This window comes from Xiphophorus hellerii, chromosome 22 (assembly GCF_003331165.1).
Source record: "Xiphophorus hellerii strain 12219 chromosome 22, Xiphophorus_hellerii-4.1, whole genome shotgun sequence".
In the NCBI taxonomy this organism is placed as follows: Eukaryota; Metazoa; Chordata; class Actinopteri; order Cyprinodontiformes; family Poeciliidae; genus Xiphophorus; species Xiphophorus hellerii.
In genome coordinates this window covers 5,053,020-5,278,794 of record NC_045693.1, presented here as the reverse complement: position 1 = coordinate 5,278,794, position 225,775 = coordinate 5,053,020, and the positions used below count along the sequence as shown (strand labels likewise).

General features: G+C 38.1%; 1 protein-coding gene and 1 long non-coding RNA gene across 2 annotated transcripts; both read left to right on the top strand.

Moving 5' to 3' along the window:
• The first annotated feature begins 6,917 nt into the window (after positions 1-6,917).
• LOC116712618 (uncharacterized) lies at positions 6,918-9,497 on the top strand. Its single transcript, XR_004337593.1, has 2 exons — positions 6,918-8,144; positions 9,219-9,497. It is a non-coding gene; the product is annotated as an uncharacterized LOC116712618 (long non-coding RNA).
• Positions 9,498-28,266: 18,769 nt separating this feature from the next.
• Positions 28,267-219,001, top strand: adgra1b (adhesion G protein-coupled receptor A1b). Its single transcript, XM_032553794.1, has 19 exons — positions 28,267-28,982; positions 52,111-52,182; positions 67,041-67,112; positions 69,026-69,097; positions 69,258-69,329; positions 71,124-71,287; positions 74,996-75,209; positions 86,569-86,733; positions 93,139-93,358; positions 94,033-94,182; positions 95,763-95,924; positions 96,248-96,481; positions 155,639-155,849; positions 156,292-156,500; positions 183,440-183,567; positions 190,622-190,745; positions 206,324-206,469; positions 216,274-216,369; positions 216,453-219,001. The coding sequence occupies exons 1-19, from the start codon at positions 28,765-28,767 to the stop codon at positions 217,858-217,860; spliced, it is 4,137 nt and encodes a 1,378-aa protein (XP_032409685.1). The 5' UTR covers positions 28,267-28,764; the 3' UTR covers positions 217,861-219,001.
• The last annotated feature ends 6,774 nt before the right edge of the window (positions 219,002-225,775 follow it).

The window sequence follows — 225,775 nt, the reverse complement described above, 5'->3', positions numbered from 1 at the left end:
CTGACTATTCCACTATTTAAAATAAAATATTTTTTGTGTTTAAACTCCTTCATTCAAATAGATGTAAAATACAGCAATGAAATGAAATAATTTAAATCAAAGTCTCTCCGGAATACAATCAGAATTTTTAACGTTTACATCTTTAACAAGGCAAATGACAATGACATATGTGATTGTCATGAAATGCTCACATACAAAATTACAATTTCAAAATGCAATGCGTTTGCAGGGAAGTAGCAGTAATCTAATTACCTTTTCTTACTTTACTCAATACTTGAAAAAAGTAATTTGATTACAGTAATGCAGTTAATTTAAATTCAAATCAAGGTGTATATTTACAAAAATGTAATGCCAAGGCACCTTACCAGTGAAATATGTCCAATAATATCCAAAAATAGAATCAAATAAATACAAAAAACTGACTCAAAATCAGTTTTAGGTTAATTGGTCTCTAAATTCTCCCTAGGTGTCAGTGTGTGTGTAGAGGGGTGAAAAACAAGTTGTTAGTAAACAAAACCAAGAAGTAAGAAAATAGGCACCCCAACATAATTTTTCATTTTGTATCTTTAATTTCTCATTGTAATAAGTTCTTTAGTGTAATTTCAGTTAGTCCGTGCAATTCTACACATGGCTGCTAGGGGCGCTGACGCGTTGGTGGCCTAGAAAAGATTGAGCACACCAGAAGAATAAATCTTCCGGTTGAAGGTAAAAGGAGCTCAACGTGTATCTCGTCTTTTCTATATCACAGCATCACACGTTGAGGGAAGATCATCTGCTACATTACCCTCAGCCATCCGAGGTTGCAGGGTAACGTGTGTGTGAATGGTTGTTTGTCCTGTTTGTCTCTGTGTTGCCCTGCAACAGACTGGCGACCTGTCCAGGGTGAACCCCGCCTCTCACCCAGAACGATAGCTGGATATAGGCACCAGAATCCCTCCTGACCCCACCAGGGACAAGGGTGTTAGAAAATGGATGGATGGAAAATCAGTTTCATCTTGATTTACAATGCAATGAAGCCAAATGGTAAGGTTTTCCTGGTTAGCATAATAAATATAAATGTTGTTGAAGTTGATTTTATCTTTACTGAACGCTTTGGATTCAAACAGGATTGAAGGAAGGAAGGCCTGCAAACCTTCAGTTTGTTTAGTGTTGCTGCTGTTTGAGCAGCAGAGTCCCAGTGGGAGGGTCTGTGTGGGTCTTAATTCCCTGAAGGTTTTCTATCTTTGAGCAGAAGATGAGATGATCTAAGATCCCTACTTCTCATACACTCTCACACAAAAACACACACTGAATTAGTTTTAATGGGAGAGCTCTGCAAGATGCTTTCATTTAAGGGTATATCAGGTCACTTTGCTCTGCCAGGCAGCAGCAGATTGCAGATTTCTCCTTTTAATGATTTCATTACCCAGCTGTACCCAGAGGATAAGCTAGAGAGGGAATTGCTTAAAAATAGAAAAAAGGTTTTTATGGGTCTCAAAAAAAGTCTTGCATTACTTGTTTTGTTCTTTATTCCTTGGTTTGCCTTACCAAAATGTTAGTACATTTAAAGCTAAGGCTTGATATTTACATAGACTAAAGACACACATGACTTTTTATCCCATTGACATTAAAGGTCATATGTAGTTTTTCAAATACATGAGTATACTCTTGAGCATTGTCACATCCAAACTTTGAAGTATGTGGACAGCAGCTTGATGTTCTGCGAGTGTTTTGTTGATGTAGAGATTGATTCATTTTATTAAAAAGATGTTATCACGAAAAAAAGCACATTCAGTGGAAATACTGAAGAAATAACTTCAGAAATCAGCAGAACTTGGACATGACTGTGTCTTCTGACTGAAAAATGACTTGCAACCAAATTTATTACCAAAGGGCTTAAGCACAATAAAGTCAGTGTTCTAGACCTTAATCTCAGTTCCATAAAAATTAGGACAAAGCTGCAAAAATGTTCCCTACAAATGTGCCTGGATATTATTTTACAACCTAATTCTGCTTTAAATGTTGTTAATCTTTCTCTCTGGCCTTTCTGTTGTATTTTTTGGTCTCCATGATGATTTTTATTCACTAATATTTTCAACACATCTAATCAAAACTAACAGAAACAAACAATTGAAATAGCACCTTTTGTAATCTATATAAAATGTTTAACATTTTGAGTTAAATTATTGAGATAAAAGTAATTTTTTCATATTTTCTAATTTAATGACACTCACCTGTATGTTGTTATTCATGTCGCCATATGATAGTGGAGATTTTGTTGCGTCACAAACCATTTTACAACAGCTCACACTGATCCCTGCAAGGTAACAGCAGGTTCCTTTAAACCCCAGCGGTGCACTGACATGTGCTGCTCTGTGTTGCCACAAGATGGCAGTATGGAATCAAGGAACCACCGCTGAAAGAGCTCCACAGTGCGCCACGCAGGTAATAGTCCTACTCACATGTTGATCCACTGAGACACAGGTCATCAAAAACAAGCAAACAAAAGCTGCTGACACTGATGATATCTTTGATATTTTGAAATGTAAAAATGGTATTCACTGTCTTGTGGTGAAACCCCAGAAAAAATTATTCCAGAACAGGAACATTTAGTGTTTATTATTACTTAGAAACTGTGGAGTACTCATTACTTTTACAAATTTAGAGCACACTTAGAAAGTCCAGAGAATACTTGTACTTATTTAGCATCCCAGAAGTCCAGATGATACTTACTTACACTTATTTAGCAAACCCAGAACAAGAATTAGAACCGACAATCCAGAAAAACTACCTTAGCAACTACTTTTTAGACTCCTATTCTTCCAAACCAGAAAAGGAATTAGACCAGAGGATTACTTATACTTATCTACCAATCCTGAATAGGAGTATCTAGTTTATTTACTTTGGATCAACATTATTAGCTTTTACCTTTGGTTTGTTGTTTTGATTGTATTTCCTTTTAAAACCTGTAAAGCACTTTGTATTGCCTTGCTGCTGAAAATGTGCTATGTAAATAAAATGATCTTTACCTAAAGTTACAGGGACAAATTGGATTCTGAAGCCAATATTGTGAATGCAAATCTGATTAATAAAAATAAAAAAAGAGAAGATTGTTTAAATCAGCTTATGTACTTATGCTAAGCATTTTCTAAATGTTCTGTGTAACATGAAATGAAAGTGTCGCATTAATAGAGATTATATAATAGAGCTATTGGTGTTATATAGAAGCATTAAGAATAATTAAAATGGTTGTTCAGATTCATAGTCCTGTATAATTAGTGCAATCTATGAAGATTTTTTCTTTTTAGAAATCTTTGTTCAAATCCGAATTAGTCATTAAATTTGAAATACTATACTGTGCTCTTTTACTAGACCCATTTTTGGATTTGTTTTTTAAAAAAAATAAAATAAAAAATACAGCCAAACTATGGGAACTTCAGATCAGAATTGCATGATAGACCAAGTCTCTTGACAACTCTTCAAAACAGGAAAGACTAGAGAACATTCCATTTAAATGTCATCAAAAAGGAGTTGGGGATCATCAAGGACTCGCTAAATATAGCAAAAAATACATTTACAGTCTCACAAAAAACATGGTAAATTATGTTTTTATGCTAACAAAAGAAAAGAGGTGGGAAATATAGAACCTTTTAGCTTTTACCCATGAGTGATACATGATGGTAGCAGCATTGGGGTTTGTTTTCTTTAACTGGCGCCTTAGATAAAGTGGAGGGAATTAAACAAAAGACAAATAAAAACAATAGACTTCAAATATTACAACGTCCCAAAGCATCCATCCAAATGAACTAGAGAATGATGACATGACCAGAGAATTAAAGTTTGCAATCTGGAGTTCAGATCTGAATCTTACCAACTCAATGGAGGGCAGTGCACTTTAGATGCTCTCACAATCTGATAAATTTAGAACCATTTTTGCAACAAAAAAAAAAAAAGAATGGGCAAGTTTTATTATGTCAAGATGCTGTGCTGTTTGAAAAATTGTTGAATTTTCTATATTACAAAAATCCAACATATTAACAAGAATGTGCCATCTTTTTGCATCCACTGTCAATGTATCCAGCCGCTTATTGGCAATTAAATTTCTAAGAAATAGAGCTACAATTTACAGAATAGAAACGATACATCTGGAGACAAAATCACAAAATGCTCCTTACAAAGACAGATGTAGTTTAAAGGTTGAAATGAGTAATTTGACCCATTAATCTGTATATTAATACACATTTTATGAACAGTACTACTAAAATGCTATGATAGGTGGCCAATTTGATTATAAGATGTACAGTAATTAGTGCAATCAAGACTTTTTGTTTTACTCTGGAACAGAGAAAGAATGCAGTGAAAGTCACACACAGTATAATGTTTAATATAAGTTTACTATCACAAAACAGAGTAAAATAAAACAGTATAGCTGCGAAGGTTCAGGAGAAAAAGTTGTCCAACTACATACCTGCAAACCATTCTGTGCGGCAGCACTTGAACTAAATGCAATTTTATGCACCTCTTAGCAGCCATTCTGTGTCAATCAGCCTTCCTTGTAATTTGCACATTTGGGCCAATGGGACATTATTCTGCAAATTGAATTTCAAATCAAACCTTTTAAGCGCGTTCATTTAGCTCGCTATGTTCAAAATACTCGCCAATTTTTATCACGAGCGCCACCGCTCTCCAAACCTTGGTTTTCTCATTATCGCCTGGTTCAGATTCAGCTTCACTGTTTGCTTTACAAATTGGAGTAGACCACATTTTTTTCACACCGCTGACTAATCAGAGTATAAAGCACAGGTGTTACTAATCATATTAACCATATGTCTGTTCTATTCAGTCTTCCACTACAGCGTGACAGTGAGCCAGCATGTGTTATACCTGCAGCTGCTAAAAGGACTGAAATCATCCTTCAGTTTATTAATTTGAACAGCGCTTTTCACATTGTGAGAAGAAGAGAAAAATGTCTGTGGAAAAGCACAGCTGCTGGTTCACTGCACCTGCACAGGGTGACAGGTGAATATGGCCGCTCACTCTGTTCAGCTTTGACATCTGCACTCCCACCAGAGGAAGACCTTGTGATCAGTTGTCTGGTTGTGTGTGATCTGAAGAACCAGCAAACAGCTATCACCAGCAGTGCCCCTACTGTAAGTGTGTAGGTATCAAAACAGCATTCATTCGACTTTTGTTCAAGTAGCTAAATTTGCATGCTTTGCCATTATTGTCTCATAATCAATTCTGTGAACAAAATACTTCTGTTATTCTAAAACACATTGTGATTTGTGGATTCTCAGCCAGTTTGCACAGTTAGCTCATGTTTAGTCCCTGTGCTGCTTCTTCACAAGAGTCAAGAAAAAGTTTTAAAAGTCGACCTCAGTTCAAAAAGACTCATCACGGCTGCAAATAGTAGTGCAAATGTTGTGGTACGCCTCCAAAGAGGCCAAACTAACTTACAGGGAATGTTTCAGCAAGATGTAACAGCTCGATTTAAGTCAAATATTCCTTATATTTCACTTATAATAAAAAATGTTTCTCATTTTATAAGTGAAACAATTCAATTTTCTACTTAAACTAAGCTTGTTATAGCAAGTAATGTTTGTTTTGTCTTATTGCAAGAAGTATACAAGAATATATTTGCAATAAACTTGGGATGATTCTGTGCAGATCTCATTCACATTTAAAGAGTAGCACAGATTTATTTCACCAGACTGTTTGTGATGTATTTAAAACAAATTAAAGTAAAATAATTTTTCACTAATCAAAAAAATGTATGCAGACAAATTAAAATAGTCTTCAAATTAAAAACTTAACACTAACAAGTATTGTTTTATTGCTTTTATTTCAATTTGATATCACATATCACCATAAAAATACTCGTATTAGATGCAAGAAGATTAGAGTGCACCCATTTATCAACTACACTAAAGAAGAGGGTTTTAAAAAGCTAAATAAAAGTAAAAATAATTTAGGACTCGTATTATATCCTTGTAGCCTTGAATACAAATAAAATGATCTACTTTTTTATTTTCGTATGGAAATCAGGTAATTAGGTTTCATTAAAATATTGTGTATTGGTTTGTTGTTACAATAGAATTCTTTTGCATTTTTATGACAAAGGGGAGAACGGTTTTGTGACCCACACCTACTCTTTAACTTGACAGAAAAAGTTTGAACACCTCTGATTTAGCAGGCCATCGCTGGCGGCTGTCTTCCTGATATACTCCAGGATACTTGCTGTTTCATCCTGCATAGCGGCGCTGATGCTGACTCATCATTTTCAAGTCCTTGACCTCCTGTGTTATTTGGCATACATTCCCAAGATAAAACCCTTGAAGCACAGTGAAGAGTCCCTTTGTCTTGATATGAAGGCTTGTGTCTCCTCTATCGGCCAGGCTGGTAGAATAGAGGGGGATCTGATGAATGGCAGAGCGTATGTAGTGATGACTCAGACCCTGTACAGTGGTTTTTAAGGGCATGTCTTGCCGTCAGTAAGGTTTCCTTAGAAGGTTAGCGACACCAGAGCAGATGATTCAGATGAGCCTAAGGCTACTATTTAAGCAACCAGGCAAATCACCTTCCTTCCAGTTTCATCTTTTGAATAGAAATATTCTCTGCTGTAATTTATGAAGGTGTCCCTCTACATTTGTTATGACTGTTAGTCCGTTAGAATAGTCTTTTGTTTCTTATTTATCAAACACCACATCTTTTTTTTTTTTTTGATGGACACATGTCCAAAAGGTCAAACTTCCTGAAGACAAACCACAGAAGATGTTCCTGCAGTAATACCAGAGTGAGCATGTTGCAAGTCACAATATGGCCAATATCCAGATGACGCCATGCTGTCTGAGGGAGGGAAATCACAGAAGCTGAGGTGGTTGTAATGGCACCTTCAATTATTTTGTTTCACACAATCAGCCAGTACAGATGGGGCTCTTTAACACATCTTATCAAATGTGCTTTTTTCATCTTGCTACAGAAAATGAACTCACTAAACGTATCTTTCTCTCTCTGTCTGTCTTTTTCTGTCTCACACACAGACACACACAAGTTTGTTTTTCTAGACCTATTATTACTTTATTAAATCAATCCTCCAGCTGCTGCTGGCATTTTTACTAAAGCCAGGAAGATAGAGCACATCAGCCCAGTTCTAAAGTCCTTACACTGGCTCCATGTAGCTCAGAGAATAGACTTTAAGATACTGCTGTTGGTTTATAGATCACTGAACGGCTTAGCACCACAATACATTAAAGATCTGTTGTTATTGTATCAACCTTCCAGTTCACTCAGGTCTCTGGTTCTAATCTTCGGAATCTTGAACAAACTTCCAGAAAACTGCAAAACAGCTGAAACACTGAGTTCCTTTAATCAAGATTAAAAACCCATTTGTTTAGAGTTGGCCTTAATTAATAAAAACTGGAACACAGATAAGATGTGATGTAAGTTTTGTTTGTTTACTGTGTTATTTTTCATCTTGTCAAACAGATTTAATTGACTCGAAATGTGTTTTACAAATAAAGTTGACTTATTGACTTTCCTTATCTGATACAATATTTCTTTGGACCTGTGAGCAAACATTACCAAATTAGAAGTACAAGCTGAGTGTATGTATCTCTGAACTGTTTTGTATGTGATATCTGCTGGCTTTGTCTGACTGCAAACCTTTTTTCCTCTGCAGACCTGCATCCAAATCTCTGGGGAGCTGGCCGGGCGGCAAAACCAGAAGCTTCCAGCTTTGGGAACATAAAGGTTTTTAAAGTCGCTGCGGTCTCCACAGTAACAAGCAGTACTAATTTCAAAGCTAGTTGCACAGTCAGCTTTTGACCCTTGAATCTGCAGTCAGAGGATGCCCAGCATCACTACCTTATTAAAACAATTTCTCTCTCCCAGTTGGCCTGCTTTGTTGTTTACAGTTTTGTTCTCTCAGAAGTAACCCTGTAACATGGAGGATGAGCCCAAGCCAGCATCCGTGTATTTATGACGCTTGTTCTCCGTAATATGTCTGTCTCGCTCCGTGTGCATGTATTCTTTTGTGTGTGAGCTCTGTCAGAGCTCATGATGAGTCATGGCTCAGTCTGGAGCCTCTGCAACACGGCAGGGAGTTTAGAATATAGAGCAGATCCAGTGTTTCACCAACAGAGAGACGGGGAGACGCTCACACACAGGTTTGACAGGATGACTCTGCATTTATTATGTGTGTGCAAACATATTCGGTTGTGCATATCAAGGTTGTGTGGATACATCATGTTTTTGCAGGAGCAGCATTATATTTAAAAAAATGACTTTCTGAACTTTACATCATGTTATAATGTTATTCCCTCATCAAGAAACATAACTGGAGTGTTTTGATTCTTTCATGCATGTTTGAGAAATCCTTGAAACGCAGTCCAGTTCTCCGACAACCATTTGTTAACGCTTAATAGAGAAAATTTGATGTGATGGCTCGCTGAAGGCCGAGTGCTGAAAAGAGCAAGAGCTTCTTAAAGAGACAAAGACCCAATTTGAAGGCGTTAAATTGCAAAGTCAAAATTGAAGGTGACATGATTACTTACTTGATTGCCTTATAAGATACTGTGTAGCTGGAAAATAAATTACTGTCCCTGTAAAACATTCAAACATCATGTCAAATATTAGACGATAATAAAAACTCATGTGGATAATTCAAAGGGATTAATTCACAGTTTTGTTTTGCTGAAAAAAAATTTGTATAGATTGCAGTGGATACAATGCACTTTTAAAAATACAAAATTCCTTGCAACATGATGTAACGAACTTCCAGTGAGCAATAAGAATTCTCATGGACACAATCAGACTCTCAGATATCATAGTAATACCTGATTTCCCACAGCGGAGAATCATATGGTCTGCCCTTCATCCTGTAATATGCAGCAATTTGATCTTATTCACTTTTTTACTGCAACCGTCAAGAGACTTCCACATCCCTGATTAATATGACTAAGGCTGAGTCTGAGTGAAGAGCACAGAGCTACATTAACGCAGTTTCCTCTGTTGTATCTTCACCATTTTCCCCTGCACAGTATTTGAGTTTGATCTCCCTGTGACTAAGGAGCGTGTTTTCCCTTTTCTCCACCCCTGCACCTCTAGAGACTGCAGTGGGCTCTCAAAAGAACAGCATTGTGTGATGTATATTTCAGTGACTTCCCTCAGCAAACCCCATCTTAAAGACCCATCTTATTTTCTTTTCCCTCTGCCTTTCTGTCTTCCATCATCTGTTGCAGTGGTGGTTATGCAGTCGTGACCTGGGTTGGTGAGTTTTCACTCTAACTTTCTGCTGCTGCCCTGATCAATGACTTGGATTTAAGCTATTTGATGTCATACATCAAAGGTGAAATAAGGACTTTACAGGAGGAACTGTCTCCAATTTACCCAGGTGAGTTTCCATAGCATCCTAAATCTATTTGAGTAAAGCTGCAGAGTTAATTCATATTTGACAAAAAGTCTGTCTCAAAGAATAAAGCTGTATGTCCTGCAAAAACACAGTTTGGTACATGACTTAAGTCAAGACGTCTGCTCATATTTACAATAGAAAAATTTTGCATTCATTTTTGCTGGAAAAACATTTTTGTCCTGAGATGACATTTGTTGTGAATTGGCTGAACTGAATTGAACTATATGAAAACCCCTTTCAGGCTGCACAGTGGCGCAGTTGGTAGAGCTGTTGCCTTGCAGCAAGAAGGTTCTGGATTCCTGGCCCAGGGTATCTTTCTGCTTGGAGTTTGCATGTTCTCCCTGTGCATGCGTGGGTTCTCTCCGGGTATTCCGGCTTCCTCACACCATCCAAAAACATGACAGTTAGGTTAATTGGTCTCTCTAGATTCTCCCTGTGTGTGTATGGTTGTGTGTCCTGTTTCTGTGTTGCCCTGCGACAGACTGGCGACCTGTCCAGGGTGAACCCCGCCTCTCACCTGGAACGTTAGCTGGAGAGGCACCAGCAACCCTCCTGACCTCAGTAGGGACAAGGATGTTAGAAAATGGATGGATGGATGGAAAACCCCTTTCACACAATCACTTATCCACCTTGGGTTTCTACAGTGTTAGAAATATATGTAAGGTTAAGTTATTAGCACTTCAGTGTCGTGTTTCTTCAAGTGCTGCATTTTATAAACATAATACACACTTATTAGGCACAACATTATGGCCACCTACCCAATAGGGTGGTTTTTCTTGAGGCTTGGACTCTACGAGGCCCCTGAATGTGACATTGTATCTTGCACCAACATGTTAACAGCAAATCCTCAAGGTCCTGTAAGAATTGACCTCTCCATCCATCACTCTTGTTTCTCCACTACATTCCACAGATAGCTGATTGGACTGAGATTTGGGGACTTTGGATTACAGGTTTATCCTGGTGAAACGCTCCACAGACATTTGGGAATGCAGTTTCCATGAATGAATGTCCAGGTGTGCAGTACCGGTCAGAGTAACATCCACACTGATGGCTGGAGTTAATGTTTTTCCAAAAGACATTGCACACATCATCACACTGCCACCACCACCCCGTTTCTTCTGATGGCACATCCTGGTGTCATGTGTTTCCAGTAAAGTTGTGGAACAGTGACAATGTTCCCCAACTTCAAGCTCTGCACCTGTAAAGATTGTATCACCTGTTCATATTAAGATAGTTAGTTTGCATTTCTATTTGCTAGAAATGCCAGTATAATGATAAAGTTGAGTATGATTTTCTAAAAAAGCATCTAAATTTTACTGTCCATAATATATGGTTGCACTAGTACTGAATAAAAATATAAGCAAATTCAGTGCTTACATTTAAGTCAACACATAAAAGCAGTTAAATCAAATTGTATCATCCATATTAATCTATGAGTTTATCATGCCACTTTTGCATAAAAAGCATAAAGAAATGTCATAAATTGTGTGTTAGGTAAAATTAAATTTTATTTTTGTATGTTTGGACAGTTTTTTCACACATTTTACAAGCTAAACTTATTTTGGGGGTGGAATATTTTACCAAGTAATTGGGGTGCAATCAGAAAGTTTTCATTGCTGTAAATTCCATAAACACCACATCTATATCTCAGGGTGATTAAGGATCCACTCAAGGGATGGAGTACATCTCTGAATCATGTACATGTCTGTGTTAATTAGCAGGTTTCAGAAAGCTTCTTTCAAAAGGAGACTTTCAACAGGACATTATTTCAGTCTGGACTCTGCATGACCTCATGCTTATTTACAGTCCATTGCAATCAGACATTAATGCTCCTCTGAGATTTGGGATAATTTGGTTTCTGTAAATAATGTCTAATGTAATGCAGACACAAAAGCCAATATTTGGCATTCAGTGACATTTTTGTTGCATTATAATCACTCTATATAAATACAGCATATATAAACCAATCTCAGAAGATTATACAAACATCATCACAAACCAAAACAAAAACCTTCTTTAGATGAAAGTTTAACTTTTATTTTATTTTATTTTATTATTCTCCCTTCACAGATTCTGTTGTTTCTTTTTATTTGTTTGTTTTTGTTGCTAAAAACAGAGTATGGTTCAGCAGGAGCTGTTCACTGTGAAGGACAGAATAAAAGACAAAAAGAAAATAAATTCCTTACAGTAAACAAAAAAGTTGAGAGAGAAAATTAAAAAGTTTCGAAGTGTACTCACCTGGAAAAACCTGTACAACCTGCAGGAGAAGACAGGAAGTATCATCAATATCATACTGGTGCTGTTGATATTATATCAATCCATCCATTGATGGAAAATTATACATCATTCTCAAAATGTTTTACAAATAAAAATCAGGTTTTATTAGCCATCGTTACTTGGTAACAATGATTAAATGATAAATCATGTAATAAACATAACTCTATCAGAGATTCCTTGGACAATATTAATGAACATTACCATGATTCTATCACTTAACATAGTACATTACAAAATATGGAAATGTCAAAGGAGTGTGCATACTTTTATCAAAAGCAGTGACAGTGAATTCATCATAGGATTTGCTAACGACATAAAGTGTAAAACGGTGAGGGGAAAAGCTTTTAACTAAGCACCCACTGTTTATTAATCAGCATCATCAACAACATCACATTATATTTTACTGTTTGCATATCTTTACTTTGTTTTTCAAAAGTTTGGATAATGATGCTTTCCTTACATTTTTAGCCTGTGCACTTTGATGATCAGTGCAGATGTTTTATTTTTTTTTAAGTTTTACTTCTCTGCTCCATCAGAAGAGACTTGTCAAATTGAGCTCTCAGATCCCCCTGATCAGAACAGCGTGGGAACACATGGATGCAGAGACTTACATGAAAGCTGTGCTGGGGAACCAAAATGTCAGCGGCATGCCTGTAGTGTGTTAACTCGCATTGATTGGATGGATATTTTTTGCTTCCAAATTTACAGAGAGTAATGCAAAAATCTCTGGGTTTTTTTTAATGCAGACTGTTTATATTTAAGTAGTCGGACTGTGTTTAAGCTTTGCATTTTAACAAGCTCTGAGTTTTGAGAGTAAGAAAATATGTTTTGGAAAAGTAGACAGAAACAGTCAATTTGAACAGACTTACAGTTAATCGTGCCATGGAGGAGTGCATTACTTTTTATTCTACAGGTCAGAGTGTAATCAGGCTTGAACTCATAAAATTGAACTTAAGTGTTTAAAAAATGTAATTAATTTGAGTTAATTTATGATTTTGCAAGAAAAGGTGATGACTTTTTCACTTAGGGCCTGGTTGGCTTAGATGCTTTTTCCCTTAATAAATGAAATCACAATTTAAAATTTGTTTTTGTATTTACTCAGGTTACTCATTAACCTGAGTAACAAGAAAACAACTCCAGTATTGGGTTTTGTAAAAATTCAGATATGTCTACAAAAGAAGAGAAGAATCATTAATTTTATATTCATAGAACATTACCTAATAAATCTGAACAATCTCTTTGAGACGCAACAACGTCATGTAGTCAAAGCAGAATAATATGACACAAAATGGAAACTCACTGTTTCTATCAGTTCCACTGCTAATCTGGCGATTTTGTTTGCGTGGCACCATTTATTTCTTTTTCCACTGACTTTCACACCAGAAAACTGCTGCAATCTGAGTAACAACTTGGCACTGATCTGTTCTCTTGCAGTTTACCTTGAAACTATTTGAAACCAAGTTCTGCTGAGCACCACTACAATAAGCCCAAGTACAATCATTGACTCCTTCTTCCACAAAAGCAAATATAAAGTGACTGAGAGTGCCTATCACTTACATGCATGAAAACCAACCAGAAGGGAAAGTTCAAGCAAACATAAGCAATAAAATCTTAAAAACAATCGCTGCCATTGTGACTGTTTGATTTTTCTTCACCTGCTCATTCAGCATGTTTTGGGGATCACAGGATCAAACATGTCAGACTAAAACCTCCTGCAAATTAAATCCAACTCTGATGTTTCAGAATAAATTCTATAATCTTTCAGAGGATGACCGTTTACAAATGCCACCTGATCAGAATGAGTCATGAGCATCTTTGTGATGGAACTGACCCATTTAACATACAAACCAGAATTTTTTAGATGTTTTTTCTTAGTGCATCTTATAAAACCTTTATTTCGTGAAATTTATCAGTGAAAATGCATACTTCATTATCTGGTTGACATTTCATTGTCAGTATGTATTTGTTTGAGAGACAGAGAAAAAAAATACAACTGTTTAGTATCTCTAAATTACAGATGGAGGAAGGACTGAAAGACAGACAGAAAAAATATTTTATTTTGCATCCAAAAACAACCTAAATTGAATTATAATTTAAAAACTCTATCTCCTCACGCTAAACATTTTTTTTTTCATAGTCACATAACAAAGGTGTCAACATAATCTGATAATATAAATATGTGGGCTGTATTATTACCGGTGTTGACAGTTTTGAACTTTTTAACTTCTGAGCGTTGTGAAGCCAACTTTAGAGACAAACGTTACACACACGTTTAATCCGCCATGTGTTCTGATGCACAGAAACAAATCCGACGTCGTTTCGTCTCTGCCTCTGTCACTCTTGGCTGTTGCCATCTCGACAACAAACTAAGTGAAATTTGGCAGCCGCGGGGCTGTGCTTTCCTCACCTCGCTGAATCATGATCTATGATGTTTATACAGCCATAAAATCCCCTCCAGAGGTGAAATGCTCGCTGCTTCCCTTAATTAAGAGCAAGCAGACATAAACACAGACTACCACGCACATCTCGGGCACACACATACTCACGCAGGGAAACATAACACATGCGTGATTTAACACCCGCGCAGACATACAGGTTAAAAAGCCGTGCCTCGTACAAAGTTGCAGAAAGTGCACAAATTCAGTCACCGCATATTTGTTTTGCTTCAGGGGAAGGAAAAGTAGATATCAGATTCCGTCTACATCAGGTTTTACATTCATAATCATCAAGAAGAAATTTAGATGAGACAGATGTCTCCCTTGGTGCTCTTTACACTCGAAACACTTAATGTCAGGATGACGATCAATAAATAAAACTTTAATTTTCTCACTCAGGTAATTCTAAGTGCCGTTCTCCTTACTTTAGTTCAGAGAAACTCAGACTCCTGGGGACAGTAAAATCAGAGACTGTATAATAAACTGGAGCATAGATTAGAAAAGTGTTGAGAGCTATGATTTTATCGTCAGTGTTAGTAGTGAGGTGTACACACTGCACAAACCCAGACATCACATAGACTCAAGAGAATAAATCCCACTAAAAACAGTCCACTGTAGATTAACTTGTCACTAAGGGCTACAGTCCTTTAGTGCTCATCTTATCCCCGAGCAGATTGGCCTGTTCGCTGCTGCTTGTTGTTTAGTGAGCTCTTATCTGCTTCTCTGAGCAGAGGCAAGTCAAACATCCATGGAAACACGTGGCTACTATCAACAACATCCTCCACTGAAAAAATATATACTTGAAGCATTGTTTCATTTGACAACTTTTTTCAATTTTACCACAAAGCAGTAGGTACAGTCACAGTAAAAACAGAAAGCATGCTGGGGATTCAAAACATACTTTATCTGATTATTACAAGTCAAGGTCGTTACTTTTTAAAGTTTGTTCAGTAAGTTACAATTGTAGAGATAAACTTTTTTTGGATTATTTTTTAAAACTTTTTCAGAAGAAAGCTGAAATACTCTGAAACTATTTAGATTTTATCAGCATGTCCTAAAGCAGGAATCCTCAACTCCAGGCCTGGAAGGCCATCGTTCTTCAGGTTTTAGATGTGTCTGTGCTTCAGCACACCTGAGTCAAATAATCGGGTTATTAGCAGGACTCTGGAGAACCTGACTACAAAATGAGGTGGAGATTCAGGCATTTGATCAAAGAGGGATGTGTCCCTGCTGCTTCACAGGGATACATCCAAAAATTTGCACGTCTGGATTTAAGACCCCTATTCTAGAGTTTCAAAGAAGCTATTACAGAACCAACATGAGATTTATTTACCAGTTTCAGTTGAAACCAGATATTTACATACACCTCTGATAGCTTGCCTGACTTTATTCCCATCTGAGTGGACTATTTCGACCTTTTGGATGGTCATGCTTTTCCTTTTTCATAACTGCTCAATTTGCATTTTCCTGTTTTACCTTAATGCACCATGTATGTGTAAAGCTAATCTTTATTGAAGAGCTAAAGTTGACTGGCTTGATTGGCCAAGTGGCAGCTCACTTGACTGCAGCTGTGTGACATCTGTACGGGTTAAAATCGATGCTGTATTTATTTGATACACATGTACCAAAATAGTTTGGTATGAATTCCTGCATTGTTACAACTCTTCTAAATACTGACACATTTCAGCTTATTCACTCCAGAGAAATATTTCTCCATTGTTTACCAACCTACGTCCGAAACACCTGTTAGTTTTTGACTCATCTGTCTGGCCTTTTGTCTGTTTTTCTTTTCCGTGTGTTCCTCTGATTGTGAGTTCTGTTTTCCTTGGTTGAACATGATAAGATGAATTGGGATGTTACTGGTCAACTCTCATTTGCTTTGCTCTCAACACAATAGCAGGATGTGATTTCCCCTAGTGGCAGTCTTAAGCCTCATGCAGGCTGGACTTCAGAGTTGTGGCCTTTATGATCCGACAGTGACCAACATAAGTAACATAAAGACTATGCAAGTTAAGGAAAGCGTTACACCCCATATTTAGAGTCTATGAATAGGCCTTTACCCCAGACATGCTTCTTTCTAAAAAAACATTTTACATACTGCATTCAGTTTTCAAGAACAACAATTTAAGGAAGCAGCATTTACTCCTTGTTCATGTACATTCTTTTCTAAGATATTCTACCTGCGGGCTTCAGATTGCCATTTGCAGGTCAGCCCTTCCCTTGGCCAAGGATTGAACCCTGCACAACTGGCTCCATGAGTGACGCCAGGGAATCTACGTCAACATTTTGCTTGGCGAGTTTCCAGTGTCATGAACTGTGGGGAGTGCAGAGGAATGGAATGAGGGGGGGAAAAAAGACCAGGAAAGAGAGCAAATATTTTTAACTACTGCAGTGCGTCACAGTAATATATGGGCCCATCTGCTGAGGACAAAAGCATTTAAACAGAGAACTGTCATCTGCCAGGATCAGATCCTGACGTCATCAAAACAATCCATTTCCCATCTTATTACGATTCTATTATGACCACAGAAGGTGAAAAATAACTCTGTGTATTTTGTTTTTTTGTTTTTATAGCATTTCTTTACTGCATACATAAACAAAAGAGGCCAACATGCGGGACATGCTTGTGTGTGTGAGTCGTTCACTGTCAGGAGACTGTTGATTCAGCTGGAGTCTGAACGCCTGACAGCCAACTGACATCCTATGTCACCGGGTGCTGCTGCACAATCATGACTCAATAAGCGCAGGAAATCAGGGGAGCGCAATAGCGTGAAACACACACACACACATACCCACACACAGAGAGATTAGGGCTAGTGTAGAGGAGAGAGCAGCTGAGCAGAGGTTAACCTGCCTCAGGGGGTTACTGGCTTCAACTTACATCCAAGGCCTCCCTGCAGATTACAGTTTGTGTGATTATGAGAAACCCTTCAGGGTGAGCAGGTTTTAACTGGGGTTAATCTGCTCTCCAAAGGAACATTCTGTCAAAGAAAATCAAAACATAAGCTAGTATTTATCCTAAATCATCTTCAGACACACAGGTTGTTTTGCAATGTGACTCCTTGTGTTGAACGTGTATTGTTTAAACAAACAAACACAAAAAAAAAACACGTTGAGCATCTCCAAAAACTATAAACGCAAATACTAAATTTCTAGCAGCACATCTGATTATCATCAGTTCATCATTGAAATGGGGGAAACTCCGAAGCCCTGTGTCTTGATTGATCTCTGGTAGTTTAAATTTCACTAATGCTCATTTCTGTTGCTGGCAACTAATGGTGGAATAAAAACAGATCAATCTGGGAGGTCATTTCTGCCCCGGAAATGTTCTGTCTATTTAGGATGAAAATCCCTCCAGTTGTGCTTCGTCATCACTTCCACCAGAGTCATCCCCCATTGGACTGTTAAATAATGCACCCACATGGCTCACCGAGAGGTGAAAAGAAAGGACATAAACACAAACTTACCCAACTCACTCAAGTTTTCCCAGGGTTTCACTTTCCACAATTTATTCTGTTACAGCTCAATACGTCCTGATGACGTCATTACACCATCATGTGACTCCCTCCCTTCACTGGTCTTTACAATTTAACTTTCCCTGGATTTCTTCTAATAATCTAAATCAACTGAAAAGCATAAAATCCCTTTAAAAAAACATCCAGGCTTCAGAAATACTCCCTGAGCTCCACTTACTTCAGACTTTCTTTTGGACAGCTTCCATAAAAACAGGCATCAGCAATTCACTATTGCACTTAGTGTTTAAGAACCACAAATTCACCTGGTTCCATTGGTTTATTCCTGCTCTTAGACCTGTTATGAATCATGACAATTTTCTTTTACAAATTGTACTTTTACTGCAGACAGAAAACTATAACCCACGTAGGAGATTAGAATGAAGTATTTTTCTTTTATTTATTGAACAACTTAAATAGGATGGAAAAATCAAAGTCAGACGTGTTTACCTGGACGTTACCATGCATTTTATGAGATTTAGGTGTTTTTTTCATGTGAGCAATTAATTGGAGATCAAGCCATTAGAAATTTGGAGTAAGTTCTCAACGTGTTTGAGCAGCTTTTTATTGAATTTCTGTGAGAGTAGGATTCTGCATCTCTTTTTTTATTTGTGACTTCAGGTTTAAATCAAGCCTGCATCCTAGAGTTTAATGGATGCATGAATCAGGTGAGACGATGTTGCACGCTCTCACATTGGTATAGCACTAACCTCTCCCGTCTGTGCTATTTATTGTAGATTTTTGTTCAATTTTTTAGACAGATTTATTATTCAAAATTTGTGTAATAGTTCATAATTTGCCAAAATTCACATGGTCTGATGTAGCACATACATGCAGCAACTATCAAATTTAAGAACCTTTTCCATAAATAACATGACATGTAATCAATATGATGCTTGTTTCCATCATTTTCTGTTCTTTCACAAAACTTTTCTAGCTTTGTGAATCGTTCCTGAAGATTTTTATTTAGCTTTTTCTCCATGTCTTTGACTTGTTGTCCTTACCATAATGTCACTTCCTGTAAGTGTGTTTTTTCTGTGTATCCCACACAGTTCACAATCCAGAATGGGTGCAACAAAGTGCAACAGAACCAACAGCTGCCAGCCTCCTAGTGACCTTTGAGCAGAACCACTGTTGGAGCAGAACAGCTGGTTATTCCTCGCTCTGAGAGAAAGACAGACGTGACGGGACCCTGGATCAGAAACTCAAGTCAGTTCCCAGAGAGCAGACAGCCATGTTTGACCCAGTAAACCTTTCCAAGTCAATCCATGATGGCTGCGTTTGTTGAGAGCTGACAGATTAGAGATGATTCTGAATCTTGTTTTCATTTTCCTCAAAACCTTTAACCCACAGGTGCCAAACTCCAGGCCTCAAGGGCCGCTGTCCTGCAACTTTTAGGTGTGCCTCTGTTTCACCACACCTGAATAGAATAATTAGGTCATTAGCAAGGCGCTGGATAATTGATCTACACAAGGAGGAGGTAATTAAGTCATTTCATTCCAATGTTTTGTATCTGTGTCACATCTAAAACCTGCAGGAAAACAGCCCTTGAGGACTGGAGTTTGACACCCCTGATTTAACCCATCGGATTAATGTTAGGCATACCTAAGAATCGTAAGCTTCTGAGAGGCCAGTACATTTTTGATGAAAATTGAATTTCTAAAATTATTTTGTTTTTATTTAATTATCTACTAATGACACCTCTCCTTTCTAGCCCTTACAGGGGAAGTATTGTGAGTTTTCCAGGCACATATTGTGATCTTATAGCATAATCAGTTTATCTTCAGTTGTTATAAAAATGCTACATATATGACTTAAAAAATAATCTCTTTAAAAACTTCTGCTCTTTCTGAAACTCCACTTTAATCAAAATGTTTTAACAACGGTTTTACATGTGTTGCACTGAATAGTAGTTCATAATGAGCTCAGCGAGGCACAGTTCCACCGGGTGTTTGCTAATTGCTGCTGGCTAGTCTGAAGGAGCTGAGTGGGGGATTTTTGGACGAGAGCAGTCATGTGAGGCGGAAGCTTGGAAACTGCAGCTCTGAGGAAGAGCTGTGCCTGTACACAGCTAATTGGTTGCCATGGAAATTAAAGGATTTCTCAAACCTTCATGAAAGAATCAAAGCAACACTCCTGGTGTGTTTTTGAAGAGGGAATAACATGAGAAGTTCACAACAGTAAATTTTGCAAATTTACTGCCCTTTTGACAGTCTTATAATTAGTCTTAGTTCTCTTGTTTGTGTCTTTTTCAATGAATTTATCAAGAAACTCACTTTATTTTGGTTTTTGAACAGCCTGTGTTTAGCAGGGGGTTTCTGTGGCTACCAACACTCTCATGGATTCTTCCAATCCTGCGCCTTTAATGCTGACAGGAAATAGAAAAGTGATGTCTCTGTTGGGAGGCCATGTCAAGGATGAGTGCAAGGAATTAGGGATGGTTAAAGAAAAGAAGGCCTCATTGGCTGCACGTTGTCATGCAGCAGGAATCACATCTAAATGTTCACTGTAAGCCACTCTCACCAACTACACAGAGACAGCTCCGCAACCAGCTAAAGCGTGTCTTTTTAATAGCAAAGGAGGCAAAGAGGAAAAAGAGAGATCTACTGACAGGCGTGAAATATCTACTGTGGGAGATCTTCAGCTCTGAGATGACCTATCTCACTGCTGTGAACAAGTAGCAATTATTTTACAGAAAGGGGCATGATAGGTCAGGATATGGGAGCCCAGCTTGTTACCCCGCGCTATTCTAAGTTTACAGCCATCAAGGGCAGAGTTCATGAGAAAGCCAGCACACCCCAGGGCTTTTTTTTTTTTTTAGATTCATCCCTCACACAATGCATCTTTGTTGGGTGTAAGTCCAAGATACATTTAGAGATATCTACAAATGTTGTTTTGTGCATCCTTTTTATTTTTTGTGTAAAAGATGAGAGACTGGGGGAACGATGGGGAATTCCCTGGTCTCCTCAACAGAATCTAAAACTGTCCCTTAATATCCAGATCAATAATAATAGATCACACTGGTGGAAGTGTTTTTGACATGACTGTCTCATTGTTTCTCTGCACATATGTATTCTGCCCTTTCCCAGCTCTGTGAAGGAGACATTGCTACATGCAATCCCAGAATAACTCAAGATAAGCAAAGGGCAGCAGGGAAGTTTTTCTTTATTATTGAACAAAGCTGCAAAAATAGATTTTTAGTGAGATCGCCACAGAAGGTTTTTCTTTTCTCTTTTACACCTTGGGATTAGTGTGATATGTTTCAAAATATTGTTTCTCATTTCAAAAAAAAAAAAGACTGATTGTTTTCATTGTAGTTAAGAAAAATAATTTTTGGATTGGAAACGTGATAACATGGGTTGTTGATGTTATTCTTTTGCTTTCTTTTCATTCTTATTCCGCTCCTTTTCCTCTGCCAGGAAACGTTCCCATGGTACCTCATCTCTTCATCTGGTTCCTTCTCACGCAGCTGAGATTATGGAGGAAGACTGGAATACTTATAGTGCAGAAAGAGCTGCAGATATATCCCGTCTCACCGCCAAAACAAAGCACTTAGCGTTGAGGATCGCCAGATGGGAGCAGGGCGACCTCCGTCACCGCTCGTCATGACAAATGAGCGTGGTTATGAAATTTCAGCGAGAGTTTATTGAAATGTGGAAACAAGAGTTGAGTTTGTGTACAGCACATCTGTAGGACTCAGGGGAAAACAGATGTTATAAATGAGTGCCTTCTCCATTTTGCGTGCAGTCTCCCTTCAAACAGCGTTACTAAAGAAAATTTAATTTGCCCTGTTTGTAAAAGAGGTGAAAGTAACTGGAACACAAAGTCGGTGCTGGCATCTGCTATTGGATGTGGCTGCATAACCAGCCAATATAGCATGGAAGAAGGCTAAATTAAAAAGATTTTTACATGCACTAAACCTTTACTGAAATCCTTGAGCCATACCACGCTGGTTGACGGTCAGTGGCTCCACCCAGTCACTGGAGCACTTCCCACTCACACCACATTGTCCTCTTTCTGAAGTTTAAAAGTAGAGTTGGTTTCCCAAATCCTTTTGGCATCTTCATTTATTGATGGTAAATTCTGTCTAAGTGCCCTCTTTAACCAATGAGAAATGTACTTCTTGTCCTTATATAAAATTATAATCTATTTTCCGACTGTGGCAGCACAAACTTAACCCAAAAATGCAAGACGTTTTGAAAAGTCTTTTCTGTCAAAATATAAGCTCTTACATAAATTGTTCTGACATGATTTCATTTGGCTTTTCTTGTCCAAACTCCTTCAGGCTTTAAGCATCTTAAGGGCCACTGACTTTTGTGTCTGTTACAGGTGTCACAACAAAACATGTCACAGGTGCCTGGTGCCCTCTTTTGTTCCATTAGTTTTTCAGGATGACAAGTGGCTGACCGTGAATTGTATTTGATTCACCTATTTTCTACAAGGTTTCTTTATTGCAATAGGTTCTAGGTTGGAATTGTAGGCAGAGATTGTTTTGTGGGGCGATTCCAACATATGTACACACACACACACGTTTGTATTCCTACTTATATTAGGACTTTGTATTAACTTCCTTTCATTTTAGTAACTGCGATCGCTTCCCCTAACCACAGCAATTACTAGTATACTTAAGACTATCATGCTACTGATAAAAGTAAGGCTGAAACTGATGGTGGAGGTAAAGAAACTTTCTGTATTTAGAGATAAATTACATGTAGTTTGGGGAAAGGTGATACTAATGATAAAACCCTGTGTGAAATGATTACCAGGAATGTAACAACAAAACAACTTTATGCCCATCTAAAATGTGTCACAATATCTTTCACACTTGAATGGGTTTTTCTAAATTTGATGCAATTCAGTTTTGTTAAAAATGGCCTTGGAGGTACTTGAGACTTCAGGACAATCTTAAGGGGTTTAAAACAACATGCCTACATTCTCAGGCTGAGGAAAGGTTTCTTGATTTATGGTAAATATGACTGATTAAATACTTATAGTTTGACATTTTTATATAGATTAATATTATTTGTCATAAGAAGTAACTCGGAAGGCTAAAACAGCATTGATTAGCCACCAAATCTGAATAAAGATATAAAACATACTTTTTGTAAGAGACATTGTTGATGAGGGTAAGACATTGATGCCATTTGCGATTTAAATTAATTGCAAGATCCTAAATGCAGCACTGTAAATTCAGTCCCTAATCCACTTTGCATTATTAAACCTTACTCTTTTCAAAGGCTTTGTAATCTCAGCTGTTTCTGCAGGCCCAACCACAGAGGATATATTACAGAACATTTTTTCCCTCTTTCAAACCTTTCAGATAAGACCAATATTAATGACTGTGCTATGAAGCCAGAAACCACCTGTCACATTCGCCAGAAGCCGTAGCAACGGTTCTGACCTTCTTTTACGCTAAATCAGCAACACGGCTAGAAGTCCATAGGGCCCGAATAAGTTGAAATGTTAGCTGTTAGCCTTTATCTCAGAAGCCACTGTATCCTAATGAGAGTCTGTCATCCTGAAGTGCTCTGGCCTCTGCAAGGGAAGCTGGTAAATATTTAGTGAGGGCTCCAATTGCTGCCAGCCATGGCCTATTCCTATTTGTCGCCAGGTAATAATGAAGAGCACTGAACACCGATGTGAGAGGGAGAAAACGGCAGAACATGCTTTGCAGAAAGATATTGTGTGCAGTCATAAGTAACTCTATTCTTTAGCTGTGCTGTAATGAGACTTTATCTTAAATTTGCAGTACAATCTTGAGTTGCCTGAAAAGTAATCTCCAGCTATAAAACTTCTTTATTGTTCCAATAATTTTCCTCATGCTTATGAGGGATTTGGTTGGTGTGAAAATATGATCCCAACCAGAGAGAAAACAGTCTTGTGTGTATGAATCTGTTTTCCATTAGGAGTGTACAAGTAGCTGAGTGAACAGCGATGGCTTGTAGCCAAGGAAAAATGTTTCTGCAGGGTCCGGTAAAGATGGATCGCTTCAAACAGTGATGTCAGCTGTAATGGTTGATTTTTCTTGAGGCTTCTCAGGGTCGGCTGGCTGGACAATCCTCCTCTGCACTTACAGGAGGAACAAGGTAATTATACATCTGTATAAACAGGCGTGACTGACAGTCTATGGGAGTGTTGTGGGAGCACGAAAAGAAGGAGGACTATACAAGTGGATAAACAGAGACAAGTGATGGGTCCTGCCCTGTGTAGCCTGCTCCTATAGGGAAAGGGGAGTCTTGGTTTGTTTGTCAGACAGAAGAATTGGAATCATGTAGTATCATGGGCTGCTTGCAGGGTCAATGGGAGAGGCTTTAAATCTTTTTCACAGCCCTTGGGCCTGTTTTGAAGACAATGTGGATAAAGATAGAGGAACTTTCTACACGGCTCTGTGTGCCCAACCAGTGGGAAACACTTCACCTTGGTCCAGGGGAGGATAACTAATCAGTCAAGCTCTTTGTGCACCTGGTCCACCTTCGTGATGGATGTCAACAGGGCTAATTTTGTGGGATGTTTAAACTCTCCATCCCAGTCAAAACAGAAAATCTTAAGAAGTATTCAGAGAATAATTGTAAAACAAATTACACTTTTTTACAGTAAAAAGAGAAATTGTTGTTAAATTCATATCCAGAGAAGCTTAAAAGTGGTGAGATTATAAAACAATATCCCAAACCTTCATGGACATCTGTTGGTCCATCAACCCAAACTGGAAGATGGGAAAAATGTAACTATATTCAATCAGCAAACTGACCAATGGTTGCGCTGGAAAAGGTGCCTGGAGGAGCCACCTGTGGCCCTATAGCTCCTTTAAACTGTGTCTTTATAACTTTCAACAAAACTAGTTAAAACAAGGATTTTTTTCAATTATGCAGTTGTAACCTGAGGTGTTGCTTCTTCATACCAGTTAAACCAAGTGTGAGTAAAATAAGGACACAAAAATGCTTTTATTTATGTTGCACATTTCTGAAAATTATTTCTTTTTAAGACATTTGTGAAAAGGTTGGGGAGGTTTTGTCAAAAATGGCTCTTTGGATTGAAATGGTTGCTGAACTGCAGTCTCACAACAAAACAATAAGATACAATTAAGATTGTGTCTGTAATGCAACAAAAATATATGACACTTCAAACTGTGTTAATAGTTTTACTAGTTACAGTAAGAACAAACTTATTTTCAGGACATTGGGCCTTGTTGTCTTTGTTTCTCTCTATTGAGATTCAAAGTATAATATTTCAGATTTGCTTTGCTTGATTAGAGTGAATGGAGACTGAAACAGTGCATATTGCTCAAGCTATAGCAACCCAAGAACATAAGGGAAATGAAAGCACTTTATCTGGAGGAAAAAAGAAACATCATTAATCATCTCAATGCGCCCAACAGTGTGTTACTGTGTCCACCTGGTCTCTTGCCAGTTTATTCATCATTTCTATTATATATTCAGTGAAATGAAGGAGAGCTTTACAAGTTTGCTCTTTGTGTGTAAAAATGTTTGAAGAGGGAACAGCAACCAAAGCTAATCAAAGCTGTGCAATATGGTTATCAGTGTAAATCTGAACGGTGGCTGCAGAATGGAAATATTTTCATAAATCCAGTGTTTTGCTATTAGAAAACATCTTGGATCATTTTTTATCCATCCCCCTCATAAAACTGAGACACTGTAGACAGTTTTTTTTAGATGGTCAGTGTACAGAAATGGATACAAAAATTTTATTTGTAGTTCCCAAAATAGCTGGGCAGACAAAGCCAAACATTTCTCAATATACAGTGTAAATGTCTGTTCTTGAGAACTTATGGGTTCCATGAACTTATAATGATTTTTTTTTTAAATAGGAGAACATAGTTTAATTTGATTATGATTTCAGCTCATGGTCAAACATGAATGTTGCTCCTCCTCCATTTAGGAAAGAATCAAAGAGGGTAGTGAAAGTCTTAGGAATGATAAGTGTGAAGGATGTGGAGAGAAAGAAAATGTAGACAATATTGATGAATTGTAAAACATATGAGCTTTAGAGGAATTGAGAAAAATGGTAAGGCTAGTACAGGAATGGAGTCTTAAAGGAATATTGGGAACTGGATGGAACTTAGAGGATATTTACAGATTAGGGAAAGAAATAGTTATCTTCATAATCCAAAATTGAAAAATAGAGTTTAATGGATGTAAGGTATTGTTGCTACACACTCGTAGGGTAGGTGGCGGTATGCACCTTAAAGTTGCTTGCGATTCGTCATAATAGAAAAGAAGAAGAACTCTATGCCTTACCAGATACATTTTTCAGTCATTTTTGTCTTTTCAGCCAACACAAAGGCAAGAAGATTAGTCAACGAGCCCTACATCAGGTCTGTAAGGTTATTTGCGGAAAACAACGGATAAAAATCAACAAGAAAACCGAAAATTTTTGCCGCCAGAGGAAGAAGGAGGGGCACAACGTCTCATTGGCTGCATCGCTGTGTCTGACGCATTTTGCACGCGCAAACGCGGGTGAGTAATGACTTAAATAATACCTGTTTGAGAAAGTCTGCCATCAGGAAAATGCCTAAAAATAAACATTAGCATAAAAAGGTGCTGAAATGTAAATACAGCAGTTTCTGCAGCGCATTTTCATTCTTCCATAGAGCTACCATTGTGATTTACACACAAAAATCACGTATGCCTTCAGTTATTGATCTTTGATTTTACTATCATACAGTGTCATTATGACGAAAACAAAGAATGTTCACAACCAGCTACCTTCATGCAGACAAACTCCTGATATTTGCCGTTGGTCAGAATTACATGAAGTTGGCTGCAGGCCTTGATCTATTTCTGGCCTTATTCCAGACTTCACTTGGGTTTTGGAAATGTAATAAATTGTATTCCGCTCTGCACATGCTCTGGATAATGGCTATCGAGATTTCATGTTTCCCACTGACAACGTTGGACCATGATTTCCTATTATTTTCCTGGAAAACTCTATGACTTTAGGCTAGTGCGTTAGCAATCAAGAAGCCTGGCAATGTTGTAGGAGGTTCAGATAAGAGGCGTGTACTTCCCGACAAATTCCGACCCGATTATTTAGATTCTGATAAACTGCCTAAAATGATTGACAGTGTCAAACAAAGATCACCACTGAAGAAGCTGATTGTTTAAATAGGGTTGTATCCTGTCCTATGTTGTATGCATATTTATGTAAAGTTAAGTGGAAGGAAAAATTGTGGTAGGAATGGGCTACAATTCTAACCACAGACAGAATTAAGATTCAACATATTTTGAAAAGCTTTCAGGAGATTCACAGGACGTGAACTGCAGTAGGACCCAGTTTTTCCAGAACCACCACAAACAGATGTGTCCTAAACATGATCTACAGCCGTCACTTTACTTGTATTTATCCACTACTCAACCAGAAACAATGTCAAAAGCTTCTTCCCCGAGGCAAGAACAAACCAAACTGGAGTTTTGTTCAGTGGAAAAAGCAGCAGATCATCTTTTCAGAACTATTTAAATGTTGCATTTTATTTGGAAAGTAGAAGTAAAAGCAATCATGAACACAAACTCAGCAAGTCCTCCTCTGGCCCTGTGCACTCTCCTCCCATGTGCAGTTAACCCGCCGTCGCTTGTTCTTCACCACATTGACCAAGTTGGGAAAGACAGTACTGACTTCAAAGAAATAATATAAAATAAAATAATAATAAAAATTTTTACAAATCCATAATTTCTCATAAAATTATGGATTTTATAGCAGTGTTTGTATCTGGGACTATATAGCCGCATTCCAATAGATAGCCAATAGATTAAATCATTTTTCAAGGAAAAATAGTTGAATGTTATTTGTAACAATTTTGGCAGTACCAGCCTAAATTCATAAAGTTTTGTAAAATTAATAGTTTATCATAAAATTTCCAACATGTTCTTAGAATACAATATCTACATGTTGAATAAAATAAAGCTTTTTCAAAAAAAAGAAGCCAAAAGACAGTCAATATTTCATCCCAAATGAACTCAAATAATAGTAAAAAAAAAAATCATACCAAACCCACGGTTTATCTTTAAAATTCTCCTCATGTGACTAAAAGTGAAACTATTAAAGGTCTCAGAGTCTAGAGGAAGAGTGGAGAGCGAGACATAGAATCCAAGTTGCTTTAGATCCAATATGAAGTTTCAATTGCCAAGTGCCATGCCAAAATTTGGGGAAGCTTGTCCTCTTTTGGTGTTAATTCCAACAGGGAATCTGTGTAGTATTGGCAAGAGGAAGATAAAAGAAACCAGAGCCAAAAATGCTCTTAGATGAGCTAAAGGCTATTATTAAAGCAACTTGGGCTTAAAACCTCTGTAGAATACATGAACATGCTTTTAGTTCATTTCTGTGATTAAAAACAGGACTTTATAAGCTGCAAACAATAATCATCAACAATAGAAGGAATACATTTTAAGGATGTCACCTAATAAGAGTTTCGCTTTGTGACTTGAAACACTAAAATAAATAATTTTTGACGTTATCTGACTTCAGTAAATGCACCTGTACACAAGACTTTACTGTATATCAAGAGGTTTGGAGCAAGAAAGGTGGTCAAAAAAACTGTACTGTTGTAGAGGAAGAGACCGTTTAATGGGCTCATTTCACACGTCATTAAAAGTGGAGCCTGTCCGGAGACTCTGGACACAGCGGGGGAGGGACTCTCTGGACGCCACATGCGCAACAAGTCCGAGGGCGCACAGACTGCAGCGGCGGCAGCGGCTGGGATCCCGGCGCGCTGCGGCTCGGAGCGGAAAAAGGATTTGACGCGGACCACGAGGAGGAGTCTTGATTGGCTGATTCATCTTCATTCTGGTTTGCGCCGAAGGACGCACAGCCGCCAAGTTTATCGCAACTTTTGGACGTGCGTCACTGGAAGTTTTCGTTAGACCTTCAGGCATAACGAAAACGCTTTGGAGTTCTTTTAAGAGCATGAAAAGTTTACAGAAGCGGGATTATATTTCTGGTTTCCCGGACAGAAGAAGTTCGGCAGAGGATTTCAAGCTCTTTGTGACTCAGCAGGTGACCGACGCGGCGTGACGCTGTCTCGGCGTTTACTCCACTTTTACTGAACGCGATGTGAGATGGTCCCGACTTGTCACAGAGGCTGGGATGACATAACTTGAAGAGAAAAAGGTTCCCCCTTTAAAAGCAGCGTTAAGCCACGATGAGAGCGCTAGGTTTCCTCTGCCTAACAGCCCTGCTGTGGGAGGCGAGCCAGAGCAGCAGAAACTGTCCGGACCTGATCGTTGACAGCTGTCACTGCTCGGCTGAGAGGTCCAAGGAGCTGAGCAGGCATCACGTCCGAGTCAAAGTGCTGTGTGATGATGTGGACCTGATGGACACCCTGCCGCCCAGCTTCCTCCCAAACAGAACGGTTTCCCTGTAAGTAGGAGCCATCATGAGTTAAACATCACTGACAGCTGAGTAGAGTCAGACGCCTTCACAAAAATCTAAACAATTTCACACTATTATCTATTGTATTGGAGTTTTATGTGCTAGAGTAACACAAAGTAGTGCAGCTGTGAAAAGGTGGCAGAAGGATTCATTGTTTTAAAAGAAATCTATAAATAACCTGAAAAATACAACACACAGCTTCTCCCTCCTCTTAAGTGGATATTTTGTATTAAAACTTTCTTTCTTTGTAAAATCTAGAACTGAAAAATTAGCCTATTCCTTTATGTAACCTTTTTGAAGTCCCATTAGACTGGATGGAGAGGATCTGTTAACATCAATTTTAAATTCATGCCACAAATTCTCAACTGCAATAAAGCCTGGACTTTGACTGGACCATTTTAACAAACAAACTAGCTTTAACCTAAGCCATTTTATTGTATCTCTGGGAGTTGGAGTCTTCTAATTATTTGACTTGTCAAAGCCACTTTGCAGGATTTTATTTTATGTGACTGAGTAAAGGGGGCAGGATATAAAAGTGTCGCACACTTTTATTTTTCAAATGTTTGAAGATAACATACCATATTATCTTCTCTACACAATTCCAAATAAGTTTATGGTAGTCTGTCACATCAATTCTAATAAAATAAATAGATGTTTGTGGATGTAACCTGACTTTATATGAAAAACTTAAAAGGATACGAAAATTTTTACAAGACACTATATGAATTAACTCAGCAGGAATTTGTTTTGCAAATTCATTAAGAGGATAGTAGCGAGGAGTGATCAATTTTTATATCATTTCAAGTACTTAGTGGATGAAATTTAGCTGGTAGGTAACTCACACACTGAAAATGCTAAAGATCTAACATTTAAGAGAGGACAGAGTTTTAAAAATGGGCATGTCAACAGTTTTCTTAGTTTAAATATTTCTAATTGGGCTTAAAATTCACACCAGATGTCAGCAACAACTCATGTTATCCACACTTAGAAATCCATGACTTAGGGGATAATTATTGAACACATGTAGAAAAGGATGTTCAAAAAGGTGTCGAAAGCCAAGAAACCAGCTGAAATCTGTCAGTACTTAGAAACTATACTTGCTGCTCTGTGCAAACAAATATTACTGGAAACATCTGCTTAAGGCCAAAGGGTGTATCAACGTAAATCTATAACTTTCTACTCGTAAGGGATTTAGAGCCCCAACCTGCCTGCGCAAGTATTTATTTATGGCTATTTAAAGTCTGTCGTTGCTGAAATCAGATAAAAATGGTGTTCTTTCTGCTAAAAGATCAGAAAACACTTGTGAGGAGAAGGCATCTCTCCAAGGTTTTGTATGTGGCACAAAACATCACACTAGAGTCGCACTGACTGATGGGATGCTTTACTTTCCTTGAATTTCTGATGCACTAAGCATCGCTCATTAAAGTTTCTTTGTTTGAACTTAATGTTTTTAAAAGATTTTGTGAGAACAGGAAGGGCAGGTGAATGGTGCTATTATAATCTTACTATTCTGCTTGACAAAATCCGTGATCTGCTGCCTTTAGATCCTGATTGAATCTGGAGTCTCTCGGCTCTTTGCATTTTTGGTCCTAAGTTCTCCATAGGCCAATCCAAAATATGTCCTAATGTCAACTGCTGATTAATTAGGCTGTTGAATAGTCAGATATCAGTTTTTTATTTATATTGATAAATGACTAACGTGTGAATCTGCTTAGATTTGTTGAGCTCTTAGTTCCCTCTGACATCACTGATAACTATCATGCTGAAATGTTGATGATGCCTGTTGTTCCATCTGGATCTTTTCTCTCTACCTCAAGTGTGTGTTTAACCAGTTGATTTGTTTGGTCATTTGAAAAGTCAATACTTAAAAGCAAAAAATGGAAAGACCATGGAAGTTTTTTCTGTGTTTAGTAGATAAACGTGTTTAGTGTTTTAGAGAATCTGATGTTGTGCTTCTGGTTGTGTCAATCTAGTCTGGTATTCAATTAACGGTAAAATACTCTAACAGCTTCCCAGAATGTAGTGGTTATCAAGAACCATTTGTATTTAGTTGAAGTCTGTTCACTGATTGTTCACTGCTCAGAGGTGATTAATCTGAAATCTGATTTCTTGGTGCTTCTCTAACTTGTTGACTTTAGTGCTCTGTACCCAAGCCTCGAATTAACAGAATTAAAAAAGGTAATGTATATGAAAAACAATACGTAACTCGGAGAATTGCGGTTTTCCTTCTGCTAAATATCAGATTGTATTTGTGATTATGCATGCATCCGGTGTTAAAATATGAATTATTTTAAAGTGTAGTTCTTTATGTGGAAATATTTATTCCATCATTGCAAAACCCTTCTTAAATGTTAATACTTCATTATATGATTTCGGACTTAGTTTTCCCATTTCTTACTTTTAGTGCTGCTTTTGAGCCGCACCTCTCTTGTTTTGTCTACGTAAAGTGCTCACTGTTCCTTGTGCAACGTATTATTTGCATTGCATTCAAAATTATTCAAACACAAATCTGGCAGGTCCACAACTAAGAAACCTCCTTTAGCATTTAGTCCTGTCTCTTTTTGCAGATCAAATAGCACTTCAAATGCTAAAAGTGTTGATAACCCTTCCCTGCTTATCACCACTCTGTCTCTTTGAAGGTGCACCGAAATGCTGTGAAATTAACAGGCTGCTTTATTATTAGAAACTAGATGCCTGACTTTGGTGGGAAAAAGGGAAATTGTAAATGTAAAGGTCCTTGACGAGTCTGAGCCAACGACCACTCGTTCCAAGCTACAAGCAGGGCTGATTAATGAAAAACACTTTGCATACAGCAATTTATTTAGAGTGACATTTCCATTCTTTTATATGGGGAGTGGTTAATGGCTTCGTTTTATTTTTTAACATTTGTCAAAATGGAAATATTTCATTCCCCAGAGTTACTAAAAAGGGGTCTGTATGAATAAATGAATTAAATATAAAGCATTTTTCTTTCTTAATCCTTTATTTCTGAGGTTACCAGTGCAATTTAGAATACAGTGAACCCTCGTTTTTTGCGGGAGTTACGTTCCAAAAAGAACCCGTGATAGGCAAAATCCGTGAAGTAGTAACCTTTATTTTTTTTACAATTATTATACCATGAAATACTCCATAATACATTGAAACCAAAGAACAAAACCTTTTTACAGGCCCAAGCATTTGTTTAACAAATAAAAGTACTGTATAAACTTTTTTTTTTTTTTTTTTTTTACGAATAACTACTGTACTGTAAAATAATAATTTTAATCATCAATACGAAGTGAAGGCTTCAAATTGCGGATATCAACACCGCCCCACCGCGACCCGAGTCATTGGATTAGAAAGGGGAGAAAATGAAAAATGATTATGAAAAAAAATACAAAGTACAGTAGCACAAATAGTGACTCGTGTATTTCACTGCTCTTCTGACTGAGCCGCTGCATCCTGACTCCGCTCTGTAGCGTTTTTTTCTTCTAAAGCCCGCGGTGCAGGTGTTTTTTTTCCAGAGAAGAACATAGTTCTCGGTAGTTGTTGTCGCTCTTTTTTCTTCTGGGCAAAAATATTCTTGCAAGAGAATGTGCTAACTTAAATTTGGCAAGCTGTTTTACGTACGTGTACATATTAAACCGCAACGTTGTTGACACACAGGTAGAGAAGAAGCGGAGAGACTGCTTAGCCAATCAGAATGCAGAACACAATGCACGATGCAAATCCGTGAAGCAACGAGACCGTGAAAGGTGAACCGCGATATAGCGAGGGTTCACTGTATTACATTCAACGATTATCAGGATGTGTAATGTAACCATAGGGCTCAAATTAGGCTTTTTCATGGTGGACTGATTGTAAGTTTGTAATTTTCTTAAATCCATTAAATCCATGTCTATCTAATATAAATTAGATAGACATGATTTGACATAATAGGTGTGGGTGCACCTTCTACAATATTTTGTTAAATGTGTTTTGGTCATCTGCAGAAAAAACACCAACAAACGTTTGATGTAAGTTTAGCTGTAAATTTGTCCACTCTTTCTTTTTTTTGCCAGAGTTGGTTAATTTTTGTTAGTTTCATCCATGGAGACAACTTTTAATTATAATTATTAACTGTAGTTGAGGTTGGGGCCTTTCCAGAAGCTTAATGTTGGCCTGATTTATACATTTCAATTTAAGTGTGGGGATCAATGTGTCATTTTGTTCAGCGATGTGCCCAAATTTCAATAGATGAATATGTTTTTCATCCCATGAGGGAATTTGGGTACCCAGTAGCCCAAGAGTCCAAAAAACACAATATGTGCAACAATCTAAACGAGCAAGGCATATTAGACCAAAAACATTCTTGAACTACTAGTGAAATCACATCACCCTCAAGTTCATGAGCCCCTCCCATCACCAAGGTGTTGTACAGTCTAGTGTACCTCCCAGAACTCCCAGTCCTCCAATGCAGTGAGATGAGCCTCTCACTGTAGTGGCTTCTCTGCTTCACCAGGATGTTATGGAGGGAATGGTTACCAGTATCCATAATGACCAGCATTGTGCTGCTCATCCTTCTCTCCTCCACAGTCCCCAGGGAGTCCAAGCTACTACCAAGTAGTTCTCCACTATTATTATTATTTCAACCATTAACAACAACCCTTACCCTCAGCATGATTCTACCACCACCATACTTAGTTGATACAGTGTTTGTGGGTTCATAAGGTTCCTCCAAACAGTTTACATTATGTCCAAATACCGCTCTCTAGTTCCATCCGACCATTAAACTTTCCTCCAGAAGACATTTGGCTTGTATGACTTGTAGTTGGGGACAACTGTGAATTTTAGTGATATGTTCCAGTTTCAGAGGCTTGAGCATCTATTGTTCTTAAAATTATTAAAAACATTCTTTCATCTGAGAATGACGCATGGCTGAGATTGTTCAAACTTGGACACAATTGGGTTCTCCAATAAGATGACTGTAAAAATCAGTGTTAGAATGGAACAAGCAGATTAGTATTAAGTTTTTGGAATGATTGCTTGAGACTAAGACAATTAAATTCTGTGGGTGTTTGATATGAGTTACCTACATAGTAAGATATAAGTGCATTTAGTTTGAGTTTTTATTATTGACAAGTAATTAATGGCTCTGCTTTCTGTTCAAAGCTGCACATTTTCTTGGACAATAAACAACATTACAAAACCTCCTATTATAAATTGGACAGGAAGAGAGAAAAACAAGGGTGAGAAAATTATGATGAGATGCTAAGATTCAGAGAGTAACATGGAGCTTGTGAAGGAGTCAGATGTTAGATATCTGTATTGGTTGCAGAAGTGTCCATCAGGGTACCACCAAGACTCCAGCCATCCATCTATCCATTTTCTGTACACCTTTGTCCCTAGCGGGGTCAGGAGGGGTGCTGGTGCCTATCTCCAGCGAATGTTTCGGGCGAGTGGCGGGGTACACCCTGGACAGGTTGCCAGTCCATCGCAGCCATCAAGCCTCAACTAGTTTTATTTTTGACCAAAACCGAAAGCAAGCTTCACTAAGCTCCACGTATCTCTGCACAGAGTAGAGTTCAGTTCTCCACTTGGTTTAGCATAGGGCAATAATGTTGTTGCGTGATGCATGTAACACACATGAATGCGTTTCAAAGCTCAGCACAGCCGGAGCTGTTTTCAATCTAAATGGCTAATTAGAGAGCTCCAGTCTTCCAAATAAGCTCCAATAATCTTAGATGAACCTTAACAATGCTGTTTAAATTACTTCTCTCCTTGAAAGACAAACCACTACAGGAATTATAATGTTAACAAAATGTCAGCAAAGGCATTGATACTATGTTTTTACAGAAAACGAAGCTATTAACCCTCCTTTGCATGCAGAATCTTTAGTGACCCCAGTCACCAGTACAGTTTGGTTTCTCCTTAAAGGTCAACTGTGAGTCAATAGCTGCTCCTATGAACCTGCAGGTCTGTTATGTAGTGTTCGGTGATTAGTGGCAGCTATTGCTGCCTGCTGGTGGATTGAGAGGCTGGGGGCAGCCTCTATCAGACTGCCCCAGGGCAGTTGTGGCTTCAATGTAGTTTCGTTAGTTTCATTCATGGAGACAATTTTTAATTATAATTATTAACTGTAGTTGAGGTTGGGGCCTTGCCAGAAGCTTAATGTTGACCTGATCTATACATTTAAATTTTAATTTTTTTCCTGCACCTCTGTAGGTGCAGGAAAAAAAATTATATCTTACAGAGAATCACAAGTCTTAAATGTGGAAATTCTGAATCAATTCAAATAAATCTCTAGACTGTTTGAATAAAAACACTGGTTTCTGAATCAAATTGTGACCCTAAAAATTAAAATGGAATCCCTAGACAATAAAATATTGGCACCTCTAGTAGCGCATCACCATCAGCATGTGAATAGGTGAATGACTGAAGGTAGTGTTAAGAGCTTTTGGGTCATTTGGACTAGATAAAGCACTATACAAGTACAGGTCATTTATTATGTCTGTGTTTTTATCCTGAATTTTGATGGCTTTTTTTGTTAAAGATGATCTCTCCAAAAATCAATGATTGTTGAGGCCATGACCTCAACCCAAAGGGAAATTTTATGGACTATACTGCAAAAAGAAGATCGCCTAATTTAAATGAACTCAACCGTTCCGGAGAGAGTCAATTTCAACAGCCCAAAAATAAATGTGAAATTCATGACACTGATGAGTGGATGTTAACTGACTGGCATGTCATGACGTCCATGACCTTGCTTGAGAGAGTTATGGTTCTATGTGTGGGTGTGTGTGTGTGTGTGTGGGGAGGGGTGAGCAGGGGTTTGTGGGGGTGTGTGTGTGCGCGCTTTATGCTATGTTGGGACCCCTGGGGATCTGTGGAGGTCTAAAGGTCATCTTGCCCTATGCCTTGCTGGACTAAATCCTACAGCTAAGTTGTGCAGGAAGCAGTTTTCCTGCATTAGGAAACTTGACCTTTGTCAGGCTGAAGTGGCCTCCCCATTCACTCTTTTGTTTAGATGTGATGTGTAAATAAAGGAAAGCATGTACATACCACTCTCTCCCTGCAAACTGCTTGATTCTCTAGAATCGCTCCCTGCATGCTCTTTTCTCACCTCTTTGAGGAACTTGTCCCATCGTTTCCTGAGTGACAGCTTAAGCACAGATGTGTCACTTTTGAATGTTCTCTCTAAGAACCAAAAGACATCTCTTGTTATAGGCACAGATTGGGGTATGTTACTGGGCTTTTTATTACAGCATCTATAAAATGTTTATGAGGAACAGGGCCTTGCAGCATTGGAACACCCTGCTAGTGCCAAAGAGAAACAATTCAATGAGCAAATCAAGGAGCAGTAGCATGAATAATAGAGATGGAAATGAGCTGTATGCAGGAGTGAGTCAGTAAGTCTCTGTGCTGCATAGTGCCCTCGATTAACACCTGTGCCTGTGTTTTCCTTATCATCTGTGCTGCGGGGAGTGGAAGTTAAGGAGTTCGGCCTGACAGCTCTGTTGACCTTGGGACCTATCGTTTGTAATTGTTTCTGCAATTTTGAGCAGCCACGTTCCTCTGCAGAGCAGCAGCCCAGATTGCAGCTGACACCCATCTTGGGTTGTGCGCTAACAGGCAGACACGTCACTTATCAAGAGATGTGGAGGAGCTGGTAGCTGAAGAGACAAGGGGATAGACTAAAGGTGGGAGATACAGGCAGGCAAAACAAAATCCAGAGCAAGATGGACAGGTGTGGCAGAAAGAATGCTGGAAAGTCTGTTTGAAGTTTCACCTGTTAGCTAAGACTTAAAACTACTAATATCACATGTTGTCACATTAGAGTCACAGGGGAATGTTAGAAAATGAAACACAGTTTTCACTATTTTAAGAGCAAAATATGTAAAATGTATAGCTTGTAACTGGAATTCAGCCTTACTGTGTCAATATTTTGTGAAACACCTTTCACTGTAATTACATATTTAACTCTTTTGGAGTTTGTCCAGAGCTTCACACCATTTTCTTTTTGCAAAATGATTTAAGTTCAGTCAGTTGGATGTTATCTGTGAACATCCATATTCAATACTTGCCATAGATTTTCAATTCTCATCCTCATTCCTGCCATAGAAAAACATTCCCACATCACGGTGCTGCCACCACCAGGTTTTTCTTTAGCGATTTTGTGTGTGTAGAGAGATGTTAGGGCTTGTGTACAATGGACAAAGTTTCATTACTGAAATCTCAAATATTGAGAGCTTCTTTCGTTGTGTTTGTAAATAATTCACTAACTGCAGTTGAAGAAAATTAATATTTCAAGGTCAGCATTTCCTGACCTTGAAATAGAAAATAGAAATAGAAAAAACATGTATTCAAGGTTAGGATATTATAAAAAAATTAAAAAATCATAAAATAAGTAACTAAAGAAATCTACATGTAAAGTCAATTAATAAACGAAAGAGTGAACAAATTGGTTTTGTAACAATGAAAAGAGGAAAAACATTTTGCTGTGACAAATCATAAATGGAACCAAAATATTTTCACAAAACCAATGTCTTCACATTTTAGTGCACCAGGCTGTAAAAACATTATATGCATGTTTTTTTTATTTTTGTTATATTCAATGAATAGTTAGTTAATAAATCAGTCCCTTTTTAATTTCGGGGGTTTTCACAGATGGTTTTGTATTGATGAGTGCAGTTTGCTAACGACTGCTGCTGCTTTCACCATGCTTTATTTTCTCTGCTTCCCAAAACATAACCTGCTTTAAAGAAATGAGTTCAACCTTTCAAATGGAAGGAAATCATGCATCAGATGTGTGACACTCAAAACAAGAGATGACTTGCAGAGCAGAATATGCCAAAAATAATAATATAAAGCAAATATATTTTTTTTAGTAATTATGACGTTTTATCCCTGTTTGGATTCAAAATTGAAATTGAAAGATTTGCTGATGAGTATGTGTATGTTTTCTAATTGGTATATTGTTATGAATGTTGGCCAAAATGTTTGGTGTGCACCCTATGTGGTTTGTGGCAAACTGTAAATGAGACTTGTTAGTGCTTTATTTTTTATTTCTTTTGTCCCTCTCAAAAGTCAGTTTTTTGGGATTGTTGTGTCAACAAATTCTCCTCGAGCTGCGAATCTCTCCATCTCCTCCACAGTTCAACTCTTTGGGTGGTGCTCTGAATATTGCCCTCCTTGCTCTTCCATCAGAATATTAATTTTACAGTTTTGTCAAATGCTATTTACTAAGTAGGTGAGCTCTGAAGCAGCTGGTTACATTAAGTTTCATTCAGAGGTGTCTGAGTAAATAAAAGGGTACTGACATGCCTTACTTTTCAGAAAACAATGTATTCTCAGATATGTACTACTTTGTAGTCTGTCACATAAAAGTTCAATAACATTAAGGTTTGGGATTTGTAAAATTCCAAATGTGAAAAAGTTTAAAGGGTATGAATACCTGAAACGTTTTTACATCTACATTTGCTCTCACAGGCTATTAGGCAGATACACACAGGATTGTGCTTTGTGCATGCAAAAATCTCAGCTGCTAAGAAAACCAAAAACAGATCTACCTCCGCTGTGTCCCAGGTGAGGTGCTCAATTTGCATACTGTTTGTGCTGTTTTTTATGATTTACCTGCTGAGTGTGGAGCATGTGGGTTTAATTTAACGTTCCCATTTTGAATGTATGTGCAAACATATTAGTCTAAATTTTTTTTAAAAAAGGGTCCTACTAAAATATTTTAGAAATTGCCTGCTCTAATACACATATGAGGCAAAGTTAATTTCTTTAAATTATACATAACACATGCTGCAGCTTCATGGAGCAACAGATGTTTACACTGTTGCCTCACAGTAATAAAGATCCTGAGAATGAATCCAGGTGGAGATCTTTCTGTTTGCATGTCCTCTAAGTGCATTCAGGGATTCAGGCTTTTCCCCAGCATCCAACTATATTCATGTTTGCTTAATTGGCTGCTCTAAAATTGCCCTTACATGTGACTGCATGCATGTATTTTTGCCTGTCCCATGTGTGTTTCTGTGTAACCCTGCGGTGGATTGGCAATCTGTCCAGGGTGCGCTGGAACTTGCCTATTGGTTGCTGGACATTAGTACCTGAAGTATTAAGATTTTTATTGGTCAAAAAACATCACATTATCAGTAATGAGTCAAAATAATTCCTATTTATTTTATGTATTAGGCAATTTATTGATACTTTTTTTTCTATTTTATTTTCAATGTATTACTTCTGGGTTGCACGGTGGAGCAGTCAGTTTTGCTGTTGGCCTGCAGGATTTGGGTTTGAATCCCAGTTTCTAGTCTTTCTGCATGGAGTTTCCAGGTTCTTCCTCTGCATGTGTGAGTTCTCTCTGGTTACTCCCGCTATCTTTTTTCTTTGCCTTAGATCGGTGATATACTTTTTGTGTTTAATTTTTAGATGTTGAGGTTAATTTGAATAAATACTGTCATTAAAAAGTTGAACAAGGAGGCGTCAGTGAGGTTTTCATGCTCAGGGTAGTTCACTGCTCTTCTATTTGTTGTCTTCATGCTAAATTAAGGCTTTTCTATATTACTGCTTGGTCTGTGAGATTTTGGAAATCCTCTTAATCTTTTGTGAAGGAGGTTTAGAACGCATGAAACAGCCAAATAAAAAGCAGCTCAAGTGTTGTATTTTGTATATTTTGCTACTACATTGCAGATAGTTTGTTTGAACATGTACTGAACAATAAAGGAAAATTTAAATTGATCTACTTTTGTCATTTTAAATAAATATAGCATGACAGCATATCGTAGATATTGCATCACTATAAATAAAATTGTGTGTATTCTTTTCTCTGCCCCTCTTTTATTCACTCTATCTTTGTTATTCTTCCTCACTGTTATTCCTCGGGGGCTTTTTTTCTTGTCTGCCGAGGTGCTGTTTGTGCTCTACCCTCTTCAGAGTTCTGAGTACTTATCCATGAATATTTTATTGCACGCACACACACACACACACACACCCCCACACACACGCACACACACACACCCAGCCCCTCTATGTACTCTTGTGCATTAGCTCATTGACAAACCACGTTAGCACACAGCAGATCAAGAAACGGAGAGTGTAAAATGCATTAATGGCCTTGACACACATCGACACGGAGAGCCTGCTGTTAATCTACACAGACACGACCGAAAGGACTCTGATAAAAATGTTCTATGTGCCGTCATTCTGAGAGGAGTGGTGCCTGTCTCGTCTTCTCTGCCCCCCTGTTGGCTTCTGCTGTGCATTTTCCAGTGAAACCTTTTCTGTTATAAAAAGCAAAAGGTTTCATCTTTGGATGGGTGAGTCATCTAGGCTCCAGAGGGGGGAACACTTTTAGATCCTGCCACTTTTTCACTTTGCAATTCCTAAAGCTAAGAAAATCTGCCCTTGTGTTATCGGCGCTCCCTCGCAGCTTGGCCCTGGCCTCACTGTTCTTGTCTATCTAATAGCTAGTGACAGATGAAGTTAGTTATAAATTGTAAGTATTTTATTGGGTCTTCCTTGACATTTCAGTGCAACTATATTGTTATATCATCAGGAACTGGCGCAGACCTGCTGACCTGCAGTTGAGCTGCCTGAAGTTGTCTGGTCATCAATCATGTGGCGCGCTTTAAAGAAACAGACGTTTTGCTTTAAAAAATAATGATTTGATGATCTAGAGATCACAACTGCTGAAGAAGGAGGTTATAAATTGGGTTTGAATAACCAACAATGTGCCAAAACGCAAGCTTACATGTGCAAAATATTAAGCAATGAAGGATGGTGTGTGTGCTATAGATACTTGACAGTGTTAAATACCAAAGTTATGCAAAAAGCCATAAATTAGAAGGAGCAAAAGAGGTGAACTCGGAAGCCTGTTGGTTTTTCCCGTTGTCTGACTCACAGTAAAACATCCTGAATAAAACCTCAGTGCTGTCGTGTATTTTCTCCGTGGGGAGTGATTGAGCTTCCCTGTCTGTCACACAGGAGCCGTGGTGCCAGCTGTGTGTCCTGGTTTAGGTGCTGATCTCTTGATTCTGTTTGTGTGCAACCAGGCGGTTTCAAAGTGAGCCTACATGTACAGAGCTGTCTGCTAACTAATAGGTATTCTTATCACTCAAACTACCTCTTTTTATGTATTTTTCACTTTTGTTTTAATGCTGGTTATTGTGTAGCACCTGCTGCTCAGAACTTCAACTGATATTCATGTTGTGCTCTTCCCTTTTTTATGTAGAAGTTAGAACTGGCAGTGGTTTCATTAAAGCTAAAACCTGCTGTTAGACCCTTGAAGTTACGTATCCAAGTCACTATGTTACTATTTTCACCATTCACAGCGTGAAAAGATCACTTTTTCCTTGTTGCTCATAATAATTGTTTTATTACATCCGTTTCTGCCAGGGGTGATAGTAAAACAGCATGTTTGTCATCTGGAACTTTGTTTTTAAAACGTTCTTTCCATATTTGTGTCTTAAACTAGTTGACATTATAATCTCTGCTGGATTGGTGCGTTAGATCACTGCAGTGGACTGCTTCTGCGGGAGCTATTTCTGTTTCCGTTCCCCTGTAATAATAATCTCCAGTCAAACATGTATGCTGCATGGCAGCCAGGATGGTTTGCAGGGGGAGAACTCTGGTCAGACCTCCCAGAAATATCCCAACAGTGGAGGAGGCTGAAGAAGCAGAGCTTAGCTGAGCTGATATGAAATCTGGGGAAGGAGGGATATGAATTTCATAAAATGTACCTTGGATTCTGTTATTGTGAAGCGGCAATAATGTTTGGTTATTTTTCTTTGTCTCTAAGAAGAAGTTCATTGTTATTATTGAGTCATTTTTTTTCTTTATTTTTGATAGTGTAGGTCAAAAGATCCACTTTTGCAGTAATTGACCAAGAAATGAGATGCATTTTCAGGAAAATTATTCAAACTTTATTAATTAATGAGAGAACTATTTAGTTTTAATCAACTAAACCTAACATTTTAAATGTACTCTAAATGTATTCATCTAAAACATAACATCCTGAAGAAATGGATTTTTAAGAGCCTTTTACATCTTTATGGAAAGTAATTTCTTGCACCTGGGTAAGAGATGTATTTTTTACATGCTTCCAGCTGGAGCAAAAAACTCAGGAGGATGTAGAGTTTATGGTTGATGAACAACATAATGTTAAAAAAGAATCTGGTTGTATCATTGTGTCAGACAAACGTTGCTCTTAGACTGAAAGAAACTGTGTTCATTCAGTGTATTTCAAATCTGATTTTGTCCTTGTCTACATAAATTACCTTTTTAGTTTTTCCTCATCAATCGTTTTTAGACACTTTTAAGTAATCAAATTCCAGTGTTTCTTTGAGATTTTGTTCAAATGATTAGATCCAAAAAAAACAAGCAAAACACAATTATATACTTTTTATTTACATGTACAATAGCATGGAAAAGTTTGCTATTTTTTTCACCAATTTCAGGAAGTGAAACTCATTCAACATGGCTTCGTCACACATAGAGAAAAGTTTCAAGTCTTTATTTCTTGTAATTCTGAGGATTATGGCTTACAGTAAATGAAAATCCCAAATTCAGTCTGTCAGAAAATTAGAACATTGTGAAAAAGTAAAATATCAGAAATTCATGGTATCACAACATAGTCAGCTAATTAACTCAGGATACCTGCAAAGGTGCCTGTGACTGCTTCCTGTGTGGGTCAGACTGCAAACCTTTCAGTGAGTGACATCCTCCACAACAGGAGAAGAAAGCCTGGAATTAAACACACTTTTCAGAATCCTGAAATGTATGTCTATAATATCATATGTGTATTGATATTTTGCGATTTTGTTTCACTTTTCTTAGACTCTGAATGTTGGGTTTTTATTATCTGCAAGTCATAATAATCAAAATTGCAAGAATAGTTTTAGCTATTTCACTTTTTTAAAATAAAGTTGCATAATGAGTTTCACTTTCTTTTCTAGATGTACATGTATGTTAGATAATCATTTGTCTTCATACTTTTAATGAAATTTCAAATTTGTCTTACAACTGAATGCAGCATCTGGCAGTCTACACAAGCTACATCTTGTGTATTTCAGAGTAAACTCTTTTTTGCAAGTGTTTTAAACATTTTATTGTTACAAAGTAGGGTATTTTTACAGTTTTGATATTAACAATCAGTCCTTTCATCATTTTTTGCACAATTAGTATATTTATTTATTCCTTTTTTTCTTTCACTTTTAAGAGCCTTCACCTTTAAAGGTTTGAGAGAAATTCTGACTCCTTGGAAAATGACAAAAAGTACTCTTTTTCAGCTTTTTGAACTTTCCCTCATTTTTTTCTGTTTGGGCTCTGTAAAATGTTCTCTTTCTCTTGACCTCAACTCTAAGTCGCACTTCTCTCATTTAAAAAAAAGAGAGAAAAGACTCTTCTAACAACCAAGCCTATGGAACTTAGGCAAAAAAAAACCACTGACTGTACTAAGACTATTCTCTGATCTGCACACACCAACGTTGTGCAGACAATTTAGCATATAACTGAAAATAAATTGGATCCTAAGGGTTTTTATTAGCAGCCATTCAGAAATTAATTTCTTCTCTCTGAAGGATGTCAAATATAACAGTTTGGACAAGTTATTGTATTTTTATTGCTGTTGTTACAAAGAAGTAAGGTGTCATTGTAGTTTTGATTTTTTGTTTTGTCTTTTGATAAATGTTATACAATTAATCTACTCATAGATTCCTTTTCTTCTTTTACTTTGAAGAACTTTTAAAGGTTTGTGTGAAATTCTGAGTTCTTTGACAGAGACGTTACTCTTTTCATCTTTTTTTAACTTTTCCTCATTTTATCTGGTTAAACTCCTTAAAGTAGTCTTTTTCTTATCTTCAACTCAAAGTTGGACTTCTCTGATTTAAAAATAATACCTTTCCAATAACCAATCAGAAATTAATTTATTCAGATTTCTTTTCTCAGTGAGAGATGTCAAAGACGACAGTATAATGGACAGATAATTGTATGTTAGCAAAAATAAGGCCATTGCTGAAAAGGTTTCATACAGTTAATAATTAAATGATGGATATTTCATTAAGGTCTGTGTTAGGTCTGGATCTTTTCAAAAAACCTAAATTTAAGTTTTAATTAGTTTGTGTTTTGCATTGGCTCGTTTTCAGATGACCGGATCAACCAAAGTTTTCAAAACAAATATTTTTTGGTTATGTTGTTCCAGATATTTTCAATATTTTTACAGAACAGGTTAATATTATTATAAATACTGTTCTCTAGAATAGTTTCATTGTATTGCAAAATTATTTTAGCAGCAGTAGGAATAAATGGTATTTATCTAATTCAAATAAAAGCAGTTAGATAAATATATATGTTTAGTTTTATATCTTGGTGCATTTTTATGGAAGTATCTCGTACTATAAAAATCTTATTCTTAATCCGCTGTAATTAGTTTTTTCGGTCTATTACTCTCCTTATGTTTCACACATTAAGCTGTTGTCACTGGATTGTGTGAAATTGATAGAATGAGTGAAAAAATCAGCAAGCACAATTTTGAAATACCTTCAGAAAGCTGAAAAACTGTTGAACTAAGACCATTTTAAAAGAGTGCAGATTTTCTGGCTTATTGGAAGCAATTTATAATGAAATGATTTAATCAGCCCACAGTATTTGGCTGTGGCTGGAACACAGTAAGCAGTGACATGAGCCATTTGTTGCAATCCATAGAGACAATACTGAGTCTGTGCACTCCTCCCTTGTTGAAAGCGGCTTATCTACAGAGAGCACAATTAATAATATAAATAGACAGTTGAAGGGCTCCTCCAGAAGTTTGTCATGGGCTGTTTACACAATGTTCAATTCAGTTTCTTTTTTTTTTTTTTGTCTGGGATTTCCTGGACATTACACAGGACCTGAAATATGCATGCAGGGGTCTGCAAGCAGACGCGGATATACAGAGCAGCACAGGACACACTTGAGTTTGTACAAACATGATCAGTCTGTCCTTTACTGGAAAGTCTTTCCGTTGAGAGAAGTGAAGCAACAAAGGGAGCAGACAGGAGAAGAGATGCAGAATGCAGAGGACTGTTTTGGTGTCTTGACTTTTTGCCAGAATACCGCTACTGTTTTTATGTGGTAGACCAACACAAAGTAGCACATGAAAATACATACACATGGAAATAAATAATTCATGCTTTTTTTTTTTACACTTGTATTCATCCACTCTTACTCTGTTATACCTACATAAGCATCATAAAGACCAAGAAACAGCAGGCATGTCGTAGTTAAGGCTGTGTTGAAGTTTAAAGCACAGATTAGGTTACATAACAATATCCTAAACTTTAAGCATCTCACAAAACTTTATCCTGTGATCTGAAAACAAAGCATGTGGCAACCAGTGTAAACCAGTCAAGACTTGGACACTCACCGAAACTGAAATGCTGGTCACGGAGAGTGTGAATCAGAAAGTAGCCAAAAGGCCAGTGGTAACCCAGGAAACGTGCTGTAAACATGCCTCCAGATCAAAGCACATTCATCTGAAATCTTTGACAAGCCTTGAAAATGTATGTTCAATAAAACTTTACATCCAGTTTGATTGACCTTGAGTTATACAGCAACGGACAATAGGCAAACAGTTTAAACCTCTATGGGCAAAGCTGGTAGCAACATACCGCGAAAACCCTTCAAAACCCACAGCCGTAATTCATTCGACAGTGGCAGATGAATAAAAATACATGCCACACTTTTCAGATAGTTTTTTTTTTTTTTTTAAATAAACATGACCTTTTCACTTCACAGTTTTACTCTACTTTGTGTTGGTCTAACACACTATATCACAATGAAATACATGAAACGCTGCAGCATTACAAAACGTAAAACGGTTAAGATTGAATATTTTCAAACAGAGCTAAAACAAGCTGTGTTATTTCGATAGATTTTGGTGTCAAAGTATTTCTTTCACTGAAAATTACCTGTTCAAACATTTTCTCACCCCATTCGGCCGACTTCATGCATGTTGAGGACTGCTGCTGCAGTTTTCTTTTGTTTCAGTACAAACTCAGAGAAATGCAGTTATATAAGCTACAAGAGACTAATTTGTGTGGTATCCTGGGAGAAACTTGACTTACAGTGCCTTAAGTACTGTTAGCTAAGAATAAAGCTTATAGCTAACCTTTCCACTAGTATTTTGATAATTATTTTAGTGATGATTTTCAAGTTGTTGAGGTTGGAATGCCTTGTTGCCATTATCATAATTGTTTGCTCTTATAGTCAGAAGAAACATCTTTGCGAAATTAAAATAATCTGACACAGGTATGAATAATTTTGCGCCTGACCCAAAAGTATGACACCATGAATATGACTGTGTCTGTTTACATTTTGAATACAGATTAGGAGCCGAGAATTTAAACTTTTGGTTACATTGGTCTAATATTACATTCAAAATACAGCTGTGATTATTTAAACTTTTTTTTCTCATGATCTTGGTGAAACACATGAACTCAACACAAAAAGAAAAATCAAGTTATCTGAAATTTCAAGAAACATGATCCCCAGATTTGAAAAACAATCACTTGCTGCTGTGATGAGCTGGAAATATTCAAATGCAAAGAGGCCGACTTTACAGGATTTAAGGGATCTGCTGCAATTATCCTGCAGTCCGATGCATTAGTGCACAATACTGGCGAGCAATTTCAACAGAGTAATTAATGCAAGGGACCTCAAGTATGTGTTAGGGGTCTTTCTTTGTCAAATCTCACTTTCCTGCTTTAGGTATGTGCTTGGTCACTTAAAATGATCAAGAATAAACCATAATTTAATGCATTTTTTAAAATCACAAAACTAGTTGAATGTCTATACACTGCATTCATTGCTAGTGATGTCTTTAGATTATAAGATGACACATACAGGTGCATCTGAATGAATTGCAATATTATTAAATAATTTTTGATTTCCGAAATTCAATGCAACAAGTGTAGTTTGTTTTAGATTTAGTGCAAACAGTAATATACTTGCTGCTGTGATGAACTGGAAAAATTAAAACACTTTTCTTTTTACTTTAGTATATTCAAGAGTAGAAGTAAAACATAGGCGAAAAATTACTTAATTCGTAAAAAGGCTACTTAGGTACTGAGTACTAGCAGTACAGTTTAATCTGATTGAATTAGTGAAAATGATGTAATTATATGGACAAAATATAAAATTATGAGTAAATACCACATCATTACAACTTAACAATTTCAGGCAGAAGAAATGCATACTTTCAAATCTGTTTTCCACAAGATGAAATATTTAAACCAATATTTCCAGTAAATAATGTTCATGTTAGAACAGTACTTCCAGTGACCATATCTATTTATTTACTGTTTGTTCAGTAGATGAACATTTAATGAACCACCAGAAGTTGACGAGGGCAATTTTAGTTAAAACACTCTTGTTAAAGTGAAGTAACTTGAGGTGAGTTAAGTAGCCAGAGATTGTACTCAAGTACTAATAGGAGTAAAACTTATTCATAGAAGTTCATTTATATAAAGTTACTCAAGAATGCTGATTGTTTTTACCTACCTCTTCTTATAGATAATGAAAACTCAAAATTCTAATTGTTTCTCTTGTCTGGAGGATATTCACAAAGTCCTTGTTTCGCTGACATTTAGCACTTGGAAAGGAAAGCATATCTTGCCATCCTGCAGTAGGAGAACTTGCCAAAAGAAAGCAATGCAACTCTTTGGTCAGCAATGTTTCCTCCAAACTTTTGTTCAATTTAAGTTTAGAACTCTTCTTGCAGCAGATCCACTGCTTTGACTTTTGGCAGAAGGATGCAGAAGGATATATTGACTACTAAGGCATTAAACTCCATGCGAACCCGGTGAAGGCAGGTCAACTGTCCACCCCCACTGGACCAACAGAGGCCACTGCAAACATAAACTACTGCCATCCTTGAACTGAGACCAAGTCAGAGAGAGCACTAGAGAGGAGCATTGGGGGTATAAAAAATAATCTCTCAACCTAAACAACAAGACTATTACTGTAATATTTTGCAAATCAGCTTGAATTTTCTGGGATATTGGCTGGGAAATAATAAGTAGATGGTTTGTGCTTTTACAGGCGATCTATTCTGAAACCTTGATGATAAATGGCTCTTATCAGATGTCTATACACTGCATATAGTGGTGATATGGAGTTGAAAGATTAACCATATTTCTAATGTGTTATGTCTGTCTGACTGCTAAATTTATCTGGCTTTTTGATTAATCTTACAATGAAGGTGCATCTTAAAATGTGTTAAGATGTTCTTGGAAGCTTGTATCCAAATTTCAGATTCAACTTTGTGTCCATCCTGATTTCAAGACATAACTTATTGTTATGACAACTAGCAATAGTCATTGAAGATCCTTAAATACAGTGCACAGTCATTTCACATACACATTTGATTGTCTGGTTAAATTAGGAAAAAGATGCTCACACACGCAGTTTCTTCCATCTGTGTGACCGCACTGACAAACATTTAGCCGGCTGATTTTGCTGCATTGAGAATCTTCACCTCAACATTTTCAGTGGACACACTTCCACTCCGCCCCCCTGGCAGTTTGGCCAGCAGTTTGCCCACTCAGCACAACTCATTGTGGGACCTCTCTGCTTAATCCTAGAGTTAAAATTGAGTATACGTTTCCTTGCAGCTCTAACGAGTGCTCTGTCGTCACAGTGGAGGCTAGCGACACGTCCCAATTACCCCCCTCTTGCTAAACCTGGCCAATTATTCCCAGAGCCAGGCTTGTTAAAGGAGGACGGTGCAGGAGGGTGATGGCAGAATCTGACCTTGTGAGAATCTGTGAGTGGGGGTGGTCGTTTGTTGACAGGAGATGCACGACATCACACATGCAGAGGGGCGCTCAAGGCAAGCTGATCACATGGGGCAGGCTGCTATCCACAGCGCCAGAGAGAGAAAGAGAGAGAGCGAGGAAACGGGCCTGCAGTGGATGATTCAAGAGCTGGCTGCAACAATCAATATTTCAGCAGATATAAAAACCGGAATCATCATCCTGTGTGCATTTAAAATGATTTGAAACTTGGGTGCAGAATGAGCGCTATATTTATCATTACTTTCTCCCCTACTGGCCCTAGAGGAGCTTATTCTAGAGCTGTCAATACCATCGCAACTTTCTGGTACTAATACCAAAATGAAAGTCAAAGTAATGAATCTGTTGAAAGTTCTTCATGAATGGTGTTGAAATTATTTCAGTAGACACAAAGACTTTGGCTTTAGATCCAGCTTTGAAAGAATCTTAGAAGTTGTGGCACATATTGCTTACATGAGACACTTATTTATTGCTCTTAGCCACACTTTGTTTTTCTCAATATTAATTTTCTGAATTTGGAATGTTTTTATGTTTAAATTGAAAAAAATTAAAACCAACAAGGGCATCTTTATTGGATTTATATCTAGAGTATGTAGCTTTAGTAAAAAGAAAAGACAGTCACTCTGTTGTGACAGCATTATATAAGACAGATTAGAGCTTCCAGTACATTTAACTGTTCCCAGTACTAATTACAGAAATACACAACTTGGTCAGAAACACCCAATCAGAGTTAGGAGGAGAGTCTTAACGCTCTCAGTCATGCTTGTTCTCTGCTATCCTACAGCACCTTCTCAATAGCAGAGCCTGCCAGGAATGCTCAGGTTAGTTAGAAAGGCCACTGTTGACTTCAGATAAATAGTTTTCCTATGACAATAACTTGTTTCTTTGCCATTAGCACATTGAGCAGCGAGTACACAAGCTTGATTGACAGGTTTATGCAAATATGTAAAAAAACAGCTTTTCTTTTGTAAAAGTTACATACTGTAGCTTTAAGGGATAAGAGTTCAATATTAGAAATCATATTGAACATGTGAGGGCTTAGCACGGTCTGATTTAAACCTGGGACCTTCTTCTTGCAAGGCAACGGTGCTACAGATGGTGTCACGTTACGTCCAGTTCCCCATCTAAAGCTCCTTATTAAGGCTATTGTTCCTAAACCTTATATTAAGGAATAATCAGTAAGCTATTGACTGTGTTATCATAGGAAACAAAAACTTCCTGTTTTGTGTATTGTCATTTTAAAGCAGGGGCTTTCTTTATTTTCAATTTGAAGTCTTTCAGTTGTTGCATTCCTTTGTTGTTTCTGCCTGTCTACCTCTAAAGGCCCCATGAGTTACTCAGTTCAACATTGACAGACTGAGAGCTATAGGCTCTCCTGGTGATATCTCAAAGGAGAATTGGACTTTTGTTTGTGAAATGTCTTGCCTGAGCTGCAGGTTGCAAATAGTAACAAAACACCTGATTATATCCACTGAGAGTTTATTTCCTTCGATGGCAAAATTTGCTATCCTGATTCTTTAGATGTATGAGATTTTGGTTTGGATTTGGTGTGTCAGCTCAGTTGTATTTTGAAGGTGTGATATACTTGGGAAATTTAGCTGAGCATTGTTGAGGTACCAGAAGGGAAGGCATTGTATGTTCTGAGTATGTGTTTGTTTTCCTGCCTGGTTTTTTGCTCTGTTGTGTTCAGGTTTGAGAAAAAAAATTGAGCTGCAAGACCCAGTGGGCTGAATAATAAGACAAGATGGGGTGGGTGGGTGTGCGTGTGTGTTGGGGTGTTTTTGGCTGTCAGTGAGGACTATTTTTCTATTTTTGTCAGACTAATGCATTACTCAGAGAAACATACAGTTTATCATTTTGCATTCAACACAGCCATAATTCATTCAAAACAAAAGAAAAAAAGGAAATGCAGAGACAGCTGCCACTGAAATAATCAAAATGAAAGCACAGACTCTCCTGAATATGAATTCACCACCCAAATATTCCTGTTGTCTTTCATTGATTTGTTCAGTGTAGTGACGCTGTCCAATGGATGACTGAATTGTGCTGAAATGGCGTTTCTGGGAGAACTGCCATTACACTGATATTTTGACATGGAGAAGCAGAGGATCTTGGATCATTACCCGTCTTAAACAGAAACGGCAATAAACAAGTCTTGAACGTGGCTTGGATGAGTAATTTACATCTGCAGCCTCATCAGACTAAAATCCTTATCACTCACCAGCATATCCAAATAAGATAAACAATTCATCAGCCATTTGACTAGGCAATTTTCAACAACTCTATTTTTGTCATAGTTAAAAATGGCATGAGTTGATTACTGACATCAAGGTATACTAAGGATGTAAAACTTTGCAGTTTTAATACTTTGACACCATACTCCTCTTTTCTTTGTGCAAAAATGACTACACCTCAGCTGACATGTCTGCAAAACTCCTGAAGTTTGCTGACCTTGGTCTGATCCAGAACAGTGATGAGTCTGATGAGTCTGTGTTCAGTCAGGAGGTGGATTCACTGATCCACTGGTGTGATCAGAAACACCCGGGGAATGCGACCCAGATGACCTCCCCTCCGCTTCTGCTAACATCAATGCAGACCCCACACATTGTGGACATAACCATCACATTTACCATTATACAAAATTACAAATATTGCAAAATTCCCAAATGTGTGCAAAATGTGGCCAATTTTGCACACAATCTTGGCAGGTAAAGCTATTCTGATTCTGATCTTAAAGATTTCTATCATACCATTCTGATGGTTTAAGGTTCTTTCAATGAAATACCAAAGAAAATGCCAGAGAGGCTGGAGGGCTCTTAAGCTGAATGATATATGGAGTAGAGTTGCTCCAAACTCAATGAGAAATCTTTATTGAAGTGTTTTGGTCATATGCAGACTCATTAAAAAGTTCTTTAACTTCACACCAATAGGAGGCTGTGACACAGATACAAAGTTAGCCTGTTGCAGTATTCTGTTGGTGCAAATCATGGGTATTTGTTGTTTTCTTTTTTCACCCCAAATGGTGCCTGAATAATTAAACCATTTTTGATACCATTAAATAGTATCAACAAATCTTAAAAGTCCCAAAAATTGACTCATGCTCGTGAAAATAACTTCCACCTAATTCACCAGATGAAGACATTCTGAAAGCAACTGGCTGTTCTTCACAAGTTATTTTTCACTTTAGGAAAAAAAAAATAGTGGTGTTTTAGTATTACGGGATATCTTGCTGTGAAATCTTGTTACATCCCTATTATAAATGTACCTCAGCTTTCTCGGTCTGTCAGCTCACCTTGACTTCTTCTTTTTCTCTCCACTTTAAACAGAAACCTGAGTAACAACAAGATCTCGCTGCTGAGAAACGGCTCCTTCTATGGCTTGGCCGCCCTGGAAAAGCTGTAAGTACTTAAATCAAGCACTCTTAACTGCTTTGTCCTCCCCAGAGTCCTAGTAGCTGTCATCACGACAGCAGTATTGTGCTTTTAAGCGGTAAAAAGGCAAACAGGGAACATGGTGGGAATTAGGAGATCTTTGTCAGTTTCTACCCTGCAGGAGACTCTCCAGTGTTTTTTAAACTCCTTCCTCTTGTGCTTGACTTGCACTGCAGCAGTAAAAAGTCTTAAAAGGGGATAAAATGGCACATTATATGAAAGACTAATGCGATGCAAGATCAGTGAGGTTTGACTGCGCGACTGACGAGCCATGTCCATGTCGATGAGTCTTGTACCGCATGCAGAGTCCCAGAGGGTTGCATTCATGAAGCCTGATTATAAGCTCTGTGTCGGCTGCCCCAGCTTTGCCCCCTGAAGTCATCTATTGATTGCTCTCACCTCCGTCCAGCGCAGTGATCGCTGATTTTCCACCTGATGGTGACACTGACATTGGCTACTGATTAGGAAATCAGAAGAGAGGCCAACACCACACAGAGCAGACAGCTTGATACCCCACTCTCCTTCAGTCAGTCATCCACATGGAAGCACACGCCTGCACACCCCCACATACACACAGGCTGCAACGGTGACTGGTGTGAAAATTATGATAGTCAGTTTGGTCCCTGTCTCCCTGACTAGTTGACAGCTCAATCCACACTGGAATATTGTCAGTGGAATGATTGTGTCCACTTTCTTCTCCTCTTTGTGACGTTGGTGGACCTATCACATGATGTCACCCGTCTCTCTGGGTCTTATTAGTCGCATTGAAAATATCTACTTTCATCCCTCCGGCTCCACTGCAGTAATGAATGGCTGGATTTTAAAGGCGCTCGGCCAAATGTTTGCTGTGGCCGCCCTTTCAGAGCAGCGCTTTGTGTGGCCTAAGACTCCCTTTGGCCCGCTCGATGGACGTGTTCTGTTCGTCCACCTTTCCCTCAGGCAGCCTTTGGCAGTAAGGTGTTTGTCGCCAGCAGCCGATGCAAAGCCAGGTAGCCACAGTGAGTTGAAAGTGGCAGCCAGATGTTCCTTCGTCTGCCCCAGCTGACCAACTTTCTGCTTGGACGGTTGGCTAGATGACTGGACAGGATGGTTGAGCTGAATTGGCAGCTGATTGACAAGTCTAATAGGGCATGTGTTTGCACCAGCACTGTAGCAGCTAGCCCCAGTACAGCTAAACAAACACACCTTTTAAAGCAGCAGTGGAAATTTAGCTTTTCTACAACATCTTTTGTATTTACCACTTGCATTAGTCAGACCGTTTTCTCATTTATTTATTTTTTCATAAGTCCTTCATTGTGAGGAATTATTTTCCTATCCAAACCTGATAGATGTAAAAGAAATTTAACTGTGCAGATCAGTCAACATAGACTTTTAACCAACTGTTACAGCCCTTGTTTGCTTTTTATGGGGTTGTGCCAGTCAAAACTGCAATTGGTGAGTGAGCATGTAGCATATGGTAATATACAGTGCTGAGCAAATGTCTTAGGTCATTATTATTCAAATGAATAGTTTGTGTCCAGTAAGTGAGATTTATTTTGTCAAACGTGGAAAACTCATTTAAAGCAGATTCTGAAAGTTTTCTCATCTGGAAACTGGAAATGGACTTCTTATCGATCTGTCCATCTGTCCCAGTCTGAGCACACACATTAAATAAAACACCTTATAATTTTTTATTTTATTTTTAATATTCTTATTTCTGTGGTCTTTTTTTATTTGCTTGTCCATTTTATAGCATTAGCAGGTGCTCATGATGAAGAATTTCATTTTAACAGGGGTCTGAACAATTTTCAAAGCCAATGAAAATAAAGAAAAGTTTTATGTCCAATGAAAACTCAGAAAGACTTTCTGCATATTTACTGATCAGGACCACTTTAACACTAGTCTGACAACTTAAATCACAAATAAAGCAAATCACGTTTGTACATTAGTGTTGATAACATCAAGTTTAATAGTAACATTTAGCTGTCAGGTTGACATTAGCTACTCAACATGCTAGACACCCAAAATTTGGAAAAATTTAAGTTCTAGATGTTTAATCCACAACCTTAAAAACATAGAAAGCATCACACAATGGTACAAGCATTAGCTAATCTTATATGTTCACCATTTTTATAATTTTTTTTTATTGGGACCATATTTAAAAAATAATCAGTACTCTCCCTTCCCTTTATGTTGGTTGCTGGATTTCTTTTTGCCTTTCAGCTTTCCGAGAACAAATGTCATAGGTTCTTATGATAATGTTTTATTATTCTCATCATAATTTTCCTCATCACCATCTGAGGTCACCATAAAATTTGAGTTCTCTGAGGAAAACGGCTTCCAAAGAGATTTATCTGGGTACAGCAGATAGTGTCTTCTTAAATGCAGGGCCCCTGTCTGTTGGATGATGGCCTGTATCCCCCCATATGGACACCGGCCCATTACTGTCAGCCAAAATGAGTCCCACAGGGGTAAAGCAAAAACAAAGCTCATCACTGTTCTCTGTTCAGTACACAGAGTCTCGCTTTATCAAAGGTTCCCACCGCAGAAGGCCTCACTGTTAAGGGCCTGTGTGGCATCGATGAGACTGGCATAGTTTTCAGTTCTCATGCTAATTCTGTCACATTTTGAAGCTTCTAAAAGACAATATTTTTTTAAATAGCAAATTTGGACTGAAAACACAATTTTAAAAATAAATGACTTAATCAGAAGGTCAGATTGTTGAAACAATGTCAAATATCCCATTAGCAGAAAACAAGATGTTTATTTTTCCATTGGCCCTGAACCTTAGCAAAACTTGTACAGATTCATTGTTTCACATGACATTAATTCATCCTTAACTGAAAGGAAATGCCGTTTTTTCCCCTGTCTGCCTGACCAAACATTATTTATCTAGCCAGAGGTATTTGAAGTCCAGCTGGATGGACAGAAGTTGCTTCAACTCAGGGCAAAAACAATATCAGAATTCTAGGTGGCATCTGCAATATCTCATTCGGAGAAGTGGATATCAGATGTGCAAGGAGGCATCTTTCCAAAGTTTTGCAACTCTCATTTTTACAAAGAAAGTGACGTTTACTCAGTCTTCCTCATGAATGAGTGCCTGGGCGGTGATTGATGGAGGAGTGGTACATCACTGAAGGATGTATCCTTCCAATGGTGTTGCAGAAAAATGTATGTACAAATGCAAGACTATATGTTGAATATTTGGGAAAGTAATTATTAATTTGGCAACTATAAGCCAAAGTGAATGTTTCTTAGAAAGTGACAGGTCAGAGATTAATGGATGTTTTTGTTTGTTTAGTCAATCATATCTAATTTGCCTTTGTGTAGTAATTTACTATCAATAAGAATTGTAGAAAGTAGAAATGGAAAGAAAATCCAATATTTTTGACAAAAAGCGAGCTGGTTTCAGATTAGCACAATATGATAATCAATATGATAAAAATGTAAAATTACCAATGTATTATGCTGGTTAAGTAAATGAGTATTTATGGTATATCCATGGCTACAAAGTGGCAATTAGTGACAAATTGAATTGGTTAAATCATGAAGTTGGACATTTTCCTTGAAAAAAAATTATTTAGGAAGTCTTTGATAACCCTAACCCTTAACATAAGGTACATTCTTTGCTACTTAAAGTTAGATTTGCATACAGTACAAATTTTTTTATTTTTTCTCTATTGATGGAATGTTTCTTTCCCCCTTTGTTTAACAAAAGACAAATATGATAAAGCCTTACATAAACCAAAGTTCTGTTTAGAAGTATAAATCATTTTATTTTCCTATCTAAATCTCTGACCAAGTTTGGAGAAACATTCAGGCATTTCTTGTTTCTCTCTTCTCTCCTTCTGCTGGATGTCGTTGATCACAGATTTTTGGCTGCTATTTAAAACAGTAGCAGATGAAGCCGGTAAACCTCAGTCATAATTTCTTCCCATCTTGTCCTTTGCTTCTTTTTTTTCTGTTCAAACAAAAAAGCAAAAAAAAGCAGGATGGATTTAATCAAAGTCAAATAATTGTTTTCATTCTCCTTGACATTTTGGTTAGTTTTGGTACAATATCTCATAAATAGGACAGTGAAACTGCTGCTACAAAGAAATCTTCCTGATGATTTCAGACATTTACTGAGCTGTTTTTCTTTTCTTTTCACCACATCCTCTAAAATGGACTCAGACGGTTTCATGTGACTGTTTTTAAATGTTTTGACAGTACGCTTAAATGAGAGTGACTGCTTATTTTTCCTACTATTTTTGGAGCAATTGAAATGAAGAAAATCAGAGCAAATATTTTATTGGGCGAGGAGGAATAAGCTGCTCTCCGGCAGTGTTTGAAAAGTGTTTACTCATTGCTGAGAAATGGATTCAGACTGCAGAGATCTTTAACAACAAAAATGTCTTTGAGATCATTTCTTTCACAAACAGCCTGGGTAAACTCCAGAAATCCACTCTTATATTACAGAAGATTTATTTTGATTAGTATGCATAACTTAAAGTGTCGAATCACTTTGTGCTTTGTCTCTTGCCGTGTAGGTTAAAAAAATAATTAGCACTGGAGTCATGTAGTCTTTCTTTATGTAATGTGTATAATAGGAAAACAAACATGGGAGACTCCATTGCCATTTGATGGTCTGGCAGTGGTAGTTACAAAGCTGTCAGTGCACACACATTCACTCACTTTAATTGGACTGACCTGTCTGGCTGTTTGCCTTCCTTCTCTTCTCGGTTAGCTTTTAGCACATATTTACCATTCATTATATAGTTATCCATCTCTGTTAGGGTTTAGGTGGATGGAAATAAGGGATAGGCCTTCATCTGCAAATTGACCCATGAATGTCCAACATTATTTCATGGATTTAGATTAACTTATATTGTGTGGGTTCACCTTTGCCTTCAGTGTGTTTGACGTCTTTTTTTGCCTGCCAAAGCTCCGCAGTTATTTTATATATATCATAATCATTAGGACATTGGTCATATCATTAAAATCTTTTCAATTAGCAAAACACATGCCTCTAAGTGAAACATAAACCTCATTGGTAGATGTTTTTTTCACATTAATTAAAGGAAAAGAAAGTTTTATAAATTATTTAAAACATATCTAAATGTCCCACTGGTTGTTATTAATATTTTATATTGCTTACTGCCCAGAGTGGTGTCCCAACAATGGGGCAGCATGATAAAAATGATTAGACTGACTTTTTTGCAAAAAGAGGAAAGTGTTTTTCCTCTTGTTTTGCACAGTAAAAACGGTAATATGGCTATATGCTGTATCTGTCTGCTGGTGCTCAAGCTAATATTTCATTCAAACATTCTTATTTAAACTTTAAGATCTATTTCACAGATTTGTAAGGACTCTGGACATTATGTTGAATCTTCTCTGGTTAAAACTTTAAAATATTTAGACAGGTCAAACCTGAGCTAAACATTAAAACAGAGAGGACAACTGGGACCGACTTATTCTACCTGAACTGCAGATTTTCTAAAATACAGTTTTTGATTTGTGAAAGTTGTACTTTACTTGTGAAAAACAGATGTGTTGTCCTTTGATTACATGAAAAGGTTTTTGTCACTTTTGCAAACCTAATATGTTTAAGAGTTTCCAAGAGGTAAGTTTAAAACCATAGTTTAAGTCTGATTATTTAACATTTTCCTGCCTCAAGGTTTGCAAATATTTTTACTGCTATGTTGTACAAAGTAAAGAAATTACACTTCAACTAAATTACTTTGTGCAAAAAAAGTTTTGTTCATTTTAAATGAAAAACATCTACATCTTGCAATGATCCCTTGTTTGATATTCTAGCTAAATAATAATTTATCACTAACATTTTGATTGGAGTTGTATCCTTTATCTTCTAAGACTTAACTTTTAATTTTGCTGCTTTACACCAATGTACCAGTGGGAAGTTTGACATAAGACACATTAGTGGATATACAGTATGTTGTTGTCTCATTTCGCTGAGTGGACATATAAATTTAATACATAACGCAGCATCACTTTACATTTGGACTAGTGCCCAAGTAAGAGCACCAAGCTGCTCTTTTATTTATGCATGTGTTTCACACTGACCCCAAGTGCATCTGATGGTATTTAAAAAATTATATCAGTGTTGAGAATTAATTGCTAATATTGAAAAGAAAGTTTACTAAGCACATCCTGCTGGTTTTCGTGTGAGTCTTGTGAATGAGTCTGTTTGCTTTAAGTGAGCCTGTGTGCTGTTCTAATTATTTGGAATAAATGGCTCTAACCCTTTTATTTATTTGGGCATTCACTTCAAACTATAATTTATCTGCCTTAAAGCGGTAGATAACTTAAATAAGAATGTTTTTTGTGTATTTGTTAAAACTGTCACTATGTCCTGGCAGTATAACATGAGATGATAAAAATAAATTTAGCTTCATATCTGCAGAAACACACAGATCCCAGTCAAAAACACCAAAGAGAGCCAGCAGGAAGTTTGTAGCACTGTCAATCAAGCCTATGTACGTGCTGCAGTGGTAATCGTCTTAGCTTTTCCACAGAAGCTAACATCTAACGTCTTTTTTTTTCTCCACTCTTGGTGGGTACAGCCAATCAGCACCAAGGTAAAGCAATGGTACTCCTGGATTGGCTGCTTTACAAATAGTAGTCAGAGGCATGTCAAAGTGCTGCAGTTAGGTATTTCAGCTTATTTCAGCTCAGTTACGTTCCACAGAAATATTTCCGGACAGGTGAATCCGAGAAAACTAGGGATGTAACAATACCTAAAACTCATAAGATGAGACAGGAAATAGAGTTCACAAGAACGAGGTAGGACAAGATTTTATTTCAAGAAAATGTCAAAGATCACATTTATGCTCCTAAATGGTCTTTATTTTTGCATTTTTAAAGATTTTTACAAGTAAATCAACACACCGATGTTTTTCTTTTGGCAGAAAAACCAACATTTACCAGGCTTTCTGAGCTACAGTGCAACATTTTCCAGTTTCCAGCTACACGGCATACACTGTGATTGTGATGTGGCTCACCGTACCCATAGACATCCAGGAAGTCGGTTGTTATGGCAATGATTTTTGTCCCTGCAAATAGTCGGGGGTCCACTGTAATCGGATCCACTTTAAGCATTTGGCAATGGCAGCAATGGGCAGAGAGGAATTCTTCATCAGTGCAGATAGAGCATCTAGATGAGGTTAAGTAACGTTACTATTGAGTCATTGCTCTGACCCTTGAGTGACATTTAATTTCCATAGCAATGATGCATATGCAACTAATGATAAAATATTTTTAGATGCTGGATTTTTATTCAGTTCTGCTCATGTAACTCATGTATCTTTATCGTTCATCTCTGAGGCAGAAGGCAAATGCACAACAGTCTGACAGTGGTATTACGAAGTATAAACAAACAGAGCACTTGCTAAAATCTTTGGCTTTATTCTTACATTCATTGTCAAACAATCAGAGAAGGAGAATCATGCTTGTCTTCTCAGATGCACTGGTGATGAGTCACAAGTGGGCAGATATAAGTGAAAGAGTTCAGATACACCCCAAAGGGAGAAAAGGGGAAAAGAAGTTAGAAGAGAAAAGGAGAAAAAAATTAAAATAAAACCTCAAAAACATGGGATAAAGACATATAAACCACATATAAGCCTCTAATATTGTTAAAACAGTTCAACCATAACATATTAAATATACCTAAGCTCTCCAAGCATGAATTATTTTTATAACTAGTGTAATATTTCCGTACCAGCCTTTAGATAAAACTGCAAACCTCAGATCTAAATTTTGCCCTTTCAGTGACAGATAATGAATATGCTGCTGTCCTCAGGGTCGCTTTGCTCAGAAAACTTTGTGCAGGCTTAGATATACGGTGCAGTTGAACAGAACTGGGAAGCACTTCAGTAGCTTTTTAAACATTAAGTACAAATTGTGCAGTTTATACAGTGAGCCGCTACCGCTCCTCAAACAAGCGCCGCATGGGAGTCGAAAATGGTCATTGTTTAAACATTCATCTCATTTGAGCGACTCCAGCTGTTTCCACAGATATGAAGGTCTGGCCTCCACGCTGTGGTTATATTCTGTTTATATGTGTGAAGGAGTGTTATAAATACTCAAATACTCACCACATTTTTGTTTACTTCAGCTTAAAAAGAAAAATAGTGTTTTATAATACGTTTCCTTAGTTGCATCTTTGAAAGATTTAATCCTGCTGTTGTCAGCTGGTGCAGAATAGTAAACGTTTTTTCATTTTTATAATATAAACTTTCTCTACTAACATTTTTCTTTGCTGCAAAATTGAGAATTATTCGTTTTAGCTTTGGTTTAATTGCTGAACTTAATGTCAGAGTTTGTGCTTTTGAGTGCATCTGCTTAATGTGTCATCATTTGCTTTTGTGCCATCCTGCTAACAGCTGTTCTCTGTTTTGTGTGTTGATGTTAATTAGTTTTCTGCCTGCTGGGTTAGACCTTAGAGATGGATACTTTGCTCCGCTGGGATTGCATCATGGACGTGTTTCTAGCAGATGGATCCACTTACAGTCGAAAACTCATTATTATTGCAGTATCATCCTCTTACCTTTTAAAAATTAGGAAAAAATTAAACCTTTTAATATGATATTTATTTAGTGGGGGAAAAAACTCCCATCAGTTAATTATCAGAAGCAATGTTTCTGATCTTACTGAAGTTGGCGCTTTGTACAACCCTCTTCTGCCGTTAGGTCATCACTTCTCCTGAAACATTTCACAAGGTTGGAATTAGAGCTGCAAAATATATTGCAAATTCCTTGTTTTCACACTCTTACGGTATGTAAAGTAAATGTATGTTTCACTAAGAAGTGCTTGAAATGCAATTATCATCTATGTTGGCACCTTGCATTTAATCTTCCTATCAATCAAATCAATCAAATTTTATTTGTATAGCACATTTCAGCAGCAAGGCATTTCAAAGTGCTTTACATCATATCAAACACAGAAACACAATGCAACATAGAATCAATCAAAACACGACGTTAAGTCAAGTTCCATCAATAAATTTGTAATTGATTACGTTTCAAATACAATCCTAAACAGGTGGGTTTTTAGTCGAGTTTGCATCCATAAAAGGTTTACCTGTTGCACTCCTACTGTGTTATATGGAACAAAATACCTGTTGCTATTTTTATTCCCACTCACGCTCACAATCACACAGTTTAAAATGATGTAGACAGCATTTTAATGGGCTTCTGGCACAAGGCTCCGTACACCTCTTTCATGGAATTGCCTGTAATATGTGGTGGTAAAAAAATGTTTTAGGAGGACTTTAAGTTGTCCTGGTAAAGTTAACTAAACTGCAACTAATTTATTTCCTTGCTAAAAAAAAAGAAAAAAAAAAGCTGATGTCAGTGCATGCAACTTTTTGAATAAAAAATTATGTTGAGATGGAAATAGTGATTTTTACTTTTTTCTCTGGAAAGACAACTTACTATCAGATTTCTTTATCACAAGATGTATCACCAGAACTTTCACCAAAAACATTCCCTGTTGCATATTGCACGATAGTAGGTCTTAGTAGGCTGTAGTCATAATATGCAGAGAAAGGGAAGTTTGATTACTCCTCTTTGCACAGTGCTCCTGGATTATCCAGAGTCCTGTGCTATTACTAATACTTTTTTCTCTTCAGGTCACCATGTGTAAATGAAATCGCAAAGACCACCAATGATGTAGTGTGCATGCCAGTCCGGTAGGGGGCAGTGAAGCTTTGTTAACATGATTCAGAGGCATTTTCACAATCCTTTGCTTGTAGAGATGAACATATGATCTGGTGCATGTAATCTTCACATCTTTGTTGACTGTGTGGCAGGTTTTGCTTTAGCACAACTAATAATCAGAAGATGTGGAGCAGCAGCACAGACAAAAACATTGTTGCTGTGCGTTGGTGAAAACTGGGCCCACGTGTGCGAATGCAAGATTATGTGACGCCATCAGTTCCTAATGTTTTTTATTTACTTTAACTTAAAGTAAACATTGCATTTTGGAACCCCTTGTCAAACCTTTGCGTCTTTGTCCGGCAAAACGTTTGTTACCATAGAAACGAGGGACCAAGACGTTAACTCTTCAGCCGTTGTTAGTAAATAGGGTTGAAAGCACAAAGTTTTAGTTCTTACCCTTACCTGCACTATGAATTACAATTAGGAAGTTGTGGGTTTGATTCCACTTCTCTAGCACCACATATTGATGTGTTTCTGGGCAAAATATATTCTCACACATTTGCTGGCATATTTGGTATATACAGCATAATTCAGGGGTACTAAACCACACACCACAGGTCCCAGCATTCCAGTTTCTGTTTAAAAGTTGTACAACTCATGCCAAAGCTTTGAATACAAAGGTTTTCTCATTGGCATTTTTTAATGCTGTTTTTATGCTAAATATAGGATCTGATCTCAGCATATTCAAAATGCTTTAACTTGAACAAAGTGTTGTTTTTGGTCACAGTGTTGTATAAGCTGATGTAAAATAAAGAACTCATAGCAACTGTAAGTTATATTCCTGCTTTTCTTGCACATATGATAATTACATAACCTTCATCAAGTTATTGATTTTTCTCTTTATTTGCATTCTTGTCAGCTCCAGTGCTGCTAATTCTAAGACACAGACTCTGAGAAATGGAGTTATTAAAGGTTAAAAACATTTCTAAATACAAAAGTAGTTTCTCACTCCTGCCGTTTCCTCTGTAGCTTTTTCTGAAACATTTGAAAAATGGTGCTTTAACATAATTGCTTTGTTACATTGTAATTTAACAAGCCTTTAATTTCAGTGTTGAAGTTAGACATCAGTCAATGTAGATACACAGCCATGATTTAGACCTAAACATTTTGTTTAGGTTTAGATAATGAAACACTGCCTGGTGTAAAAGTGAGTGTAGCAAATGATACAAAAACACCAGATGCCAGGAAATGAAAAAAAAAGTAGGCTGCCTTATAAGATCCACAATAAAATATGTTTTTTTTTCAGTTGTGAAATTGATGTAACAAAATCAATATACAGGAAAAAAAAATTCTTCATTTGAGAGCTAAATCTTGAGAAAACAGTGATGACTATGAATTATTTGCATATTGGTACTGAGCTGGCAGACGGAAACAACACATTTAATCTAACGTGTATCTTGGCATTTGAGCTGCACAGACTGTGCACTGTTTTCCTTATTTCTCCAGAGATGAAATACTGTTTGCTGTGATAAAAGTAAAATGTCAGTTGTCCAGCATAAATTATAATTTTCGACCACAAATAAACATTCTTAAGCAGCAGTACCACTTTTGAGCTTCTTTCATAAGGGAGAGAAGTCGTACTGCTGACACAATGCTTCCGAGGAACCTGACGAACAGAGTTTAAGTTGGATTTGTAGAATATTGGATTTCTGGGAAATGTTGAGAAACATTTCAGTATAAGAGTTTTCTTTTATTATATAAACCTGCCTTTTTAATCTAGAAGACATTGAACCTTTTAGACATTACTTAGATATATTTCTTCAACAAATAATGTTCACTGGCTTTCTGTCACAAACAGGAATTAATTATTTATATGCAGCACCTTTTTGATGCTGACTGATCAAACTTGCACAGTTCTGTTTTGTGGACAGTTTTTTTTTATTTGTGCTTTTTAAGAGCCGCAAATCAATTTTCTATTTTGAACAATATAAGGACCATTAACCATTTGAGTCAACTTTACTTTTTGTACCTGAGCAATTGAGAGAAATTTAACACCAAACAATAAGTACACCAGAAAATGACAAAAGAAAGCATCTTTCTGTTACCTGGAAACTTTCCCAGATGCTGGAACTCTTTGTTGCACCTTTGAAAAGCATGGACTGTGACTCCACAGACTTTTCTCTTCAGTTATTGTTACTCTAACAATTCAACACAGCTTCCACCACTCCAAAGGCTTTCACAAAACAAGCAGAAGTGTTCTGTTTTCTTTCTCTCAACACTAAAACAGCTAAGAACCAAAGCATGACTTTTATTAACACTGTACCAGAGGACCAGCCTGATATCTAATGCAAGAATGGATCGGGTTTGATGCATATATTTACATGATCTAATCCTGTCTCTAGTAATATATTCTATTTATTGCATGAGATATCTCTTTGCAGATGGAGTTTCTAAAGAACAATTACTTTTCTTTATTCAGCACCAAACACTAAGGAGTTTACTGACAGAGGATGTTACGGATCATTTCTGATCATTAATCATGGAAAAGGATGTAAAATCCACTTTCAGAAAGTTTCCTCTGATTGTTCAAGGCTTTGGCACCCATACTGTTGTATTATAGTGTGAACTCTACCCGTCCTGGTCCAGGTAATGACATGCAATCATAGTTCATATTTATTTGAAAAGCTTTGCTGGCACAGATCAGTCGGATGCTAATGGTGTTACCCTCGGCGCCAAAGTTTATTTTATGTGGGGTTTTTTTATGTGGTTTCATGAAATCTTCAAAACAAAAATGGTGTCAGTTCCTCAGTGCAAAGATGTTTTTGTTCTACAACTAAGTCAGAAAAGAGAATATGTAAGAATCTTATCTAAACATTTAAAACAGTTGTTTTCTTATGATAAGGAATCCATCTTTTCTTAATAATGCTCCTACAGTCATGCATTGTCTTTGTAGCAGTGACCTCTGCCCCATGTTAAGGCAATAAATCGATGAGTGGCAAGAATTTTGAGTATTCAGCACATTCAGGGATGGCGGAGCGCTGAGCTGCATGATGGTTCAGAATAAAAGACGGTGCTCCAGGCCTAACCACTTGGCCCACTTGCTTTTTTTGTAGCATATTATGTACGATCAAAGAGAGAGGTAGGTGCGAACAAAGTGGGAGATAGCCTCTGACTGACCTGAGCAGACCTGGTGCTCAGTTTCTCAGGAGGACAACTTTCCTGTCCTTTCCAAAGTATGCAGTTAGAATAGGAGCTCCAGGAGAATGCCTATTAAAATTCCTCAGTGATTCTGCTAAAAAGTCAATCAGTAAAAAGAATTACTCTTCACAGCTTCAAGGTCAAACCATAAGTGAAGTTTTTTTAGATGTAGAACTTTTGAAAATTGTAAAATAAATGTATGAGGTGTTTGTCATTCATTCGTCTTCCCTCAAGATTAAGCAGTAGCCGAATGGTTACTTGGGAGTCCTGACATTTCAAGTCCAAAGTACCTTTTGTCTTGGAGTAGACAACAAATCACACATCATTAGCCATAAAGTTAAATGTTATACTTCTAAAGGAGGCCTTTCATTTTTATTAATATACATGCTTTACATTTTCTACACTAACATTACTTTCTGGAAAGTAACAGCTTTCCAGGAACTACAGCTAGCAGTCGACAGATGCTTAATTGCTCAACAATGTATGTCTTGGTCACTGCTTGTTGATATTTATATGACAAGAATGTTTTTTGTTGACTCATGCATCAGAGGAAGAGTTCAGTCATTCAGTTGTAGTCAGAAGTTTGTATTACACATCTGCAATGATATTTAAAAATAAGAGTTGGGTGCGTAATTAAATTTCCTTTGGGAAGCTGTGTCTCGACCACAGGCTTTCTGTATTCATAAACAAGTTTCTGACACAATTACCAATAAATATTTGACAATTTTTTAATCCACAGCTTATTATAGTTGAGGTTCAAAACCAATATCAGAGTTCTGATGGAATAACCGACTGTGTGTGTGTTTTAACAATATATCTGATTATTTAAAAAAAAAAAAAAAAGTTTAGCATTCTATCTACTTTGTAGAGTTAATCACTGGAAAACAGCCAAAGCCTGTTTTGACAGGCTTTGATGCTGCAATATTCTTCAGTTTGAACCCCTAATCTTGTCTAAAAACAAACTTTTTGTCATTATGTCCAAATTATTACATTTCTGTTTTGTCTGACTATGTTTTCTTCAGAAGGTAAACCAGTTTGACAAAAATTCAGTCAAGCTTGATGGTATCAGTTTTGGATCTGGGGTTTATTTCTTTCCGTCTGCACTCTGTCTGCTGCAATGACCATGATTCTAAATATGCATTAAATCTGGCCAACATGAAGTATGTGGACAATTTTAATCTCAGCTGTAGTACAAATGTGTAGTTTAGAAACTGATTTCATTTAACTCTTCAAATTTTGGCAAAGGGTAGCTAGAGTTATGATAGAAGTCAATAGTAGATTAATGCACATGACTAGTTGATGTTAATATCCAACCAAGTCAATAACTTTTATTTTCACATTAAGTATCTACTGTATTACTTTGTTTGTTGGGAAAAGTAACCCAGAAAAGAAGAGTCTGAACTGTTGCTCAGTTTTTGAAAGCACAACCAGTCTTCTGCTCCTCGTCACACAGAGTATACAGGGCAAAGTTAAAGGAAACCAGGGACACAATTTCAGGAAGTTTTCCTTGGCCTCCAAATAAAAACCAGAGAGGAGATTTTTCTGAGATCCATTTTTAGTATTGTGAGAGCTCTGGGGTAGGCGGGGTGGGTGGACAAGGAGTGCTGGTCTGGAACTGCCACATGTGTGTTTTTGCCTCTGTGCTGGATGTGGTTTGGGTCTCCAGCTAGCAGGAAATGGTCTGTGTGGTCTAGCTAACAGGTGCAAGTTAACTTACTGAAGCATGACACCAGCATTTCCAACAAAGAAATGCAAATTATGTCTGTTAAAATAGCAAAATTCTCTGCTTTAATTAGACTTCTTGAAAGTTTTAAAGTTCCCTTTATTCCCAAGTAATAGCTAAACATACTGAATGGGCTTGACCGGGTTTGTATAGTCTGCAAACAGAAGGTCACTAGATTTCATCTGACAGCTCTTTTCTCACCTGTGATCAAATGGATGGATAAATGTTTAGTATAGTCATGTCTGACTCTTTGTGTCTCTCTCCTCCAGGTACCTGAAGAATAATCTGATAAGTACAGTGGAGCCTGGGGCTTTCCGTGGTCTTTTGGCCTTGAGGAAACTGTAAGTGTGATTAAGCTCTGAAATAGCCTGATACAAGGAATCCTGAAAAAAAAAAAAAGAATAGATGTGAAGTTTAGTTTTTATTTCTGTGTTGGGAATTAGTTTTATCCCAGAGTGATCCCATAGATCTTCAGCATTTGCTGGATCCTTTAGTTAAGTCATGCAGAATACAATAGAAGTAGTTATTATTTTTTTATAATCTGCAGTTTAACTTTGAACAAAATACCACACTATTGTTAAAAATAAAGTTAACTCATATTTAAGACACAAATTAGTTGTTCCTATTGCTGCTAAAATAATAAAAATATATTACTGTTATGTCTAACCTTTGTGTAATTATTTTGGGTTTAATAAAATTCACAAAATGAAAAACACAAGTGAAGTGAATAAAAATGCATTAAAGTTTGTGGTGGCAATGTGACAAGATGAAAAGTTCAAGGGGTTTGAATAAGTTTGCAAAACACTGTGCGATGTTCCCTAGCTGCTTCTGAATTTGTCATGGCGTATCGATGCGTGGCTCAATTGTTACACATTAGACAACAAAATAAATTTTTTATTAGCAGTCTTTGCACAGTGCAGATTTTTGATATGTCCGATCAATGACTTAACTGGTCCAAAATATTCCAAATAATCTCTAATATTAATTTAGATGAACCTACCATCTACCCTAAAAAGTTATTCCCTTTTGGATTATGTGTTTTAGAACGTTTCTGAGAGTTTTTATAATCATAAAAATGGCAACAATTTTATAATCATAAAAATGGCAACAATTACAAATGAAAGATTTTTTTCTTACCTTTTTTTGACGATAGCTTTGACTTTATTGTCAAAGCTGAAGTTCTTATACCGTTCTTGATCTGAGCCAAAGAGAAATAACAAAGTGTTTTGTTTCACCTGCATTTTTGTCAACCTCACTATATAAAAAACATAAATATTTGATGGGTGAGCCATAATGTGTGGAATGCAAATAGGGGGAAATGGGAAACAGGAATGTGCAGGAGAGAAGTGCTTCCCTTGAACAGGGGAAGAGCAGCTGTTTATTGTTTTGGAAGCATCAGGGTCAGAAGTCCTAGTTATTGTTCAGCTGCATTCTGCAGCACAAAAATAGAACATAAAGAATAAGTAGACATTCACACCCAGCAATAAGCCATAACAATGGCTTTTACCGCTTATAAATGGTATTTTTATTTGTATTTTTTTTTTCATTCAAAGCTTTTAAAAGATTTAGTGTTTAAAAATAGAACGAAAGTTTATTTGTATTTCTAAGCAGGCCTAGTTTCTTTCTACCTTTGCAATCTTCAGTGATTGCCTCAACATAAAAGGTTAAGGAGTGAGGGACATGATTACAACCTGGTAGTCAGTAGGATCTGGACTGGCAGGGATGCAAACAGTGAGTTAACAATATTGATTCTGGGCGCGTGTGCATGCAGCCTTAGGGAGAAGCAGAGGGCTAATTTAAGTGCTCCCCAACTGGTGATTATTCGAGTGCTCTGCTTATTTTCCCACAGCTGCTCCAGCCCAGTAGCTCTTTAATTACAGTGTGTGTGGGCGTGGAGGTTTGGACACAACAGTGCTCCGCCACTCGCATATGGGCGCCTGCTCCAACTGTTCATATCTGTTTGTGTTTAGAAGGATGTGTGTGCTGGCATGTGTGTGTGTGCGTGTGCCAGCAGTTATGTGAAATGTGAAATTTTGCAAAAGGTCAGGACGGATTTCTCAAAGTGGCATAGATGACAGAGAAAAAAACAGCGTTTTCAGCTGCTTAAGCTCCCTGAGCAGGCAGGCGTGCATCGAAGCACATATTAGCACAGACACATCTCTGATTTCTGTTCCTACTTATTCTGACGACAATGTCAAGAAAATTCTCCAAGTCAAGTGAATCATAGTTCTTCTTTGCCTTTTTGTCCTTACAGGGATCTGTCCGACAACAGAATTGGCTGCCTCTCACCTGAGATGTTTCTTGATCTGGGCAGACTCTTAAAATTGTGAGTAGCTACCTGTGTTCTCAAAGGTTTTATTTTCCATTCTTTCTGCAACAGCTAAAGCCCTACAAGTAGCTGTAGTTTTGCATAAGTAATAGTGAGAGTGAGAGTTTATAGTGTTATCTGTTTTTGGACGTGTGTGTTTTCTGTTTTCCACCAACAGAAATTTATCTGGAAACATTTTCTCCACACTCCCGACGGGACTGTTCACACACCTCCTGGATCTAAGAGTACTGTAAGATGAACAAACAATGCATTTACTTAATGTGTGGTAAATATACTCACCTGCCACTTTAGTATTTAGTTCAATTGCTTGTTAAACCATTTGTGAAATAGCCAATCACATTGCAGCAACTCAGTGCATTTAGGAATTTGGATGCAGTAAAGACAGTTTGGTGTAGAGCAGCAGAATGGAGAGAATTTAAAGGAGTAGTATTATGTAAAAATGACTTTTTTGAGCTTTACAACAGGTTGCAGTGCTGGAGTTTTGCCTTGATTCATTCATACATGTTTGAGAAATCATTTAATCTGGCGGAACTGTACATTTGCTAAGCTCATTATAGAAGCTACTTCTCGGTTCAACGCTGGTAAAAATATTGGTAAAATGTTGTTAAAGGGCTAATAGAGGAGCAATGTTGTGGTGACTTCCTGAAAGCAAAGTGTTGGAAAGAGCAGAACTTAAAGAGACAGAAGGTTAATCTATAAGCCTTAAATTATGAAGTCATATTTTCTTCATGTCATATTTGATATACATAGCATTTTTTTTATAATAACTCAAGGTAACATTGTTACTTGATTGTGCTATATAATGATACTATGTGGCAAGAAAACATAATATGGCCCTTTTAAGTGACCTTGGACGTTGTTAGTACCAGGTGGGCTGGTCTGAGTTTTCAGAAATTGCTTGTTAATGGGCAACTTCTCAGGTTTGCAAACAAGAGAAAATATCTAGATATCGGCAGTTGTACGGTTAAAACTGACCAGCTAATGTCAGAGATGAGAGGAGAATGGGCTGACTGTTTCCAGATGACAGGCAACGGTAACTCAAATAACCACTTACTGGAGAAAAAGGGCCCACTCTTCTTCATATAAAATCATGGTTCCTAATGGGAACAGTGTGGATTTTTTCAAATGGAAGACTTAAAATGCCTTGGTTTCTTGGGCAGGAGTGATGGGAGGAGGATTTAGTGGCTACAGTAGTTGGGGCCTCATCCCACATGGATGTTGCTCAGGTCTGTTGCAGAGAAGAAAAGGTGAAGCCAGTAAGCAAAGCCCTCGATTTATCAGTCCGTGTACGTTCCAGCTCTCACTATGATCAATACTGAAAGAATGAGATCCTGGATTCAAGTGGCTGAAATGATTTTGCTCCATAAAGTAGGCAGACTGAGCCTTAGAGATGGGGTTAGGAGCTCTATCATCCAGGGTCAGCTCAGAGTGAAACAGCAGAGACCAGTTGAGGTAGTTTCACCATCTGATCATGATGTCTCTTGCATGCCTCCCTTTAGAGGTATGCAAAAAGTTTTACAGAATTTTGTCCAAGCAATATGGACCAAATTTATTTGAAATATTTATTTCAGATTCTGTGTTGAAACTATGCCATGAAGATTTAAGGTAGTTCTGATGTCAAACTGCGGTCAAACCTGGTAAGGTCTACCTCATGAAGTGTCGGTGAAGAATTTGACTCACTGATTTAATATGAATTGTCAGTCAATTTGTGGTAGTCTGTCTTTAAAATAAATCAATGGAATATCACCTATGATGCAATAAAAGGATGCAATAGAGAAGACCTGTCCACATAATAATTTTCCCCAAAGACCTCTTAAACTCAATTTCCAACTTTGATGCAAATATTTAACTCTCCTTATTTGCATGGGATGGAAGAATTACTTCCTAAACTAATTGTCACTTTTGTTCATTGTACAAAGTTTGTTTATGTTTGGATTGCAGGCATTTTACATGTTGCAAGTGTGTCCTTGACATTCAAGCCCTACTGAATTAAATCCTGACTGTATACTGGTATTGCCACCAGGAACTTTGGCACCGAGACCTTGTTTTGTGACTGCCAGCTGAAGTGGTTGCTCGTTTGGGCTCAGCAGAACTCGGTGAGGGTTGGTAATGACACGGTCTGTGTTTTCCCAACCCACCTCCATGGCCTGGAGCTGCGCAGCCTGCGAGAACAGCAGCTCAAATGTGGTAAGACTTTCTTTTCTATAACTGTGTAGGGCTAACACAACTTAGACAAGATGAGCTCCGAGTTCTCTAAATCAGGGGTCTCAAACTCCAGGCCTCGAGGGCCGCAGTCCTGCAGTTTTTAGATGTGCCACAGGTACAAAACACTGGAATGAAATGACTTAATGACCTCCTCCTTGTGTAGATCAGTTTTCCAGAGCCTTAATGACCTAATTATTCTGTTCAGGTGTGGTGCAGCAGAGGCACATCTAAAAGTTGCAGGACAGCGGCCCTCGAGGACTGGAGTTTGAGACCCCTGCTCTAAATGTTGCATCATTTGTGAACAATCGTTGAGTGAAAGTATACAATACATGGTTTTATTTATTTTATAATTATTCTAAGTTGGAAACATGTAACTTGTTTTTATATTCGCTTTCTGTACTCTGGTACTCCTACATTAGCTAAGTCAGCAATTTTTTAACGTCCACCTCAGACCAGCTATAAAGATGTGGAGAATTTTAAAGCTGCTATATCCAAAATAATATATCCTAAATTGTGAGTATCTCACACAGTCTCACACAACCGCAAATCCACCAAAACATGGCCAAGGATGGTATTAAAGAATCAACCACGAGGCCCATGGTTCCGCTGAAGGAGCTGAGGAGAATCCACAGCTGGAAGTAGATGTTGACAGAACAGCTATTACTCCACAAATCTGGCCTTTATGGAAGAGCGGCAAGAAGAAAACAGCTGCTGAAAGAAATCCATGTGACGTTACATTTAAGGCTTCGCAAGTGGTGCAGACGACGCAGCAAGCTTGTGGAAATGGATGCTTTGGTTACATGAAAATCACAATGACCTCACTATATTTTTTTACAAAGATGAATGAGCAAAAATGCTTCCCTCTGGATGTGCAAAGCTGGTTGGAATAACTCAAAAAATTTGCATCTGTAATTTCATTGAAATGTAGTTTTACAGAGTATTTACTCAGTGGAACAAATGCATGCCACAGTTTCCTGGACTTCATCTGTAAATATGAAAGCCATGTATTGTTGCCCTTCTACTTCAGAGACATGCATTACTTTGTGTTGGTCTCAGGTGTATATATTGCACAACAAAGAGTGAAGGAAATGCAAGCTGAAGAGATACATTTACGAGACATTGTGTGTATTATAGGCAACAATATTGAAACATCTAACGTATATGTTTTATGCTCATTTAGGGCAACAGATTTTTGAAGATATTAAAATGACTTCTTCATCAAGCAAAAGAGAAATCCAGCAGTCTTTATCTTCTTTTATCTGAAACTGAAACTGTGGTTGTCTTCCCAGCCTTTCTCTGTCCTTCCCTCAATTTTCCCTCTTTTTTTCTCCCTCTATCTCCTCACTTTGTGCCGCAGTCCACAGGGGAATTGTATTTCATATGTGATAGAATCGTGCTCCCCCTCTCCTTATATCTGGATTGTGCCGGGGACATTGCTCGGGAATGAGAAAATGTCTGTGTGTTTGTCCTTGTGTGCGTATGTGTGAACTACAGGCATCTAACATGAAGACCCACTGTGTGCACAATGTGACACCTCTCCCAGGAAACCAATTAAGAGATATGTGTTTTGGTGTGCATCATGCACATGACCCCCCTCCTGCAGTTCTTGTTTTTGCATACACAGCCAGTGCTATCCAAAGATGTCTAAACCACAGATATTGCAGGCTGATTTCCTCCAATCCTAACTGGATGTGTTTTTCATTTAGTCAAAACAATCCAAAGCAATTACAGGCTAATTCTGCACAGTCCCCAGACAAAGAGCCAAGAGAGGAATCCAGTGGCAGGACAAAGAGCACTCGTTTCAGGCCCTAAAGCATCCATTATGGGATTACAGTGATAACATTATGGGCTCCATGCTCCTGCAATTCTTGGCCTTCATACAGCACTCTACACTAACTTCATCTTACACCACCTTGTTTGTTCACTGGGCAACAAGCTGTTTGCAGTTGTGAGAAGCTGTAAGAGCCAGGTTTTAGCTGCTAATTGTTGGTTGTTCTGTTCAAATGTCTGCACTTCTTTAGAGAGTCATTCACAATCCAGGTAAGGTTGAAATGATTATTTATAAAAATCCTTTTAAAAAATGGAATAGAACATGAATATACCTCAACAACTCAAGGTACTATACAAATATTGACATTTATTAACTAATTATTTTATCTGCTGTTTTTATAAAAACAATACATGTCATAGCCTGTGTTATTTGGACTCTTTGCTTCTGTTATTTTCCTGTATTGATTTCTTATTTTCCTTCATACATGTTTGTTTCCTCTATTGGTTGAGTTATTTTCATCTGATCAGTCTTGTCAGGTTTTACTCTTGATCTGCTCTTAGTTTTATTCTTTGTGATAGTTAGAGTTAGATTAATTTCCTGGCTCCCCGGTTGGAAGTAGTGCCGCCGATTCCCAATTGGATTTAGACTTAGACTTTGACTGGGCTATTCTAATACATCCTTTGATTTTAAGCTGTTCCATTGTAGCTTTGACTGGATGTTTTTTTGTTTTGTTTTTTTTGTCCCTGTGGCAGGTGGACCAATCTCAGGTCTTTTTCTGTTTTCTTTGACTTGTTTAAAGGCACAGATCACATATTGTTTTATAACCCAAACCCACTTTAAATCTGTCCTTTAGCTTCAGCTTCTGAGCTGATAAGAGGCTGTTTGCTCTTTATTGTTCTTAACAAACCTGTGAAACCTTCATAACTATAACTATATATGAAATCAGTATTTATTGGACTATATTAATTAAGTGACCTTTGAAAGCACTTTGCTCAAGATTTGGATTATCAGAGTAATGGAGCTATTTACATTCCACACTTTTCAGATTCATTTGTTTGTGGGGGGAGGGATGCATTACTTTGTGTTAAAATCCCAATAAACTGTTAGTGTTTCTAAAATAATAATAAAAAGTTAAATGGGTCTGACTTCATTTGCAAAGTGTTGTATATTTATTTCACTCTGCAGCATCCTGAGTGTGATAGATAACAGATGTTTGCCCTAAACATTCTGACGCTGTCGCTGTGGTGATCCAGGTCAGATGCTGGCTGCAGATGAGTGGGAACAGAGAAGCGTGCTGGGCTTCCTGACATCAGGTGCTTCCTGTGTTCAGAGGCATCTGCTTCATGCGTTTCGCCACTGCCTTCTTGTTTTAAAACACCGCTGGCGTAAGACAGCAACACCCCAAACATGATGTACAGAGATAATATGGTGTTTTACACACGAGTTCACCAGATGATTCTGCTTTCATTGGCAGTTTTTTTTCCCCCCTATAATAGTGTAGTGTAACTGCACGTCTCGGAGTGTATTATTGAGGGTGTTATGGTCTCAACCGTCTCATTGGTGAATTATCCTGTCACTGGTGTTGCTTGAGTCCTCTTTTGTTCCATTAGTTTCAGCAAAAGAGAGTCAAGAAATATCCTGAGGCTGAACTTCTTTACTGACTGCTGTTTGTCTTGTTCAGCAACAGAAATGGATGAGTTTCCATGACGAGGAGTTTGACTTTGACTGTAGGTCCGATATGTCTGTCAATTTTGGTGTTTGTGGAGGCATGCAGCAGTTTGTTTAATGTATTTAATTTAAGTTACTTTGAAACATTTGTGAGTTATTTTCTTGCATCTTTTTTTTCCTTTCCACCTCAGTGAGATTGCAGGGGAAGGGTTTCACATTCCTCTCATGTTACTTTCCTTCTCGCCGTACAGATGGTCCTTTGGAGATGCCTCTTTTCCAGCTCATCCCTTCCCAGAGGCAACTTGTTTTCCGTGGTGACCAGCTTCCTCTCCAGTGCACCGCGTCTTACCTCGACCAGTCGGTGGAGCTATGGTGGCGTCACAACGGCCACGGAGTGATCACACAGGAGGACATGGGCATCTATGTGGAGAAGACTCTACTTCATGACTGCTGCTTGCTTACCAGGTACCAGAGGAAACGTGAGCAGAGTTCTGATTTCCTGATGACTGGCTTGTTGCACTTACTTATAATCTCCAAAGTGTGTCAATAAGTAGGTAAAATAGAAATTTCCTCCTTCACTTACAGAATTAAGCGCATATAGCCTTACATAAGTGTTTTCTTCACAATTTGTCAGGTTCGCAAATGCAAATCTGAATGTACTCTTGGGCGATTTTAGGTGATATACCAATACCAAGATGATAGATGGGCTTCTATACTTTTTCTATTTCAGATAAAAGTCAGAAAAGGATAATATCTCCACAAGTTTTGCACATTTAGATGCTAAAGTGCTTCCCTATTCATCACTGAAAACATCTGAATCTCAATTAAATTGGATAGAGAGCATCTTTCAACACTTACCATAGATTCTCAGTCAAGTTTGGATGATGACTGGGCTATTACAACACTCATAGTGGTTTGCATGTAGGCCAAAGCTCTAAGTTTTGGTCTCATCTGACCGGAGCGCCATTTTCTACTGACATTTATCAAGGCCAAATGTTTGGATTTCATGATTTAAATGAACTTCAGTTTAGCTCATCCACAAAACAGGAGAGAACCAAACTGCAACAAACAAATATGCTTATATGTAGTGTAGCATAGTAGTTTAAGGAAAAAGTAGCTAACATCTCTGCAGACCTCACGCATCCTGGACACAAACATTGACCCTCTGGTCTAATCTACGGAGCGCTATTTGGGAAACCTGAGTTTCTACCTCAGGCTGTCTCTCTGATTAACAGAGCGAACATTACAGCCTGAATTGTAAGCTAATTTGCTGTGAAACAAAAATAAATATATTATGCACTGTCACCTGACAGTCAAACCTATTTTTCTTTCCTTATGTCTAGAAAGTAGGCTACAAATAGTTGCACGTATTGTTTGTTTATCCTCATTTTATTTCCTGTATTGCTAATCTATTTATGATTTATGCCTTTAAGTTGTGAATGCTTGAAAACCAACGTCAATTTCCTTGTTGTTCTGATTTTAAAATGACCTCTAAATACCACGGTCTGCAGCATTGGTGGTCAATGTGTGTTGTTTCATAGACAATATTAGGACTTCATTGTTTGTTGTGCATCTGATTCCGGACCTGTTTTTAAGAATAAAAACACACCTGTTTATATTTATCACCCTTAGAAGATTAGTAGTTTTTTTTCCTTAAAAAAACGTTGAAAACTTCATATTCTTTTCACCACATCACAAATAAGCAGCAAGTCAAGTCGGCTTGTTACTTAAATTCTCAATTAATACTTTTAGGTTACGTTGTCACATTGTAATGTTGTGACGTTTGTACGATACAGCACTCAGACATGGAGACCCGTTTCTTATCTCTGCCTCACTCACTTGTAGGATCTTGGGTTTTTTCATTTGTTATTGCCGCCCTTGAAAGGACATGACAGAATTGGCTTGGCATGGCACCAAAACCTCACAGCAACCCACAGCTCGTCTCTTGAGATTGGCCGTCCAGTCTGGGCAGACCCCAGCGCTGGCGGGGCACTGGCTGATCACACGCTAAGAGGAACAGATGCTGAATCATAATTGAGGTGATAAAGTGGACCGACATCACAGACATTTGTACATTTTTTTTATTGAGAGACTGCCACAAGCCTCTATCCTCTTTCTCTCTTTGTCTTCCTGGTGGTTTGGTGCCCATGTGGTCATGTGCATGTACGTATGTGTTATAGTGAACACATTTAGGTAATAGTGTCACAGTAGTTTTGGGATGCTGGAGCTCATTGCTGTTGATTATGTTTACTGGTACCTCTTCTGACTTGGGGTCTCTGACATAAATATTGATGGGGAGCTAACAGAATTATGTTTCAGTGTGTCAAGAAGGCCTTAACATTGTTTTATTTGGTAACAAGAACAGTGGGTACATTTTTACATCAATTCCTGGAAGGGTCCTTCACTTCCCTGGCTTAAAACGTAAATATGTGGTTTGGACAAGGTTGCATCATGTCCAAACCACCCAAAATGTGCCAACTATATGTAAAAATGTTCTCTACGATTCCTGCATGTTTCTTAGTAATTCAAAAAAATTTATTTGAGGTTATTTTGGGAACAAAACAACACAGTGCTGCGACATTTTCGCCCATGTATCAAATTTAATCCAGAACTATTTTTTAACCATATTTATATGAGCTTATAATTCTTTAACTCCTAAATGCTATTTTTGGCCAAATCACAGTCTCATTTTTCACATTATAGTTTTGTAATGGGTAGTTTTACTTGCTTAAGTGACAACACATCACAGTGCAAAAAACACAAAATCTTACCAAGTAGTTTATGTCTAATTTCTAGAGCAATAATCAATAATTCCTTAATATTGATGAAAAATGTGTGTTCCATTAGCAGATTATTTCACGTATAAGAAGATATTTTTCCCATGTTTTTAGTGAAATAATCTGCCAGTGGAACTAGTTTTCTCTTATTTCAAATATACAAAGATATTTGCAGAGACTGGACCAAAAACACTTAAGATTTTGTGTTTTTACAGTGCATATGTGTTTGCAATTAAAACATAAACTTGTATGTACATATTCTTATGGCCTTCATCTCATATTATTACTATCACATGTTCTCCAATGGGCTTCCATCATCAGCTTTCCTACAGAGTATATGTTGGCGAGGAGAGTAACTCGTCTTGCTCTTCTCTTAGCCCTTGTAAGCTTATTTCCTGCATGAGAGAAGGCTGGTTAGCGGGTTTTTCTCTATAAAGGTTGCATCATGCTCGGTTGGCCATTTTGCGCTGTAAATGTATCCTAGAGCAATCCTCTGTGTGCATATCTTGGCGAGTTCAGTCAGCTGGAGTCTTGCACAAAAATTCAAAATCTGTTTACATTCATCACTTTTAGAAGATTAGTATGAAACCTGACATTTTAAACTGTTGTAAAAGTATATTATAAACCCAGTAAGTGACTCCTAAGACAGTTTTATTTTCGCCAGAACTTGAATGTATGAGAACCATTTTTTGCATTTGAAGTTCATCCCAAAGAACTCACAATTTTTATACTCAACCATGCGCAATTTGGAGGTTTGCAGGCAGCACAGAAAATACCGATCTCTGTGCGATGAGCATGAACATTTTTTTTTTGTTCTGCATGGTGAGATCATTTTTGTTGCAGTCAGGGCAGTGACAGGAAGCAATGCACCAAAAGCATTAAATGCTCACACTCCATCACATACAATAGGGAGCCAACTGCAGTGTTGATGTTTCCAAAAAGACTTCTCCAAGACGCTGCAGATACGGTCCTTCTCTGACTGATAACAGATTGATGTCAAGCAATGCTTGCCACGTCTGTAAGAACATCCTTAAATCTTTATCAAATAATAAAATCATGCTCAATCAGAAAGCCTTTGTGTTTGTAACTACATCTAGAGACCAATATGCATTTTCTTCACCCCAGGTGGAACCAATTTGGGTCACGTTTCTTTTGGCACCTGAGAATGCCTCCCTCCTTAAAAAAACCCAGCAAAAGTCTGACATTATTTCCATAATTGATGAATGTATAACAAAACCAGTTCCAACAAAAATAGTGTGTTCCTCACAAGCTTAATTTTACATTTTTACCCTCTACTTCACCTTAAACTGCAAGGAGCAGTGGAAAATCTGTGCTTTTTGCTTTTCAAGCAGTTGTTTATGTAAAAATCTATGTATTAGAAATGCTTCTAAAGTGCTTCTAATGGTATGTTGTTTGAAGTTTAAGATGCTCATGTCAGAATGGTTCACCTTGGCTAACTGTCCTCTGACTCAGTCAGCCTTGCCCTCTCTGGCCCATCAGAGGGGAGAGCCTGAATACACAGGATTTAGCACATGGCTTAAAGCCCCTGTCTGGATTTGTCGCACAGAGTTGCAGCAGAGTGAGCAGCGATGCCAAAGCCATGCAAAGTGACCTCTTTGAAGGTGAATTCAAAATGTTTAGCGTGTATTTTCTCCTAAATTGTGTTTCATCCAGCTTTATTCTATGCTCGGTAAGTTGCCATTGTTAGCAGCAGAACATGAGAGATTCCTTCACTTGTTAAAACTTCACATGTGATATTTATGAAATGAAATTTGTTTGGTAATTCTTTAGGATTTTTCCTTCTTAATAATTCACCTCCCTACTATTATAAGTGCACACTGTGCTCTGTCATAACACGCAGTTATTTGCTGGCTCAGGAGGGACTTTAAGCTTCTCCGTTTACATTTCTCACATGGAGCAGCAGCAAAGAAACGGGCCCTGTGAGGCCTGATGGCTCTACAACGTGGGCCAAACTCCTGCTGAGTAATGGTGCTGAGCCAAACTCCCGGTGTTAGCTATGCTAGAGGCAGAAGTGGGACCAGCCTGAGATTCATGTTTCATTAATCAAACATTTTAGAGCCCTGTAGCTAGCTGCAGCAGACACTTGGGATGTATCTCTCTTAATCCTCTCCATTTTTAATCAGGCTAATCTTGCACAAAATGAGGAACGTGTTTGGAAATATTACCAAAAGCAAAGGAAAGAATAAAAAGGCTCTTTGAATTATCTGTCATCCTTTAAGCATTTTAAGCATTGCATATAAAACAAAAAAATAAAGTTTTTGTTTCTGGTTTTTTATAGTTTTTACTACTGCATTTATTCATCCATTTATCCCGCCATCACTCATGAACAAAACATGAAAAAACAAGAACTACCCACCATTCTCTAACTGAAGGGAGTGGCCCACCTGTTTCCAGTTGAGAGTTTGAAGACCTAAAAAGTATTTGAGTTTTTTACACACCAGCAGCCTTAATAACTGCCTTGGGGATGAAATCATCTGCTTTCTTCAAATGCACAAATTACACGAGGTTTGTACAAGGAAACCCCCATGACCCATTCAATGACTTTGCATTGGTAAAGATCTGGTCCACAAAGCTTCACAAGTTAAACATTCTGAACGTAGAAGAAGGCAAAGTCCTAAAAGCCAGTATTGATCTAGCTTTGTGGTTTCTAAGTTTCTTTTTGGTGGATATTTTGCAGTGTTTTCTTTTCACTCTGTCTTAAATATTTCTCTATGCATGCTTTTGTACAGATGTTGCCAAGGAAACCAGATTGGATTATCTTCCAACACTGTAATGAGTTTTACCTCTTGTTTCATCACTTCACTGTTTGCCAGTTTAGGTCTTTCAAGAAAAATAGAAGCTTAGTTCTAATGAAAGACATTAAACAAAGGCAAAGTGAGAAGTTAATTAAAGGAGATAGACGTAATATACAGTGTGGAGTAATTTAGAGATTGGCAAAAATTTCAGTTCTAAAGCCAATCAGTTTTATAACCATTTTCATGCCTGTGTGTGCAAAATAAACAGCCATTCATGCAGGGGTGTACGTCATATTGCATTTGTTCTGACAGTTGAAGCCAGAAATGTACATTACAATCTATTGGCCTCCTGAGCTCAGAAAAAACCCAAAGTCACCAACTGTCATTAGCAAGCTTTAATTAAAAGATCAGTGCTTCGGCGCATTCAGGGGGTAGTGAGGACAGACTGAAAGTTTACAGTCTCATAAGCAACATTATGTAAATCAATTGATGAATTTCTGCGCAGATGCATAAATGTTTCTAATGAGTCCACAGGGAGCTGCTCCACAATGATGCAGTGTTGCTGTGGATGTAGGTCAGGGCTTTGTGTATGGCTGGTTTGGGGCCCTTCTCATCTGATTTTCACAAAAGTGCAGTTATTTTTTCATTTAAAAAACAATCTATTTTATGATTTTGAATTGAAAACTGAACCAGTCTCTTTGCTGCTGTTGTTCATTTCTATGGATTAGCAGGTCAGGATTGTGTGATTGATTTGTCACAAAACAAAAATCTTCAGTAGTGAAAGTTTTGCAGAGACAGAAGCAGGAGCGGGCAGTTGTGTCTTGGTATGGTCAGTATTTTTTTGTGCATTCCCCAGCACATAATGAGTTGGCACATGTTCAGCAATGATGTAACTGTTCCCCCGGCAGACAGCTCATAGTTAGAGAGAGTGGAGCCACGTAGTCTTCCATACATCCATGGATGAAAAAAGCAACTCATCTGGTCTGAAGTTATTTCTGTAATCGTGCTGCAGCCGCTCCTCCAGTTCTGCATTCTTAAGCTTCTCGTGCGTTTTCTCCTTGATCTTGCTGTATCTTAGGATTACAATGTTTATCACTCCTGCACTCTTTTTCTGCTTTGCCTAATACCACACTGCCTGGTTAATTAGCCATCATCTGTTCAACAGTTTGAACCTGGAAGTCTTTTAGGATCTTGACCTTCTCGTTCTCAAAGTCACTCACTTTGACTATGGAACTTCCAGCTCAGAGTTGACAGATGTTCCTTTGTGTTTCATCCACATTTTATTTGCCAATATCTTACACCTAGCTAAATGCTGAACTGTTTTTTGTACAGATTACATCTACGTCCTGCCGAGAGCCTGTTTTTTTGCTGGCATAATTATCGAAGAGTTCTCAATATCTGGCACTTCCTCATTCTGTCAGTGGTATGAACCATGGATAAGCTCATCTCTCCATGGTTAGAAGATTGTTTCTTCTGGTGCACATTTTATATTCTTGGTTTTTGCTACCTTAGTCATTTACCTAGAATCTCTTCAGTTAGAATCATCTTCCTCATCCTCCTTCTTAATGATCTTTGTTGGATTTTCTTTGCACTATGTGGAGCTTTTCTGTCTAAATATCTGCGACTTTTATCTCCTTTGAATAGGTCATTGTGCAAAACAGATCTATTGACAGATTGGATTTATCATTTAGGTGACTTCCCTGGACCTGCCTTGCTCACTGTTTTTATTTTTATTTTTATTTAATGGCTGACTTCCTAGAGGCCTCATCAAGGTCACCACTCTCCATTTTATCAGTATTGCATACATAATTTTCTTAATGACTGATATTTTGTTATAACAGGAGTTTCTAAAGGGCATCTTTATGTTTCTAGAGATATATTTGAATTACAAAATACAGCTTCAGTCTTCAGTAAGGTTTGCGACAATATTTTTGTGGTCTGTGAGACGAAACAGACTCAAGCAAGTGTCAGGAACTCCTGAGAGAAAACCTGCCTGACTTGAACTATTTATTTAGTTTCATGTTGGATTTGAGAAAGGAAGTTGCTGCATGCAAATCCAACAAAATCAATAAACTGGAGGCCTTTGTTCTTGAGGAGAGGCCTAAGATTCCTCCTGAATGGAGGAAAGTTTCAGTCAAGCTTGTGCCTGACTTGGAACTGTATTTGCAGCGGGCTAGAATTTTAACAATGTCTCCTTTCTTTGCTCTAGCCCCCCAAATAGTCATTAAAAATGATATATCATGTTTAATAGCAGTTGTGTTGAGATTTTTAGTCAATAGCCTTCATGGTTTAAATTAAAAATAAAATCAATATACCATTTTGTATAGACTATGTTTTTCTTCTGCTGGACTTGTATGCGTGCTACTGACCTGATGATGTTTACTTTAAGGTCAGAACAGTTAATGTGAGATTTCACAATAACACTGTAACATACTGATTTAATCTGTTACAGTTCAATCCCCAAACAATCAGCTCAAATGCAGAAATTCTTCCTACTTTCCAAGATATTACTGATATAATCAAAAAGGTGTTTGTGTTGCCTTGTAACAAACAGATATTGCAGAAACACGGTGCTGGTGAAACTCTAGCTTCTTTGAATTGAGTCATTATCAACATCTTTACAAACTAATTTGTATCTGATATTATGAAGCAGTAGTGAATAAGACAACAGCTTTAAAAAAATGCATAAAATACAAATAAAGGAGAGTATGACTAAACACACAATTTCACTGAAAAAAGGCAGATCATGATTTTAGTCGTATCTTTGGTTCATTGTTATATAATTCTTGGTGCTATAAATACCTGTAGTCATGCATCATGGTCATAATCTCTGCTGCAATTCTCTAGTATAGGAAACTTTAAGACATGGATATTGATTTAACCTGATTTATCATCTCATATTGTTGCTTTGTTTGCCACCTAAACCTTCTGCAAGATGTTCTCAATCTGTAAGAAATGCCTGTGTTGACAGGCTGTATTCTTCCTTTTCTGTTGCCTTTATCATTATGTCCATTTAGTTATTATGCATATGATATTGAATCACCATTGAATCTCCTAAGGTGGGAGTAGTTAGAAGACTATTTGAGCAGATGCCTGGATTTTACAATTATTGAGATTTATAGCAAAAAACCTGCGTAAATATTGCACTGTAAATCTGTCACTATAAAGCAGCCAGCGCCAGATGTTTTCAGCTAGTTCTCTTATCATTTTTATTTTGCGCACAGACCTTCATGGGTATTCTGTTAAACACTGAATTCTTTGAACAATACCAGAAACTCATAGGCAATACCGAGAGGTTTAGTCTTTGACTTTACTTCACACATCTGAAAGGGTGCGCTTTGTTCAGACAGAATACATTTCTGATTGCAATAACTACTGTCACCATGTTTCTACAGATAAAGGAATGCTTGATTCTCTGAACTATTCATATTCAAAATTCACATTTGGTGGTCTGAAAGAATAAGGAGGTTGTGTTTAAAGTTATTCATTTTCAAATATAAAGCATTTCCATATATGGATGATGATTTAGCTCACTCTATATATTTTTACTGAAAATATGATTGGTTGACAAAGAACAAATTTTAAAAGTAATTCATCCACTAATTGTGTGGCCACGTCTTTGCAAAATATAAGCCATGTGATACTAAGACTCAGATTATGAGTCTGAGCTCTGTGCATGTGAACTGGTGAAGGGAGTTGATTTTGGACCTTTATATAACTTTTAGGGGTTGCATGGCCAAACACAACTGGAAACAAAAACTCTTAAAAAAATGATGACATTTGCCTATTGAGAGGCTGTAACAAGTACAGTATGAAATATTGTGTGGAAGACATAGATTTTAGTCATAATAAAAACGTATTTAAATATAGTACACATATTAAGTTTTTACATAAAGTAGCATAATTGGATCATATTATTTCCAAGTTTAATCCTTGTTTGGATGCAGAACTCTTGCTGGGAAAAGTTTCAGAAAGCTGTCTTTCAAAGCAGTTAACTATTGGTTTAAAACTAGCTAAAAAATATGATCAGCAGCTTTAATTTTAAATTAGATAACATAAAAACACGAGCACTGGTACCCTGGTGCCATCTCATTCAGATTTTCAAATTTGATATAGACCATTTAAAAAAAATTAAATAGGAGGCTTCTGGACTAATTTAACTTATTTTCTGAATCCTCTTCCAGTTTCCCATCACAGCAGAGTCTTCTGCGTCGTTGGTTTAGGGAATCGTAACATTGTCTGATTTGTGTTTTCCTTCACCTCCTAAACAAGCAGCAGTGGAGATGGTTTCCCATGAGAGACTGGGGCCATTTTATATGGGAATGTTACTGAATAAACAGGTTACCTTGCCTTGTAGATTCACATCATAAACACATGGCTGTGACAAAACATGATATGCTCAGTGTTCTCTCTGCTGCTTGTTTTCCTCTCACTTCCCTTTCTGAGATTTCCACCTTGATGTGGAATTCACAGCTGAATAGATTAGAATAAGAAATGCCCAAGCTGGGACCTGCTGTGTTGATGTGGGCTTTGTGCTCCAGTTTCTATCCTCCCGCCACACACACCCATTTTCCATAATTAAATTGGGAATAAGTTCTTTTCTTTGGATTTTTGGTTGTTTAGCTGTACAGTGGCTCTCAAAAATCTATGCACCGCTGTTGAATATTGAAATCATGATAAATATATTTCCAATATTTCTATACTTTTATTGTGACATATTCAGTCAATTAAAATATATTGCTGACCTGAAGAGTTCCTTTTTAGTGGCAAACTGTTGCATCCTAAGTGCACAAAAGAGCATTATAAGAGATCCTTCCTCCCAGCAGCTGTTGGACTCTATGACCATCACTGCTCCCAAAATACTCAATAAGGGCTTAAATGCCTGCTTGTAAGTTTTAGTCCTTTTGAACAACATTTCTGTTGGTATTTGCACTTCTTTGTTGTTTCCACAGTTTTTATCTTTTATATAAATAGCCTGTTGTTTTAATGGAGAAATACACATGTACTGTACATGTTTTTTTAATGACTCATTTGCATATTTCAGACACAAAGATGTATAACAGGTCTGAATTTAAGAAGACTAAATGCTGAATTGGACTGTTAAACAACAGTAATGTTGAGGTTTATTGATTTATTTTATTATTATTTGGTCCCAGATTAGTTTCCATTGAATATATTTATATATGTCATGGTAAAAGTAGAGAAAGTTTGGAAATTAGTTTGTTTTTTTTATAACAGTAAAGGGTAAGGAATTTGTACAATGATTGTTATTAATGCTGCAAGTCCTAAGCAATTGTTCTATTTATGTATGTTCATAAAGGTATAAAGTGAATGCTAGAAAAAAGAGAAAATAATCTGGTAAAATAGAGATTTTTATTTTTATTAAATAACTGGTCTTCCAGATTTGTTTTATTGAATGCAAATATATTTTAGTATATTTTTAATTGGAGTATCTTTTATTGTGGACTTATCAAGATGGGTTCGAGCTTGACTGAGTTATTAATGTATTTAAATTTTACAGTGTATTATATTGTCACCTTCCTAGAATAAAGACATAAGTCATTTTTGGCAGAAGTAATTTTTGAAGAAAAAAAAACATGTATGATCATGTCTTTATTGTCAAAAGATGATTTAAGGGGAGAAAAACACTTTTGGCAAAAAATGACTGACAATTATTCTGTGTTGGATCTGGAGCTTAAACAGCCCCCACTTTATAAAGAAGCTGTATTTCCATGGTGACTATTCGCGTTGCTTAGTGATCTCTGCCGACTTCTCCATTTTTTTGTTCAGAGTGAGTAAAAATCCTCGAGATTAGTCTCCTTGGTGAATGCTTTCTATTGTCACTGTTTCACCATCTTTTGTTTAATCAGGCATTTTCCGGCGGGATATGAATCTCTGTTTCAGACTAGCAAAGATAAGCGTGAGTAATGATCATCTTAAGTCCCAGCCAACATTTTAAGCTGCCACATACTCAGACAGACACACTCTCACAAGGGTCTCTTAAATGAATTAGACTTTGTGAGACACATATTGTCTCTGGTGTTTGACTTCATTCATCAACCTAATCCCCAAATGATCCAAACACCACAGAATTAAGTCCAGAAACAAAACCCTTCCAAAATGTTATTACATTTAATTATAAATCGAAATCCATATCCTAAATCAACACTGAATATTTTATTCCACACACTGGATAAAAGATGTTTAAAGCTTACAGATAAATCGCCAGTACTCAAGCCACAAAACAGACTATTTAAATTCACACTCACAGATTTCTCTCCTTTCCACCAGTGAGGTTATCCTTTCCAACATCGATGTGGCTCTCGCCGGCAACTGGGAGTGTTTGGTGACCAGTTCCAGAGGAAACACATCTCAGCACATGGAAATAGTTGTGGTGGAGACTTCTGCCCCGTACTGCCCTACAGACAGAGTCTCCAACAACAAGGGGGATTTCAGGTGAGTCTACATGGACTTATCTTAAAATGAACTTACATATGCAAAATGTCAAATTGTTTATTGATGGTTTTATTCAGCTTTTTATAGAGGAACATGTCTTTTTTTCAGTGTGTTCTTTGAATCCTGAGACTGAAAAGAAGTGCATTTACATGTTAAATTTGTTCTTTTTCTGGTGTCTTGTTCATAAAGATTTGAAAGTTAGTACAGTTTTGAGTTTTTGTTTTGCATATCTGGTCTAGTGGATTGACTCAATACCTAAATAGTCCAGAAAATTAAAAACAGCTTCTTAATCTGTCCTTCCATCTTTTTCAGGTTATCATAATTGGGTAGTAAGCTTTTTAAACATCCAAATGAAAGGATCCAAAGTCAAATAATTCAAATGTATTTATATAGCACACTTACACTTAGCAAGCAACTCCTTGCTATCACAAATTGCAGTACACAGGGTAAAAAGAAACAGAGAGCAGTAAATTTATATGTAGAAACAACTCGTAAATATGGATAAAATTACTTTTTTATTTTAAAACAGATTAAATAGAATGAGTGTACAAATCTGTAAAAAAATAAAAAATAAATTGTAGTAAGCAGAGGTAGAGCATTAGGAGCAGCAGCCCGAAAAGCTCCCTCACTCCTTGTTTTTAATTTCGAAGCTGGGACTTTCACTGAGCTTAGATGATAACTCCAGTCCTCAAACTTTAGCACTTTTCTAGTCGCAGCAACAACTCAAAACTGTATTCTGACAATCTGCAGGAATCCAGTGTAGAGGGGCAACTACAGCATTACACATCGATTTCAACCAGTTAGTGGATCACTAATTTAACTATTTATGTGTTAAAAATCTAAAGAACACTCACTCAGTATCATTACGCCGTGTTCCAAATTATTATGCAAATTGGATTTAAGTTTCATAAAGATGACATTTTTTGTTGTGCTATTACATTCATAGATGGTATTGTGTGTCAGGGCTCTTTGAATCACTATAATTAATTTCAGAGAGCTGGTTGATTAGTTTGTCTGGTGAGCTCAATTAAAGGAAATCTACTTAAGAAGGATGTTCCACATTATTAAGCAGGCCACAGGTTTCAAGTAACATGGGAAAGAGAAAGGATCTCTCTGCTGACGAAAATCATCAGATAGTGTAGTGCCATATGACAAGGTATGAAAACATTAGATATTAACGAAAACTGAAGCGTTAGTATTGTACTGTGAAGAGATTTGTGACTGATTCAGAACAAAGATGGTTTGTGCAGATAAAGGCATAATGAGGAAGGTTTCTGTTATACAAATTCATCGGATTAAGAGAGCAGCTGCTAAAATGCCCTTACAAAGCAGCAAACAGTTATTTGAAGCTGCTGGAGCCTCTGGAACCTCAAGGTGGAGGATCCTCCAGAGGCTTGCGGTGCATGAAGCTACTATTGGGCCACCAACCAGAGCTCACAAGCAGAAACAGTCGCAGTGGGCCCAGCCGGACATGAAGATTAATTTTAAAACAGGCTTGTTCACTGATGACTGGTGTGCAACCCTGGATGGTCCAGATGGACGCAGTAGGTGATTGGTGGTGGATGGTCACCACGTCCCAACATGGCTGTGACGTCAGCAAGGAGGTGGTGGAGTCATGCTTTGGGTCGAAATCATAGGGAGAGAGAGAGAGAGCTGGTCGGCCCCTTCAGAGTCCCTGAAGGTGTGAAAATGACCTCAGCAAAGTATATGGACTTTCTGACTGATCACTTTCTTTCATGGCTCAAAAAAAAGAGCTGTACCTTCTGTAGCAAAATCATCTTCATCATGACAATCCACCATCTCATGCTGCAAGGAATACCACTGTGTCATTGGCTGCTATGGGCATAAAAGGGGAGAAACCCATGGTGTGGTCACCATCCTCCTCTGACCTCTGACCTCAACCCTATTGAGAACCTTTGGAGTTTGATTAAGCAGAAGATCTGAGGGTGGAATGCAGTTCATATCAAAACAGCAGCTCTGGGAAGGTTTTCTGACATCCTGCAAAGAAATTCAAGCAGAAACTTTCCACAAACTCACAAGTTCAATGGATCAAGAATTGTGCTGTGATATCAAAGAAGGTCCTATGTTAACATGTAACTCGGTCTGTTAAGATGTTTTTGATTGAAATAGCTTTTGATTTTAGTACATGTGACCACTTAATGCTGCACATTCAAAGAATGACCGTTTGAATTTCTTTATAATCCATAAAATGTTTAGAAAATCTGCTGTGCATAATAATTTGGAACATTTTGCATTTTGAGTTTTTTATTTTTGAAAAAAATACTGTTCTCATGGGGAACTTTGTTCAGTAAAATTAGATTTATACTGTAATAGTGACTTGAAAATTATACTGACCATCATTTGCATTGACCATTTAAGAAAATCTGAGAAAATATCACTAGCATAATAATTTGAAACACGGTGTATTAAGAATGTAAGACTTTACCTCTGCCAAAATCCTCAGACAAAACCAACAAGGAGGAATTAATTACTGAAATGTTTTTATTTTTTCAGCTTAAAATACCATAACTATCAAGAAATAAACCTAGATTTCTGACAGCAGGGAGGTCATGTGAGGTCAGCAGACCGAGCACACCTAAAGGTGGTAATCACATAACAATCATTCCAGTATTTTAATGAAAACTTTAAAAGTTTTGATTCATGATATATTGTTATTAAAACAGTTGTAATGTCCCGTTTCACTTTCAGTGGGAGGTGAGTTTGATCACCATATTCAAAGTTGTTACAAAGCCTGAATATAATATTCAAAGATTAACCCAAAGGCAGAAGATTCATAGAAAAACAAAAAGGGCCTAGACTGGATCCCTGTGGGACAATATACTGATATAGACGGACAGAAAAAGGCTTTAATACTTGATACTATATCTGGAACCATTTACCACACCATTTAATTCCTGCAAACAACTCAGCATGTGAGCTAAGGTCTGCCAAAACTACCAAATGATTTTTAAAAGGTGCAAAAGCACCGAGACAACAGTATTTCTCTGTAGTCTGCAGCTAAAAGTAAATTATAAAAAAAATCTTAAGACTGCTTTAGAACTATGAAAGAGTTTTTAAAATAATTTCAGTATAAAAATCCTGAAACATAAAAAATGTAGCTTGATTAAAAACAGCCAGGAAAGAAGCTGGAACAACAGCAATAAAAGGCTATGTACGACTTTCCAGTTAAAAAGAGTAAACAACACAGAATATTAAAGAAACCCTGATGCTATTTTGGTCTTAGAAGTTTAGTTTAACAACAACGTAAAGTCTAAATGACTAAATTGGTCTATTATCATTTTTAAAACATTGCCAAAATAAAGAATTTCCTGTCAACATACGACACAGAAACACTAGTTCCTGGTTTTTATTTTCTGTAGATTAGATTAATGACTTTACATTCAAGATGTTGTAGCATCATCCAAAATGCTGCGGTCAAAGTCCTGACCAACACCAGAAAGACGGATCACGTAACACCAATCAGTGTTGTAGATCCCTCAAAGGCAGAAAATGCCGTCTCCTTTGAATCACGACTGAAAAAAAGAGTTGTGTACAGCTCATTGTGATCTAAAGATCTCCATGTTAAACCTTTTGCACTATCACTGATCAGTGATTGGAGAGGAAGATTAAAAACACCCAGCAATGCTTTTCCAGAGCTTAACAATTTCTGGAATTTCTATATTTTTTAACTACTTGTTGAAAAATAATTTTCATTCAACGTTGTTAAGGATTTGATATATTGAAATCTGTTTTTAAGCAAGACTGAGATCATTTTTGTCATTTCAATGTCCTGTAAATTGCCTATTCAAATGAATTTGCCTTGCTTTGCCTATTTATTACACATTTATTGTATCAGAGTCAAAATAGAGTAGTTGTAAAAACAATCCTTTCCTAGAAACTTAAGTGTACAACTTGTTCTGTATAATTAGCAGTAATGGGCAGTAATCACTGGGTTTAAAAGCTCTTACCAGGAGGTCTCCTTCAAAATACGGCTCTGGTTTAACCTCATTATGAATAATTCCTCCAAATGCAATGTGATTTATCACCAGAAATTATTTTTAAATCACACCACTCACTTGCTCTGTTATTACGTTGATAGTTACTGTGGAATTGAGGTTCTTGAGTCTTTTTCCTGGCTGTATCAAACCGTTTTTTTGTTTGTTTTATTTTCAGCCTGAAATCTTGTCTTATTAGTCCCAAATGCAAGTCCCAAAGTCAGGTAGTCTAGCTTTTCAGATTATGTATAACCAAATGAGCCTTCTTGTTTTCATGACTAAGAGGAACCAACATGTCTCCCTCTACCCATCCTGCTTTTCTGTCCTGTCCACTCCTTGTGGGAAACCTTGTAATGGTGCACACTCTTTCAACCATCTACCTCTCTCTTTCATGCGGCCGTGTTGTTGTCATGTACTGTATGTTCCCTTGTAGATGCTCTACTTTACTGCCCACTTTCTGAACAGCCAGCTTCAAGTCTTTGTCTCTGACAGAGCATTGGAGTAATGGGCTGGAAAATGAGCCTGTTTTTTTGTAGGGGTGAAATTAATGCCATTTATTACCAAGTAGCTCCTGCTCCAGCTCCAGCTCCAGCAACATGAATGAAAAGATAAGGGGACTGCGGGTGGGGAAAGGGTAGTGAGATGCCATGTCTCTAACCTCTGAACAGATTACTTGCCTCCTAAACACCCGGCTTTAATTTTAATTTAGATTAAGTCAAAGTGTGTCGACATTAAGCACTACATGACATATTTTCTGTGGTAGACTTTTTAAGTAGCTGCAAGCAGAAAACTAGAAAATGTGCAGCAAGCGATTTTCTTTTGGGCAATTTAAATCATTACAAAGCATCTGTTTCCAAATGCTACTGAAACATAGCGACAGGGAATGTTACAATCTGCAGTTCCAAACTCTTTTAAATCATTAATTAATTTATAATCGTCTTTTTGGGAGATCGATTGATTGTGTAAAACTCTAGTTTTTTAAAAACAATTTCTTTGTATTAATTGTGACTCTTCATTAGTACACACAGACTCGGATATATACATGTACTTATGCAGATATTTGTTTAAATATTTCTTTAAACATTTTCATGCTAAGCATCAGAATTGATGGGTCTTTTTGAATTTGTTGGATTCCTGGTACGGAAGTGGCTTTTCAGCACCGTCCATGAATAGAGTTGAGGTCAGAGTAACTTGTTAGCCTTCTGTAAGGATTTCTAACCAGTTTTTAGACCTAATTTTGGGCTCAATGCCTTGTTTGCCCCAACTCTAAAGTTCATCCAGCTATTTCATCTGAAGTTATACAATTAGAGATATTTCTCCTTCTTCATCATTCCATTCACTTTGTACAATGCCCTACTACTTGCTGCAGAGAAGCAGCCTCCTGGCATGATGCTACCAACAGCATGTTACCAACAAATTACTTTTGGAATAAAACAGAATAACATTAAGTTTCTTGTTGTCTGTTGTTAAAGCTCTGAACTACAACGTGGGTAAAATGTTTGGATTATACTAAAAGAGTAAATCAATGCCAGAAAACCAGCGAGTTTTAATGGATCCTGCCAACTGTGCCATAAGTTATGGGCAAGTATCCAGCCAGAATGAAGTTAGAAGATTGTTGGTGGCGAAAAGGAGGAGGTTTCTTCTTCTTATTTTACATAGGTCTACATTTCAGCATGTTTGCTTAGTGTTGGGTGTTTTCTGATACGGAGTGTAAATGCATTTCTGACTGTAACTACAGATGTTTTGCTGGCTTTGTACTGTGAACAAAACCTTATTTGGCCTAACACTAACAGACAGTGCCCAGAAAATGAAAATGATCCATTTGCTTGATAAACCAATCTGACTCCAAGTCCAGGTTGGTCAGCAGAGCAGCTCTGTGTGCTGCTCTGTGATGACATTATTGAGAAAGTCTAATTTCTTGCTCCAGAGGAGATTTTATTGAACTTTGCATGGTCATCAAAACAACAGTAATGTGAGAAATCCGTTTTAAGTGGAATTGGGTTGTTACATCAGAGACACATTCACTTACATTTGCCATCCTCTACTCTGGTGCACATTAAAGTGTTGTGCATGCATGCAGAAATGTGGGGTTCACACTCAGATCAATCTCCTCATTATTTGGGTCTATTAGAAAAGCGATATACGCAAGATTTTTTTAAAATAGTGTGAAAGGTTTTCAGAAAGATCTCCCACACACATGGAGAAAGTTACTCAACTGTCTCACTTTGTGACAATGGCAAATGTTTTTAAAGTCATTTATCAGAATCTAATGAAATGCTGCAATAAAAATATTTAATGCAAGATATACTATTTAAAAGAATGTCCTAAGTAGAATATTAAACTTGATTTCTAAATTTCAGGTTAATATGTTTCAGCATAATTTCATTCAATGATGTATTTTTGGGGCCAGATGGCCGAAGACTCTGGCCGGGATTCTGGCTTTCCTGCCGTGCACTCCTGCAACCTTTGGATCTGCCCCCAGTCTGGCTGGCAGCGCTTCCCACCGCTCGGGCCAACGGGAGAAGAAAGCATGGCGACGATGCGATCGGGGTGGGCGGTGGGCTGAAGAGGACTACACTCAGTGCCCATATGCCAGTGAACTGACCCGCGTGCTGCATCAGCTCACTCAGGTATGGCGGCTCATAAAGAAACCAAATTGCTTTTTCTGTTATGCAAAACATTTTGTTCATGTTGATTTTTTTTTACTTGCTTGCTTTGTTTTAAATGTAAGATTTATAGCAAAGAGATTCATCTCAATAAATTAGAATATCACCAAATGTATTTTATCTCAGTGGCTCAAATCAAATTCATAAATTATCATAATTCAAAGAGTTATACATTTTAAGTGTATGTTTCGTTTTTTAATTTTTTGTTTGTTTAAAATTGTAATATTTCATAAGACCTCTTAAAAATATTTTTAATGCAAAAATGTTATATTATGACATTTAATACCAGGTGGAAAACCTGAGTGAAGTTGGCTTCCCCACCTTACTAAAAGCAAATTAAGTTGCTGTCAAAAGTTTGTGCAGCTAAAACTTCTGTTTGTGGCGCTATAATTTTAATGATAAATGTTTCCACAGGTCATGAAAGGTAGTAACAATATGGGTAGCTTTTTTGGACTTTTATCAAATTCTAAGCCAATGGAGATGGTTCTAAATTAACTTTACAATAATATTCTAATTTGTTGAGATGTACTTGTAGTCCTGAAATAAAATGCTGCAAAACATACTGTTAAAATTGTTGAAAACTGTCAGTCTGGCTCTTTTAACCTAATATTGTCTCTAAATATCACGTTTTATTTCAGATACCGATTAATATCAGCAATTCCCAGACTCTGGGTCAGCAGTTAGTGGCTTTTACCAGCAGGGCTGCTGACTTTACAGATGTTATGGACGTCATCTTTGTCACTCACCTTGTGGAAAGACTAACAAGACTGCTGGAGAAAAAAAAAGATGTAAGAGCAAAGGTTTGCTTCTTTGCAAGAAAATGCAGTTTTTACCCTAAATGAACTCTGGATACCAGAGGAAGATTTTATATCAAGCTATAGGTCAATTATGCAGTAGTAACAGTGCTGAGGCTAGCAAGTTAGAAGAATTTGTATTTGTTTACACTTACATGGTTAATCAACATAGGTCACTTTAGGGGAGATATTATTAGAAGATACTTAGTGTCCTTTTATCCCAAGGACAATGCACAAGAGGCCATCCTCATTGAGCCAATAAAAAATAGTCAAACGAAGCAACAATGAAATATATAATGAGTAAATAGCAAACCCCCATCCCAAAGCAGCGATTAAGCGCCTTTGGAGCTGCTAATCTAAATTAAATCTCTCTTTTATGAATGAAGACACCATTGTCTACTTTGCAGTTCTGACTGGGGTTATAAATGTACCTGTTGGAGAGGATTTATTTGATGTTAATGGTGTGTGTCTTTGAATAATTGTGTCTACACTAACCTATTTCCTTGCAAATGCACCCATTTTGCCTCCACATCGCCAACATTTGTTTTACATTTTTATTAAAATTTTATGTGATAGACCAACACAAAGTCATGCTTCGTTGTAAAATGGAACAAAAAGATACAGCGATGTCCGTTTGTAGCCCCTCTAAATGTGTTCATTGTAGAGTGTTGCAATCACAGTTTCAAATCTTTTGGTATGTTTTCACCAACTTTCAACATTTAGTCAATCCCTCAGTATGAGAGATTGCTGGAAAAGTCAACAACCCAATGCAAACAACTTTCAACTGTTGCCCTATGCTCATCCAGGAGGAGCGAATGCTGTGAATCAGTGGCTTGATAAAATCTGCTGGGTTTCCTTGGATAGAAACCCTTTTAAGCCAATTGAATAATAAACTGAGCATGTCTGCATTGTTTAATCAGTCTGAGATGCTTAGCTTGGAATCTATTTCATTAGATTTAATTGATTTTTTTTGATGTGAGATAACATGTGTTGTAAATTAGCTGTTAATAAATAAACCTATTTGAATAAAATTGCCACCATCACCATGTTTAATGGTTGGGATGTCACTTTTAGATTAAAACATAAGCCAAAGGTTTAAACACCAAACTGACTTTTCTTCTTATGGCTTTTCTTCAACAGATTCTCCCATTCATGCTTTCTGTTCACTAATTTTCTCTAACAAACTACAATAACTCTTTAAAGATGCAAAAAAAATTAATTTCCCTTTGGGATCAATAAAATATTTTTGAATTTGAAACTTCTGCGGTCTTCACAGAACAGCTGAATTTATACTAAGTTACACACTTATGAAATCAATTGCCTATCCTGGATTTTGTTTAAGGGTACTGAACACAAATGAATGCCACACTTTTCAGAGTGTACTTTAAAAACATGGAAGACCATTTTGTTCCCCTTTTATTGATAATGTAGTAGAGTTGGCGTTGCTCTATCACATAAAATCCTAAGAAAACACACTGAATTTTGTGTTTGCGGTATTACAACATGGAAAACCCAATGAGCTAGAAATGCTTTTCAATCATGGTGTGTAAATGTGGCTGCTTGTCTTTCTGCAGCTGGGAGACTACATCTCAGGCATTGCCAGTAACATGATGCTGGTGGAGGAGCATATCCTGTGGATGGCGCAGAACGAGGCCAGAGCGTGCACGCGGATCGTCCAGTGTGTGGAGCGTATTGCCGACTTGGCGCTGACAGAAGACAATCGAGTCATTTCTAAGGTGCGTTACACTTCAGGTCAGAGAGAGGTTATATTTTCTTTCTAAATATCTCACTGCTTTGCTTGCTCTTTTGTATCAGAATAATGAAGTCTAGATGGGGCTTAATCAGACAAGTAGAGTAATGAAACACAAAGATAAATTGCTTCCTCCCATTGTTTCATCTTGCCTCTGCCTATTCTCTCCTTCTGGCTGTCACTGGGGATAAAAGCATCTGCAAAATGATTAATATAAAACCTCTGTTCCTCTTCTTTCTCTTTTTGTTACTTTTCAACCTTTCTCCCCCCATCCCCTGCTCTCCTTAACGTTTGGGGGATTTTCCATAGGTATCTGCTAACATAGCTCTGGAGGCTTTTCTGATCAAGCCGTCAAACTTTCTTGGTTTATCCTGCACGGCGCTCGAGCAGACCCCCACGTCCACCAGCCTGCCCGTCCCACACAGCCACTCCTACCGCAACAAGGACAAACACGGAGAGCAGGAGGCCGCAGGAGAGTCGTTGCTCAGTTTCAAATGCCACACTGTCAACAACAGTGGCTCGCCAGCCAGTCAACTCAGCAAGGTAAGACGAGCAAATAAGCAGTGTGAAAATTTGTAAAATGTCCCAGTTGCTCCATTGCTTGGTGTAATGTATCAAAGGAATCAGGAAATGACATGGTTTGTGTAACAGTGGAAGGCTGTTTGATAAGCTGAAACCTTGATTTGTATGCCACAGATCATCTCGGGGTTGTACATGGGTCAGTCTTTTCATACAAGTCAGCAGCTTGGGAGTTTGTGAATGAGAATCAATCTTCAGTGATGGATATGATGGCCTTGTGTTCTTGTCGCTTTATATCAGCGCCACCATGGCCCCAGTTGTGGCTGTCCCAAATGACAAATAGATGCATCTGCAGCAGGCAGGCCAAGCAGTTTTATCCCCTGGATCACCTAAAAAATACAAAATAAAAGTTGGCATCCACTTATTAATTTTGTAGAAAAAAACAATCATTATGTATGTTTTTAAGCATTTAAGTACAATCACCGAAAGGATAAAAATAAGTATGTGGATCTTTTTCCACGTTTTACGGCTTTTTAGTTGTATTTGATTTCCTTCTGCCTTCGTCTAACTGTGTGAAATCCCTCTGGTTTTATCAGCATTTTCAGGGCTGCTTGTAGCTCCAGGCTATGGGAAACTTCTATTTACGTAGAAAACGCTGCAAAGGTCGCACACTCAGAAATCATAGTTGGGCTGCCTTTAAAGAAAGTAGAAGAATATTATTAAATCAGTAGTGAACTTTAGACGGTGTTCATCAAATGTGATGTTATGATCATGGTTGCTACTCCTGCCAAAAGCTTACATGCACTCATCATTGCCATATGTCTTACTTATTTTTAGCTGTTTTTAAACAGGTCTTTTGGGAGTGCACTAATAATAAAACAATTTGCATAACTTTAAAAACAAATATCAGGTACAATATTTTTAAATATATTGTAATTATTTTCTGATGTCTAACAGCTAAAATACATCAATATACCACCTCAATATTATTGGGACAAATATCTCAGGTTTTTGTAGCTATCAATAATTTTCTGAAATAACTCTCCCTCTTATTTATATAATCTTTAAGTCTCATTTCAGTCCTGACAAGCATTGTTGAAATTTTAAGTAACAAACTAACAGCTAACTTTTAGCTTGTTTTATCCATCCGGTATCCAATCTTTTGTGACCTTCATCATTACCACATCAAAACATCTGAATTTATCTAAATTTCAGCCTAATAGTAGTGATTGGAAGTGAAGTTGATGATTAGTCCTGTCTAGATAACTCCATCCAGTTTTTGAAGTGCACCAGTTCACTGACAGCTAAACAAACCACTGAGCTGATGGTGCCACCATGCGTGGCAACTGGTGTTGTTCTTCAATTGGAAAGCTTTACCTCGACTTCTTCAAGTATTGTTCCTGACATTCTGCCAGGTTGCTCCCTGTCCCACTCCAGACAACATTAAAACAATAAATTATAACCTGTCCACTCAACATTAACTTAAAAATAAAAAAATATTGTCACTGTATATTGTTGATTCATATTACCCTGATAAAAGATGACTGATACTCAGAATTAATGACATCAGTGTCTGGGCTGAGTGGATTAGAACTCCAGAACGACGCTGTTTGTCTGACTCTGTTTGCCATATGACCGTCTTGACTTTTTATGGTTCTGGCTGAATGTTTTATTCTGGTGTGATACTGCATACATATTTTGGATCAACTCCTGATATGATGCCTTGTTGAATATCCATCCATCCATCCATTTTCTGTTCACCCTTGTCCCTAATGGGGTCGGGAGGGTTGCTGGTGCCTATCTCCAGCTACGTTCCGGGCGAGAGGCGGGGTTCACCCTGGACAGGTCGCCAGTCTGTCACAGGGCAACACAGAGACATACAGGACAAACAACCATGCACACACACACTCACACACATGATGCCTTGTTGAATAACAAATAAAAATTCAAATACATGCACAGTGCATTCCAAGTTTTGGGTACTTACTGAAATAAGAAGTGAAGCAAATACTTAATTTAGGCAACACAGCCAAGATATCTTGCTGTCAGCACCTTAGAGATTTTGACAGAACTTTGTACAAACTCATCATAAATGATCCACTTAGTAAACAATCATAGACATGTTGCATACTTGGATTGCTGGCTCTCAATTTTTATTTTTTCTTGTTAAAAATGGTAACCTTATTTACAGTCTTTTCATTTTAAACTAGTGATTTGTCAGCATGCAGGTACGTTACTAGATGAGCTGCATTGTCCATACTACAGCCAGTTTTCAAAGGTGTCTGTTTTTAAAAGTCTGCTTTTAAATATATTCCAGATGTTATTTCATTTCCCTAAAGAGGCTGTTTATGCTTAAGTGTTCCATCGTTGCTTAATTAAAACAAGTCTGCATAAAGTTCTCCACAGTGATATAGAGTCCATTAATGCTGCATTATTCCTCGTTTGCACTGAGAAGTATGGCAGAGATTGATGTGATTTGGTATGCTATTTTGTCTGTTTTTATCATAAAAGTGGCATAAGAGGGCAACAACAATGAAAAATGATATATACTCTCCAAAGAAAACTGGATTTTTAGAGCTAGATGTAATCCTTTGTGAAATTTCTGATCTTGACATCTCTTCAAGCTATGAAAATTTTCCATTTGAAGTGTAAAAGCGGTGAGTGCAAACACACGTCAAATTAAATACTTTATTTCAACCGGGACAAATCCCTTCATGCAGTGTTGGCGAATGCAACAAACACAGTAAGAGACAGGAAACAGAATATTCCAACTGATGCTGAAAACAAATTATCCGACTGAAAGCAAATGCATTATGTGAACCACTTCTAGATGTGAGGTGTCAGGCTCATAGGAGATGAAATGTAGTTTTAGCAGCTGTTAATGAATGACAGTGAAAGCCTGTTGAGTTAAAGTTACCATTATTTTCCTTCACCAGAAAGGTGGCACGGTTATTCAGAGCATTCATTGTTGTGCACGTTAAAAACACTGGGTATCACTTATCAGAAACAAATTGAAATGCTCCAAAGGATCACTCAAAGACACGCTCCCATGTGACTCGTCAGTCGACTTGTCTAACACTGCTCAGTGAAGACTCCCATATGCACACAGCTCTACAACTTGTTAGCGAGGAGGCACTACAAAAGGTGATAATATGTCAAAAAAGATCCTAGTTGAGCTCATGGGATGAGCTAATCGGGATGTTAAATTACAAATAATTTAACATTCCCTGTTTTTGTGTAGTGACAGATAGATAGGTTGAGTAACCGTGTTGTTGTGTGTTGCAGATTTCTGCCCAGGTTCCTATTGAAAATGAGTTCTGGACCTCAATGGGGTTTTACCTGGTTAAAGAATGGTAGATAAACAGACACAGACTGACATGACTGTCACTTCACTTTTACTTGAGTCCTTTAACTTGAAATGAGTAATGAGTACCAAACAGTTCCTCCTGCCATGCATGTCATTTTCTTGTTTCTATAACAAGCTCATTTCATCTAATGTGCTTGTTGATGAAATGTGAAAACATGCAAACAGTCATATTTACCTGCTTTTCTTCTGTGGAGTTCTTGCCATCCTGTGATATCAGGACGCTGTGCAACCCAGTACAATAATATTAAGAAAATTGAAAGTTAAAATTCCAGATATTGTGTTCCACTTTGTTTTGCGTAGCAAATCTGATCCTGATATCTGCTAAATATCTGGTGACAGTAATGTTTTCCAGTCCAGAGCAGACATACTGCAACATTTATTGTTGCCTTTGGTGAGAATGTTGTGTAAGTTAGCAACAATGATAAACCACACAGTTGATATATAATTTGTTTAGAACTGTGCAATATGTCACATCATAACCATGAAGCGACATCGGTGTGTGGAACATTGCAGTTGCTAAAGAATGAACCCAGTATGTGGTAGGCACAAACTCAGAAAAACATAGTTGTTGTAATATTATTAAATATTGTGATGATAATATTGATAACGATCAGCACACCTTACTTTTTCTTCCTCATGTTCCTTAACACTCTTTATGAGCTTTAGCATATCGCCTGCTAAAAATATTGTCAGATCCAACAGCCACAAAATATTATTGATATGCAGACTTTGCATGAATAATCCTACTTAATTTTGCTTTCAACAGTACTTTGCTATTCCCCAGACATACAGTTATGAGAATTGCAGTTTAATAGGTTGTGGATATTGACTGGTTCAGACTCCGCTACTTGTGTTAGGCTTCTTCCTTTTGGTTTGTATTTAGTTCAGCTGTCTGTGTTTGTTGTATCTATTTGTTATTTCCATGCCTTTGCTTCCTGCTCTCCCCAACTGTCCCTCATCTCCTCATTAACTCACCTGTTTAGCATTCCAGTAATCAAGCTCCCCAGTATAAATATGAGTTGTTTTTTCTCAGTAGGTGTTGCAGCCATCCTGTGTTCCTCCTGTAATTTATTAGTTTAAATTTTCCCTGTACTCAATAGATTTTGGTTAGCTTTTGATTTCCCCTGTTTTAAGTAAAAAGTGTTTTCATTCACGTGCCTCATGCCTCCTCTCTGCGTTTGGGTCCCCCACTTTGCCATCACTGACAGAACAAGTGTACCTCATAAAGATCCCAGTGAGTATGTGCTGCACAGACGCTCTCCTGATGGAACTTTTTTTTTGTTCTTCTGTTATAACTTAAAATGTTCCTGTTTTTGTTGTAGTCTGTAAAACTCCCCATTATTTCTCATCTTGGGGTCATAGGAAGTAGCTGTTTTTTCATTAGCATAGAATATGTTATCTACTTATATCAGTTCAAAGCAGCATGAAATCAGTTAGCTGTAACTCAAAATGCACTCAAATTGTTTTTTCTAATAAAAAACACAACTTTTCTAATAGTAAAAGGTTAACTATATTTTGAAGTGAAGCTTTTGTAAAAAAAAAATAAATAAATAAAAAGCACAGCTATGCATCAACTCTTCTGTTACAAACTATTTCATCTCTTTGTGTAACTGATTGCCTGGATGAGTGATCTATCTCCAATCTGGCAAACACTTACCACTCTTTAAAGTCCTTTTCATGTCCAATTGCACTTAGACTTGCAGCATATGGCCCTGCTGATTGCCATCTTTCCAAAAAGTGCCAACATTATGCATTATACTGCTCTGACATTAATCCTTGTGACTCTGTCATTTTTTTTTTTATATCTTTATATATATTGACATATCTTATCAGTCGTTTTTTTCTTCATATTTGAAATAAATTAACTGCTTTTTTTTAATCCCCGATGCTAATGTCAGCAGTTATAGTCTACATTTCTGAAAAAGTTCCACCACCTACAGAAGATATAATCTGATGCAGTCAGAAATCAGTTTTATACAGTGCAAAGCTTCACTGTCACCAATGAAGAGATGTGCATGATAAATTAGTAACTAATTTCCAGATTCTAAAATGTTACAACATTTTCTTGATCTGTGAAAACCAAGTATTTCCAGCATTTTGAAATGACTTCATGATTAATACTAGAAATATTGTTTTCGCACTGCACTTTGTTGGGATGAAGCTAAGAACAGCATCTGGCTCCAAACCAGTTTTTTCAATTTTTGTTCGACAGTAATTTGACTGGTTTGGCTGAACCTAAATAACAAGTCTTTAAGAGGATTAAACTTTCATGGAAAGGATGGATGTGTGTTTTTCTAAATAAACATAACTCCCACTGGAGTAAAGACTGAGTGATAAAGAAAAAGCTAAGGAAAAGCTCACATAAGCACAAGGATTTGCCTGCACAGAGGTTTCAATTGAAAACTGCTTTGCACACTCATTGTTGTCTTGGTAGCAAAGTGTATTAAAGAAGATTTGGCTGCAACATCCTCCCAAACAATCACATCTGCTTCTTCATTCTCTCCCACTTTCTTAGGGTGCATGTGAGTGACTGAAAGCTGCTATACGGTGATGATTTAGAGTCTCAAACTGATCAACTGCAATCAACTTGCTTCCTCTCACCTAATCCCTAATGATTTGGGGAACAATGACGTGAAAGGCCTGCTCTAAAGCAAGTGTTTGGAAGGTCTGAAAGTTGTTTCTGCCAATAAGTTACAATACATCACCAGCTGGAACTGTAATGACAGCAAGACTTTTAAATGAGAAAATCACTTAGTTATTTGTTACGTCTAAAGAAGGAAATATGCAAATAGATCCACACAAGGCAGAGGGCATTTGTCATTTTCAGCATTGTGATTATTGCAGACTTGACTGCCTTGCACAATAATTATACATGTTAAACCTTTGCACAATTTATCATTACAACTGGATATCTCAATGTATTTGAATTTCATGTGATAGACCAACAAAAAGCAGTCCTTTAGTTGGGCCACGATAGGTAAGTCATGGTGAGCATTTGAGTCAGGAGCAGCAGAGAGGCCTGTGGGAAACCTAGAAGAGCTTTGACAAATCTTCTGGTTCTGGGTCTGACTCACGATCAAAGATGTACTGTCGTATTATTGAGCATGCTTCTTATAGACCTTTCCTAATTTGTTCAAGGAAGCTTAATAGTTCTCTGTTAATATGTCCTTTATGTCAGGTTCAGATCTGTAAAGCTTTTAATTGTGAGTCTTAAAATTCATTTCAAAAAGTTTTCAAGATCCTTTTAGTGTTTTTCCTGGAACATAAGATCTGAATTCACCCCTCAGTTGGTAACTGATGATGTTCTGCACAGATTCACAACTAATCATTCTTAAATTACACAACCATATGGCATCCTATCTTATTTCCTGAGTCAATGGGCATTATCCTGGAACTGAACTGTAGCGTGAAGATTTCATAAAGGGGACACAGTTTGAGACAATATTTGCCATTTTAGATGTTCATCTTCTGGGTCATTGACAGATAATATGTGGTTGGAGTATCCCATCTCTATCTACCTATAGACAACCTCTCACTGCCTCCAGAGGTCCACAGCTCTCTGTATACTGCTTAATGCTTTGCAAAAGGATTCATACACCATTTGTCATAATAAAACCACATATGCCAATATATTTTACTGGATTCATTTGTGATAATGAAATAAGTTTTTACCAACAGCAATCTGACAAGTGTAGAAGCCATTCAAATTTAGCCCTTAGGTCACTACTTTGTAGCACCAGCTTTTTCTGCATGTCTTTTGAAGGATGTCTCCAGCTTTGCAAATCTAGAGACATGAATGTAAGCCAGGTGTTTCTGTCGATTAACTCAAGTTCAGTTGGAGTGAATGGAGAGGTACATGTCGATGGCATTTTTTTTAAGTATTGCTATTTAGATTTTATTTCAATTTAACAGATAAATATCTTTAGATCTAAACCCATTCAACTTCTTCTGTACTTTTTCAGTCTTCAGTGTTGCCATGCTCTCTCTGTTTTCAGATGATTAACTAAACAGCTACTGTGAGACATGCAAGCATGGAGTATTGTTTTATTCCTCAACTCTAATTTAAATGTCTCCGCAACTTTTTCACTGACATGTCCGCTGTGTTTTCATGTTACTGTTTGTTCACTAATGTTCTCTGAAAAACCTCTGAGGCCTTGCTGGAATTATACTGAAGTGAAGTTACACACAAGAAGATTCTATCTGACTTATAGAAAATAGATTGACCGGGATTTTATTTCACAAATGCATGCCACAGTTTGCAGATTTTTGTTAAAGAAGTTTGAAAATATAACATTTTACTTCCACTTCCCAACTACAAAATATTTTGAGTCGCTCTATCAAATACAATCTTTTTAAAACACACTGAGCGTACTGTGCATTAGCCTCCTTTAAGGCTGGGTTTTCTTTCTACTTTAACTTTGAAAACTAAAGAACGACAGCTTAGGGGAAGAAAATCATACATTTTATGTGATGCAAACTGTGAAGCTGTTGCTTTTCTGCTGGACAAAGTGGAAAGTTGTTTCCAGGCCAAGTTCCACTCATGGCTACAATAAGGCTCCTAGTCTACATGTATCAACACCAACGCATAGATTATTTTGTCTGGAGCTTCCACTCAATGACTTTTCCCTTTGTGTCTGTGCTTAGTTCGGTATAGCCAACAGTTCTTCCTCTATATATATTCTCATTCATACAAATATCCATAAATATCTGATCAATGACATAAGCAACTCCTTCTCCATTTTTTTAATATGGGGGAATGAGTTTATTCTGACCATATTATCCACCAAAATGTGCTGTGGAAGCAAATATCTCTACATTATAACCTCATGATCTCAGCAGTGTGCCATTATTCAGCCATGTGGAGGAAATATTTACATTTCTGCATCTGAGATCCACAGAAGCAGCAATGCTGTCACCATCCTGTCATAAACACTAAACAGTCTTAAGGATGTTGCCAAGACTGCTAAGAAAAGAAGAGAAAGTGATCCCTGAATCATCTGCATTAAAAGCACGTTTAATATCCTTCCAAGCTGAACCATCACCATTAGCACTGATTTGCACAAGAGAAACAGAGCAACAATAAAACCCAACTGTCTACTGCACAGGAAAATATTGATATCACACATCATTCAAAAGAAATATAGAGAAATCACGAGCTGGCTTAGATAGGTGGCTTGTTGGCTTAGATCAATTTGATGCAGTTCATTTATGTAGCGCCAATTCACGACATGTCATCTCAAGGCACTTTACAAAAAACAAACTACTTTAAATTCATGCAGATTTAAAGTAAATTACATGCATTCCAATTGATCCTAGTTATCAAACATTGCAGCTGATATCAGTTTATTTTATTTAAAAAAGACAAAAACCCTGGCAGATTGCATCAAGTCATTGACTTGCAGCATTCACTTCTTCTGAACGAGCTTGTAGCTAATGATGCAGTTGACAATCACTTGCGTTGTGTCATTGACTTTGTGACAATCTCATACTGAGCATGCATGCAGCGACAGTGGTGAGGGAGAAACCTTCAACAGAACCAGCTTGGTGTGAACAGCCGTCTGCTACCACTGACTACAGAGCATACACACACACACACACACCCACAGAAAAACAAAGAAACAGAAGCACTGATCAAACTTTGGACTTGATCATAACATACTGTAAAACATAAACATATAGACATCTAATTCCTTTGAAATAATTTTCTCTACTATATAAATGTTCTCAAATGTACGTTTTTCAGTGTGTCATTATGCACCTGCAACAAATTAATTTATTTTAATGGTTTTTATGCAGCTTTACCAGACGTGCAAACACATTTGTGATTATGCACCGTTTAAACGGAAAAACTATAGTCTATGACAGAGGTGACTTGCTTCATTTGAAAAACATAACCCACATTCATACTAGAAAACCAAATAGAAGAGAACCAAATAAAGGTGACGTAATCATTCCTTTCTAAGTGGAACTTGTTCCACTTAGAAAGGAATGATTATGGATCGGTTTCCAGTAAGCAGCATTTAAAGTGCTTTCCTCCAGGGTGAATATTTCAGGGGCTCCTCATTAGCTTGTTGACCTGTGACTCAGAATGCAGGGGCCACACATTAGAAAAAATCTTCCTTACATGTTTGACATACAAACAATTTGAGGTTAATTGCATGGATGCTCAGCTATGATTAACTGACAAAGTCAAATGGCTACTGGCATTAACAGTGGATAAAAAAAAACAGGCTTGTAATTGCTCATGCTATTTCTTTTGATGAAGCGGGGATTGAGCTTGTGTATGAGTTTGGGAGCATTTATGCAGACTTGCGTTGTTGAACTTACTTATGCATGCAAGCTTATATCATTTCACATCACGGATTTGATGAAATGCAAAGTTTGAATCTTAAGTACGAACTGTTTATGTATGCGTGTTTGACCGCACATCCAGGGATTACTCTTCAGTGTGAAGGTAAATTTTTCTCCCTCCCAGAGGAATCACATCTTTTTCTCTCTTTGCAGCTCGGTGATACAAACAGGCCTGTGATGCAGCAGTGAGAGGCCTTGAATGCTAAACACATAAGAGAGGAAAGCAGAAGGGGAAAGGGGAGGAGAACTAGGGGGAGAGTAGACAAAAAAAGAGAAGTGGGAATGGAGGACAGTGAAAGAGAGAATGGATACAGTACAGCCAAAAATGACAAATGAGAGACTAGAGAAGGGCTTCTACTGGAGCAAGATGTGAAGCTGTGAGATTCAGTGGGAATAAGAGTAATATTAGGAACAAGAGGCAAGAGAAATTGCCTAATCAATAACTGGAGATCAACAGACCCTTGGGGCTACTGTCTATTTCCATTGACTCAGAGAGAAAGATTTATTTCCATTTTATGAAAAGACAAGGAAGCTGACCTCCTACCTCATATATTCTGTTTTGGACATGTTCCCTTATGAATCCATTTCGCTGCAATTACCTAAACTTTTTTTTTTGTTTTCCTAAATCAAAGGCTAGAGTTTTCTTTTTTTTAAGTTACTCCTTCCCAAAGTTGCTTTAATACATTGTCAAACATCACATTGAAGGATACAGGAAAATCCTCTGTGGGCCGTGTTGTCCATTGCAGAGTTTAACTGCTGCATAACAATAATTTCCATCTCACTCTGCACCACAGGGCACAGATGAATGGAGCCCTTTGCTCATTTCTGATTCATCTTTATACATCTAGTTTTTTCAGCACTTTGCTTAACACCATTTCATCAGACGAGGATGTTCATATAATTCACAGATGTATCTCAATAAACACGGCCACTGCATACAAATTTATAAAATATAGGAGTTCCACTTTTGAATTGAATTCATGAAATCATGACGTTTTTGATGCTATTCTATGTTGGTAAGACACACCTGTATACAGTCAATTCAGAGACATTCTGAAAACGACAGTCGAGATAACAACTGGACAGAAATGAACTGAACTCTGGTGAACAATAATTATCATTAGCATTACACTTGGCCTTCAGGACTTTTTCTTTTGTAATCAGAAGAAAAATAGATATTGAAAATATAAAGGTAAATACCTTCCATAAACTCTGTTCTGCCTTTGAAACCAGTAAATTGGGTCATAGAGGTAACAGGTTGGTAACCAGTTCATCTTTTGGGAATCTGAAGATATTCCCAGCCCATAAGGGATGTACAGTTCTGGGACTGTGATGGGATCTCTTCCCATTGATAATCCATTCCCAAAACACAGCTGACCTCTGTAGAGGACTCTGCTTCAAGTTCCTCCCCAATGATGGAGCTCCTACGCTTCTGATAAGGCTTAACCAACTCACACAAACAGAAGGTTCATAACAGCTGCTTCTACCAAGGGTCTCCATCTTTTGGTTGTTGACCAAATTGCATGACCTTATATGATGGTCAGAATGAAGACACGTCTTGCTTAGCAGCCTCCGCACTGCAAAAACACAACAAACTTTCAGTTTTCTGAAAGTTTGTTCCAGATTAGTGGAGCATAAAAACTGAATGCTGCTTTTTCTGATTTATTATTATTTATGATTAGCAAGGTTTCTTAGAGTGAGTCCTCCTGAATTGACTGCTCCACATCCGGTTGTCTGTAATATACCTTTAAACTTTGACTTTTGACCTCTATTGCACTATTTCACTGCCAGATTTTATGTGGACTAAATAAACTCTTACTTGTGCCTGACAAGTTATAGAATCCATTGCAGCTGATTGTCTAAGTTATGTAAATAGTTGTTTTTTTTTATTTGGCTAATAGATGCAGAAATAAAGATCATCAAGGCCAAAACATTCTGCAAATGCATGACTGCCCTACTTATTATGGCAGTATAGCTTAGTGCACAATTTCCCCACTTACAGGAGGACTAGAACCATCTGTCAGCTTTCAATGTTCTTTGAAACAACCTTGAGATTTATTTTACCAGCCGTGACATTTTTGACAAAAACAGCACGTCTTCAGTCAACAGCACCAATATGGTTCAAATCCCAGTGTAAACCAAAGTAAACACGGAACAACACATTCCCTCTCCAACTAAAATGAAGTCCAGCCAGGAACAGAAAGTTGATGGTCTTGGCAACAGCCAGATATTTGTTTTGCCTTTCTAGAAATTTTCGCCAAGACATAGGGTTCTGTATAATAAATGCTTTTCCTTCTTGTTATAGTAAATCTTCTAATTCTAACAGTTTAAATGGCTGTGTCAACTTGGTGACAGTTGATGATATTTTATCTCTGAGGCCAATTATCTGTGCCTCCACATTGACATGACATTAGGTCATTAGACCAGGCAGGAGCTGAGCTTCCGCCGCTATTATAGTCAGATGGCATTTATCATTGTTGCGTTCTCATTTGCACTTACTTGACCCTTCCCTCCAGTAATAAAGAGGTAGGTTGGTTTGCTTAGTTTGATTTACGCTGCATTTTATTTATTATTATATTATGTGGGGGGAGAGGTTTGTGGAGATTGTAATGCATTATTGCTCTGCATGTATAGTTTAGGTCATGTCATGTTAACCTGCTAAATCCATTTGAAGACTATTTCTAATTTGTTTGGGACCTTAGATCATTTTGGAATATCCAATTATGTTTTAGTTTCAACCATCTGACCCAAACAGTCATCCTTATATGAAAGAAAACTGGTTGGGATGATGCCGATCAGGGACAGTCAGGGAACTGCCAACTCATATTTACCATTAAATTACATTTCCTGAAACACCAGTGCCACTGTTCCCACTGAAGCCAGTTTTACATTGGCTTAACGTGAAATGGTGCTGATCAAGTTCCCTTCACCTAAAATTTGTAGCTGTCCACTTTAACAAGACAAATACCTTCTTGAGTGAAGGTTTACATTTAGATAGAATTTGAACTGTGGCTACAAAGACGGGTAGTGTGTTTGAAGGTGTGAAAGTGAGGTTTTAAAATATGAGAAAACTTTACTAACCTTCAAATGTGGTGGAGGGAACATTATGATGTGAAGCTGTTGTGCTTTCAGTGGTACCTGTACGCTACAAAATGAATGAAACTATGGAGGAGGTGGACTACTTGCCATTCATGTGAAATCAAGCTAGATGGCTGAAACTTTCCCAAAGTTGAGTGTTTGATCTGCTAAGTGATCCCAAATCAACAAAACAGGCTTTAAAATGTACAAAGCAGACTAAGAATCTTACCTTACCTACCTTATCATGATTTTAAGGACAGGTTTTGTTTTCACTTCAGTTTTGAGTTCTGACATTTTTAATGTATTTGGCATTTTGGTGCACTATTATTTATTTGTCTTTTGTCTAGTCCTTATTTAATTCATCCCTGTATTTTCCTCATTCAGTTATTTTCTTCGGTGTTTGATTGTAGTTTTTACAGACTGTGTCAAAGCCATTCTCCCTCTGTGCCTCAGTTCATGCTCCCCCACAGCTCAGTGCGCCTCATTCACTAAAATAAACTCACCTGTGCATTGTTCTCCCAGTTTATATACTCAGTCTTTTATTCAGTTTTCCTCTTGGTTTATTTTCCTGTGTGTTCAGTTCCAGTTGTGTCTCAAGTTTTGATTCATGCCTTTGTTTCAAGTTTATCTGTTTAGGATTCTTTATAAAAAAAAGAAAACCCCCAAAAACATTGACTTTTGTCGTGATTCTGCCTGCCTCATGCATTTGTGTGGATCTTTGACAAAACTATATTGACTATTTTTGGCCTATACTTGAAAGTCATGACATTTCCAGGAAGATAACCAGTTTAAATTCCAGTCAGAAAACTGGTCAAATATCCAACCAGAATTACACCAGATGCTTGTTGACGGTTTCAAAAGTTGTCAGAGAGCATCATTTAAACAAATCCCAGTGTGAATATAAATATATTGTTTTAAGTTTCTATTTTATATTTATTGAATATTAGAGAGGCACTGAATCCGTGTTTTTGATATTAAAAATATTTTTCAAGCAACTCATAAAAAACAAAATTAATGAGCACGATGAGTACATGTACACTCTTGACTAAAAATTGAATAGCACATACATTTTTCGCATTTTTCCTTACCTGTTCTGCTCAACCTTTTTAAATGTGTCCTAAAAACTGCAAATGCTCAGCCAGATTACTGAGTTCAGCTCCGATGCTCTAAGTATTCCAAGCCTGTCCTGCTTTATCTGCCGCCCTTTGCTTTTGGTGTGAAAATCAAAGTTGAAATGACTCTGTTCTATCCTCCTTTCTCTCCCCCCATTTCATCTCCGAAAGTAGCCGGCTGAAAGTAGGGTGAAGCACCAGGGCATCCTTTGCAATTCAACTCGTTTGGTCCCTTCATTGGCTTCTCTTCCACACCATTGTGTTTTACTCATGCTGTTCCAAGCTACTTTTGCACTCGTTCTTGTAACTTGGCTCCCATGTCATATGGAGGGTTGTGAATTAACCTGAGAGAACATATTGCCCAAGGTCACCATGAAAGCACAGCATGGGATCTGTACAGAAAAAAAGAGAAAAACAAATAGATCTTGTTTACTTGATTGGATATGCTGCTTAGTAATGGATAAAGCATCAAACTCACATTGAACAGCTGTTAATGTAACAGCCTGTCAGTTCTACAAATCTTGAGGCAAAGCACATTTTTTTGATGGGATTTTTTTTTCTTGACTATAAGCTTTGCATCTGTTCATTGTCAGCTCTTAAGTTTAACCTGAATGTTTTTCACATGTGCACTGTCTGCAGGCTGCACAGTGACTTCAGATTTCAGACACTGTGCAGCCTGAAGTCTTCGGACTGCACAGTACAGGTCCATTTCAATATAATATCATACTATGACAATAAAGTAAATTGATTTTAGTAATTTAAGAAAAAGAAATGTCACAATGTAAAACATTTTTATGTTTTTGTTAATTTTGATAATCAAATGACCTGTTATCCCAGGCTGACATTGTAAATGAGTCAGTTCTCAATAGTCTCACGTAATTAAATAAAGGTCAAATAATAACAAACAAAAAAAACCCCGTCAACGTTTCCAGGTTTAACCCTGCCTCTTATCCAAAGACTTTGGGGGTAGGCATCAGGCACAGAGTCCCTGCAGTGTAAACAACGCACAGAGGGATGGACAACTTTAAAATTTAAATCTCCACAGATCAGAGAAGGCACAAAAATCATTACTTCCTGTTGAGAGATTCCTAGGTTGCAGTGTATTTAGGAGAAGTTGAGTTGAAGGAAAAAATGTAGGAAAAAGTTTGAAATGTCAAGTCGGGAGTTTAAGTACAATTAACAAGGTGTTAATTGTACTTAACTGTGCCGCCAGTTTTTCAATAGGCGGCACAGATTTTATGAAACACTGAGTTTTGCGTTTTTGTGGGCTGAAAGCCATAGTGCTTAAACTTTCAGTTTGTACTTAAAAATGTTTCACATTTTCAATTGAATGACTGAAATTATTAACTTCCCGTTGTATTTTATTGAGATTCACCGGTATTTGCTGCTATTTATTCCTTCCACTTTTTGTTAAAATGTACATCTGCTCTTTTCGTGTAAAACTGCCTTTCTCTGCAGCTTCTTCTTTTGGGAAGCAGTTTATTGTAACATCCATGAAAAAGATGGAAATGGGAGAGGGGAGCTGGGCTATTTCCTAATTATTCTGTAGTGCTTGCAAGTTGCACCATCTGTCGAGCTTCTGCCACTCCTTCCATTAAGATTCTTAGATCGGCCAGATTTGAGTTTTACTGCTCAGCTAGTGTTTGCTCAGATGAAATCTGCTGCAAAAGCATCAGCGTTCACAAGTTATAATTACAGTGACAGTGTTCTGCACTCAGCAGTGGGATATCACTCGCGTACTTTGTATATTTCTCTCTAATTATTGTTATTGCTTGTGTGGAAATAGAGGTTTTCACCCCCTGCCGTAGCCACTGCTGCAATGTTCAGGGCTGTAAATTTGGCATAGCAGTTACAAGTCCTCCCACAGAGTGTCCATAATTTTGCATTTACTCAAACAATATAAGCTGCTTATTTTTAATGCTCCGCACACTGACACAGCAACTTGCACAGATTTGAAGTGTTCCATGTATTTGGAATTCTATTTTTGAAATCTATCAATAGGTTGGTTTGGTTGCTGTAAAAGCTTTCCATCATGCTGTGATGCAGAATAATCGGAGCTAGCTATCTGGTTGATGTCCTACATGTTCTGCTGTGGATGTGCTAGTGCTGCTGAAGAATAGCATACTGGAAAAAAGGTAAAAATATAATTTTAACATAAAAATAAAAACGGAAGTAATTTTTGAAACATTGGGCTTCCACAAGGATCATATTGGGTGACAGCAATCATGTTGTACGGACTGACAGAGGCGACTCGGTGGTATGAATTAGGTTTAAAGACTCTAGCTTCTGTTTCATTGAACATAGTGTTATGATTTCCTCTCAATCATGTACTTTTTAGCTTTTATTTACAACTTAATGAAATCGGTTTGGACAAAGTGAAACTGCTGTAAAAAAAGTAAAAAACAATGTCTTTACTATAGAGTTTTTTAGCTCCAAAGTATTGTGGGAGTGTTGACAGAAGGCTCTGTTCCATTTTTATCTTTTCTGGGTGAATCCAAGTCTGTAGTGGAAGGGTTAAAAAAAATACTCTACTTACTTTTAATTAACACCAGGTGTTTATTTATTGTCCCATTGGGATTTATTTTCACTTTTGCACTTGTATAACCACAAGGATCACTTTGAAAGAAAGAGTAAACCTTGTCTTTTAGAGAAAGTACATTGAGTACAACGATAAACTACTCAAATTGTTAAATTGATGACTATGGTATCTTAATGTGGAGTTAGTTTGGATACGTTCATATATTTTGGTCTCTGTAGAGAAAAGATGTCAGATTTCAATACCTCCCTCCAGTGTTCTACATCTTAATCATTAACACGTTTCTAAAAGCAGGAAGGATGTTTTGTGCTGCTTGATTACAGATGAACTCAACAACTGAAATGTTATTTTATTTTCCTCAACTCTATTGACCTACAACCTACTGTATGACATGCCTCACTGAGCCGTTTCAGTTTCTAATGTGAGGCATTTGTAAGATTTTCCTAGAGACTCCGTTGTGGGAATGATAGCACGATTCAAACTGATTGCACTCTCTCTTTATATTTAATAAGGAGGATATTGATATTGATCCAACAACAGTTGCTTGTTAAAAAAAATGGCTGTTTAGAGGAGTGTGCTCATATGAAATCCTGCTAAGAATAAAGTCAGAGGAGAAGAAAAAATATTTGCTTTGATTCCCAGCCTGGTGTGATGACAGCTCACTCAAATGAACTAATGAGCTTCTCCGCTGCCAGTGGAAGTGTCTGAGCTTCTCTGAGTCTAATTATGATCCTAAAGCTTTCATTAGGAGCAACTGTTTTACTTCAAGGCGAGAAAAGCAAACTGAAAATTTAGATTGTGAGGATTGATGGTTTGCAGGTTAATAGTCTTGTCTTGCTGACTGTTGATTGCTTTGAAGAAAAAATCTTCTTTTAAAGGGTAACTAGTATGTAAAATCAACTCTTTTGAGCTTTACATCATGTTGAAGTTTTCTTCTGATTTTTTTCATTCATGTTTGAAAAATTCGTCAATCTCCCATGGTAACCATTCAGCTGTGCAAAATGTCTCGGTGGACCTAGCCTCACCTTTGAGGTGCAGCTCCTCCTCAGAGCTGCAGTTTCAAAGCTACCAAGTTTTCGCCTCACAGAGCAGCCCTTCCCCTCTCAGCTCCTTCAAACTAGCCGGCAGCAATTGGCAAACACCGGGTGAAACTGCACATCTGCTGAGCTCATTATATCAACTGTTTTGGTAAAAATGTTGTTGGTTAATAGGGTTTACAGAGGAGCATTGTTGTAATGACATGCTGAAGGTGGAGTGTCAGAAACGGCAATTTCAAGGCAATAGATTAGAAAGTAATATTTTTTTAAGTCATATTTGAAACATATAGCAGGTAATACTGCCTCTTTAATAGTATTAAATTAGGAAATTATAAAAAATCATTGACTGTTTGCTGAACAACTGTCAAGTTAGCAGGCTTCCATTTTTCATTAGCTGTAATTCTCAAATAAATATTTGAAATTTCTGGGGGATCAACTTCTAAACTGATATCTGTGTAATTACCTATAAAAATAAATTTTACTTAAAGAATCGGATACCTGAAGTTCTTATCTTTGAAAGAACTTCAAAGTTCTTGAAGCACATTTTGATTTACTGAGATTTGTCTCTTGGTGTGAATAGTCATTAAAAACCAGAAAACAGATCCCTGCCTTATTTTCTTTGCAGGGAACTCTGCAGCCCTGCAGCTTTATAAATCAAGCAGAGGGCAATGCTGCATTGAGCAAACGGTACATGCAATAACACTGTGCTGTGTCAGAAGACGTATAGAGGAATCTGTGCGTATTCATAGTCACCTGAATTTCTTGCTGTGTTGATCTGACCTTCTTTTTTTTATTAAGTTTTCTTTTCCCACACAGTCCTTCACAAATATCCAGGTATCACTTTAGGAGCCACAGGAAGTGCACTTTTTTTTTTTTTTTTTTGCAGATTTGCTTCACTGCAGTAATAATAAGTGTTTTATTGCTGTAGTTTTATTGGTTATTTTAGTGTGCCTATGGTATGTTCTCAGTGGAGCAGCATTATTGTAATCCAGTCAGAATAAGTAAAGAGATGTGTAAAGAAGAGTTATAAGTCTAGTGAAATGCTGGTTTATTCCTTTATTACAGAGCGAAGGGGTCAACTGCTACCGTAGTCGTTCTGCTGCTTGTATTTAATCTGCAGTTTATTGTCCACGTCCCTAATTGAGTCACCTTGTTTTTCTTGCTCCAAATTAGGCGATGCATATTCTCAAACTGAGTCCAGTAATACCTGCATTAAAAACACTAAACATTCTGTTATGTCCAACACTGACCTGCCGCAGTATGTGAAGCAAGACCGGATTGCATTAATTACAGTAATAATAAAAAAAAAAGAAGAGTCATATTTTTCTGCACTGGCCTGGAATTTTAATGCCTCATCAGGCAACAGTTTGTTTATTTCGGCAGGAGTGGGGAAAGGGCAGGGAGGACCGGAGAGGAAGCTGTTTGTTACATTTCTTCTGACACTGTGCCAGGACTCAAGCATCCAAGTTGACCTAAACCAAATAAATGTCCAAGTCGTACCTTTTCAGATCCAAAGTTTATCTCATTTCTTCCTAATAGTAATGTGTTTTTATTTCTAGTGCAATACACAATGATATATTCAAAATGCATTGCAGAGAAAGGAAGAGTAGGAAGAGAGTACTCGTTCTCTGAACTTTTGGGTTTTACCCAATGGAAATGACATGGCCATTAACAGGTTCAGAAGTTATTTAAATCTAACCTAAAAGGTACAACAGTACACAACAGCATTCCTGTTTTTCCTTTCTTCACACACACTGCAGACCACCTGGCTACACCCCTCCCACTTCAGCATACATCACAGTTTGTAGTCATTTGACAATCTTTGTAGGCATTTTGTGAAAAATGTACATATCCTGACCGGGTCTGATTAAAGCTCCTCAAAAGTGCTCATGTCACCTGCAGATACAAAAACCGGAAAGTGGACAACTATGGAGAGAAATAATATCTAACATGCTGACTAAATCCCACTAAGTGTGAGATTGAGCTCTTGGGTTATTTGCAGTTTCTCAGAGCATCACAAGGCCTGACATTTCATTTTCTGGGATAGTCACCCCTGGGAAGATTGTTTGCTGTCAACCGTTTAAAAATTGTGAATAGTCTTTCTCACTAGTAAAATAATAGACTTCAAATAGTTTGAAAACCCGTTCCACGTTGATGGGCTGCAACAATTGCTCCTACATGGTCAAAGCTGATGACTTTCCAACGTGGCATTGCGTTAATACATACCCGCATGTTCCAGAACAGCAAACAGAGGGGAAAAAAAAGAAACATCAGCTTTTAGAGGTGACAACACTCACTCAGTTTTTAACACTGGATGATGAAAACTCAAGTGTTTGTGAATAGCAGCACCTGTGTGTACCTCTTAAATAAATTGGAGGCAGAAAGGGTATCTTTAGTTTTTAACACACAACTTTTATTCCAACTATGAAAGTTAGCATATTGTTGGCGGTTTACTGGTGATACTAAACACATGACTAATTAAGTCATGTCTGATTAAACCATTGAGCCACGTTCTGCTTGATGGCATTAGTAAATTTGCATTATTCCAGTACATTATTATTCTATTATGGTCATTGAGAGAAATTATATAATTGCTGAGTACAAAATATCTGCTAACAATCCAAGTCACATTTAATGTCAAGCTACAGGCTACCCTGATTGCCTCATTTCTCATTGCTAATTAAAAGCAGAATCTTAGCCCAGTAATTACAAATTACAGAGAAAGTGTTGGAATTTGTCCAGAAGACAAAGAAGCAGAAACATTTCACCCACAAAGCTGAGGTCAAAAACCGGTTCTTGCTTCCGAGTGAACAGCGTAAGAGTTCAGGTAATTTTCCCAGCATCTGTCTGCCTGTTCTGCCTCAAATAATAGGAGTTGTCTAATTATCCCTCCTGCTCTGAATTTACTCTTTCTCCTCCTCCATCTCTCTTGTGCACAACGGAGTCTCCAACCTTTTCCCCTGCTTCGTAATCCAGTGCAGTGCTGCTCTGTGCTCTTTTGAAGAGCATAAGCAACTCCGGGGCTCACTACTCCATGTTGGCGCTCTCAACCCTTTCTCTGCACAGCGCCCAACACAAATTCTAAGATGAAGGATCGTCTGCATGTATTTCCCAGAAGCTCATCTTGTTAGCTGCCTTACTTTGCATTCACGTTGCCTCTGGCCTTGTTGTTTCACTTCGGTCTATTGACATACATGTGATTTAGTCAGCTTGTTACAGTGAATCCTGAGCTGTTTCACTGAATTAGACGTATAATGAAATTGGTGTGGCTGCATAGCCGGTAATTGGGGAACTGAGTATATTCAATTCATACGAACAAATCAGAAGACTTATTAAAAGAGAAAGTCACTGTCGTATGTGAAGGTAATCCAAATTTTGCTGCCAAACACAAATACGTAGCAAATGATTTCATGCGACTTGAACGTCTTTGCACTTTGTTACATTACAAACTTTTCTTTATTTTCTGGGACATTATGTAATAGACCAGCATAAAGAGTGGCGTAATTGTCAAGTGAAAGGAAACGGATACATGGCTTTTCAAATTGAAAATCTGAGAAGTCTCAGATTTTATATAATATAATATGTCCCATTTCCTCTGATGCCCCTAAATACAATCTGTAACAACTAACTGCCTTAATAGCACACAGTGTGCAATTTAATCCCAGTATAAATGCAGCTGTTATGTGAAGACCTTAGGTTTGTTAAAGAACATCAGTAGAGGAAAAAGCACCACAAAGACTAAGAAATACAAATCAGGTACAGCTGATAAGAGTATTCCAGACTTTGACCATCTTAATGAAATGAATATAGCACAGTCAACCATAAGATGGCTCTTCTTCTAGATAGATGGACCGAGCAAGAATGGTATTTCTCAGAAAAAAAAGGCAAGAAACCCTTGAATATCCTGGAAGAGCCACAGCAATATCCAGGCCATATGGGAGAATCTGCTAACAGGACAACTATAAGACGTAAACTCCACAAAGCTGGAAGAAAACCAGTATTCGAAAGAAAGCCATAAAACAACCTATTTGCAGTTTATTAAGAACCATGCAGGGGACACAGCAAACCCATGGAAGAATAAACCATGGTCTGATGAGACTATGCATTCAAAATCCTGAGTGGTTCTAGCATTATGGTGGAAATGTTCAGACGTAAATGCTATTTGAATGTTATGTTCCATTCAAAAAAGTTTGAATTATTTTACAAAGAATGATGGGTAAAATATTTTAGTGTGCAGAGCTGATAGAGACTACACCTGGAGAAGTGCAGCTGAAATTTCAACAAAAAGTGACTCAGGATAGAAACCACACTTTTCAAATTGTTTGAAGGCAACTTTTGAAAATCTTGTATCATATTCCTTCAATTTCACAAGATGCAGCTCTTTGTGTCTGGCTGTCACCTAAAATCTCCATAAAATGCACTAAAGGTTGTGTAGTTGGAGTGTGACAAAATGTGAAAATACTCAGGCACAGGAACACTTTTTGTAACAGTACTTTCAAAATAACAGTTTTAATTGCATGTAATCTGTCCATTTATAACATAATTCTGAGAAGAACAGAGTAGAATTTGTCACTTTAATAAATGATATAAGCTCCGAAATACTATTTTGATTGTAAATTTTTTTTTAAAATGGTTCTAAATGCAAATGTGCCTTTAGCAATGGGAGCTATTGTGTAAAATTGTGCACCATAGCACAACATTCCCTCAAATCATAGCAACCTGTTTTTTTAAGAATGTCCCATAAGATTTTCACTTTTGTGCATAAAATGTCCTACAAGCATTTTTTTTTACTGTTATTTATATGGACAAGTACCAGTTTGAAAAGCATTTACTCATTAGCTCCCTGGATATTGAGCAATAATCTTCCTGTTGCAGAATCTCTTACTAAATGACATTATTTGCCCGGGTGAGCTCTTAGCCTTAAGGCTCTCCTGTAGGCTATTGGAGTTTTCCAAGCTGCCTGCAGTTGAAGTATCTACTTACACACTGACTTTCCACAGCATGGTGAAGTGTATCAAGTATGTTTTATTTCTCATGTTAAAGATCTGGCTTCTATTAGGCTGATTGCCTGACTAGTGATGTGGAGCTACTAAGACAGTGACATTTATGGGCTGGTATTTTATTGCCATAAATGTCAACACTTTAGAAACAGAATCAACTAAGGTGTTAATTTGGACTTGTCTGTAGATTTTACTAACATGAAATATTTTTTGGCAGCATTTGTTTTTAATTACGAACTGCATTTGTCTTTCTGCTCTGGAAAAGCCCCCCGGTGTCACCCAGGAGGTCGGTCATGACTTGAGAGTTGTATTCAGTTATTTTCTGTATAATTTCAACATTTCCATGGTCAAAATTGCAAAATTTACACATTGGCTGTTCAAATACAGGAAGGAAGTGTGAGGTGAGGCAGTGAACTGTGAACTGCTGGTGTCAGTGTCACATACACTGACTAAGAGACAGTTGGTGCATGATGTTGTCTCAGTGTTGCCAGAATACATGTTTGCTTACACATGTACTGAACATGTCTAATATATTTAATAAAAATGAGCATTTTCACCGCACATTATAGCAGATCAGAAAAAGTAGAGATTTGCACCGATAGGGGGCAGTGCTGAGTCCTATATATGCAAAAGGCAACAGAGGTCCTTCTTCTATGCTTTGAAAAGACTGAAAACGATCGGAAAAACACAAAAAATAGCCTGAATGAGTCTTTTCCTTAGCAATCATTGCCACTGAAGCAGCCAGACGTTTAGAAATGTAGGCAAAAAATTATGATTTTTACAACAAAGTGATGGAGATATTCATTCAGTTTATATTTATATGCAAGTAAAAGTATAATCATACACAATTTTCAATTTTAATAACAAAAAAGAGATCAGCCAAAAAAAGTGTAAATAAAACTCCCTCAAATTTATGCTTTTATTTTTCATTCTTTTGCATTTTTGAATAGTATGAAATTTACATATTTAAAAGCTTTCAAAACTACTGTTTTAATTAAAGTCAAAATTGCCACATAAGCTTTTATTTTGGATTTTATATATTTGAACATCCAACTCTAAATGAGCTCACCAGTCATTAACCTCACCACGTCATTAATCTACAAAACTTATCGTGTTTTATTATGTGTCAAAAACAATCTAATCATTTTACAGTTCTGCATCAACTTTACATTTGTCTGTTAAATGAAGTTCCAAAATGTGGTTGTAATGTGACAACAATGTGAAAGAGTTCTGGTGGCATAAAGACTTTAGCTGCATCATAAATAAAAGTGATTAAAACACTGAACTCTGTGGAACTAATCTGGTTCATGATGATTCACATGCACTCACTGGATCTGTAGATGTATGACTTAGAACTGTCTAGTGTGATTCCTTCGATTCTTGCAATGTATTCGTTATTATTCAACAGATTTTTTATGAGTCATTTGTCATGTTTTTAGAGCATCCTAAGGTGTTACACAGTACACTGTGTTGTTTAAAAGGAAGCTATAAAAATTATTATTTGATTTAGGATATTATACTGTTATGATAAGATGATTCGAGTTTTCCTCCTCACCTCAGGTTTAACGTTCTTACTTACAGAACTTCATCACTATTTTTATTGATTACTTTCCAGAACTCTATTTGTAGCTGAAATTCATACCAAAGTTTGAATTAGAGGAAGCATTTTATTCCCCCAAATGAGTTCTAATTATTTTCAAGCTTCAACTTGTTGATCCACAGCAGACTATTCTCCCCCAAAGAAAATCTTGTTGTGACAGTAGATGTCTGCGAGGGCTAAGGGCTTGAAAGTAGACTGCTGATTTTTCTGCTGCACACACAGGTTTAGGAGTGTTGAGGTGGGAGGGGTAGATGGAGGGTCATACCAGCTTTAAATAATTCACATCATAAACCTGCATAGCGAGATGTTTGTGACCATATTGCAGTTCTGGTCTTCTCTGAGCTGCTTTAACAGAGAGGCACACAGACAGTGAGATGTGTTACTGTCCAGGCCACTGGACAGTGGCTCTTCATAATTCATGAGAGTTTGATAAGAAACTAAAAGCCTTCCCTTACTCAGACAAAAAGCTGGCGGTATGGAGGTAGAGAGAACAGAAGATGATTGGAGAAATTAAGGTGTGCAGTAAAAATGTGACAAAGGTGCATGTGCATCTCCGTACACCAGAATATAAAAATGTTTAGTCATTTCAGTAATTCATCTTAAGTACTGGGTCATTTTAGTTATTTTTCAAGTGTTTGTAAAATTGACTGTCGCAGCAAATAAAGAGCCGAAAATCTGTTTCTGTGAAATTTAAAATAATACAAAGATAGATAGATAGATAGATAGATAGATAGATAGATAGATAGATAGATAGATAGATAGATAGATAGATAGATAGATCTTTATTGTCATTGTCACAAGAACAACAAAATTTAAAAGGTGCCATCAGTCAGTGCATATGCTTAAAAACAAAAAATAACTGTCTCACAATTCACACACAATGTAAGAACTCTTATGTCAATAGTTGTAAATGATAATCATTAAATTGAAGAAAATGGAAGATAAGAAACCAATTAGTTAGAATTTAAGTACTACTTTTACTATTTAACTGCTTTTTAACAAGCAGTTTTGATGGTATTTTTCTTTATTTAGTTGCACCTATAAATGAGGGGGCAGGAAAGTGAGGAAATTGGCTATAGATGTGAAAATGCTTTTTAAAGTGTCTTTTCGCTTCAGGATGCAACAATCACTATTCCATCCACAGATCCCAACACTCCTAAACAAGACGGTTCACAAAGCCGCCAGTCAATCATTTGAATTGTTTCAATAAAGATGAACCCTGAATGCCTCCAGACAGAATACATTTTAAAGGAAATAACACATTCTATGCAACTTTTCCAACTGAATTTATATTTATATAATATGATTATCGTTGATGGAAAGCAAAAAATCACTCTCCCCACTTCTCCGGGAAAGGAATAAACTGTAAGTTCACACTTTCCTTAAGCGCTCTCTCTTTTTTTTTTCCAGGTATTCCCGTTTAGCTAAAGTGTGTCCCCTCGTTTTCCTTCGCTGGAAGAAGGCAAACATTGCAGATATTTGCACCTTGCTGCATCAGCCCAGTTGCCCAAGGATCAGAGTGTTGCCTGAAAAGGCCTTGGAGTAAGACAGCAGTTAATCCCTCTGCACTAAACTAGAAGAAGGGGAACGCGCCACCTTGTTTCAGAACAGTCATCGACAGAGAGGCAATGCATTGAAAAGAGGGTGATATGAAGGGAAGAAGGTGAACAGTAGGGGATGAAAGATAAGAGAAACCATCACATGAAAAAGCAAGTAACAGGTGTCTGCTGCGTTTCCAGATAAGGCTCTTCTATGCAGTTATACTTTGGAGGACACTGGATAAAAGCTGAGGGATTATGTAAGCAGAGGCTGGTTTCTTTTGAAGACTGCTGCTAACTCTTTAGCTTTTTAAGAGTAAAAATGTTTTTAAAATGGTCCCAAAGGTTGCTTCAAGAAGCAAGAAAATCACCAATAGTGTAATTCAATGAGCCTGTCAGCTGCTAGCGATCATTAATGATTCATGAGCAGATTGGACATTGCAGTATGTATGTGAAAAATTGTGACAAAGTAACAACAAACAGGTCGATGAAATGCTAGTGTACTATTGTGCTGAAAGAAAGACCAGATGTTTTTGACTGTTTTCAAAAGAAAGTTTAGAAATTAGCAAAGCTAACTCTAACACCAGTTTATTTTTGTGTATTTTTAAGATATGTACATAACTGTATATGTTACATTCTCCATGGCAGATGCATAAAAACCCAAAAATAACACTAGTTATCCCTCCTTTGTCAATCCAACATTAACCTCAGACTTTCATTATAACCATCCTACGTTTTCACCGTTGGGAATGTTTGTATAAAACATACAGCAAGCAGCTTCCCTGTATTTTTTTTCCAATGAATTGGTCCGAACTCCTAAAAAAATCTGCAAGATAAATTATTTCCTCTGTCTACTTGTTTCTACATTTTTGTGCAGCTCTTTGCACCATCCCAAAAAATTGCAGCAAAGGGATGATGCAAGTTTACAGCCGATATCAGTAAAAGACATGAAGACATAAATTCATATTTGGAAAAGACTGACTGGTTTCTACAAGATACAATAAAACATTGTGTTTAACATTATTGTAAGCAAAATAATCTACCTTAGAAACACTTAATTAGATCATGTCAGTTGTAATCGTGTAAAAATATGATATAACTGCAGTAAATTTATCCAAGTTTATCACACAGTGAGAGACTCAGACTGGCCCATGCATTGATGTTATGAGGGAAATTTTTTATTGAGAAATGATGCTGCTGTGTGACATGGAGACCCCTTATTTCCTCATTCCTTAGGACATGTGCTGTCACATCCCATTAAGGTAGATCAGCACTGGGAATAGCAGAGAGCCTGATGGACTGAGATGAATTTAGATGTAGCGATCTTGCCTGGGATAAGCTTTAATAGATTACATTTTATGGTGATGTGGCCTGTCCTGCTTTTTTTTTTTTTTTCTTTTCACTTATCCTCTGAGCTTCACACGCACAACGACGTACACACAATAACACCAATTCCAAACAAATGCGCCGCCGCCCACTCTCATCAAGACTATGTTTCCATATCGCTCTCTCTCTCCGGCTATAATAATGTCCCCAATTGTCCCCTCATCGCCGTGTTATGGCACAGAGTTTGGTTTGTGTTTTCCACCTTTGCCTCACCTCTTATGAGATTTGCCGTCTGCCTGAGTGGTACGTCTGTTTACCCCGACATTAAGGAATCAGATGGGCTAATGTTAATGACTCTATAATTCCACAGATTTAATATGCTGTTGTTTTAATTTCCTCTCTTCCTGCTCCATCTTTTATCGGGACATGCTGGAGGTGCCTTGTTATTAGGAGAGCAGGGTGGAAAAAAAAAACAACAAAATCCTGAAATTACGTTTTGCACTGGGGATTAAACGGCTCAATGAAAATCAGTTTTACCTTCTGCTGCCCACCTGTTCACTTATCCGAGTGATCACTAACTTTTATCTATCATTTTGTGTTTATTGTTTACCTGTGGCCCTGCTATTCTCTGCTTTTTTATACCTTTGCAGTTAAATCAGTTGCCGTAAGATGAAAGTGTGTTAACTTCTTACAGAACCTATTTTCACGTAGTTCCTAAGTGTGAATTAGCTTTTCCACTTTTATCTGCTACCTTTAATGTTTGCCATAGAAGATCACCTGCCTTCATCTCAACCCATCCTTCTCTGTTATACTAGCATATCTTTTTTTTACTAAATAAATCAATTTTGTCTGTGTGATCTTCCTGGCAATTCCATATCACTTTCTCCATACACCCACAACTCGATCTTTGCCCAAAGTATCACTGCCATGCCTACTTTATCTGAGCTCTTCCAGATATTCTCATTTATATTCCTGTAAATCATAGTCACTTCCTGTTAAATGTTAGGTTCAAACAAATGACAGAGTCTTTTTGGCAAAGCTTCTGTTTTCATTCATGAAGGCATGACCAATGTGAATTGATGAGCTTCACTTTTGTCAAATGGTGTGGTGCTTTCACTTGGTCTGTTTTCACCTTCCAAATATTCACTTTCACCTGCTTTCTTTTTGTTAGATCGTTTTGGTGTGGCCTCCATGGTCATGGTCAAATTTTGTACTTTCACTACCAATAACATATCATCTCTATTGGCAAGAGACAAATATATAAAATCTAATTTGCAAAAAGCAAACAGACAGACAATAGCCATAAAAACCTTCCAGTAACGAGATAAAAACCAAGGTCAGAATTTGTTAAGGAAAAGATTTAGCAAGCAAAGTAAAAATGACACTAACAAACTGGGAGGTGTGATCACTAGAACAAGAGAAAAGTGAGACAAATTAGCAAAGAGCTGATTGAAACACAACAATAAAACTAAAGAAAACATATGAGAGGTAATTATCAAACGGAACAAAGGTTTGGGAAATTGCTGTAAAGTTAAAGACTTGATACAGTAAACTGTCCACTTAAAAGGTACACCCTGCAAACCTTTTGAAAAAGGTTATTGACTAATTGTCAATATAAACTGCATTTGATTGCTTTATATTATAGAATAACTGGGGTTGAATTGGAATTCATGTAACTAAATTGTCTATATAATTGATTGTACATTTTTGATATGGATTGGACTTCTTTCTAATGAAGTGCTTTCAAACTACATTAGTTGTAAATTGGAGCTATATATACACTGAACTGAATTGTTTACATGAACAAATTATGTAATGAAATACATATAATTTGCAACTGCAAAGCATTAAATTGTTGCTGCATCTTTTTACATGTCTTTAAAAATGTGTAGGGTGACGTAATTAGGTTCCTACCTGAGCTGCAAATGAACATGGAGAGATCATGCTGATAAAACCTCTTAACAGATCACATTAAAATGAACACCTGCCTCTTCGCAACACCAGAGTGAACCTAAAATTTTAAGAAGAAATTCAGAAACAGGAGTTTATAGAGTAACTGAAGTGAAAAAACAAACACTGCACAAAGAACCCAGACTTTCAAAGCTAAACATAAACTAACATCTACAAACAGTTAAACTCTAACGTGGAACCGTACAAAAGACAAATATATTCAGATATCTTGATCTATGTGTTTTAGTTTTCATTTGTGTGTATTCAGTTCATTTCTGAATTGTTTTATATTGATAAGGCCTTGCCATATCCAGTTCACTTCGCTCAATTCGCTCTTTTCCTCTGTATTTCGTGTGTGTTGTTACACTGTGTCTTATTTATAGTTTTTTGCTAAAACTAAGAGTTAAAACTTGACTTTTCCATTATGTTAAACTCAAAGTGTACATGTTTGATAAACCCATCAGATCACCAGGTTCTGAAATTCCATGTTCAAAGTCAACTAAATGCATTTTCTTTATTGTACTCAGATTGAGCTTCAGAAATCTTTAACACTTCAAAATGCTGAAATGCGTAGAGCGCCAGTCATGTGATTGAGTCATTATTTGTGTCAGTTCGTACCTAATGAAGTGATTCTGTTTGCCCAGTTGGATGGACATTTACTGCTCCTGTTTCTCATGCTTGAGGTTTTAGACCCTAAGATCCTATACATCATGGAGACGTGGGCACATCATGACAGCTGGTGTTCTTGCAACCAGACAGTTTCAGGAAATGATGTCACACATCTTCACATAGTGTTTTTTGAACAGATTTGAGGGAGATCTTCCAGCTCTAGCAAGACATTATATATTCATTGAAAGACACTGTCTGATTATCTTATTCATCAGCATTTTGTATTCCTGTAAACAGAGTGTAAGAACAATAATGAGATGCACCTAAACTTGTAACCAACTCTGCTTTGCCTGCTGGGCTTCGGAGCGTCCAGCAGGATTTGATTTTGTGTTAGTCGATTAAGAATTCATATGGTGGGACGTGTGGGTGGGTGGGGTCTCTGTAGCGGGGGACACTGCACAAAACAAGCCAGAGTCAAATACAGAGCCAAGCCACTCTTGGAGCACATGAATAATGTAGCAGAGGGAAACGCTGCATCCTGTCATCGCATCCCAGTGGCAAACCGGCAATTAACATATAGTGGAGAGCTGGAACCTAAATACCTGTTTCAGAGAAATCCTAAACGTTTCTGGCAACAGTTGTTGCCGAGTCGGGTTTTCATACAGGTGCACACAAACCCTAAACTACTCAGTGGTAAAGATGTGTAGTTGTTCTGCTATCAGTCTTCTGCAAACTGTATAAGGTTACTCTGCTTTCAAAATCTGTCCTCCAAAAGTATCTTTGTTCTATATTTATCCTAATGCCCTAATTCTTATTCTGTCCATGCTTTCTCATAGGTTCCCTTATTCACTTCTCATTTTAATAAGGGTTTCAAGGCAGCGTGCCTCCCGTTTCTGGATCAGGAGTTCTTCTGGGTATCGTCATAGAACGGTTGTGCGGCATCATTGATTTTCTGCTTATTTATTTGTGCCAATTGAGGTATTAGCTTTTTAAACAGGATTAAATTTGGAAAAATGATAAGTTGTCCTGCATGAAGGTTGAGTTTTTTTGTGTAATGGACTGGACACATAAATGTTAGAAATATGGCTCATTGCACATTTGTTCTTAATCTTCTTTAAAAATAAAATAAAATAAAAACACTTGACTTATTGTAGAATGCTGCTAACTACCAAGTCTGTGTAAATGTTGTAATTTTTTCAAATACAAGTTAATTATATTTAAATCTAAACAATTAGTATTGCACAGTACATACATCCATCCATCCATCCATCTTCTTCCGCTTATCCGAGGTCGGGTCGCGGGGGTAGCAGCTTCAGAAGGGAGGCCCAGACTTCCCTCTCCCCAGCCACTTCTTCTAGCTCCTCCGGGGGAATCCCGAGGCGTTCCCAGGCCAGCCGAGAGACATAGTCCCTCCAGCGTGTCCTGGGTCTTCCCCGGGGCCTCCTCCCGGTGGGACGTGCCCGGAACACCTCACCAGGGAGGCGTCTAGGAGGCATCCTGACCAGATGCCCGAGCCACCTCAACTGGCTCCTCTCGATGTGAAGGAGCAGCGGCTCTACTCTGAGTCCCTCCCGGATGACTGAGCTTCTCACCCTATCTCTAAGGGAGAGCCCAGCCACCCTACGGAGAAAACCCATTTCGGCCGCTTGTATCCGCGATCTCGTTCTTTCGGTCATGACCCAAAGCTCATGACCATAGATGAGGGTGGGAACGTAGATCGACCGGTAAATCGAGAGCTTCGCTTTTTGGCTCAGCTCTCTCTTCACCACGACGGACCGGTACAGCGCCCGCTTGACAGCAGACGCTGCGCCAATCCGCCTGTCGATCTCCCGCTCCCTTCTTCCCCCATTCGTGAACAAGATCCCGAGATACTTAAACTCCTCCACTTGGGGCAGGACACCCCCCCTGACCCGGAGAAGGCACTCTACCCTTTTCCGGCTCAAGACCATGGCCTCGGATTTGGAGGCACTGATCCTCATCCCGGCCGCGTCACACTCGGTTGCGAACCGCTCCAGCGAGAGCTGCAGATCACGATCTGATGAAGCCAAAAGGACCACATCGTCTGCAAAAAGCAGAGATGAGATCCTAAGGCCACCAAATCGGATCCCCTCAACACCTTGGCTGCGCCTAGAAATTCTGTCCATGAAAGTGATGAACAGAATCGGTGACAAAGGGCAGCCCTGGCGGAGTCCAACTCTCACCGGAAACGAGCCCGACTTACTGCCGGCAATGCGGACCAGACTCTGACACCGGTCATACAGGGACCTGACAGCCCGTATCAAAGGGCCCGGTACCCCATACTCCCGGAGAACCCCCCACAGGGCTCCCCGAGGGACACGGTCGAACGCCTTCTCCAGGTCCACAAAACACATGTAGACTGGTTGGGCGAACTCCCATGCACCCTCCAGGACCCTGCCGAGGGTGTAGAGCTGGTCCAGCGTTCCACGACCAGGACGAAAACCACACTGCTCTTCCTGAATCCGAGGTTCGACTATCCGACGGACCCTCCTCTCCAGGACCCCTGAATAGACCTTGCCAGGGAGGCTTAAGAGTGTGACCCCTCTATAATTGGAGCACACCCTCCGGTCCCCCTTTTTGAACAGGGGGACCACCACCCCAGTCTGCCAATCCAGGGGAACTGCCCCCGATGTCCATGCGACATTGCAGAGTCGCGTCAACCAACTCAACCCTACAACATCCAGAGCCTTAAGAAACTCCGGGCGGATCTCATCCACCCCCGGGGCCCTGCCACCGAGGAGCTTTTTAACCACCTCGGCGACCTCGTCCCCAGAGATTGGAGAGCCTAACCCAGAGTCCCCAGGCTCCGCTTCCTCAGTGGAAGGCATGTTGGTGGCAAGAAGTCAGAAAATTTAAAAAGGCAGATATAGTTTAATTCAGTGTTTTGATTGGTCTGAATTAAGTTTAAATTATTTTTCTTGCAGGCACCGCTGCCTTTTTCCCAACTCGAACCAGGTGATGTGATTTCTCTCTGAATCATGCTCATAAGAAAGGCTCTGAAGTCTGACGGGTTGTTGTTGTCTACAAGAAACCAGTGAAAAGCAGGTGGAGGACTGCAGAGAGGGAGATTTGGAGAATACGTTCATGGATAAACAGGATAATGGTGCTTTCACAGTCCCAGCAAAGCAGTAGATGCCATTTGAGCTTGCCAACTCCATCTGAATCTTGCAGGATGACTGGTGCCAACAAATTACAAACACCCATCCCTTCATCTATGAACTTAATAATGCTGTGATTAGTGCAGACACTGTATGCCAAATTAATACACATACAAAACCCTTCAGGCTGTTGTAATATGGCATTAACAACAATCAGGTGTTCCTGCATGGATAAATCTGTATTATTTGCTTAGTATTAAACCAATTTTCTTAATCAACACAGCATTTTAGGATACAAGCACATAAAAAATCAGAAGAATTACATCCCTTTAACTGTATTAAAGCTGTAATTAGAATTGTCTAGAGATGTGCCTGTCTTTAATGGACTATTCTCCTGTTCTGCATTTAAGTGCCTTGCCTGAAAAATGCTCCTGGGCAATGCCAGGGCCAATCTAACGGATCTGGGAATTAAAGCAGGAGAAGAGGCAGGAAGAGTGCTGTATTTTTATGTCCTCCTTTCACAATATTAATCCCTGCCCACTAATCCCTCCGCTGCTCCAAATAAAACTCTAATGGCTGCAGTGGTCATCTGTATCGCACCAAGCTGATGATGAATTTGGTGGCAAAAATTACTCTCTCACATTTGAGCGGTATATTTATAATGCAAAACATATACAGTGCTGTGGAAATGCAGATATCCACAGCCCAGGTGGGGAATCTGTCAATACCTTTCCTAAATCTCATGTAGGGGGGACAGTATGTGGACCAATGTCTGCTAAATTTAGTCCAAAATTTAACTTCTGAATGTGAATATCTTTTATTCACAATGCTATGTATGGCAGAAAAGAAAAAAAAAACTGAATAAACCACCAATAGAGTGAAATAAAGTGATGGTAACTGCTGTAGAGCAGGTTTACAGAAGCCTGCTCTACAGCAGTTTTTTTTTCCTAAAGAGGAAACTCTATCTATAGGAAAACTCTATGGGAAGATGTATGGAGCTAAATATGAGACAATCCTGGAAGAAACCATGTTAGAGGCTCCAAAAAACTTGAGACAGGGGTGGAGTTTCAGCTTCCTCCAGGAAAATGAACCTAAGCATAGAGCCAGAGGTGGCAGAAGTTGGTATATAATGTTCAGAAATGATGTCTATTCAATATGACTGAGATTGAAATTGCTTGCAAGTAGGATGGAAAAATAATTCAGACACTGAATGGTTAAAGTGATAGAAACATTTTTTGTCAGTGTGAGATTTTGCTTTGTGCTGTTTGATTGTTTGAGCTCAACATCCCACATGATGCACCCTTTCAAGAGAGAGATGAGAAACATAAACATATCTTGGTTACAGATCAATAGTATAAACCAGTGGTTCTTAACCACGAGCCTGCGATGTTCAGACACAAAACAAAAATAGTAGTCTCCACATTTTAACAGTCAATAAATGATGCAATTCTTTTCGATCAACTATAGTTTGAAAAACTTAGTTCAAGCTAAAGATATAGGTTTTTGAATATTGGTTTTAGAAATGGTTGACGAGTCTCTCAGAGAGGGTCTATGCTCAACCCCAGGAACCTCAAAATCTAAAGTTTTTAATCAACAAAAAGAAGACATCTTGAAGGTTTGTCTACCATGAACTGACACATTAGTCATTTGAAAAAATTTACTTTCAGAAAATGAAAGATTCACATATTTTCAAAACTAATAGAGCATAAAAATAATAGTTTATCTATTATTTTTTCTTGTCTTTATAATTTGATAATTATCATTTAAATGAATTACATTTTAGTATTTAACTTAGTAAATATTCTTTTCTCTAAATGCATCAATCTGGTGCTCTGGGTTTATTTGCAAATTTGGGATTTTAATACAGAGTCCCTGCCTTGGGCAGCTAGAGAACAGACGACCTTAAAATTTGTCTTCTGTTCTCAAGATAGAAGACACAAGGCAAAAGTCTAGATTTTTACAACTGTTGTAATGTACAATAATGTTGGACTGTAAAAAACCAAAAATATTTTCCAGAGAGTGTAAAGGTGAACATACTGTTAATATAAACAGGCTACATAGACATTAAATGAGCAGCACCAAGAACACAACAGCTTCCCTTTTTGTATTCTGACAGCAGGTAGTTTAACAAATACTACTACAACCCTTTGATAAAAAGGTTGTAGCAAGAAATATGACTCTTTCACTCAACAGACATAATTCCATAAACAATTAGGTTTTGTTCCTAAAAACCCATAAACACCTGCTTACCAGTTCTTGCGAAGACGTGGATGGACTCGTTTTTAAAACTGCCATTGTCTCTGTCCGCCGCCTGCATTCTGAACGTGTTTTTGTGTTTGTTCACAATCAATTTTTTGGAGTAATATACTGTACAAGTCTCCTAATCTTGGTGATTCTGACAAATCAAAGACCGCTCTGATGGCAAGCAAAAACAGGATGGAGGATTCAATTGACATGCACATCCTTTCAATCAATGTGTTGAAGCATTATTATAGTCGGCTCACACGCGACCGCTGAGGTTTCTCCACCACCCTTTAGGATATAATCAATACAGATCCTATCAATTGTCAAGCCCGACCAGAACCCCTCTCCCCCCCCTTTGGCTACAATGGGGCTGGAGCTAAATGATTCATGTGTGTAGAGTAAAGCAGACAGAAAGCCTTTCATCTCTCAGTCAAGGCCTTAATTCTAAAGCAGAATAATGAGGCAGGTACAAACTGATGGTGAAAATTGTGATGGGGACCGCGGATGAATTCAAGAGGGATTTGCACCGACTTCGCCAATGTTTTGATGGCTTAAAGGCGCCCACTCCGTGTTGAAAGGAGAGGATGTGAATCAATGCAAAACAGCATATGATGGAGATGACATGATGAGATAGAAGGTGGCATTCCTAATTCATTCTGTTTGGTGAAGAAGCAGACCATTGATTTTCTACACGATTATTTTATGATTTTTGAAGGAAAGGTCATTACACAGTTGATGGAAAATAAGATGAAACAATAAATTGTTAAACTGTCTGACAATATTTCCAGCTGGACCTAAGTGGGCTGCTTGGGTTGAGCGAAATAAACCAGAGCCAATCAAATTACTGCAAACTCACAACCATCTGCACAGCTTTCAAAATTAACATGAGACACTTTGAAGATTCTGTCTCAAGAAAGCGATTATCTGTGAGCCTAACATGCAGCCCTACAGGGACTTATTAGTGATCTCACTAAGAGTAAACAATGAGCCTAAGGAGACAGAATGAAAAAGAAAGGGGGAACAAAGTCGTTGATCACAGATTTGTTTTCACCATAATTAGAAAACAAGCAACGTAATGGTGTTAACAAGCAGCTGACCTTTGTCTCCACGCCCCCGTGTCTGAGAACGCAACAATCATCCCCAATCCAAACTTTAAAAGCTGCTAAACTGATAGAACAAAGAGATTTAAAGCAAGGTTTTGCCATTGATTTTTGCAGAGTTTGGACCGTGTGCTGAATGATTAATCTTCTTCTGCTCAGGTCCTGTTTTTAGTGAGGATCAGCTTTTCTTCAAGAACTCCACCCTCAGGACAATTTATCTTCATACACCCAAATTACCATTTCAGGTTTTTCACAGTATCAGTAACAATTGTTATATAACACCAAGACAAGCAGCTATGAATTTTATGTCTTTATATGATTTAGGTCATAAACAGATTTTTTCCAGTCCCATCTTATAAAATATTAGTTTAAGTACTGAAATACTGTCCAGCTATTTAAAATACTAGTACAAGCGCCACACATAGGCAGAAACATGATCCAGCTGATGCCTTAGGGTAATAATGTCACTTTACATGTAACATTACACGTGTTTGAGGACACTAATCTACTTAATTAAAAACAAGAATAATCTATTGACGTCACCCTGGTCTAATTAAACATTAGCCTTTTTATTAAGCAGTTAAAACTGAGAGCCCTTCCTTAAGCTACCTCTGCCATCCATTAACCAACAATCCAGGCGGTCCAGTCCAACACAGATGTGACCTTTATTAAGCACAAGAGACATTGAAAATACTTCAGCTTAGTTAAGACTGAGCACAATCATTAGGCCTGTGTTAGACATCTGTCATTCTAATGGATGAAACTTCTCAGAAAATTCACCTCTATTGTTATGTCTAAACCACAGAGGATGCAGCTAACCCTCATTTGGACACAACCAAAAGATTTTATGATAATGGATCTGATGAGAGACTAGAACTAAATAAACAAACATTCCTCACTTCTTAATTTTATGTGTTGAATTAGCCTCTTTCTATTATGGTTAGTCCTGATGGCCTCCTACATACTCCTGTGTTATGTGCATATTGTCCAAGTATGCAGACTCTGAGCATAATGTTTCTTGTTAGAAATTCCTTCTTATCCCACAACCCAAATGGATTCTAGCACGTTTGATGAGCTAGTTGAGCATCTTACAAGGCTCAATCACCTATCAGTGCAGCACAGAGTGGCAGACTGGCTGCTGTGGATCCTTGCGAATGTTTGTTTCGACTCTCAACCTCTTCGGCGCGCTGTTGCTTGTAAAACAGTTTTTCCCGTCGAGCAGTTTACCCCGCAGAAACCAGGTACAACTATACGGTTGTGAAAAATGTACCTAAGCAGACTCTTTTGAGTTCGTTTTGAGTACGCTTTGAGTATGAACAGAACTCTGGAGAGTTATGTACGCTTGAGCTTAAGTCAGCAAGTTGCTTGGACATTTTGAGCAGTGTACTATTAATATTGTTACGCGTTTATAAAAATATGAAAATTCGAACTGCTTTTGGCTTTATTAAACTAACAGTATTTGTACGCAAGATCAAGTTATCACAGTGGAAAACAATACTCATGTTTTGGTTTTCTTGCCTGGTTTCAGAGTGGATCGGTATCAATCACCTCCAGGTAAGACATGGAGACAGGTGGGGTGGAAGAATGAGGTTCTCTGATTTAGATCGATTTCCCAGCTTCCACCCCATATCCTCAGACACTCCTTGTCTGGAATATTTTGACAAGCACTACATCAGACTGAAGAGCCTGCTTCATGGCAGCAGTGATCACTGCTATGCCACAGCATCTCAGCTACAAGGATCTTATAAAATGGAAGCTTAATGACAAGAGTTATTAAGAGACCAATAATAACCGGTCTCTCTGGAAAAGGTCAACATTAATATAAAGGTGTTATTACTGAGAGTTGAACAGGACCGCTTTCGGGGTGGTTAGTATCATTTGCACATTTTTAATTATTTTGAAAGCCTGTTTTAGTACATGCCGCTATTTTGCACAAGTGTCACATTAGGTAAGTATTTTGTGTCATTTAAATTAAACAGTTGTTGTTCAGGTGGTATCCAGAAAATGTGGTGGACATAGTGACTCATTCAGTGTTGCGACTGAAACTGAAATGTCTGACGGGCATTTCAGGTAGGTCTCTTGGCTGGCTTTCTTAATCATTTCTTTATTCTTAATAGAGTTCCACAGGGTTCTGCCTTGGCTCCCATTTATTTAGAACTTTATTTACTTCCCTGGTATCATTTTTGAAAGATTTAAGGGACAGAGAAGATTTTAATTAGTCCTAACAGTAATTCATACACCCAATTATCCAAACCTTGGTGATCATGTATGGCATCAAGTTCCTGCAAAAAATCCTTATTTGTTCCATCTTCTTATTTGTTGGCAAAAAATGACTTAAGCCATTATTTTAGGAAGGTTACAATATTTAGCAGTGACAAATTCCCATTTATTAATCAAAAGAGTGGATAGCTCTCAAGGGCATTTCCATTTATATGTGGGCTGATGAATTCAGCTTGCCAAGCTGCAAACTGTGGCCTCCTCCGCCCATCTGTATGGTCTCACCACAAACTCTCAGCGTTTAGTAAGCATTTTTGTCAGTTGTTGACGGTAACTCCTCTGTCTGATCTGATTGGCTGGATTCTCAGCTCAAACTCAGTGACAGCCAGCTCAGGACTTTTCTCTTTCACTCACAGCCTATGGACTTAATCTTCACTCTTAGGAGATCAGCACAAAGGAAAATGAATGGAGCTCCAGGATTGACTGCTTCGTCAATGCCAGCCAGTGGCGTGTCAAGCAGCATTGTGTGCATTGCAGTTTCCCAAGCTGCATTTTATTTTTATTTTTGCTCTCTAAAAAAAAAAATAATCACAAACTGAATTTTCTCCAAATGATTTAATTCCATTGCATAGACAATCCAGGAATAGATAATTTTGTGAATATGGAACTGTAAACAGACAGGGGTTCATTTTAATGTGATCTGTTAAAAGGTTTTATCAGCATGATCTCTCCATGTTCATTTGCAGCTCAGGTAAGAATCCAATAACGTCATCCTGCGCATTTTTGGCACTCTTGGTAAAGACGTGTTAAAAGACATAACAATAAGTTATTGCTTTACAGTTGTAAATGACACATATTACATTATATAATTTATCTATGTAAACAGAAAATCTTAAATTACTAATTAAAATGTCCATAAAAAGTCCTTGAGTTGTATTTATTTAGGGAAAATTGTTAGATGTCCTACAGTGGCAGCAGCAAATTTTCAAAACAAAACCAGGAAATGGCTGCTGATTTACAACTGTGCTATAATGGACCGGCTTTTCAGCTTGTTAAAGACAATTTCGTTTAGGTTCTCGGTATCCGAGTATTGAACGAATCGTTTTAGGTTAAACTTAAAAAATGAATCTAGCATTAAGAAAAACAGTGAGAACCACAGTGGTGATTGTGGCCTGAATTTAGTAAAACCTGAGCTCCAATCCTACAGCTTCCAGGGAGCAAGGAATGAGAAAGAATGCCTGACAGCAGCCGACCCCAGCCAGGCTTTAGTTCCACTCCAGGGATGGACCTGCCCTTCCATGTCAGTGTAAATGTAATTTTCACTCTGCTAAAGCACCCCAGGTAACTCCTTAACCTCGAATTCTGGATTAAAGTGTGAGAGAGGGAGCTGGGCAGAGACAGACAGAGACACGTGATGCGGGAAATCAAATCAGTGCGAGGCAAATCTCTGGATATGCTTGCATGTATAAAGAGAATGCTCCAGCACAAACTGGTTACCTGCAGTTAGTCCCATTTTACCTCATTACACTGTGATTCATCAAAATAATATGTGTAACACCAGGGAATCAAATCTAATTTCACACAGTCAATATTCCGACCTTTAGATCTCAAAACCAATTTACTGCTTGGAACTAACAAGAAACTTTAAGGGAGACTTAAACACTTCTTTTTCTAACTTTGTGTTAATATATATATACTGTATGTACTGTACAAAGACCCCAATGATGAAGGAAAACTTTGGACTTGGTGTTCCCTCGCCCGGACGCGGGTCACCGGGGCCCCACTCTGGAGCCAGGCCTGGAGGGGGGGCACGATGGCGAGCGTCTGGTGGCCGGGCTTTTACCCATGGAGCCCGGCCGGGCTCAGCCCGAAGAGGAAACATGGGCCCCCCCTCCCATGGGCCCACCACCCGTGGGAGGGGCCAAAGGGGTCGGGTGCAGTGTGGGATGGGTGGCAGCAGAGGGAGGGGACCCTGGCGGTCCGATCCTCGGTTGCAGAAACTGGCTCTTGGGACTTGGAATGTCACCTCTCTGGTGGGGAAGGAGCCGGAGCTAGTGCGTGAGGTCGAGAGGTTCCGGCTAGAAATAGTCGGTCTCACCTCGACGCACGGCTCTGGTTCTGGAACCAGTCTCCTTGAGAGGGGCTGGACATACTTCCACTCTGGAGTTGCCCAAGGTGAGAGGCGTCGGGCAGGAGTGGGCATACTTGTTGCTCCCCATCTCGGCGCCTGTACGTTGGGGTTTACCCCGGTGAACGAGAGGGTAGCATCCCTCCGCCTACGGGTGGGGGGACGGGTTCTGACTGTCGTTTGTGCTTACGGGCCGAACGACAGTTCAGATTACCCACCCTTTTTGGAGTCCTTAGAGGGGGTACTGGAGAGTGCTCCTCCTGGGGACTCCCTTGTTCTGCTGGGGGACTTCAACGCTCACGTGGGCAATGACAGTGAGACCTGGAGGGGCGTGGTTGGGAGGAACGGCCCGCCCGACCTGAACTCGAGCGGTGTTCTGTTGCTGGACTTCTGTGCTCGCCATGGATTGTCCATAACGAACACCATGTTCAAGCATAAGGGTGTCCATATGTGCACTTGGCACCAGGACACCCTAGGCCGCAGTTCGATGATCGACTTTGTCATCGTTTCATCGGATCTGCGGCCGTATGTCTTGGACACTCGGGTGAAGAGAGGTGCGGAGCTGTCCACTGACCACTACCTGGTGGTGAGTTGGCTCCGGTGGTGGGGGCGAAAGCCGGTCAGACCTGGCAGGCCCAAACGTGTTGTGAGGGTCTGCTGGGAACGTCTGGCGGAATCCCCTGTGAGACGGAGCTTTAACTCCCATCTCCGGCAAAACTTCGAACACGTCCCGGGGGAGGTGGGGGACATGGAGTCTGAGTGGACCGTGTTCCGTGCCTCCATTGTCGAGGCGGCCGATCGGAGCTGTGGCCGCAAGGTTGTCGGTGCCTGTCGCGGCGGCAACCCTCGAACCCGCTGGTGGACACCTTCGGTGAGGGATGCCGTCAGGCTGAAGAAGGAGTCCTATCGGGCCTTTTTGGCCTGTGGGACTCCGGAAGCAGCTGATGGGTACCGGCGGGCGAAGCGGCATGCGGCTCGGGCGGTTGCTGAGGCAAAAACCCGGGCGTGGGAGGAGTTTGGAGAGGCCATGGAGAAAGACTTCCGTACGGCTTCGAGGCGATTCTGGTCCACCATCCGGCGTCTCAGGGGGGGGAAGCGGTGCAGCACCAACACTGTTTATAGTGGGGATGGTGTGCTGCTGACCTCTACTCGGGACGTTGTGGGCCGGTGGGCAGAGTACTTCGAAGACCTCCTCAATCCCACCAACATGCCTTCCACTGAGGAAGCGGAGCCTGGGGACTCTGGGTTAGGCTCTCCAATCTCTGGGGACGAGGTCGCCGAGGTGGTTAAAAAGCTCCTCGGTGGCAGGGCCCCGGGGGTGGATGAGATCCGCCCGGAGTTTCTTAAGGCTCTGGATGTTGTAGGGTTGAGTTGGTTGACGCGACTCTGCAATGTCGCATGGACATCGGGGGCAGTTCCCCTGGATTGGCAGACTGGGGTGGTGGTCCCCCTGTTCAAAAAGGGGGGACCGGAGGGTGTGCTCCAATTATAGAGGGGTCACACTCTTAAGCCTCCCTGGCAAGGTCTATTCAGGGGTCCTGGAGAGGAGGGTCCGTCGGATAGTCGAACCTCGGATTCAGGAAGAGCAGTGTGGTTTTCGTCCTGGTCGTGGAACGCTGGACCAGCTCTACACCCTCGGCAGGGTCCTGGAGGGTGCATGGGAGTTCGCCCAACCAGTCTACATGTGTTTTGTGGACCTGGAGAAGGCGTTCGACCGTGTCCCTCGGGGAGCCCTGTGGGGGGTTCTCCGGGAGTATGGGGTACCGGGCCCTTTGATACGGGCTGTCAGGTCCCTGTATGACCGGTGTCAGAGTCTGGTCCGCATTGCCGGCAGTAAGTCGGGCTCGTTTCCGGTGAGAGTTGGACTCCGCCAGGGCTGCCCTTTGTCACCGATTCTGTTCATCACTTTCATGGACAGAATTTCTAGGCGCAGCCAAGGTGTTGAGGGGATCCGATTTGGTGGCCTTAGGATCTCATCTCTGCTTTTTGCAGACGATGTGGTCCTTTTGGCTTCATCAGATCGTGATCTGCAGCTCTCGCTGGAGCGGTTCGCAACCGAGTGTGACGCGGCCGGGATGAGGATCAGTGCCTCCAAATCCGAGGCCATGGTCTTGAGCCGGAAAAGGGTAGAGTGCCTTCTCCGGGTCAGGGGGGGTGTCCTGCCCCAAGTGGAGGAGTTTAAGTATCTCGGGATCTTGTTCACGAATGGGGGAAGAAGGGAGCGGGAGATCGACAGGCGGATTGGCGCAGCGTCTGCTGTCAAGCGGGCGCTGTACCGGTCCGTCGTGGTGAAGAGAGAGCTGAGCCAAAAAGCGAAGCTCTCGATTTACCGGTCGATCTACGTTCCCACCCTCATCTATGGTCATGAGCTTTGGGTCATGACCGAAAGAACGAGATCGCGGATACAAGCGGCCGAAATGGGTTTTCTCCGTAGGGTGGCTGGGCTCTCCCTTAGAGATAGGGTGAGAAGCTCAGTCATCCGGGAGGGACTCAGAGTAGAGCCGCTGCTCCTTCACATCGAGAGGAGCCAGTTGAGGTGGCTCGGGCATCTGGTCAGGATGCCTCCTAGACGCCTCCCTGGTGAGGTGTTCCGGGCACGTCCCACCGGGAGGAGGCCCCGGGGAAGACCCAGGACACGCTGGAGGGACTATGTCTCTCGGCTGGCCTGGGAACGCCTCGGGATTCCCCCGGAGGAGCTAGAAGAAGTGGCTGGGGAGAGGGAAGTCTGGGCCTCCCTTCTGAAGCTGCTACCCCCGCGACCCGACCTCGGATAAGCGGAAGAAGATGGATGGATGGATGGATGGATGGACTTCTTGCCAATTTAAAGTCCTAAAAAGCAGGTGGTAATTTTGGTGTTGAACAGGTCTGCCTGTAGCATGTTGTTCACAGACCGTTCTGTTAAATGACCACTGGTTCGCCGCTGCATACATTTTGATTCATGTTGATGTAAAGACCATTAAGTCAAGGGACGCCTGCTTGTCTGCTGCTCTGTGGAGAGGAAATTGTTAAGTCACTCAGATTAATGAGCAAGTTTCCGTGGAGACAAGCTGTACCTAGAATACTTGTTTGCAACCAAATCAAATTGTGGAGGAGGATCTATGGGTCCGTTTGTGTCCGTTATGTCTAACGTCTAAAAAAGGAAAAAAAAGGCAAAAAGTAAGTACGCTCTATATTCAATACTTATCAAATTTGACAAAAAACAAAAACAAAAGCTTTCTGTATCTCTCTGTTTTCTTACATAATTGTGAATAAATTTTAGCCTCTCTTCTTCTTTCACCAGTGTTGTAACGATTGTTCATGAGATTAAAATCCCAGGCTACAAGTCGAAACTCAGTTCTTTACTGTGAAAGTTTTACCTTTTAGTTTTTTTGCAACATAAGTGTGACTCCAGGTTAAGACGCAGACTTGAGTCCCTGTTTCTGCTACATGCTTCTCAGGTCCTGTAGCTGCAGTACCAACCCATGATGGCCTAGCACCTCGTCTGAGGTTTTTCAACTGATATGTTTGTTGGGTTTCTGTAAACCTGCTTAGTACCTTTTTGTTTTGGTGTTATCTGTCCAAAACACATTTCTCAAAAAGTGTTATTGACTTAGATGCAACTTTTTTTTTTTGCTTAATCTTAACTGCCTTGTTTTCCACTTCTGAATAATTACTTTAACCACAAAAGATAGTTAAAAATGTCACAAGATTAAGTAGGAACAACGGCTGCTTATATGTGTCATTTGTGTCTTTTTGCCTTGGCGTTGTCTTAGGGAGCTTCTATGTTCTACACAGCAACAAAGTGCCAAACCTCCAGTTATCTAGAGGTTGTCACGGTTTTTTTTATGATTAATTAATTAAGTGCATTTGATTAGTACTACGTGGGTTCCACTTACCTTTTAATCCTAACGAACTAACAAATGTTCAAATTTAGTGTTTTCCTCATAAAAAGGGTGTAAATCAGATCTGTGTGGATGGTGGTGTTTCTCACAACAGGATTCAATATTTCATGATCATCCACCTTTAGACTTACTTGTATATCATTATTATTTCATACCAGTTAATTTGAGAAGTCCACTGACCTCCTCAAAATGCATATTGATCATGACATCTGCTCAAATAGCTGGCCTTGAGCTGCCAAAAATGAGACTGTGCGAAACATCACAAATTCAAGAAATTTAAATAGTTCTTGAAAGTAATTGGCTGATTCAATCTGTCAAGTACACACACCAGTTCACATTCATTTCACCCCCGTGCTCAATCTTAAATTACACTCAGAAAAGGCCCGTGGAGGGTGCAATTGTTCTTAGCCCTCCTCTCATCAAGTGAGAGACCTACTTTAATCACATTGATCTGCTGGAGTGCCCATGTTATGGCTGAATCTACGTTTGCAGCTGCAGTCAGAGAGCTGAAGAACTTCTGACATTTAATATCTGCACAAAATAGTTGATTTTAGCTTGAAATGAAATGAGTTTAAAACAATACTTTCAGACAGGTGAAACAGATGTAAGAAATTTATTAAGGAATAAATCGTTTAATATGACCTTCATTGCATCTAGGTCTTGTCATTTAATGTTCCTGACTGATGATCTAAATCAAACAAAATCCAATCTGGGACTAATTTAAAAAGTATCAGCTCATTTTGGACATGTACTGAATTAGGAAATGCTTATATAATAAACCATCTGGGCAGTACAGTGGACAGGACTACACAATGTAACCTCAAATAATGACTCAAGACATTTCACCTCAGACAATGCTCACACACCCACTTTGTGTGACAGCCAACTGTTAATATTGCACCAAAGGATTCCTGTCTGTCTTCAGCAGAGCTAAGTTGAAACTGAGAAGTGCAAGAGACAAAATGTTCAAAACCTAAAACACTTTGAAAAAAGCTTATGTAAGTTCTGGGGGAAATTTCCATTAAATGTGCTTGACACTCATTGGCACTTCTGGTAAAGGCTTGTGAAAAGTCTTAAATTCAGTTTAACCTCTACCCCAGAGAGCTTTAGATAAATTGAGGGGGAAAAAATCTGCGCTAAAAATATATATATTTGTGACATATGCATGAAACTATTATTCCCACATCTGGTGTATATATTTTATGCAACCATCTTTTTTTTTTTTGGTATGACAATGCTCCTTTTTACTCGGTTCATCCCACAAGTTTTCTGTCGGAGTTGGTCTCTTGTAATGAGATGTTTTTATTTTTCTTTTCAACAGATTTTTATTTGAAATAGCCAGGATTATTAAAAACTTCACAATGCTATGCAAATACGAGATCCTACCCTTTACTAAATGTAGCCTTGAGCTTCTATTTTGAAGAGTAAGAAATAAGCCTCTGTGTTACATCATATATATGCCACGGGGAAACAGGAAGCCATGAATTACTAAAAGAAAGTTCCTCGATAATTTCATCAACTTTAAAAAGAAACATAAATTATACAAATTCTTAACTTACATTTATTTATAGAATTTGTAAGAGGTATTAGTAAGTCTAGCACCATTAATTCTGTTTTTTTTTTTTTTACAAGAAATCATTATTTCTTAGTGGTTTTTTCTTTTTGTAGCGTTTTTTTAGATTATGTTACTGTAACAAAGGATGACTTTACTTTAAAGCTCTTTAAGGATTTCTGCCGGGATTAGAGATAGTTGTGAAGGAGAATATAGCCCAATATGTTATACATTTTAGGTTTTATATAAAGTTGAATTTCACATTGGTTTTATTTTACTCCTACAGTAGCTTTTACATAGTTACTGGTTAATTTCAATAAATAATGAAATATCTGCAAGTAATTTTTGTCATTTAAATAAATATTTGGTTGAAATATAGTATTTTCTCCATTTGTGAAGGGCAACACATGATTGTGCTACTGTATGAAGTAGTAATCATGCTAAGTAGTAGCATGATTGTGCTTCATGCTACTACTGTATGCATTTCTCTTTGACCTCTGGGTACTTTTATTTTTCAGAAACTTCAAAACTCCAGCATCAAAATTGTAGCTAAACTGGAGGAATGTAATGTAATAGAAATGTGATCTTAACAGTGAATCCAATGTTTCTCTCAAGGCCACAGAAAATTCTATTATATGAAGTTCACCATCTAAAGTGCAAAATAAAAAAAAACAAACAAAAAAAACATATTCTTTGGAGCATTCTGTGCTTTCTTATGTCGATAGTTTTATTTCTCCAGATTTTCCTGCACAGTGGAAAATCTGCAGATGTTTTCATACTGAAGTATTTGTTACAGTTTAATAGCAGTTAAATTAATCTATGTGGTTATTTAATGGTATTGTAGCCTATGCCTTATTTGAAAAAACAAATCACTGATTTTAAAAAAGTATGTTCAGGTTGTGGCTTTGAAGTGCTCAGGCTGAACAAACTGCGTAAACTTGACTTCATTTTGAGATCCTTAAATACAGAACTCTGAACAGCCAGCTTGTCTAGCAACGATTGTTTGGGCCTTTTACTTTTTATCGAGAGTGTGGGTTATTGCTGAGCGGCCGTCAAAGTGAGCAGTTTCCCCATTATTATGTTGGTCATAAAATGGGCTGAAGATTTTTGTATTCAAATCTTCTTTTATTGGTCTTTGGTATTTATCAAATTTTCTCAAACGAAACATGTAATGAATATTTATCCCAGTTCCACTTTTTGAATTGAATTGCAGAAAGAGATTTACTACAGCATAACCTGATATTTCGCTTAGTTAGACACATATCTGAATCTAACTTGGAAAAACTCATCATGATTGTCATAAAGCAAAGAAACCAAACCTTGACGTTTAAACTGAAGGAAAAGTTTCTGTCATGATCAAACCAAAACATGTCATGATCATGTTATTATTAGTTTAAATTAATTTCCCTTAATCAGTTTTGGTTAACTTTATCGAGATATTATGCCAATACACCAAAGAACTTTACATATGAACCTTTAACTTGTCTTTATCGCCAACTTTTCACACTTCTATCTCTTATTGATCTGTCTGTGATCAAGTTATCAGATTTCCTTCCCATTATGAAAACTTTTTTTTGTTGCTGCTGAAATCACTACATCACCTCCAGTAGGGTAAGGAGATTGCTATCATCTCTATCTAACTCAATACTTTATAATCTGTGTGCCTAATTTAAGCAGAATACAATTGAAAAGTATACTCTTGTTGAACCTCATATATTCAAGGTGTTTTTCTCACATTTTTCAGCTCAGCTTTCCTCCTTACCAGTTCTAAAGATAGCCTGCTGTGTATGTTTGGTGTGAAAACACATTTATTTCCCAACTGAGAATAAACAATCAATTAAAACATAAAAGTCTCACAGTCTTACCTCTAGAGAGACGGGCAAAGTATTTAAAATTACAGGCTTTTGGTGAAGAAGAAGAATTGTATGCCCTAAAATGAAATCAGCAAGGTTTGACTGTTTTTTTTTATTATTATTTTTGACCAGTGCATGATCCAGATTTTACTGAGACACATGCATACCACTGCTTTCAAAACACTGTTTGAATCTGGAGGAAAAAAAAATCAATAAAAGAAGACAGTCATGCAATGGTAAAAGTCACATATCAACTTCTTTGGGTTTAAGTTTCACATCCCTGATCTTTATACTAATGCTAAAACAGGAGAACATCTTTAGCAACATACATATTTTTAAGGAGCTGTATGTTCATTTCCGCAATGTTTCTACCTTAATGCAAGCTTTTCATATGTTTGCAAACATAGTCAGAACCAGTGTGATAACAGAATAAGATATCTGTAGAGTTAAAGTTGGGATAAAACTTTATGGAGGTTGTGGTCTAATTTTATGTTGAACAAAATCTTAGCAAAATATGTATACCCATCTGGATGAAACTGAATATTTTGACAGTACATTGTCTTTATAAATCAATATCAGAGCCAACACTTGTAATAAAACCTAAACGTGGTCCAACTGAACATTGAAATGCTGGGATTTGATGTAAACCTGATCTAAATTCTTTGTAGCTTCATGGTATTTTCTTATTATGTTGTGTAAAAAATAAACACCACGTACTGAGAAGTTATTTCCAGATGGATTTTTTTTTTTTTTTAAACTATCTGCTTTGGAAGTTTTATTCAGTTTATTATCCTCAAATCTCTGTTGGGCTTGATACCAAAACCGATAAAGTTAGAAACTGGGTTTTTGTTGCTGAAAAATGGGAAAAGCATTATTGGAACGGACACGTTTTTTTTTCCCCCCGCTATCTCTTTTTGTACCAGAATAATCTCTTATCATTACAGTACTGCATGGAAATCTGTTTTAGAGGGCATCCTGCTCTGAGTCACCATAATTTTTTAGCTTTATTATTAACAGTGGGGCACAATAAGCCTCAGCGATGTGGAACCAAGACACTGGTGAGACAAGGTCCTATTGGATTGTCCAGACAAAATTATACATTTAACACTTGAAATCAATAAATGTCTCAGCTAAGATCTGCTTTAAAGGCACAGTTGATTTATTAGTTATGCTTTGATACACAATACATTAATTAATTTGCACTCAACTGTGACATTTAAATCAAATGATGTCCTCTGTTTGTTGCAGCCTCTTCTATGTTTGCATTAACACAATCCTGTGACGTGACACTTTGAGTCACAGCTGACTGAAGAGAACATAGCTGACGTCTGAAGCGCAGCTCAGCCTCTTGAAAGAGTCTGATTTCCTGCATCACGTCTCCCCCCCCCCCATCCCTCTACCCTTAACCAACGCATCCTCTTGAGAGAAAACAGAATCCTGTTGGCATGGTAACCATGAAGGAATACTGTGTTTAATTTCCCTAACAAGGATAAAACTTAAATATCCTTAAGAGGAATGCAGCTCTTAAGCTGCAACCGTGACAATCGTTTTTTGTGAAACTTATCGTTCCCTTTTTTGGTTTATATTTAGATTCTATAAATACACTGGCATGTGCAGTTGGAAACCTGTCAGAGTTTACTGAATGCTGCTTAAGAGCACACTGATATATTTTCTTGAATCTGAAGCATCGGGAGCAGAAAGGACCGCCTGAAGTCTGCCAGTTCCGATTTGTCATTGTGCTTTTGACCACGTCTGCAGTGACAGGAGTGCCAGTGATTACAAAAGAAATTATGCAAATCTGCCATTGTGCCTGTCAGCAGTTCTTCTTGGCTGGAAGACAGCAGAGCAAGCTGCCCTTTATATTACATTCACTTTATTTTTATAGTCATGGAAAAGAGTAATCCCACCTTTTAATAGTTTATATTTAAAAAAAAAAAATGTTAAAAGTTCTCAGTAGTTTAAAACCTAACTATAACCTTACAGGTTTCATTCTACTGAGCAACTGCAGCAACTAATTTAATATGGATGGATGGATGGATGGATGGATGGATGGAACCTATGTAAAAGCATGTTTTGGCAGATAACATTTTTGGAAAAACGTAAATTGAAATATTTGTTATTTATTCATCTGCAGATGAAAGACACAAAGTTGATCATTTTACATGTTGAAAAGATTCAAGGTGTTTTTGTTTTCTCAGGAGGAAATGAGACCTTCTAGTTGTTAAGCACAGTAAAAATATACCTGCAAAGTCTCACATTTTTTACTATGCTTTTTATTATGCTAAATGTTCAGGAAAATCCTGAGGAGGCATGGCTTGTTAAATATGGCTTTTCACAGAATAGGTCTTCTTCCAGCAAACTAAGGCTTTTAAAGTTTCTTCTGGAAATAGTGTGTGGTGTCTTAAAGAAAACATCCTCTGGATAAACAAGATCAAACTAGGTTTTGGAGGCAAAAATCAGAGATCACAAAAAAATTTAATTAAGTATCAAAGCAATATTTCTACTGAGGATGTGTTGTATGCACATAATTTGTAGAGTATAAAATTTGTTTGTTTTGTTTAATGCTCTCCATGCCAAATTTTCTGGAGTGAAACAGTGAGACGATCTGCCCAGCAGCTGAAATGGGTCAAAAGTGGGCAATGAAACAGAGAAATGATCCCAAAACACATCAGTAAATCTGTAACAGAATGTCTGAAGAGGAAAATAAAACACGCTGTTGCAGTGGCCTAATCAAACCTCTGTCCTGAACCTAATTAAAACGCCTTGGCAGGATCTTAAACAGAGCTGTGCACAAAATGAATGGAGCAAACCTCAATGACCTGAAGCCATCCTGGCAAGAGGAGTGGATCAGAATTACTCCAAAATAAAGAGAGACTAGTCAGGTCTTATAAAGGATGGTTACTTTAAGTTATTCTCACCAAAGGGGGTATCACCAAGACTGATATGTTTTGGCTTCTCAAAGCTTTTTGAAAAAGTAAAAAAAATGTTCTTGCTTTTTAGATTAAAAAATGAATAAAAACTGTGGCATGTGTTTGTATTCAACCTCCCTGACTCAAAACGTTGTTAAACAAAATTACTAGATACTGACCTTTTTCTCCATTCTTCTTTCCAAGATGGCACATTCTCTGTCAGATTAGATTGAATATGTAAATATCAGTTTTCCAATCTTGCCACAGATTCCAAATTGGATTTAGGTCTGAACTTTGACTGGTCCATTGCAACACAGCAATATGCTATGATCTAACCATTTCTCTGGATTTATGTATATATTTTCAGGAACAATATGTTGTAGTAAATCACATCCTAAGATTTTTTTAGCACTTCATTTTAGCATCTTGCAGGCTGCTTTCAGGGCGAACTTGCTTGAGTGGTAGACCTTTGCGTGTTGGCAGTTGCTTTAAAAATTCTTAGCTCATGGATTATTTTTCAGAAAGTGCAATGACTGATTCTCAATTTCTTTGAGACTTCTTTATAATCCCTCACCAGACTCATAGGCTGGTATAATCTTCTTTCTGAAGACCTCGGGCAGCTCTTTCAGTCTCATTATGGTGTTCACTCTCACTCCAACAACCAGGAGCGCACCAGACTAATTGAGGTTTAAACAGGACAAACCTCCTTCGAAATGAGTGTGTGTATTCTCATCATTTCCACCTGATGTGATACGCCTATGTGTGATTTCACCCATTTTAAGTGGGAGTAAATATGAGGGCTTCCTAATTTATTCATCACCAGATGTTTCATCCTTTTATTACATTCTATAAAATATTATTAATTTCCATTGTTATTTATATTACTTGATTTTTTTTTTTCTTGGATGGTTAAAATTGGAAAAACAGACATCCAAATTTTGACTGTATGCATGCTTTAGGTCATGCATACAGGCATGAGCTCTAGGTTTTCATTTTAGAAAAAAATAATTAAAGCCAAGATTTGTTTCCCTTATGTGTACAATGTTGTTTTCTATCATAAAATCCCAGCAAAATACACTAAAGCTCATGACATACAGGGGCTTACAAAAGTATCCGTCCCCCTTGAAATGTTCCGTATATTGTTATACTACTAATGCAACCAATATATTTCATTGGAATTTAATGTGAAAGACCAAAACAAAGTGATATACAATTGTGAAGAAGAGAATGATGCATGATTCAAAAATTGTTTTATAAATTGAAAAAATCTGAAGTGTGGTGTGCAAAAGTATTCAGCCCCCTGTTCTCTGGGTGCAACCATTTGCCTTCAGACGTTGCCTGATGACCTAAATGGAGTCCATCTGTATATAATCTAATCTCAGTGCAAATACAGCTGTTCTTCATTTCCAAAGAAATATGTTTGTGGTTGTAATGTGACAAAATATGGAAATTTTAAAGGTGTGTGAATGCTTTTGCAAGCCACTGTAATTAGTTTAACATCCATAAATACTTTTTAGACCCAACTTCAGATGTGAAGGTGGGTCTAATTCAGTATCCTAGTAAAGAAACCCCTCGATGACCTCTTCTTGTCCCCTTAATGTCTGTGCACATTAAGCAGTGATCCCACTGAAGTTCAGGAGCCAGGTCTAAGTGTGATGTTTATGTCTTGATGTGGTCAAACACCACTGTTGTGTTTTAGCCTGCAGGGTGTGTGCAGCTTTTTTTGGTTTCATCAAGCAGTCATGTGCATCAATAAACAGGTGCAGAAGGCGACAACCTGACAGTGGGCAGCGTTCAACCTTGTATGTCCGTCGTGAAGAAAGGAATGAGTGGGGGGGGAAGAACATTAACCTGAGGCTGAAGCAAGAGACAGAGGGGAGTGCTTAATTGTGGTTACCACGGCTACAGCATGCAATGCAGGCTAGGAAAGGAGGGGGTTTTGGGAAAGTTCACGCAGTTTAGGTAGAGACGGCTAAATCAACTGTGATGTGAGAGGTCCCTGGTGATGCTGGGCTTGAGGAAATGTGGCTGTTTGAGTTGCTCAGGAGGAACATAGATTGTTTCTTAGAATGAGACCCTGTGCATGCTATGGCTTATAGCAGACCCTCTGGGCTGTAAATCTCTTTGATTTGCCACATAAAAAATGTAGAAAAAGTAGAAGAGGGCAAGTGTGTGAGATAAAATTGATCTTAAACAGATGTATAATTTAAAAACACCATCCCCGGGGGGAAAGAGGTCAACTGCATCCATTTCTGGTGCATCTGAGGATGGCTGCTGAGAAGCGCACGTTTAACTCCTCCTCTGTCAACCAGCTTCAAATCTGCAGCTCAGTCCCTGATGTCTGTATCCTGTCACGCCTTGAAAATAGACTGTGGAGTTTAAGCCGCTCAGAGAAAGGAAATGATGCAACATAAGTTTCAAGGCGAGGATTCTCTGTCTTGCTTTGTTCCCCCACAGACACACACTGCAGGATGGAAATCAATAGCCTTTCAAGAGAGAGTCGATGCAGAAACAAATAGTAAACAAAGCTGGTGCTGTTGGATCACCCCGGGCTTTTCACTCCTAGTGACTCTAATGTAAAGGCGCCATGTTTCTGTACACCCAGTTCTTATTTTACCAATACCGAATTATTTTCAGGAAAAGAAAGAAGCATGAACATGAAAATAACCCAGATCTATATATCTCTAGAGTGTCAACGTGTTTTTTTTTTGTTTTTTATATTAAGCAAACCACATTATTGTGGCCAGAAAAGCAAACATAACAAGGCATGAAAGGTTATTGATGAACTCGACCGGGAAATTTGACACAAGTTCCTCCTGGGCATTGGCTGGTCTTGATGTGCAGCTAGCTACCTCTAAGCAGGAGCAGATACAGAAAATGTCAGATTTTGTGAGTTGGGTTTATATACCTACAGTAAATATACTTATAACCAGCATCTGTTGATGTCATCACAGATCATTGTTAAGTTTGAAAGTCCTCAAATGCGTCTTTCATACTTTTTACCATGTGGTGGAACTGTGTTAAAGTTTTCCTTGTTTTTCGTTTGTCATGTTTCCAAAGGTTTTGTGTAAGGATCCAAATCCAGAGAGTCATTTGAGATGTAAAAGAGCCATAATTTAATAAAAATCAAAGGAAACTAGCAGAATCTCTGGACTTCAAGTGAAGTTGCATGGAGACAACAGTAGAATCCAGCAGTAGGTGAAAGAAAACGAGGAGCCTAAATGCTAGGGACCTTGATTACTTGAGAAAGAGCAAACAGCTGATTGGAAACCGGGTGCAGCTGTAAGGAGAGACCAGGGAGGCAGGCTGAGGGAGAACGAGAGATTGGAGTAAACATAGACTAACCAAGAGACAGGCAAAACAAATCTAACTGTGAAAAAAAAAAACTTTGAACAACTAACCATTGTGAGAACAGCTGGAGAAGACTGATCTAAAATAAAGCAACAGAGAAATTAAACAAAGAATAACTAAAGCAGAGCACAAATAAACCAGACATCAAAATGCGAACACTGGAGACAACAAAAAACACGAACAACTCAACAGTCTTTTTCTTTTCTTTCTTTGAAAAAATTTTTTTACTTCATGAAACATTTTATCGAAAAGGAAATAATAGCACCCACTAATAAATGTTTCTGTTTTTTAATTAAACTAAATACTTCAAATGATTACCTTTTAGAATAGGATAAATACAATATGATATAAATATTCTTTATTGTTCCACAGTGGGCAAATTATTGAATATGCTGTTTAGCAACATGATTTTTGTTGTAAATTGTGCTTTTTATCTTGATTTAACACACTGTGGTGTTCCTGGATAGTTAAATTTGGAAAAACAGACATCCAAATCTTGACTGTATGCATGGCCAAGCTTTGGGTTTTCATTTTAGAAAAAAATAATTAAAACCAAGATTTGTTTCCCTTATATGTACAATGTTGTGTTCTATCATAAAATCCCAGCAAACTTTTTGGTGTAAATTGTGCTTTTTATCCTGATTTAACACACTGTGGTGTTACCGTTTACATATGAGCTCAGGCCAGCTCAGTTGGAGGTCACCTGTGATGACCCACACACTCCTTTCCCACACTACCTGAGCTATGCATGATGTCTAACCTCTGCGGGATGCTCCTCCTCTCCCATCTCTTCATCTTTTTCCACTTCTTTCTTCATAATCACCTTTTCCTTTTATTACTGTAATAAATTCTTTTTTATCCCACCTCGTCTTGTCCCTGGTCTTCTGTCCTCATCACGCACCATCATTCTGTTCAAGGATGCTTAATACATGTGATTTCCTTCAACCTGTATTTAACCGCTGCATGCTCTTCACATACAATCATGTCAAAAAATGTGGACAGTTTATGAAAACCTGTGATATATGTAACAAGACGATTCTGTTGAAGTTAATATTACTAAAGCAGGTAGGGTTTCTAGTTTTTTCCTGTTAGAATACATATTTGTTGCTACATTTTGTTTAATAAGTAAAAGAGGCAAATTTTACAGTGTCGCTCTATAACAAATCACTTTTGGTTTAAAAGATAAATTCATAAAAGAAGTAATCTGCTGTGTCTCTGCAGACGTCAGCACAACATCTCTGATGTGCATTAAAGACACAAATAGTGGATAAAAACTGATGCAGTGCATGGTGGCCTTGAGAGTTCACTAACTGTTTTAAGCATACACAAAGGCTCCGCTTTAAAATTATGGAAATTTATTATTGTGGTGGCAGAGTCCTCAGTGGAGTATGAGGTAGTAAGTCACTGCAATACTCTTAATAGCACAGTTGCTGTACCCGCTGCATCTTATCACTATGCTAGATTCATCCTAAAATGTCTCACCAAGCAGCTGCACAAACAATCCACACTGTGTATGCCACCAAATCCCAAACTATGCTCAGGCCTCCTGCTCATAGAGTCTATTTACTGCTGTAGGAACAGCTATGTGTTCATATTTTAATTGCGCTATAGTTGTGGAGCAGGCCTGCCCAATATGCTGCTCAACCTCTCACAGCCAGCTAAGCCAGTTTGGTGGCAGCAACTAACTCACCTACTCTTTGGTTACCTAGCAACAACCTGTTGAATTACTTTTGCAGCAGCAGTTTCTGGTTTCGCCACCGTGCCACATTACTACTTACAAAAAACCACAACAGCAAAGAGGAGTGAAAGGAGAAAATGAGTACAACAGCTGGAGAGGAAACTGGAGAAAACAGAAAAGGTCACGTCACCAGTTTGGCTGTTATTCAGACATTTAAAGCAAAAAAACCTAATCAATAATTATTTATATCAACTGATATAAAATGTTGTGATATGTTTTTCAGTCATATCGCCCAGTTCTATTGTGGAGCAAATTATACTCCATTATAAAAGATCATTTTGAAGAGCCACAGTATGATTAACTTAATATTTGATTCACTGATAAAGACATTTGGGATTTAGTGTGTATGATTTCTTCTAACTGTACCCGCCACATTATCTGCTCAGAACAGATCATTTTAAACCTTTCCAGTTTAAAATTATTTCAACATTGGGTGAAGCAAGCAGGACAATCCAGTTCTGTCATTCACCTCCATCCATTAATAAAGATGCTGATTGTGTTTCCTCCTCCACAGTGTGGCTGAAACTGATGGTGGAGACCCATAAACCTCCCACATGTACAAGGAAATCTTTCAGATCATGACAAGGTCATGGAAACATCCTCACACAGAAAAGATAGCCAGTGCAGTATCATCTTGATACCGAGCTTTTGGTCACACCAGTCGAGGGATGAGATGTGGTACTCTGATGGGTGAAGGTGGGAGAAATATTGTGGAAACGTACTGCTGATGTGTAAGGCAAGATGAGGGAATGAGGATGTGAGAAATGAAGAAAAACCTGCACTAAAAGCTTCTCAGTGTCACCACTGCACACTGAAGGAGGTTTTCCAAATTTCCTACAGTCCTTCTATTTTTAAATTATTAGTGGAGAGCTTGGAGAGCTTGGCGACCTTTGCGCAACCTTACACTTAGTGCAATTAATAGGCACTCAGATTCCTCTGAGCTCATTCATTGAAGTTTGAAGTTCTGTCATCGTAGAAAGCTTAAAACTTTATCAGAATTATCATCTTGATTATGAATCAGCAACATCATCTTGATCATTTGAATTATTCCTGATTAGGAACATTTGATGACTGACTGCACTGTGACTTTTTTTTCCCTCTCATGGTGCAGAAATATTTTTATATTCTATGCCATTGTTTTGATTTGCGAGAAGAATGTCTTCACTTCTGATTCACTTCTTGATCATCAAAGAAAGTTTTAGTTTGTTTTTCACACAAAAACATTTCATATTCTGAAAGATGTGGACAAAAACAGGAGCAATTTTCTAAATGATTTCAAATTCAGATCATGCTGGCAGCTTCTCCCTTTGAGCTACATATACTTAATTTCCTTTTAAAGTACAAATAAATTCTTCTCAGTGGTCAGAATTAAACTTTAAATTATTATGAGCTGACTCAGTTACCTTCACTGAAGGGTTAGAGTTAAGTACATATGAGGCCCTACATACATGAACTGTGGACCGTTGATGTGGAGAGTCCAACCATGGAAGTGTTTTTATGCCTGAAATGACCAGACAGTGATTTCTGCATGCCAGTGAATACCCCTGGGTTGGGCATCAAATTCAATACCTTCACATTTACAGTTCCAAATCTACTACAACTGTAGTCATACAACTGTTTACAGAAAATGTTCTAGAGTATCCTGAGTTTTTTCATGCTGTATGGCATTCCTCTGCTGGTGAGCTGGCCGAAAGCAGGCTTCTCCACTTTAACCGCGGTTACAAGTCCAGGCAGTATGGCTGGACACAACAAGTCCAGCCAGTCATAACTAAATGAGCAAATTCTCATTTAGGTAAGACTTTGTTTTGAAGCTGCATCTTGGTCACACCAATGCTAATTTTGTTCTGTGAAATTAGCATTTAAAATGTGTTTATTCTATACTTCTTCTGAAATCATACCGTATCAGAGACTACATATGATGCCCATGTAAATGGGAAAAGTGGGCCAAAATTGAATTGTCATTTTTGCTGCTATGTTTTGTACTTTTACATCCTTGTATTTGTGCTAAATATTTTTTTGTTGGCATGTTATGCTTCTCTACTTTTTTGTATTTTTGCTTGACGTTCTTTCAAGACTTTATTTGGTTTTCCTCCATACAGGCTTAGAGGGCTCTGTCAGCTTAACCCTGTAAGCTTTTCCTGGGTTGTTTTGTAATTCCATTTAGCCATGATCCAGCAGGAACCTTCAGACACTGCAAATACGGGAACAGAAAAAACAGAAACAGGACTTCCTTATAATGACTTTCCGGCCAATGTGTTGAAAGCCACACACCTGCAGGCATTCATTCAGTTCCATGAGTTATTAAACAGCTTGAGTTTTCTTGTTCTATTGTGGTTCTAAAAGCTGTTGATGTTGTTACTGAAATTCCTCTCTCTTGAAACTAGAATGAAAAAACCAGGCTGTCTGAATGTTAGATTTTCATCAGCCTGTTAACATTTTGAACTTTTATTCCCTTCTCATTAAATTTCTCATTTTTTTGTGTATTTTGTGAAATACAGTTAGGTCGGTTATTTTGTTTGTTAGATGCTTGTGTCTTTAATTAATTAGTCATGTATCTGGGTTGTGATTGAAAGAATGACTGAATTCATATTGTTTCTAAAGACATGTTAACGCTGAAAAGTCCATAGAAACCTTTATGTAGTAGAGACTGCTCTGTGGAAAGGTCATGAATTCATCATTGAGAATGATTTAGATAGATGACGATGATAAAGATTAAGTTTGATGAGCTGTTAGACCAGTTTATGAACCTTTTTATAGTTTAACATAGATTCATATTGAAACGTAGCATTAAATGACTTTATTACACCATTAATAATCAATGTGTTTCATTATTTTAACCAGTGTATGAATAGGTTATTGTTTTAAACTATAACAATGAATTTAAGCATTTTTGCTTGCAATCTTTGTTCAGTTGCATAAAACTGTTATTTTGACCTGATCTTGATGAAAGTTCTCGTATATATAAATTAAGTTACTTTTGGATATTTAACTCAGGATTTGTTTGATAAGTTGTTTAGTCAAAATGCATAGTTGTCAGGCTGGAAGGTCTGATCTGTTTTATGCAACTCCGCTGACTTTCATTGAGCTGCTGGAGGAGACTGGATGCTATCTGACACTACAGCGAGTAAGGAAGTTAGAGACAGAAACTAAAAAAAGGTTCTTTATTTATTATTTATTTTTTTTTTCACTGAAGCGTTTTTCTTCGCATCATGTTCGCAGATGTTTTATTGTAGGGGGGGTAGGAGGGGGGGGGGGGTATTATACGGTGATAATTAGTTGGTGAATGAGAGATAAAGTCACAACGGTTGTCTCTTTAAATCAAGCTGCAGTGTTGATGTGTCCTCAAGCTGAAATGGTAAGAACCATTCCACCTTTGCTGCGGACCTAACAGGCACACCAAAGCGCTTCAAACGCGCGACTCGTTCCCTGCTCACTTGTCGTCCCTTCCAACACTGAAGAGAAACGTTTCTTTCTTTCTTTCTTTCTTTTTTTTTTTTATGGAATACATTTTCACAACAAAGTTGGAGGACACTATGTAACTCCTAGTCTATTATCTGATTGTTTTTTTTAATTTATTTTTATCCGCAGAACTCCGTGGCTGTCGCCTCGATCCATTTACCGCTGGCTGGTCCGCCTGCCTCCTCCTCTGCGTTGCAATCTGTTGATAACTCCACTTGCAGGCTGCAGTTCGTTCTGTTTCGCAATGGGAAACTCTTTCCCTGCACGGGGAATTCGTCAAACCTCGCAGACGATGGGAAGCGCAGGAGCGTCTCGACACCAGTTGCTTTTGCCAAATTAGGTAAGAGGAAATCCATGTCTATCTTTCACGCGTGTGATGTCAACGCCGGACCGAATGCATGCACACACGTGCGCGCGCACACACACGCAGTCACAGCTGTATTAGTTTGTGTATATATATATATATATATATATATATATATATATATATATATATATATATATATATATATTGCGCAACATGTGAATTTCATAGATACAAACATTAACAAGGTGCGCTCAAATGAATGAATGAATGAATGAATGAAGTCAAAGCACGGATCAGATTAAATAGAGTTTACTGCAGTGTGATGCACGAAAGTAATCTGCAACAGTCCAGCTGCGGTAACTCATCCGACCCTTGCATGTGTGCATCGTATGCCTGCATGGGTGTTATTAGAGCCGCGGCTCTGCCGACGTTTCCTCTCGGCTTCCTTTCCTGAACGCGTTGCCTTTCCTTCCAGATGGCTGCAGCCGCGGCAGCTCTGTGCACTCCGTCGCCGTCGCTCTCAGGCACTTCGCGCTGGGTGTAGACCCCACCGCAGCCTACTGGGATTTTGACCTGCTCGATGGACACGGTGGCTGGAGGGCAGAGGGCTGCCACATAACCGCCTCCGGGGGCAATACGACCACTATTCACTGCAGCCATCACAAGAACTTTGCCGTGCTAATGGTGAGTAGTTATTTCACTATGACCCCCCGCAACACATAACGTGTCTTCCCCATGCTTAGGGCCCATTACGGATCAAATCAACCTTTTTTTTTTTCCCCTCTATCGTGGAGTAGACTGAGTCACGTGTTTTAAAAGAGGACCTTCAAAAGCCTCCTTTATTGTTGCTCCCCAGCAGAGGGATTGGATTGCCAAATGCTGTATGAGGATTTATTAGCGTTGGAATATCATAGAGTCTTCTTTTTCTTTGGAAAACAGACGAGGAGAAGTTGTGCGCGTTTTACAGTCTGCCATCCTTTCCCAAGCTGCAACAGAAGCGATGCTCTGGAGAAGGAGCGCCCTGTCAGGAGCGATTCGACTCTGAGCGCAAGTGGTGTGCTAATTGGTTGCAACCATCGCGAAGCAGAAAAAGAAGAAGCCAAAAAAAAAAAGAGAGAGAAATGCTGGACTGTACAGCTTAGCGTCGTTCATCTGCGTTTCTCAAGTTGGTCTCGACGCTGCGAGCCGAGATGCTTCCCTCTGACGACGTCCCCCCCTGTGTTCAAATTGATTTCATGAGGATTAGAAGCACCAAAAGCGCAATGGCAGCGCATTGCAAGGTCGCTCCTTAGAGCCGCTGCTTCTGGTCCGCTTCTTCTTTTTTTTTCTTTTTTTTTTTTCTTTTTTGTTTTTTGGATGAAGAGAAATCCTCCGGATGTTTACCGAAGAGTGGGATTCGTTAGACTGGGAGGTCAGTTCTCAGTGGAGCATGAAAAAGTGTTGTGCCTTTTTTTTTTTTTTTTTACCTGCATATTTTAAGAACCCGCCGATCAGTTTGGTTTGCTGTCGTCGGTGGAAACATGCTGGATCAGGAGGTGAAACAGAAAAACCGCATTAGAGCAGGGAAGAAGAAAAAGCGGCGTATGATAAAAGCAGGGGGTGCACAGAGGGGGTGAGGGGGGAAGTGTCTGGAGAATACTAAGCTGTTGTCAGATGGAGAGCAGATGTCAGGATGTCATTGTGCATGTGTGTGTTTTTCACTCCAACACGGCGCGCCATCAACGAGGCGCGCTGTGGCAACCGGAATGACGCTGGGTCTGATTTTATTTATTTATTTCTGGTCAAATTTAATGACACTAGGGTAATAATTTGAACTTCAAAACACGTCCGACAGGCAGAGGGGTTGTCATAGCGATGGTAGAAAGCCGTGACGAGAACGTCCACATCACGGTGAGCCGGTGTTTGCACCGGAGATTGCGCGCTTCTGCTAATGCAGTCACCACACCCGCCTGGTCTCTGCAGTGCCCGAGAAAAGGACCCTTATTTACAGACCTGTGACATCACTCCTCCGGTCGTAGCACCTTGCATGCTTTCTGTTGCAACAATGATTCCCCTCAGCTCAGGAGGCTTCTGCAAGTACAAAACCTGTTGCATAATCTTTTCATGTCAAAGGGAGACGGATTGTCACTACCGCCTGAGTGCAAGTTGGCCATTTACTCACAGTGTGCCTCCATGAGTGGAGCTGTCATTTGTATTTCAAGCAGTGTAAGATCTTGGGCGGTCTACAGGGAATTTAGCATAGCTGTATAGTGTATATAAGAAAAGTTGAACTATGTCATGTTTCCATGTAGTCGCACAATCACCGGCCACTTTATTAGGTACACCTAGCTGTTATTAGTTGAACCTGCTTTTGCTTTCAGGACTGAGCGTTTGGGTTCATATTGAGATGGCATCATTAAACAGTGGAGAGCACTGCAGCACAGAAAACTGAGTTTATTGATTTGAGTTTGGTTGGTGGATTACCCTGCTGGATGTAACCATCTATAGATGTGACCACTGGGTTTTTAAAGAATGGATGTGAGTTTGTGGACCAGGAGCGTTCAGAAATTTGTGAAAATCAGAGGTCCTTGGCTGTGTTTGGAATCCTAAGGCCTGCCCGTCCTGTGCCAACAACGTTGACACGTTCAAACATACTTAAATCCTCTTTCAACATTTTTATGTTCAGCTTAAACTTCTGCAAGTCATCCTCACCACCTCAAAATGCGTAATTCAATGAGTTGCTGTCAAGTGATTGGCTGATTCATTCTGTGTGCTAACAACACTCTTAACAGCTGTACCTTTTATAATGGCCAATTGGCATTATCAAAGCAGTACCACCTGTCTTGCCTCATATATTTAATGAATACAATTCTCCTGTGGTGCTGAGTAAATGTTCAGATGATTACACAGGATGCAAAACTAAATTAAAGATACTGACCATATATTTCTATAAAATCAGTCAAACTTACTTTAGATATAGTTTTCACCCACAGAACAAGTGTTTTTGCTCTTTTGTTATATATTATTATTTAATCAAGATAACACCTTTAAATGGCAGGTTTGAGACAAATCTGCCTCTTATGACATAAAGCTTGGAGCTCTCTTGAGTGTGGCCTTTGTTATTTTTTCTTTATTTGCATGTTTTTAATTAATTTCCTTCCTCAAAAATGAACTGAAGCAGAACATACGAGGTGTGTCCTGAAAACACTGCATGGACTTTAGTAAAGCTGGACCACAATAAAACATGTTCAAATAGTTTGTGAAGAGGAATAGATCAGATTTGATCAAAGCTTCCAGCAATATCTACCAGATGAGTTGATATAAAATCATATGTTGTAGTTGTTTCTGGCAGAATGGCTGCATCACAGAAAATAATTGCGAGGCAGACGTTAACCTTGCGACTTCACCCCACCATGCAGCATGGTCTCTGCCATCGCCACAATCCCAGCACACAACAGAAGGAAGGAGTTGCATTGCACTCAGACAAATAGAAGTTGTTAAGCTAAGCTAAAGTAGCTGTTCAGCTGTTCATTTTAAGAAATGTACCAATGAATAGTAACTACCAGAGATTATTTAATGCTACAAAAACTTTATTTTAAATGCTCATACAGGAGGTTGAGGTGTGTATTGCCCTATGTTAGTTGTTTTGATTCAATCACTTGCATTTAGCTCTTTTGGGGTTAATGTGCGTTTGTGTTTGTGTATGCAGGCTCAGATCCCAGCGCGGATGTCCCTAGAGGCTGGGGATTGGGCTAGAAAAAATAAATAATGAAAATCTTTTTAACTTGCTTCAAAAGGAATTACATGGTAGAGAATCTCCCTCTCGTGGTTTTGTAATCAGAATGCCAGATTATGGACATGGGATAGGCTGTGAGTAGAAAAGCTCATCTCAGCTAGATTGTGAACTGTGACTGGTGTATTTTGCTGTCCAGATGAATCACTGTGTGTCTTTGGTATCTAATAATACAGATCGCTGTAGATGGGGCAACTTGGGTCTATTTTGGAGTTTTGTTTTCTTGCTCCATGCTGAACATTTAGCAGCCCCCTCCAGATTTCAGCACCAGGGACAGTTCCTGAACATTTCTCCCTCTGCTCCTCCCGTAGCGCCTCCTCCTCCCCCTCCATATGCCTCATGCAGGCTCGTATTTGCCGAGAAGGAGGGCTGACTCACTCGTTTACAGCAGTGCAGCTTTATCGTCTGTCTTGGTGGTGGTGACAAGCCTCAATCCCACACTGAAGCTTCCTCTGAACCACTCGCCACCCCCTCTTAAGACACACCTTTTTCTCTTTTCTGTCAGAAATGTACAAATTTATCAACATTTTTATTATTTTGTTTGTTTATTCAGAGGTGATGTCAACAAATAAGTTTCTGCTTGTATCTGCTCCAGCTCACCAGGCTGTTTAGTATGCAGGAGCAGACCTTTGGAGTTAAACACACACACAGACACAGTCACACATGGTGTAGGAGGTTGGTTTTTGTAAGTATCCAGTCACAAGGAAGGCTCCAAGTCATGGCTTAATAGGAAAGTTGTATTTTTTAGAAATGCCTTCTTATTCATATAGCTGGAAATAATGACTCTGTAAAAGGACATGGATTCCTAAAAACCAGGTCAGGATTTCTGGTGCTGGTTCTACTCCATCTGAACCAGACCTGTTAATGTTTATCATGTATTTATTATGGTTTGTGAAATGCGAATGAAGGTATGAAAGGCAAGTGTCATAAAAATTAGATTGTGTTTCCTTCTACTTTAATTGAAGTATGGTGTTGACCACCATTTATTTATTTTTATTTTAAGTTTATTTGGTAGGGACAGACACACATCGACATAGACAAACTGAATTAAACAGCAGTCCATGTTTGCGTCGTAGTGCAATAGCAACAGCTAATTTGCAGGACTTGTGCCTAGATGGGCTTTTAAAAAGTACCTCTAAAATTGAAGTGATAATCATTTAAAATAGCACAGCATAATGTTGACGACATCTACACACAGACAGTGAAACATAAAACATCAAAAATGGATACAGTTCTGTTTTTGACATAACCAGAGTTTTGTTTGTTTTTTGAATGTAGTCAAACTGGTTACGGACTTTAAATCAACAGAAAGTGAGTTCCAGACTGCAGATCCTCTCACGGACAGAGCACTTTGAGCAAAGGTGGTTCTTCGAAAGGGGACCTTACAATTTCCATCTGAAGCCGCTCTAGTAGATCTGCTAGATCTACTAGATCTAGCAGATCACATGCAATCGCTTAAGAAAAAGAAGAAGAATTACTTTATTCATCCCAGCAGGGAAATTATTTCGCAGTTACAGCAAGAATTTTTTATACACAGATTAACACACACACGACGGGAGCTGCGTCTGCAGGCAGCCAGCTGAGCCGGCGCCATTTTTGCATGGAGGACATGCGGCAAAGGTCGTCGGGACCGGGAGTCAAACCCGCGACGTCTGCGGGTCTAAGGCCTCCAAATGTGGGGCATGCTAACCCCCTGCGCCACCACAGCACGAACCAATGATGTTGGTTCATATCCATTTAAACACTTAAAAATCAATTTTAAAAGATTATAACTTATAAAATTAGTAAAGTCCAAAATGCCGAATTTAGCCAAAATGTGACAATGATGGAGTCTGATTGGCTTTTGATATAAAACCTTTAAAGCCCGATTATAGAGACTTGCTAATGGTTAGTATAGTTTGACTAGTCTGAGACCAGACAGTAGCTCCATAGGAAAAATGTGAGCGGACCATTGAGTTCAAAAACATCTCTGCACAGTGAAGTGTTAAACAATTTCTAATAATTTTATAACAGTTTAGATTTGATCTAACAGTTTTGCTGATTTATTCAACATGGCTCCTAAAATGTACTTGATGCTCTGTAAAAAATTTTTTCTCTTGATTCAGTTAGCAGCATGTTCTACTAAAAAATGTAGAAAATGCCATCATCAATTTGATTGTATACAGTGGAGGAAAGTAACATGTTAAGTAGTTATTGTTTTTAACAAAAAACTTGACTTGCAACATTTAGAACGTACACAGAGAAGGATCTATGACCATTTCTTTTTTGCATAACCACACTACGTTTTCCATATTCCTGGGTATTTTCTCCTTTTCAGTTCATCGCATAGCTTTTCCATAAAATTTGGGTCATAACTACGTAAGAAGGTTGACTTCTATGTTGATTTTGCCATATGTTAGTGATAAGCTTTCTGTTAAAGACCCAGTGATAACCTAGTTTCTGTTAACTAGTAAAGTCCACCAGGTCTGTTTTTAAAATGTTCAGGTATTTCAAATGACATGCACTCTAACAAGTTTTCTAACAGATCCTCCACATATCTACAAGCAGCACAAGGCTCTTTTTTATATATTCACTCTTAGTTTTATGCCAGAACGACCTTGAGATTTTTGCTATGAAAAACTCCAATTTCATTCTCAGCTCACCAGGAGGACACAATTCCAGCAGAGTTTAGCAGACGTCAGATATTTACTATACATTTGAGATCACGGCGCATGGCTTCACTCTCAAACAATTGGTTTGTATGTAGACAAATAGTTTCTACCAAGAGTTTGCCACATCATTCACTGCTTCAAACACGAGGTTCAGCATTACTACTGAGCTTTTCAGATTTTCTCTTACCTTGCCCTGTCATTCTCCTCACTGCGCGTGGCGACAAGATGAGTATGAATCCTCCTCCAGTTTTATTGTTCACACTTGCACCTGTTTTGAATGTTTTAATTATAGTTCTAATTGTAGACGTGAGCAGGTTTAGGCTTGTAGCCATTTTCTTGCAGACATTTCTTGACCTTGACCTTGCTGTAGATCAGCGTCTTCCTTGTTTGAACAGTATGCTCTCTTGTCCTCATTTTGAAGAGTGGCTAATAGACATTGACCTCTGTGTCATGACAGATACATACTCCACGTAAACAGAAAGTCCTTCTGAAAAATATCCAAAAACACAGCATACTTTTAAAAAACTTAGTTACATTTATTTAAAAGAGATTCTTACACTTTATTTTCCCTTTTTGGATTTGCTTACACCAATTAGTTTTTTTTCACTCTCTAAATAAAGTAAACTAAAATAATTGTTCACTTTTTCTAATCTCCAACTATTTGCACATTTTCCAGGAGTGCTAACAAATGTGGCCAGTGTGTGATGAAAGAAAATTATCAAAATAATTGACTAGACAATGGTGCAGTTTGTAATAAAAAATAACTTAAAAGAATTGCAGGCAAAACTATAAATTTTCTACCTAAAAAAGTTAATATAGCTGATGACAATCTATTGTTTTATCTGCTGCATCTTGATATTAAACCTAACCATCCAGGATGGAGGATATCTTGATTAGCTCTCATTGGCTGAGTTCTCTAGATGCCGAACACCAACTCGACATTCCTGTTGAGTTGGTGCAGTGAGTTGTGACACTAACCACAAGGTCCAGTCTCCAAATCAAGTAACAAATTCAAGAATATTGTCTTAATTAAAAAAAACACTGAGCTTATAAAAAAATAACAATTCATTTTCTCTGTCTATTCCTCTGCATATAGATTAATGGTTTTGTGTCCTCATTAGTCAATCCGTGCTCAGCCTGGATTTAATGAGACAACAAGCCGGCTTTCATTACTTGCCCAGAAACACACCCAGCTCCAGTACTTTATCCTCAACCTGTGGACTCTTTCATATCTCTGAGGTATTTTTCTGCTGGAAGAGCCACGTTACATGAGTGTTTTATGAGATGGAGGGATTTATGACAAAAAATAATGATGACCCGTTTAGATATGTGTGGTGCCTCGTAGCCCTCGGTTGGCATTTTCTTTCTGGTATGCAATGTAATGGGAGGAGAAGAGAGAAAAAGTGATGATAGCCGGTGATATCAACTGAGGCGCAGTGTGTTGCCTCTGTTTGTGTTAGTGGATTAAACACGGTTTTTGACGGAAGATCAGGGCAAGAAGTAATATAAAGCCACAACCTGCAAAGAGCCATGGCATTACATTGAATAGTCTATGAACATATCTCAGTGGAAATACCTTTAATATCGCATGTAATGTGTACTGAGGGGAAAGCCACTGACTTCACATCCTTCCATTGTCCAAAACAAAGATACTTACATGTGAAAGCAATCGTATCCACTGATCTTATCGACCACTGCAAGAGTTTGAAAATCATATAGTCACCCCACTGCCGCCAACTTGGCAACTTTGTCGATATATTTTGCAACTTTTCAGACCCCACTGATGCACCTCTAGTTAGCATGCGTACAATAATTGTGAAATAAAAAGACTGTATTTTCACAGGATGGTCAGAACCAGGCTCAATGTGAGCGGCTAACTGTCTCCACCAGCTTTGAGTTTGAGCGCAGAGCAGCACATAGGAAAAAGTAAAACATTAATGCCAGCAATAGCTCTTTCAGGACAAAACTAAATAGATAAGCTCTGAGCCTGTAGCACAAATGAGTGAATGGAAAACATTACAAAACAGAATTTCTGTCAGCAATAACTTCTTTAATTGATGTTTATTGGAGAAAGACTAGTCTGATAGGATCGAGTTTACATGATCTGTCTCCCAGTCCACTTTTAACACCAGGACCACCAGCAAAACTGCACTGTGAGAGCAAAGTGCTCTGTTGGGAACATGTGGAACAACTACAGTAGATATCTAATATAAGATGGAGATTGATTATTAAAGGCTTTACAAGAAAGAAGGGGAATTTTAAATTAGATTCTTTATTTAACAGGGCTACAAAGAAGAAAAGCTAAACTTGAAGACATCAGAACTCTCACTGCAGAATTCTGGATACGTTGAAGGTGTTTTTCTGAAGTTTTTGGACTTCGTAATCGTAAAAAATGCAATAGTGCAACCTTGAAGTAACAAGTGCATTCATTAGTTTTTCTGCATTACTAGTTCAAGTTTATATTGTTTGCAGTATTGCAGAAGTAAAAGAAGAAGGTAATAGAAACCAGTTTATTATGGGATGTAAATGTCATGGCTTGGTCAAAGATACACCAAGATATATTCCCATTAACATTTGTAAATATAATCCAGAAAAAGTGACTAAGTTGTTTATTATATTCATACTTACTTGTCTAATTAAGGTTATTTCTTCAAAACTTGCACATAGCCGATTGGATTAATCAACTTTAGGGCTAAATATAGGTCAGTATCAACAAGCTAAAACTGGAAATTTATCTCAGACTTACCCTATTTGTAAACGAGGGAGTACCATAGACTACCCATACACATTATTTTTCAGTTCAATTAAAAATACTTTAAATGTTATAACTCATATTATGCAATTTTCTTCAAAGTTGTTGTAGTTGTTGGGACCAAGCAGAATCTCCTGTAGCCGTCTGTATTACACTGACTGTGAAGAAAGCTCTGACTGAAGACAGAAGAAGTGTTTTCTTCAGATCAGTTTTTGTTGTGATGATTAAAAAATTCAAATATATGTTTATTAGCTAACGATATGCTAATAGCTCATTAGTTCAATCCATATTCAGAGTAGGTAAACAATGCTTTGTTAATTTTTTTTTGCTATTGACTTGACATTATTGACTGCTATTCAAACTCTCAAAAGGGTTGTCAATACCGTTTGTAGGCCGAATTAGTAATGACATAATAATGCTAATACGTTTTTAAAATGCTTTAAAAGGCATTTAGAAAAATCTGAAACTAGTCCGTTATTGCTATTAGCACAATAGTATTTATTGTATTACTAATAGTTTATTGCTACTTAATAATATCATAATAATAATAACTTGCATAATATTAGGAACTTGCGTAACATTCTTCAATGATATGCTAATAATTTTATTTATAGTTCAGCCTGTAATCATAACTGAGTAAACACTTGACCGATAATATGCTATTGCCTTGTTTCCGTGGAACTATTGATGTGGCTTGGTAGATAAAGTGTTTATCTTCTACAAATTATTTTGATGAAGCTCTTCCAAACATAGCATCAGATTATTAGCAAATCATTAATCACAAATATGTTAATAGTTATTTTGTTAATTGCTAATACAATTAGCATAGCACAGTCAACATAGTTATGCCAATAGTTAAACTATATTAGCATAGCATTACACACAGTTATGCTTGTAATTTAATATATTAGCACTACAGATTAAACTGCAATGCTAAAAAGGCAACATTTAGTGGTGTTTTTTCAGCTTGACAGTTTTCAGTCTACAAGCTAAGCCAAGGTACCAAGCACCTGAATGGTAAATACTGCATGCTTATTTGACAACAAATGTCAAATCTCACTTAGTTTTAATTTAATTAGACAAAAGTGTCATGCATTTTTGTTAGCTTGTCCTCTGAGCTCCTCACCAGAGCAAATTCAAAGCTTCAGCTCAGTAACCCAGTGCTACTCTTCACCCTTCACCTCACTTGCAGTTGCTTTTATTGCTGCAGACATTAAAAAAGCTCCAACCCACTTCAACCAACCCAGCAGGCACCTCTGTGCCTGGTAGGCAGCACTGCAACAGCTAACGTGAGCAGGCACAGAGAGCTTTGGGTTTAAATTGCAGGGGTTTAACCTACGGTACATGTATTACATTTGGCTCTGGTTAATTTTTAACAAATGCACTTGTGTTCCATTTGAAAGCATTTACTTGGGTTTGATGTTAGCCGTGTTAGCTGCTTCACACACAGGGTCTGTATGCACTTTTGTGCCTGTTTGCAAGTCCTCACCACGTCAACAACATACACTTTGTAGACTTTTTGTCTTGCTATTGTTGTGCCGTAACCTCTCACTGTTTGCTGACTAAATAGGGCGCATTTCCTCAGTGTGAAAGGGGAAGGGAACTGACTCATGATGCTCGCACAGAACAGATTGCTGCTGGCCAGTAACCTGACATGTGATGCAGATTGTTTTCCACCTGACTAATGACTTCAGAGCTCACTGATTGCCATTAATCTGAGACATCACCACTTTCATTTGGCATTGCAGGAGTTAGCCATTGCATACTGCTATTCCCTCTTCCTGGTGCTCTGTGTCGCACGTTCCATTTTAAATGCCGTGTATATCCCTCTTTTAGCCTGGAATTGCATTGCTTTAACCTATTGTTATTCAAATTATGTATACTCCTCAGCTATGAAAGATTATAATATTGCTACTGGCAGCAGAAGGGTTTGTTGCATTTAATGGGAGTTCATTTGTGAATCCGTGAAGAAAGTTAATGGGCCTCATGGTTATGATGTTGTTTATGTGCAGTCACTGATTAATTGGCAGTCAAACTGTGTTTGATTTTTTTTATACACCCAACCAAATGTCTTGCATGGAATGTAAAGCTACTCTTGCATTATGAATGGTCTGTATGAAGGATAATGGTTGCAGTCACATTCTTACTTTCCTTTCTAAACAAATGAGATACAAATATTTTCCATTTTCTTATTTATTGCAGGTTTGTGTATCCTCAGATTCATCCATTTCACTGTCTAAATCCCAGATGATTCAGATAAAAGCCACACAGCTTTTCCTTTTATGTGTGACAGCTGACAGACATGATTCATCTCCTTGGATGGCTTTGGCATCCACAACAATTAGGAACCAAACTGAACGCTCAAGAAATATCGGTGAACTAGTCACACCATGATTCAGCAGCTTGATCTGAAACTGCCCAAGTCAAATACCCACCGGCCTGTTTCTCAGCAGCTGTGTTTAAGCAAGCAGTGCGACCCTCTCGGAGCTCCAGAGACTTTCTGCTAGAAATTAGGACATTTTGTGTAAACAGAGTTTTTGACTCTGTTTCTCTGTCCCAACTTTCTCTCTGAGTTTCTGTCACTTGCTTCCAGTTGAATGGTTGTTTGTTCATTTGCACACTTGTTCAGTTTATAAAGGCAGGCTTAAAGCTTTTATTTTTCTGCCTTATTAGGAAAGACAGCTAACCCTGCAGCTTCTTGGATGTTTGGCTGTTGAGTTTTCTCAGAACTGCTCGCCTCTACTCCTTTGTTTCTCATCTTTCACTCTGATTAGTGAAAACACATTGTCGCTAAAACATTAACAGCAGCAACAAAAACATGGATTGAGAAACAATGTTGTTGATAGCTTGTAAAATCAAACTTTTGGAGGCAGTTGTGTTATCATCGCCTTGGTTTCTGGCATTTTATCTATGTCCTTATTGTTCTCTGAAAACTCATTGATCTTCTAAGTATAAGTAGGAGACTGTAACGTTGCTCTAAATTCTTCTGCTGCTAGTTGTAAGACCTTTTGATTACAGAGCAGTAATTGCTCTCCGTCTGCTCTTAGTACTTCTAGTAAGACAATGACAGCAGGAATTAAGAATTAAAACATGAGACTTGTGAATTTTAAAAGCAAAAGACAATGTGGTAAAAATCTACACAGATATGGCATAAAACTATGAATGCTTGTTGATAGGATTTTTCTTGTCCAGAACATGTGGGTTAGCACAATGCCGAAAATGAAAGATATGAGCAATGGACTCACTCTGTATTTACAATTTTTACAACTAGGATGGGTGATGGCTCACAAAAACGAGGTGTTCCACAGTGGGAGTTAATATTTAAAAGTTGACATCTTTGAGCAATAAATATCCAATCTACCGGTAATCAAAGTCAAAGTGATGCAATACCTGGACCTTACAGGCCTCAGTTGGCACATTACATGTCTACGTTTATTACAAGACAGTTAGAAAATATTGTACCAATGTATCTTTTCATAAGGGGTAAAAGAGACACTTTTTTTAAACGATATGACTGATTGGATTACATTTGCTGTGTCAAAGCTGAACAACTGCAAGATGTTGTTCATGTTCTCTACTTCTGAGATGAGCTCAAAATAGAGATGTTTATAGAAAACCTGGCAGTGCTATGCAGAAACCTTGATGTATAATGAAGAACACCAGACCAAAGTTCCTCCACAGCGTCAGAGACCCATAACGTCAGACTGAGAGAACTACTAGGAGTGACTGCCGCTGAAAGTGGATCCACAATCTGTTGAATGTTGGGATCAACTTAATCTTTCCCATCACTTGTATGTGCCTTCAGATGTCACTCAGCATTAACAAGGCAATACTTCTACAGTTACAAAACATTTTTATGGGAAGTCAAACCTTCCACACATAGGTAAGATATCTTATTGATAAAACAAAAATATTTCTTAGTAGTCTAATTTTAAACATATTAAATCTTTTGCATGTTTGCAGAGATGTTCAAAGCAAATTTCAATATATAAAGTTTGAATGCTGCTTAAAGTGGGGATTGTGTATAATTTGCATTGTCTTTGTTAATGGAAAGTCACATCTTGTCTCATGAGGTCAGCATTTGAAAAAAAAGACAGGGAAACTCAGCTATATGATCATAATCTAATAGAAGAAGTCTGTTTAAAATTTTAACATATGACATGTAATGAAAGGAAAGAGTTAAATTACTTCAATCAGTGACTTCTGCAATATGAGCTCGTTAAATTGCTCCAAGTCCAGAATCCCAGCTGGATGGTGTTGGGGGATGATTAGGATTTGTGACAATCTAATTTGAAAAGAGGTTTAGTGTTTCTGAGGTGCAGCAGTGTACACTAAGGTTTGCTTGACAGATGACAATAGAGATTCTTTCCAAAAGGAAGCAATTTCCCACTGGGTTTATGTGCAGTGTGTTTGGAGAGTGTCAGAGTAGATGAGGATTTGTGTGAAAGAAGTCAATTCCTCAGCCACCAATGCTTCTTTGTGGAGCTGTGTTTCAACCTCAAAGCCCTGACAACCCCCTCCCCCCCCAAAAAATCGCCTCCTAAAAATCCCATTTCCAGCGGCTGAGGAATGATCTCCTGTACCAAAGGTGAAAGCTAATCTGGACGCAGAAATTTTCTCTTCACTCACTGTCCTGACAGTCCATGTTTGCCTTCACAAATAAGCTTAACGAGATGCAAACATGTAAATTGGCTGCAACAGAGATTGAGCGTTCACTTAGATCTGAGTGGCACTGATGGCACCGCTGACGAATGGCAAGATAGAACCGGGCTGAGATCACGACAAGCAATCTGTAATCAGAAATGGAGGAAAATTGCATTGCGGTATAGGGATGCAGGGAATGGAAAAAAAGACGGAGGGAGGGATTGAGCCAGACATACAGTACCATCCCAGATAAAGGGGTAATAATTTCCCTATTTGTCCTTCTTTCTCTGTCTGTCTCGGTGGTGTTTGGCCATATAATCCCATCATTTTTCATCTCCTTATCTCCCCATCACTGTTTTTCATTGTTGTTCTTGTCCCAATCCTGTTGGATACCTCAGACAGCTTATTTTTCATGCATTAGCTTATCCTATCGCTGTCTGCTTGCAGTCCAGAGTTTTCTTCAATACTCTGGTGTTCAGAGCTTGGCTTACAGAAACACAATCACAAGACATTTTTTTGTTTTTCTATTTTTTTTTTTTTTTACTTTTATACCCCCTTCAACCTTTTACTAATCACAACCACAATCTGTATTGTGTGACTTTTGTCTGCTAGATCAATACAAAGTAGCTCAAAGACATTAAGAAGATGGAATAACATATATTTTTTTAATAAAAATCTGAATGTATGGAATGCATTTGTGTATGTAATGAAATAAAATTCAACCAGTTGCTTCTATAAGTCACCTTAATAGACTGTGTGTAATTTTATCTGAATTTAAGTCTAGCTATTCTTTGAAGGCGTTTTTGGAGGTTTTGTCATCATGAAAACAGAGGAACAAAGCAGAAAAGCATGGGATAAAGTTTTGGAGAAGTTTAATGCAAGATTTGGTTATAAAACAGTAGCTAAAGAGGACTGGTATCGTTCAAAAGTGTAAATAGTACAGCACACCTCAAACCTACCACAACATGGCTGTCCACTGAAATTGACAAGCCTAGCAAGGAGAAAAATAATCAGAGAGGCAGAATGCTGGTCCGAGTTGATTGAAATGCGATTGGATCCAGATAGAGGACAGAAAACAGATAAAGTCCTGAGACTGGGTCCATGTTCACCATTTAGTAGAACAACTCCAAATGGGGTGGCTTAGATAAAAGCAGATCTCCTGTTAGAATAACATTTCCATTTTGCACTAAACAGCAAAGTTTAGTAGATCTGATTCATAATGTGTCACGGCTTAAACATTAATTAGCAAATTCTCTCTATCCATTCTGACAGAGCTGTTTTTCAGAAGATGACTTGGCAAGAATGTCGGTCTCTGATTGGGTAAAGCTGTCAGGAACACTCCCCAAGAAACGTCCTGTAATGGCAGCAGAGGAAGGGCTGTGAAATTAAAATATCATACTTTACATAACTTTCTGTAAAAAAGCATAAATTATTGTGCCTTCCACTTTAGAAACAAGCATCACTGTTTGTGGTAGTAATTTAATTAAATTTTCTTTTGGGATCAATAAAGTATTTCTGAATTGAATTTCAACAAAATGTGCCATTCAAAGGTATGAATACTATTGCAAAGCACTTTATTTTTATATTTTGTTTAAAATGATGTCAAGACCACATAGCTATACTCTTTCTTTTTTCTTTTTTTTTTTTTTACAGCAAAATATCTCACAACTGTGTAGTTTCTATGGTGATGGAGTCATCAAGGACCCAGCATTACATGTCTCTTTATGTATTTAGCCAGTTTGAAAGGACACTGCTGGATGTTTGCAGCGGTCACACAGAGAGAGCTCATGGAAATGGTGGACAGCAACAGATGTGTGTGAGCAAGAGACCTTTTTAAATCCACTGGGTGTGCACAGCAAAGAACCACACGCACAAGCCTAAGCTTATTTACCAGCTGAGACCTGAACAGCCAGCGAGCAGAGCATTGTGTTGCTCGCAGAGGCTGGCTTTAGAGAGCCTGCTCTCTGCTGCGGCGTCTTTAAGCGTTAGCGGAGCAAAGCCTGCGGAACACAGCCCTATTCTCATGAACTGTTGAAATAAAAATGTCAGGTTTTCATTTAAGGTATTTAGCTGGTGAGTAGAGGGAAGGAGCTGCGGGCCAGAGTAATGTATGCTCCCTCTCTGTGTGCCATGTCGGGGAGCTTGAAAGCAGAGCGTGAGCGGGATGTGTTAAAGGGGCCGTGGCGCTTCTGCTGTTCGCGTGTGCTCCCGTTTGCCCTGTTCTTTCATTTGAGCGCCTGACTGCCAGCGCATGTGCTGGTACATACATGTGAGCAAAGCCAGCAGCATCTATTTAGTCTTCCGTCGTGTGTGTAGCAACTGGAGGAGATGAGTCACCCTCTCAGACAACACCTACCTGCCCCTCTCTTACTCACACACACATGCAGGAAGGCCATGAAAGTGAGGGTTAGTCTCCATCTGCTCTCTGGTGCCATGTTTTAAAGCAATCTTCTCTTATTTTTATTGATTTATATTCTTAGGTTGAGACGCTAGAAGATTTTATTTTCATTACATGGTAGAGTAGAATTGCTGCTTCAGTGACCTCCACATTAAACCAAGGTTGTTTTTTTATTTATTTATTTTTTATGGCTTGTCCTATATCGGTTCCAAAGTGGCAAATTTTGGGGTTCTTGAAGTACAGAAACTAAAATATATATTACGATTTTTATTTGGCATGTGAGTCATTACATCATAGATGAAATTCTGGTTCTCAGGTCTTGATATCATGTATAAGAATAAACAATAAAATGAAATACAACAATATACAAACTACAATAAAGCAACATATTTAAAGGGAGTAGGGCAGGTTCAGAGTCTGAGATTCGGAGTGAAGTGTTGATGGTTAAACTGTTCAACAGTCTGTCTGCAGAAATCTATTGTACAGATGTACCTATTAAAGTGGCCAGTGAGTATCCATGTATAATCATTGAGTGGCAATTCAATATTAAAAAAAAAAAAAAAATTTGTTCATCGTTGAGTCAGAAATTTCTTTTAGCACTTTCTTCTATGGTTATAAATACAAATAAATCTTAAGGTTTAGCCTCTACTACTTTAATGTCATTAATATTGTTTATTTTTTCTTGAGCTTACACACGTTTTGCTAGAACAGTTGCTATAAATGGGGGGAAAAAAATGTCTGTAATGAATAAATAATTTTCTGTTTCAGAAAAAAACATTTTGGATCTACTAGAGAAGAGGTGTTTGGTTTTATTTTGTTTACAATGCCAATTATTTAATAAAAATGTAAAGAACCCAACCTAGTTATTGGGTGTAAAATAATAAAACAGAATGGAGATTCCTGTGAAAATATGAAGCAGGGGTTAGTGTGTGATTAGTTTGGGTTGTTCTAAGCATCCAATGTTTTGAACATGGGTGAAATTAGATGTCCTGGTTAAATTATCTTTATGCACAAATAAAAACTACAGAGAGTGAGAAGGACATTAGAGTCTTACAGTACATTAGACAGCAGCCTCCCCCCTGTTTTTATTTGTGTTTATATCGGTTTCTTCTTCTTCTTCTTGTAGACATTTTTCTGCTCGTTAAATGGGAAGAGGGTCAGGGGGGTTTACCCACATGAATTATAAATTTGTAGTTGTTTGCAAGGTTGAGCAACTCATTCATTTATTAGTTGGTTCATTAAATGCGGTGCCGTGTTAAAGAATATGCTCTTTTTTAATGCTTTTGCTGTTTGTTTTTTTTTTGTCAAAATAGAATATTTTCGATCCTCAGACTAATTTTAATCTCAAATACAATCAGGGTTTGAAACCCTCTCATGCAGTTTGAGGAAATCTATTTTTCCAACAACTAATGCAGCTTTTGGACTGGCTAGTCAAAGTCTGGACTTGTACCTACGTCTGTCACAATAACAATTTTTTTCTGGATCTTATATTGTCACATTGCGGTAAATAATGCTGTTTTGAGGCCATTTTCAAGTAACATATTAATAATGGCCTAATAATGCAAGTTCTCCCTCTAAATGACTAATAAACTTTAGTTTTGTACTGAACAGTCCACACTGGGACTGGAAGACATTTTAAATATCCAAAATAAAACACATCCCAAAAACAATAAATAAAAAAGAATGAATCATCAGAATGGAAATGATTGAGCTTATTTTAATTTATCATGCGATTAATTAATTGCTTATTGCCACTGGCTTCAGACATGGCCTGTGACATGATCTTAATCTGTCATGATGAGTTGTGAGGAGGCGGTGAGGCAGACGCTAGAAAACCCAGGTGTTACGGCCCTGGGCCTTATGGGCTGGGTTGCAGGTGTCTTGTTGTCTGTCTTTGTGCTCCTCCCCTTTACAGGTGCTGCTGATTTTATTCATTTGGAGCACAGAGCATTTAAACCTGGCTGTCTCCACCTTCTGGGTCGCCATCGGCGTCCACTCTGCCTTGATGCTTGTGGTGTTTTGTTGCCAGGCCTCAGCTCCCCTCCTTTTGCACATTTGAGTTTGTCTTTGTTTTTGCACTTCAACAACTCCATATGCACTCATACACCACATCCAAGCATTTGCATTACACCACTGATACTGACATCCTCAATCCATTGTTGTTTGTGTTAATAAATATTCCTTTTTATGCACTTTAATCCCTGCATGGTCTCCCGTTATTGTTATGACCTTGAGCCAGTCGTAACACAGGTAAGAGGAGTAATGAAGGTTTTTAATGAGGAATAATCCAAGAAACAGAGTACAACGATGATCAGAACTAGTCCAAATCTCTAGCAGCACTTCTGAGCGGAAGCTGAGGCTCAACACAGGTAGCAGTAGAGAACACAAATGGACTAACCCGACACACGGCAGAACAGACGCCAAACGAGACTAGGACCCGACAAAGACACAGACACACAGGTGACACTAAATACACAGGAGGTAATCGGAACAAGACACACCTGGGAACTAATCAAAGGGAGACAGGACAACACGGAGACACAGACACACAGGAAACTCAAAATAAACACACAGAAAAACACAGATCCTGACATAATCTGGCTAAAATATCCCCGAAACCTTCCAATGTGACTGAACTGAAGCTGTTCTGTCAAAATCTTTCCACAGTGATCTAAAAGACTCAATGCCAGTTATCACAGATGCTCGCTAGCAGTTGGTGTCGCCATTGCTGGTACAACCAGTTATTAAATATAAGGGATGATTACTTTTTAACTTAGTGAAATGTGAAAGGAATATCGATTTTATTTTCCATTAAAAAAAAAACCATTGTTTGAAAAACAGCCATTTCTGTTTATTCAGGTTATCGTTGCTTGACAATAAAATGTGTTTGAATGGGAACACTTAGGCAAAAAGACAAAGATAGAATAAATTTGTAAGGGAGCAAATACTTTTTTCATTGCACTCTATCTGCATGCCACAGCAGCTGCAGTTCCTTTTTATTGAAATTAAGCCTAATGTCAAATTCAACACTTCTAATCTGTGGCTCTGGAGAAATTAACTCAAATGAAACAATGTTCCTCTGATGTATGAAGAGATAAATACAGCAAGACCGATGTGTCTATGAATCAAATTACACCGCTCATCTGAAAGGGGTTCATCCTTTATTCCCAGGCTCGACTTCCTCATCATCTCATAGTGCTTATGGATTTGATTGATGCGTGCTTGATTCCAGGTGATTTGATTATTTGCTTCGCAGTCACCTGTGTTTACCTCCAACGGTGAGGCGCTGATAGCAAACTTGAGCGCTGGTTGTGACTGTGAGCTGAGTGACAGCCACCAGGTTTGGCTGAAGACCTGCAGTAATGGTGCGTGACCATTTTTCTGACTGTCGTCACTTTCAGACTGTTTTTTTTTTTTTTTTGTGCTGCTACCATCTCGTCTCTCTGTGTTTGCCGATATGTATAGGCAAGCCCGAGTGGGTTTGATTTGCAAGCTCGCGCCGGTTCTGTTCCAGAGTTGGCGCGGCCACTCAAGGATGATAAAATACGTTGCTTGATAGAAACTTGGAGCCGGCAAGCCACTGGCTGTTCACTGGAGGATTTTAATTTTGTTTTCTCTCACTCGTCCTCTTTTATTTTCTTCCCTTACAGTTTGCGCATTCTTGCATGCACCAGTGTGATTACAACGGGAAAGGTGGAATGTTCTCTAGCTGACGGTTCTGGAATTTAAATGACAGCAGTTGCAAACAAAATCCTTTTAACATCTGGGAAGCACTTACTTGAGGGTTTTACAAGATGTGCAATTCATCATCTCCACCAATCATCATGTAAATCCAAGACATTCAGCCTTTAAGTGCTCACTGATCAGCATTGTACTTGTCCCTTTGGATTTTGTGGGCTTGATAAAATTGCACCAACTGTGCCTGCAGGAGATTATGGATCAAGTTTAATTGACTCTGGTAATCTGATTTTGGCATGGAGACGGAGAACACTAGATTAAAGTTGTATCTCCAGCACAAACAAGGGATCAGTGCTGTGTTTAGTCACTGAGGCTTGTGGACAGTTGAGGCATGTTTAGATATAACATGCCAACTCCAATCTAGGTTAAATCTAAGCCAGACTGACCTGTGTGCTAATACAGTCGCCTGGCTGTAATGAATTGCCGTGTCAAAGGGTTTAGCCACATTAACCTGTCAGTCAGACGCAGTAATAAAGTGTTTACAGTACTGTGATGTAATATGATGGGTGTAATGATAATAACCTGAGTGGAGGAGCTACATGTGAAAGTGGTTTCTGCTGCTTTCCTCAGCTGACATGTTGCTGCTATTGGCTTTGGCTGTAAAAAATACAACAGGGAAGAGATGATCAGAGCACACTGCAAGCTAACACCAATAGCCTATCGATCATCACGACAGCCAAGTCAACAAGGGAGCTGCAGCTTCGCAATCTGGATCAGCTGCACAGCACAGACGTGTCTATGGACAATTGGGGAAAGAAAGTATCTGTAAATTTAAGTCTGGGTGTACAGATCCCTCCAAAGGTATCCTCATCCCTTGAAATTTTTGACATTTTCTTGTCTTACAGCCACAAACCTCAGTATAGCTTGTTGTGACAGACCAACACTCTAATCTTGGTCTCTGCTGACCAGAGCTCTTCTTTCTGAGTATTGGCTCTGTCTCCTACATGACTTTCAGCAAACCTTAAGCAGGATGGCTCCATAAAGGCTGTACATGTGGAGCATATTGTTAAATGTTCGTCACAATAGATTCTCCCACCTGAGCTGTTGATATCTACAGCCCCTCCGGAGTTACCAGGTGTGTCCTTCCAGTTTCTGTTATTGCGATCTTTTGCCCAGTCCTTCAGTTTCAGACATCCTGGTGTAAGGGAGTGGGTGAAGGAAACTGCAAGTCATTCCTTAGATTCCTTTAATAACTAAGGTTAAAAATAATAAAGAACTCATCAATATTTTTTGAAGTAAACACATTTTGTGGTTTTTTGGCTGTTTGTATGTGATTTCATGGAATGATATGCTTGGAATTTTACAACAAAATCAGATTAGCACCACAGAATATTTCACAGATTTTCACAGCATAAATACATTTTACATTGCTTGCATGAAGAAATGTTTCGATTGCCTCGGTTGCGGACTCTTAGTTTAGGTGGACGGCCATGTTTTGTTGGTTTTCAAGCTGATCAATACTCTTATGTCTCAATGATACATCGAATACTGCTGCTTGCAATGATTAAAGCGTGGAATATAGTTTTTAATTTCTAATGCTGTTTGTTCACTAATGTTCTCAAACAAACCTCAGAATCTTTAATAGAGCAGCTGGAATTATACAGAGGGTCTAGAAAATGTTGTAATAAATTTCAAGGAATATTAATGTTTTTGCAGGACACTGTGTGAATGTATGTATTTATTACTTTGGAGTGAAAATAAAATTCACAGAGGATATCACCAAATGGTAACCAGTAACAACTAGCAAAGTTGCATGATAAATATAAGTTTCTTCATTCACAGACAAGGCCAGATGTTTTTTTTTATTATTTATTTTATTTTATTTTTTTTACAACAGGTGATATTCTGCCTTCTCACACAGAAACATGAAGGTTGGTGCTGGAGGTGGGGGTATGGGTGAATCTGTGAATCAGAGCAGAAGATGTGGGATGCAATGCCAGGAGGACAATGTGAAAATCAATGCATTTTCTTTAAAGCCCATCAGGTGTGAGTTGTGTTGGTGCTGACAGAACCGAGAAGCGTGTTCAAAGCAACATACAGAGAATAGTATATTAAGTCGAGGGATTTATCTACCTGTGTACGCTGTCTGCCTCTGATCTCCTGGAAAGTTTAACAGCAGCTTGAATATATGTGCTTTTGAGACTTTTATCCTTACATACGACTTTTCAAGAATTTAAGAACTTTTTAGCGTATGTGTAAAAAAAAGCTCCTGCGTTTCCAGTCTGTGTTCTGTATGGGTATCACATTGTGCGCTCATCCTTCTTGGCCCTTTCTTCTGGGGCCTTTGGCTATTTGCCAAATGTCACAGCAAGATCACAAACACTGCTTCTGAGAGCCACATGTATAACAGATCAGCCTGTTCTTCTAAATGTTTAGCTCTGAAAGGATCCATCTGCTGAAAGTCACCAACTCTTTTTATCCATCTTCCTTTCTTCCAGTTCTCCTCCATCCTATTCAGCTCTAAGGTCATTTTAAATTGCCTATCACTGTTTTACTCTATGCAGAGCATTAAAATTAGAGCTACGTTCCAGGCTGCAGTTAGACAGTCTTCACCTCTCTGTTATTCTAAGTATATTGGCTAAATTATAGTAAAATCTCAGTGTTTTTCTAATTGGAAAATGTCACTTCAGATTTATAGACCTGCTATTCTAATATTTAGGGTTTTAGTTAAGAGCTGAATTTACAAACCTTTTCATTAACGACTAGCTCTTGTTTCTTAATGCCAAATTAAGTGTTTTATCCATGTGTGGCCAATAACCAAAAACACAGTGTTTTATATCGGATCATAAATTATTAGATTTGATTAAACTCAAATAAAGATCAAAAATAGCTGCAAAGAAATTTGCTAGTGACTATAAAGTAATTAAGAGATTTTCAGCTCTGCTACCACTGAATCTAATCAGCAATAAAAAACAGACTCTTGAGTACTCTAACTTTCTGAAAAATATTGTTTTATGAATTTATGTAGAAAACAGCACAGATACTGAGTTCTGCTCTAACCCAGATGTCGACACGAGGTCCTCTGTGCTCATCTTTAAAAAGTTCAGCTGGGTGGTGACATTATTCTTTTTTTAATTAGAAAATGACACATTCTCACATTTTGCTGATCTATTAGGAGTTTAATAAGCACTACGTTTGCAGAACAGTTTCACATTATGTATCATAGTGTACTTATTAACACCCCTGGTAAAAACCTGTGAAAAGACTTCAAATACATTCCTGTTATTCTCCACTTACATAATTTCACATTGAAGACTTTTAATTTGGATAACTTTATTTAATGAGAATAAATCATGTGGCTGTAGCAAACAGAGGGAGCTGACCATTCCTCCTTACACTGTCTGTGATGGGATGTTTTAATTGTAATGTTTGTGGTGTGGACCTCAGGAAGAATAATCTCTACTGTGGTAGAGACTAATGGGATTCTTAAATACACAAACAAATAAACAAACAGTGTTGTTGAGTTTGGCACACAAAATTTGTGTTGATTTCAGTTTTTGGTTCTTATCCTGATGAAGATGCCAAAGACAAAGAATTTTCAGCTTTGAGCAGAAACCACGTGATTTGTTATTTTTAATATTTTGGTACTTCGTAGGGGTTGGACAGAAGTGCAGTTGCTAGCAGCGGTGCCTTGCAGTAAGAGGTTTCTGGATTTGAATCCCAGCCTGGGGCCTTTCTGGATGTATTTTTTCCCTGTGCATATACTGGTTTTCTCAGGATACTCCATCTTCCTCATACAGTGTAAAAACATAACTGTTAGGATAATGGGTCTCTCTTAAATTTCCCTGTGGTATCAGTGGTTAGTGTGTGTGCATAGCAATTATCCTGTGTGTCTCTCTTGCTCTTTGTTGGGCTGGTGACCCCTGGACAGGTGATCATTTCTACAAAATAGTACTGCCCATGTCCTTTACAAGCTTAACTGAATTGAAGGTTACGACCTCATGCAGGTGCACCTCCTTAACTTTGAGCATGATAAGCTTTCCCATATTTTCAGCCTTTGTTTCATGCCAGACAGACCTGGTCAAAAATACTGAGATTAGTGTTGAAGAGTTCATGAAGTCCTGCTGTGTCATTACCGGGTACCTTACTTTTCTATGACGCCACTGTTTTGTTTTTGTTTTTTTATATATATATATACAGTATGTATTAAATATAATGGCAATCTGTAAATAAAATGTCTGGAAATACTTTGTGCATTGCAGCAAGTTGTTATATCAGTTAGGAAGTGAAGGCTTCCCTATCCAGGACTACTGTTGGGGTCTGATATTAAAATTTGTAAAAATCTAAGAGATTTAAGAAAGACAAAAAAGCAAAGAGGGACAAATTCTTTTTCAGAACACTATATCTGTTTGCTACGTTAGTTGTTATAAATTTATTTTAGAAAAAGCGTCTCAGCCCACGTACTGCTGACTTATTTATTGGGTTGAGCTGTGGTTAAAGACTCACTAGGTGACAGACTGACATTCTGAATTAACATTATAAGCTCAGTGATTATCACTTCATGTCCCTTGAAACCATTTGCCTTCTTCCATCTCACCTGAAGCCATTTTGTCAGAGCTGCCATCACTCACCATCATGTTTAATATCTCACAGTGTTTTAGCTCTGCTTGCTTTCAACAATATAACAACTAATTTCAAATGAAAGCTGTTTTTCTACGCCCTTTTGTAAAATTGATATTAATTTTTTTGTACTAGTAACTGCTATTTTTTATTTTTAAATTATATAAATCTGGTATATCTGCAACTCAGAAGTTCTTGCCATGTGTCTTCTTTCCCTAATCAGAAGAAACTGAGTTATTTGAAGCCATTTACAGTTGGAATGTCTTTGTGGTATTGTGTTTCATTGTGGTTTTTTTCCCAAAAGGACCATTTGCATCCTGGTCTTTCTTTGCTTCTGTACGCTTTCTGTTTGCTCACAGTAACTGTTCATTTGATTGCTGGCTGTAGTTCCAGTTTATAGCTTCTGTTTATTTATGTAGAAAAATTTCACAACCAGAGTCCTCTTAGGATGCTTTACAGAAAAAAAGCAAATTGGGTTATTCAAATCCAGTGGCATACAGTCAAATGTAATCCAAGCGTAATACAGTTCAGTTCAGTCAGACTTAATGTATTGGAGTCTTACAGCATATCAGGATGTCAGACATTGAGAACATTTGTCAGTGTTGGATGTTTTACTGTGATATGCACGTATTTTTGATAAGTTTGTGAAATCTATAATGCTAATACTTCAAATGTAAATCCTGCAGTTTCTGTTTTATAAACATTGGTAGTAAAATCATCTTAATGCTATGAATAGCTTCGTGGATCTTTTATAACATGAGCACCATGTGAATGCCGTCCTCTCATTGCCATGGCATCCACTGACGGTGGATAGGAAGCCTGTTGCAGCATTGTGTTTTATTTGCTTCATGATGACTCACAGTCAATGTTTTCCACCATCATTATCACCCTTGTAATCAGATGTTGCTTGGACAAACCTTCAGCGACCTTTGTGATTGTATATCCAGCTGTCTACTGACTGCAGACACTGAGTTTCATTTACACAGAGTATACCTGTAAAATGCCTGTTCATTTATGCCTTGTATCTGTTATTTTGTTTCTGATTAACAAAATAAACATTTGGTGATTTTTTGTTTTTATGTGTTATAAAGACAAAACAGTGTAGATGTGGCCAAAGTGGTTGAATACAGTTCAGATCAGTAGTTTATGTCATAATAATAAATTATTTATTTTACTTTGGTTATACATACATGCTCAAATACATGCATAACGTGGATGTATTTGAGCATCCAGTTATTGCCAACAGCTATTCATCAGTAATAGTGGTATACATTTATTATTTGGTTTATCCTTATTGTGAAAAACCTGTTATTGTGATAAGAATTTTGAATTATTCTGATTACAGCTAATTTAAATCATTATAATTTTTTGGGTTGTGATTCCAGGGTAGTAACTCTACAGCATAATGCTGCCACCACTATGCCTGCCATTTGGTACAACATCAGATTTTAAAGCCTTGCTTTGATTCCTTCAAGCATTTTTTTACAGTGCATTTTCTGCGATGATATGGCCATAGAACTTGTTGTCCTCTCTACATGTGCTGCTGCATATTTCAGTTAGATTTGGATGGCTCTGTTTTAGGGCAGGGTTTCTGGTTTCTGGTCAGTACCTCCTCCGTACACAGTGATGTAAAACTGGCTTCACTGTAGAAAGTGACTCTGATGCTCCAATTGTTTTCATTTCATGGCAGTTTTTTTTCTTTTTCAACCATTTTTTATGTGCAGTTTTGGTCAGATGGTTGAAACTTAGACTCAAGTGGAACAACACACAATCGTCTGAAGAACATATGAGGTGTTTTAGGAAGAGTGAGATAAGATGAAGCTTCTAGAAATGCCTTCCCATAACCCTGATGTCAGCCCTACTAAAAGTTTTTAATGCTTAACAACTGGATTTGTGTCAGGAAACAATTCTTGTTTTTAAATGTATTTGAAATTGCTTTGTTATATAATCATTTTACTCTGAATAAAATGGTTGTCAGAATGCATCAGGTTTTGCATCCTGAATGGATGGAAGCTTATAACCAGAAGTGAAATTCTATATATATGTGGCAAAACGTTACAATATGTCTTTTTGGGACGAAACTATTTTTTACAGGATATGTTCTTTTAAAATCTAAGGCTTAAAAGATCTGCTGAATGGATTAGGATTCAGGATGGATTTATAATCCCAACAATCAGCAGTCGACTTTAGAACAGTGCTGGTAAAAGCTCTGAGTCAGGTCACAACCCCTCACAGGTCCAGACAGGCTCATCGGCCTTTTGGATAAACACGGCGAGGGAATCTCCCACTGGGCTCGTTTCTGAGACAATGATAGAGCCAGACAGCTTGTATGTGGATCACTCTCTGAGACACAAAGTCACACCGAGCTGGCGGGGCTTATGGAGATAAGGTGCACTTTATTTAGCAACTTCAACACGATGGAGCCAAAACTCACGACATCACTCTTCATTTCGCCTCGGTCTCTGCCAGACAGTGCGTTGACTGCATGCAGGGTGTGAGTGTGGATTGTTTTCAAAGGCCCCATTTTGTTCGTGTGTAGATCTAAAGCTGACAGGAACTCTTACAAAGAACTTTGCATCCTTAGAGATTTAAGCTGTAACGGTCACAGTTTGTGCCACATCTGAACGACGTCTTTGCGACATTTATTTCACATTCATTGTATTATATTTTCTCTCCCTATTTGCTTTCTTTAATCTATTTTTGGTCCAGAATTTTTCTGCTGGCAGCCCAGGAAGCTTATAATATTTTTGCATTCAGTCACTCTGCCAAACATTGTCAGCTTAATGCCTGAAATGTTGAATGTAAATGCAGAGGGAAGACTATTCGCTCGACATGGTTGCTTCTCTTTTATAGGGATTTGGACAGCATTCTAACTCAGAGACATTTCCTCGACATTTATTTGTATTTTGCTCACATATCTCATCAGAGCACTATGCTGTGAATATGTATCCTAGGAGCTCATTATGTGTCATTATGTATTTTTTTGGGGGGGGGACGAGCTGATTTTCCAAAGTGCTTTCATTTTTCACACCAAATTTTTACTGACTGATGGTTTTTCATGGCACTGATAGTGACAATGTTTTTCTTGTTTGTTTTTCTGTGCTTCAGGATTTGAAGAAGGTGCTTTCTTTCCCCCCTTACCCTGGGGAGTTTTTGCACCCGGTCGTGTATGCCTGCACGGCGGTCATGTTGCTCTGCCTCTTCGCCTCCATCATCACGTACATAGTGCACCACAGGTAAGAGGAAATCTCATAAACTGGATAACATGTCTGCTACATTTAAGGTTTAAGCCTCTTCAGCCTGGCATGCTGAAATTTAAATTCACAGTCATTAACTCCACCTCAGCGTTTGGACAAGCGGGCAGACGGTTACATAATCTCCTAATTTCTCACCTTTTTTTCCACCCTCATGGTGGTTTGTGACTCCTCTGCCTCAGATCCTGGGCTCACTGGGGTGTGAGTCAGATGCTTTAGGCTGCTGTTAAGCCCTACAATCTGTCTAAGAGGATATAAAACATGTACACATTAGTGTCTGTGGTAAAGCATGTGTTTTAGTCCATCATAAGACAAACACATGCCCCCAACGGATTTGTTAGGAGGTATAGAGGCCACCTTTGTTGCTTTATATCTGAACGAGGTGAGAACAGAGAACCGAGCATTTCTCGGGAGTTAGTGTAGTGTACCTTCAACCTTTTTTAGGTTTATAAAGTAGAAGTTTGCTCGACTAGAATATTGTTTAAGCGCAGCAATAAGTCACTTTGCTAATTGCCGTGGTTTATATGCAGTGTTTGTGAATTAAAAAGATAAGATGTTGAACTTTTTTTGTCGTTGAGATATATCCTGTTGAACTAGGAAACAAATTTGTTAGCAGAAGAAATAAAAACATTAAAGAAACATCAGCTATAACTGTATTACTGCTCATATTCAATTAACATTTTACTTGACACTAAATGTATTATTTTGGGTACTGGGAGTCCAATGAGATATTAGTGTGACCCTTTTTTGGTGTTACATCTAAAGATATCTGCTAAACATCTGATTTTTGAACAAGGTGAGAAACTGCACAACTAGTTTCATCAACAAGTTTCCAGGTTTTAGGCTGTGGGTGTTATGCTTACATCAGTAGCCCATATCTTGAAACTGCTCAAACCACAAGCATCTTAAAGTATTTTTGGCAAAAAAAAAAACATCAGTTCCTATTTAGACTAGAAGCAAAAAGAAAGAAAAAAAAAAACTTCCATATTTTAAGATGTGATGGCAGATTTTATGTTTTGCACACACAGAGTTAGAGGGGATTTTCCTTCAATGTAGCTCACATTAACGAACTCTTCCACCTCCTCCACACCTCCCACTAGGCTCTCCCTAACACTAAAACACATCTCTGTTTAGTAACACTTCAGTATCACTCCAGCAGACTGACAGGATCCAAGCCGTGAAGCGCTGGGACTGGGTGTTAAATGTGCAGAATGCAAGACAGTTCAGTGATAGACACAGCATGGAGTGGGAGCTCATGTAGAAATATATTTACCCACAATGAGGTGTGTGTTGGCATCCTTTTCCGACAACGAGATATTTCAGGACAGAATTTGTGATTATTGGCAAACGTTAGATGTTTGAGCAAAGGGAAATTCACAGCAGTTGGTATAATTTCCTTAAACCCAAAATCCTTTGAAAGCAACAGACACAATTTACATCAAAAGTGTTCACAGTCAGGACAAATTAACAAATACTTAAATCAGACTGCAGCAGTCAGAGAAATTTTCCAACACTTCACAGTTTACATACCAGCATATTTAGAGACTTTACAAATCAAACTATGCTGAATTAGATGTGAACCCCTGGTGTTTGCAGAGGTTAGGGACCATAGCCGCCCACAAGTAGCTGAAATCCACAAATACTTGAGACTCATTCTAAGAATGCATTCATCTGCTTATTTTAATAGTTCAAACACAAAATATACCATAATATGCATTAATGCGCACAATGAAATGGTCCAACCATAGAAGCTAAACTTTGGAGTTACTTCAACAGAAAATAAATCTGCGCAAACTGAACTATGATTAAGTGGGAGTCCACTGTAGACATGTATTGTAACTAATGTTAAGGTTAAATTATTTTTCTTAATCGCTAAGATCTATGTAATTTCCTACTTCACAGAGAAGAATAATGTTCATATGATAAAGATATGACATTTCAGCTTAAACCGAATGCTTCGATTTCAAGGAGGATCCAATAGAATCAAGATTTATCAGGAATTGCACTTATGTATTTTATTGATGAGATAAAGAAATAAATAAACATTAACCATGAAGTTAAAAAATGTCTGGAGGAACTTAGTGCTCAAAACAATTGTTGCTGTTTCAGAGAAAAGAGAGGAGTGAGTCATCCTGGCCACTGCTGGACCACCACATTAAATCTGATAAGAAAAAAGACCTAACACACTTTTTCTCTTATTTGAAACTCCAAAAGTAGTTTTGCGTTTTCTTTCTGTCACTGTCTCTGAATGTCAAATAGATTGACAGAAGAAATTTCGCCCATGTGTTTTTACAGTCTGTTCTCTGTCAGACGCTTTTGAACCACATTGTTTTCACTTTTTGTATCTTTTATTACTTTGTTCGGCTGCAGCTGCCTCCTGACAAAGTTCACTGATGCAGGTGTCTCTAAGGAAAGAACCTTCATTACTTGTGAATTTTTTCTGCTTTAGGGGTTTTAACTTAGTTAAAAAAGCAGCATAAACAACGTTTAAAAATAATTTAATTCATTTGGCGTGTTGTCCAGCCTTAGGTAGCAGCACAAATTCACAGTGAAATCAGACCTCAGTTTAAACTGTGCTAATCTGACAGTAATTGTGTCAACTTCTGCAGCTTATAATTTACTGCCGCCTGTAAATTATTTTGAAGTTATCACCACAGGTTTTGCTTAGCAACAGCAGTCAAATGCAATTATGGCAATCTCTTTGACCGTACGTACCACCATGTGCTATTTTTTGGCTTTTCTATTATTTGAATTATCAACAGTGCTTTGCAAAAGTATTCATCACAGTTTGTCACTTTATACCAGAAACCTCAATATATTGCACTGGGGGTTTATAGACATGAAGTAGAAAATGATTATGAAGTGGAAGGAAAATGATTTTTGTTTTAATGGTCGGTGTAAACAAAACAAAAAAGAGTGGTGTGTTCTTGTTTTCAGTCAGTTCTATGAATAGCCATCTTTCAGTGCTGTTACAGGTTTTGGAAAATGTCTGTAGGACTGTTCTGACTAGTTTGGTTTCTGTTTTTATTTGCAAAATAGCCCAAGCTCAGTCAGATTCGTTGAAGAGCATCCCTGAAAATTCTATTCCAAACATTGCCATAGTTTCTTAGATTGATTTAAGCTAACCTGCTTTGACCTGACCCATCCAGTTGTAGCTGTGACTGTAAGTTCAGGGTTGATTTCCTACTGGAAGGTGAACATCCTCACCAGCCTGAAGCCTTCTGCAGCATCTAACATGTTCTTTCAAGATTGCCATGTTTTTAGTTTCTTCACAACAAGTCTGACCTGCTTTCCTGTGCTGCTAACAAAAATGATACATCATGATGCTGCCACCATGGTGTTTCATGACAGATACGTTTTTTGGGGGGGGGTTTTTGCATATCCTTCAGAAGTTGTATTTTGGCTTCATTAAAAGCAATCACCTTTCACAGTTTTCTTGGCAAGACTTGGTTTGTGTCAAGGTGTGTAAAGAACTTCTTATGACTTCCTTTAACAATCTTGCCAATATATCAAGTTTATGACAAGCAATTGTGTTCGTCTCCTCTCTCCCTATCCTGTCTGCTGTGTTCCTTTATCTTTATGATACAGTTTGTTCACTACTGTTCATAAACATACTGATGCTGTGATTACCCATCAGATAAATTATGCACAATTTGATTTTATTTAACAATGATGTGACTTTTAAGTTTTTACTTGCACTAGATTGAATGAATAAAAATGCATCTTTTTTAGATTTTTATTTGAAAGTATTTTTAATTCCCACTTCAGGAAGATTTCCCACTGTGGTAATGACTCTAATAAACTTTGTGCAAAAATGCTTAAGATATTTATAGACTAAATAACTAATTTAGCAGGATTACTCTAGCCTATTCAACCTTTCTGTCATAACAGGCATCCATTATATCAACCTCTTTGTGTCTTGTACTGTTTCTTCATATTCAGTTTTTTTTCTTTGTTTCTCCTCTAGCAGAATGGGACACAGTTCGTTAAACAGAGCAGAATTAGTTTCTTTCATATCGTCTTGTTAATTCCTGCCACAGATCTTTATCTTATCCTCACTTTTGTCTCTTTTGCTGACATAATAAATATGCATTAGACTGTAACCATTTCCATCGCAGCTCGTTACTAAGCCTGCGCTCTTTGGTTTATGAGACATCAGCGGCACGTTTGGCTTGGCTAAACCTCCTCAATGTAAAACTTCTTATATTACAGTCTGTTGCTTTATTGCCCCTTGCATTTGTCGAAGCGGTTGGTTTTGAGGTGAGAGAGTAGATGCAGAGCCGGGGCTGTTTTATCCCCCACCAACCCTCTGAGAGATGGAGATATGGAGGGTTGCCAGGTTAATGTACTTGACCCAATGAAAGCCCGCAGCAGAACCTGTGAAAACCTCTTCCAGGGAGGCCAGCAGCCACCCTGATTTATGGGCCTGGTGCCGGATGGACCTGGAACTCAGTGGCGGCCCAGAAAACAGCAGCTCTAGTTCTCCCTCCCCTTTGCAGAAATCAGTGAAGCCCAGCCCCAGACACGCCTCCAGGCTCAAACAGTCGCTGCTTCATCTACATTGGGCTCACGTGCAGCCAGAGCTCTACTCCTCCATTTTGGGGAGGGAAGATTTCCACAGCAGGGTTATGTAATTTCAAACAGGGACAGTGACTGAATCAACAACAAAAAAAAATTGAGAAAAAAAAAAAAAACCAATATGAGCTAACAGAGGATGGGAATGAAAAGATTAGATAGTTTAAACTCACAGCCCAGCACACATGTTGGAAATGTCTGACCTATTTAGCCATGTCTCCTAACAACTGGGTGGAAAGCAATGATGTGGGTTGAGTGCATTTGCATCAAAGACTCCTATAAAGTTTGGAAAAGTAGGAAACAGACTGGAATTTGATTTAAGTATCCCTTCCTTCCTTGTGTCCTATTTTCTGTCTCTCTTTGTCTCTACTACTTTTTTATGTATGAAGGTGCGTGTAAAAGAATTTGGGAAGTGGAGTATGGAAAAGTCTGGAATTTTATTCTTGGAAGATTTGAAATTCTAACTTTATCCAGCCATCTTAAAAATAGAATTTTCTAGTTCATTATGAAACCCAGCAGAGTGATTGTTGCACATAGAGCTATAATTACTAGATGGTGTGAGTTTTGATGTTCCAGGCTTAGTGATAAAGTCATGCTGGAGGATGAATATGCACACTTACTGGTGCCTGAAATATTATGTGGTGAAACAAATTGAATTGATCCTATCCTGTTTTGTGCTCAAGTGAGCCATCAGGCTCGGTGAAAGTGTTCACATTTCAAAACCTTTCTTATTCGTTCCTTTATTTTGTGTTCTGGGAAGTGCTGAAAGAGTATCTATCTAAACATCAGTCTTCTAAAGGTTCAGTCAGAAAGAGCTTAAAAGCTTCAAGGCTTCGTCACTAAATGGAGCAGGTGGGTCTGTTCTCGGTTTTCCAGCTTTGCTTTTTTTAGATCTCACGAATCATACAATAAAAAAATGTAAATGGGCAGTAGAAAACGAAACAAATGCATTGTTACTCTTTGAGATGTCTTAAAAAAATGTATCAGTGACGTTATTTCCAATATAAATTATCTAATTGTGTAAATATTGATCAGTTTATTTTAATAGCTATATTTTAACTAACTAATTAATTTCTAAATTCTCCTTTAACTAAACAATTAGTCTTAATTTTGATTCAGTTCTATAGAATGTTTTGTGAGTGTGAATTAAGTCTTTGCAGAACTTTGGGTGACTTTATTCATTTTGTACTGGAGTGAAATTGGGGGAAAAAAAGCAACAATATTTCATAATTCATACATTAATACTCCCTGCAGAGTATTCTGCCAGTGGGGAGTTTATAAATGAGAACCAGGATTTGTCTTTGTAGAAAATTATATAAAGGACAAACGAACGATAGTAACTTTCTAAGTACTATATATAGAGTATTTTACACCAACTATGGTGGCCTATAAACTGTTCTTTCACTAAAAAAATATCTTTTTAAAAGACTCATCTTCTATTCACTGCTCAGGTTTTTTTCTTTTGGGTCTTAAATTGCATAAAGTTACATCTTGGGACTCGATGCAGCAATATCTAATAATATACTAGAATATTGTCCATCAAATTTTTAACAATCTCTTAGTCTTGTTTTAATCCAGATCTGATCTACCCCAATCATAAGCAGTTTTATAATTTTACTTTACAGTTTTCTCAAACTGGGATATGTGTAGAAATCCTGTCAAACCAATAAAATTTATATTTCACCTTTATTATAATTATATTCTATCCTAAGTCATTAATTAAGTCTGACTAAAGAGTTCAATATGAAAAAGATAGGTAAAGCTATTTTTGGCTCCTTTTGACATTGTACTTTTTAGAAATAGTTCTTAAAAAGTAAGAACTTTTAAAAAAAAAACATTTATAAAAGTTTGTAAATACATGCAGAATTAAATCATTTTTGGAACAAAATAACAGATGACATCATAATACAATAAAAATTGCAAATTTGAAGATGAGGCTACCTTAAAAAATCCTGTCCTACCCTAATTCTACACATTTGTTAAGTTAATGAAGTGACTTAAAATGCTGCCTAAACACAAAAATCCCATTGAGTAGATGGGATTTTTGATGGGAGATGGGAGCCAATTTCTTTCTGTTCCATGCAAAAACCTTTGCAACATGTTCAGATGGGGTAGAAGGGGGATAACAGCTTGAGGTAGCAGCATTGGTACATCAACAGATTGTTGCTGCTTTCCTTACATAATGAGAAAATCTATTCAAACTCAAAGCTATTTAAATCAAAAAGAACATGCAAACATGTAGGAGCAGGTTGTGGTAAGGAGCTATCTGAGTCAGTCTGCATCCCACATGGAGAAGTTGTTCTCCTCCGCACACCTGATCCAACTCCTCAGTCCTGGTGAGCTGCATTCTGGGTTTTCCTGTTGAGCAGTTAAAAAAAAACAAACAGATTGGCTACTTTCTGAATAAAATAGAGTTTAGCTGCATCTGTAATTTTTTGTGTTGTCTTTTTCTTCCTCCCAGCGCTATCCGCATCAGCAGGAAGGGATGGCACATGCTTCTCAACTTCTGTTTCCATACGGCGCTGACCTTCGCCGTGTTTGCCGGTGGCATCAATCGAATCAAATACCCCATCATCTGTCAAGCAGTAAGTGCATTCTCCTTTCTTCCACCCTCACTCTCAAAGCTTTTTGGAAAAAAAGAGGATTGTGAATGTGTATCCAAGTGTCAACAACCAGGTCAGTGTGTGCAGCCCATGAACCCAAAGCAATCTTGGTTTTGTGCTTTCATGCTTCAGCAGTGTGTGGTCTGGGCATTCCTTTAGTAAGGCTGTGGCACAATGACAGTAATAATTCATGCTTTTGCCCCACATAAATAGACACAGCTCCAGTGGCTTTTGTGTCTGTGTAACCACATCTGAAAAAGATATTCCATACAAGTGTTTTATTTATATATTACAACAAAAATCCTGTCATATTCTTTAAAAATGACTTATCTGAGTGACCTCTAAGATATGAAGAAACTACTGTGGTTAAGATGATTTCTGTATTTTAGACTCTTTCGTTTTGTTGGTTCAGTTTTAAGTTTAGGTTTTTACAGGTGAACCTCAATCAATTAGAATATGATTAAAATATTAATTTGATCAATGGAACGTACATATATATTTATTAAACACTCCATAGGAAAGATAAGGCATAAAAGATCATTAGTAAAGAAGCTGGATCCTAGCATTTCACTTAGAAAGTTAAGTGGAAGGAAAAGAGTTCATTCCCTGCATAGGTAATCCCATCCTTTAGAGGATTGTAATGCAAAGACTGTTCAAGAGTTTAGTGGAGATTCACCACATGGTTTCTGTTACACATTTGTTGCACTGAGCCAATCTGAACCAAATAAAACATCAGAAATGTTTCACATGGGAACAGAGAAAAATGACCGGATGGTTGTTCAGTGAGGCTCCTTTGTGTTTTATTTGTAGATTGCGCTCCCATAGTCTGGTTTTTACAGTTAATAATGATTATGAGGAGTCCTCTGCTGTTGTAGTTGGTGCAGAACCACAGTTTGATCATTTCCGTGTCATGCTGCATTGATGCAGTAATTCAGGTATAAGGAGCCCCAACCAAGTATTCAGTGGACTTCCTGTTCGGTGTGGACAGTCTTTTCAGGAGGTTGAGATTTCCATATTAAAAATTAGTTTTTATTGGTCTTATGTAATATTAAAATTTTCTGAGAAGTTAAGTTTTGATTTGTTTTTATTAGCTGTAAGCAAAAACCAGTGATAAATTCTTAAAATAATGCTCTTTGTGTAATAAATCTGCATGAGTTTCTTTTTTTAATCATTTTTTCATATAGAATTAAAATAGTAAAATAATTTTTCATATTTAAATTGGTTAAATTTGTTCATTTTAGCCACTTTTGTGGCTTTTAGTCCGTTAATATGCAAAGATGGAAAGCAATGAAGATGCTTTGTCTTTTTTTCCCAACTTGTTCTAGACAACTCCTGCACTTCCTCTGATGTAAGCCGTTCTCTGTGCCTGCATTGGATGTCCTGTCAGTGTGATCATCTTTTTGCTGCTCTTGTCTCTGAAGCCCACAGAGTTGAATGAATGAGTTAGACAGAGCGACACGGAGAATTTAGTTGTCAGTACAGATTTGGAAACAGGACATGCTTTTGTGCCTGCTAGCAATTTGCTATTTTTAGGTATTCATGAGGAGGAAACATGAAGGGATGCCATAAAATATATTAAAGTCTGTACTTAAAATACAGATTAGCATTAAAGTACAAAAACTGTTGCAAATGTTGCGTACATTTTTTAAATTTAAATTATTTGAGAAACACACTCAAAATAATCATTTAAAAGTCCAAATTGTACTCTTTTATGTGGTTATATATAATTTTAACAATATTCGGACATTTTTACAAACTTGCTTCTGCAAATTATCCTCTACTGTCACCTCTTCTGGTTCACCTTTCTATAAACAAAGACTTTTACAACTCTTTTCCTATTTTCCCATCTCAGTTTTTGCTGCCTTCTGTCACTCCCTGTTTGTTTCAGTGGGCCTTGTTCGCTCTCCGTTTTGTGAGCTGCAGCACATTTGGGACTTAGCTGTCTCTTCTGCCTTCGCTGGCACTTAAGGTGTCCCCTCAGTCCACAGAGTAAAGACTCCACTGTTACCTGATGAAATGCACCCAGCTTCCCCTGGCCTGTCTCACCAGCTGTCATGTCTTCCTCCACTGGAGGATCTGTCACAAATTGGCTGAAGTTTGTCATAAAATGCATCACCCATCCACCTACCTGCTCCCTACCATTTAACATCGCCCTACTAATTTCATGATTTGAAAATATGTGGTTCCATTTTGCTGTGACAGGAAGTGAATACCTGACAGGTGAACCACATTTTTCCGAATTGTAAGCAAACCTTTGCCAGCTTAAACAAGTCAGCCATGAATTTCTGGCCATTGGCAGGAAAACTGAGTAATGCTGCATTTCTTGTAGAAACACAATGTTATGATGGGGAACAAATGCAGTGACTTGGCTTTCACAAAGAGGTTACTTTAATACTTTTTTGGGGGGAGAAGGGAAAACAAATCATGCACAATTGTGACAACAGAGCGACTCACAAAAGGACAGAAGTTGGCTACAAAGAAGGACATGTATAAAAAAAGTGAATTTTCAGATTTGTTCTAACAAATCTAAATGTCAGCATAGCCTTTACACTGGCGTTCACAGTAAAAGAGCAGCAACAGACAGGCTGTGCTGATAGCTGATGCTCTCTGTCTGTGTAATGTGACGCGTTCAGCTGAGGCTCAAATGAAAGCCGTGTGGGAGCGACCTGAGCTCATAGCGTGTGCTGCTATAACACTCAGTAATAATTACAACACACAAAGGAAGGCGAAAACAACTCTCTCTGTTATTTTTGTCACAGCCACAAAGGGAGCGTGTTATGTGTTGAATTAATAGCAAGTCATATCAAATTATGGTGACTCTAGCCTCACACTTTAACAAATATCTCCCTGTGCAAAGATCCTCAGCAGAGCAAGATGTGCGACTTCGCTACAGTTTTTCTAAAAGCTACTTAGTGCTCCGATGGAGCAGCGAAGACGTTCTATAAATTGAAAAGTCATGGTCCGTGTCAAGAAAAAAGAATGAAGCACCCTGGACCTCCTTAGTCCTGATTGGGTTTGTAGAACACGTTGAAAACCCAAAAAGTCACTAAAGTCCATAAAATAAAATGAGAACTAAACACAGAATCACTTACATAAAACAGACCAAAAACAACAAAAGAACAGTGAAAGCAATAAAAATCAAAAAGTGGAAGAAAATAAAAGACTAATAAGTACGACTGATATTTTCAGCTAGAAATAAAAGTCAGTAGCATTAACCACTTGTACAAATAAAAGACGTTGGCTCCACAGTTTTGGTACAAAAATGTTCTGTGATCTCATCTTTAACAAGAACTAGTTCACTCAGTTCAGTCAGTTTAAAATGAATTGATTCATATTTACAATTCACCTCCTAAATATTCTGAACTAGGTTCAGAGCTCCAATTTAAAATAAATCTCATTCATTTATCATAATTTCCCTGAAATAAATATGACGTACTATGTAGATAGTGATGTTATTCATAATTAGCCTGTGAATTATGGTATCCCCTAACATCCACTTTATTTTGTCATGTTTTCTTTGCTAAAAAAAAAACAACAAAGAAGATTATCTGAATTTGCAAAATAAATAATTTTAGCCAGGCTCTCAGTAATTATACATTTGTTTATAATTTCAAAGCCATAAAATCAGAACTAATTCACGTTGCCTTTATGCAACTTTGTTCACAATGGAATTAAACCAACATGATGTTTATCTTTAACAAAATCCTGAATCATTTTAATTACATTATCTGACAAAACCTCCAATCGTATTTATTTTTTTAGTTGCTTACCTCCACGATGATTGGAGTTGGAGTTGCAGCTTGTCTGCACCTTTTTGCTTCATCTCTGCACTTAATAAAAAAATAATAAAAAATCAAAGTCTCCAGCTAATATACTTTAATAAAGAGAAGCCAAAAGCACCATAGTCCAGTTTAAAGGGAGAGCCTAAACTATCCTCACATGCTGCCTGTGTACACACACACACTCAGAGACTGAGAGCAAAATGTTGCTGTTCTTTCTCTGTGAAATATTCTAAAAAATGAAAGGGTTTATATTTTCAAACTTGGACATGTGAGAAGAAACCAAAAAAATGAAATTGGGAAAAAATCAAAGTAATTTTGGAAAGAAATCAGACTTTTCATTAGGACATGCCCTTTGGCAGTTTATTCAGCGCAGAGATTTATATTTAAATTAGGATGGTGTGTTCTATCTGTGTCTGGATATCTGTGCGTTTTACTTCTACTTGTCTTACTCACAGTTTATTACACGATATTAGTTGTTTCAGACCTTCAACCATTTCCACATAAGCTCTGAGAACTGCTGGCTTGTAGGAATGTCTAAAAAAAAAAGACTAGACTCTAAAACCAGTAAATTTTACCCCCTGAGTGTCTTCAGCTCTCTGTAACTATGTTAATATAAACCCCTGTGGCTCATACTTAATGACTTTTTCTGAAATTACTCTCTTTTGCATCTGTTCAGTGTGAAATATTTGTAACATCAAATATTCAAGTTATGGCCATATAAGCTTGGATCTGCTGATATGATCATTTTTCCACACAGAAACAATGTACATTTTTGCATACCCAGCTGTATTATTATGTGTTGCTGTAGCAACCAGATGGACACTGACTATCAAAATAAACCTAAATCTTTGCTAATTAGGTTGACATATTGAGTTACAGATAATTATGGTGGAATAATATTTAATATAGATTTTACTTGCTTCACTGAAGTAGTTATAATCACCTAGAAGACAATCTAAAAAAAAGCAGCATATTTATTACACGCTTAAGGGCCTGAACAACCTAAAGTAGGATGTAAACTGTAGAGTAAAGTTTGGCTGACAATTATGGAAACATTTAAAAGAGCAAAACAATGAATGTAAACCAGGTTTTGGGACCACACTTGAGCATTAATGTCCAGGCTACTTTACATGGAGCAATCTGAATATGTGTATAAAATCAGTGATCAGTATGAAATAAAAGGACAAAGATAGTGTCTAAAATAGTCTGGAGTATATTCTACAGTCAGTACCAGCATTGAGACAGATCAGCCCATTCTCTCATGTAGAAAAGCTCAGGCTCAGTCAGACTAATTGAATACTGGTTGGAAACAGAATATATACAGTACAGACCAAAAGTTTGGACACACCTTTTAATTCAATGAGTTTCCTTTATTTTCATGACTATTGACATTGTAGATTCACACTGAAGGCATCAAAACTATGAATAACACATGTGGAAATATGCACTAAACAAAAAAGTGTAAAACAACTGAAAATACCCCTTATATTCTAGTTTCTTCAAAGTAGCAACATTTTGCTGTGATTACAGCTTTGCACACACTCTGCATTTTCTTGATGAGCTTCAAGAGGTAGTCACCTGAAATGGTTTTCACTTCATAGGTGTGCCCTGTCAGGTTAATAAGTGGGATTTCTTGCCTTATAAATAGTCATGAAAATAAAGAAAACCCATTGAATTAGAAGGTGTGTCCAAACTTTTGGTCTGTACTGTATATATATTTTTTTATCTTACCACAGATCCCAATTCAAGTCAGGTCTGGACCTGGACTGGGTTACTTTGACAGATTAGTGTGCTTTGATCTAAACCAGGGGTCTGCAACCTTTTATCTTCTGTGACCTACTTTTACACAAAAACATCAGAGCTACTCATGCTTGGCAAAATTTACCTAAATATCCAACTTCCACAAGTCATAAGTGAATGCTTATTTTCCATATAATAAAGCATATCAGCACACATTGTGTTCAAAACATGTCATTCACAAGCATCGGAGTGTTGTATTTGCTGCTTTATTTCAAAATGGTAGAAATGAAAATGAACACAAAGAAAAAAATGAGTATCACTCCTGAAGAGCACTTCAAAAAAATGTGTAAAACTGAGGTAATGAAATAAGATTCAACAGCATGTCATGCTGTATGATTGAATGAGTTGAACTTCTTTTAATTCACATTTTGTCAAAAACAAATAAACAAACAGTATGAATGTCTGCGCTCATCAGTCCACCATCTTTGTATAAGGTGTTTGTCATTGATGGTGCGCCATCAGTTGTTACAGAAACCAAGCTTTCAACAGGAATTTTATTTCCAACAACTCCCCCTTTGTTGCACAGTTGATGTCAACTCCCTTTGTAGTGATTTTCAGTAGCAGTAATGTCAAAAACTCCTCTTTTATGGTAAAGTAATCAAACACCATGTGTGTGAAAGCAGCCAGATGCGCCGTGTCACTGCAGTCCACAGACTCAACACACTGCAGTGAATACAGGATCAGAAAAAACTCAAATGTCACAACTGCTTAACAGTTGCATGCAGCATGGTTTACAATAATAGCTATAGCTTTGATTCGATTAAAATTATTTATATAGAACGGGTTTACAAAAAAGGTTGCTTCAAAGCACTTTACGAAACAAACATGTCCAGTGTTTAATATGTGGTCAAGTCAATACAATCATATAGAGAGGGAGAACATATTGTCCTACCTTGTTCTGTCATCTTTACAAACTTTACACTTTATGGCTGAAATAAACTCAAAACCATTTTTGGAGGTATCGGCTTTGAATGAAATCTGTTGGGTAGGAGATCACCCAACACTTGCTGTATGAACCACAGAGCCTAAATTTAATGGCCCATAATTACACATTTGTCAAGAAATTTAGCACTCTGCTACTGCAGTGATTTAGCAGTGTGGTTTTGGCAGCAAAAAGAGGATAGTCTCTCTTTTCGGCTGGTGGTCATAGTTTTATGACTAATTGGTGGTTATGAAGAATAGATTTTAGGTTTATATCATCTTAACATATGGTGATAAACACTCCAAAGTATACCCAATACACTTTCCTTTGGACAAAAGATTTATGTGCCTGTTTCCCTGTTTGCTGTTCATGTTACCAATAAAAATGTCAACACAATGAAAAAACAATGAATCTCCATAACTCTGTTATGATGTTTTTGCTTATATCTATGGTGGACCAACAGACTGCAGAGTCCTTATCAGGAATGGATTTAGCGCTGTGTAAACAGATGAATGTCTTTTTAACACCGTTTCAGTGTCACCTGAATGCAATCGTTCCACAATTAAACATTCAGTCTGCAGTAATCAGAGAAGCTTTTATCTGCACTAAGTGCATAATGGAGACAGAGTTTAATATATTGCTAATTATACTGTTATTTAGCCGTATAACCCTGTGTGAGGTCAAGGCAGGACAAAGTAACAAGGGATCTTTCAATAGACTCAGAAGGTTAAAATGAATGAAAGTGAAGGTTTAGTCCTTTGTAATTAACATCATTTATAAATTGTTTTCTTGAAATAAAATTTAAATTAAACATTCATGGAGTCACCCACGGTGGGCATGGCTTTGAAGTTAAATTTAAAGGGCATGATTCTTTTTTTTTGTGCAACTTTCTCTTTTCAGTTGTTGGGCGACACACCACTGGTAATCGTAGTTTAATTTAAAAGTTTTGGGTTTGATTCCTGCCCTCTCCGGCCACACATTTATGTATGTTTTTCCCCACATCATCCGTCTTTGTTTTACTGGTGAGCTTTTATCTGAACTACAGTAATGGACCTGTCAAAATGTTATTCTGAGGACACCATCTGTCACAACATTCACTCTATAAGTCCATCTTTGACGGGTTTTTTCACAATAGATGGATAATTAGACTGCAGCTGTAGTCAAACAGTTACTCATTTGAACCAGAAAAAAAAACGGTTGCAGCTGAAGCAAATTATCCAGGATACACAGGCAGGATTGTTTGGAAGGAGTGATTATTTATTTAACGTGGTCTGCGGACATCAGCAGACGTTTTGTACGGAGAGGGCACAGCTGTTCCGTCCGGGGCGAACCATGCCTCTTGCCCAACTGGGTTTAGAGGATGGATAGATGAATAGATTATTCACTTTGAAAAACAATGGAGAAGTGAACTCTTTAGTTACAGTATTTTTCATATTTTGAAGATTTTCCATTTTTCTAGCTAAAAATTCTGACAATTTCCTTTTAACCACTGAAATAGTTTTTACAGAAAAACTGGAAAAGGTAACCACAAAAAATAATCTTTTTTTCTTAAACGACTGCACAATGCATTCTATTTATCTGCTGTGTTGAAGCACAAAGCTCAGTAATGAACGGCATCGAGCTATTTTAAGGTAGATGGAGCATGAGAATAAGCGTAATCTTTACAGCAAAGCACAGCCACAATGGCCGATAGAACAATAATTATGTGGCCATGACAGAAAGGCTTAATCGATGTGAGGAACTCATTTTTATCTTCAGTTTCCAGGCCACTTGCTACTTGTTATTAAAAACCAAGACTGCAGTGGCAATGAAAGGTGCGCATGGTGATCAGACAGCTTTATTGGCTTTTAAGTAAATAGTTTACCACAGAGCTGACCTGATATAACACAAAATGAATGCATGCTTAAGGCTGTTTTTATTTATTTTTTTATCTTACATCAAGATTTTTTATCAAGTTGTATAAAATCATGCAAAATTAAGAGTGTGACTCTGTTCCTTTTGTTGATAGTATCTACAAATGACTGTTTATTAGGAAATGACAAAAAGCTTTCTGTAAATTACATGACTAATAACAGAACATGTGAAATATTAGTTACAGGCCATAACTTTTTCATGTTACCCATTCAGCTACTGTAACACTTTTTTCTTATTATGACATGCATATATGAATATTAATATCTACCAATGCAGATCCTTTCCTATTCACATCCCTTGTACCTTCAGCATTCAGTGCTGTTTTTGGTTGTATAGATGAATATCAGTAAACCGACAGAGGATCTGTTAGATATTCTGCCGTAATTTTATACACTACCTGTAAGTGTATTTATGTTTACAGGACTAGTTATTTTATTTTAAGCATCAGAATGGCCGTTTTACGCATTTATTTACATCATCGTTGCTGCTAAATCTGAACCAAGATGGCTGCTAGGCCCAGTGACAAAAGTGTAATTAAACGAGTCTTTCTGCCTTCGTAAATTATTCATGATTCAGAACCAACATTGTCTGTGAATTATTCAACCAAAAATCCCAGAGAAGTTAATAAGGAGGCTTCATGGATGCAGATCAGGACCAGAGAGCAAAGAGAGAAGGAGAAAGTTCAAGCTATCTCTTCCATCAATCACAAAAGGTCAGGATTATTTCCCCGTCTCAAACGTCTGGCTTTCCAACCGTACAGCCAGATACAGATTTACAGGAGAGTGGCAAAAGCGAATGAGGTGGATTAGCAGTGGTGGGAAACAACTGATGGTGATTCTGATTCAGGAGATGTTTTTGTGGAACGTTGTCTCTGCTGCCTGGATATTGAACTTTTAGAAGGTCATACAGCAACAGTCTTCATTCAGACGCCTCTTTAGATTTGTTGCTAGACTGGTTGCTAGTGGAGATCCGTCCTGCTCACAGCTTTAACATCCACAGCAACTCTTTGAAGGTATTTGGAAGATATGAGTTTGGACATTTAAATGTTCTTTGATATACAAAAAGTTAATTTGAATTTAACTGAAATGAATTGAACATGTCATGTCGTGGAAGTTATGTGAAATTATGTACAACACGGTGTTCAGTACGCCACCTTGAGTTGATATAGTATTATTTCTTCTAGCCACATATCTTGACATAGCAGTTTATATGTTAGAAAAGGTGAACTACTGCAAAGTTTACTGTTCTGATATGTTACTTAAAGGGAATTTAAACTGGTGGGTTGGCAGTCAATGTGTGTAAAGCTTCAGCATCATGCTTCATGTCCAGTCTGTTAACATAATTGGCCCCGCTGCTGCTCGGCAACTTTTTATGGCTTGGTTTTATTTGTCTGTCTTTGTCTCAGGGCTACTGAACATATTTTTTATGCCATTCCTTGATTCAATCAATGCTAACGGGATAACTCTGAGCAGATTTTGGGCAGATGCCCATAACGTTTGCCAGGACACAATTTGGGATAATTGCAGAACTACTATAGGAGACGTAAGATCACATGGGACACACACACTGTCAACCACTTATACAGCTCCAAGCAGTGCCTGCAGTGTCACCCACCATCCAGCATTTGTGCACATGTTCAGGATTGAAAAAAAGTGCTTGCTCTCCCTCCAAAAAACATTTTTAGGAGTGGTTGCTAAATTTCAGGCAGACACTTTGACACCCACCTGTCCTTTATGTGCCTGTTTCCCCTGTCTTGAACTGTGGCGCGGTTTCTCTGGAGGATCTCATGTCTTTGAGGCCTCAAAGTTATCTCTAATCTCAGTTTCTGTCTTTCCTTCAAACAGCGCCTGCTTTAATATCGACTTGAACGCCACCCCAGCTGTCACACTGCATCACCTCGGTGGCTGTTTTTAGCAGCAGAGCAACATATCCTTCCTTTCACTCCTTCTATACCTTTTCCTCACATCAGAACATCTACATTTGGACAGCACGTTTCAGGTGATTGCTCTGTGACAGAGACTGTTGGTAGAGCATCAAACATTAATTAAGAACGAAACTTAGCACAAGATGTGACCTAGATGTGACTCTACATTGAGCTGGCAGCTTTAAGAAGACACACATAGAGGATTTCCTCATTAGTGTATCACTGTGAAATTAGGTGGAATGGAAAGCGAGAAAAACAAGAAATGTAGTGATTGGTTTCTTCTTCCTGTGGGTCCAATTTGAGAGCACCTGAGCTTTCTGCTCATGAAAAACTTTTGGGTGAACTGATTAAAATACATGAAAACAATAAAAGACCGACGTAGGTAACATCAGATACATGACATCCATTCACTCGAACATTATCCTAGCATGGGGGAGAGGCAGGGAACACCCTGGACATGTCGCCAGTTACCATTGTTAGCAAACATAAGCTAAAACGGGCATGCCGTGGTGGCGTAGTGGTTAGCGCGACCCGTATTTGGAGGCCTTCAGTCCTCGACGCGGCCGTCGTGGGTTCGACTCCCGGACCCGACGACATTTGTCGCATGTCTTCCCCCCTCTCCTTCCCCGTTTCCTGTCAGCCTACTATCATATAAGGGACACTAGAGCCCACAAAAAGACCCCTGGAGGGGTTAAAAAAAAAAAACATAAGCTAAAACTATTGGAAGCATCTCTTTGTCAGTGCTGTCATTACAGGCCATGCTACTGTGCATGGATGCCCAGAGGTGTTACTTCTAACCTGTAGCTTCTTCTGCATAATATCATATACATTTCAATAAGCTGTTTGTCAGTCGTATTATAGAGAAGGGAAAGAAACCTTTTTTTCTTAGTGTTGACTATTGTAAAGCAACAAAAGTATCAAACGTTGCTTTGCTCAAACACACATCCAGGGCTTTTTTATTACTTCTCTGATGATGACAAGTTGTAGAATAGCTTGAATGCTTTTTCAAAAAAATATGTCTCCTTGAAAACAGCCATAGTGTCTTGGCATGTCAAACATACAGTCTGTGGACTGACATTTGTGACAGAAAAATTTAATGTCAGCTCATGGTTTTTCTTTCACCCTTGGTTTGTTTCACAGCCCAGCCGTTGCCCTGAGTACCTTGGCAAATAACCCATTTTATTATTTATCACCACATGTTTTGTTTTTTATTTTATTAATTCAAGATTAATTGGCAAAATCCTATTTATGAGTTTATTTTGTTTATATTGTTTCATTTGAGTACATCAGGGGACAAACCAAGGCTTATTGAAAATTTATTTTAATTTTGTTTTTTTCAGTGGAAAATGATCACAAGAAAATAGTGAACTGCCTAAACATGCCCATATGTTTTTCAGAGTTCAAAAAAGAGTTCATAACAATTGGAAGTGACTTGAACCAGGCAGGACCAAGATCCATGTTTATTTTGTCACAACACACAATGAGCAGGGTGACAAGGGAGTGAAAAAGATCTTTAATGTTCACTGTAAGACAGCACTGGGATAGAGTTTCAACCAGGGATTTTCAAAGTACGGTACATGGGCTGCTTATGGCCCTCGGGAGGATTTTGTACAGCAAGAATGGTACAAGTTTATATATTTTTTTTCCATTTTCTTTCTCTTTTTTTATACCTGATGATGTTAAACCATGTCGCAAAATGATTGGCATCCACTTTACATTAGACACTTTAGATTCCATTGTGCTGCTTAGGAAGAAAACCAGGTAAAAGAAAAATCCTGCACTGCTGTGTGGATTTTCTAAATTCTTGCTAGAGTGCATGGCATTCAGAACTGAAATACCAGGAGAATTTAGGTAAAATATGGTGCCATCTACCAGAAATCGGAAAATGGGACATCGTCAAGTGAGTTCTTCAATATTACCAAAATATATGGTTAAATAAGATAAATTATTAATGAGAAACAAGATCAATGTACTTCCATGGCCACTCCAGGCCCTGAACTTGAGTCTAAAAGAAAGCTGAAGAGAAGAAGCATAAAAGGACCCAGGACTCTTCCTCTGAGACCCGATGGTCTGCTGATAGATGATGTCAGGAAATCTTGCAGAAGGTCAAATGTAGACTATTTCTAAATATACACTTAAGATGAGCATAGACGGAAGGCACACTTTCTCTCATGGGTCTGCCGCTCTCAGCTTGCTTATTACCCCAACAAACAAGCAACCAGCAGGCAGAATCCAGGCTCCCATCAAGTACATGTTAAATTCAGATTATTAACATTGATTCATATCATTGTTGTATGATTAAAAAAAAGGCTGTTTAAACAGGGGAGAAAATAATATATAGTTCAAATGTACAGTATTTGCTCATTATTAAATATTGATAAAGAAACAATAAATAAAGAAATGAGAATTTCTTGAAATTATATAAACATTTGTGTTCAGTTTCTATTCAGCTTTTGTTGTTACAGATTTGCATCATAGACTTCATCTTTGTTTTGCCAAATTTGGTTTGGCAAAGATATTCTTGTTGTCCGTTTTTTTTGTTTGTTTGTTTGTTTGTTTCTTTGGATGTATGCAGGCTCAAAGGTTCTGCTTTTTCACAAAAAGTAGCCTAATTTCTATGGTGATTTCCTTGTTTATGCTCAAACCAGTTCGATCACTTTCACCTTACTGTTAAGTCGAAGTGGAGCCCACAGCCCTGTTCATCTGGTCTGTCAAACCTGTAAAAAGTCTGTCTTCAGACATTTGTTGTAATCTTAACATTTGAACATTCCAGTCTTCCTTACCTTGGATTTTTCTGTAATCATGTATTTCTGGAACATGACTAGGACATTTCAAGTAGCTTCATGTTTGATTCTTTTTAAATTTTTGGTAGTTATCTTGCATTTTTTATATTTTCTCATGCAACCTTAAAGTCTGACATCCATTTGAAAGACATTTAGAATTGCTTTCTCCTCTGAAGCTGAAACAATTTTTCAGTCAATTTGGCCTGAGGAAGAAAAGTGACCTAATAATGATCTACACCTGGATGTAGGGCATTGATCTCTTTAGGCCATCATCTCATATACTCAAATCCAATACACATTTAATTTTTATGTACTGGAATTGGAAGCATACATAAAAATGATGATATGATCCAACAGCTAGTTGCCTTATACACACGGTGTATTTTCACAGGCCCATAACAGATTATATATTGTGTTTTTAATATTGAAAGAAAGGAGACTTCTTCACTGAGCTCTGTTTCTTGTCAGACCAGTTACTACTTTAACCTATGTTTTGTTTCTGCATACAGGACGGGTTGTGTGAAGGAAATGGGAAAAAGCAGGCTGTTCACAGCAGATAAACACACAACCAGTGTGCTTTTCTAGGAGACTCTGATGCCCATAAGTCATTTGTCTCAGATGCTGCACTGTTGTTTCTGTTATGTTTCCAATTCGCTGCTCAGCTGTCTGATTTGAGAGGGGCTCGTTGTGTCTGAATGACAACAGGAGTTTGTTTTTTTCATGCAGCTAGCTGTCAAGCTATAACTTTCAGATTACTTTCTGCTCCATCAGAGTCTTGATAACCTAAATTGCTGTACTTTTCAGCTTTGGGGACATTGCAGCTCTGCAAAAGGATGCTGAGGGACAAAAATCACACCAGTCAGTCAACATCACACAATAGAAAATATAAAGATAAAATGTAACGATAACACAGAACTTGAGATTCTATATCAAAGGAATACATGAACGGTACTAGTTTATACAGAAATGTATTAATTTAGCATATCTTTATAAAACATAGAAATTATTCAATAATTCAAAAAGATCTCATCTTAGGCATGGATTTCGTATTAGTTTTTTAACTTTGTTTCTTTTAACTGATGGTTTTGCAAAATCCAACTTTGATTAAATCGAACAGATTTGGGCGGACAATTCTTACTGTGGATTTTCTAGACAATGTCCAAGTTATTCATTCGAGCTAAAATATGTCCACATAACATAACACATTTCTCTGAGCAAGTTGTATCTTGACTTCAGACTTTTTGTAGCCATCAATAGCTTCAGCCATAATTCTGGTCGGATATGTTGCCTTGTGTCTTGGCAGAATTTGTCAGGTTTTTTGCATAACGTAGCTTTTAACAGTCAGAAAACTCACTCCTTGTCTCTTCTAATCATATGTTGACACCTGGACATATTTAGCCTTCATGATGTATTTCATGCTCCTTTTTTGATTGAAATCAACTGTTGCTCCACAGTAGTGGTTAGCCTTTATTTGTTTATCCGGCAGTTCACATAGGAAAACATCTTTAGGCGATTAATCAGTCAGATTCCGATCATTTGAAATCTTTTCCTGTCCTCTTGTAATCATATTAAAAAAACATCTCCTCCTGTCTGTTCTTGGCTCTAATGAACCTCTGAAGTGTGCAGACTCCAAAGCAGTGATTGACTTCCCACCCGCTCTTTGCTCTCTATAAACAGCTCACGGACACTTCCAATTAGCGTCTGGTCCGCTGCATGCTAGCTTCAGTCCCCAGGCCTATCATGTTGGAGAGAAGCCATTTGATTGGGTGTCTCAGGTTGGCAGTTCATCATGAACAGACTGACTGGGTGGTGAAAAAGGCTTAGAGCATTTTAATTTTCTCGCTCCATTCTCCAAACGCTCATCTCTTCTTTGCCACATCCCTATCTGGGTTCTGTTTCTGTAAGCTGGCAAAGCCTTTAAACAAAGTTAGATCAGTTCCACCTTCCAAACATATTTCATGAATATTAAAGTGAGCAGGAAAGGAGATGTGTACATTGCGTGCAAAAGCGCAGTCACTCAGTGCTGGTGTTCAACGTGATCATAATTTATATTCAGACTTGTTATTCAGTGTGCACACGTCGTATCATTTAGCTGAACTGATAAGAAACTGCTCTGTATCCTCCAGTGTAGCCTCACTAAGATTCTCTTCTCCCAAACAACCTTGATGGTTCAATCGGACTTTTAAGCCTATTTTCCTATTCTTCCACTGTTGCGCTTTAATGAAGCATTCTGGTCTTGCAGGGAAGCGTCTTCAGAGTTACCCTTGGTCTGACATTGATAGTGAGGTGTGTGAGATCGTCTTGAACATATTTTCTTTGAGTTAAACGAACGTTGTCTCGTCTGACAATTTTCCCCAGGAACGTGCTTGTAAGGCGGTGTTTAAGTTCAGAGAAGTCAAAGAAATAATTTGATGCACCCTCTGTCACCCCCTCAGGTCGGGTTCGTGCTGCACTACTCGTCTCTGTCGACAATGCTGTGGCTCGGGGTGACAGCCAGGAACATTTATAAGCAGGTGACCAAGAAGTCTCCACAGAGTCAAGACGGTGACCCACCTCCACCCCCTAAACAGCCCCTGTTGAGGTAAGCACTGATGTCCTCCTTAGCCTTGACTTGTATGAGGTGAAAAGGACTTAAACTGTTGTGTCGATCTGCGTGTGGGGGTGTGTGTGTGTGTGTGAAAGATACCAGTTCTTTTCATCTTTCTTCCAGTTTTTGTGGTGTGTAGGTCTTTGAAGGTCAAACACTGGTTCGGTGCACAACTTTACTATTTCATCTTTGACTGTAGTGACTTCAAGGTGAGACATGGGTTGCCGTTTCTAGGCAATTCCTGTTCCAAGTTTCATTTTTTTTTTGTACAAGCATTGGTGAACGAATCATTCAAATCAGTTGAAACACAGATAGAAGTCATCCATTATTTTTGCTTGTGAGTATTTAACACTGTTAAAAATTAATGGATGGTAGGATGCTGCCTATTTCCAGCAGTAGATGATTGACAGACAATGTGGTAGAGGCAACAAACAACTGGTCATGTACACGCTCAAACCCTGGGGCAATGTGTAATCTTTATTTGATCTAAGACGGATGTGTTCCCATTGGGTTTGATGTTACTGGGTAGAGCTGAATGTATGGTGTGAGTGGTAGTTGGGGAGGTAATTTCATTACGTGTGTGATCCTGGAGACGGGGGTTGCTTCAGGTACTTGTAGCAGTTTGCCTGGTAATGCCTTTGTATTGTTGGTCATTTGCCTCACCGTTTTACTTGGAGAGTCACCTTGTTGTGACCCCAGTGGAGAGTGAGGATGACCCCCTGTGTTCAGTGATGGTTTTTATATGTAGGTGGCCTGATTCTTGGTCTGTGTCCATCCCAAGGCCGGTGCTGTAGCCTGCATCACCACCTACCCAACCTGCCCTCTCCTACAATATGATAACAAACTGCTTCTGCCTCCACTTCTTTGCATCACTGAAACATAATCATTACATGTTTTCCTAATACTAATGACAATGTGACTTATGATAAACTAATAAGTAGACAAATGGTCTAAAAAACAGAATTAATGTTTTTGCTATAGGTACAGTATATTCCCAACATAGACCCTAGATATGAGAATTTATCATTTCCATCTCAACAACATGGTTGTATTGACAAAGTTGCACCTGGCAAATACTGTATATACTGTATGCTGAAAAACTAAAGATTTCTGGTATATTTGCTTTTATTTTAACTTTTGTAGACATTTTAAATCACTATCTCCAGAATAAACTCAGTTTACATACTAACATTGTCCTTGAAATGTCAGATGAAACAATAATTTGTGTTTGAAGAAACGTTTGATGTATTTAAAGAAGTAAGCATTTAATCCTGTTTGCGTCAGTGCCACAGGCAGTGGTGATGCAGACGAAGATTAGTGAAAACACAAATTTCACCTCAGCTTGAAAGGTTAAATATGAAAACCTCTTCCAGAAATAATTTACCATACAATACTGACTTGTTTAATATTTTAAATTAGTGATAAGTTAGTAAATAGTTTTTGCACTTTTCACAGATAAAATCTTCACAGAGACAAAGAAAAACTAAATCTCACATTTTTCTAAAACTCATTCATTGGTGGCATAATTGATCAATTACTTTGGGATATTGACCGAGCATCCCCTGTGATTTCTGAGCTGTCCTGGGTGAAGGGAAGGTCAGCCATGATGATCCACTCAGTCCTACAGGCCTGAAGACAGCTTTTGAAATAATGTGATTAAAGAAATTACATATCATTTGAAAACTGCATTTAAGTTTATTTATATTGTCTTTGTCAGATGAAAAATTTGTTTGATGATCTAAAACATACAACTTACAAAACCTTGTAATAAAATTTAGTCTGCATTGACCCTTTTTATTTTTTCATGAAATAAATTGCTGATCATCTCAAATTCACAGGTAGCTTTCTTTTCTGTGGAATAATTTATTAATTTGAGGTATTTTTAAATCCTTGGCCAGGCACACAGGAGTCCACCTTTTATCTAATTTGATTTGCAGGTATTTTGTCTGGATTTCTTGGAAAGCGCTCTCAACATGACAGTTAGACGATAGCTCATACGCGAGGATGCCAGATCTTTGATGTCAGAGGTTTAAATTAGGCTGGTTTCATCTTTCCTTTTTATAAAAGATTTTAACAACTGGCATCTCTTATGCACGCATTGATTCTATTTCTTTTTGCAGATGAATAGACATGGAAACATTTGTTTATGGTATTAGATGTATTCAACAGTTTCCCTTTACTTCTTTTGTATGTGCATGGCCGCTGATTTTGGTTTTTTGGTTTCTATATTTACTCTTCTTGTCATTCTTATATGTTTCCCATCTTTTCTTTTTGTTTCGAGGGCAGCAATGGCTTTAATAGGATGGGTTATTGAGTAGTTTATCTGCAGAGACACATGTAGCTGGTTTGCGTTCTTGTGAAGCCACTGACTTTTGTAACTCAACATAGCTGTCAGATTTTCCTGTTCATACCACTCTGGTCTCATTTACGAGTTTTTCAGTGATCATTTCCTTGATGTGGATATTCAGCTGTTGTACAACAATAAATTAAAATACAGAAAATACTTTTCAATCAGTTACTTTCCATTTGGGAAACCGTTTATAGAGCTGACATTTGAGACACAAACTACAGCTTATGTAACACTCAGCCTTCAGAATACAGCATAAAAATAAACTAAACCACTCTTAAATGCCACTAAACACTGATCAATAAAGCTTTTTTTGCTGGGTATTGGGCAGCTTTGTTGCATTGCTGGTTTCCTGTGACGTTTATTAAGTTTCACTGAAGCATTTTAATTAAAAAGCCTGACAGAGCAGCTTCTTACTCTCACTACTATAAGAACTTATTGGAGGCTTCAATCCCACAATCATCTGCCTGGCATAATCTTGGAATAAAGTGAAGCTAATAACTTAAAGCCATTACTATAGGTTAGTTTTTTCTGCTAAATAATGCATTGTCGTTGCAAGCTTGTAATTTGTTCTTTACAAAGATTTGACATATATTGAAGAGGACTAACCTTTAGATCCATCCAGTGGTCCTTCTGCAGTGAGAAGCTATTCTGTGAACTCTGCTGCAAATCTACAACGGTTTTATTTAAACGATCATAGGTGGACAAACAGATGCAAACTGGGGGGAAACACTGCACCGTGTTCTGTACTGTGACATATCTGAAATTAGCTTACTGGCCTTTGAACTTCAAAAATATTCAAATGACTCACAGCAACAAGGTCCTGGCTTAAAGTCTCTGCTTGGGTAGAATTTGTATATTTGCATAGATGTGAAAACCTACCAAAGTTGTAACCCACCTTTCTCACATTGTCCAATAGAAATAATTTCATGTAAAGAAAATAGATTAATGGTGGATTTTTAAGTCTTAAAAAAAGAAAAGCAACAAAATATGTGTGTGGCCTGATGAATTTTCAAGTAAAGTTTCTATCAGGATTTGATCCCAACAAGTTGTTGCATTAAAATCAAATATCTCATTTACCAGAGAGGCCTCTTGATAAAGCAATAGAGGAAAAGAAAAATTACAAACACAGTAACAATACAAATAGTTGGCAAATATGACTCAGTTGCAGTAAGTATTGGCTAAAAACTAGAGCAGGATTCATAAAAAGATTTCGATTAACTCACTTAAAGTTTAGTTTTCTGTTCAAAAAAATTATTTTAAAAAACTTCCAAATTACCAAAAAGGCAAACGTTTTATTCTCAAGCTGCTCCCACGTTGTTTTCTAACTTTTTAGCCTTTATGAGCAACACAAGAAGAGATTGAATTGAAATCATTTTTGACAAGAGTGAGAATGAGGAAGATTATAGTATCATAGCGGAACAAAAGAACAAACTACACAAAAAACAAGAATATTAAAGGAATAATACAGGAACAAGAAGAGAAGCAACTTAGAGGCTATATTTGAGTCTCTAAAAACTGCCTTAACTTTTTTCTTAGGAATGTTCCACTCTCGTTTCTCTATGCCAGCAAATGTCTGACAAAGTACGGATGATATTTAGAAAATGAGAGGCTAATCCTTTATGTGAAATGTAACATTTAGTTTGAATTCAGTTACTGGCAAAGCAAAAAGCAACAGGGGAAAGGTTGGAACCTCAAACCTCCGCAGCATAATTTGAAATTAAAGATAAAAGGAGAAGATGAAGATCCGGAGACCTTATGTACTTTGTGCTGGGAAAGTGGTGCACTTTTGAACTCCAGATTTGCACTACTAAAACTTTCTCAGTAATTTTGACTTTAGGTTCAAACATATGTGCGCCCAAATACAGAAAGTACCGGCTGAACATCATACAATGGCACCAACTTCAGCCCATTTGTCTGTGTACCCTTGTGTAGGTTTTTACCACAAACACTACTACCTATTAAAATATATACAAAGAAATTATCCGAACCGTTATCAAACCCCGAATCTGCTCAGGGATCTTTTCCTGAAAAGTCTCAAAATCTAGTTTCCCGCTGACCTATAAGCATTGCGTTTCTTGCAAAGTAAATTCTCAGACACCTGCATGAATGAGGGTTTTAATGGCGAACATTCTAGAGTCTCCCCCATCCTCCTCTGCTTCCAAAAAGAGATCATTTGTCTGGGGGCAGGCGGAGGGATTGTGTGCTGCAGTAGGCTAGCTGATCCACAGTGATTGACTGTAATGCTCGCCATCAGACCGACTCATGCAATGAGACTTAACAGCTGGAGACAAATCTATTTCTCACTCCTCTCCTAACAACCGCCTCATCCCTCCTTATCCACCTCTTTTCCTGTTCTCCCTGTCTGACAGTCTTTGATCACATATTCATCCCACAATCATAATGACTGTTATCAGAAGTAGGTCACTCTGTGTTTAAATACTTTTGTTAATGTATCAACTGACTGGCATGTAGTCTGTGTGAATCATTCCTCATTAAGAGGAGGAATTCTTCTTCCTGTATGAAGATCCACCATCAGTTACATGCCCCAAAGTTCTTCTATCTCTAGATGTCAGTAACTATCATAGTAAACAGAGAAATGTATTGTTTATGTTTATGTGTGAATATATAACAACATCTCTGGATATGCATTGGACATAAATGTCAAAAGCTACTTTTAAGCTACAGCAGAAGAAAGTGGTTTAACACCTTAACAAAAGCTGACTTAATAGTTTTTTAGAATATGGTGTAAAGGACGTCGGTATTGTGCTTATTTTCTTAGAAAATTACGTGTTTAATCACTTTGTTTTTCAAACATAAATTTGAACAAAAATTCCTGGCAAATTTTTTGCTCAATATGTGCATGTGCTCCACAGCTTAGAGTATCAACTCTTACAATGTGTCTTATAGTGTGCATACCTTGAACACACAACTTCATATTTGTGTTTGCTTGTCATGTAGTAACCCACTAGTTACTATGACTACACTAATGAGTTAAAAATGTCCTCAAACTTAAAGCAAGAGAGACAAAAGTCATTCGTTTTGGTCCACAAAATGCAAAATGAGAGATGAAGACTCAGTACATCTTGATTGTTTTGGTTGTGCTGATGGAAACGATCGTTGTTTGGACCAGAAAGAACTGGGTGCACTCTTGTTCTGTCAGTTTACCAAAAATATTTTGTGTTTTGTTGACATGACAATATGCAAATTTTGCAAAACTGAGCTTTTATTTTGGTTTCATATCTAATTATCATGCAAATTTAGCTTTGGGTGAGAATAGCTGAGATTTAGGATTCTGCATCAGTTTACCCCTTCATCAATTCTTAATGCATTTTTCTCCTTCTTTCTATCATTCTGTATCTATGAGCAATCTGTCTTATTCCTCTGTAGATTTTCATGGTTTTGTTAAGGTTTTTTCATCAATTATGGAGATAAGTATCCATGAAAATAATGAAAATGTCACATATAATTTTATTTATTTGCATATTAGTTTTTAAAGAATCTTATTTTGACTTTTTTAAATGTTGGTTCTCCATTTGGCCCAGTTGAATCTTTGGAAATGAGGACATCTGATCAAACCAAGAGAGAATTTGTAATGGTAGATATGATTCATTGGAGTTTATAGCAAAAACATTTTTGGTAGATAATATGTAGCATAAAATAGAAAGTAACTTTGAGTCATTAGTTGTCAAATTGAGGAAATGATCAAAATTACAAATATAAAAAATGCCAAAGGGACAGACTGGCTCTGAGTGACCTGGAAAACCACAAATTAGTAGAAATGATGATTTTTGAGAATCTTTACCACATGTCCACTACAATCCTGATCTAGATGTGATTTGCCTTGCCAAAACTCTGAATGTGAGCTGAAGAAATTGAAAAGAACTTAAAAGAAAGATTAAAGGGATTATTTGATCAGATAAATATAACATTTTCAGGCATAATCACTAAACTAAACTCACACATAAAAAGGTTTTATGTCTGGAAAGGTTATTTGTCTTTTTAAACAGTAGATATTTGGATTCAACTCTATAAGGCTCAAAATGTTCTAGTTTTGCATATTGGTTAATGTACGTATATAAAGAACCCTTCTGTGCTGTTTAAATATGTCTGATCATGTTTCACACGAAGCAGTATTTAGTCTAGTTTAGCGTAAATCTTTAAAGAGCCTGAATACAGGCGAGTCATGTAGTCCTGTTTTATCCATGAGGAAATGTTCTGTGCAGGAGCTGGTTTTGACCGTCACTTGTCCCCAGCTGTTCTGTGTAAGTACTGGATGAGGTCCAGAGAGAGGACAAGGCCCCGTCACAAAGCAGAGGACGGTACATAGGCAGAGGAACAAAGATGAGAGGGGAGTCGCTGTGTAGATGCCGGCTAAAAGCCACTTCAGGGTCTATTTATATCAGATGATTGCTGCCTCTGAGCTCAGTTAAAAGCAAAGTTCTTTTTAAAGGCTTTTTTTTTTACTAGAATTGCCAAAATAAAAGAATGTGTGTCTGTAATGCAGTGCAGTGTGTGTTTAGATGTTCATGCAAAACAGTTTTTGTATCTGGCAAGACTTCTAAACACACACAGCAGCTTTGTGGACAAAACCAAAGCAGCAAGCTGACTGACTTGGTCGCATATTTTTGCCACGTCTGCTTCATACGTGTTCCAAGCTGGCATTCCTTTAGGGGATGTTGGAGGATGAGGGTTTGAGAGCACATGGCGCTTTAACATCTGCACGTTCCCCTCATTTATGCTTATCTGCCTGACGGCTGCGTAAATGGCTTTCTGTTGGAGGAGCGTCCCCTGGGGTGCCATTCCACTCAGAAACAGTGACAGGCCACTAATACCGACAGCATCACCCCTCTTCTTGGCACACCCTCAACCCCTCACTGACCAGCTCAGACAAACATCTTGATTGTAATTGAATTTTTGGGCTTCAGTGTGATGAAGGAAAGATTGTTGGAGAAGGAGAGAGACAGCAGAAAGAGTCAGAAGGGAGGAAACTGGGGATGAGGATGGATCGGTCGAAAGGTTAGGGTAGGGTGGCGGAGGCTGTGATTAAACAGGACGCAGGAGGAAATAGCAGAGTGTTATGTTGGAAAGTGGATGACAGTGCAGAGAAAGAGGACAAGGACAGTAGAGAGGAAGGGGTGAGTTCTGTGTCTGTAATGAAATCATAGGGTCTCACTTCCTGTGACGCACTATGTCGAGTTATTTAGGTTTATTCATGTCTCATCTGTGGTCCAGGCTTTTCTTTTATTATTTCTTTAACTTATCACAAAATAAATAGTTACTATTTTAAAGAACTAACTAGTTTGACACACAAATATCAGTTCAGCATCAGTTTTTTTCAGTAATTCAGTTCAGATTGTTGCTGTTATGGTGCGTTCACACCAAACGCGTTGCACGCATCAAAAATGCATCCGACTCTACAAGTTCGACGTATGTGCACTTTGACTGCAGACACCTGACATATTGCTTTATATATTAATATGACATATTGATTCGCACATCAGGCGCCTCTGGTTAACATCCAAAGTCTATGTAGAGGCATGTCGAGGGCGCGTCTGATGCGTCAAAATTGTTCTAGCTGTTGTTTTCTGTTGCCGGACGTGTTGGGAGTGCTTGACGCATCAAACGATCAAAACTCTCCAAACGCTTCAAATCTCACCACACCAGATGTGCGAAACTCGCCCTTGTCATGCCTCCTTGTAGACTTTGAAAGTAAGCCAGACGCGCCTGGCTCACAAAACGCATTTGGTGTGAACGAACCATTACATAGATTCATTACAAACAGGAGGACATAATTCAAGTGTTTCTTTTTATTAAGTTTGAAAATTATAATTGACAATTGTTGAAATTCAACTTCTGAAGAATTAAAAAGAGTTGTTAAATAGATAAGCTTGCATGCTGAAAAGTATATTCATTTACTTTTATGCACCTCCACTCAATTTGGTAAATAATGACACTTTAAATGTAATTTTGTATTAAAACTTTGCATTAAAGGTGTCATTATCTACCAAATGACACTTAATCACAACTGACACAAACATTCATGAAGACTCCTTCATGTTTATGACAGTTCACACCCCTTCAGACAGAGTGGGCTTATATTGCTTTGACTGAATTAATGCAATACAATGACATTTTCTTTGTTTCTATTGACAACATATCCTTAAATTGTTGAACGAGCCTCTTGGATCCACAAACGTCTCAAAGACAGCTCCATTTGTAAGTCAAGTGCTCATCATCTCTGGAGCATATTTTGTCCGGATAGTTTGAATTGCTGCTCTGACTGCAAATGTCCTCGTAGGGTTTTGCTTCTTCGTTCATCTTTCACAAAACTTGCTGTGTTTGTAGAAAAAGAAAATGTATTCAAATCTGAGCTTAAATCAAGGACATCCTATATGCAACACATAAAATCATGACTTGCGGTTCCATCATATTCAGATCGACAGGAAGCAGATTTGTTTATGTAGTACAGTTTGCACTTTGGTTTGCAGTGAAGAAAACAAATAGTAGGTGTGATTGCGCCCCTAGGGTGTAATCATAAACACTCTGACATACTCAAATGGTAAACAGAAATGGTCCATTTCTTTTAAAAATTTTTTTAGATTGGCAGGTTTGGGAAAAACAACGTACGGAAACGGCTTTTCATGCCTGACCCCACGTGTCATTGTATGTCAATCAAACCGTGGAAATACACTTACTCTGACTTAATTCAGTCTTACTTCAAGGCTAGCCAAGAACTTCACTCACTGGGTAAGCCCTTAATTTACCAGTCATTCTGTACTCTGAAAGCAGTTCCAGCTTTACGTCCATTCAACTTTAAAGATTTTTAAAAACTACTGGTGCACATGTCTGAACTGTGTGGGTCTTCTTGCTTTTTGTAGTCATCAATAATCTTCTGGTATACTTTTCTCTGGATAACTGTCTTTGCCTCTTGTAGGGTTTTTTTTAAACCTGTTAGTTTTCTGGCATTGAGGTGAAAGTATAAAAGTGAAAACCAGTACAGTAAATGTCAGGATATTTTGGAAGGCTATTCAGGAATCCTATTTTAGTCTGCTTTATCCGTCCCAAGGCCAGTTTTGATTTGGGATTATTGTCCTGTAGAGATTAATAATATTTTTCAATTTTCTTTCATCTTGATTTGTTCCAACTACATGATGATCAAAACCAGCTAAGAATGGATAAAACAAGCCATCATGAACAAGTCAGATGTCTTCTTTAGAAGCAGGACAGATATTGAACTATTAGGGTATATTGACAAAAAGTATGTTTCCTGGAATCAAATTTTTGTGTGGATTAGAGACAACATGCTAATTGATATTTAAGAGACCTCTTCCTTTTAGTTCACTGCTGAAATTATATAAAAATGTAGTTTGATATTAATAGCGTGTTTTATAAATTCTGTCCTTTCTGACACTGTGTGTGGTTTTGTGTCTTCCTCTGCCACATCACAGATTTTATTTAGTCAGTGGTGGAGTGCCTCTCATCATCTGTGGCGTCACAGCAGCTGTTAATATAGACAACTATGGAAGCGGGGAGCAAGCACCATAGTAAGTTCTTGATGTGAAGACCTTGAAAGTTATGCATTTCATATGCAAATCAAATTACTAAGCTTGACTCATTTGTGTTGCAGCTGCTGGATGGCATGGGAGCCCAGCCTGGGAGCTTTCTTTGGCCCCGTGGCCTTCATTGTGCTGGTGACATGCATCTACTTCCTATGCACCTTCCTTCAGCTCCGGCGACATCCCGAGAAGAAGTACGAGCTCAAGCAACTGACAGAGGAGCATCAGAGGCTAGCCGCCGCTGACGTGCCGACTCACTGTCATCAGGGAGCCGAGCCCGGAGTGCTGGCGGCCCCGTCTGGTGGGAGCAACTGCCCCGCTGGCTGCCCCGGCATCCCCATCAACCCTGCACTGCTGGCCAATGAGCACTCCTTCAAAGCTCAGCTACGAACTACGGCCTTCACCCTATTCCTCTTCCTAGCCACATGGACCTTTGGTGCATTGGCTGTGTCACAGGGACACTTCCTAGACATGATCTTCAGTTGCCTTTATGGTGCCTTCTCCGTCACCCTTGGCCTCTTCATCCTCATCCATCACTGTGCCAAGCGTGACGACGTCTGGCACTGCTGGTGTTCTTGCTGTCCCGGAAGACGTGCCAACGCCTGCTCTGGTGCGCAGGGGTCTGCTCAGGCGCGGCCCAAAGTGAACGTGAACGGAGACACCCCAGGGCACGGTCACAGCCACTGCCACCACGACTCGCCGTGTCAGGCTAAAGCGCTGCTGAGCTGCAGTCACAGCGGGGTGGGTCACTGTAAACACGCCGCTCTTCCGTCCTCGCAAAATCATGTTACATGTCTGGCGCCAGTGACTCCATGCTGCGCCGCCCTGCATAGCCAGCAGCTGATGGAGGAGGACCCAACGGCCACTCACGTGCTGCTGCACTCTGAACCAGGGATCCAGCTGCACCCCTGCCTCAAAAGCAGCACCAGGACTAAAAGTCGTCAGTTTGGACGCAAAGCCGGGGCGTCTGCCTGCGCAGCGGGGAGCGACAGGGAGTACGCCTATCATATCCCCTCTAGTGCTGACGGAGGCAGCATGCACAGCTCACACACTGACAGCCCCCACAGCACACGTGAGCGGCACGCCCACATCTGTCCGCACCTGGCCCACGAAGGCCACCACGACGGGCATCACACATGCCATGCTACTGCAGCCACCCTGCATGAGTCTCTGGCGTGCCATAACCCGTGCCACAGGCATATCTGCTGTTCCAAGGCAGACCTTTTCCCATCTCTGTGTCCGGCAGAATCGGGAGACACAGGCGTCTTCCTGTGTGGCTGCAGCAAAGTAGCCGAGGAGGAACCCGTGGTAACACATCACCATCTGGAGATGCATGCTCCGCGCAGACAATCATGCCCCCAGAATCCGCCCAGTCAGAATGGGATTTTAAAGGGAGGCATGCATGAAGGACTTCTGTACACCTCAGACAGCACAGGGAATATACGCACCGGCCCCTGGAAGAATGAAACTACTGTGTAGTGCAGGAACATAATACATTACAGGCGGCAGTCCCGCCTCATCCTGCCAAAATGAATTTCGCCTCCCTTTCTAGATGAAGAAAAAAGTGAAATAACATTTTAAACATCACAATCAACGTGAGGATTTTTTTATTTCAATATCCACATGTTTATATGTGTGCTGTTTTCTTGTACAGAAATCTTATGTCATGCAAACGCCTTCAGAGGTACATTCATAGACCGAGGAGAATCACTTTCAACACTAACAGTTTGTGAAATGTGTCTCACATTATACCATCAGATTTACCTGAAGGTATTCTCACTGTTCCATATTACTGCAGATCTATCTCTCTATATATATTCAAAAAAAATGAATGGTTGTATGTGTGACTATGTGTGTTAGTGCTCAAAGGCAACAAGCTGCAAGATGTTTTTACCCTGAATCTGAAACTACCAATAGTCTACGTTGACGGTGAATCTCCAGTACGTTGGCATTCATGTTCTAGACGACTAAACCAGCAATTTTAGACTTCATATGGGTATTTTTGCCATCACAACTGTGAATACCTACTAGAGATTTTCTAAATAATAAACAAAGATACCTTTGCTTGGCAGAGATGTGTGGGTGCCAGTTTAGTTGTAGATAAATCACAGCAGAAAAAGCGAAGTAAAAACTATGCGTGCTCCTATCCAGGTTTCTATTGATCGTGATGTCCATATGATGTCTTCACCTTAGTGTTTCCCTCTGCCTGAAAAGAAATAAAATCGACGGCACATCAGGAGGAACGGCGATGTCACTGTGGATGGTGAGCTAATGTCAGTGAGTTATTGGATTCAGTCCTTTTACTCAAAGTCAGGTCATGGCAGTGTTTTATCAGTCTGATTTTTATTCGTTTCATCTCAATTTGCACATTTTCCTCCTGCCGATATGAAAGCTGCTTGTAAAAACAGACATTAACAGCTACAAAGTGTTTGAATGTAATCATTGGAATCAAATAACAAGCTGCTAAAGGGCCCACTTTGGGAAGCCTGCACAGGAGTGATCCTTATTTTTCTTTCATACAAAAATGTGATAAATGACTCTCATCCTCACCCCACGATAGGGCAAAGCAAAATAACAAGAGCTGTCTAAAGTACGAAATAAAACTCCTTTTTTTATTTTTTTTTTCGTATGTGTTGAACAAAAGCTCCACATTGTGAAAATGCTGTTAATTACTTTAATCCCGTGCAACTATTGCTGCTGGTCTTAAGTCTCTTTTTGTCACAAATGTCTGCTTTACATTCCACAGGTAATCTGCATTTAGCCAGACTTTAAACATCTGCAGCTCTGGTCAGAAATTTATACGCATTTATCACTGGCAGAAATATACTGTTAGTAGTTTTTGTAGTTTTCTTCTTCTCAGGCTTGAGTGTTTATACAAAAATGAAACAACTTTAAGGATTTCAACAACAATTAGATGCACAAGACTGAATTAGATGTGGATTTTTTTCTAATCTCTTATGGTCAGAGTTATATACAGTACAGACCAAAAGTTTGGACACACCTTCTCATTGAATTCAATGAGAAAGTGTGTCCAAACTTTTGGTCTGTACTATATATATATGTATATATATCAGCTCAAATATAAATATACTGACCCACTAATATTTGGTTGAAAATCCCTTAGGAGTTTACAGTTTGATCATCACTCCTAGCATAATGCTAACTGTACAATGGATCTTCCTATCAGAAGAAATTCATTAAATTATTACTTGGCACATTATTTTAAGAATAGTCACTAAACTTTCATTGGATTTAGGTAAGAATCATTGCAGAAGCTTGACATTATCATTCTATATTAGTTTTAAAACCAGTTTAAATGTTTTTGGCAAATCTTTATGCCGTTTTAGCTCCCACATTTGTTAGTCTCAACTGTCTGGTTGTTCATCTGACAAAAGTTCAATTTGGAGATAGTTCTGAACTCAATCAATCCTTAATGGTGCCACCATATCTGAGAGTTGTTACAGTCTTCCAGTTTTAAAAGCCTCACCTTGTCTCTTAATTTTGGTTTCACTGTTGAGATTTCCTCTGGGGTTCCAGCAGCTTTCCATTTTCCAAGCAGACTTAAATCTTGTTGGTTTGGTTGGGTGGCATACTTGGACACATTTAGGTGTCCCAGTTTGTTTCTATTTATGCCTGAGTTTACTGTCCTGCTGGTTTTTTGAGTCCCCCCCAAAAAAAGCACAGTAATAGAGCAGCCAAACCCCTCCTAATGCTGAGAGGAGACATGATTGAGGACAATAACCCATCAAGTCAAGAATTGCTTGGTGGAGTCAATGTGAAGCTTTTGAACCTAAGAACACAGCGATATTCATCACTTGAAATTTGAATATAATGGATGTTCCAGCAAGACAAAGATCCAAAATACGCAGCAGCTCCTTTAACAAAGCAAAAGCAGGATTAAGTCTCATTGTGTCTTACTAAAGAAAAAAACAAAGTGACGTGTAATAATCTATTTTAACCCCGCAGAGCTCCACTCCATGCCTTTTGGGTACTGCAATGATGACTTGAATTTTCTAAACGTTGCTTGTGCAGGATATCATCTACTTGATTTGTGGTTTTTGAATGAAGAGAGACAGCTCAATCAATCAATCTCTAGCAAGATTTAAAGAGGCTATAAACACTTTGGAAACGATGAAACAGATTAACATTAATTTACTAGAACTGCCTCTAAAAACCGTAAACTTCAATCCTTATGCGGTTTGATTGAAAGCCAGGTCAGTGCCAGGAAATCAAACCTTTTAAATGAGCCTCACCAATTCTGCCAAGAGGAGTGAATATCCCGCCAAAAGATTGCTAACGTCTCCAAAATGTGTTTTGTGATTGGACCAAAGAATTTAGCCAAAGATTAGTGGGGGTGTATGTATATATTTGAGCTTTTATGTTTCATTTTGACCATATGTGGAGAGAAAAAACACAGTCAAATCAAACCTGCACCCTGTTCTTGTTGTTTGTCCTACAATGTAAAAAGGAACAGTTCAAATAAATCATTATAAAACCAATTTTAATATGACATTCACGCCTCACAATTACCACACTTAAACTTCTGACCTAAACTGTATTTCTTCTAATCTAGATGAGTAAAACAACCCCAACATCTTTCACATGTTAACTTTTGTCAGGGCAGGCCAAGGCTGAAGTATGGATCTTTCTTTTGCTACCAAGAAGGTCACATTCTCTTTGAAGAATTGCTACTCTAAAGAGAAGGCAAAGGTGTCTCAGCATTGATTCAGCAGCAGCTGTTTGTCATATAAATGATGACGCTTCAGACAAAACTAGTGACACATTGAGGCAAAAGACTAAAAATAAAAATGTTTCTAAGCAGCAAAGCCCATCAGCATGCACACTATCTCTGAATCCCTCTGTGTGCTCTTGTGTCCTTGTACATAGAATTGGTTTCTGATGAATTATTTTATATGAGATTAAAGATGTTTAAGAATAAAGTCTATATGTAAAGAAAGTTGGGAAAAAAAATAATGACCTCTCAATGTTAATGCTCAGTATCTGAGTTTGGATATGTCCTATTTGTTTTCAGATGGCCTTTATCTGTTCATAAAGTATGCAGACCAGCTACGTGTTGTGAGACTTTCATATCAGAAACAGACATGCACGACACATGACATTCAACCCATCAGAAAATAAACTGCTCCTTTACACTATAAATCAGAATGCAATTGAAAAGTTAATTTATTAATTCAGTTTATGTCTTCTAATTTTATGGTTATTGATTAATGTCAATGAAAACCTGAAACTTAGATTATTAGAAAGTTAGATTAAGTAAGACCAATAAAAAGGGATTTTTAATTAGGGCCTTCATACAATCGGACAATTTTAAGGCTGCTGACTGGGAATTTGTCAAGCAGAAAGTAATTGACAATTTCTAAAAAGTGTTGAAGGCACAAAAAGAATGGAAAAATTGAGCGGAAGAAAAAATTGTGGTAGAAAAATAGAAAGATAACCACTGCCTTGAGAGGATTATTGACCAGAGCACGTTCAAGAATTAGGTTGCGATTCACAACTGGACCAAAGATGCTGCTTCTAGAGCTACCGCAACAGAAAAATTAAAGCAGAGATAAGAAATGTCTTACCTGAGCTTAGGAGAAAAAGAACTTAACTGGTGCTTAATGAGCTAAAATTCTTGTAAATTTTCTATTTAAGTTGGAAATCCAGTTTCTAGAGTCTGGAGGACGAGTGGAGAGGTACAGATGAGGTTTCTGTAGTCAGTCATGCTTTGGGGAGCCATGTCGCCTGCAGGTGGCGATCTAAAAGGAAATATTAGAGCACTTGATGCATCCTTCTGCGGACGAGCCTTATTGAGATGCTGATGTCATTTTCCAGCAGGACTTGGCACTTGCCCACACTTCCAACAGTACCAGTGCTTGCTTTAATGACCGTAGTATCACTGTGGTCGATCGGCCTGCACAGTGGCCTGAACTGAACCCTGTAGAGGATTTATGGTGGATTGTCGAGAGGAAGATCAGAGACACTGCAGCCCAAAATGCAGATGAGCTGAAGTCTGCTTCTAAAGCAACCTGGGCTTCCTGAACTCCTCTGCAGAGCTGTGTGTTTGTTACCTTCATCACACTGCACTGACGCAGTAACTCCTGCAAAAGGAGCCCCAAACAATTAGTAAGAGTAAATATTGTACAGTATCTGGATTGTTTTTCAGAAGGCTGTTATTTCTGTTTTAAAAGTCCCATTTTTGCATATAGTGACTTTCCTATTTTGTAAGAAACAAATTTTTTGGTTTTCATTAGCGCTAAGCTTTAACCATCGAAATTATTAGAAATAAACACTTGAAGGATATCACTCAGTGTGGAACGAATAAATTAACATTTTAATGATACTCTCATTCATTAAGAATCACCTGTACAACAACAGAAATGTGTTAAATAAATTTTAAAAACAGGCTTCTAGAGACTCTGGAGATTTGTAATTGTAACTAAAATCAAACCTCTGCTGCAAAATGAAAATTGAGAGAATGCCGGTGTAGGTCAGCTTCCCAGTACATCTTATGTATTTGCTGGTGGTGTGTTTTCGGAGCAGCCCGAGCTTTTTTGAGATGATGTGTTTATCACAGGCTGCCGAAGGCCGCCTCCTCTGAAGTCATCGTTAGCAGATGTACTGCCCTGACCGAGCATCATGTTGGCTTACTAACAGCCCACCAGACAGCTGCTGGAATACTCACCTGTGGTACTGTGACAAAAACCTGAAGCCAGTTTTCACTTTTTTCTACACTGACACAGATACCCAATAAATGTATTTTTTCACCATGCAACAGATGAAAGCGTCTTTGGCTCAGCGTGTTTGTATGTATGTGTGGTTAACTTACGACAAAAGCAAAGGCCTGTTGTTCCCTTTCAGTTCCCTATGCTCTGTTTCTATCTGTAAGCAGCACAATGGAAAGTAAGATGTCTTACAGTCGCCACAGTGGAGGAATTCAGACTATTGCAACCTTGGGTAGTGGCGACGCTCGGTGAGTGCATGTTTACGTGTTGTGCGTCCACAGACCGTGTCTGCACATGTGCTTTTCCTCATGTGCACACATCCCAACAGCGATAAGACGGGTGTGTCCTGTGTCTCACTAATCACACTCATATTTGACAGGCTATGAAATGCCTGAGTACATTTAATATGCTGCTGGATTCTTTTTTTTATGTCCAAGGCCATCCCATGCCCTCCTCTGCCTCACCATCATCAGATTATCCATCTGATTGAAAGCTATGTGCAGTATTACACCATAGCCGTCGTTGACGACTACTAAGGAGATGCTGAGTAAACGAGCACCAAAAGGGATTTTTAGAAGGTAAGTTCACCAACTGTTATCTTAAGAAAACAAAAAACTTTACTGAAGTGAGTATATGTGAAGATGTGATGGGAATTTATAAGTTGTTGTTTTTTTCCACAAAAACAACAGCAGCTTAAAGAAAAATGTTGTTTCGCCATCTGCTAGGACGGCTGCTCTTTCATGCCCCCTGGTTTTGCAACATTCTGGCATTTTTCAGAAACAACTAGCCAGATTTTTAATAACACCATCATATTACAACCCAAAATCTCCACATATTTATTGAGCTAAGCCAATAGAACGTTATGCATTATTGTGAAGAAGAAAGGCAATGATATACGGTTGTCAAAAACCTTTATAAAGGAAATTCAGTAGTTTTGTTTGCACATGTGAGTATTCTAATTTCCCTAAATAAAATCCAGTCTTAATTTCCTTTTACTGTCACCCAGAAAATAGTTAACTACCCATTTTTAAGTGTCCCTTCATTATGGAAAGAACTAATTGTCTCCATTCTACAGGACAAAGTGTTCATTTATTTGTTTCTTAAAACAATTTGAGGTTTTCAGTATTATAAAGCCTAAAAATATTTATCTTGAGTTCTTTCATTTCACATCAAAACCCATTTGTATCTATTATATGTTTCATCTTCTTTGTTTCCAGCAGTCGAGAGGGGTTTATGGCTCCAGGCAGATTGTCTTGTAGTCAAAAATGGCTCTTCGACCTGAAAAGGTTCCTGACTCCTGACCTGCCCTGACTGTCTGGGCAGACAGAGAGAATCCATCAGAGAATCAGCCAAGAGGCCCGTGTTAAGTTCTGTAGAGATCCACAGCTCAGCAGGGACAACTTGTTAACATGGCAACAATTTATGGTGTAGTCCACAAATCTAGCCTTTATGGAATAGTGGCAGCAGGAGAGTCACTGCTACAAGAAAACCTTAACAAGGCAAGAAACCATGAAGAGACACAAAATATTTGGAAGGAAGTTCTCAGACCAAATCAAAACCAAACTAATGTCCAAAACACGATTTGTGACTTACACTGCTCCTCTAAGTCATGGGTGTTCACCTCCTGCTGGTTTTAGATGAGTTTCAGCTCCAACACAACTGATTCACATGATCCAACTCTTAAGTATGACAAAGTTCTGCAAAGGCCTGCTGGTGTGTGTTGAACCAGGAACTGGAGAACTAAAATACTCAGGAATGACTTTGGACACCAATGCCAGTAAAACATGGTAGTGGCTGCATCATACCGTGGGGAGGATTTTCTCCAACCGAGGCAGGGTCAAGAGTTGATTTGAAGAAATTTCTTCAAATCGACTCAGGAATTCCCCTTCTAGCTAGAACACAGCTTCACACATACACCCAGAACTACAACGAGAAGGCCAAGTTAAAGTCCAGGTCTAATTTCAAATGAGAATCTGTGGCAAGAATACAAACACAGGCATCCAGAGGAGTTCTCCATCCAGTGTCTCTGAGCTTCTTGTTGCAAACAAATGTTTTGGTCTGTAGATGTGCAAAGTTTGAGACATGCATCCATATGACATGCATCCATTGAGAGCTCGTTCAATAATTGACTCCAAACCTTTCAGATTTTATAGGTCACTTGGTAAAAAATTCCACTTGATAATTATGTACTACTTTGCGTTGATCTATATCTCAGAATTCCAAAAAATACATAGAAGTTTGTGGTTGTAATATGACAAAATTTGAAAAGGGTGTGAATACTCCTGAGAGGCGGTGTGGGATGTTTATAAAACAGTTAAATGTGAGGGTTTTTTAGCCCGGTAAAGATGACAAACAGTGTTGCATCTTCCTTACAAAAACCTTTCGTTTGATGAAGGGTGGGATTGTTGTTCCCATCTCTGATCTCTCACATCCTGTGTCATCCTGACTCCATATGCCTCTGGCTCTCTCACACTCCTCCTTCTCCTCATGTGTTAAGTAGTTCTGTCTCCCATCAATAACCCAGCCTGCTCCTCTGGCTCCGATCTTGGCAGACAAGACTTGTGACAGAGGGCTGTGATCGTCATGCTAATGCTGTCCTTGACTTAAATAACATGCTCGAGACTCGCAGGGTGGGAGAGCGAGTGCTGAATGGCAGAGAGGACGGGGCG

Excerpts from the sequence above, each read along its gene's own strand:
- adgra1b (XM_032553794.1), top strand. The coding sequence starts at position 28,765 with ATGAGAGCGCTAGGTTTCCTCTGCCTAACAGCCCTGCTGTGGGAGGCG. Across the intron at positions 52,183-67,040 it reads TTGGCCGCCCTGGAAAAGCT|GTACCTGAAGAATAATCTGA; the intron begins GTAAGTACTTAA and ends TCTCTCCTCCAG. Across the intron at positions 96,482-155,638 it reads CAGCCAGTCAACTCAGCAAG|AACTCCGTGGCTGTCGCCTC; the intron begins GTAAGACGAGCA and ends TTTTATCCGCAG.